The 216,901-nt window shown below is 44.9% G+C and overlaps 11 protein-coding genes, 1 long non-coding RNA gene, 12 other non-coding genes and 1 pseudogene across 28 annotated transcripts; 20 read left to right on the top strand and 5 right to left on the bottom strand.

The window, feature by feature from the left end:
- Positions 1–26,770: 26,770 nt before the first annotated feature.
- LOC311354955 (calcium-binding protein 8-like) lies at positions 26,771–44,027 on the top strand (the record flags this gene model as incomplete). The annotated part of the gene is made up of 5 exons (XM_084474816.1): positions 26,771–26,888; positions 32,721–32,864; positions 36,285–36,397; positions 42,065–42,218; positions 43,900–44,027. The coding sequence occupies 5 exons, from the start codon at positions 26,771–26,773 to the stop codon at positions 44,025–44,027; spliced, it is 657 nt and encodes a 218-aa protein (XP_084330942.1).
- A 6,194-nt stretch (positions 44,028–50,221) lies between these two features.
- On the top strand, positions 50,222–70,626 carry supt6h (SPT6 homolog, histone chaperone and transcription elongation factor). Its single transcript, XM_084474689.1, has 38 exons — positions 50,222–50,377; positions 51,271–51,381; positions 51,465–51,620; positions 52,957–53,030; positions 53,132–53,309; positions 53,437–53,518; positions 54,305–54,539; positions 54,785–54,886; positions 54,985–55,098; positions 55,183–55,272; positions 55,530–55,672; positions 56,274–56,425; positions 56,952–57,062; positions 57,687–57,816; positions 58,093–58,243; positions 58,470–58,624; positions 58,936–59,131; positions 59,452–59,594; positions 60,074–60,191; positions 60,344–60,420; positions 60,620–60,755; positions 61,259–61,396; positions 61,601–61,768; positions 61,894–62,021; positions 62,359–62,566; positions 62,950–63,097; positions 63,488–63,630; positions 63,839–63,979; positions 64,169–64,364; positions 64,805–64,950; positions 65,218–65,310; positions 65,420–65,533; positions 66,937–67,061; positions 67,384–67,496; positions 67,589–67,666; positions 67,760–67,956; positions 68,279–68,517; positions 68,975–70,626. Exons 2-38 carry the CDS (start codon positions 51,282–51,284, stop codon positions 69,162–69,164), a joined length of 5,208 nt encoding a protein of 1,735 aa, XP_084330815.1. The 5' UTR covers positions 50,222–50,377; positions 51,271–51,281; the 3' UTR covers positions 69,165–70,626.
- Positions 70,627–75,848: 5,222 nt separating this feature from the next.
- On the bottom strand, positions 75,849–79,436 carry rab34b (RAB34, member RAS oncogene family b; the record flags this gene model as incomplete). The annotated part of the gene is made up of 10 exons (XM_084474202.1): positions 75,849–75,904; positions 76,325–76,432; positions 76,856–76,946; positions 77,042–77,123; positions 77,332–77,383; positions 77,474–77,538; positions 77,741–77,842; positions 78,309–78,374; positions 78,599–78,690; positions 79,389–79,436. 10 exons carry the CDS (start codon positions 79,434–79,436, stop codon positions 75,849–75,851), a joined length of 762 nt encoding a protein of 253 aa, XP_084330328.1.
- Positions 79,437–80,272: 836 nt separating this feature from the next.
- On the top strand, positions 80,273–83,696 carry LOC311354239. The gene is made up of 13 exons (XR_014637211.1): positions 80,273–80,513; positions 80,940–80,994; positions 81,204–81,259; positions 81,457–81,501; positions 81,679–81,735; positions 81,916–81,954; positions 82,136–82,202; positions 82,384–82,447; positions 82,630–82,682; positions 82,864–82,917; positions 83,096–83,134; positions 83,316–83,377; positions 83,561–83,696. It is a non-coding gene; the product is annotated as an uncharacterized lncRNA (long non-coding RNA).
- On the top strand, positions 80,772–80,843 carry LOC311354977 (small nucleolar RNA SNORD65). The gene has a single exon (XR_014637357.1). It is a non-coding gene; the product is annotated as a small nucleolar RNA SNORD65 (small nucleolar RNA).
- LOC311354979 (small nucleolar RNA SNORD65) lies at positions 81,036–81,107 on the top strand. The gene has a single exon (XR_014637359.1). It is a non-coding gene; the product is annotated as a small nucleolar RNA SNORD65 (small nucleolar RNA).
- On the top strand, positions 81,301–81,372 carry LOC311354980 (small nucleolar RNA SNORD65). The gene has a single exon (XR_014637360.1). It is a non-coding gene; the product is annotated as a small nucleolar RNA SNORD65 (small nucleolar RNA).
- On the top strand, positions 81,543–81,614 carry LOC311354976 (small nucleolar RNA SNORD65). Its single transcript, XR_014637356.1, has one exon. It is a non-coding gene; the product is annotated as a small nucleolar RNA SNORD65 (small nucleolar RNA).
- On the top strand, positions 81,776–81,847 carry LOC311354968 (small nucleolar RNA SNORD49). Its single transcript, XR_014637348.1, has one exon. It is a non-coding gene; the product is annotated as a small nucleolar RNA SNORD49 (small nucleolar RNA).
- On the top strand, positions 81,995–82,066 carry LOC311354975 (small nucleolar RNA SNORD65). The gene has a single exon (XR_014637355.1). It is a non-coding gene; the product is annotated as a small nucleolar RNA SNORD65 (small nucleolar RNA).
- LOC311354981 (small nucleolar RNA SNORD65) lies at positions 82,242–82,313 on the top strand. The gene has a single exon (XR_014637361.1). It is a non-coding gene; the product is annotated as a small nucleolar RNA SNORD65 (small nucleolar RNA).
- Positions 82,488–82,559, top strand: LOC311354965 (small nucleolar RNA SNORD49). Its single transcript, XR_014637345.1, has one exon. It is a non-coding gene; the product is annotated as a small nucleolar RNA SNORD49 (small nucleolar RNA).
- Positions 82,725–82,796, top strand: LOC311354972 (small nucleolar RNA SNORD65). The gene has a single exon (XR_014637352.1). It is a non-coding gene; the product is annotated as a small nucleolar RNA SNORD65 (small nucleolar RNA).
- On the top strand, positions 82,958–83,029 carry LOC311354966 (small nucleolar RNA SNORD49). The gene has a single exon (XR_014637346.1). It is a non-coding gene; the product is annotated as a small nucleolar RNA SNORD49 (small nucleolar RNA).
- On the top strand, positions 83,175–83,246 carry LOC311354973 (small nucleolar RNA SNORD65). Its single transcript, XR_014637353.1, has one exon. It is a non-coding gene; the product is annotated as a small nucleolar RNA SNORD65 (small nucleolar RNA).
- LOC311354982 (small nucleolar RNA SNORD65) lies at positions 83,424–83,495 on the top strand. Its single transcript, XR_014637362.1, has one exon. It is a non-coding gene; the product is annotated as a small nucleolar RNA SNORD65 (small nucleolar RNA).
- Positions 83,697–101,537: 17,841 nt separating the features above from the next.
- LOC311353917 (calpain-11-like) lies at positions 101,538–109,759 on the top strand (the record flags this gene model as incomplete). Its single annotated transcript, XM_084473712.1, has 21 exons — positions 101,538–101,771; positions 102,119–102,206; positions 102,316–102,431; positions 102,793–102,926; positions 103,170–103,362; positions 103,442–103,516; positions 103,607–103,692; positions 103,891–103,962; positions 104,070–104,227; positions 104,599–104,753; positions 104,881–104,892; positions 105,069–105,265; positions 106,238–106,307; positions 106,587–106,628; positions 106,850–106,907; positions 107,004–107,056; positions 107,183–107,254; positions 107,371–107,449; positions 107,549–107,668; positions 109,346–109,402; positions 109,551–109,759. 20 exons carry the CDS (start codon positions 101,538–101,540, stop codon positions 109,384–109,386), a joined length of 2,055 nt encoding a protein of 684 aa, XP_084329838.1. The 3' UTR covers positions 109,387–109,402; positions 109,551–109,759.
- Positions 109,760–111,333: 1,574 nt separating this feature from the next.
- nsrp1 (nuclear speckle splicing regulatory protein 1) lies at positions 111,334–117,189 on the bottom strand. Its single transcript, XM_084473923.1, has 7 exons — positions 117,147–117,189; positions 116,428–116,518; positions 115,879–115,935; positions 115,611–115,739; positions 115,277–115,484; positions 114,883–114,985; positions 111,334–112,321 (listed from the first exon to the last, which is right to left on the bottom strand). Exons 1-7 carry the CDS (start codon positions 117,164–117,166, stop codon positions 111,538–111,540), a joined length of 1,392 nt encoding a protein of 463 aa, XP_084330049.1. The 5' UTR covers positions 117,167–117,189; the 3' UTR covers positions 111,334–111,537.
- Positions 117,190–118,172: 983 nt separating this feature from the next.
- LOC311354209 (uncharacterized protein) lies at positions 118,173–133,034 on the top strand. Its single transcript, XM_084474006.1, has 16 exons — positions 118,173–118,333; positions 121,564–121,607; positions 124,440–124,552; positions 125,130–125,194; positions 125,481–125,602; positions 125,834–125,902; positions 126,361–126,426; positions 126,634–126,828; positions 127,232–127,325; positions 127,545–127,673; positions 127,761–127,807; positions 127,976–128,122; positions 128,579–128,779; positions 129,128–129,245; positions 129,660–130,400; positions 130,644–133,034. Exons 1-16 carry the CDS (start codon positions 118,271–118,273, stop codon positions 131,871–131,873), a joined length of 3,444 nt encoding a protein of 1,147 aa, XP_084330132.1. The 5' UTR covers positions 118,173–118,270; the 3' UTR covers positions 131,874–133,034.
- Positions 133,035–136,941: 3,907 nt separating this feature from the next.
- Positions 136,942–153,378, bottom strand: trappc14 (trafficking protein particle complex subunit 14; the record flags this gene model as incomplete). The annotated part of the gene is made up of 13 exons (XM_084473711.1): positions 136,942–137,098; positions 145,685–145,799; positions 146,628–146,706; positions 149,360–149,496; positions 149,715–149,866; positions 150,194–150,276; positions 150,467–150,614; positions 150,807–150,927; positions 151,116–151,202; positions 151,787–151,916; positions 152,222–152,317; positions 152,565–152,890; positions 153,183–153,378. 13 exons carry the CDS (start codon positions 153,376–153,378, stop codon positions 136,942–136,944), a joined length of 1,827 nt encoding a protein of 608 aa, XP_084329837.1.
- Positions 137,957–138,977, top strand: LOC311353773 (annotated as a pseudogene). The gene has a single exon. The product of its transcript is annotated as an uncharacterized misc_RNA (transcript).
- LOC311354129 (uncharacterized protein) lies at positions 142,952–144,635 on the top strand (the record flags this gene model as incomplete). The annotated part of the gene is made up of 1 exon (XM_084473928.1): positions 142,952–144,635. One exon carries the CDS (start codon positions 142,952–142,954, stop codon positions 143,978–143,980), a length of 1,029 nt encoding a protein of 342 aa, XP_084330054.1. The 3' UTR covers positions 143,981–144,635.
- Positions 153,379–155,458: 2,080 nt separating the features above from the next.
- Positions 155,459–164,920, bottom strand: st6gal1 (ST6 beta-galactosamide alpha-2,6-sialyltranferase 1; the record flags this gene model as incomplete). Its single annotated transcript, XM_084473921.1, has 8 exons — positions 164,787–164,920; positions 159,936–160,142; positions 159,109–159,474; positions 158,493–158,757; positions 157,988–158,085; positions 156,833–156,934; positions 156,066–156,240; positions 155,459–155,730 (listed from the first exon to the last, which is right to left on the bottom strand). The coding sequence occupies exons 1-8, from the start codon at positions 164,796–164,798 to the stop codon at positions 155,459–155,461; spliced, it is 1,497 nt and encodes a 498-aa protein (XP_084330047.1). The 5' UTR covers positions 164,799–164,920.
- Positions 164,921–174,417: 9,497 nt separating this feature from the next.
- Positions 174,418–200,189, top strand: LOC311353915 (sodium/potassium/calcium exchanger 3; the record flags this gene model as incomplete). Its single annotated transcript, XM_084473710.1, has 17 exons — positions 174,418–174,682; positions 178,279–178,383; positions 187,451–187,527; positions 190,464–190,538; positions 190,763–190,847; positions 191,356–191,459; positions 191,695–191,769; positions 191,910–191,935; positions 193,010–193,063; positions 193,497–193,639; positions 193,964–194,124; positions 194,800–195,079; positions 195,391–195,557; positions 196,103–196,217; positions 196,738–196,850; positions 199,594–199,659; positions 200,079–200,189. The coding sequence occupies exons 1-17, from the start codon at positions 174,580–174,582 to the stop codon at positions 200,187–200,189; spliced, it is 1,860 nt and encodes a 619-aa protein (XP_084329836.1). The 5' UTR covers positions 174,418–174,579.
- A 2,521-nt stretch (positions 200,190–202,710) lies between these two features.
- On the bottom strand, positions 202,711–216,333 carry dpf2 (double PHD fingers 2). 4 transcript variants are annotated; one of them, XM_084473924.1, is made up of 12 exons: positions 216,299–216,333; positions 214,640–214,800; positions 213,388–213,495; positions 212,110–212,291; positions 210,911–211,003; positions 210,689–210,767; positions 210,340–210,381; positions 207,857–207,994; positions 206,706–206,837; positions 206,413–206,525; positions 206,195–206,276; positions 202,711–205,845 (listed from the first exon to the last, which is right to left on the bottom strand). In XM_084473924.1, the coding sequence occupies exons 1-12, from the start codon at positions 216,328–216,330 to the stop codon at positions 205,763–205,765; spliced, it is 1,245 nt and encodes a 414-aa protein (XP_084330050.1). In that variant the 5' UTR covers positions 216,331–216,333; the 3' UTR covers positions 202,711–205,762. The 4 variants fall into 4 exon arrangements, with proteins under 4 accessions (XP_084330050.1, XP_084330051.1, XP_084330052.1 ...); XM_084473925.1 differs by having other exon boundaries at positions 202,712–205,845; positions 212,110–212,288; XM_084473926.1 differs by lacking the exon at positions 210,340–210,381 and having other exon boundaries at positions 202,713–205,845.
- Positions 216,334–216,901: the final 568 nt, after the last annotated feature.

Raw genomic sequence — 216,901 nt, 5'->3', positions numbered from 1 at the left:
CTGGTCCATCCCTCTCCAGGACCAGGCCCCACCACATCCCGGTCACCACCTCTTCCAAAGACTTCCATCTGGTCTATGAAGACCAGAACCTTGTGCCGCCTGATCAGTTTCCTCCCAATGGCAGAGGGGCTCACAAGCAAGCCCCCCCCCCCCCCCCTCTCAGTGACTCTGGGGATGCACACACGCACACGCACGCACACACGCAGGGCACACTCCTTGCTTTTCCTGTACAACCAACAACTTTTACAACCATGTAAACATTATAAAACATTCATACCCAAGTAAAGCTATATTAATGATGCTTATAGAGCACATGCTTCATATCCACTTCATGGCCGCCTGCCACCTCAATGCTCAGAGCCTCCTTTAGAATCATCCTTCAGGAGCTCAGGGTGTAAATAGTGTTCTGCCTTTGGTTCTATGCACCAACCTCACCATGACCATTTCCTTGTACGTGCAAATTGAACTTGGCAATATATTGATTCTGATTCTGTATTTGTGTGTTTAGTGTGTATTCATGATGCATTCTAAATCTGTGTGTGCGTGGGTCCGTGTGTGAATGTGTGCGTGCGTTTGTGTGCGCGGGTGCGCGTGCGTGCGTTTGTGTGCGTGCGTTTGTGTGCGTGTGCGTGTGCGTGCGTGCGTGCGTGTGTGTGTGTGTGTGTGTGTGTGTGTGTGTGTGTGTGTGTGTGTGTGTGTGTGTGTTTTGGCTGCTCCTAAATGTCTTGGCTCCTATCTTCCTGGGAGGTGTGTGTGTCTGTGCTCGGTGCTCGTCGCTGCGTGGGTGCATGTCTCTCTATTCTTGTGATGTGAGTCCAGCCATGCTAATACTGTTTTCTATTTCCATTCTCTCTCTATTTATATATATATGGATTTTTTTCACTCTTTCCATCTCACTTTCCCAGCCTTTAACATAAAGATGGCACATACTCACTAACACACACACACACACACACAGACACACACAGACACACACAGACACACATGTACAGGCACACATTCTCTGACACACACACACACACACACACACACACACACACATACACACATACACTTACACGTACACACACACACACACCACACACATATACACATAGAGACACACATTCACTAACACACACACACACACACACACACACACACTTACAGGCACACATTCTCTAACACACACACACACACACACACACATACAGGTACACATACACACACACGTACAGGCACACATTCTCTAACACACATACACACACACACACACTCTCTAACACCTACATACGCACACACACACATACACATACTGTGTACACACACACACACACACAAACACGTACAGGCACACATTCTCGAACACACGTATATACACACACACACACACACATGTACAGGCAGCACACATTCTCTAACACACACAAACGCACACATACACACGTACATGCACACATTCTCTAATACACACACACACACACACTCCCAAACACACACAGACACACACACACACACACACACACAGGGGCTCTCTGGAGGATTGTTCCATCGTGTGTCGTGGCCTACTTACTTTGTTGGTCATGTGATGGTGTCCACGGTGATTAAATGGAAGAGGTACAGGTTCCACCATGCATTTGAGAGGGTAGTACAGGTCCCAGAATGCCTTTGGGTACCTCTCGGTGTCTTCATGCGTCCAGAGAACATTTGTGACGGCAAATAGCAACCATGACCTCCAGCACGTCAGGCGTGTGTGTGTGTGCGTGTGTGTGTGTGTGTGTGTGTGTTTTCTCAGTGTTTTCATACCCAGCAAAACACAGCTGATCCTTCAAGACAGAATCACAAAGTTTGACCTTCTTCTGTCTGCAAGAGACAAGAAGGTAAGATAAGAAACGGAAGTCATCTTCATCCTTTCTACATACAAAAGGTGAACAAACTCGCTGAATCTCCTCAACGCTATCATTTGCTGGATTATTTTCCACATCCTATGAGTGACTTTTTAAGTTCTAATCTTACATCGTACACACATCAAAAGTTTGGTTCAGCTAATTGGGTTCAAATGGTCCTTATCACAGACGATGCAGAATAAACACATCTTCTTGTCTGTTCTGCCAGTTGCAGACGTTAAACCAGACACATTATATTATCGGTTAAACATGGAGCGTTATTTCAGTGTTTGATTCAGAAAGAGGAAGTACTGTTGATTAGATGTTGACGCAAAGGACAAATTGTGTTGGAGAGTGTTGGGGAGCGTACGGGGCTGATCATGGATGTTGCTTTGATTCTTGGATGCCCTGATTATGTTTCGCCCCTAATTCTGTACACCATATCTGCTCGGCTGTGGATGTATAACCTAGAAAGTGTGAAGAATAATGATGCAAATCATATTCTAAACCCCATACAAACACCCTGAATACATTTCCTTTGTCTTTGCTCCTCTCTTGGAGGAGATTTAAAAGTGTGTTGGAGGGGCTTTTATTTTGGTGGGCTGCAGAGAGCTGTCATGTTGAGCGGGAGCACTCCTCCATATTAAGTCTGCCCTTCATCCCCAGCTTCTCCTCCAACCACGCCGCGGAAATCACATTATGCCTTTGACACACACACCCAGATACACAAACTCACACACACACACACGCAAACACACTCAGACACACACATTCAGACACAAACACACAGACACAGACACTCAGACACACACACTCAGACACACACACTCAGACACATCCCCTCACATACACACACTCACAAAAACACAATAACATAAACACACTCAGACACACACACTCACAGCAGCCACTCTGTTAGAGGCACATACACTCACCAGACACACACTCTCACAGTCACAAGTCAACCTGCGATCACATTCTCAACCTTAAATATCTCACTTTTAGAGACTGTAGACGTGATTAAGGCCCCAGCCAAGGTGAGGGTAAGGGTAAGCCCTCCCTTAACCCTCACCCTACCCCTACCCCAGCTCTCTAACTGGGACTCCCTCTAGTTTGGGACTGTTATGATGAGAAAATTTATTAAAAAAAACTGTCATTATGCCCTCTTTTATTGCCATCTGTCTGTGTATTGGTAATTCTCTCTCTCTCTCTCTCTCTCTCTCTCTCTCTCGCTCTCTCTCTCTCTCTCTGTCTCTCTCTCTCTCACTCGCACTCTCTCTCTATCTCTCTCTCTCTTGTGCTTGCACTCGCTCTATCTCTCTCATTTGATCTCGCTCTCTCTCTCTCACTCGCACTCTCTCTCTGTCCCTCCCTCAATCTCTCTCTCCCTCTCTCTCTCTCTCTCTCTCTCTCTCTGTCTCTTTCTCTCTCTCCCACTCTCTAATCCCTCTCTCTCTCCCACTCTCACGCTCCCTAGCTCTTTCTCTCTGTCGCCCTTGATCTCTCTCTCTCTCTTTCTCTCTCTTTCTCTCTCTCTCTCTCTCTCTCTCTCTCTCTCTCTCTCTCTCTCTCTCTCCCTCTCTCCCACTCTCACGCTCCCTAGCTCTTTCTCTCTGTCGCCCTTGATCTCTCTCTCTCTCTCTCTCTCTCTCTCTCTCTCTCTCTCTCTCTCTCTCTCTCACTCTCGCTCTCTACTGCGTCCATCAGTGTGAGACCGTCTCTCGATCGGTTTGACTTCTCCTATTGTCTGCTGTGTTCTGCATCCTCCTTTTTATTATTTCATCACCTCTCTTTGTGTCCACCTTCTCCTTTTATTTCATGATTTTCCCCACTCCCTCTTTCCAACAGCCCTCCAAACCACTGCTTGTCTGCTTGTATCTTCAACAAACCAATATTAGTTTTGATGGAGCATTCGAATTGTAGAACCTGTGGTGTTGGTTCCAAGCAACACAGACACATTTCCCGCAATCTGTTGCATCTTACTGAAAGAGCATCATCTCGTACTGCAAAGAAAACGCCATACATGTCGATCAATATATATCAATATCTATTCATGGAACATTTGCTTATGGATGCCTTGTATGTAAAAACAATAGAACACGTCAACTCAAACACAACACATTGAACAGTAGATCCCTCCTAGGACCACCTTCTCAAGAAATGGAATATCTTTCATACATTGGATGTGTTTTGTGTCGTTGTATAGATTAGTTTGCATTTGGGATCCATGTTATTCTCTGTTTGTGTACAAACCTGACGCAAAGCTCTGATGAAACGCACACAGTTCTCCTCTCTCAAAGCCCCCCGTTCCCCTGTTATAAAATCAATGATGTTAGAAGCCAGACACACATACGCACATGCTCGCGTACACACACACCCCCACACACTCCTTCACCAAGCAGTATCGATGGGGCCATTCCATGGTCCTGGACCAGTGCCTCAATTTGGCAATTCTTATTTCTCTCCCGTTGTTATTATGGACCCCTGGGAAATATGTAAAGATGTGGGGTCTCTGCTATTCACAGGTGTGTCTGACAAATGTCGCTTTGGATAAAAGCGTCTGATAAATGCCCTAAATGTCAATGAAAATGTGTGTGTGTGCGTGTGTGTGTGCGTGTGTGTGTGTGTGTGTGTGTGTGTGACAGACACATATCACTGTTGTTTAAATTGGTCAGCTTTATTTGAAGTTGTCTTCATATTGCTGTCACACATCAATGGACATGTTGCGTTCTGATTGGTTGTCCCCACCTCAAGGTGAGCATGTCCCTGAAACCCTCTGCCCGCCTCCATTCCTGTGTCTATCACCAGCACAGATTATGCTAATTGCCTGTGTGTTTTTGTGTGTGAGTGCAGGTGCGTGTGTGTGTTTGTGCGTGGGCGTGTGTCTAACTAAATGTAGCCTGTTTTGCATGCGTGTGATAGGTTTGAAGGATGGGTTCATTATTCGCTATGACCTGGTTGGTCGTAACGTGTTGAACAGTGGAGAGACTGTTACTAACCTAATGTGATGCAATTCAAACAGAATGCTTTCAATAATGTAGGTGATGTCTATCTGTATCCATCCATCCATTATCTATCATCTCTCTCTCTCTCTCTCTCTCTCTCTCTCTCTCTCTCTCTATATATATATATATATATATATATATATACTGTATATATATGTCTGTCTGTCCCCCTGGTTCCTGATGGAGGTGTCATGGAGGTGTCGTGGCCTGGTGATTGAGGAGTGTCTTGTTTATTGACACAGAGAGCAATAAAAGCCTCATTGTGCTTCCTATCGTCTGGACTCTCTGTTTATTATAGTCCACTAACAGATGGAGACCTTTGGCCAGGCTTCTAGTTCAAACAAGGGCACACACATCATCTCCTTCAGCTTGCCCATGGTCCTACAGGGTGTGTGTGTGTGTGTGTGTGTGTGTGTGTGTGTGTGTGTGTGTGTGTGTGTGTGTGTGCGCTTGTGTGTAAAAGATAAGATGATGCTGTAAGATGATTTTATTTGCCTATCATGATGCTGAACTCCCCTCTCAATCACAACCGTAAGCATCCAACCTTTGTCTTCCATCCACTCCATGCACAACCCGCTCTTGTCTCTCTCTTCACTCCCTTCACTCTCTCTCTCTCTCTTTCTCTTTACTCCCTCTGTCCCCACTCTCTCCTCTCTCTCTCTCTCTCCTCTTTTTATCTCTCTCTCTCTCCTCACTCCCTCCCTTCACTCCCTCTCTCCTCACTCTCTCTCTCCTCGCTCTCTCTCTTCACTCTCTCTCCTCACATTCATTATCTCCTCACTCTCTCTCCTCACTCTCTCTCTCCTCACGCTCTTTCTCCTCACTCCCTCCCTTCAGTCCTCTCTCTCCTCACTCTTCACTCTCCTCACTCTCTCTTCTCACTCTCTCTTTCCTCACTCTCTCTCCTCACTCCCTCTCTCTTCCCTCCCTCTCTCCCCCTAAGCATCCTCTATTTTCTACTTGCCTCATTTACATCTTTTCTTCCCTTCGCTCCCTCTCTGTCTCTCTCTGCTCTCGGTGCAGCAGCGCGCTCTCTGGGCCAATAGGAATCCCATGAACCATCAATCCCACACACCCTGACAGCCCCATCGTTGTGGCAATGAAACCTAAACCTATGTTGGAACGGAGCTGGCCTCCTTTCTGTTTCCCTGGAGACCACGCTGACAGGAGGCAGAGGGCTGCGTGTGTGTGTGTGTGTGTGTGTGTGTGTGTGTGTGTGTGTGTGTGTGTGTGTGGGGGGGGGGGGGGGGGGGGGGTTGTATGCTGTTATGCAATATGTCTGTGAAAACACACTGAAACCCATAGAATACATAAAGGAACTATTACATACATATGGAGCACATGAGTGGACAATCGTGTGTGTGTGTGTGTGTGTGTGTGTGTGTGTGTGTGTGTGTGTGTGTGTGTGTGTGTGTGTGTGTGTGTGTGTGTGTGTGTGTGTGTGTGTGTTAATATATAATGATGAAATGCTAAATGACGATGATGAATGATTGTGAATGATAAAAGAGGATTGAAGATAAACTCTCCACTATCACCCGATGAAGACCCGTAAAAGACCCCCAGCTCAGTGCATCCTCCCTGGGGCTCCATGGCCAGGAAACACCCCTGGATTCCTGGGACTCTCCTGTAAGGGTATTGTAGGATGACCCCTCATCTTGCCAGGTGCAGTGATAAAAAAGTTGTTCACCTTGAAATAGACTCAATGGGAATTGGAGCTTACTCCCTATTAGACACATGTGGACTACATTCAGATCTCCAAACTCAGAGAGTCCAAAGATGTGCTCTACATGTGTTCACCCAGCTGGTTTCATGACTGGTTTCTTTTGGTGTTCCTGGTTATCACATCCACATGGTTGACCTATAAAACCAGATGGAAACTGGACATTTATCTGCCTTCTCTGATTTGAAATTAGGCTAGATGATTAGGCTAGATGATTGATAGCATTGATACATGGATAGTGATAGATACATAGATACAATGATACAGATACATATAGACAGGCACAACACTACAAACACAGATACATAGATAGTAATAGATGCAATGATACCAGTGGCGGCTGCTCATCTTTCAAAGAGGGTAAGCTCATTTTCGGCCTACATCATATAAATTGTCAATTTATGTAAATTATCCTCTCTGTTCCTTTTCAAGGAAATGCTCTATCATACCAACTAGCTTTTCCAGTGACTTGACCAGTGTCCTCTCAATGGCCAGCAGAGCTCGGCTGCTTAAACGGCCTTGGCCCATTGTGTTATGGGTGTAGGACTTTAAACAGGAGAAGCTCCTTTCTACACCTGCAGATGTAGCTCCAATTGTTGCCACTAATGAGAACAGTTTGTAAAGCTGAGGCATTGCACTGTCCAACTCCATGTCTTTAAGGAGCACCAAGAAATCACACAGATTTCCCCTGTCACCCTGCAAGTACTGATCTGAATACAGGACTTGAAGTTCAGACCTCAGGCTCCCTGAATCAAAGTTATAGCCAACTACCAAAACGATTAAACTTGAACAAAGAAATGTGGGGATTATGTTAAACTGAAGCAAGGAATTGTGTGTATAAGTGTATGAAATGTACAATGAAAATTGTCTAGCAATTTCAGTCTCAGTCTTTCGCAGACCCTCCAATCATCACACAGAAGCCCAGCATCCAGGCCAGCCTACTCCTCCATTCACCCCCAGAGACGCTGCGTGTCCGTGGGAGGGACATAATCACAGCATTATCCAATGACCGTCGACTTTCGACACACTAAAAAAAGCTGTTCTATGCAGCCCCATTGAAGTGGATGGACGCTGAGCTTCAACAGGTAAATGCACTGTGACGCTACGGGAATGTATGAGAAGGAAATCGAGTCAGTCGACCTGCGATAAGCAGCTCATTCTGAACAAACTCGTCTTCGAGATGGACGTGTTCTAACGCATTTTTAGTCAATGAAATGTTAACAAAACAGTATATATTTGACCATTTAATTTTTTTAATTTTAGGGGAAGTTGAGCTTCCCTTGCAGTCTTAGAGAAATCGCCACTGAATGATACATAGATACAGATAGACAGGCACAACACAACAATACATACACATACACGTCTGCGAGGGGCCTAACCCCCTCAGATAGACTAACCCTCCAGACAGACTAACCCCCTCAGATAGACTAACCCTCAAGACAAACTTACCCCCTCAGATAGACTACCCCTCCAGAGAGACTAACCCTCAAGACAGACTAACTCCCTCAGAGAGACTAAGCCCCCCAGAGAGACTAACCCTCCAGAGAGACTAAGCCCCCCAGAGAGACTAACCCTCCAGAGAGACTAAGCCCCCCAGAGAGACTAACCCCACCAAGCCCAGAGAGACTATCCCCCCGGGCTGCTCCACAGCGCTGGAAGACGGGTTCCCTTCACTCTGAGACGGCCCCCCCCCCCCCCCACGGCCCCTCACTGATCCCTGATTTACTTTCATCCCCGCTGGTGTTATTTAAGGCAGAGAGCCATGCCTTGCGACGGCCCAGGAGGGAGTCTAGAGGGGAGCTCTGAGCACATTTCAGCATTCACAGACACTCTCTTGCAGCAGATTGGGCCCTTCAGCGCTTCCCCCCCCCCCCCCCCCCCGACACACACACACACACACACACACACACACACACACACACACACACACACACACACACACACATACACACACACCCGCTCACACACACACACACACACACACACACACACACACACACACACACACACACACACACACACACACACACACACACCCACTCACCCCCAGCACCCCCAAAGGAAAACAGATTAAACAGACACACAACAAACCATCTCTGAGGACAGTCATCACTTATTTACACAGTGAGCAGGAATGTGTTGTATTATACCGACGTTAGAGGATTGCAGAGACGGCCATGAGGGGACGAGCGAGCACAAGAAGATGGAGAAGAAGAGACGAACACAAACACCTAGGAGAGAGGCTGGGACCAGCTGGGACGATGACCCAGGGTCAGCCCAGTGGAGGTATGAGTTGGGCGGTGGATATATGACTTCATGCATTATTGAATACGGTATGATTACATACCCAGAGTGACAAAACACTCCAGAATGCTTTGGATACACTAAAAACGCTGTGAAGAGAAGCTGTGTGTGTGGCGGTGCATTCCTGCCTGTCAGTGTGTTTGTGTGTGTGTGTGTGTGTCTGTGTGTGTGTTTGTGTAGAGTTGGTGCATTCCTACCTGTGTGTGTGTGTGCGTGTGTGTGGTGGTGGTGGTGGTGCATTCCTGCCGGTGTGTGTGCGTGTATGTGTGTGTGTGTGTGTGTGTGTGTGTGTGTGTGTGTGTGTGTGTGTGCGGTGCATTCCTGCCTGTGTAGGTGTGTGTGTGTGTGTCTCTGTGCGGTGCATTCCTGCCTGTGTAGGTGAATCCCAGGTGTGTGTGTTTGTGTGTGTGTGTGTTTGTGTTTATATTTCCCATTTAAATTCAAGCCTTGGACCCCCAGGCCTGCTGCTGTAGGTTCCGTCCACCGAGTGTAATCTTTGTTGTGCGTCGTCTCTTAGGAAAAGCGGCTTCATGGTTCTATGGACCTTTATTGCATTTATCTCACCTGCGGGAACAAACTCTCCTAAGGCCTCTCCTTTGAAGGGCTAGAGAAACACTCTGGACTCACCATCTGAGGACAATAAAGTTTATCGATCTTTTAGGTGGCTGTGTAGCCCTATACAATAGTCTTTTCGTTTTTCAGGGGCGCAATGTCGATTTGCATTGTCCCTATCAAATAAACGCACACATTGAATCAAATAAATCGTTTTTATATATTATATTATAATATAATATTCAATGCTATATTGAAATAATGACTCATAACCATCTCCAAATTGAATTAATATACATTTTATGAATTTAATTAATATTAAATTGGTGCATTCATTTTTTGGTTTTGTGACACTACCTCAAGCCAAAACAGCGATTCTCGTTCACCAATCGCCTGATCAGTGCTCTCTGCACTGAGACACATTTCACCAGCTCCCTGAAGCAACACTGAACACCTCCATGCAGGCTCACCCAGTGCTGAACAACAGCCAGCTGAAAACTAAACTGTCACTCATCTGATCAATGATGAGTGCTACTTTGGCTCTGCACCATTTCTTCCTGGAGAACCGTCTTCAGGACACCTGCTCAGACTGAGGCTCTGCTGAAGATCCTCATCATAACTCCTATGACGACGGATCTGAGAGGTGCTTCTTCACACTGAGGAGAATCAAGACCTCCCTCAGGAGCACAATATCTCAGGATCATCTCAATGCTTTGGCCATGCTCTCTGTGGGAAATAAAGAGAGCATTCCCACTCAAACCATAGAACAAAGTCATTGAGAAATTTGCATCACGCAAGGAGGGAAGTGTCTGCCATTGTGTCAGGGTTTTGTTTGATCAGTCTTTCTTCTTTAATTTGAATACAGCTGTGGTGATTTGGGCAATAATGATAGTCTCTCAAGTCTGTTGCTGTTTGGGTCTAATTTATGTTTAGAACTGAGGTTCTCATGTTAAAAATGTTTGTAATTCTTATATAATCATTACTTCTTACCGTTCACTGCTTTCACACCAAAATAGTAGGTGCAGCACGCAGCAAGTCACTGCAAAGACCGAATACAAAGTCAATGCAAAGACCGAATACAAAGTCACCACAAAGACCGAACACAAAGTCACCACAAAGACCGAACACAAAGTCACTGCATGGACTGAATACAAAGTCACTGCAAAGACCGAACACAAAGTCACTGCATAGACCGATTACAAAGTCACTTTTTGAGTCATGTTTTTCTCAACCTATGAATGAAGCTCCATGTGTCGCATTAAAAAACTAAAATTACCTGGAAATAATTTGATTTGTGTTTTACTTCAAACTCATTTGACCCCATTAACAGTATGAGGGGAAATCTGCAAGTATGTGTGTGTGTGTGTGTGTGTGTGTGTGTGTGTGTGTGTGTGTGTGTGTGTGTGAGTGTGTGTCTGTCTGTGTGTGTGTGTGTGTGTGTGTGTGTGTGTGTCTGTGTGTGTGTTTCCTGTCTCAGTCTGGTTGCCCACCTGCATTACTTTGAATGCGTCAAATATTTTCAACAAAACTTTCCAAATGCTTAGAATTCAACTCAGGCTACTGGAGCCCACAGCCTTTAAATTCATCTTCTGAAGATGTTTGTTGTGTTTGTTTTTCCTGTATTTATTTATCTCTCCCAGCTGCGGGCTCTTCATAAAGTTTTAAATTCATAAAGCTGGATATGTAGCACGCCCGCAGCTACAGCGTGGAAGTCTGCTTTCAATCTCACAAACGTACACACACACACACACACACACACACACACATGTACACGCACACACTCACATATGCACACACACAAATACACACATTTACGCACACACACACACACACACACACACACACACACACACACACACGCACGCACGACACACACACACACACACACACACACACACACACACACACACACACACACACACACACACACACACACACACACGCAGGCATGTACATGTTAGTCATAGGTGCTGTACCTTGCTGTGTATCCGAGCAGCTGTATCCTCTTGTGGGAAGCAGCTGCCAGTGCCCCATCCCCCCGAGAAGCCTCTGCATCTGTTCTTTACACCTGCCGCCCCGACCACCGAACCAGCAGCCGGTCTGTCTGGTGGCCCGCTGCTCTCACCAGTCTCTTCACACCGCAAACACAATCAGGGTGAGCAAAATGTGATGCAATCACTGTCTTCTGTGTGTGTGTGTGTGTGTTTGTGCGTTTGCGTACGTGCATGGGTGCGTGCGTTTGTGCGGTGACACACCTGTGTGAGTGTGTGTGTGTGTGTGTGTCTGCAGTGCCGCCCACTATGTGGATGCGTGTGTGTGCGTTTTGTTTCCTATCTGGATCACGTGGCTTTGCGCCGTCTTTTTCGACCTCATGAGCGATGACTCGACAAGCACAGCCATCATTCCACAGTAAAGTCAAGCGGCATTTCCTTCTACATCACATTAGGACAAGAAGCAGCACTGGTTCTTCAGAACAGACGTGGAAGAGAAAGACTTCAGCATTCACATCCTTCATATCCAAACCGCCAAATAGAGGGTGGTGGCACGTTTACATTGTTTTCTTCTTCGTACATCAGGTCAGCGCTTCTACAAGCAGAGCGGTGCTCCTCACTCCTCCAGTGAGCCGTTCTCTGGTTCTACGTCCATCCCTCTCTCTCTCTTTTTCTCTCTCTCTCTCTCTCTCTCCCTCTCTCTCTCTCCCTCTCTTTCTCTCGCTCCAGTGAGCCGTTCTCTGGCTCTCTGTATCTCTCTTTCTCTCTCTCTCTCTCTCTCTCTTTGTCTGTCCAGTGAGCCGTTCTCTGGCTCTTTGTCTATCTCTCTATCGCTCTCTCTCTCTCTCTCTCTCTCTCTCTCTCTCTCTCTCTCTCTCTATTTCTCTCGCTCTCGCTCTAGTGCTTGCCCATCCCTCCTCAGGTCTCGATGTTGAATTCACTCACTGCTCCATTATTCATGTGATGTTGCAGACATAACCTTCCAGCCAACTTCAAAGTTTTACCTCATGCCATCCTGGCCGTAGCATATTTTACAGGAGAGTCATTCATGCATGTGTGTGTGTGTGTGTGTGCGTGCGTGCGTGCGTGCGTGCGTGCGTGCGTGTGTTTGTTTGTGAGAGATTAAATATTGTGGGTGTGTGCACACTCTATCTATCTATCTATCTATCTATCATTGTTATGGCCACCCTTTATAACATGACCAGTGGTTCAGCAGCCAGTAACATGACAGGAAAAAAACACCGAACCAGAGGTAAAGTTTAAATAATAATACCATTTTATTAAACTTATCCCAAACTCCAACAACTGGAGGACTGTTTAACAAAACAAAAGGGTGGAGGAAGCCTGGACCAGCCGCGCATTGGGCCGTCGAAGCCAGGACTTCCTCCTCCTAACCTACAATCCCCAGACCCTCTAACTAATAACAGAAACACGAAAAAACCTATACTAACAGCCCTCCATTCATGGAACCAAACAGCTCAGGACAACAGACCACCGAATGACAGGCCAACGGCCAGGAGCTGCCATTGCTGCCACGCCTTAAGTAGTGGCAGTAGCTCCACCCCTGAATCAGGAACAGAGAGGAGAATGAAGCAGGAGGAATAAGCAAAAAGGGGAGGTGCATAACAATCATCTATCTATCTATCTAACTTACTAATTACAATGGAGTTAAATGTAATTGAGCTCCTGATTGGCCCAGGATAGGCCGCGCTCTGTTGCGGGCAAACTAGAGAGGCAATAGGAAAAGACAGTTTTAATATGCTAGTGTAAATGAGTTGGGATTGGTTTGAATGGTGGGGACAGTGAGACGGTGGGAGAACATTACGTTCAGGGTATTTAGCCTACGCTTTTATCCAAAGCGACTTACAATTATATTTGTCAGTAGAAAGAGAAACAACAATATATCACTGTCGGTACAGTAAGGATGTTCAACAAGTGCCAAGCACTTACAATTGCAAGGTTAACCCATTCCTCATATACAGTAAAGATAGCTTGGATAAGATGCTACACAATGCTAAGTACTATTTTTAAGTGCCAGGACGTACAACCTACAGTAAGGGCATACATTAAGGGCCAGGTTGGTCCACGACCATGGATCCACTTCAGGAGATGAGCGTTGAGCAAGGTGACACAGACCTGCCTGGGGCGCATTTGAACTTCCCAGGGTGCAGGTATCTGGATGGAGCTAGCTAGCGGTTGGGTGCAGCCGCACTTCTCTGGGATTCTACTTGACATAGAGTTTTACTGAAGTCTTAAATCTCTTTAACAATATTTTTGAGGAAAAAGTGTATTCTGTTTATATAAGGAATTTACCCTGAGAAAACCAAAATCCAAAGATGAGACATATGTGCACGATAACCCAAAACAAATTTGAACCAGAAAATAGCATTCTGCAAGTCACTTAAAGTTACAAGACAGTGGAACCGCGTTGACTTCCAAACAGAATTATGGAGTACTCAAGTACCGGTAATACAATCTCAGTGCTAGGATAATGACATTTTAGCAAATGGACACTTTTATTGGCACTGAACGCTGCTAAAGAGGACAGGCAGATCTATGGGGACCTCATTAAATACTGGCAGAAACAAATGCCAGTTTATGGGTGATTAACAAGGATGGATGGTGACTTCAAATGAAAACAATCAAGAGGCTACTGAAGTATTTACGATCACAGATGCCCAAGAAAGATGGATACCCAAGACATGAGCCAAGACAACAAAAGCAACAAAGGAGAGTGTATCAGTTGAACAGGAAAGTGTGCATTTTTGTTGATACAAACATGACTCAATATATGTCTACTGCAGTGTCAATAAATTATTAACACTTCCTAATACCTAATACCAATTTCCACATGCTGGTGATGATGTGATCTAACCTGTATATAGTGCAGTGGAGGGTGTTTGTTAAACTGGATGTCCATTCTTTGTGCTGGGTCATGTTTAAGACACAAAAGGTTTGAAGCTAATTTAGTCAGTTGTCACCCCCGACACCGTCACTACCCTTTGCTGTGTTATGCTCTGTACATGAGACGTGGGGGAAGACATGAGGTTCAGGTTTGTGTAAAACCCCTTGACTGGGAACCAGTGAATGGAGCCATTATTCTCATTAACAATAAGAAATAAACCTGAGTGTGTGTCCTCATTTGCAGTCCAGGCTCTGTGCAGGAGGTCGGTACGGTCTGCTCCGCCGGGAACATCTGACAACGGCTTCCATCAACCACAGGACAGAGAGATTTGAACAGTGAGCTTTCACAAGGCGTGGCCGGGCTCCAAGTTTTGGTTTCACTGCAGGATGTTCTGCTTGTTTCTGTTTCTGTTGAATAACACAAAAGGGGTGAAAAAAATATCTCATTTTAAAACGAGCTTACATTTTTTTATCTAAAATAAACAATTCTCCTTGTTTAGTTTTGAAAAAAAGACAGAATAACGCAGCAAGGGCGAATCTGGGGTTTTACTAGTAGCTCCTGAGCTATCAAGGGCATGGTGGTTCACCTTCTTTCTGTGTGGACAACACACACATGATGTTTTGTTTGAAGGCCATTCTCATGTCTATCTTATAAGCACTGACTGGCTGCTTTAACAAATAAATAAGAAACCATTACTTTTTTTTTCTTGCTTCTGTTTCTTACGGCTATCGCTACATTCATATCTGGCTGCTTCACTCCTTACATTCTGTAGCTGCTGGTTCAACATCGAACGCATGCCGTGATTATTGAATGCTTCCAAGTCGCTTTGGGAAGCCGTCAAATGAATAAATGTAAAACTTATTGACCGGCCTTAAGAAGCTGGAGCTCAGAGAATTCCAACCCCACCATCAATCGCTGACTCCCTTTGTCTGAGAGCTGAACATGTCTGTGTCCACTGGGGACGTACCCTGCATCACCGCTCACACCCTGACTGTGTCTGACAGCGGAACATGTCTATGTCCACTGCACTGCTAGTGCCTGCTAATATCCATGCACATAATCAGCCTGGGTGTGTGTGTGTGTGTGTGTGGGGGGGGGGGGGGTCACCGTTTTCACTGATTGAAAAAATGCCTAATTTGTACATCGTGTATCTGTACCACATTGTCCACATTGTTCACTGGGAAGCTAAGGTATTAGCTGTGTAAGCAACACACACACACACATACACACACATACAACACACACACATCCACTCAAACACACACACACACACACACACACACACACACACACACACACACACACTTACAAACACACTCTCTCACACACACACACACACACACACACACACACACACACACACACATACACACACACACACACACACACACACACACACACACACACAAACACCTGGAATGATTGATGATCTTATAACAAACACACACACACACACACACACACACACACACACACACACTTCACCTGAGCTCAATTCCTATGACAATGCACACACTCACACACACAAACACACTCATACACAGTCACAAACACACAAAAACTATGAACCAGCTTAAAAATCAATAAAAGTGATTTTGTTTGTGTTGTGTCCTAGGTTAATACACAATTGTGTATAAAGCCATACAAGGTTCTGTTCATTATTGGTGTGATGTGTTGCAGTGGCTGATAAGTGTTTGGATATTGGGATATTCTCTGCTTCTGTATAATGCAGCTGATCTATCCTGTATGCACTGGATTTGATTCTGATTGATATTCCCCATCTAAATTTCTAACAGGGCAGCCTTGCTGCACACGTTGATCTTAAGTCATGTTACACATTCGACCTTCCGTTGTCTAGCAGATGTATAATTTACAGTCTATGGAGAGATCCCTCCTCCTGTAATGGGAAATAAATGATTTAATGGTGGGAACAGGAGGGGGCGACCACTGCCAGGGCCTTGGTGTGAGCGCTCCTTTATTGATCCGGTGTGGGAGCTCAGACGGTCCCTCTGGTATCCTTTGATGGTCTCAACTCCCTTCGGTTTTCAATCACTCACTTCATTCCTTATTTGATCTTTCCTTTTCTAGATCCCTTGACCAGAGGGATCCAGATGGTTGAATCTTGCCTAACTGCTAGTTAGATTAGAAGATGGATGTCCAACCACTCCCTGCAGCCTAAAGGAGAACGGAGCTGATCATCATTGACCAGAGGCAACCACAGTCACAGTTTGAAGATGTCATGCTGGGCTCTGCTGAATCCTCAAGTTCCCGTGTCTAAAGTCTTAGTGTCTTGCTCGACGCTGCTTTCATTTGTTCAGCATGTAAAGTATCACCAGAACTGTTTTCTTTCATTTTAGAAATATTGCTAAAATCATATCACTTTAATCTGCAGCGGTTGCAGGAACATCCACATATTTATATAATCTAGACCTCATTCCTTTGATGCACTTTTCTCTGGTGTACCCGACTCCACTATACGAAAAGCCCCCAGCTTGTGCAAAACATCACCACTAGACTCTATACACAGCATATATTCTATCCTCCCTCCACTGGCTTGCATTAAATGCCAGGTCAAATTTGAACTGCTTACCTTTAAAACCCTGCACAGTTTCTACCATCCCACCTGACCCTATTGTCCTTCTCGCCCTCTGGTCTTCAGGAGCTGGCCCTTGTTCAACTCCAAAAGTAAAAGAAATCAGCAGGAAACAGAGCGGTCGCCTGTCACGCACCCTGTGGAATAGTCTACCACCTCCAATTAAGGAAGCTGACTCTGCTTAGACATTCAAATCCAAGCTTCCTCTTTACTCTCTCATTTGGCTTTTAGTTGAGTTCCACAGCTCTCATTACAGATAAACCGAGCTATCTTAGGCTAGCCTAGCCTGCTGCTGACAGGCACCATGAATCTGTTTGAGTATTGCAGTGAACAGACAGGATGTCTGGACCCCCTGACGGCTATGATCAGGCTGGATGTCTGGACCCCTGACGGCTACAGTGATCAGGCTGGATGTCTGGACCCCTGACGGCTACAGTGATCAGGCTGGATGTCTGGACCCCCTGACGGCTACAGTGATCAGGCTGGATGTCTGGACCCCTGACGGCTACAGTGATCAGGCTGGATGTCTGGACCCCCTGATGGCTATGATCAGGCTGGATGTCTGGACCCCTGACGGCTACAGTGACCGGGCTGGATGTCTGGACCCCCTGATGGCTATGATCAGGCTGGATGTCTGGACCCCCTGATGGCTACAGTGATCAGGCTGGATGTCTGGACCCCCTGACGGCTATGGTTTGCTCACTAGCCAGCAACCCATCACCATTGACACTTGGTGTCAATGGTGATGTATTGTATTTCAAATTTTGGCTTGCCATGTTACTTTTGATGTCAATTTTTTTTTTCTTGCCCTATGGGGGCTAAGGTTTGTCCTAAATACACATCCTGTAAAGTCCTTTTAGATTGTAAAAAAATGGCATTAGCATGCACATTGGGCAATCAGATTCTAATCAGATATCGATTAAATACATACAAACCCAGACATAAATGTAGCCAAGACGCATCATAGATCGTATCTGTCCACCCACATCAGAAGGTGGTCTGGGCACATTCTCCCCACATCGAACAGGATGGGTAAATGCATCTGACTTCCCAGGTGTAAAGTGGTAATAGTCCCTCTCAAGTCATCTGTCTGTACCACTAGATGTCTATTTCTTTTTTATCCATATCTATTCTCCCTTTTCCGTGTGTGTTTCTGTTGTCATCACCTTAAGGTTGAGCAGGGACCAGAGCTGAAAGGTTCTTGGTTCCTGCCTAATGTCTGCAGGCTAGCTGTAGTCATCCCTTATGCCTACAGACTGCATCTTTATAATGACACACAAATAACTTCACTGTCATTTGCTCAGTTTAAAGAGTATGCTAAATCAGGGCTTCTCAAAGTATTAATCTTTGGACCCAAGAGGCTGTGTGTGTCTGTGGGATTCGACTGCACACTCAAGTTCTATTGTGCCAACGTGACAGGCCGTGGCCAACCTCCAACTGGATCACAACCCACTTTGGTTCCCGTCCCATCGCTTATGAAATGTGCTAAATGGTTTCATAGAAATATGCTTCAACAGCAATGCACCTTGTCTGGTTCCACACGTCACCAGATCCACCACAGCCCCTCCAGACCTTGTACCTGTGTGAGGAGACCAGAAGAGAACCTCATGTATTTAGGACGCTATGGTCAGTATCAGCTCAGCAAGTTCCCTCCCTGCTGCCCGTCCATCTCGTCTGTCCAGACATCCATCTATTCCTTCTTCAGCATCCTTATTTGTTCTCATCTCACATTTCCTTCCTCCTCTCCCTATCTATTTTGAGACACCTGTAACAGTGTGAGCTTAGGGGGCTGCCATCCAACCAGACCTTCAGTAGGCCCGGGAAGGAGCTCTGAGACCTGCAACTGGAAATAATAACTGCTGCACAAATCTTTTCAAATCCCCCACAAAGCCAGAATCAATCAGACGTGCAGGGCTGCAGGAGCCATCTTTTATTCTTCCTCATCGTGACTCTCATCCCCATGCCCGTGCCAGTCGGGGACGGGCTCAGGGGCCCGGTCGGGGACGGGCTCAGGGGCCAGCTCTGCAGCCCTCCTCGTGGGCGGGGCCCACAGCAGCAGCAGTGCTATTGGCTGCAGTGGTCTGCCGGGCGTCTCCATCCAATGGGATTTCAGCTCAGCTGAGTGACATCACCCTATCCCTGCCAGGCCATTGAGCAGAATGGGAAGGCTGTAGTGGTATGGTGCCAGGCAGCAACACAGTGGAGTGAACGTTTCAGATGCTCTGAGTCTGTTGGACCCAGCTGCATAAACTGTGACTGCTGTTATTTATGGACTTAGAGGTGACTTTTAATTGTCTCTGTAGCAATGGATATCAAAACAGCAGATGGCTCTCATAAGGGTCTGTGACATTCTGTGATCCTCTGTCTAGGCGGACGAGTATAGTTCATCGTTAATTATAGTTCAGATAATGAAATAATGAAAACAGCGTACGTACCCAGGGGTAGGCTCCGGCCTCCGTACCGGCACAGCAACACCGGCACTGCATCCTCATTCCCACTGGGGAAAGAACGAGCGGCAAAGATTACTTTCAAAACCCCGTTTTAATTATGAGAAATGCAGCAATTGTGAAAACGTAGCTCTGAACCCCGTGGCTGCGACCGGATGAGGGCGGCGTCTCGCGGGACAGAGAGCAGACCGGGATATTACATCATTAGCGTTAAGAGTGTGCGATGGAACCAGGGGGGGGAAGGGAGCGGCTATTGTACTCACAGGGCCGCCAACTGAGAAGGAACATGCTCATCCCAGGATGATAATAAGTCATGAAGATCAAAGGACGTTCACGGGTTAGCCTACAGGCTATAGGAGGAACACGCCAGAGTGCTGCTGGGGCCTTCAGCTGGGGCCGCTGCTTACGTAAAGCGACCCGTCACTCCAGTTAAGTAGTTCAACGTTTAGTCAAAGAAAACATTCCTGGGGTTTTATTGGGTGGAGGGAAAGAGTGACCACGTGTAGGCTGCCCCGCCTCAGTGTGTGTGAGACGTAATGTGGTGTACCTGTCATTTATTAATCGAACGGTGGATGCAAAAAGACCTGTCACATTTCAAGTTACAGGGAAAATTGTGATTGAATTATCTTAATAAAAGGCAAATCCTTCGTAAATATATCAAATAAATTGTTGGTCTGGTTTTGATCTCAGTGGCTGGTTCATCTCCATATTGTTGAGGTCGGGTTTGGCGGTTTCATTAGTTAAAGAGTGATTAGAGGCGCAGTGTGCAGGGTTGATGGAGTCTGGCGGAGAGGGGGGGGGGGGTGGTGCAGGGGGGGGACTAGGGCAGGTTGAAGCATTCTGGAAGAGCTGCAGAGGTCAAACTGGAAGGGAGGCACAGACATGAGGGGACAAGAGTCCCCTCATTGCACCAAAACCTGCATGGCCTTCTGGGAAAACCATCCTCCTGATGTTGTGAACCATGAATTCATTCTTAAGTCGCAGAAAGAATTTTTATTTAGAATTTATTTTCTATGGATTGACATTGATTACTTAGTATAATTACGCAATGAACCAGAGTACATCACTTCCTTTTTCTTCCAGTTTTACCTACAGACAAGTCATATGAAACATTGGATTCCGTTGACCTAATATAGGGGTTCGGTGCTCATGAATTAGGATTATCTGCGTTCAGACTGAGTGGGAATAGTAGCCAGTCTATCCCTCCGCCTATCCCTCCGTTTCTCTCACCCCCCTCTCTCTAAAAACACATCCCCCTGCTCACCACCCACCCACCTGTTTCATTCTCTACACCACGCGGAGAAAGCTCGCGCTCACCTCCAGCCTCCTTCCTCGTGCTGGAGCGCGTTCTGGTCCCGCCGTCACTGGAGAGGAGGCGCAGGTAGAGCAGCGGGAGATCATTCCCCTCCTGTCTCACTAAAGCTTCTTCATCGAGTGACGCTCGGGCGCCAAACCAACAACCTTCTCCCGTTCCGCTCACGCGGAGCTTGTTGATCTCACCCCGCCTCGGTCAATCTGATCTGGGATTGATCCGGTGATTGATCGACTCTTCCTAAGCGACGGGGGCGGCGGGAGAGAGACTGCGCGAAGGGGGGGGGGGGGTCGTCTGAATCACCAGGAGGGGATCAGGAGGATCTGTTACCGCTTATTAGATATGGCGACGTGAAATGAAGACACCGATTGGAGACATGAACGCAGAGCCGGGGAGATGAGCCGAGTCCACAGCGGGGAACACACTCACACAACCAGTTGAATCTGGTCTTTTTTGACTGACTAAAGTTGGACCCGGCGCTGTTGGACCGGTGGGCATGTCGCTCTATTCTGGGAGAAGGTTCCTGGAGCAACTCCTCGAGACCATATGACGAATGTAGGAAACTGAGAAGATTGTGGCCGTCCAGCATCTCCAGCACCTCCAGTTCCTCCAGCACCTCCAGCGTCTCCAACATCTCAAGCATCTTCCGCCCCTCATCACATCCCTCCTCGGTTCAGCCGTTGGATCGTTGGTTTCTTCTATTCCGGGGATCACTGTTCATCTGGAGGTAGGTGATCATGACGCTTCTTTGGTTTGGACTCTTTCAGATCTCGTCGTCTCGTTTCAAATCTCACAGGTGATTTTTACCGCACGAGCGGCATCTCGTGCTGTCGCGTCGCCCCGCCGCGCGACGGCTGCCGCTCCGCTCCGCACGCGACGGACGCACCTGTTGTCACGCCGGAGGTAGGAGGCGCTGTAGCCGTCCTGGAGGATCCTAACGTTGGTTCATCACTGGATGACCGCCAATCAGAGCCTTGTGAGATTGAATACCAGTAGTTAGTTAAAGGATCCTCTTATACGGCTGGTGTTGTGTGTCCGTGTGAGGGGTGCAGCTCGGGCTCATAGGCCTGCAGCTGGACGGTCCCACTCTGGTCCTCACTGAGCGATCAGATGATGATCAAATCGAATGACCGTTCTCCCGTGATCCATGGTGTTTGAACTCCCCGGAATCCGACGCTCCTTTAACCCCTACGAGCCCGGATCCGGCAGCTGTCAGGTCATCCGGGGGCCACCGACCGTCGGGCCTTTCCCAGCGTTAATGGACAGCGCGAGGTGTCGCTTATTCCCCGGACAGCCCATCTCCAGGGACTCGGGTCCGAACCAAACCGCGTCAGCTGTCTTTACCGCTGTGGCGTCAAGCAGCGCTCATTTCTTCCCCCTTTCGACCGAGTTTTAAAACAGGCCTTTATGATGGACCAGCGGATGATTGTAATTCAGTCAGACCAAGGGCAAACACGTGCCCTTCTCTGAAACCCAGCGTCAAGCATGCGAGGACGCTCCCAGTCCCGGTCCCAGTCCGAAACGGAACAATTCGAATTAGCCAAGAAGAGGACGGGAGCAGAGAGATGTTCTCGGCAGGAGAGACCGTTAAACCCGGGACTTGACCCTGGTTCCCCCCTGCTGGGAGTGGCGGGAGACGATCTGCCGGTTTTCGTGGTTGTTGAGAAAAGCTCGGTAATGGGAACGCTGGTGGAGTCCAGTCTCCCCGGGTAAGATGACTTGTCACAGTCGGCGGAGCGTATGGTTGAAAGCCTCCGACTGTATGGCTCTTTATGTAACTGTAGCCCTGTATTCACTCATTGAAACGGAATGGGAATTATTTTCGTGATTTTTCAAGTATGATTTTTCAAAATTTAAATAATAATTCATAAACAAGAAATAGGCCTACAGCATCAAAATGCAAATATGATAAAAAAATATATATTGATCTGCAAGTTCAAAGACATATTTGAATTGTGTGCATCTGTTTGTGATTGTGTTGCTCTGTATGTAGGTGTGTGTTTGGTGTGTATCTTTGTTTGTATGTGAATCATTCTGTCTCCCATGTGCGAGAGGAGAGAGTGTGTATCCCCACCCTGTGATGGGGTTTGTGTGTAGCTGTGTTTTGTGAATCCTCTCTCTCTCCTGTGGAAGCGTGCGTACATGTGCGAGCGTGTGTGTATGTCAGCGTGTGTTGGTGTGTGTGCGTGCATACTTACATGTGTGTACACAAGCGTGTGTGCGTGCATGTGTGTGTGTGTGTGTGTGTCCTCAGTGAAGTTGTTCCGTGTTCAACTCATTTTTCTACATCTTTGTTAAACTGCATCTTCTGGAATGTTGATTTTACAACAATCTCACCATTGATCATAATGTTCTTTTTAAAACCTTTGTCCACATTATTATGTTCCATGTTCCTCTCCAGACAAACCAACATTTCTAAATCAACAACAAGGGTTCATTTTTTTGGTATTTACCATCAGCCTCCACCGTTTTCACTGCCTTTGAAGAGAAAAGCATTTTTCAAAATGAATCCCAAAGTTGAGCAGCTGGATAGAGGCGGAATAAAATAAATAAAAGATGCACCTCACTGAGGGACTTGCACCCTAGGGGGCAGCTGACCCATGGATCAAACACCCAGCCTCGTTAGATCTCCCTTCTGTCTCTCTGCATGTGTGACTCCTGTCTGTCTACCTGTCTGTCTCTCTGCCTGTGTTACCTTTACCCCTGTCTGTCTACCTGTCTGTCTGCTTATGTCTGGATCCTGATGTGCCAAGCTAGCCTCTTATCTCTACTGTCTACTGTATCTCTACTACCTGTCTATCCACCTGTCTACTGTATCTCTATACCTGTCTATTCACCTGGCTACAGTATCTCTACTACCTGTCTATCCACCTGTCTACTGTATCTCTATACCTGTCTATTCACCTGGCTACGGTATCTCTACTACCTGTCTATCCACCTGTCTACTGTATCTCTAAACCTGTTTATCCACATGTCTACTGTATCTCTAAACCTGTCTACGGTATCTCTAAACCTGTTTATCCACATGTCTACTGTATCTCTAAACCTGTCTATCCACCTGGCTACAGTATCTCAACTACTGGTCTACCCACCTGGCTACAGTATCTCTACTACCTGTCTATGTTGGGAGGCTGGGAGAGAGAGAGACAGACTGAGAGAGAGAGGTACAGACCGAGAGAGAGAGATGTGCAGACAAAGAGAGACAGAGAGGTACAGACAGAGAAAGAGAGAGGTACAGACAGAGAGAGAGAGGTGCAGACATAGAGAGAGAGGTTCAGACAGAGAGAGAGAGAGGTGCAGACAGAGAGGGAGAGAGGAACCGAAAGAGAGAGAGAGGTACAGACAGAGAGAGAGGTGTAGACAGAGAGAGAAAGGTACAGAGAGAGAGAGAGAATGCGTGTGCAGGCGACTGGATGAGTGGGTGGTGTTTCTGCAGGACAATCGGAGAAGCAGATGGCTGATGAAATGCATTCTCATGCTAATATAATGCAGCATTAGCCCGATAAGACACATTCCATGTGTCTTAAGAAATTTTAGTGGTTTGATTGCGACATTGGTATTTTTTCGGGAGACTTCATTAACATGTGGAATTAACATTGGTATGATTGAACAGGATAGTTAGGAAAAAGGATCAATTGAAACATTAACGTAAAATAGCATGAGTTAGTACAGTGGATTCTTACACACATGTCTGTCTGTATTAATTCATATTTAGTCCACATTATTTGCGTGCATCTCAATGAAGGCAGCTGGTTGAATCCCTGGTTGAAATGGATACCCTGTAAATGGACAAGGGCCCCTAAATGGAGTGACCTCTACACACTGAGCTCACAGACAGGGGGCCCTAAATGTAATGACCTCTACACACACAGCTCACAGACAGGGGGCCCTAAATGGAGTGACCTCTACAAACACAGCTCACAGACAGGGGCCCCTAAACGGAGTGACCTCTACACACACAGCTCACAGACAGGGGGCCCTAAATGGAGTGACCTCTACACACACAGCTCACAGACAGGGGCCCCTAAATGGAGTGACCTCTACACACACAGCTCACAGACAGGGGCCCTAATGGCCTCAGCTGGAATACTGGCTCACACTTGTACTACTTGTACTCATATGTGAAGTAACAACAATGTTTTAGGGATTTTCAAATTTCCCCACTGTGGGACTAATAAATGATTATCTTATCTTATCTTATTTAACCAGTTGAAAACCTTTGAGACCAATGATCATAGCAATGAGTCTCTCTCTCTCTCTCTCTCTCTCTCTCTCTCTCTCTCTCTCTCTCTCTCTCTCTCTCTCTCTCTCTCTCTCTCTCTCTCTCTCTCTCTCTCTCTCTCTCTCTCATACACACTCATATACTGCACGGCAATGAAATGAAATATAGTGACTTTGTTCACAGTGCTTATCAAATGTTCTTTCATTGTCCTAAATAGTCCCATGTTTTGAAGTTTATTTGTGGCTCTTATCGCTACACTGTTGGAGTTTTCTGGCATCTCACAGCAACACAAATGGTGGCTGGCATGAGCTTATACTTCTATGTGATTCCGTTTGTGTCTCAATTCCTCAAAACTCTAAACACAAAACTGAAAAGAGTAATTTATGCCAAAACTCCACTAATCTCTTGCTAAATGAAACACTGCACTCAAAACCCTGTTCTCTCTTCTCAAACAGATTCTTTCCTGCAAAACGATACACACAGCAATCATATGAATATCTTTCACAGAGCATCATTTGAACACTGGTGTGATCCTTTGAAAACACTGCCAACAAAATACTGTTTATATATGTTTAAGTTTCATGAGGCATTTATATTATTTATAGAGTCAAACCATGAACTTAGAGTTGATACTGCAACATTGTTAGAGGTCTGAGAATACACAAATGTTATGGAGTCAAACTCTGAACTTACAGTTGATGCTGCAACACTGGTAGAGGTCTGAGAATACACAAATGTTACCTATTTAGGCAAAACCCACAGTAAAATGTAAAACACTGCAGTAAGAAAATGTTCAGCCAGTCTTTCGGGGGACGCGATGAGGAGATCAGTGCACAAATACAGAAAGGTAATAAAGCAAATATTTATTTGTTACTGTAATACAGTAAAATGCTCACTGAACTAACGGCAAAAAAAAAAGTTTTTGTAGGCCCACAAAAATTAAAAGGAAGCATATAACCAGCGGTGAAACAGATAACCGTGTGAATCCGACCTCCTCCCAGTTCCTGATGGACCGGAGGGCCTTCTCTCACCTTTCTCTGTTCTCTCTGCTCTGCATGCTGCTCCAGCACACTAGAGGTCACCTGAGGCCTCTCTTAGGCTCTGAAACATGATTAAGGCTGCATTACAACTCATTAATTGGGACATACTACAGGTGATTTCACTGATTAGCAGTTGATGCAGCGTATCTTCTGCTGCGCAGAGGAATGTGGGCCAGAATTTTAAAAAGCATGCTGGCTTGTTAATATGTTAAATGTGTGTGCGTCTGAGAAAATATTTCTGGGCAGCTTTCACAACCTTTTTCCCAAGCCTTTTTTCAGGTGTATATGCCACAGTCCTCCATAAGCTATGGGGGGTACCCAGAAATCCATTCCTTCACAATCCTTCACAGATGTATTTGTACTGAGGTGGATGAAAGTGAACACGTTTTACAGGACTGGTGCTTATTTATGTGAGTGACTATGCGTTGATGTGTGTGTGTGTGTGTGTGTGTGTGTGTGTGTGTGTGTGTATAGCTATATTTATGTGAGTGACTATGCGTTGATGTGTGTGTGTGTGTGTGTGTGTGTGTGTGGTGTGTGTATGTGTATAGCTATATTTATGTGAGTGACTATGTGTTGGTGTGTGTGTGTGTGTGTGTGTGTGTGTGTGTAGCTATATTTATGTGAGTGACTATGTACCTGCGTTGACATTTGGGTCTCTGTGTACGTTTATAGCTATTCAAATGGGTGTGTGGGTGTGCAAATGTTTGCGTGTGTGTGTGTGTGGGGGGGGGGGGGACTACTTATATATGTGTGTGTATGTGTGTGTATTTATTCATACTCCTGTTCATCTCTCCGTGTGTGCAGGCTGAAGATGCCGTTCCACCATGTGCGAGCAGGCCTACTCTACCCTGACAACTACCTCAGCAGCTCACTCTCTGAGGGCAGCGAAGCCTTCCAGCTCACCAGCATCTCCCCAGAGGAGCTCGCAGGTAACGTTGTGCCGGGACAGAGCTGTCTAGCCCTAGTACAGCCCAGCACGCTGAACATGTCCATCTACTGGGAAATATGTTGTATTTTTTTACTAGCATTTCTATATTTATCTTATTATATTGAAGGATATTTACTGCTATTAGCTTCCTTGAGCCGAGCCATTGAGACAGTTCTTGTGAGGAAGGAGAAACATTACAAGTATATCAGGTTTCTTTATTAGGTTTAGTCCCGTTTTCCAAGAGACATTATGTTGAATTAGTTAGAGAATATATGAATCTATGCTCAGCAGGACTTTGAGAAATATGACCTAATGTAACAACTAGTAGCATCTATGCTGTTCTATACACAGTTAGGATGCATTGTAGTCTTTAATAGAGTATTAAAGCCTTTCAACTTGCCCAACTATAGATTGTGAACATTGTGTTGGGAGCTGAATCTAGGACACAACTCCAAGGGATCTATGTCAGCACGCACTCACACTCATGACTTCATACATGTGCACTATTGAACACTGCTTCAGTGAGCTTTGGTTCCAAGTCCTTTTGTCCTCCAAATCTCTTAATCCAATGTCTCTGAAGGGGAATTGGCAGATCAATTCACCACCAGCTTTCCCTGGGTCCAATACAACGACTGCTGTGCATGCGTGTGCACGCTTCTGTTGGTGGTTTGTTCCATATAACCTCTCACCTTCAACCAGAAAAAGCTGTATGGAACTGGAGGTTTTATGTAGCGTGAAGTCCTTGTGTCATCAAGGTTAGAGTGTTACCCATCGTGGATGAAGTGAACTGGTTGTGGCTTTATAACCAACAGCTATTCCTCGGTGTATAGATACAGATCGACCCATTTAGAAAAAGGTCTGGTTGGTAAAAAGCCATTCAAGTTCAGGCCTGTAAGCCTCTCCTTTAGAATCCTATTTCACTGCAGGTAGAGGCTAGTGTACCACCTGTTGATGGTGGGACTTTTTTTTAACCTGTTTTCCATCAATTGATGAAAACCATCAAGAGGGCGGCTCAGACCTTAGGTTAGGATTTGTGCAACACAGTGAGTCGTGTAGTGGTATCTCAGACACACACGCATACATGCATTAGTAATACAGATGTAGAAATGTCCTTGCTAAACGCCACCAAGGGGACTTTTACTCAAGGGCGTGATTTTGCATAGGGTCACTTCACAAGTGACTTCATGTTCGCTTCACAAGTTCCTAACTTGAGGGGGGGGGGGAGGGGGGGGGCAGGGGTCTGTGAAGTGTCCCTACCAAAGCTGAGACCAAACCTACGCCCTTGCTTTTTACTGGGCTCCTCCAGACAAGGACACAGGGTGGTGGTGTTGAAAGCTGATTTAATGTAAGGTTTGCAGACAATGATACATGATACAGATACGTTGGGCTCCATGTTGCCATGCAGGAGATCTCCCTGAGTTTTTGTGCGCTGATGGTTTAACCTGCGCACATGATCACTCAATGTGCAAAAGGTGTGCAGCCTCACCCATCCCAGAGTCCAATCAGACTCAATCAGGCTGCTTGAACCAGCCATTATCCACACACACTCCACACCAGTATTAGATTCAAGAAGAAATGAACATACAGGTTGTTTTGGATGACAATCACTTTTCTTGTTTAAGTCTAATTTGATGCAAAGAAATGACCATGTACACACACAGACAGACAGACACACCTTTTTGAGTAAATAGTAGAGAGGGAGGGAGAGAGTGTGAGAGAGAGAGAGAAGAGAGGAGAGAGAGAGAGCGAGGTGACACCCTGGTCTAGTGATCAGCAGAAGGTGCTATTCACAGGCTAAGAGGGGCCTGATAGGGCATCACAAGCTGTTGCTGAAGTGACAGATAGTAAAAGGTGGGCGGAGGATGACGATCTCAGGCAGGGTTGTTTCCAAGACTGACACGAGTGGGCACTGTGTCCGGGCAGATAGACTAATGATAAGCACGCTCACGCAGAGAGAGAGTGGGAGAGAGAGAGAGAGCAACAGAAAACAGTACACACATTGACTGTATCAGTGGCGAAGAGGATAACCTCAATACCTGTTCAGGAAACATCCTTGTTCAGTGGCTACTTTGTGAAAATGCATGAAGTGAGGCAGCATAACCAGGGAGCATCACGTGACTACTGCAAGCTATATATACCACGGGGATCTAGCTGGTCTGAGGTTTGAAAACAATTTAATACAACAATTGAGTAACCAAACAAAAACTAATTTATGTAATTATGCCTTCACATGTGAATATCTAAAGCTGGGGTAGGCGTTGGCAGAAACAAGCCAGAGGAAGCTAGATTTGGAAAATATCCAACCAAATAAATCCCACATCTCCCTTCTGGCTCAACTCTTATGCCACTCCCCCAAAACAAAACAAATATGACAAAGCGTTCTGAATAGATAAACGTCCTACACCAGTTTTAAAAGTCCTTGCGCCACATCGTCTCATGGGATATCCTATACTGACCACGGAGCCATCCCGTGCTTCCTTGTTCCCCACAAATTAACCTCTGTAGCTAGTGAGGAGGTTTCCCGCCTGTCGCACCCTTTTCACAGAGGCGTCATCGCAGCCCAAACAGAGGCGTCATAGAACTCATCAGTACTCGGGCACGGGCAGCAGACTGAGGAATAGAGGTCTTCTGCCGTGGACTGAAAAGGCTCTATTGGCAATTGGTGATGGTGTGTGTGTGTGTGTGTGAATTTAGGGATCTATCCATCTATATCATAATGAATTAATTTAAATGGATGTCAACATAGGTTAATGCAGACCGGTGAAGAACTGCCACTCTCACTTCCTCGAGGAGTCCAGTGCAAAGCAGGCGGTTTTGGCTGTGTACAAACGGTGAAAAACACGGGATGAGGACTCGCCCGCTCATCTCTATCACGTTCACAGATCCGTCCACCCAGGCGTTTCTCGCCAGGTGTGCGTCCTCCTCTCCGTCTCCGCTCTGCATCTGATACTCGTCTGATTGACAGGCCATTAGTGGGAGATTGACAGGGCGCTTTGGGCGATGTCCCCTTGGAGCTCTGGCTCCCCTGCTGCCTGAGGAGACGCCTGTGTGTGTGCGCGTGTCTGTGTGTGTGTGCACGTGTCTTTGTGTGTGCACGTGTCTGTGTCTCATGTGTGCGTGTGTGTGTAGCTGTGTGCGTGTGTCTGTGTGTGTGTGTGCGTGTGTTTGTGTCTGCGCGTGTGTTTGTGCGTGTGCACGTGTGTGTGTACACGTGTCTGTGTCCGTGTGTCTGTGTGCACGTGTCTGTGTGTGTGCGGGTGTCTGTGTCTGCGCATGTCTGTCTGTGCGTGTGTCTGTGTGTCTGTGTGTCTATGTGTCTGTGTGTGCGCGTGTCTGTGTGTGTGCGTCTGTGTGCGTGTGTCTGTGTGCACGTGTCTGTGTGTGCGCGTGTCTGTGTGTGCACGTGTCTGTGTGTGCACGTGCGTGTGTCTGTGTGCGCGTGTCTGTGTGTGCGCGCATGTCTGTGCGTTTGTGTGCCTGTGTCTGTGTGTGTGACTGTGTGTGCGAGTGCTCTCTCTTGAACGTAGCGACTGGGGGGGGGGGTGCGGGGGCGGAGGAAGTTGAGTCAGGAACTGCTGCAGGAGGAGACGGTCTGTTGATGCCTGGCAGCCCTCTGGCTCCTCAATGACAGACACTCTTGAAGATGGAGCAGAGGGAAGGATGGGGAGAGAACAGTGAAAGAGATGAGAGAGAGACCAAAAGAGGGTGAGACAAAGAGATGAGAGGGAGACCAGAGGAGAGAACAGACAAAGAGATGAGAGAGAGACCAGAGGAGGTAGAGACAAGGAGATGAGTGAGAGACCAGAGGAGAGAACAGACAGAGATAAGAGAGAGACCAGAGGAGAGAACAGACAAAGGGATGAGAGAGAGACCAGAGGAGGGAGAGACAAAGAGATGAGAGAGAGACCAGGGGAGGGAGAGGACAGACAAAGAGATGAGAGAGAGCAGAGGGGAGGATGGGGTGAAAACAGAGAGAAGAATCAAGCAGCTTATCTTGATTGTTCTGCGGGGAGAGAGCGTGGGACTGCGGGGGAGGAGAGAGGCTCCACCTCTTCCCGATGAGGGGAAGCCTTTTATCATCAAGTTCCTCTTAAACTCCAATCATTTCAACAGTAATTCACTGTTCTGTCTGTTATGTTGGAGTTGCCTTATGATGGAGTTCTGCTTGACTGCTCAGGGTTGCTAGGCAGTAGGACCATTGATAGTAATAATAGTATTTTTAAAGGTCCCTGTTACGCGGCTCAATGTAACAAAGAAACGGGGCAGGAGACAGCGCGACAATCCACGTTTCTCGTTTTAATTGCGTGAAAAGCATGCATCAAGAAAGCAAGCCCCCTTCTGAGGCTGAAGGCATGGCTTTTAAACACACCTTGGCAGGTGTACACAATTAACTTGATTGAGCACACCACCCAAAGACCATTGCAGTGGCAGTGGCAGTGGGGGCGTAACAGTCCCATGGCATGAAATTTTCACTTTATGAGGTTTTCTAACATTAATATGAGTTATCCTAGCCTGCCTATGGTCCCCCAGTAGCTAAAAATTGTGTTAGGTGTAAAACGAGCAGTAGGTATCTTGCTCCGCCTTTGAAAGAATGAAAGCTCAAACATCTTTTTGAGTCAGTCTTCTGTGTGCAATTTACTCTGTTCTGTTTTCAATAAATGTCCTTATTGTCTGACTGGAGCCCTCCATCTCCACAGACAATGCTTGATTTTATAGATTAATATATATAAATATATATAAATTACCGGATGTCATTCAGGCCTATCTTATAGTAGCCTATATTTCCTGTCAAATTGAAGATAATAAATAATTAATAGATAATAGATTATTGAAGTTAAGTTGTTTAAAACATGAACTTTTCACCTATGAGGGTCCCTATAAATTGATTGCAGGCACACACAGTGTTTGAAACCATAACACAATGTCTTATCAAAGAAACCAGAACATTCTCACAGTCATTAACTCATACGCCCACCAAGCAAGCAAAAGGCCATACAATGACGTAGCTAACTGGCCCTCAGGCCTCGTGCTGACGTAGCTAACTGGCCCTGCAGTCAGGTCTCATTGTCCCCCAACATTGTCCCTGTTGGCTTCAACAGCAGAAGGGTACACTGGAGATTCTGAAGGCCTAGAATCTGTTTGGATTACTGCTCTCATTCGTATTGAGCTGCACTGGAAGCAGCAATGAAAGACTGAGCCAGTCTTGAGACCAATGGGAATGTTTAGTGGTTTATTTCTGACAATCGTGGCGTATGCCCTCATCACTTGGTATTATTTGAAATTCACGATTAGAATTCGCCAAGCCAAAGTGACGGTCACAGTAGTCGGTAAGGGCCTGATATATATGTATATTGTTACGACCTTGCTCTTGGCCACAACAAATATGGAGGCACACCAAGGTCTAAGTGTAAAAGTAACCATAATTCATAACAGAAGTTAACCAAAATAATTGTGTAACCAAAAGTCAAAAGCCAAACGAAGAGTAAATGGTGTCTGGAGAGGGTGAGAGCCATGGGCAGACTGGGGAGCAGTATTATATCTGCAGCCAGCTGGCCCGATTGTGCAGCTCCACCCACCAGGAACCACCCGAGAGGAGAGAGACAGACAGGGAGGAGCAAAGGGTCCTGCCCCAAACTACACAACAACACTCAAAGACAGCCAGAGGCCCGTCACAATATCCCTCTCCCTCAACAAACCTGCTCTTAAACAGAAGTGGATATTCATTTGGATTTGCTTGATCACTAAATATCACAGAAAGAAAAATGAAACACGCCAACTTTGTTTATGTATCTATGATGTCTTCTTCATTATTATTGCTTTGTTTTCTTCCCAGAAATCCGAGAGGCATTCCGTATTCTGGACCGCGACGGGAATGGCTTCATCTCCAAGCAGGAGCTGGGCATGGCCATGCGCTCACTGGGCTACATGCCCAGCGAGGTGGAGCTGGCCATCATCATGCAGAGGCTGGACATGGATGGTGAGGGGCACGCACACACACACACACACACACACACACACACACACACACACACACACACACACACACACACACACACACACACACTCAGACAAGACAGACACTACACACTAATACACTAACACACTAACACACTAACCACACACAAACCATAATAAAACACATACACACAGACACACACACACACACACACACACACACACACACACATACTACAAACTAACAAACTAACAAACACACACACACGACACAAAAACACAAACACAGGAGCAACAGGGTAGGGGGGCTCTGTGGTATAAAAGAATATGTGATGTAGCTCTTCCCAAGGGGGTGGAGCTATCCAGGGTGCTGATCTGGGACCTGCTGTCCAGAAGTATGGGGGTGCTGAATGTCTGTGGGCATCAAATATAAAAATACACACACACAGTCAGTTACAGACACATGCATGTGCTGCAGTTAAGTTGTAAAGAGAGCGGAAATGAGAGGAAGAGAGGTTCCAGTTTGTTACTGAATGTCGCCTCCCCCTCACCAAACACCTGTGATTGAATGGCAAGATGGACTCTTGATAATTACGGATGCCCTGAATGGTCTGAAGTGAGCACTGAGCAGTCTACAATGGAAACAGTCTCACACAGCGGCAGGCGCAGTCAACTCAAATCAGATCTTCTCACAGCGCTTTGACTCACTAATGGATGGATGGCTGTGGCATTTCTAACAAATTAGCCTCAAATATGATCTCTTCAAGCTTACCTACAGCACACAAGAGAGTGAGAAGACTCTGAGACTCTCAGAAGTCTCTGACATCTTCCAAACCTTCAAACAGGAGGACAGGGAGGTGCAGCGGGCAGGGTGTGTATGATTGGCCTTTAAGCCTTTAAGCCTCACACAAATGACACTGCGTGTCCAATCCCTTCAGTTTGTAGAGGTGGCCATTGATTTCCAGTGTGGCCGGTCCAAACCCCAGCTGCCCTGAGCGCTGGCCTCGCCCCCCAGGAGTCAGAGCAGAGCAGCGTTACTGGGGTGGGGGGCTGGAGCGGGGGGCTGGAGAGGGGGGTACTGGAGCCTGTAGAAGTGGGCTGGAGCGGGGGGGCTGGAGAGGGGGGCTTCCAACGTGCGTTCATTGGCGAGGGGAGGCGGGACTTCCGAGCGTGCGTCAGAGAGAGCAGGAAGTCCTGCTTAGCGGCAAGAGGTGAGAGAAAGGGCGGGATGTTCGCTATAGGGACGCTCAGTAGAGGAGTTGCTTCACAGAAAGAGACAAGTGGTGCCGGCTGTAAAATTCAAATTGCCTTCATTATAATAACCAAATAAAAGTGGATGGAGAGGTTTCTGTAGGCCAGCATCGGGCATCATAGACAGCCCAGTAATGCTCCACAAAACTGTGGTTAAGCTAAGCTGTGACAGGTAAGATGGATTTCATGAGCCAGTCGGAGAAGAGATGCCGGATTAATACCTGACCAATGACTATGCCATCTTTGACAAATGACACTCAGATGTTAGATTTTGAATGGACAGGATATAGATCCTGCCTACAGTAAGGTTAAATAGGCCTCTATTTGCATAGGCTTGGGTCCGTTTGGTGGTTTGTGTGAGTTTTGTTTCCATGGTAACATTCCATCGCTCATTGGGCATATGAGTTGGGATATGAGAAGGCCCCTGCTGGTTATTTGATTATTCAGGTCATGTAAATGAAGCCTCTGACCTGGGATCAGTCTGACCACTGCTTCTCCCTACCGAGGTATAGCACTTTAATTCAGAGAGCTTCTGGCGGACTCGCTTTACATGAACCACGACAGGCAGGGACAGTGCAGACCTCCTCGCTGGCGGAGGTGATTCTCTCTGTGGATAGGCCTGCTCCGGGTTGCTTCTCTGCTACCTGCCAAACTGAATAATGGGACGTTTGTTCTACAGGCCAGGGCCGTGTACATGGTTCCAAACGGGCAGGGGCTCAGTCGCTGAGAAGGGCACCTGAGAAAATGGGCCCTTAAAAGTGCCTGGAATGAGTAGACCTTCTTTTAGAAGCTGCTATAGGGACCGACTGACAGCTTCTCACATTGTTAACTTCCTGTTTCCACAGTGTCTCACGTTGTTTACGAAGTAAGCAAGAAAACAGGGCGTAAACAACGTGAGACGCTCTGGAAACAGGAAGTAAACAACGTGAGACGCTGTGGAAACAGGAAGTAAACACATGAGACACTCTGGAAGCAGGAAGTAAACAACAAGGGTTAATTACATCTAAATCGGTAGAAACAACGTTTAGACATAAATGACAATTCATTGAGTACGCAGGCACACACACACACACACTGTGTTTGGAAGGAAAATGACTGCTGACACCACCAGTGTTTTCTATGCTTGAATAACACCCGCTGATCTGTCTTGCGGCTAATTGCTCTATTTTCACAATTAAATCAACTCTGGTGCCCCCCCCGGGAACATTCACCCAGCTCCAATCTGGCAATTTATGGCGTTCTCTTTTTTCTAAGTGTGTGTGTGACTTTAGAGACCCCTTTGTTGGATTGTTTTTGTGTATCATTGTTACACTGGCACGGTGTTTTGCGTGCGTAGCTTGATGTGTTATCCAACTCTCAGCCGTCAACAGCTGAAATAGTTAAAGGTGCTGTACGTAAGCAATGTTATTTGAGTGTAACTCGTTAGAAATGGCACAGGCATCGGTCTACTGTTATTGAGGGAAATGCGAGTTGACTGTGCCTTTTTTCTATATGAGACAAATGCCTCATTGCCTCAATGCCTCATTGCCTCATTGCCAGTAGCGATGAGACAAATGCCTCATCGCTACTGCCTCATTTCTGGCCAATCAGGGCCATTCATGGAATCCATCTTGCCAAGCACATTTGTGCACACAAGTCATCATCTCAATGGCGTAGAATCTGAGCAGAGAGGAGTGTTTATTTTGGGACTGTTTATTTTCCAAATCTTCCATGCTCTGTCTCTTTGTGTCAAAGCGTACCTACAGCCCCTAACCATGGAGCACGCTAAGCACATGTTGTCAAGGAGCCTAGCTCTGCATGGAGCAGAACAAAGAGGAACTAGCAGTCAGCCTCCATTGTGAGCTGTACTGGGAAGCACGGGGGACACACTAGTGGGGATGCGTCTGACTTTGTATACAATGGTGTAAAGGAGTTGAGAGAGTTGAGTCATCAGCAGGGATGTGTCATGAGCTGCTTTAAGATGCTTTCCCTCCGGAAATAGGAACCAACTCATTTTCTGCCCCATTACATGTGGGTCTCAAGGGATGTTTTCACAACATCATCCTCCACCTGTCTGTCTTTCTACCTCTCCACCTGTCTTCTCTTTCTACCTCTCCACCTGTCTTCTCTTTATAACTCTCCACCTGTCTTTCTTTATACCTTTACCTACCATGTGTGTGCGTGTGTGTGCGTGTGTGCTTGCTCCTTGCAGGGGACGGCCAGGTGGATTTCGAGGAGTTCATGACCATCCTGGGCCCCAAGCTGCTGTCCTCTGACAACAGAGAAGGCTTCCTGGGCACAACCATCGACAATATCTTCTGGCAGGTGAGGGAAACTATCACGTATCTTACTGCCGTCAGCTACTGGAGCCTTCAACTAGTATTAGTAGTACTAGTAGTATTTAACTTCCAAATACTCCCACATTCACTCTCTCACACACACTACACATATGTGTCGAGATGTGTAGTCAATAAATCTAACTCATTATACACTCCTGAGTGGAGTTTCATGCTCTCCGTGCTCATAAAGTGAAACGATTGCTAAGGTTTGAGATGAGCCTCTTATTGGTTTGCTTTTGTAGATTGTGTTAACTTGTGAATAAATTAAGTTCAATGATTGTTAATTAATCAGAAATTAGAGAGAGAGAAAGAGAGAGAGGGAGCGGGAGAGGGATTGAGAAAGAGAGAGAAAGAGAGAAAAATATAGTCAGTGAGAGAGGGAGTCACTATTTTGTGCTAAAAATAATGCTGCATCTGAGAGAGAATGTTGAGATTAAGAAATGAAAAATGGAGGAGACTGAGCGCAGAGGCAAGCAGCCTCAAGGAGGTGGAAATGAATGAATGATAAAGAGACAGCTCAACAGAGACAGAGAGAGAGAGAGAGAGAGAGAGAGAGAGAGAGAGAGAGAGAGAGAGAGAGAGAGAGAGAGAGAGAGAGAGAGAGAGAGAGAGAGAGAGAGAGAGAGAGAGAGAGAGAGACGTGGAGGAGAAGATGGTGCAGATACCGGCAGAAAGCCATTCTATGTTGAGTAAATGGAATATACTGAAATGCATACATGAGAGAGAGAGAGAGAGAGAGAAAGAGAGTGGAGAGAGAGAGTAGAGAGAGAGAGAGAGAGAGAGAGAGAGAGAGAGAAAGGAAAGAGAAAGAGAGCAAGAAAGGGAGAATAAATGCACCGAAAGGTCTCTCCTGAAGGTCGTAGACATTGTGTGTCCCAGGGGTGATTTATAAGTTTAATCTCAGACAGAGAGAGAGAGAAAAGAGAAATGTGAAGAGAGAGAGTAAGAAAGGCTCTGAAAGGCAGAGAGCGGAAGAGTAAGAGGGAGAGGATGAAACTGTCAAGGTGAGAGAGACAGCGAGAGAAAATCAGAGACGGATAGAGCTAAAACAATAGCAGGACCAAAACACAAAGAGAGAGAGTGACACAGAAGACAATACCTGGGGGGGCAACATCACCAAGATGATGTGTTGAGTCTGTGTATGTGCATGTGTGCGTGCTTGAGTGTGTGTGTGTGTGTGTGTGTGTGTGTGTGTGTGTGTGTGTGTGTGTGTGTGTGTGTGTGTGTGTGTGTGTGTGTGTGTGTGTGTGTGTGTGTGTGTGTGTGAAGGAGGAGCCTGAGGCAAGTGTGGAGTTGCATGATGTGCAGATTTAAATCAAGCTGTTGAATCATGATCATTATCCTCATTATTATGTCAGTGTCCTTATTAATGTCACTCAGTGCTTAGTGATTGTCTTCAGTGATTGGCATGGAAACGGCTTCTACTGTGTTTTGTTGGTGTATTTCAGAGATAGATCAGATTCAGAGCATGAATATTTGTCAGTCTTCCTCAAGTTCCATGGTTTCTAGAAATTGCAGGACCATTGAGATTTAGGATTTAGTTTTGTGGTGAACCAAAGTTACTGTCTGTTCTAATGTTTTAAATGTCCTTTGTCCGTGTCCCTCTGGGGGAGGATTACAGCGTGTCTGCTACTGCTCTCAGCCTGCGCACAGATATTGCATTATTCTGTCTCTGAGTGACTTCCTTCCCTCCTTGTTGGTCGGTCTGTTGGCAGTCTGACGTGTGTCCGGCTGCAGCTCCGCCCTGATAATCAGCAATTCTTTCTCCCTCACTCATCATTCAGTCTGAGGTGGATCCAGTCCGAGCTGTCACAAAGATCGGCTGTGATTCCTTCCAACTTAACCAATCACTAAGCAGACAACGATCAAGTGACTTCTGCTATCTGTTGTTCATTCAAGAACCGTCATTTCTCAAAATAAATTCAAAACAGCTTTGATAGCAGAATCCAAAGACTTTAACGAGACCTTAATGTGTTACTGAAATCCCTGTTCCAGCTCCAATTTGAACTCTATGAGTTTATTAAAATGTGTTTTTGGCTGAGAATTCTTCGAAGAATGCATGTCATTTCATTTCATTTCATTCATTTCATTTTTGATTTATTTCATTCATGGTTCTCACATAGTTGCACATTTACATAGTGTACACATTTTCACCACACATAACACACATAACCCTCATCATAAATGTCATAAAATATTTTTTTTTGGATTGTCGTTGTGTAGGAGCGTTATAATGAGCAATGTTGCATATGAAATTAGCCACGCTGGGGCGTTATTGTATCAGTGTATGAGAAGTTGAACCATCCCTCTCTCTATCAACCGCTCGCCAGACAGAGCTCCACACCCTAAAGGACAACATGTCACACAGATGGTAGGAAACATCTGGCGTCATTTCAAAGACACAAACACATCTCAGTGACTCTATTGCACCCAGCTGAAATCAACGTATTCAACAGCCCTGTGATAGGTCTTAGATTAAGGGCTTGTTCCTCTGGTTTTAAACTAAGGGCTTGTTCCTCTGGGCTTAGACTAAGGGCTTGTTCCTCTGGGCTTAGACTAAGGGCTTGTTCCTCTGGTCTTAGACTAAGGGCTTGTTCCTCTGGGCTTAGACTAAGGGCTGGTTCCCCTGGTCTTAGGCGGAGGGTTTGCAGGTATTTCAGCGAATAAGGGGGAAAAGGGGGTTAACCTTCCTACAGGTCAAAGCCAAACTCCACCACTCTGCCGTTTCCTGAGCCAGGGGGTCAAAGGGCAACTCATTTATCATTTAGCCTGTCTGTCTGTCTTCAGCCTGACAGAAATAATAATTAAAAAAAAGATAATTAGACTAAGACACTTTTCAAAACATGTTACCAAGAACTTTACATGAGCAAATGAAAAACAAAAAAATTCAAAATTCAAAACCTGTATAACAATAATAAAATGAGCCATCCATCCTAGCAAGGGGAAATGAAGGATAATTGCCACCACAGTTCATCAGTTTGATGTGTCTGGTCACAGAGTACTAGAGAAACATAAGTGTGCATATTTTTAGATTTGGATGTTTGTCCAGAATGGATACTGTGCCCCCCGTATTTCTATACCCAATTAACCTCACGCACCAGAAGCTGAAATAAAGGTCAAGAGATTGAGCCCCCCAGATGAGCAGCAAGGCTTGTCTATCTCCTTGAAGTTCACACAACTAGCACAGAGGAGGACACAACCTCTGTATTCACAATACTACTTATAATGCTGCAGAATCAGAATGTTCCCAAAGATTCAATGAAACCAGGGTTGGGGTATGTTGCCCCCATATGACCAGGTGTATCTATTTCTGTCTCGAGTGGGACGGCTCCATTCCTCTGGATTGAACATTACCTATGCACGGCGACATGCTCCTCAGGGGAGGGGTTTAGGGATGAGGGCAGACAGAGAGCAGCAGGAGGGGAAGGTCAGGGAAGCGCATGCTCCTGTGACTGATGGGTCCTGCCTCAGCATGTCACCCCGTCACCACGCATCACCCCTGTTGTCTTTGAGAAGCAAACAAAGCCCCCAAAACACACACACATGCACGTACACACACACACACACACACACACACACACACACACACACACTGCATACAGGGATGTATTCTCAAATACGCACATGCAAACACAAATGCACACATACATGCACACACACACAAACACAAACACATGCACACGCACATGCAGACAGGCACACACACACTCTTGACCTTGGCATCATGCCCGTTGCGATACACAGGGTGGGTGGCTGTGTGGTTGATCACGCCTTGGATCACACTGAGAGAGGAGGTTTAAAGGAACTAGTTGGTTTTGTTGAGAACAAAAGGAGCGTTGCTGGTTTAATATAACAAAGGAGTGTTGCTGGTTTAAAATAACAAGGAGCGTTGCTGGTTTAATATAACAAAGGAGCGTTGCTGGTTTAAAATAACAAGGAGTGTTGCTGGTTTAAAATAACAAGGAGCGTTGCTGGTTTAAAATAACAAAAGGAGCGTTGCTGGTTTAAAAGAACAAAGGGAGTGTTGCTGGTTTAAAAGGAACAAAGAAGAAGTAAACAAGTGTCGAAGAAAGAGGTTATTAATGTGTTGACGTCATTAGCTGTTTTGATCAGTGCTGATCAATGTGTGTGTGTGCGTGTGTGCGTGTGTGCGTGCGTGCGTGTGTGCGTGTGTGCGTGCGTGCGTGCGTGTGTGTTTAATCAAATTATAATGAGTTACAGTTATTATGTACTTGTGTTCCCAGAGGAGATTAGTCTTTTTTCTTGAAGATTGCATGAAGATGGCAGGAAATAATTCCCAGAAAAAGGCAAGCCCTATAAAGCTTTGGATCCTCAATAATACTTTTAGGTTTTCAATAATACAACAAATAAAACCATTAATAAAACAATCAAATAATACTTTAATTCATAAAAATGTAATTACATTGTTTGTATGTGTGTGTGTGTGTGTGTGTGTGTGTGTGTGTGTGTGTGTGTGTGTGTGTGTGTGTGTGTGTGTGTGTGTGTGTGTGTGTGTGTGTGCTCCGTTTATGAACATGGCACATTAATAGAGCCTGGTCTGCAAGAACGCAAAGGAAGCTAGTCCATCTAGTCCAGGTCTAAAGGACGCTAGTCCATCTAGTCCAGGTCCAAAGGGGGCGGTCTATGTAGTCCAGGTCTAAAGGAGGCGGGTCTATCTAGTCCAAGTCTAAAGGAAGCTGGTCTATGTAGTCCAGGTCTAAAGGAAGCTGGTCTATGTAGTCCAGGTATAAAGGGGGCGGGTCCATCTAGTCCAGGTCTAATGGAAGCTGGTCTATGTAGTCCATGTCCAAAGGGGGCGGTCTATGTAGTCCAGGTCTAAAGGAGGCGGGTCTATCTAGTCCAATCTAAAGGAAGCTGGTCTAGCTAGTCCAGGTCCAAAGGGGGCGGGTCCATCTAATCCAGGTCTACAGGAAGCTGGTCTATGTAGTGCAGGTCCTGGAGGGAGCAGGTCCTGGAGGTTTTACATGTGTTGAGACACCAGGCTTCTCTCTTCAAACTCGTGGCTGTTCCTGTGTGAGTCTCTAACATGCCAAACCTCTGAAACCCATCCCACCGCGCCACAAATCCTGGGGTCCGTCTGGGTCCGTCTGCTGGGCCAGCTGCTCCTGGTGTTGGGGGGACCTGTTGCTAGGGGGGCTTGGGTTACCCGTTGCTAGGGGGGCTTGGTGGGGTGTGACTTCTTATGCATGAAAAGAGTGTGATGGGTGCTTTAAGATGGCTGGTGGGTGGTGTTGGTGGTGTTGGTGGTGTATAGGGGGATGGGGGTCTTGTTTATTGCTTTAGAAAATCCATTTTCAATATCTATATTTATATACATATAAACATGCGTTTGTGTGTGTGTGTGTGTGTGTGTGTGTGTGTTGCCTAAATGAGGCAATTTAAAAACGAATAACTAAAAAAAGCCTGCAAAGGTACACACATTTTCCGACCTACACAATATAATAATACACAATTACACACCCACGCACACAGAAACACACATGGCACACCTGCTACAAAATGATATCTGACTGTGTGTGTGTGTGTGTGTGTGTGTGTGTGTGTGTGTGTGTGTGTGGTTATGTATGTGTGTGTGTGTGTGTGTGTGTGTGTGTGTGTGTGTGTGTGTGTGTGTGTGTGTGTGTGTTTGCAGTTCGACATGCAGCAGCTGTCTCTGGACGAGTTGAAGCAGGTTCTGTTCCACGCCTTCCGAGACCACCTGACGATGAAGGACATCGAGAACATCATCATTACTGAGGAGGAGAGCCTCAAGGAATCCTCTGGGAACTGCCCCGAGTACGAGGGAGGTGAGCCTGGGAGCTTTCCCGTGTGTGTGTGTGTGTGTGTGTGCGTGCCTGCCTGCCTGCCTGCCTGCGTGGGGGTGGGTGCTTGCAAGTGTGTGTGTGTGTGCGTGTGTGTGTGTGTCTGTGTGTGTGTGTGTGTGTGTGTGTGTGTGTGTGTGCTTGCACGTGTTTGTGTGTGTGTGTGTGTGTGTGTGTGTGTGTGTGTATGTATGTGTGTGTACACTTGCACGTGTGGGTGTCTGTGAGTGTGTGTGTGTGTGTGTGTGTGTGTGTGTGTGTGTGTGTGTGTGTGTGTGTTTTTTTCAGCGTGTTGACTGACTGCAGTTTATTGTTTATCACTAGACCAGGGGTCAGCAACCTTTTCAACATGCAGTGCCAGTTGGACATTTTCTCATTAATGAGTGTGCCTTAAGGAACAATATATTAAATATTAAGCTGAATTATGACACAGCGACCAAAAACATTTCCAGAAGACCTGGAATTGTATTATTTCCATATAGTCCACAATCATGCAACAACATTTAAAAGTTTTTTTTTGTTGTTATATTTGCAACATGGGCTTACAAATTATAATTACATATATCCCATCTTAAAATACTGCTTTCAGAAACTCAAAAACATATTTGCACTGTGAGAAATGTAAAAACAGACTGTTATATTATATGAGAATGATGGAAACATCCACATCAATATCTTTAAGACATGTACAGCTTTGCAAAAACATGTGAAGGCCATGCATACAGGCCACTTGCAACAATCTTTTAAATATTTTCTTCTCTATTACTCACAACATAGGTTTAAAAACGATTAATTTATCCCAATTCAGAACACTGCTTTCAGTAACTCATTTAAACATATTTGCACTGGGAGGAAATGCCCAAAACTGAATAAAGTGCAAAACAAATCGGTAGTAATGATTACGCTGCCGCATTGTAGTAGTGAAAAAATATATATATATTTATATATATATATATTTTTTTTTTTTTTGCAAGTGTGCCAATGATTATGCATCCACGTGCCAGTGGTGGTACGCGTGCCTAGGGTTGCCGACCCCTGCTATAGACTTATCAGTGAGCAAATCTGTTCATGTACTCAGAATCAAGGTCATGAAAACAACACCCCACATTTAACAGGTATAGATTACATACAGCAGTCCAAGTGGTAAGCTATAGATCTATAGATATAGATGTCACATTGGTGTTCAGCTAATGCTGCTCGTATTTACAGAAAGAATCTCTCATCTGCATCCCTTGTTGCCCTACAATCCCAGCACGCACCTAGAGAAAATGGGTTTCTTAAGGTCCTAAATGATTCAACACATAAATAATGTTGCATGGATAATAAGGTTGTGAAGTAGCTGCAACCAACTGATGAGCCAGGACACTGTCTTTAGGTTCCACCGTGTGGGGGCCCACACTGTCTTTAGGTTCCACCGTGTGGGGGCCCACACTGTCTTTAGGTTCCCAGCGGTGCCCTACTTTAGAAACACAAGAAGTAGAAAAATAATGATGATCATGATAATATTAATAATAATGATATTAGAAAGATGAGCCGATATGTTGTCCACACATAGCTCGTCTTCCATGATACTGTTTGGTTACCCTGGCAACAGGGTCATATCTATAGCATTAGAAGGTGTAATGTCATGGAAGTAAATAGCACACTATATTTCCCTCTTTCTCAGTCCACCCTAAGAAGAAGAATCGACAGACGTGCGTCCGGAAGAGCTTGATTTGCGCCTTCGCCATGGCATTCATCATCAGTGTCATGCTCATCGCGGCCAATCAGATGCTGCGAAACGGCATGGAGTGACGAACACTGCGCTGCGGAGCGCAGTAAGGGACCACAGAGCCATGACCTCACATCCTGTCTTTTTTCAGCCAGAGCTGGGCACAGCCACAACACAAGACCTTCTCTAAATGACCTCTTGTGTTTCTTTAATGAAGAGCGTTGGACACTCTGAGGGACTGCTTCACACGGGGGGGGAGGGAAACGCAGCCTGGATGTGTGGAGGTCAAAGAGGAAACACAAAGTGATACAACTTGTTTTGTTTTGATATTTTATAAATCATATGAAAATACGGGGTATTACATTTAACTGTTTTCAAGACTGTCTCTCACCCTTTAACCTTGATTTTCTAATTAATGCTAATCTGTCTGACATGTTATCAGGTGCTTTGGGCCAATCCCAGTTTCAAACCCTGTCATCCCATGTCAGATGGCCTCGTTAGGGAACCGAATGGACCGGCCCATTCGGTCTTGGAAAACCAGGGTTATAAAGCCCAACCACAGGCTCCTCTATACTCTAGTGTGTGGCCCCAGGGAGCCAGGGTGCAGCATCATGTATAACGAGGTGCAGCATCATGTATAACAAGGTGCAGCATCATGTTAACGAAGTGCAGCATCATGTTAACGAAGTGCAGCATCATGTATAATGAGGTGCAGCATCATGTTAACGAGGTGCAGCATCATGTTAACGAGGTGCAGCATCATGTTAACGAGGTGCAGCATCATGTTAACGAGGTGCTGCATCATGTATAACGAGGTGCAGCATCATGTTAACGAGGTGCAGCATTATGTTAACGAGGTGCTGCATCATGTTAATGAGGTGCAGCATCATGTATAACGAGGTGCTGCATCATGTTAATGAGGTGCAGCATCATGTTAACGAGGTGCAGCATCATGCTAACGAGGTGCAGCATCATTTTAACGAGGTGCAGCATCATGTTAACGAGGTGCAGCATCATGTTAACGAGGTGCAGCATCATGTTAACGAGGTACAGCATCATGTTAACGTGGTGCTGCATCATGTTAACGTGGTGCTGCATCATGTATAACGAGGTGCAGCATCATGTATAACGAGGTGCTGCACCATGTCTAAATGTACTGCGTTCCACTCCAGTAGATCTTTGAAGGCTTTGATGTAGCCCAAAGTAGGTGTTGACTTACTCTTGTCTTAAACGTTGTGTATCTTAATGACAGTGTCGTCTACGTAATCTAAACTCAGGCTTTCAGAGTGGTTTCCATAATGTGCCGAGCCAAATGACCCTCCTGTTGTCACAGGTCCTATCCAATACACACACCAATAGGTATATTTGATATGTGATAACACAAGATGTTCATGTCGTTCAATTTCATTATTCTTTATCAAACAATAATTCACTGTATATAAATGAAAAATATAAACATACAGTTTGATTTCTTTTTCATCTCGAGGAAAATGTATGGTGAGAAGTGGCTGTGATATGTACTGTATTATGGACGATGCGGAACTGTTTCAAGTTGTGGGCATCACCATGTACCATTGTGAATGGTTCCCATCTAGTGGTTATAATGAGATCTGCAGGTGAAACACTGGGATTTTTTATTTTCAGATGCTTTTAAGGGAAAGAGAATAATAGGTCTGACTCCCTGCTTTGGGATGTTAGTCCGATGCCATTTGGGACCTTAGGTCTGCATTATTTATTAGTAGAATACTCTAGGGCTACGGCTAGTGGGTGGTGACCAGAAACAACTTAGTAGACAAAAGTAGACAAAAACAAAACAACTAAACAATACTAAAGCATTGTTTAGTATTGTTACTAAACAAATTGTTACTAAACAATGCTTGTATTTTAAAGAGATAACTGAGGGTGACTGTTAAAGGGTTTATTTCGTGTTGTGTTGTTGCGTAGATGTGGAGGCAAACACTGCCAGTGTGTAGTCTCTGGCAGTCTGCCTCCCATTGGATATCCCAGAATGCAATGTGAGCGAGTGTTAGACACTGCTGCTTGTAACTTTGGTGTGAGACGGGATGACAGTCCCAGATTCATACCCCCCCCCCCCCCACACACACACACACACACACACACTTTCTCTCTATATATATATCACTGATACACTGGCCAAGTTCAAAATATATATAATGTATGTATATTTATATAGATATATATAAATTAATATCTGCAACAGATGTAAAAAAAAACATGCCTGTGGGAAATTCAGCCTACTATATACTGTATTGTTTAACCCAAGAAATACTTGATTTAAACTTGATTTAACTCAGGGTTTAACTCACTGAACACACCTCACATGCTGCTTTATAGCAGCTTCCTAACATGCACCCTAACATGCTCCCTATCATGTACCCCAACATGCACCCTACATGTACCCTAACATGCTCCCTGACATGAGCCCTAACATGCTCCCTATCATGCTCCCTAAAATGTACCCTAACATGCACCCTAAAATGCTCCCGAACATGCTCCCTGACATGAGCCCTAACATGCATGTGTTTGGAGAAGACATGAGAGTGAGAGCCCTTATGAGTGTTCACGTAAACATGAATAACACTGGAACACCCCATCATGCTCTTCCTGAGGTTATGAATTATTCTAAAACACAAGGAAGTGTCTTTGTAGTTTGTTTATTCTCTGACAGCACAATTTGAAAGGAAAGGCTCAATTTGAATCCATGTTTTCTGACTTATTGTGGAATTTGACGAGCCATTCTCCGGTTCTACCAGCTTTGATTCAAATGAGAACGTGGTAGGAGATATTTCATAAATATATGCAAATATAAGGTCACGCCATCAGCAGCGTTTCATCTTATGTTTCATCATGTAGTGATCGTGTCTCTTGGTTCAACTCGACATAATATTTAGTTTTAGTCCCACTGTTTTGTATGGAATGTACTCCCTGTTCTTTACTGCTGTGAAATGTATGCTATTATATGTCTTTGATATTCTCTGTACACTGGAAGTGAAGTAATGGAGCATGTATTTCCACCTTTGGCCTGCTAGCCTCCACAAGGTCCCATGAAACCAGCATTCAACTTTAATTGAAAAATATTCACTTTACAAAATGGTGCCATTGAAAAACAGCCTTGCATGACGATGTGAGGAGGGATTTTGAACACATTGGACTCAGTTATGACGTGACCATGAATATATCATACATCCATAAAAACAGAATGAATTTATTATTAGCATCATGGTCTTTTTATCTTGTACATTGTATAAAGATTCATCTAAACAAAGATATGTAAAAACAAAATATAAAAACTAAATGAAATACAATGTTGGCATGCGGCTTAGATGAGACAAATATTTAAAACAGCAATATTTATCAAACTAATGGAAAATTTCAAATGCAAGTAAGAAAAAAACAATCTGTATTGAGGTATACCCACATGTGTTTATGCAATAAAAAAAAACTTTTGATACAAACTAAGTCAAGTGTAATTTAATTGAACCCACATTATAGCCATAGTGGTTCAGACAAATCTGGTAAGGTAAACAAAAAAAGTTAGGATATAAGTACAGAATATATGACTATATAGACCCAAGCACATACACTTGGACCATTCATTCCAATATAAACCCTGTGGTCGGAAAATACGATGCAAACGTAATCGTAATAAAGGATATGCCGCAGGAAGCAACCCAGTGTGGTTTACTGGACTACATGTCCCACCGTGCCCCACACGTAGAGGCCGTGTCTAGGGCTCTGGGGATCTGCCTTGAATATTTCATATATGGCGCCATTTTGGACCACAAAATCTCTCCTTTCCCCCCCCAGTCCATATTTGTTGGAAAACTGGAAATTCAGAACATTATAGTAATTTAAAAGACTTGATGGCATTATTATACTTAATGTCACATAACTGAATGGAGGGTGGGGGGAGAGGGTGGGTGTGGTGAATGAAGGGGGTGAGGAGGTCGATATTTGCCAAAGTTGTTTTTTTTGGCAAATTTCCCATTGAATGCGAGTATTTTGAAAGAACCCAACAAGACACTCCATTTGTACCCCTTTTCACTGCTGTTCCTTCACATTTCTTTTGAGCACACAATCTCCAGCTTCCATTTAAGGATTTTCTCCTGCTTCTTTTAGACATTCTCCAAGACTATCTTGTACGTTTACGTGCATTTATGTCTGCTTTGAGAGTCCTTTAAAATCCGCCAGATACCAAGTGGTGGTTAAATCTCACCTATTTAGTCAAGTAATAATGACCCCAGTCCCTTGAGGCCTATAGAAATAGAGCCACTTACCTAATACCTCAGAGGTGTGGCACCTCAGATGGGTAATTTGCCTTCCTGCCAAACACCAAAAAATATGGGCTATACTGCGTCGTTAATGGCTTCTTGGTCCTGATGATGAACACTTCAGTTCCTTATTCCTAAGAAATATTCTCTTGCTACCTGGTTCTTGAATTCAGTTCCCGGTTCTGTAAGCAGTCTCTGACCTGCACCAAAAAAGAAAATAATATATATATAAGAGAGAGAGAGAGAGAGAGAGAGAGAGAGAGAGAGAGAGAGAGAGAGAGAGAGAGAGAGAGAGAGAGAGAGAGAGAGAGAGAGAGAGAGAGAGAGAGAGAGAGAGAGAGAGAGAGAGAGAATACAATTGGTCACCTCCTCTGCAGACTTAAGTCTTCAGAGGGTAGGCCTCTACCCACTTGGTGAAATAGTTAACCATCACACAAATGTATCGATTACCAGTGTTACACTGAGCTTCATGAGATCCCTCCCCACCAGCGCAAATGGTTCAGTTACCTGAAAAGGTTGATGATAATTACACATTTGTATAGAAAGTAAATGGTATGCAAGCACATTTTGCTGCATGGGACATTCAGTTGAACAAATAACCCCACCTATATTGGGCTGTACTGGGTCTTTTCTTTGAGACTGGCCTGTTTTCTTTGGCACTCTGGATACTGGGCAATCTGAAGTCAATTAATAATCAAATTAATGTATCTCAGGGCTTTGGGCAAGCAGAAACACGAAGTGAAGGAGATTATGAGAAGTTTAATTTAATTAAACTTTTTAATTAAATTAAACTAAATCATTAAATTATTGATTCCATTTGAGCGATTGTCAGTTAATTAGGCCTTTGTGTAAAAAGAAAAAGTAAATTGAGGTGACTTTTCCAACTTACCTATTTGCAGATGTCCGACTCCATGCCAGGCTAGAAGTTTCGGCTGATCACCGCATTGTGCGTTTTATCCACACCGTATTGACCTCTGACACTACTGCAGTGCATTTCTTCTAACAGTATGTTGGCCTTGGCAGCTGAGGAAACTACCTTAGCCAAATGCTTCCTCTCCTTCAGTCTTCTACAAACGTAGTGAAGCGCTCCATCTGGTCAAAAAAGCTCAATTTTGTTAATATTAACGTTTTTTTATTTTATTCTTTATTGGGTCATTTATAACATTAATACTTACCCTTGAGCACAAAGTGGGATCCTCTTCTTTATATCGTTCATCTCATGTTTTGTTAGGCCATCAGGTAACCTATTATTGACTTTGAACTGGATAATCTCCAGAATCAAGGCTTCTTCCATTGTCTCTTTCTCCTTTCTCTCAACTTTTGCCACACCCTTAAATAGGTTAAACCACCTGCTCGTTGTAAAAGCAATTGATTTACCCACCCCCTTCCACCTGCCATAATTGTGGTCATTTTGCACTGGAATTGTTAATAGCACCCGGCTGGACACTTTTTTTTGTCCAGCCTACCAATCACAACATGAATTGGATGTCCTTTTGACAGAGGAGGTACAGCTAACCTGCTGTTCAGTGTCCCTGAACAAGAAAACTTTTTACCTACTACCGATGGCTGTCGCCCGAGCAGCAGGAGAAGACTGGAGGCTTGAGCGGACAAATGCTGTTCCGCCGCCGACCAATTCTACAACGCCCTCTCCTGGCCTGAGAGAACCACTGCAGGAAGCTAATGGTCGCGCCCCCTCGTGGCCTGGAAGAACCATTGCAGGAAGCTAATGGTCGCGCCCCCTCCTGGCCCTAGACAACCACTGCAGGAGGCTAGTGCACTCAGTTTGTTTTCACATGTTTACCATAATTAGGTTATTTGAAATATAGCTGTTGCGACAAATAATTCACGTGATTTTCATTTTCTTTAAACGTGATTTTTTTCGTTAAATTGATCAAGTTATTTAGAAGACAATTTTCGGAATAAAAGTGATCTATGTATTGGACTAGAAGGTGTCACCGCCCGGCCGTCCAGCAGGGGGGCTTTGTTGTCCTCTGAGAGCTGCATGTCTTCATCTGCATCCTGGTTGTCTTCACGCCATTTTACAAGTTAAAGCATTGAGCGAAAGCTCCTTGCTATCCAAAGTACAACAACACATACAATTGCATCATAAAGATTGTCGGAATATACAAACAAAACGAAAAGTAAGTTAATTTCCAGCCCCAGATTGCGTTGGAGACTAGCAGCCGATCGATGGAGATGTTATGCTAGGCTAACATGTTGTTCCTCCAGGCTAGGCTAACATGTTCTTCCAGGCTAGGCCTGCATGTTGTTCCTCCAGGCTAGGCTAACATTTGTTCCTCCAGGCCTGCATGTTGTTCTTCCAGGCTATGCTAACATGTTGTTCTTCCAGGCTGTGCTAACATGTTGTTCCTCCAGGCTAGGCTAAAATGCTAACATCCCCGCTGCTGTGGTCTCAAACTCGTTTCAAGGCCTTGTTGACTTTTGATCCAATAGATAGTTCACTAGTATGTCGGGTTTTAGTCGATAAGTTAAATTTACTGAATAGGATTCTAACTTTATAGTTATATACACCGTGGCTTTAATCTAGCGACAAAGCAAGGTAAGTGTTGGATGGCTAACACGGGTATTTTGCTTTAGCAATGAAGGCAACTGTTGACACGGTAATGCTAATAAGCTTAGCTAATGGTAGTTGGGTAACTCGTTGTATCATAACACTAATGGGTTGTTTATGCCATTTGGTTGTCAGTAATTCTGCTAATTATGACAAAAAGCTCTAAAAGGGTGTTCATTAGTTATGTTTTTCCATTCACCTACAAGTTCCCTACAGAATCGAAGTTAACATAAAATAAGTTACACCGACTTATACAAAGGGTTAGACCTGACCATTGACATAGAACTTTTAGCCATATCTGTTTGAGTCTCATCACGCCGTCACTCTGGGAAAGATGCATGCAGGTGGTATATCAGGTGTACGCTCTGCTTCTGATGCAAAGAGCACGCTTGCCATTGCACTGATTGTAGTGCTGTTAATAACTGACACTGACAGAGCACGCTTTACTTATTCCGTCCACAGGGCTCTGAACTATGTCAGACTTCATCGAGAGTGAAGCTGAAGAGTCAGAGGAGGAGTTTGAAGAAAAAGATCTCAAACCCAAAAAGACACAGAGGTTTCTGGAAGATGATGGTAAGGTTTTCTGTTATTTCTTAGTAGGCATTTGTGTTGGTGTGTGATGAGATGTGATCTAATTCATGCCTTTTACCCATCAGATGAGGAGGAAGAGGAGAACACTGAAGATCAGGATGAAAGGGGGAATTTAAGAGGACTCATCGACGATGGAGATGATGAGGAGGAAGAAGCAGGGAGCAAGAGTGGGGCAGGCAGTGATTCGGACGAGGAAGTCAAACATCGACGCAAGAAGCGCAGTAAGTCTGATCTTTGGTGCAAAGGGATAAGGCAGGCTCTATGGGTCAGGAACTGACCCAGAAAAAGTGCTCTGTTGCCCTCCTGTGATTGATTGTTCTCTGGGTTCAAAGTAAACAACTGCCACCAGCTATTGATTTGATCGTTTTTAACATTTGGCAGATCCAAATATCCAGGGTAACATATTTTAACAAATCCTATGCATGTAGATGTTTTTCCATCCATGTAGATATAATGACCAAATTTCAAGTGTTTATTTTGGACCCTGATCATGCTCATCTGTGTGTTAAATTTAGTTATTTTTTACATTTGTAACTACCAAGTATAGCTGTGCAAGGACATGTTATCTATCTAAATGCTTGCACAAATATCAAATCTAATACCTTCTTTAACTAATTCCCCAACAGTTCTTGTAAATTTCTTAACTGTCCAAAATAAGGAAAGATTTTTTGTAAGAAATGGAATGACAACCTGGTTGTTAAGAAGACTACCACCAGAAGCGAGTGAATCACTCAGAACTCTGTACTGACAATTAGGCTGTCACTTTGAACCCAGCCATTTCACTTTTTATCTACTATTCATCATATCAAGATGGCGTGTTTATTATGTCTGCAATATACCTTAAACACTTTACTTTGCATATTCTTTTATTTTATAAACAAGCTTTATTTAATACAATTCTGCTGTTGGTTAAAGGCGTAATTTATTTATCAGTAGATTGCTAGTTATGTTTATGCTATTCTATGAACTTTGATGTTTCTCGCTTTAGCTGAGCAGCTGAAACCAAAAATATCCTGTGGCATCCACAAAGTCATCGGTATCTGTTAACCTGTTTTGATAAAACATAGTGAAAAGCCATTAATATGCTAAATATAAGAGGTGTTTGACAGGCACTGGTTAAAATAAGGTCCTAGAATAGCAGCAGCTGGCCATCTGTTTGGTGATCGATTCATCCATTGCTGATTCATGACAGAACTGTGAAGCACTTCTCCTCTCCCATGCCTTTCTGCAGTTGATGCTCATTTGTTTGCAAGAAATAACAGTTGCATAGCTTTATGGTTCCACTGGTATTTTGAATCCTGCATCTTAAAAGCTGGCAGGCAGTTCCTCAGTTTGCTTTTTAGTTTTTTGAAGAGCCACTCAACCATGCTTTATGAAAGGACCTGTTAATGGTGTTAAGCAAGCATATGCCATCACTGCAGATAGCCATGTAGTGCACCCTTTTCTACATAACTGAACAGCATATAGATGTAATTATGAAGACATGCCTATTCAGTCTCCCCTCGGACTGTAATACTGATGGATCCTGAATCGACTGGCTCATCTTTCTCCACACAGACTTTGATGACTATCTGGATGACGACGATCTTGACCTCATTGAGGAGAATTTAGGAGTCAAAGTGAAAAGAAGGGTAAGGAGCTGGATTGCTTTGGTCTTTCCGCGTTACACCTCTATCGCTGTCTTCTCTGGGTGCCCCGGTGTCAGCGTTTCACCAGACACTGTTCTCCACAGAAAAAGAAGTATGAGCGCGTCAAGACGATGGAGGACGACGATGAGGACGACGACGGGAAGGACCTCATCGCGGACGAGATCTTCACGGGGGACGCCGACGGCGACCTTGAGGAAGGGGAGACGGTGGACGTGCCGATTCAGCATCATGAAGATGATGAGGGAGAGGACGAGGAGTCAGGTGAAGACACAGTGTCCCTAGAGATGGTTTAGAAGAATGCCCTGAACGAGCACAAGCAAACACTAGAGAATGATTTAATTTGTTGATCCTAATTAACTAAAACCTCTTTTACCGTCCCATGCCACAGACATTGACGATTTCATTGTGGATGACGACGGCCAGCCCATCACTTCTAAGCGGGGCAAAAAATATTCTGGCTTTACGGATGCGTAAGTACTGCAGTTATTAGTACGTAACTGGCGTTCTTGTGCTTTGAAGCTGCCAATACAAGTAAAATACAGTGTACTTAACCCCCTCATCAGAACAGTAAATAAATCAGATCAGTTGAGAGTATTCCATTCTGGGCCTGGACAACATAATATCAATATCCAATATGAGGACATGAAATAGCTTACAGGTTAGCATTACAGTAAATTAATTAGGCATGGCACCAATCATTTCAAGCTTTGAAGCTTCATTAGTAGGGATGGGTATTCAATGGGCCTGGGGCTGAATAATTACTCACCGTAGTATTGATAAGCTCTGACCCACCGAGTCGGTAAGTTGAGATTTAGATATAGATATAGCTAAAGATAAAGATATCTCGAAACACTACCCAGCGAAGTTCCACTTAAGACACACCCCTTTGAGTTTCGTATCACACTTGTATAGGCTACTGACGTGAGCATGCAAAGCAAAAACACTATTCTGTGTAACAAAGTATGTGTTTCATTAATTGATTTAATAGTGGAGTAGAATTTACATTCAGCCAGAAAAGGATAATTCACGCTCTGCACTTAATGTGAGCAAAGTGAGGATCTGTTCATATTAGGCCCTTCAGCTGCAACAATGGGTGTTGGTCAGCCTCGTACAAGAACTGCTAATGATGGTCATTCTCCTCAAGTGCAAATGATTAAACGGTTGTTACTGAAATACTGAGAGTTAATGTAAAAACCACTGCCACGGTGTGAATGAATCAAAGCATTAGATTGAACATCTTTCCTGTGACCCCACAGCGCCCTCCAGGAAGCCCAGGAGATCTTCGGCGGTGACTTTGACTTTGCCGACTTTGATGCGGACGCGTACGAGCAGGGCGATGAGGAAGAGGAGGACCAGGACAAGAGGCAGCCCAAGCGGATGCACGGGAGGAAGAGCATCTTCGAGCTGTACGAGCCCAGTGAGCTGGAGAGCAGCCACATGACGGACCAGGACAACGAGATCCGCTCCACCGACATGCCCGAGAGGTTCCAGGTGGGTAGGGGTGGGGGTGGGTGCTGTTCAAGTGAACATGAACCTGTACTGTGTTTGTGTAACATACCCAAATTAGGAATTATTTTAGTCAGACGGATTACACATTAGATACTTCTTTGATGTCAGAACATGTTGGATAGCCTGCATGTAAAAGTATAGGAAGAGCCTAAGAACATCAGTATTTTTCACAACATTACTAGTGCTGAAGGTTGGCCCTCCTTTGACCTCTGACCCTCTACTCTCAGCTGAGATCCATCCCCATCAAACCAGCCGAGGATGAGGAGCTTGAAGAGGAAGCAGAGTGGATCTTCAGACACGGATTTTCCACCCTGACCATCTCCATGCAGGTAGGATCTGCCCACTGCTTTACCCCCCACTGTCTCCCCCTTACTGCCCCCTAATGGCTTCCCAACTAAAAATGTGTCTCAATGCTCTGTTTTTGTAGGAGAGCACAGACTACCTCGACAGGGGGACAACCACAAACTTCAGCAGGAAAGGTCCCAGCACCATCGCTAAGATCAAGGAAGCCCTGAACTTCATGAGGAACCAGCACTTTGAGGTACAGACTCTCCGTCCGGCCCGGAGGCCTGTGTGCCAGATTTGTTTTCTGGACGCGTCATGAGGCTGGTTTCTCTGCTTCTAGGTTCCCTTCATCGCGTTCTACAGGAAGGAGTATGTGGAGCCGGAGCTGAACATCAACGACCTATGGAAGGTGTGGCAGTGGGACGAGAAGGTACGTGATCCCACCATGACCAGATGGCAATAAGCAGAAAAGCAGATCCTTTTATTCATTTTATGGATGGGCAAAGTAAAAAAGATCTGGCTCAGTGGTTCCAATGGCCCCTGGCATCACACATCTATTGGGAATATTCTCTGATACAATTTCCCATTAATAACCAGAATCTCATTCAATAGATCATACGACTAGCCATGTGTTTGTTTGCCACTTATTGAACCTTGCAGCTCAATGACCTGACCTTTGACCCCTAGTGGACGCAGCTGAGGATGCGAAAGCAGAACCTGACCCGTCTGTTCCGGAGGATGCAGTCATACCAGTACGAGCAGATCTCCGCCGACCCAGATAAACCCCTGGCTGATGGCATCCGCCCCCTGGACACAGCAGATATAGAGAGGTAGGAGTCCATCCGGTATAGAGAGGTAGGGGTCCTGCCGTCCGATATAGAGAGGTAGGCGTCCTGCCATCCGGTATAGAGAGGTAGGCGTCCTGCCATCATATACAGAGGTAGGCGTCCTGTCATCCCTCATCTGGGTTGGTTGGTGTTAATTTACATTTTCAATTCACAATGGCTGGGGAAATGCTATGGGTCAACATTGGAACAGATTTTTACAAAGGAAACAATTGTTCCAAGCTAGGGATGCACCAATACCAGTACTCAGACTCGGGCCTGCTACTGTGCTCATGTACTCAAACTCAAACCTCTCCGATACAACCACCCGATTTCACTATACGCAACGTGACATAGTGTTAAAGAGTACAACCAAAACACTTGTGTGTGTGGATGTGCGGAGCCCTGTGTGGGCAGCGGTTTACTGCAGCGACCGAGAAAATGTTTAGCTTTTCGGACACTTTTTTAACCTAAATGTAAAAAGTGGAATCGGTGCATCCCTTTCAAGTGTCTATTTCAGGCCCCCAGTGGTTGAGTTCAGCTGTGTATTCCATGTTGCTGCTGTGGAGGGTGAGGGTCAGGTCTTTACATCCCCGTCTGTCTGCAGGCTGAAAGACGTCCAGTCGTTGGACGAGCTGAACGACGTGTACAACCACTTCCTGCTCTACTATGGCCGAGACATCCCCAAGATGCAGAATGCCGCCAAAGTGAGCAAGAGGAAGAAGAAGATGAAGAAGATCATTGAAGTGAACGAGGACGGTGAGGCGCTGGGCCGCGTGCCAATCCCACGCCGCTGCTGCCGCCGCCGCCATGGCAACAGGAGTGGCTGCATACCAACACACTGTAGCTTACAATGCGTCAAGTCCTAGCGTTATGCATGGCAGCAAACGGATCACACCAGAACAGTCACTTAAAGAGTGCGTGGGGAGAACCGCTCTGAGCGCTTTTGAAGCAGGGCTGAATTAAAGAGAACAGTAACGATGAACATGACACACGCTCTGCCTCTCACCATTGCTTTAATTTCTGAATTATCTCTTCTCATTGTCTTCGGAGGACATTTTGTTTCGTCCTCTCTCTGCTTCGCGCCCAGCATCCAAAGTTGAATATATTAGACTTTTATGTGCAGGCCTCTAAATTGAGGACCAGGAGCTGATGGATATTGCTTGTTTAGTTAAATGGTTCTGTGGTCTGCAGTCCTCCTCGTACAGATGTGCATGTATGAAGAAGTGAAAACTATGTTTCTGGAAGTGTCTGTTACTAACTCTTCTTCCTCCTCTTCCCCCAGGCGAGGAAGAGGAGGTGGAGGTGGAGGAAGATGACGAGACCCAGAAAGGACCGGATCTGAAGCTGGCGTCCCGTAGAGACATGTACAGCATATGTCAGGGTGTGGGCCTCGGTGAGTCTCCTTTGGAATCCTGGTACACTAGAAGACAGATCCAGCCCAGGCCTTGAAGTCTACCATTTGGACGCCCTATGAACCAAGCAGCACCCTATGAACCACTGTTAGAAATGGACATGAAAATGTCATTATATTCTCTAAATACAAAGCAAATACATTTTTCTCCTTTCAGGATCTTGGTGGCTAGTTCAGCCTCATATCATGTATTTCCAAAGGTCCTGTTTGTTCTTTCAGTTAAGGAGATTAAGTGTGAATGCGGCCATATGCTCCTGTGAGGCAGCTATTCAATTCCCTGCCTCAATGTGGCGGTTCTCCCAAGATGTCCAGTTAAACCTACTGATCATTATGGTCGTGTGTCAACAAACAGAGGTTGTTTGTTGACACAGGGATTCTACGTCCATGTTCTTTACACTTCATTCAACCCGTAAGAGTGTACATAAGCAGTTAGTTTGACTGGTGCATGGCTGGGACAGAAAAGCAAGTCCCCCACTATACCTATAGCCATAATTACTACACGGTAGACTACAGTAGTACTACTATTCTGTGGCAGGACATGATGGTCGCCTTACTCTCCAAGACGGTGCCTACCATGCTGACTTACACTTAACCTCTTTTCTGCAGACGGGTTGGCCAAAAAGTTTGGCCTGACTCCAGAGCAGTTTGGGGAGAATCTGAGGGACAGCTACCAGCGCCACGAGACTGAGCAGTTCCCTGCAGAGCCCATGGAGCTGGCCAAAGACTACGTCTGCAGGCAAGACCCCCAAAGATCTCATCCAGAGGAACTACCATTCATACATTATTTTCTCTTCATTATCAATCATCCATGATCAATTATCGATGAAAACTGAAATGTATCAAATGAGAGGAAATCAAGGTACCGCAAGTCTATCCTATTTTGAGGAGTATCTTAACGTTAACGAGCTATGTAATCACCCGCTCACGACCAACGTCAACACAACCACACGTATACGTCCTGTCTTTGGTCAACACGGCCCCCAGTCTAAAAGAAGCCCCTCTTCACCTCCAGCCAGTTCAGCTCCCCGGAGGCGGTCCTGGAGGGCACCCGCTACATGGTGGCCATGCAGCTGGCCCGGGAACCCCTGGTGAGACACGTGCTCAGGCAGACCTTCCAGGAGCGGGCCAAGGTCAACATCAAGCCCACCAAGAAGGGAAAAAAGGTACGCTAGCACGAGGACACATTCCTACCGGGTGCTAACTAAAGCAGCAAGCTGTGCTAGGTTACGTAGCACTGCTATCTTACACATTTCTTCATTATTTTCTTCTGTTTTTAATTGTGTTATAATTTAGGTTGTTTATAATAAGCATTCAAATATGCATAGGTATGCACGTGTTGATGATGCCATGCCACACCTCCCCACTCACATCCCTCACCTCTCCGGACAGGAAGTGGACGAGGCCCACTTTGGCTACTCCTTCAAGTACCTGAAGAACAAGCCGGTGAAGGAGCTCAACGGGGAACAGTTCCTCAAGATGTGTCTGGCAGAGGAGGAGGGGCTGCTCACCATAGACATCTGTATCGACCTGATGGGGATCAAGGGGTACGGTCACGTGTAGAGCGCCCTGCAGACCTCATGGTCCCAGTAAGCCAGATTCCTGGCCTGGTGTCAGGTTTATTAACGTAGGACCCTTGTCCTACAGTGGGTTCACTGGCTCTTTATCTTTGAGGTGATGGGTTTAGAGCCCTGACTGGTTCTCTCTGGTCTACTGGGATGTAGATGGTGTTTCTTTGAGGGGATGGTCTGAGTCCTGACTGGTTCTCTCTGGTCTACTGAGATGTAGATGGTGTGTTTCTTTGAGGGGATGGTCTCAGAGCCCTGACTGGTTCTCCCGTTGGTTCCCTCCTCCCCAGGTTTGCGGGGGACCAGACGTACTTTGAGGAGATCAAGCAGTTCTACTACAGGGACGAGTTCAGCCACCAGGTGCAGGAGTGGAACAGGCAGCGGACACTGGCCATCGAGAGGGCCCTCACCCAGTTCCTGTACCCCCAGATGGCCAAGGAGCTGAAGAGCAAGCTGATCGCAGAGGCCAAGGAGAACATCGTCAGGGTAATGGGATGTGATGTCATCGCCTACCTCCGAGTAATCTAGAAAACAATCAGGAATTGTTAAGTTGTGTTTTATTTGCCATATTTATGTTGGTTATGTATATTTTAAAACCTTGAATGAGCTCCTTCTGCCCCCTTTAAGTAACATGTCTTTCATAAGGACCACTTCATTCTGGACTCCACCTCATTGTTGAGCTGAATTGTTTAGAGCGTCTTATAGAGCACAGAACATACTACTAGTTTATTACTGTTACTTTAACACTGATTAACACATCGCCCTGCAGTATACCCACTGTGCCACCTGTCTGTCTGTCCTCCCAGTCGTGCTGCAGGCGTCTCTACAACTGGCTGAAGGTGTCCCCCTACAGGCCGGACCAGCAGGTAGAGGAGGACGATGACGACCTGATGGACGAGAGCCAGGGGAAAGGCATCCGTGTGCTGGGTGTGGCCTACGCTCCAAGCAGGTAGGTACCATGCTCTGCCCCACGCTGACGTCCCCTGAAGCTCAGAGTTCATGATGACAGTGTTGTCCACCATTCATATCAAGCAAGGAAACAAGGTCTGAAAAAAGTGTGAATTGTATTAGTGTCTCATTTTCAATGAGAATTTCTTTTCGGCAATCCAATGAAAACCCTGAACATAAGGTTATTCTAATAACATGGTAGTACTGTGCGTTCACATCAAAAGCAAAGCGAATATTCTTCCAACGTGCACAAGTTTCATGATGCATGAATAATGGAGGAGGAGGGGCTTACCTCTTGTGAACCCCAACAGTTCCCTCCGTTCATCCATTCACGCAGCAGGTTTTTCCAGCGTAAAATCTGCGTCTTTGCATTGACTTTGTTTTCGTGCCGCGCCTTCATTCTTGGTGTGAATGCACCTTTAGATGGCGGTTGTTGACTGCGTCATGGTGTCTAAGCCGACTGGGTCTTGTGTATTTCAGAGACACGCCAGTGTTCTGCGCGCTGATCAACGGAGAAGGAGAGGTGGTGGACTTCCTGCGTCTGCCCTACTTCATGTCCAGAAGAAACGCTTTCCGGGAAGATGAACGAGAGAAGAAGGTACAAGCCCCTTGGTTCATACCTGAAACCGCATCTTATCTGTGGAGCTACTTCCGCCTGAGCTGAGCTGAACAAACTGGAGTCTTTTGGTCTTTTTTGGTCTTTTGTTGGCTCTCTTTGGCTTATAACTCGTGTATGTGATCGGTCCTCAGGCGAAGGACGTCGAGAACCTCAAGAAGTTTCTGAAGTCGAAGAAGCCTCACGTTGTGGCGGTTGGAGGGGAGAACCGGTGAATATGGATTCGTGTGTGTGTGTGTGTGTGTGTGTGTGTGTGTGTGTGTGTGTGTGTGTGTGTGTGTGTGTGTGTGTGTGTGTGTGTGTGTGTGTGTGTGTGTGTGTGTGTGTGTGTGTGTGTGTGTGTGTGTGTTCCCTGTAAGCAGCCGTGTTCGTCCGAGGTGCTGAGCGCTCTTGTTCTTCCCCCACCCCAGGGACGCTCAGATGATCATGGAGGACATCAAAAAGGCGGTCAGCGAGCTGGAGCAGGAGTCGTCTATCCCCCCGGTGGGGGTGGAGCTGGTGGACAACGAGCTGGCCACCCTCTACATGAACAGCAAGAAGTCAGAGGTGCACTCCGGCTTTATATACGTGTGACTCAAGCTCTCAACACCCAGACACACTCGGGGTGCAGTGGGTCTGGGTTCCCTCCGAGGGCTGCCCGTTCACTGTGTGCACTGGGTCTGTGTTCCCTCCGAGGGCTGCACATTCAATGCATATAAATCAAAAACACGATTTTTTGGCTTCGTGAAAGGCAAAATTGTGGCAATCGTGAAATGTCTGAATGACTGCATTACAAAAAGTAAATAAATACATTGCATGGGGTTTAGTAGGCCTGTTAAAGTGTTGCAATGCAGCACTTGGTGCCCTTACTGATCATAGGCTGCGTTCAGAGCGTGCGTTCAGATCTGTCTGAGGGATCACTAGGGATGACTAATGAAGCCACCTGGCATAGTGCCCAGTGGGCAATCGGTTAATCTGTTAATCGCAATTAACTCTCACTGTTGTGCTAATGGGCAGCCCTAGGTCCTGTCTGTTGTGGCTCATTGTAACCCACTCCCTCTCCTCCTCAGGCGGAGTTCAGGGACTACCCTCCCCTATTGCGACAGGCCGTGTCCATCGCCCGCAAGATCCAGGACCCCCTGGTGGAGTACACGCAGGTGTGCAGCTGTGATGAGGACATACTCTGCCTCAAACTGCACCCCCTGCAGGTAAACAGAGAGACCTCTTTTAAACAGTTTTTCGAAAAGGAAATTTTGGTGACTAAATCGTATTTGTTTTGGGTCATGCTGTGCTGATGAGGTTAATTCTTAGATGTTGACTAAAGCCATGTTAATCTACTAAAGTATGCACTGCCAATGCTCTTTTTTTGTTTTAAATCAGAAATTGTGTCTCTGTCTCTCTCTCTCTCTCAGGAGCAAGTGGTCAAGGAGGAGCTGCTCACCGCCCTGTATTGTGAGTTCATCAACAGGGTGAACGAGGTGGGCGTGGACGTGAACCGGGGCATCTCCCACCCCTACACCCAGAGCCTGGTCCAGTATGTCTGCGGCCTGGGGCCCAGGAAGGGGTCCCACCTCCTCAAGGTACCCCGCCACCATGGGCCTACCCACGCAGCCAACCGGGCCCATGATCCACATGTGTGAGAGGTGTGTGTTGCGTGGTGATGCTAAATGCCTTGTGTTGTTTGTGTGTGTGTGTGTGTACACAGATCCTGAAACAGAACAACACACGGCTGGAGAACCGCACCCAGCTGGTGACCATGTGTCACATGGGGCCCAAGGTCTTCATCAACTGCGCCGGTTTCATCAAGATCGACACGGCCTCTCTGGGAGACAGGTGTGCTGCTTTAGAGCAACCCTATCATTCACGACTCTTTGCTTTAAACCTGCACCGTGTCACCTTCCTACTGCAGCTTTTTACTCCTTTAAAAAAATATAGAAAATATCTGCTAGAAAGTGTTTCAAGAACAAACCAATTTGATCCGTCCAGGGAATCATTATCTAGGCTAAGAGGAAGATTAATTGCGGCGCTCTTTTGGCCCCACCACCTGGGAGGATGATGCAGCTCTACCCGGGGGGGCCAGCAGGCACAGGGCCGGCTTAACCAGATACCTGGGAGCAGTATGTTAATGTTGACATGGGTTAGCCGCTAACCCGCCCCCTCCCCCCCGCAGCACCGACTCGTACATCGAGGTGCTGGACGGCTCGCGGGTCCACCCCGAGACCTACGAGTGGGCGCGCAAGATGGCGGTGGACGCCCTGGAGTACGACGAGTCTGCGGAGGACGCCAACCCGGCCGGAGCCCTGGAGGAGATCCTGGAGAACCCGGAGCGCCTCAAGGACCTGGACCTGGACGCCTTCGCCGAGGAGCTGGAGAGACAGGTGGGTGGAGCACACGCCCACTGAGGAGGAGTAACGCTGCATGGGACCGGTGTGATGAAGAGTTACACTACATTGGACTGGTGTGCGGTCCAGGCTGGGTCATGTGTTGGAGCTACTATGAATCCCACTACCGCCCGACTATGCACTTGACTACAGGGCTTAACCTCTAACATTTACATGGGCTTCTGATGGTCGACTGCGAGCTGTGCAGTTCATGTCAGAAACTTGCTCTGGCTGGATCTGCCAAGCGGCTACCTGTTAATGTGTGACTGATCCCGTTAAAGGAGTTGTGGATTGGAGGACTTCACAGCACACACAACTTAGCCGTCCCCAATGCCCGTGTGGCTAATGAAATGCACCCCGTTCTCTCGTTCTGTCCGCAGGGCTACGGTAACAAGGGCATCACGCTGTACGACATCCGCGCCGAGCTCAGCTGTCGCTACAAGGACCTACGGGTTCAATACCGGGCGCCCAACACGGAGGAGGTGTTCAACCTGCTCACCAAGGAAACGCCAGAGACCTTCTACATAGGTACAATGGGGGAGACGGCACAGAGGGGCCCGGTTAGGCCAGGTCTTTCTGTACATGGATATTGTAACCGAAACGGAAGTTCCCTAAGGATGAGGCTTTTGACACAAGTGTATTACGACTGTGTCCAGTCAACACCGTGTTCATATGAAACCTTTACAGAAGCTTTTCCCACGGTTTGGGCCTTCTGCTTTGTTTGCTTTTATTGGTAAATTACTGGATAACAGATCCCCACTTCCAGCCACGTGGTTGGTCAAAACAAATACGAAGCAAAGTTGAACAGAGTTGAGGTTGTCTAATTTATGAGACTACCAACAACCTTACGTAATACCTATTGTGTTTTCCCATAACAAAGTCTTGATTCAGGGCATGCTAACCTCTCCCTGCTTCCAGGTAAACTGATCACGAGTTGTGTGACGGGCATCGCTCACCGGCGCCCCCAGGGGGAGAGTTACGACCAGGCCATTAGGAACGACGCCACGGGCCTGTGGCAGTGTCCCTTCTGCCAGCAGGACAACTTCCCAGAGCTCAGCGAGGTGAGCCATTCCTCCACTGTTCATTTGCTATATCGGCTTTTCATCTTAGTTGAGTCTTGAAAGTGGTAGGTGCAGGGTAGGTGTTAATTGAATGTAGGTGTTAATAGAGCTTGTTCTGACTGTAGGTGTTGATAAAGCTGGTTCTGAATGTAGGTGTTGATAAAGCTTGTTCTGAATGTAGGTGTTAATAAAGCTTGTTTGAATGCAGGTGTGGAACCACTTTGACAGTGGTTCGTGTCCAGGCCAGGCCATCGGTGTGCGCAGCCGTCTGGACAACGGGGTGCAGGGCTTCATCCCCACCAAGTTCCTCAGTGACAAGGTGGTCAAACACCCAGAAGAGAGAGTCACGGTGAGTTACACACACGCACAGGTGTTCATAGACACACTCATAATACGCCTCATTTCTTCATTTCCTTGGTTGCTTTGTGTATCTAAAGTGCATATTGGGTGACTTGTGTTCCTCTTAAAACATTGCTCAGATAGCTCAGCAGTCGGGTCGTTTTGTAGTTTAATCACCATCGCCCCCTTATGGCCACAGGTGGGAATGACGGTCCACGTCCGCATCATGAAGATCGACATCGAGAAGTTCAGCGTGGACCTGACCTGCCGCACCTCCGACCTGGCGGACAAGGGCAACGAGTGGAAGCTCCCGAAGGACAGCTACTACGACTTCGACACGGAGACCGAGGACCACAAGCACGACGAGGAACTCAAGAAGAAGCAGCAGAGGACGCGTACGTACAGAGACGCATGGAAACACACTGGGCTCCAGGACATAGACACATACCTGGAAACACACTGGGCTCCAGGACATAGACACATACCTGGAAACACACTGGGCTCCAGGACCTAGACACATACCTGGAAACACACTGGGCTCCAGGACATACACATACCTGGAAACACACTGGGCTCCAGGACATAGACACGTACCTGGAAACACACTGGGCTCCAGGACCTAGACAAATATAATAATAATACTATAAATATAGATAGATATAAACACATACACACACTCTTAATTAAAATATATACATACATTAAGTAACATATACATAAACTCATTTGAATTTTTATGCACTTCAAAAAGTACAAAGAAAATGGCAGAAATTAAAGTGGGGAGGAGGAGGGGAGAGGATGACAAGAGGAGAGACGCCTATTTCTCTCTCTGCAGCCTACATCAAGCGTGTCATCGCCCACCCAAACTTCCACAACATCAGCTTCAAGCAGGCGGAGAAGATGATGGAATCCCTGGACCAGGGAGACCTGGTCATCCGGCCCAGCAGCAAGGGGGAGAACCACCTCACGGTCACCTGGAAGGTACTTCAACACACCTGGATGAAGACACTTCACATACACTACTCAATCTGAATGAAGAACAAATATTACAACATGTGTATTGAAGAATGTTTTTTTTTTTTAAGACCTAAAATATGTTCTCCATTCAGAGGTTGGGGCAGTTGTACAATTTTTACAGCCCATAGTCTGTTATGATAAAGCTCATAGTCTGTTATGATAGAGGCCATAGTCTGTTATGACGGAGCCCATAGTCTGTCAGTGATCTTAACAGACAGATTTGTTTTTCAGGTGGCCGAGGGCATCTACCAGCACGTTGACGTGAGGGAAGAGGGCAAGGAGAACGCGTTCAGTCTGGGACACACCCTGTGGATCGGCAGCGAGGTCCGTTTCGCCCCATTTTGTCTTCTGTTGTCATTTTTAAATGGACAATGGTTTTTAAAACCTTCCCGTGATTGTCTTGTCCTGACTGAGGGTCTGGTCGATCCCACAGGAGTTTGAGGACCTGGATGAGATCACGGCTCGGTTCATCCAGCCCATGGCGGCGTTCGCCAGGGACCTGCTGGGACACAAGTACTTCCATGAGTGCCACGGTGGAGACAGGAAGGTAGGCTGGCTCTTTTATGGACTAGGGAACACAAGGGAAAGGCCTGGCTTTGATAAAGGAATAAAGAGATCAGAACGTCTCTTGAGGTAGTCTCTCCTGTCACTACAGGAGTCCAAAGCATTCTAAGTGTCTCTCCTGGCTTCACTAAAACATCTGTAACAATAAGTTAGTTGTAAATAGGGGTGTGAACGGGTACACATGTACACGTGTAACCGGTTAGTAAATCATAACCGTTTAGGAAAAATCAGTAAACGAAAACTGAAAAAAATATATATATATAAATCTTCAATCAAAATGAACACAGACTATTTATTTAGAGATTAATAAAGCTACAAATGTTCCACTTTGACAACGTTAATGCGCTAAGAAATGCACGTGATAAATGTTGGGTAACTGACCACCGGGCATTACGTCATGTAACACGTAAGTTTCACTTTGGACTTGCGATGGCAGCTGACACGAAACAGCGAAGTGCGGCGTGGAAGTTTTTTTTTTAAAACGCGAAAGGAGACCAAGTGAAATGTACACTGTGTGGTGTACATTTGGCTTTTAAAAACGATGATGGGGGGGGGGGGCGTCTGTAGGAGTGCATCTGCCAAGCAATTAACATAATATTAGCTTGAACCCTTCACATGGTCAAGAGTCTGCCTAATCATGAGGTGACACAGCATGCGAATGCTTGAGGAACCATGCAACCGTCTGAGGTGAATCCATGGATCCGTTGGATCGCGGACGAGCGCTATTGCGGGCGCGATTGTTGACGGGGGGGGGGTTGGATCGCGGAAGAGCGCTATTGTTAACGGGGGGTTGGATTGCGGACGAGCGCTATTGCGGGCGCGATTGTTGACGGGGGGGGGGGCGTTCGATCGCGGACGAGCATTTTTGCAGGCGCGATTGTTGAAGAACACTCAGAGGGCACTTTTTAATACGAGGCGAAAAGGGCAGGGGTTCAAGCACCCCTATGGCCCTATGTGTGCACGTGCCTGTGGTGGTCCATTGGTCGTATAGTGCGACTGCGGTCCACTTTAAAAAAAAAACGGTTAACCGTGTACACGAATAAAAAGGGGTCGTGTAACCGTTTACAATTTTTTTGTAACCGTTCACACCCCTAGTTGTAAAGATTCTGCCCGTGATTCTCCAGCCTGATTGCGCTCTCGCCACGAATTAAACAATCGGGCAAAACGTACAACAAAGTAATTTTGACCAATTGTTGTTTTCCTTTTCTGCTGTAATTTGAGTGTGCCAAGTGAAACATGAAGCCATGTTTTGGACACGGCCGCATACCACGCCGCGTAAAGGAAGGATGTAAAGACTCCTGTGGCCAGCGGGGGTCAGCTGAGTACCTTCATTCTGCTGCAGTCTTATATTAGCCTGTTTCCTTCCTCTGTCCCGGGCCATCCCAGAAAATGGAGGAGATGCTGGTGCGGACCAAGAGGGAGAAGCCCACCTTCATCCCCTACTTCATCTCGGCCTGCAGGGACCTGCCCGGGAAGTTCATCCTGGGGTACCAGCCCAGAGGCAAGCCTCGGTGGGTGACCTCACACACACCAGTACTGTGCTCCTGAAGGGGTCGTTGGCCACCTTTTGTTGAGCTGTATGTGCACACAGCCTCTCATCCCGGAGAAGGTGACCGTTTGACCCGCACAGGGCTGGGATTTTGCGTTCTCCAAATGGGAACGATGATGATGTCAATGACGCACCCTTGCTAGACTTTGAGTGGATCCAGTGGGCACGATGTTTCCCCACCTGGTCTGAAGACGTCCCTCCTGTGTTAGCCGAGAGCCCGCGGTGGGGGCAGCCCTTAAGTGGGGGCCGTTCCTGACGGTGTTCCTGATGTTGCTGGTCCACAGGGTGGAGTATGTGAGCATCAGTCCAGACGGCTTCCGCTACCGTTCGCAGATGTTCACCTCGGTCAACGGCCTGTTCCGCTGGTTCAAGGACCACTACCAGGAGCCCATCCCCGGTAGGTCTCCACTGTTGCCATGGCGCCCCCCCCACCAGACCACCAGGGTCTCCGCTCTCTTGACTCTTTGTTGTTCTCTTGTGTCCCTCAAGGCATCACCCCTAGCAACAGCAGCAGGACCAGGACGCCCGCATCGCTCAACGCTACACCGGCTAACATCAATATCGCAGGTTGATAAGACACACACGCATGCACACACACACACACACACACACTTGCACACGCAGTGTGTGAGTGTCTGAACTCTCCCTCTCCTCGTCCAGACCTGACGCGAGCGGTCAACTCCCTGCCACGCAACATGACCTCCCAGATGTTCAACGCCATCGCCGCGGTGACGGGCCAGGGCCAGAACGCCAACAGCACGCCGGCCCAGTGGGGGTCCAGCCAGTACAACTACAGCGGGGGCGGCGGAGGAGGGGGCAGCACCGGCGGAGGAGGGGGCAGCTCCTCGGCCTATCACGTGAGTGCTGCTCCGGGTTCACCGTGGAGGAAGCGTTGTGTTTGGAGGGGTCCCTCGTAACACGGACCACGGGTAGACTGGAGGTTCCCCCCACTAACCGGACTATGTGCCTGGTCCTGGAGGGGAGGGGGTCCTGAACACCTGTAGTGGACTAGTCTGCTGCTAACAGGGGTTGGGTTGAGCTAGTCCAAATCGGTTTGAGTCAGTCTTCAGGCCGGCGCAGATGGACAATATCATTGCTGCTTTGTATAATATCTAATTGGACCATTATCTCTATCTCTCTGTCTCTCTCCGTCTCTGTCTTTCTTGCTCCCCCCCCCAGGTGTTTGCCACGCCCCAGCAGCCTATGGCGACGCCCATGATGACGCCCAGCTACTCGTACACTACGCCCAGCCAGCAGGCGCTGGGCACGCCCCAGTACCCGGGCTCCACGCCCCAGTCGTCCCACGGCCACTCCTCGCACCACGCCCACCACAGCGGGGCCCCGGGGCCCGCGTCCGGCACGCCCACGTCCTCCAGCTCGTCCCGTGGCCGCACGCCGCAGCAGCAGCCGCAGCCTAAGTACGTCGCCACGGAAACCTCAAGTTTCACTGGGTCTGGGGGGGACAGGAAGCACGAGCGCGTCTGGGGCTCCTGATAGAGCCCGGGGGCTCCCCCCCTTAACCCCTGGGGCTCCCCCCCTTAACCCCTGAGGCTCCCCCTTAACCCCTGGTGCTCACTGGAGGGAATGGAACCCCATGACCTCTGCGAGGGATTGGTGCAGAACACGGTGTCTAGAAGCGCTTTGATATTATCTGTGTTAAGTCTGGAGATCATCTGACCAAGAGGTTACTGTGGTGCCGTGTTGACCACTAAACGGTTTACTAACTTGGAAAGGGATTTCAAATCCCTACAGATAGTGCTCCCCGTGTCGGTTCTAGTTAGACTTTAAACCTCAGAAGTATGGTCAGCAGGGGGCGCCGCCTCCAGGCCTGTCTGTCGGTGACTGCAGGCTAACCTCCTCCATGTGATCCTGCAGGTCCGGGGGCAGCAGCTCGGCCGTGGACTGGGGCAAGATGGCGGAGCAGTGGCTGAAGGAGAAGGAGGCGGAGGGGAGGAAGAAAACGCCGCGCATGACCCCCCGACCCTCGCCCAGCCCCATGATCGAGAGCACGCCCATGTCCATCGCCGGCGACGCCACGCCCCTCCTGGACGAGATGGACCGATAGGGCAGGGAGGGGGGGGCCTCACATACCCTCTCCCCCATTTTTTCATTTTTTTTCTATGCTCAATCGTCTCTCCTCATACGGACACTCCTCCCTGGCCCTTACTCCTCGTCGACCTCCTGCTCCTCTACCTCGTCGAAGCGTTCATCCAGCGGCCAGACTCTGTGTGTGTGTGTGTGTGTGTGTGTGTGTGTGTGTGTGTGTGTGTGTGTGTGTGTGTGTGTGTGTGTGTGTGTGTGTGTGTGTGTGTGTGGGGGGGGGGGGGGGATGTGTCTGGCTGTATTCAAACTTAAGCAGTTTTCCGGTCTCCCGGCTGCTTGTTTTATTTCGTCAGGACTTTATTTTACTCGTACAGCGATCGCACACCCCAGAAAGACGAGCTGAAGTGACTGATGGCTGCGACGATGGGGCACTGATTGGCCGCCCAGCAGCGGTGGTGTTTTCCTTTCTTAGCTTCAGGATTTCCTTGTTGCTGTCGTCTTTGGTTGAATGGCGGTCCGGTGTCAGGCCACGCCCCTCAAAGATCCTAAACCCATTGTGATTGGTGGATTATTTTTGGAGGACGGTTTTTGTACAGCTTGCCTCTGAATTTAATAAAGAGCATTTCCTTCCAGTATCCACTAGCCCTGGACTCCACACAGAACATCAAGAGTGGCTGGTTGAAAGCCTTCTGTGTGATTAAAACAAATGGATGGTCTCTTTGCAGGCCAGATAAGCAGAGCATTTCATGAGAGCAGTAGCCCCTGCTAAATGCTGCCCACCCAGAAGGTGTTCTGGCCTTCAGTCTTGGAACGTGTTTTTGATCCCTGAACTCCATGTGCTGTGAAGCCATGAGCTGCACAACCCCATGTTGACCTTCAACATGACCTTTTGAAATATGTGCTATAGATGCTGGTGGTGGATCTATATTCAGCATCATCCCTGTGAGACATCCCATAATATGTAATGTTGCTTTTCAGTCGTGGTCTCTCCACAAACTAGCACGTGTTTTACCCTCTGACACACAAAAGAAACGTTTTTTTCCTCAGTCATCGCTAAAGATACCTTGCTCGGTTGTAATTATGTTATTTTCTCCATTGTAGAGTACAGGGTCTTAATGGGAGCGAGCAGTGGGGGGGAAGACGTCATGAAGCCAGTGTTGATAAGGTCCAGGGCAATGCTCTGAGCCTGATGGGAAACCAATGGACAAAGAAAACTAAATGTTGTGGTTGTATCATGATAGGCTTTATTGGACCGTGTGTTTAGTATCAGGGTTACATTATACTCCAATGTTTAGTTGACTTGTTACTTTTTAATTGCTTTGAACAAAAGCTGAATCCACTTTGACATAAAGGACCTGCGTATTTCTTCTCAAGGCTCTAATCCGTTCTGGGTTGAAAAGAAATAAAAGGTGAAGGAGGAATGATATCTTGGCTGAAAGACTGCTGAAGATCTTTCTACACAATCCCTTTAATAAAAGTGTTACTACCAACCCCTCTGAGGCTTTCTGTGCTTATTCTCAGTCTTTGGTTTCGGCATCTTGATTCTCAACAGACTGACGGCTCTGTCCTCAGACCTCCACCTGGACCCTAGTGCCTCAGAGGAGCAGCGCTGTGATTGGTGCCTCAGAGTAGCAGACCCGTGATTGGTGCACCTAATTGCACTTTGAAATGAATCCATACAAACAAAACATTTTTGACATTCTTTATGACAAAGGGCTATAGGCCTACGGTTCTTCTGCACTTAAAACCTTTGACTTATTCCAAGGCATCACATTTTAAGTGAAAGTTCGAGTATCCTTGACAGACCTTGGTGAGAGATGTCCAGCTAGTACCTATAGTGTGTGTGTGTATATATATATATAGCTATAGAGCCTAACGACGTCGTTAACACCGTCGTACGATCATCGCAGAATTTTCGGACCTCTTCCCGAAAGCATCGTTACGTAACGACGTCGTTAAAACCCTCGTAGCTAACGACGCCTACAGGGGTACTCACTAGGATGCATCGTTACTATAGCCTCAGTGGAGTCACCAGCTGGACATTCCGTGTATTGGATGTGTTTTATTAAAACACGTCATCCAATACCACTGAATGTCCAGCTGGCGCTATTTCGCAATACCCCAAAAACAGTGGTTCCCGCATATATATTACTCGTAGACTACTGTTAGATTTAAACTGCAAAGACAGAGACATGTTAGAAGTCAACACAAATATGATTTATTGCAGCAATTTAAAATTCCAAAAATAAATGTACCGATGAAACGCCACGTCACAAGGCAACCCTATCACAAGGCATATAATAAAATCAAATGATTCCGTTGCTCGTGTGGGAGGTCGCTTGCGAGCGGCACTTGCTGTCTCCCTCTGATTTTAATTCAACCATCGTGGTTAAAATGTCCTCATATTGATCAATGACAGAAGACATACTGTACATGAATCATGCTGAAACCAGCGGGTGTCGGATAATTTCTGCAGGCGTTTTTTGTTGCGATTGTTTGCAATAAAGCACTGTAGTCGCGTCGGTGAGGCTGTGATGAAGTTCACTATTTATTGGACCGTGTCTAGACAGTTACGAACTCCGTGACCTTAGTGGAGTGCACAATCGCCAAGTTGAGAGCGTGGTTTTCTGTACGTAGACTGCTGCGGGAAACTGCTGCGATGCGTGCCATTCCCGCTTACATTGTCCGCACCATCATACCCCCTGCCCAACAATATGGACAGGAATTGATCTAGACCAGCAACAGCAATAGCCGTGTCAATGCCTCTGCGTTTGAATGATAATGAATGAATGGAACGTTGCATTTTTTATGTTGACACCAAAGTTTCTAGAGAGTGCGCGGCGCGTCAATCACTTAATGAATGAATGAAACGGAATGCAGGAATCAGAGAAAGTCTGCCCTCTTTGCGTCGCAAAGCATGTTTCAGAAATCAGTACATTTAAATAAATGCTATAGTTGTCACACAGACATTTTATTTTTGTAATATGGAATTATTTCAGGGGAGAAAATGCTGTGAAACAATGTACGCACGGTGCGTTCAGGATTAGGACTGATACAGTCGGCCTAGACCTACCTAATCAATTGTGTTTTAATATTTGTAGCATTCATCTTAGTCTATTCTTTTCGTAGGCTACTCTGCTGTTGGCCTTGATGGGGAGATATTTTTTTGCTACCACAAAATATAGTTTAATCCAACAACATTCCTGCGTCTCCCCCTCATACGGAGCCCATTTCAGCACCGTGTCAGTAGACAGCTACAATCCTACGACGTCGTAAGAGCAGAGCACACGCGTTCATGTTAAGATGAGTTTCGGGAAACGCTCCTCTAAAATTAACGATGCATCGTGAGATCCATCGTACGATGGATCGTACGAGCATTGATCCATCGTTATCGGGAAACGGGGCCCAGCATGCATCTGGGCCCCGTTTCCCGAAAGCCGTTTCTCAATTCGCGTTCTCGTGTGTTCTCGTGTACTTGCGTTCTCGATAAACGTCATCAGTGGTAGCCCAAGCACTGTGCCAATTCCAAGTACGCGAGAACGCGAGTACTGTCGTAAAACCCGGAAGTGTTCTCGATGCGTTCTCGATGAGGCCGTTCTACCGAGGATGCGGCCGTTTCTGAAATGGCATACTACATACTGCTCGTATACTGATCGTGACGTAAAAGTAGTAAGTAGTATGCAGTACGCGAAAAATGTTTTTTTGCAGTATGCGACAGTTACCCGGATGATGTACTAATCGGTCAAAAAATTCTAGTATACATCCAGAGCTCACTACGTCGGATACTGTATCCCATAATGCAACGCGGCACCGCTGAACATTTAAAATAATGGCGGACAATGCGAGCGGCGAATACAAATACAAATACATACATGTATAAATGTATAATTAGTTGTAATTAGTTGTTTATTTTGATGTGATAAGCTTTCGTATGTTTTTGTAATCGTGTGTTTTTCATTGTTAACAGAACAAATGGCTCAACCGTTTATATTTATAACCGAATTTCTTGGTCATGTGACTGTGTAGTACACTGCATGATACTTGTCATACTTGCATACTATACTGCATACTAGGGCGGGGAGTAGTATGTAGTGCACAGTATATACTGTGTCAGTATGCAGTATGTAGTATGTAGTATAGCATTTCAGAAACAGCCTGCGACTCGTGTGGACTTGGGACCGTTAAATATCCCAGAATGCATCATCAAGTCCGCTGCTGTTCCAATTGCAGGTGCGTACTCGCGTTCTCGGAAGTACTTGAAAGTCCGGACTTGCCAAGTACGTACTTCCAAGTCCACGAGAACGTAGTCCGCGTACTTGGTATTGAGAAACGGCTTTGTTAGCCTAACGACGTCATTAAAACCCTCGTACGATCATCGCAGAGTTTTCAGACCGTTTCCCGAAAGCATCGTTACGTAACGACGTTGTTTAAACCCTCGTAACTAACGACGGCTACAGGGGTACTCGTAGAGCACTAGGATGCATCGTTACTATAGCCTCAGTGGAGTCACCAGCTGGACATTCCGTGTATTGGATGTGTTTTATTAAAACACATCATCCAATACCACTGAATGTCCAGCTGGCGCTATTTCGCAATACCCCAAAAACAGTGGTTCCCACATATATATTACGCCTACTCGTAGACTAGCAGATTTTAATTCAACCATCGTGGTTAAAATGTCCTCAATGACAGAAGACATACTGTAGGCTACATGAATCATGCTGAGACCAGCGGGTGTCGGAGAATTTCTGCAGGCGTTTTTTGTTGTGATTGTTTGCCATAAAGCACTGTAGGTGCGTCGGTGAGGCTGTGATGAAGTTCACTATTTATTGGACCGTGTCTAGACAGTTACGAACATCCCTGACCTTAGTGGAGTGCACAATCGCCAAGTTGAGAGTGTGGTTTCTCCAGTGAACGTAGACTGCTGCGGGAAACTGCTGCGATGCATGCCTTTCCCGCTTACATTGCCCGCACCATCATACCCCTGCCCAACAATATGGGCAGGAATCGATCTAGACCAGCAACAGCAATAGCCGTGTCAATGCCTCTGCGTTTGAATGATAATGAATGAATGGAACGTCGCATTTTTAATGTTGACACCAAAGTTTCTAGACGAGTGTGCGGTGCGCCAATCACTGAATGAATGAATGAAACCTTCTGTGGAATCAGTCTGCCCTCTTTGCGGCGCAAAGCATGTTTCAGAAATCAGCACATTTAAATAAATGCTATAGTTGTCACACAGACACATGCTATTTTTTATTTTTGTAATATGGAATTATTTCAGGGGAGAAAATGCCGTGAAACAATGTAGGCCTATGCACGGTGCGTTCGGGATTAGGACTGATATAGCATATGTCGGCCTAGACCTAATCAATTGTGTTTTAATATTTGTAGCATTAGTCTATTCTTTCCGTAGGCTACTCTGCTGTTGGCCTTGATGGGGAGATATTTTTTGCTGCCACAAAATATAATCTAATCCAACAACATTCCTGCGTCTCCCCCTCCTACCAAGCCCATTTCAGCACCGTGTCAGTGGACAGCTACGCTCGGAAAAACGTAACGATGCATCGTAAGATCCATCATACGATGGATCGTACGAGCGTGGATCCATCGTTATCGGGAAACGGGGCCCTGGCCTCGTTGACTGAAGGCTAACCAGACGAAGCTGGGAGAGACTCCGTTGCAGGTCAACTTTCTGTCCATTTTCAATTGCATCAATAGTAAGACGGCAAATTCTCGTACAATTATTGTACAATAAAAGCAAAGAGGCTAGATCAGTTAGTAAATAATAATGTGGTTAATTTAGTTTTTAATTAAAGATTCATGAACAGCAGAAAAAACATGTTTATGAGGTTGAATAAGTAACCATCTTTTATTTTTCGACAGAGAGAACAGAACCGGGTGCAAACATTAGTAAAAAAAACATTAGTAAAAAGAAAATTAGTAATGAAATGTATGAGGCTGGCGTTTCAAACAATCAAGCTCATGGACGAGCTGAGGTGCAGACAGCAGAAGGTCAATAAGACCACCCTACCCCGGACAGTCCCTACATCTGTGATGTTTGGGACTGCTGGGAGCTGGAATGTGTGACAGAGGTCATGGGAGTCTGCATATGCGTCCGATTAGCAGCACTCACATGACAGGACACAGAGGAGAAGGAGCAGCTGAGGACAACAGAAAGGCCATTGGGTGGACTCGTCCCATTCCCGAATGATGGTCGATGGATGGGAATGTGCCACCAACACACTGAATGCTATTGTCCTTGTTTTTAATCCGTCCACATGTCTATCGGTTTTCCCCTGTGAAGCTGGGCACGGTATATGACCTGGTACTGGTGGGACATACACAACTATCTGATGTGTTACTGGTTGGACGTACACAACTAACTGATGTGTTACTGGTTGGACATACACAACTATCTGATGTGTTACTGGTCAGAAATACACAACTATCTGATGTGTTACTGGTTGGACAAACACAACTATCTGATGTGTAACTGGTTGGACATATACGATATTTCTGAACCTGTTACTGGCTGGAAATACACAACTATCTGATGTGTTACTGGTTGGACGTACACAACGTCCTCACACACAAACTAGCATCCCAATGAAGTGCTGGTCGGGTCTCTAAAGCTTCCTGATGCTCATCAGTCAGGCATGTAGTTCCTCACGATGCCGTCCAATCCGTGGTCCCGCTGGCGCCGTCAGCAGCATCTGCTCTTGGGCCGTTTGTGTCTCTCCTCTGTGCTCTCAGTCAGTTCTGTAAACACGTAACGCGCTCCATTAAGCAAGTCGTGATCTCTCACGAGGAGCCACTCAGAGGGGACCTTCGATAGCTCTCTCTCTTCCTCTCACTCTCACTCTCTCACACTCACTCTCTCTCTCAGAGCGCCAGAGAGAGAGAGAGTATATATTGTATTTATTGTATTCATAAAATATGTTGTATATGTAGGACATTTTCTACTTACATCCGTTTATGATTTTTTTGTATTTGTTATTTCCATATTGTGTTATTCAATGTAGTGATGTGTTCTCTATCTGGTTTGCATAAACATAACATCCGTTTTTCAATCCCAAAACAAGATATTCAAACCCCCTCCACAAATGTAAATTTACCGGTAGTCATTAGTGTGTAAATAACTGACTTCTCAATGATGACATGTGTTGGTGCTGAACTCACTGATGATGTCACTGCTCTGTCGGGCGCCACTTCTCTCAAGCTCTGCCAGAACGTTCGCCTCGAAGGTCAGCGAGGCCATGCGGAAGAAGAAGTTCTTGACGCCATCTCCTGCCGAGAGATGAGAGGTCCTCACACAACACTTTGCCGAGATATGGACGTTTGGTTTGGAAGGTCTTACGTGTCCCCAAAATACCGGGAGCTCATTTCACTCATTCAGTTGGTGAAATATCTAAACGTCTGTCCTTGTCATGTATGCAATATATGTTAGCAGGTTAGTCGAGATGACCTAGTCACAGATTAGGATCTAGGTCTGGGATTCTTTCTATCACCTGTCTTTATGCACATTATTGAACACATGGAACCAATAAACAATATTTCAACCCAATTTCCCTATTGCTCATCAGCATGCTACTCAATCAAATGCTTTATAAAGGCCATTCTTTTTTCCTTTTGTACGCACAAAGCACAGGGGGGGGGGGGAGTGAGCTGTGAGTGAGTGTTTTGTGGGAGGCCTGGGGGCCCAGTGTGTACCTGTCTTGGCGGACACGGCCCAGTACTCTGCTTTGAGCTCCTCAGACAGCCTCACGGCCTCCTGCTCCATGTCCTCCTGCTGGCCTGCGGACTGTGGAGGGACGACATGGTGGTCACTGCCGTTTGAACCACATGATTGCGCGATGATTCTGTTGTGTGACGACGCGGGCTACCGGGGGAACTCACGCTCCTGTCCTTCTTGGTGCCCACGAGGAACAGCAACACGCTGGACGGATCGTTCTCCTTCATGGCGTCTTCCAGCCACTGTCTGAACACACACACACACACACACACACACACACACACACACACACACATACAGGTACATACACAGCCACATGAGTGCGCACACACGCATAGAGATACATACACACACACACGTACACACATACTATAAACAGATACACATTGGATATGTTGACCTGAGTAAAGAGTCTAAGGTTGTGTTTCTTTGAGTCACGTGACATAGGGCCTACCTGGCATGGGCTAAAGATTCAACGCTGCTCAAGTCAAACACCACGATGATGGCTGGAGAGGGAATGGAGATGTGTCACGTGACAGAATCATGACAGGGGCACTACAACGTCAAGAGACCAACCATTTCATCCGTCCACGTACCCTGTGCACCTCTGTAATAGGTGGAGGCGATGCATTTGAACCTCTCCTGTCCGGCTGTGTCCCATCTGAAACAGAGGTGAACCATTACAGTGGATACAGGAGAAGATGGGATGTCCGCAGGGACTCTGGCTCATACAAATACGTGAGGTTACATTACCTTGCTCGTCCTACCATGAACATTTTGGTTAAATCAATTTGTTTGCAGTATGAAGTTGCGTATCAGAGTGTGTGAGGGCAGTTCGGATCATTTGAGATCCTCCTACTCACATCTGCAGACTAAAGGGAATGCCGAGCACCTCAAAGCGCTCCATCTCAAAGTCCACTCCGATCGTGGCTTTGTAGTTCTTCTCAAACGCCTCCTTGCAGAACCTTGAGCAAACATCAAGGATCAGGGGGAAAACAATCTCAGCACACACACAACGCAGCCGATATTAGCAATGGTTCTTGGTTTAGGACACGGACGGAAGAGAGAAGAATATTCAGTTATGAAACTGTACAATGTTTTTTACCACAATGTACAGAGAGGACGACAGCGAAGACGACAGAAAGAGCCTAAAGGTTACACAGATACATTAGGGTCAGGGCTAGGCACAGATGCATTAGGATCAGGGCTAGGCACAGATACATTATGATCAGGGCTAGGCACAGATACAGTAGGGTTAGGGTTAGGCACAGATACATTAGGGTCAGGGCTAGGCACAGATACATTAGGGTCAGGGTTAGGCACAGGGTTCAGGTTAGATAATACAGAACAGGTTAGGGTTGCATACAGAAAGCTAATTTAAGAAAAGTAATTGGATAAAATTACAACTTTATAAGAAGATGGTTAATTTACCTGCTGATGAAACACGTCTTTCCAACAGCTACATCTCCCACTACAATCACCTTGGCGATGTTGAAGCTAAAATAACCCAAAGAAGATATTCTTCCAACACATGCTTGATGGAAACAGTGTGTTCAGTGTGTGTGTGTGTGTGTGTGTGTGTGTGTGTGTGTGTGTGTGTGTGTGTGTGTGTGTGTGTGTGTGTGTGTGTGTGTGTGTGTGTGTGTGTGTGTGTGTGTGTGTGTGTGTGTGTGTGTGTGTGTGTGTGTGTGTCAGGTTTAGAGTATGCAGCTTCATCTCACCGCACTGCGCTGCTTTTGTTTGTTTGGCAGAAGGTCTTGACTGCTGGATGGAAGTCTTCCTTGGTGTGAAGAGCCGCCGCATGGCTAAAACACTGAGAGAGAGAGAGAGAGAGAGAGAGAGAGAGAGAGAGAGAGAGAGAGAGAGAGAGAGAGAGAGAGAGAGAGAGAGAGAGAGAAACAGAGAGACAGAGAGAGAGAACACAGATTACCTTCTGTCACACTGCTCATGAACCAGCCACTGAATGGTTGCTGGTTTCGTCGTCCCTACTCTCTTTTGGACTTGAGGATGTTGATGAAGCATGTGGTGTCCCTCTAACCTCAATTGGTCTGAGACCAGCTGGTAGGGAAAGTGTGTACATGTGTTTGAGGTGTCCCTCTAGCCTCAACTGGTCTGAGACTAAAGCTCAGTGGTCAGGGAAGTAGAACATGGAAAGGCTGTCTGTTGGTGGTCTATGGAAGATACATGACCTTCATAAGTGGAGAGGTCAAACAGCTAAACTCAATGCAGATACATTTAAATATTTGTATTATCAGAAACTTGCGGGATATGATTAAATGTTTTTTTAGGCTACATGGTGGCCATCCCTAGTCACCTGATGGGTCTCTTACAGTTGGCTTGGCTTTGGATGTTGTTGTTGCTGTACATTGCTGTACAAATATCAATGTACATACGACCAGAGAAAAGAGAATTTGTGTGTGTGTGTGTGTGTGTGTGTGTGTGTGTGTGTGTGTGTGTGTGTGTGTGTGTGTGTGTGTGTGTGTGTGTGTGTGTGTGTGGCATGTACTTTACCTTAGGGAGACGGTGAATGACCCGATCCTTCTTCACTGGTGGCAACATGTTCCTGTTAGGGTTAGGTTAGGGTTAATGTCATAAAGGGTCAGGGTTAGGTTAGGGTTAATTTCATAAAGGGTTAGGGTTAGGTTATGGTTAATGTCATAAAGCGTTAGGGTTAATGTCATAAAGTGTTCGGGTTAAGTGCTCGTTTAAAATCACGACCACATTGTGCCATTCTTTCTTTTAAGTTATTACAAAACAGTAGAAGATGTCAATCTGCTGCCATACTTTTTAGAATATTTCGGAATTTAGCCAACAAGCAAATCATTGTGGAAGGGAAGGTAACATGTCTATTTAAAAAATGTAACAAATTAAACATTGTTTACCTGAACAGTTGATGTGCAAATTGTGGAACACAAAGAAATGCTCTAACAACTATCAAACATGTCTCCAGCTATTCCATAATATCTTGAAGACATCCGACAACAAAATAGATCTCCTCACATCCTCATGACAAGACAGAGCAGTCAAGTCCCGACTTCGTCCCCTGGATAATTTCATCCCCTGGATAAAGTCACGTTGGCCAACAAACTGCAAATAAAAGGTCAAACAGCGCCCCGCTGCGGGGGACTTGACTAACAACTTCAGTCCTATATGAACGTTTTCTGTAAATTAATTTGGAATTGTAATATTTTATATAATTTACTTTTTTACAAACAAATATAGACACATTAAATATATACTAATTTCATAATATAATGTTATATTATATCATATTATATCAGTTCAGTTCGGTTCACGAAATGCATCGCGTGTCGCGTTACGTGACGCGTTCCTCATGTGCTGCGTTCCTCCTGCGACGGACCAGTACTTAAAGGAGCTGGCCACGCTGCCTCCTTCTCTCTCTCTCTCATATGAAGTCCTCTGGTGAGGTTTGATGGGTATGGAGATGGTGTCTGGGAGACCAAATAATTTCCCTCCTCTACTTGATTTATTCACAATGCGGGCAATCATGAATTTAAATCCAAGTGTGTTGGTTTTTGTGGAGAATTTAGCTGAAAATAGCATGGTAACAACTATAATCAGCGTGTAGGCCAACCGAAGGCCTATGAAGCACGCGGTGATCTACGAGTCTTAAAGGTAGGTACTAAGGATTTGAATAGGTTTATGTATACATGGATGATTACTTTTGGGCTAGTAATTCCCTGTTTTATGTTGAGTAAACTAATACTTTAGTCAATTTCATCTCGGCGGTATAGAAGAGTAGTTCAACATCCTGCCAGTTATTCTGAATAAACTAACATAACGCTAGGCTCCTTGTGGGGAATGACTACAGTTTGATACTTTCTTTATTGTGGTGAGCCTTTAAGTTTTGTAAGGGATTTGAACGCAATGTTGCAGTGATGAAACCTAAACTTACAGCTGGAATTACCGTCAGATTGTTAAGTGTTGATAATGGGTTTTCTGAGCAACGTGTCATGGGAAATGGCCTATGTAATTGATTGGTTAACTTGATCATAGGGTTGATGTTGTATCTATCTAACTTTATTCCATTTTTATTTTAAGATGGGAAAAGGCTGCCCTACTAGAGAAATGGATCTGCAGACTGGCACAGTGATGGGTGAGTGCAATCATGAATGGTCTTTTACAAGGTGGACGTTGCCATGATGAAACCTAAACTTACAGCTGGAATTACCGTCAGATTGTTAAGTGTTGATAATGGGTTTTCTGAGCAACGTGTCATGGGAAATGGCCTATGTAATTGATTGGTTAACTTGAGCATAGGGTTGATGTTGTATCTATCTAACTTTATTCAATTTTTATTTTAAGATGGGGAAAAGGCTGCCCTACTAGAGAAATGGATCTGCAGACTGGCACAGTGATGGGTGAGTGCAATCATGAATGGTCTTTTACAAGGTGGACGTTGCCATGATGAAACTTAAACTTACAGCTGGAATTACCGTCAGATTGTTAAGTGTTGATAATGGGTTTTCTGAGCAACTCGTCCTGGGAAATGGCCTGTCTAATTGTTTATTTGATCATAGGGTTTTTGGTATTTCTGTAACTTCATTTTTATTTTAAGGTGGGAAAAGCGGACGTGCTACAGAAATGGTTCTGCAGACTTTGGGTGAGTGGAATCATGGTTCATGTTCTCCAAGGTGTACAGGATGGTGATGAAATCTTAAACTAATGCTGGAATTACCGGCAGATTGTTTAGTGGTGATAACTAGTTTTCTGAACCTCTGTAGGTGCATGTGTATTTGGCCATTTGTGTCGGTAGGGTACTAATTGTAGATGTTTCTAGATGGCTGTGTTGAAGCACCCTGACCAGGTGTCTAGTGATCCTCCAGGTCTTCTCATGGTGAGCAGATCTTCTTTCTCATCTTGGGTGTGGCCGTGTTGTCAAGGATGAAACGTTAGGAAGTGCCGTCCTATGCGATCACTGACGATAGTTCTTTTCAATATTTCTGAGACTACAGAATTGGTCTTGCTCAGTGTGTTTGGTCTTTTCCTTCTGTAACTGGGTTCTTTTTTTTTTAAGGTGGAAAAGGTTCTGCCATATGGATGATGCGCAGCACAGGTGTGTAGACTCGAACAGTTTGATGTGTTGTCTTTCGATGTTGTGATGAAATCTTAAACTAATGCTGGAATTACCGGCAGATTGTTTAGTGGTGATAAATAGTTTTCTGAACCTCTGCCTGGTCACGTGTATTTGGCCATTGGTTTCTGTAGGGCACTAATTTGAGACGTTATTTTTCTAGATCGACATGTTGAAGGACACTGACCTGGAGATCTGGAAGTGACTTGCTTGTCCTGGCTGCCATGTAGGTGTGTACACTCGATTTAAAAATGCACAGTACACCACTGTTGTGATGAAATCTTAAACTAATGCTGGAATTACCGGCAGATTGTTAAGTGGTGTTAAATAGTTTGCTGAACCTTTATCATGGTCACGTGTATATGGGGTCAGGGGTTTCTGTGGAGTACTTATTGTAGATGTTCCTTCTAGATGGATGTGTGGGACTCTGACTCTGACCTGGTGACCTGCTAGTGATCCTCCAGGTGTTCTCATGGTGAGCAGATCTCCTTTCTCCTCTTGGCTGTGGCCGTGTTGTCAAGGATGAAACATTAGGAAGTGCCGTCCTATGCGATCACTGACGATAGTTCTTTTCAGTATTTCTGAGACTACAGAAATGATCTTGACGTGTGGCATTTGCCCTTTCCTTCCATAATTGGGTTTATTTTTTCTTTTAAGGTGGAAGTCAGGCCTGCTATTAATGTTTCTGCAGTTGGACTAGTGGCACTGAGGTGAGTGGAATCATGGGTTCTCTAACATGGTACATGTCAATGTTGTGATGAAATCTTAAACTAATGCTGGAATTACCGGCAGATTGTTTAGTGGTGATAAATAGTTTTCTGAACCTCTGCTTGGTCACGTGTATTTGGCCATAGAGTTCGGTAGGGTACTAATTGTAGATGTTCCTTCTAGATGGCCGTGTTGAAGCACCCTGACCAGGTGACTAGTGATCCTCCAGGTGTTATGGTGAGCAGATCTTCTTTCTCCTCTTGGGTGTGGCAGTGTTGTCAAGGATGAAACGTTAGGAAGTGCCGTCCTATGCGATCACTGACGATAGTTCTTTTCAATATTTCTGAGACTACAGAATTGGTCTTGCTCAGTGTGTTTGTCTTTTCCTTCTGTAACTGGGTTCTTTCTCTTTAAGGTGGAAAAGGTTCTGCCATATGGATGATGCGCAGCACAGGTGTGTAGACTCGAACAGTTTGATGTGTTGTCTTTCGATGTTGTGATGAAATCTTAAACTAATGCTGGAATTACCGGCAGATTGTTTAGTGGTGATAAATAGTTTTCTGAACCTCTGCATGGTCACGTGTATTTGGCCATTGGTATCTGTAGGGCACTAATTTGAGACGTTGCCCTTCTAGATGGACGTGTTGCAGGACACTGACCTGTGGATCTGGAATTGATGCTTGACAAGACTTTCATGGTAGGTGTGTGTAATCAAGATTTTAAAAATACACAGTAAACCATTGTTGTGAGGAAATGTTAAACTAACGCTGGAATTACCGGTAGATTGTTGAGTGGCGATAAATAGTTTTCTGAACGCTGTGTGCAGCTTATCAAATGTAACCGTTTGACTGTTTTAACAACCAATGTTTCACATCACTAGGTGACGAATGGTGCTCAAGATTAACTACAGAATGACCAATACACAGATCTCAAGATGAAGATGGAACTGGATAGTATCTCCTGTCACTGTGTACCTTTTGTGACTTGTAACATTTTACAATAAAGTAGCATTCAAGCTTTGAGCAAAGAGGTGTACTCGATTCCTAATGAGCCTGTTCAGTTTGTTAGTGCTACAGTGAAGGTCAAACATATTATGGTGAATAGTTTCCCAGCCTCATTCTGGGGCAGGCTGTGGATAATTTTCCAGACTGTCCTTCATTCAGGTTCAATAAGCAGAGGGCAGGCAGCCGCATGGACCAGATAAGCTCTTACTGACTACATTGTACAGGCTTGTACTTGACTGTTTATAGCCCAAGACTAGCCTGTTGGAATAAAAACGACTTAAAACGTCGACCTCTGTAATGGCAGACCTTGTTGATGCGGTCAACGCAGTGCCTATGTACCCATGGTCTGACCTAGCGGAAGTTGCTAACAATGTTAACTGTCTAAATGATTCAAATATTGTGGAAAAGTTGATAAATCCAATTTGAAAATGAAACCCATTTTCTAGATACATTCCATCCAACTGAAATATTTCAACTGTTTTAATATTTGTATTAAACTTTGACTAACTTGCAGTGTAAAATTGCATATCCTGGACCTTGTAAAAGTACAATATTTTAGACAAAATTTTATTTTAGGTGTCAGCTAATTGCCTCAAAAGGCCTGGAAAGGTTTCCTGAGCCTTTCAATGGTTATTTGTCTGGGTCAGAAGGTGTCACATTCATGAGGAAGAATGCCCATTGACAGTTGTGCAGAAGTCATTCATTGACTCCAAGGAGGCTAAACCTCAATAGGTTATCACTAAAGATGGCTGTCCAGATTGCTGTATACAATCGCTTGAGTGGAAGGGGAAAGTGTGGTAGTAAAAGGTGAACAATCAATGGGGCTAACCAGAGGCGCAGCTTGTGAACAGGCAAGGCAGGCAACTGCTTCGGAAAAAAACTTTTTTTCTTGTCACTTATTTGACGAATGATCTGCCAGACTTTGACAAAAGGTTCAAGACTTTGCTTTAGTCGAGGCAATCGCTACTTTATGTGCAAAAAAAAATTGCACCTTGTTTCACCTGAACATGTCTGCAGTGGCTGAGATTTTGACAGTATAAGCTGATATTGAGCTTAAGTCCAGCACTCATGGACAATTTGGGAACTTACGCCAATCAATCATGGCTAGTGGCCTCTGGACGCCGGAGGGAGAGGCTGCCACTGCGCTCCAGGAAGGAGGTAAACCAGTCCTTCCCCGCCATGCTCTTCCTTGACCAGGATACAGGGAATGGACAGCTGGATCGAACTGCCAGCTCGAACGCAAATTTTCTGACCTGAAGGGGTCATAAAAAGAAAAAACATTTAACTTAAATTATTTTGTGTGTGTTTGTTATTTATTCATATTTATTCATTTTTAAAAGTATATGCATAGCATACATGTGTGCCTGTGTAGCCCTGTTAGCCTTTTCCCAACACTGACCTCCTTAGGGGTCAGCCCAAAATAAATGGCTGCTGCCCGCTTCAGGTAGTCCCTGACCTTTCCCTCCTGCTCTGTGTCAAACACCCTATTATGCGGGTTGTAGCCCGGGGACCTAGCCGCTTCTTTGCCCTCCTCTGCCCTCCGCTTGAGGAAGCGTGACAGGGTGACATGACTGACGTTGTTGGCCAATGCTGCCTGCCTCACTGAGCTCCCCAAACTGACATTGCTGCAGGAACCAGCCCACGGGAGGTGGTCCTTTTTCTGATTCTGGGCATTCTCTTATGGTGATAATCTGTTGATGCATGTGATAAACACGTTTGTTCATTAAAAATATATGTTACTAATTCAAAGCAGTTATTCATTGCAAAACATTAATTCATTTGGTGATTTATACAGGTATTGATCACGCAATGTGCGCGCATTTACGCATGGTGACATGCGGGACGTTTGAAACAAGTGTTTCAATCGTCCCGACAGCGACTACTGACACTTAAACCTTTTTTGACTCTAAACTTCAAAACTCTGACATTGCACACTTTAGGACATGTTTAAGTACTAATTCACCTGTTGTATAGTCATATTATTATGGCATGAAACAAAACACACAACTGTTTATTACAAAAAAAAATACCGGACGAAAGATTTTACTTACCGCTCTCAAAAACAGGTTCGCGGGATAAAAATCGAACGGAATGGCGTCATTACGTGAGATTTCCGGGGGTTGGTCAGTCTTGCGTGCTGAACGTAGTGACGAAATTTGACGTGTCAGACTTGCGTGGTTTTCGAGAAAATCGCTGCTGTGTTTCATTCATTCGTCCCGTGTTTCAATAGACCCGGCTCTCCCCCACATGTTTTTGAGCACTTTATAATTGATAATTGTTAAGTTTTCATTGTGATGTTCATTTTCATTCAGACTTATGTTTATTAGGGTCCGGGCAGCTAAGCTGCCGGGAACCTATTGTATTCCTAGGAATTCTTTCTTCTTCTTCTTCTTCTTTCTTCTTCCAAGGAAGTCATACTTCCCATGGGTGAAAACTCACCAAACTTTGCACAAAGGTCCAGTCCCATGCCAGATTCACTCAACTCCAAGGACATGTGCCCCCCCCCCTCCTAGGGGGGGCACAATAAGCGTTTAAATTTAAAAACTTAAAAAATTCCTACCAAACCAACGGTAGATGCTACAGTGTTGAAACTTCACCACAATGTAGCCTCAATACTGCTGAAACTTGTGTCCACTTAAACTCATTACAAATTATGAAGTCCATCACTCTGTTTTTTTCAATAACTGTAAAAATTTTAAAATGTATCTCCTCCCACAATTTTTGCTCAATTGTCACCAAACTTGGTACAGAGCATCTCCAGACCGTCCTCAACAAAACTTGTTTCTCGGATTTTTGATTAAGCAAAAATTGATCCTACAGTGCATGAAAACGTATGACTGTAAACAGTACTGTAAACGTATACCATAAAATTCTTGATAAATACATTTTCAATCTTCCTGAAAAAAATTGAGAATATTCTGGAGTCATGGTTGATGAAGTTTGGCAAATATCAGAATTTTATCTCAAAAACTGAATTTTTTAGAACATTTTGAATTCTGCTCTCATGGGAACAACTGCAGCCAATGTGAGAGTGGAATTTTTAAACATCATATTTTCTCTTATGAAGCAAAACACTCATTAAAAACAAATCACCAACATTTCCATGCTGTCAAGATGCAATTTATGTATTATCAGATTTTTGTTTAGATGACTGAATTTCTGAAATTTTGACCATTGCCGTAATCACCAGGGTAACCAGACAGCAGCTGTGTCTCGTCAAGTCACATGACACTACTTTTAAAGGCTGTCTGGATTCATGCAACCTTTTCACAAATAGCCACCTAATAAGCAACGCTGTGAGGTAGGTGTTAAGGTCATAATAGAGCCTTCCAGCAATTGGCACAGGCCAGTTATCCAGTTTGCAACATTGAATGTTTATATATCAAGTTCCCTGATAATGAATTGAATGTTCTTCTTTTATACAGACCAAGCACATACCCAATAAGAATGTTCAAGAGGAACTTAACATGTCTTATCAATGATTTGGAGAAGGAAGAAGGTGGTAAAATCATAATGGGAGACTTCAATGATAATATTCTAACTTCATCATCAATTCTGAATATGATGAGCAAATATGGTTACAGACAACATGTTAAGAATGTTACCACTGAGGATGGCACTCATTGATCATATTTATATAAAAGCTGTGCAAAATGTTCATTTGGCCGTACTGCCAACATATTACAGTTTTCACAATGCAATTTCAATTACATTTTTCTAAGTGTATAGATCTGAACTTTTCTTACACATAGACCTTAATTGAACTGTTTTTCATGCTATCGCCAACAGGTACCTCATTGACTGGATGCAGTTTTCAGTACTTCTTCTGAAGTTACCCTTCTACCAGGCTAACCCCTGACTTTCTCTTAAAATCCTATCAGACTAACCCCTGACTTTCCAAACCATGCTAAATGGTGTCAAAACCTGCTGACTTTTTCTCACTATCCTACTAGGCTAACACTTGACTTTCCAAACCATGCTACATGGTGCCAAATCCATGCTACATCATGTTGAAACCTGTTGAAAACAAGCCAATCCATGCTGAACAAAACCAAACCAAACCATTACAAATGGTGCCAAACTGCCAAATCATGCTAAAACCAAACTGAAAAGAAAACTAAACTGGTGTGGATTGGATTATCCCACACTCACTCCCACTCTACTATCTAGCCAGATTTAGCTAGATTTGTGGTGGACCCTGAATCTTGAATCCCATATGCAGTGATGAAAGATTCAGTTCAGCTGACAAATTAGCTGATCTGATCGTCTGAGTGCATTTGAAGTACACTTCGTTTGTTTTTTTGTTTGTTTGATTCATTACTTTGGAAATAAAGACTATAATGCAAAATTCAAAATGACAAGTTGTAATTGTAATTATTGTGTAGTGGTGTCCATTTGCTACAAGAACCAGATTCCTCTTTTTAAGAATACATTACTCTGTTAGCTAATTGCCAAGTGGCAACTCAACAGTAACTTCACAAATTGAGTAAGCCATTCACTGTCATGCAGGCAGATTTGAAACCACTGTTTAAAAAAAAAAAAGCAGTTATCAAGACAAATCTGAAAATACACATATTGCATCTAGACAGCATGGAGATGTTGGGGATTTGTTATTAATGATTAATAATTAATAAATTAATTAAATTAATTAAAATGATTGATTTGCTCCATAACTGAATAACTCATGTCCCATTCTTGTATGGGGAGCGATCCCCATTCCGAAGGGCTGCCATTCCGACAGTCCGCCAATCCGAAGATTTCTGAAGGTCCGTCATTCCGAATTTCCGCTTTGCTTGGGTTTAGGCAATGTAGAAAGGAGTTGGTTAAGTTTAGTAAAAAGAGGCAGGTAGAGGCTAAAAAACTAAATGAAAGAAGTCGTCCCCTCCGGGGATCAAACCCTGCTCCCCTGCGCCAGAGGCAGACACGCTAACCACTATACTACCACAACAAATGTATTTTATGTTAATTCACAGAGGTCCCACTACCGTAATCCCTTCAAAGGCTGACTTTTTTTCAGGTTCGGAATGGCACCCCTTTTTCAAAAAATCATTATGGGCTGGCACTCCGAAACAAAACAACAAAATGTTCTGAATTGTGAGTTCGAGACCCAGCAAGGGTGGTGATGATGATGATGATGATGACAGATCAAAATGTCAGATGTCCTCAACATGAAACACATGACAGTTGTACTGATGGTGGCATCACAGCAAGCCTCTAAATTTAAAAATCCAAATAGCTTGGACTGGACCATGTGCGAAGGCTCCTAACATCTTAGACTCATAGTAGATGTTTGACAAATACATATCAGAATTTTACCTCAAAAACTGATTTTTCTTTTTACTGTGGTTTCAAATCTGCCTGCACGACAGTGAATGGCTTACTCAATTTGTGAAGCCACTGTTGAAATGCCACTTGCCAATTAGCTCAGTGCGATAGACAATGGTCTTTGGTTCCAGAGGTTGTGGGTTCAATCCTCAACTGGTGCAAATTGAACATTATAAGGTCAACTGTCCTGTCTTCCTATTCTCCTGTTTGTTGCTCAGAATTTGCCAAAATTAGCCCGGACCCGACCCATTGCTGCGCAGCAGCTATAATCTTCTTCTTCTTTCTTCTTCCAAGGAAGTCATACTTCCCATGGGTGAAAACTCACCAAACTTTGCACAAAGGTCCAGTCCCATGCCAGATTCACTCAACTCCAAGGACATGTGCCCCCCCCTCCTAGGGGGGGCACAATAAGCGTTTAAATTTAAAAACTTAAAAAATTCCTACCAAACCAACGGTAGATGCTACAGTGTTGAAACTTCACCACAATGTAGCCTCAATACTGCTGAAACTTTAGTCCACTTAAACTCATTACAAATTATGAAGTCCATCACTCTGTTTTTTTCAATAACTGTAAAACTTTTAAAATGTATCTCCTCCCACAATTTTTGCTCAATTGTCACCAAACTTGGTACAAAGCATCTCCAGACCGTCCTCAACAAAACTTGTTTCTCAGATTTTTGATTAAGCAAAAATTGATCCTACAGTGCATGAAAACGTATGACTGTAAACAGTACTGTAAACGTATACCATCAAATTCTTGATAAATACATTTTCAATCTTCCTGGAAAAAATTGAGAATATTCTGGAGTCATGGTTGATGAAGTTTGGCAAATATCAGAATTTTATCTCAAAAACTGAATTTTTGAGAACATTTTGAATTCTGCTCTCATGGGAACAACTGCAGCCAATGTGAGAGTGGAATTTTTAAACATCATATTTTCTCTTATGAAGCAAAACACTTATCATTAAAAACAAATCACCAACATTTCCATGCTGTCAAGATGCAATTTATGTATTATCAGATTTTTGTTTAGATGACTGAATTTCTGAAATTTTGACTGCACGACAGTGAATGGCTTACTCAATTTGTGAAGCCACTGTTGAAATGCCACTTGCCAATTAGCCAATTAGCTCAGTGCGATAGACAATGGTCTTTGGTTCCAGAGGTTGTGGGTGCAATCCTCAACTGGTGCAAATTGAACATTATAAGGTCAACTGTCCTGTCTTCCTATTCTCCTGTTTGTTGCTCAGAATTTGCCAAAATTAGCCCGGACCCGACCCATTGCTGCGCAGCAGCTATAATTAGGTTTAGTTTTCCAACTCCTGCTACCCAAACTTTTAATGCTGACAGATAAAACCCAATTAGTAATGTTACTTTCACAAAAAGTAATCAGTAATAAATGGTGCCTTTCACAAGATTGTAAATAAATACAATCACGACACAACTGGCAAATATGGGTTAATCTTCTGTTTCTGTGCTATGAACATAATGCTTTAATGAATTACTAAAATGAACTAGAGTGAATTAGTGTTGCTAGCGATAGCCTCGCTAGCCTCCACAACGGCGATCCTAACGTTGAAATTGACAGAAGCCGCAGTAACGTCAACTGTTCCGTGATCCAAATTGTCTCCATCCTTCCTGCTCTGGTTGATGTGTGACGTTGATTCTGCAGTGTTCTTATTTAGCCATTTTCGGATATCCATTATTCTTTTTTCGGTAACACTTTACAATAAGGTACACAGAAACGTAGGTAGTTACTGAGGAACGAATGAGTAACGAATGAGTAACGAATGAGTAACGAATGAGTAACGAATGAGGAACGAATGAGTAACGAATGATGAACGACGAAGTGACAATTACTCAGTAACTACTGAGGAGTTACTGGTAAACAGACCAGGGGACTACTGAGGAACGAATGAGTAACGAATGAGGAACGAATGAGTAACGAATGATGAACGACGAAGTGACAGTTACTCAGTAACTACTGAGGAGTTATTGGTAAACAGACCAGGGGACTACTGTATTCGTTACTGAGTAACGAATGATGAACAACCAGGGGCCCTAAAGTGACAGTTACTCAGTAACTACTGAGGAGTTACTGGTAAACAGACCAGGGGACTACTGTATTCGTTACTGAGTAACGAATGATGAACAACCAGGGCCCTAAAGTGACAGTTACTCAGTAACTACTGAGGAGTTACTGGTAAACAGACTAGGGGATACTGTATTAATGAATCATTCTGTGAAATAGCAAACTGACCAATTGATTATGAAAGCAACTGAATTTTCCTGGGATTTCACAATTAGTTAATAAATTAACAAGGCACAGACGGGATGATTGTCATATTTTAATAAAGATATTCACAATACATACATTCATATTCACATTTAAGGTTTATTATGTGGCATTAGTAATGTTGAAGGCTTAAAAGCAATTGTCCACCACTGCAGGGCACGCTTTAAACCTGCCGCCCTTGGTTTCAAGCGCTGTCGAGGGCTGGCTTGGGTCCCACACTGGATCGACTGGTAGAGCTGGATCTGACTGATGAGTTGTTACTCTTTCACGATCCATTCGTTCACCAGTAGTTAAGCTTTATGAATCATTCGTTTACCATTAGTGAAGCTTTTTGTGTACCTTCATGTAAAGTAATGCATCATACTGAGTTGTTACTCTTTCGCGAACCATTCGTTCACCAGTAGTTAAGCTTTATGAATCATTCGTTTACCAGTAGTGACGCTTTTTGTGTACCTTCATGTAAAGTAATGCATCATACTGAGTTGTTACTCTTTCGCGAACCATTCGTTCACCAGTAGTTAAGCTTTATGAATCATTCGTTTACCAGTAGTGAAGCTTTTTGTGTACCTTCATGTAAAGTAATGCATCATACTGAGTTGTTACTCTTTCGCGAACCATTCGTTCACCAGTAGTTAAGCTTTATGAATCATTCGTTTACCAGTAGTGAAGCTTTTTGTGTACCTTCATGTAAAGTAATGCATCATACTGAGTTGTTACTCTTTCGCGAACCATTCGTTCACCAGTAGTTAAGCTTTTTGAACCATTCGTTTACCAGTAGTGAAGCACTTTCGGGTTAGTTATAAAACCCCAAACCACTGATGACAATGAGGGATCTACAGCCACTTTAGTTAAAAATGTATACAACATAGGGAAATATATATACATATACTGCGCTCATGACACATAACATATAACATAATAACAGGATAATATAGAAAATATTAACAATTGAAAACACAAACAGAAACAAAAAAAGGCATTTTAAAATGTAACAAAAAAAGGCACTCTAAAAACAAAACAAAAACCAGCTCTCTTCATCTGACACGGCTGTAGCGATCCATCGCCTCTTCTGGGGTGAGGACTGAAACAAAGAAAATGATAAACATGTATTAACAGTAGTATTTTGTCAGGATGATGGTAGTGATGATGATACCCCTTCAGAAACATTTATATAGAAATTAGAAGATAAAATGAACATACCGTGATATAATACGGCATTACCGTATATGCCTCAAATCATACCGTGATATAAATTGTAGTCCATACCGTACAGCCCTACTGCATACCTTACCTATAAATGTATTTCATCCAGCTGAATAGGGACAATTTGCTCCTCTCAAAAAGTGACCCGCACCTCACTGACTTCCTCGTCGTTTTCCCTCTATGTTTATTACGTCGGCACTGCCTACAGAAGACAACACATTTCTTCATGATAAATATTAATGTTACTGAACTTGAATTTATAACATGACATATCAGTAAACAAAGGAAGTCATCGATAAAAACCGTACCAAAAAAGAATACTTACCACTGCAGTCCGTCAACGTTTGCGTTTTCCTTCATTTTCATGCTCTTTTTGCAGAGTTTGCATTTTATTTTGGCTTTAAGTAACTTCTTCTTTTGGAGCCATTTTTATCAATTTTAATTTCTTTTTAAAAGTCTGTCTTCCCTCAATAAGACTGAGTACTTCAGCGTGCAGGGTCATGATAACTTCGCATCAAACCGTCTTCCTGTCTTGCACATGCGGACCCACAATGCAATTCGGGAGCGTCCCTTGTCGTCGACGGACGTGTACAGTGGGTAGGGGCACGTTATACGCAGATCGTTTTACCCCATGCGTCGGACACGCCCACTCTCTTCCGTCGACGGGCAAGGAGGTCGTGCAGAAGGACTTGACAATGGAGACTCAGCGAAAGAGTAAGAGAAAAAGGCAGCCCACGCAGGCCCGGTTCCAGAACAGAATGCCTTGGGGTGCATCTGAGATTATAGGGGGTGCACCAGTACTATAGTAAAACCAGCTACCCAGCTTCAGTTCAGACTTCGCTTTTTACACTAGGCCTTTCTACCAGTAGATAGACAAGCACTACATGTTGGGACAAAAACATTTACTGTGCTTAAAAGATGGTATCACATCATGTCTTGTGATGTGGAGAACATTTCAGCTGCAACGTTAGCTTATTGATATCCAAGCTTTGGATATGAGAATGAATTAATAATGGTTAAATTAAATCAAATTTGAAAAGGCTCAAGAGGTTCACATACTTTCAAGCAGCACTGTAGCCTTGTGAGACCAAATAATTTAACAACATAAACATAAAACATGCTCACATGTATTTATATAAGTGAACCACTAAATGTCACAAAATAATTTTACATTATCATTCACAAGATAATGCTTGAAATATATCACTTCATGTCTAATACATCTAGATTATATGGAACCTTTTGAATTAAATTACAAAAAAATAGCTTTTCCCTGATATTCTAATATTATGAGATGCACCTTTATGTGAACCACTTAATGTCAATAAGTGCTTATTCTGCTGCCCAAAACTTTTAATGCTGACAGATAAAACCCAATTAGGAATGTTATTTTCACAAAAAGTAATCAGTAATACATAGTGCCTTTCTTAAAGTTCACAAGATTGTAAATAAATACAATCAAAACACAATTGGCAAATATGGGTTCTTATGAACAACACAGTGGCGCCGGCAAAGGCTGCTTGTCCGGGAGTGAGAGCTGCGCCGGCAAAGGCAGCGAGTCGGGCAGGATTGAGCTAGCGTTGCTAGTGCTAGTGTTCACAACGGTTATACTGTCTGATGTATTGGATTCTTTTGCGGTGTTCTTTTTTATTTTCGGATATCCATTGTAAATGCCTAATTGTTGCTGCCGAAGAAGTTTAATGTCACTGACGTGCGCGCCGCCGGACGGGGCGCAGTTCACGCGCACCTGTCATAATAATAATAACGTTCTTATCGGTTTAGTGAGCAAAATAAATGCAGCAAACAACGGTATTTAATGGAACAATTCGTTTTGTGAGCAAGTGTTTTATTTTTTTTTATCATATTTATAAAAAAATTATAATAATTCACTCCCTCCTTTTTTCAATTGAGGGTGCAAACAATTTTTTTGGGGGTGCAATGCATGCTTATGCACCCCCGTAGAACCGGGCCTGAGCCCACGGAAGAGCTTCCACATGTAGAGACAGCCATGTTAGAATGTAAGTACATGCTTTAAAGTTATTTCATTATTAATTGAGAGTGTAATGATTCGGTCACATTGCTTAGCTTCCTAAAATGAGCTAATTTGACATCGTACATCTGTTCTATCACGTATTTTTTGGCCTTGCTAGCTAACCTTGTCACTAACCAATGGATTGCTAGCTGGCTAGATAGCCGACGTTGCAAGCAAATTTTAATTATCTGTCAAACACAAAAGTTTAACTCTTAACTAGGTCAAAAGACCGACGGTTCAACCACTTATCTAATGTTAAATTAGGCGATATGCGATGAAAATGTGGTCCAAGCTTTGAAATTGGACTTGTAAAGTTATTATGTTAGCGCCAGTTACCACGTCTTTGAATAGTTTTTGGAGTTGTTTTTAACTACTAAAAAACCCGAAGACTGCTACATTACACTGTTATAGTGCTATTACGGTAATACCTTTCTCCCTGTTTTTTTTCTTTTCATTTTAGTCCATAGTTACAGTATGTAATGTTAACAACTGAATCTCTCAAACATGTCTTCTACACAATGGACTGCATGTGGAACCATGACAAATGAGTTGATGATGATTTGTCTTAAATCAAAATGACATATGATCATACATATTATTATTACATATTATAACATTAAAGACAATGGATAATGTCATTGCCCAAAGTGAATAAAACCCTTATTTCTTAACTAACTGTATATATATGTTTTTAAGGTATCCATACAATTTTCAAATGAACAAAAACGTCACTCTGTATGCATTCATCAATATCCTTCATAAGGTTTTGAGCCCCTTACACCAACCATTCTTTCTGTGCTCCAAAATGTTACAGCGCCATCGAGTCAGCGGGAACAATCCGAACAGCGCAGTAGCCAAACTGCAGCAGAGGAAGCAGGTAATTAATTTTTTATTTTAAATGTTAAGCATACTTAACAGATATACTCAGATTCATGTGACTGTGAAATGTAGTTGTACACAGTATAATGATTAATAACTGATGAACGTCACTATGAAAACACTATAATAGTGTTATTTTTAAACCTCTTTTCTACTTCCTGGTTTTATGATGTTAAAATAAGGGTGCTCACCTTAACTGGTTGAAGGCTAGTGTCTAGAGGGGATCCAAGACAAGAGGATGCTAGTAATATTTACTCCATTTGTACTTGAACATTGCAGTAACCAAGTATCTACCTTTACATGATATCGTAACCGGAAAGTGCTTTGGGAATGGGAAGGAACTTAGAACAGCAATGACATGAATTAGATTGAGGTCAGTTAAGCCACTTTAAGTTAGTCTACTAAGTAGAAAATAAAAAAGTTTTTGGTTATGGTTATGGTTATGGTCATGGTGCTGGATTAATTGATCAATTCTTACCCATTTCTTTAACGAGCTAGGTGGTCAGCTGGTCCCAAGTCTGCTTATAATATCAAAGCCACGTCTGAACATGACTGTTCAAAGCAGCATAATGGATGAAGCTACAGCAGGAACATGGCTTTCAAATAACACTAAACAATATAATCCACTTATTCTACCACTTGTCTAAACTATACAGTGCTCCCACTTTACTCTCTAGTTGTGCTCATTTGATTTATAATAACCTACTGTTAAAGAGTACAGATAATACTACTTGAATAGACAGTACACTCACAGTACTCTTGATACTACTGGAAATTACAATTTAATAATTATTATTATTATACCTCTGTACATTCATTACTCTAGAATGTAATTTAGAACTAACTTGCCACTATATAACCCTAATACAAGAATAGTATTAATACTAGTAAACCCCTAACCAACTGCACTACCATCATCCTGACAAAATACTACTGTTAATACATGTTTATCATTTTCTTTGTTTCAGTCCTCACCCCAGAAGAGGCGATGGATCGCTACAGCCGTGTCAGATGAAGAGAGCTGGTTTTTGTTTTGTTTTTAGAGTGCCTTTTTTTGTTACATTTTAAAATGCCTTTTTTTGTTTCTGTTTGTGTTTTCAATTGTTAATATTTTCTATATTATCCTGTTATTATGTTATATGTTATGTGTCATGAGCGCAGTATATGTATATATATTTCCCTATGTTGTATACATTTTTAACTAAAGTGGCTGTAGATCCCTCATTGTCATCAACAGTGGTTTGGGGTTTTATAACTAACCCGAAAGTGCTTCACTACTGGTAAACGAATGGTTCAAAAAGCTTAACTACTGGTGAACGAATGGTTCGCGAAAGAGTAACAACTCAGTATGATGCATTACTTTACATGAAGGTACACAAAAAGCTTCACTACTGGTAAACGAATGATTCATAAAGCTTAACTACTGGTGAACGAATGGTTCGCGAAAGAGTAACAACTCAGTATGATGCATTACTTTACATGAAGGTACACAAAAAGCTTCACTACTGGTAAACGAATGATTCATAAAGCTTAACTACTGGTGAACGAATGGTTCGCGAAAGAGTAACAACTCAGTATGATGCATTACTTAACATGAAGGTACACAAAAAGCTTCACTACTGGTAAACGAATGATTCATAAAGCTTAACTACTGGTGAACGAATGGATCGTGAAAGAGTAACAACTCATCAGTCAGATCCAGCTCTACCAGTCGATCCAGTGTGGGACCCAAGCCAGCCCTCGACAGCGCTTGAAACCAAGGGCGGCAGGTTTAAAGCGTGCCCTGCAGTGGTGGACAATTGCTTTTAAGCCTTCAACATTACTAATGCCACATAATAAACCTTAAATGTGAATATGAATGTATGTATTGTGAATATCTTTATTAAAATATGACAATCATCCCGTCTGTGCCTTGTTAATTTATTAACTAATTGTGAAATCCCAGGAAAATTCAGTTGCTTTCATAATCAATTGGTCAGTTTGCTATTTCACAGAATGATTCATTAATACAGTATCCCCTAGTCTGTTTACCAGTAACTCCTCAGTAGTTACTGAGTAACTGTCACTTTAGGGCCCCTGGTTGTTCATCATTCGTTACTCAGTAACGAATACAGTAGTCCCCTGGTCTGTTTACCAGTAACTCCTCAGTAGTTACTGAGTAACTGTCACTTTAGGGCCCCTGGTTGTTCATCATTCGTTACTCAGTAACGAATACAGTAGTCCCCTGGTCTGTTTACCAGTAACTCCTCAGTAGTTACTGAGTAACTGTCACTTCGTCGTTCATCATTCATTACTCATTCGTTCCTCATTCGTTACTCATTCGTTCCTCAGTAGTCCCCTGGTCTGTTTACCAGTAACTCCTCAGTAGTTACTGAGTAACTGTCACTTCGTCGTTCATCATTCGTTACTCATTCGTTCCTCATTCGTTACTCATTCGTTACTCATTCGTTCCTCAGTAACTACCTACGTTTCTGTGTACCTTATTGTAAAGTGTTACCCTTTTTTCAATAGAGGGTGCACACAATTCAATTGGGGTGCAATGCATGCTTATGCACCCCCGTAGAACCGGGCCTGAGGCAACCCAAACTCTCACAGGCGCACCTTAATTACAATCTCTGGCTACGCCCAAACTTTAAGTGCTGGACATATGCTCATTGGATAATAGTTTGCAGGGTGCTTTTAATTACTTCCTTGATATAATGCAATTTACGTATTTTTATTGTTTGCTTTGGCTCTCTTTTTAACGTGCATACAACGTCATTATCGTGGTCTGCACAAACTTGTCATCGTGCGTGTATTCTGCTAACTGCACTGTCCATAACTGTTTGTTAGGACTTCATTTGTAGCCTAGGCTATTTCCTAATTTTTCGTTGATTTAGTGGGCTCGTTTGTGGGAAGTTGCGAATGAGTTTCACGGAGACCGCCGGCACTCAACAGCCAATCACCGTACTGACCGCTTCAAAACTCGTGCATGAGAATCGACGTAAGGGGGCGTTAGGGGGCGGTACTCTTAGTTCACTCTTAGTGATTTATCCTTAGTATGAGTAGGTCTCAGCGGCTTTGTGAATAACTTTTAAGAAAAAACTCCTACGTAAAATGTTTTAGCGTGAGTTAGGAGCACTCCTAGCGGTAAGATAAAAAGCTTTGTGAATACGGCCCCAGGTCATTTTGAAAGTAGCTAGAAGGCCGAAAGTGTGGGCACCCTTGAGCTAGGGCAAGCATTTGCCCTAGCAAAGGCCAGAAAACAGCATTTGTAGTTTGTTTGCTGTTATATTAATGTTCAGAATATCATATGTAGCACCTTTAAGGGTTTTGATGAGTACTGGAATTGTGAAGTGGGTTGAATTAACTGAAAACTATTCAAAAGTACACAATTGCCGTAACTAATTTGAGATAATTAATACCAAGTCACTTCACACCTCAGTTATGTGTGTATTTTAGATGTTTGATGTTTATATCTTTGTAGGAGCCATGAAGGTATTTATTAATGGAAATAGATAATTTCGTGGTTTATATTTGGGTTATTCTGGTTGTTATATTTCATAACTTTTGTTGTTTATTTTGATATCACAGTAATTGGGTAACGATCATGGGCGGTAACATCTAGTTAATATAATCACAGGTGCGCTGGTGCGGGCGGAAGTAATTAAGAAAGAGAGGGTGAGTTACTGGGAGGCCGTATTTTTTGTTGACCGCTGTTTTTGCTTAGATCGCTGTGATCGATTTTCTTCATACTTTGAGCACGTTATGATAAGTTGTCAAACTTCTACAATAAAAACCGGTAAACGGATTCTCTGATCTCAGTGGATATTTTGTTTAGTACAGTGCGTCGGACAATCAGCTTACACCCTACACTCAGCCTCTCAGCGACTGCTTCATTTTGGATACTAGTCGCTACAATCTTTTTTTGTTGTATTCTATTTTTGTATTAATATAGTTCTAACAAATTAATGTGAACAATGTCTCTTTTTCAATAAAAGAAAAAAGAATACTCCAGTAAAGTAGGCTACAGATACAGCATTTTAGTAGGCTACTTAAGTATAGTAGTGAAGTAGTTCTACTTTGTTACTATACATCTGTTATTACACTATTATTATACTGTTATTTAATTTACAGAAGCAACATAATTTACTATTAAACGTCACAAGGCTGCACATGCATTGCAAAGCCATGACAAAAAAAAAAAAAAAATATATATATATATATATATATATATATATATATATTATTATACTATTTAATTTACCTGTTACTTGTTGATAATGCTGCCTAATCAGTCCCTTGTGCGTAAAAATGAAATATGAGGTCTTAATTAAAGGCATATTCTGAGAAATACCTGGGGGCATGATGCTTCTTGTCACGGATGCTTACTGTGTGTCCATAACAAAAACAAAGACCTGTATAGGCATGCAAATGTATGAGGTCTAATTCCCGTCCAAAAAAAGAATAAATGTCGTCAAACAGGAAAAGTGGACATAAACTTCCTTTGACAGACAGAACTTTGACACAACGTTGTTTCTTTGAACAGTCAATATGGGGCGATAGGGGGCTAAACGTTAATATGGGTCGCTTAGGATGACCTGTACAAACAACATATTCTGTCCTTTAGCTTGGAGATCTGACACTGATTCTTTCGCATTTGTATTGCTGATGTTTTTTACTTTAAACCAAAGATTGCATTTCCCAGATTGTGTGGTGTATTTTTCACTTAAACTAGGAGGAAAAAAAAAAGCTTTTTCCCAAATAACGTTGGAGGGTAAGGATAAAACATGTTCAGGTTTTTTTTTCCTTGTTCCAACAGATCCATTTTTGTGCTTAACATGTAATCCAAGTTGTGTCTACTTTCTACTGCTGTTCTTGTTCATGCATGTGCCTGCACAGAAAGTCCTGGTCGAAGGACTGTGGAGACGAGGCCGCTATGAGCTCACCCAGACAGTAATACCTCTCAGGGTTCAAGGCAAAGTCCTACATGAAGTTTAAATTGTGCCTCTCAATTCAAAACCTTTTGCATCTCATTGCTTTTGAAAATAAAACATAAAATATTGAGTATAATTTTTTTTATAAATGAATTCTCTGGTTAAGACATGAACTATGTCACATTATGTGCCTGGATCTTTAAAGGTGAGTTATTCTTACAAAACAGTGATCATATAAAATAAGAATACTATTCCAGAAATCAAACTAGATACCAAACCAGGCAGATTGACCCAAGTCTAGTGAACATGTGTGTCTAGTGTGCAGTTCATGGCTTGGTACGGTATAGTACAGCACAGTAAATATGTAGAAAGGTGCAGAACAAAGAGACAATCTCAATTTGATATCCAAAGAAATATCCATATGATGAATGTACATTTTACATTCCAGAAAACTGTCTCTAATTAGCTAGTGGTGGAAGTTCTACTCTGATGCATACTGAGGAAGCAGTTCAGATGCATTCTGTTGCTGATGCTTATTTAAATTATAAGGTTCCCACCAATGGTGTTTCTGCTGAAACTGACCAAGTCAGTTTTACTTTCACATAAAGTGAGTTTATAACAGCCAGAAGGAAAGCTGTGATGATAACATGGCTATAATTATGGGCTTTCCCTCGAGTTTTACAGTTGCATGTGTCAAATGTTCAGTTGTTGATATGCATTTAGGGTCTTGTTTGGAAGATGGAATGAAATGTATGTATGCATATATCCTATATCCCCCTAGGGAGGTTCAGCCTACAAAGGTCAGCCTAATAGGCTGACATGTTCAGACAGCTCGACTGAAAGGAATGAGCGTAAACACTGCCATTAGTGATTTGCATATAGTTCAAGCAATAAAATGATGGACAGGAACCTGTCAGCCCTCATACCATGGGGCTTTGGGGGCTGAGCCAGCCCATAGATATGGTATGACAGGCACACCTATCTCACATGACCAAAGTATAAATGACGGTTGTTCGGTGCACAAAGACCACTTCCAACTCTCTGGTCTTCAAGAGCTTGCATAGGTAAGTTACAGGTAACTCATTTGAAGGCCTCCTCTGAAGAAGTAGTAGAAGTAGTCCATTTAAGAGAACGGTCTCGCCTATCTCATTACTAATAATAATTAATGTGTGTGTGGCCTCTCTCTACTGTAGCCGTCAACATGCCTGAGGAATGCACCGGAATCATCAACCTGCGCTACACCGAGGGTAGCGTGGGGACTTCCTCCAACCCGGACCTGTACAACCGACAGAACTATGAGAAGCTGAAGCAGACGAGCCTGAGGAGAGGATCTCTGTTTGTGGACTCCACCTTCCCTCCCGATAGCAACTCTCTGGGAGAGGTCCCCGGCATGCAGCAGTGGCAGCGGCAGCAAGTCAAATGGATGCGGCCAATGGTAACTAACAATAAGACGGCTATTATATTCTAGTCTGAAAACCTCATGACTCAATTGTTTTTTTAAATTAAATCCTTCTTATATGCTTACATTTTAATTTGAAGTTATATAGATGTACCAGTGCTGTGCATGGTGGTTTTTAGTCACATTGTTATGCAGCACATTTAGCAGTTGCTCCAATAATGATGCATGCTGTGGTTGTTCTCAGCTTCTCCTTGAAGTCAAGTTCAATGACTGATTGTAGATCATGTATCGGTTTGAGTTTCCAGCTGCAAATCGTCTTTCTACTTTTCTTTATTATGGTTAAGAATTGACTCTTCATAACTTCTCTCTGTGTCCTTCTACAGGACATTGCAAAAGTCATGGGCTTCAAAGGGGAGGTGATGTTTTTAATGGATGGGGCTTCAAGAAAAGACTTTGGTCAAGGCTGGATTGGTAAGCAAATACTCATTGTGATTCAAACAGGCTTGTATGTTAATTACTTTCAACATGAACCACTGCTATTTTGGGTAGGGGATCAAATCTGCCATTTTTTGTTTTCCAGGTAATTGCTGGTTTCTGGCAGCTATTGGCTCACTGACGTTGCATAAAGGGCTGCTAGTGCAAGTTGTACCTTGTAGCCAGTCATTTAAGGAGTATGCTGGGATCTTTCATTTCAGGGTAAGAATGTCCAAATGTCAACATCTTTGAAGGCCTCAGTCAGGACCATCGAGCCACAATAAAAATGTAAAAGCAAAAAAATAAATCTCTGAAGGTAAAATGTAAATCTCAAATGAAAAGTGAACATGAAGAATTCAATTGAGCTCTATTTGCTCGTTCCTTTTCCCATTTGGCAAAAGAAATGCCGTCGCACATAGTATATAAATAAAGAGGCTTGGCCAGCCCACCGCAGGCCGGTCTTAGGGTAAAGGGTGCAATGGCCCTTTAATTCAATGGTTATGATGAATGAAATGGTTTATGCTATAATAGACATCAATAGATGTAAATGATATGATTATTGTTTTGATTCTTCTCTGGCCAGTTCTGGAGGTTTGGCCGGTGGGTGGACATCGTCATTGATGACTTTCTCCCAACATACCAAAATCGGCTACTTTCTGTGAACAGCAAAACTGGACATGAATACTGGGTCCCTCTCCTGGAAAAGGCCTATGCTAAGTATGAAAACAAATCATTAAGATGTCAAGCATTTGTCAAAGTTGGTTACCGTATTGCTTTTTGCTGTGTGTCTGTAATAACCTACAATTTGAAGTGTTTCACTTTATATTCGTTGAGTAAACTATTGGCTCTCTGGACAATACTACACCTTAATACTTACAATACTACACCTTACTGTGTGTGTGTGTGTGTGTGTGTGTGTGTGTGTGTGTGTGTGTGTGTGCGCGCGCGCGCGTGCGTCAGACTTTGTGGTTCATATGCAGACATGCACGCAGGAAACCCAGCTGAGGCTTTCAAGGATTTCTGCGGGGGCGTGTACAAGAACTACGAGCTGAAGAATGAACACAGCCAAGGCCACGACGAGGAGCTGTGGGGCTGTCTGACCAGAGCCACGGACTGCAAGTCCATGATCGGCTGTGGGACCCCTGCAGCCGGGGTACGACCTCACCCTCTGATAGAAGTTACACTTGTCTGCCTCCTGTATATCATTTCTAATCAGGTTCTTTGGGTCACAGGGACAGGCATCGAACACGGTGTCCCGGACCGGCTTGGTGGACTGGCATGCCTACTCAGTCACGGGAGTCACTGAGGTAGCTCCCTGAGATTTGCTTTTTGTGGACTAGCTGCGTGGGTCAAAAGCCTTTTAAAGCAGGTCAATTGTGCTCTTGGTTTCTGTTTAGGTCATCCACAGGGCTGTCACGGTCAGGCTGGTTAGACTGCTGAATCCCTGGGGCCGCCAGGAGTGGAAGGGACAATGGGGCGACAAGTATGAAGCTCCTATATATTAATATTTAGTCAATAGACTGTAGTCATTAGAAAGGGAGGGGTGGGGGCTACTTAGTTGGATGTCTTCTGCCACCTCAGCGCTATTTGTCTACTTAATTCTACACTCTTTTAATTCTACACTCGACATTTAAGCTTTGCAGACACCTATTTTATGGATACACTTCCTTCCATTGTGCAGCTCAGATTTGTGGAATCAAGTGAGCTCTGAAGACAAGGCAAAATGTGTGAAAAGGGAAGATGGAGAGTTCTGGTATGGAATAATGATCATCGTTAAAATCTTGAATAACAACTGCCATTTGCTTCTACTTTTGCTTCCATATGTAATCAGTCCTCTATTTTATTGACTTATTTTTCCAGGATGGAGTTGGAGGACTTCTGTCACAATTTTAGCTACATGTCCATCAGCTGTGAGAACCCCAACTTCATCGATGGGGATCTCAGCTGCCAGTGGAAGTACATGAGCTACAATGGCAGCTGGATCGCTGGGAGCACATCTGGAGGCAGCATCGGGGAATGTAAGCTTGGATTTTCAACTCACAACGCTCTCGCTTTATGAAGTTAAAATATTTGTAAAAAGTGTTGAAACAAAAAGGAAAAGGAAATGTAAAGACGTACTACATTGTTATTATTATGATCATCATCCTACAAGACAGGGGTGCATCAACTTTATTGTAAACAGTACAGACACAATCATGAATTCATATGAAGGTGGGAAACCAATGGGGATGACAGTACTAGTGAGGTCCTGGGAGGGTTGAACCCAGCGCTGATGTTTACGCCCCTTTGCTTCCACACAACTGAGCTGTTATAAGGACACCAACTTTCTAGTTAAAGTTAAGAACACGTTTACAGTGTTGCTAACGGCTTCACTGGCCTCCGACCGCAGCCACCTTCGGCAACAACCCCCAGTTCCGCATCAAGGTGAAAGCACCGGAGGGGGGCAACAAGGGGAAGAACAACCTGCTGCTGTCTCTGATGAGGAAGCCCTGGGGAAACCGCAAACAGGCCAGCCAGGAGTACATCGCCTACAGCATCTTCAAAGTGAGCTGCTGTCTACACCACCATGATGATCACTCATGTTACAGCGCTTTATGACTCTCATTAGGAATGTAACCTCCCATTACTTTATTAACGGGGAACCTATATCCTTTCTGTTCCAATCCTACAGGTCACAGACCAGGTAAGCATGTTCATTTTGAATGTTCAATATTTATAAATACACAAACACACATATATATATATATATATATATATATACAGTATATATATATATATATATATATATATACAGTATATATATGTGTGTGTGAATGAAAACAAATCCAACATTTGTATTCCTTGTGCGGTGTCTTCCAGGCCAATGCAGGGCAACTAGACACTAACTACCTAAGGCGGAACTTGGTGAAGCAAAGCCCATTCAGCCCGAACAGGGAAGTGATGGAGCTCATCAATGTCGAGCCAGGAGAATATGTGGTCGTCCCCTACACTATGTATGTTAACATCAGCGACGAGTTCCTCCTCACAGTCTACACCAAGGCAGGCGTGAAAGCTCAGTAAGTCCACTTAAGACTCTCCTACAGTAGTATATTGTAACATTGACTCCTCCAGACAAGGACGCAGGGTGGTGGGGTTTCTTGTACGGTTTGCATCTAATGATACATGGCTTGCATGTTGCCATGCAGGAGATACAGAGTGTGTGTGGTGATGGCTGGTTTAACCTGTTGCTCACTGATCAATATGCAACAGGTGTGCAGCCTCTCCCAGCCCCAAAGTCCAATCAGACTGGGCTAGGTGAGGCTGCTTAAACCAGCCATCATCCACACACACTCCACATACCCCCAAACACCAAACGAAAACAAGTGTATCACTGTCCATGGCTACACGGCACCTAGGTGGCTGCCACACTCCTCCTAGGTGACTCTACTGGGCTCCCCCACAAGGAGGCCGGGTGGTGGCGCTAATATGAATACCCAGAGAGAGAGAGGGCCAGAGTGATTCTTGGTGTGATCTGATCTTTGTGTGTTAAAGAACGGGTTTAGGGTTGGAGTTCAACTTCTACTGGTTCCACTGTTGTTATTTGAAGGACCTTGGCCGAACAGAAAAGAACATATTTGAAGCAGATTTACAACAGGCCAATCCTCTATAGCTCCCTCTGTAGTGCAGTACTATTCATGTGCTTCCACTCAGATAACAGGGAGCTTTTTGGCTCATGTTTTCCTTTCTCAACCTGACGATACAAAGAATCGCTAGACCAGAAGAAGAATGAATTCTCTTCTCAATCCCTAGTTTCTTCTGATATCGTGTAAGTTCAGTCTGTACTATTGAGTTCACTCAAGTCAGGAGGGCATCTGGTGACCAGATGCCAGATGCCATACCAAGGTGAATTACATTTGTGATAACAACATTATCACATTATCACAAATAATTCACCTTTATGGATTTGGTTCAGCCCCAACCCAATATTGAAACCACTAGTGAAACATGTGGTTCTTTATAAAAAAAAAACTCTCCTCTGTTCGTTCCAGTGAAGATGAACATGAACATGATGACCATGAACACAGTGATGAGGAACCAGAAGAGGGAGTGACCCCCACGGTAAGAACAAGAAATGGGGGGGAAATCTAAACCCTAGAAAATAAGTGGAGCACATAATTTATAATGCCAATTATCTACCTGCCAGGTAAACAGATTAGTTGCCCACAGAGGAAGCCCTCAGTAGTTTTAATTTTGTTTCAGCGTAACATGAAATTAAATTTGAAATTCTTAGGTTACTTTTTCGTCACCCTGTTTTTAATGGGTGGGTTCAGTTTTTCAATTTCTTTGTCAGCTGAGATTATATAGTCTTTAATTGGTTTAATTTATTTCATTCCCAAGGCAACTGATGACAAGGGTCTGTTCAGACGCTACTCTGAAGGGGTGAGTTCTATCTGTCTAATTTCTCTAGAACTATAAGGAAAACTTGATAAAACTTTAAGTTTGAGATTAATCGTTATCTTAAAATCGTAAAGTCTATAAATGATACCCATGCAACTATTTAGATCTGTCCATATACAGAAACCTTCATCCATGTCCGTTCTCTGTCGATAACTCCATCAGTCTGAATTGTTTCTAAATACATTATCTTTCTCTCTCTTTAGAACAGGGAACTCAACGCCGAACAGCTTAAGCGTCTCCTCAACGACTCCCTCCTCAACGGTGAGCCGATCAGCACTTCTGTCACTTATGTCAACATGTCCACATACTTCCCATTATTCTTATTGAACGTGTTGTTTATGTTTGTTGCTTCTAAAGGAAAGAACGGTTTTGACCTGACCGCTTGCAGATCCATTCTGGGCCTTTCTAACGTAAAGTAGACCAAATGAAACCATTCTGCTCCTCACATTCCTCCTTTCTCCTTTGCTGTCATTTTAATGGTAGAATAAATGAGGGTGTGATTGAGGCCAACTTGGGGCATTTGTTTTTGTGTTCAGCCACGGGGCTTCCAAAACAAGATCGACTATCCCGCCTTCAAGAAACTATGGAAGAAGTTAGTCGAGTACAAGGTAGCGACTCTGATATCAATCATGTACACTCCATCTCCCAATGAGTCTCTTTGGATTTTGATCCACTCTGCATTCAAGCTCCTAATGAATCCCCCGTGATGATTCTCCTGTAACAGGAACTCTTCCAGAGCTTGGACACGGATGGCTCTGGGGCGATGTCCATCACCGAGGCCATGAATGCAGTGTCCACTAGAGGTTCACTACTATGTACACAAACTAATTAAGTTGATTAAAAAAAAATGAACAGAAACTTTAGGCCAACATTTGTTCTCTCTTTCCCTCGTGTTCCACCAGGATTGTCTGTGGACACCCAAACCCTCATGGCTGTCGTGTTCACGTATTCCGGCATGCTCGATGACGTTCCGCTGGAGGGCTTTGTGCCTCTGATGTTACAGCTGGAGAGCAGCACGGACAGTGAGTAGTGCTCATACTAATACTAATACTAATACGATACTAAAACTAATACTAATACTACGAGGATACTGTATCATAGCCTCTGATGTTACAGCTGGGGAGCAGCAATAGTGAGTAGTGTGATACTAAGGGGTTAGTATGAATACTAATACTAAGGGGTTGGTGTATCATAGCCTAAGGGGTTAGTACTAATACTATACTAATAACTAATACTATACTAATACTAATACCAAGGGGTTAGTGTATCATAACTTAAGGGTTTAGTTCTTATCCTAATACTTGCTAATAATACTATACTAATGCTAAGGGGTTAGTTTATTGTTTTAATTGTTTTAATTTAACCTTTATTTAACCAGGGAGAAATCACATTGATATAGATATCTCTTTTACAAGTGAGCCCTGGCCAAGGTAGCAGCACACAATTAACATAGGACCGACAAAGGTAATCAATAGAGACATTAAACAAATTCAGAAATGAAAAACAATTAAAAACAGGAGCAGACAATTTGAAATGTTTGGTTGAGATATGACTTAAACTCAGTAAGTGAAATGAAAGCAGTAAGTTTGAGTGATTTCTGAATCTCATTCCAAGCAACTGGTGCACTATAAGTAAAAGCAGTCTTTCCAAACTCTGCCTTTATCAATGGAACATGTAATTGAATATACCTACTTGAATGCAGATTATACTCCTGTCTATTGAATGTTAAAAGACTAATTATGTACAAAGGAAGCTGGCCAACTACAGCCTTGAACACAGGTATTAGCCAATGCTTGTGTCTTATGAAGTGAGGGCCAATCAACCATTTCATTTAGTGTGCAGTGATGAGTGGAGTGATTTGCATGAGTTATAAATCTTAGAGCAGTGTGATATGCAGAGTTTAAGGACTGCAGAAGAGCCTTGGTGGTATGTCTGTAAAAAACATCTCCATAGTCTAAAACAGGTTTAAAAAAAAAGCCACCAGTTTTCAAGTATATCATAACCGAAGGGGTTAGTTCTTATCCTAATATGAATACTTGCTAATAACTAATACTAATACTAAGGGGTTAGTGTATCATAACCTAATGGGTTAGTTCTTATCCTAATACGAATACTTGATAATAACTAATACTATACTCATACTAATACTAAGGGGTTAGTGTGTCATAGCCTATCATACACTAACTTGAATTATTACTTAATGCCTTTAAACTGTAACTGTGATTAAGGTCTTTATAAATCAGATGTACTTAGCATGAACACTAAGGACTAGATGTTAAAGGGGCAGAGCACGTTGGTTGGGTCCCCACTAAGAACTACATGTTAAAGGGACAGAGCACATTGGCTGGGTCCCCATGAAATGGTTAAAGGTGCAGTGTGTAGAATTTAGTGGCATCTAGGGGAATATAATAAGTATGTTTTAATAAGTGCTTAATCCCATGAAAGTAAGGATGGTTGTGTTTTTGTTACCTTATATCTAAAGGGAGCTCCTCCTTCACAGAGCCACCATGTTGCTACAGTAGCCCAGAACTGACAAACGGTTCTTCAGAGAAGGGGTTTAAGAAAGATAGTGTTTTAGCCTGAGAGTTGTAGGAACGAGGGGGTGTGTTATCCCCATGGCTATGACCCATTTGGGATCACTTTTTACTACCGTTGTTGTATAGGACTGTTATAATGTGTGTGGTGTGTTTAAATTACAGATCAAAACAACACCATTACTACTTATTACTACTACTATTAACTTTGGAAGTGACGAGGTAAGTATTTAAGACCATGTCATCCTTTATAAACTTTGGTCAATGAATTATATATAATATTATAATATAATAAAATGTAAAAAAAATTATAATGATTGCTGCATAATTGAGTTTACTCTAACTTCTCAATATTCTTCCTTTATTTCAGGGTACCAACCCAATAAGTATGCCTGATGAAGTGGTTTAGTAGAAAAGTGTGCTGCTATATTCTTTATAACATCAGAAGCACGTTATTATCAAGGTAATTAGTGGGTCCATATAGAAGGGATTTCAGGTCACTGATGAAGTGGTTTAGTAGAAAAGTGTGCTGCTATATTCTTTATAACATCAGAAGCACGTTATTATTACAAGGTAATTAGTGGGTCCATATAGAAGGGATTTCAGGTCAAAGAGCATCAGTTGTCACCCCCTGGTTTTCTGCCACTCGATCCTCCAGATTGCCCCCTGGTGGCCAATAAATGCTGTATGTTTCTAACCTGAAGGTATGTCTCCGGCTCTCTTATTCCCCCGGCCACCAGTAGATTCCATTTGGTTGAACATTGCCCGACTCTTTAGGTCTACATTCACTCTGACTTTGTTCATTGGCTCTTTCTTTTTTTTGACCATATATTCATACATTAAGGTTAACAGACCTGAAAGGACAGTCTCTTTTTGTCGTATCATCTCGATGCTGCGTGAGCAGGGGACAAATGTGAGCTGAACATTTTTTAACAATAAAGAAGCTAAAAATAATACAGTAGACTGTAGCCAATAGTCATACTAGCCAAGAGTGACAGTTACCAAGAGTGACAGTAATGACTGTAGCCAATAGTGACAGTAATGACAGTTGTCAATAGTCATAGTAGCCAAGAGTGAGTTACCAAGAGTGACAGTAATGACAGTTGTCGATAGTGATAGTAGCCAAGAGTGACAGTAATGACAGTTGTCAATGGTGATAGTAGTGAAGAGGAGTATGAAGAGGAGTTACAGGAATGACAGTTGTCAATAGTGATAGTAGCCAAGAGTGAGTTACCAAGAGTGACAGTAATGACAGTTGTCAATAGTGAATTGTTCCTTAAGTAAAACAACCAACTAACTAGTGTGTAGAAGTGTTCAATAAATTGTATTTATTATATTCAGAATGATATAATGTTGGCATTTATCTAATAATAAAAGTGATGTAATGTACAGGTATGTGTTTAAATCACAGGTAAAGATGAATCAATTTGATGCTGAAAGCTACAGCTATATACATTTATTATTAAATGATTTATGATAAAGCCATACTGGTATTGATAGTGGTTACATAATTCAAAATTACATAAATGTTACTATATCAGTCATTTAATTAAGGAAAACTTCAATCAAGGGAGAAATGCCATGCAAGTCAAATGGTGTAAAAGTGGAGTCTGAAATGCTGTACTTTTAATGATTTAGAATTATAACACCAGATAGGTTGTTTTCTCTGGCTAGAACTGACTGGAGTGTGGGTGGATGAGGGCTGATTTAAGCAGCCTCACCTGGCCCGAGTCAGACAGGTACTCTGGGCTAAGTGAGGTGCACACCACAGGTTACACAAGCGGCAAGCCATCACCACACATTGAGATATCTCCTGCATGGCAGCATGGATCATGATCCGTTTGTATCATTATACTCAGCCAACAATAAACGGGTTCCAAAACCAGCACGCTGCATCCTCGTTATGGAGGAGCCCATTAAGGACCCTAGGTGGTGTGTAGCATAGACATGGCTCACTGTCCACCACTGTGATGTAGTGAATACTACTAGTGAATACTTCAAAATCATTTAATTTATCTTTCACTTGAATAAAGCCATGTGTTGGTATTTACAATGAATGGGTTGAGTACTGGATTTAGTAGTGGGCGATATTATCCATATCTGTTAAACACACACAACTAAAATGAACAGATTGCAGGAGAACACTTTGGGGACAAGTATTGATTTATTAATTAAATTGATTAATTCCACTACTGCACACACATGTAATCTTCCCTAGATCCCTAGAGCAACAGTCACTGTTTATTCCACCTAATCCCTTTCCCTTGTAGATTTCAATGGAACCGTAGCCCATTACAGTGCACTGAGGACTTGACCAGGATCCCTCTGGTTCAACACGATAGTAGAACAACACGCCCTCAGTCCTCCTCCTTCTCGATGTAGGCCTTGGAGCCTGAGCGGGCCATCTGCCTAGCCAGGTAGCGCTCTCGGGCAGAGCTCACCGTGTGGTCACTGCTGCGCTTGGCAAACTTACTGCCTCTTTCCTCCCCTTGAAAGCCACCATCCTCCGCCCGTTTCTCCGTGCCCCCACTCTTGGTCTCCCCCTCGCCGCCCTCCTTATCTGTTGCTTCAGGTTTAATTGCTCTGTCTGTCTCAGAGTCTTTCATCCTCTCCTTCTCCTCCTTCTGCTGCTGCTGCTCTGGCGGGCTTCCCCTTTTCCCCCTCCTTTTCTCCTCCTCCTCCTCCTCTCTGCGTTTCTCCTTAGGACTCTTCTCTCTCCTTTCCTGTCGGTCCTCCTTCCCTCTGTCCTCTCGGCCCCTGTGTTGTCCGCTGTCTCTTTCTGGCTCTCCGGCTCGATCCTTCCGCCTGTCTTTATCCTCTCTCCTCCCCCTGGGCCTGTCCTCCCTCTCTCCGTCTCTCTCCTTCCTCCTGTCCCTGTCCCGCTCTCCGTCCCGCTGACTCTTCTTATGCCTGTCCCTGTCCTTCCCTTTGTCCCGGCCCCGGTCCTCCCCGGGCGACGCTGACCTCTGCCGGTAGTGGCGTTTGGAGTGGCCAGAGCTGTGGCCGGGTTTGCTGAAGCCGGGCTTGCTCTCATGACCGTCCTCGCTGTCGCTGTGCAGGCGGGTGCTGTTGTCCCGGGACGGGGACAGCGGGGCGGCTGAGGGGGTGTCCGGCTCTGTGGGGGGCACTGAGCTCTGAGGCCTGGCAAAAGCAGAGGACACCCATTTAGGGACAATTGCAAGGCAGTGCACTGGGAGGGTTAGATACATATCTTCTGATACTTAAAGGCCACTGGCTCAGAGTTTTGCTGAAAGCAAATGAGTGTATAGAGTAAATCTCCATATACATGGGCTATAATGTTAAATTGGTAAGAAAAGAAAGGTACATCTGGGAGAATGTTGAATGCAAATGTAATAATAAATGTGGAGCTAATGTGTGATGAAGGCTAGAGCACAGCGTCAATGGAAGGTTTAAACTCTGCCTGTAATAAACATCATGTTTAAAGGTCCCATGGCATGAAAATTTCACTTTATGAGGTTTTCGAACATTAAGTTGAGTTCCCCTAGCCTCCCTATGGTCCCCCAGTAGCTAAAAATTGCATTAGGTGTAAACCGAAGGTGTAGCTATCTTACACCGTCTTCAAAAAGGATCACTGAAACACTTCCGATTTGGCTTCCGGTCAAGTATGACGTCATACGGGACCAGGTTACCTCCCCTTTCTCTGCTTGGCCCGCCCAGAGAATTTTAGACCCGCCAATGAGACAATGAGCTAGGACCGTGCGAGCACCACATCACACTGTAACGCAAGTGTTCTTTGTTATTTGGATAACCGTTCTGCTGTTGGTGTTATGGCGCATAACACGCAACACAATAACGCAAGCTTGCATAAAGCTCCCATTTGGTGAAAAGACTAAACTGCGTCGGGTTGGTTGAGAAGGAATTGGGAACCGCGAAATGGAGGAGAAGGGGATTGTTGCCCGGGGTTGTCTGCGTCGGGTTGGTTGAGAAGGAATTTGGAACTGCGACATGGAGGAGAAAATGATTGTTACCCAGGATTGTCCGTCGGAGCCGGGCAGCCCCGGGGGCAGCCAGCGGCCGGTGGGGCTCCAATGGACCGCTGCCGTGGCAGCGGGGCTGGGCAGGTAGCCCCGGGGGCGGCCAGCGGGACTCCGACGGACCGCTGCCGTGGCAGTGGGGCTGGGCAGGTAGCCCCGGGGGCGGCCAGCAGGCAGCCCCGGGGAGGCCAGCAGGCAGCCCCGGGGGCGGCCTGGGCAACAATCCTTTTCTCCTCCATGTCTCAGTTCCCAATTCCTTCTCAACCATCCGGACGCAGACAACCGCGGGCAACAATCCCCTTCTCCTCCATTTTGCGGTTCAGTCTGTACTTAATATTGACGTGGAAGTGGAAGAACCAGAGGCGTCTGAGAACCCAACGCAGTCGTTTGAGATTCAGAATATCATCCAGAGGCGCAAACAGCTTTTGACCATGATAATATATATTACAGTATATTATATTATATAGATATCTAAATATAATATGATATTATTTAGATATAGAGCTCCAGGACTCCCGCCGGAGCACCCGGAGTGTTTAGTGTTCCACTGTAAACACTAGAGCATGGTACCGTGGCTGCAAGCTGCTCAGGGCCACACCCCCACCCTCCACCTTGACCCGCCTCTAAAAACGGCGTGTTTGTGGAGCGCTCATTGTGGGACTGGCTCGTAGTGGCTGTAACTCTGCACCAAGGCTGAATTTCTTGAACGTCTTCAAGTACTGTATTAGGGATCCACTAATACCTATATTAAAGCATCCATAAAATAGCATGCCATGGGACCTTTAAGAGTGAAGACCACCTAGACTAGAGTATTATCAGCTAGCAGCCCTATAGGACAACATCTGATGAGTTCCTGGGTCAACATTTGCTCACAATCAAGTGAAGTATAGCAAAGATAGAGAGGCTTTGGTAGATGTAGCTTCCAAAAATATATAAATATGATATAAACCAATACAAACGTCTCTAGAGGAAGTATATGAGGTTCAAACAGGTGAATATCTCCAGAACTCATTGTTCAGTTTTGAGATTTGACTCCTCTATTGAAAAGTCCAGGCAAATAGGGTTGCATGCCTCCTAGCCAAACACTTTCATTGCACCATTTGACCAAATGATGGTGATAAAGACTGATGGTAATTGACATATATTCTGTGCAAAACCCTCATTTAACTACTATACATGATTGTTAACACTCTGTGAGGATTGAAAATGGTGCCTGGACATTGGCTTATCTGTTTATATTGTATTTATGCAAACACAACTTTAGTGGCAAAAACAACAAAAGGTTAAACATCATTTGGCCTCTGGTTTGGCGAGTTTTGGGCACGGAGAAATATGATTTGGACTGTGAAATCGGTAAAGTCTCAGCTTCATAGGATTCAGAAGATAGATAGTTTGTGTAGATAGCATGTAAAAATATCACTATTGCTATGCATACGTACACGAAATACCTGCTTATTAGTTTGTTTTTTTGGAATTGTGTATAATTTAGCATAACAAAACTAAGGGTAGGCTAAAAGTTGAGAACCGAATCACTCAAGGGGTGTGTCACATGACTGCTTTCCCACATGTTTAAATACCGTTCACTCCGTAATGCCTTACGACGTGATCGTATCATAATAAAACCCATACTTCTACAATATAAAACAGTGATTTGTTGAATGAAGCTATGTTGGTGATCATGGCTTGTTGATGCTGCCAGTGACTGACCTGTCTGCTGTGGAGTCCGGTATGGCCTCTTCTCCCACCGTCTGGTTCAACAGATGTCTGTAAAAGCCACTCAGGTCTTTCTGCTTTTTTACATCCAAAGCAGCTGAAAACACACACACACACACACACACACACACACACACACACACACACACACACACACACACACACACACACACACACACACACACACACACACACACACACACACACACACACACACACAGTATTGTAGAGGGAAAGGAGGACATAAGCACACAAGATATGCAGTGACTTTCTGAAATCATCTAATTGCACACGTGTTTTTCATTAATATTCAATTCCGTCTTTTGTTTTTAAACAAAAGACGCATTCAAAAAAGAAGAAAAATGGTTATTTAACCAATCATTTGTACCTTCCATGGCAGCGTCCCTCTTCTCCTTCTCCTGCTCCTCCTGCCTCTCCTTGAGCTTCTGCCTGTAGGCCGCAGTGACGTACGCCTCCTTGTCGGCAAACTCCTCTCCCTCGGCCTCCCTCTCCTTCTGGATCTTCCTCTCGTCCCGCCGGTCCTGCTCCTTCTTCCGTTCCTCCACCGCCCTCATCAGCTGGTTGATGTACTTGGGCTGAACGGACGACGAGACGTATTGTAGGAGCATTGTTGCTGAGGCAGTATTTCATGGTGTACGTGTGTGCGGGATGTAGTGGATGTATTGGATACATAGACCATTGCTTGGGTTTCTCAATGCTACCTTTCTATCCGTTCCTCCCAGGATCTTCTTGCTGCTCTCCAGCCTCTGGTTCTGGATGTCGTCGTACACACCGTCGTAGTCGTACACGGTGCTGTCCTGCTCCAAGGCCTTCTGCATCTCTAGACGTGTCTTTGAATGCATGCAATTGAGAAAAACAGAGAGAAAGTGTTCAACTGAACAAGCCCATCAGATAATGATGTAAAAGGCTAAGAACAGTGTAGTAGTAAGTTAAGTAAAAATGGGAAATCATGATTAGAACTTGATTCACCTGCTTCATCATCCTCTTCTTAACAGCTTCCTTCTGCAGACTCTCCCCCACAGATGTCTAGAGAAAAGAGAAGAAGTTAGCTGAAATCAACACTAGCTGGTTGGCCGTCCGACTGCCCATTCTGCAGCCGAGAACCCTTATCTTAAAGACACGCTTGAATGGATTCAGAAGTTTATTTCCATGATAGAGCATTTTAGCTAGTAATGTAGGAGGTATATCACCCGATCCTTTAGTATTTAATTGGATTCTGCAAAAGTGAAAGAACATGCAAGACAGCTGTGTATTAGCCTGTTGCAGGTTCTATACGAGGGGAAGTGGAAACATGTTCCCATAATATTGGTTAAAGGGTAAGGGCTTCTACCAGTGTGGACATGTCATCAAAAAAATAGTTTCAGGTGTGGAGGTAACTATGCAAATTCAATCTTGATGCCAGCATGATCAGGCATGGCATAGAAAAACAATAACTAAAGTGACTTCATTTGGCTAATTAAAATTTTACGTAAATAGGTTTTTCCAAGTAAAATAGAAGCATCCAAAATACGTGCCTACCTCATCATCAGAGTCATCCCCAAACACTGAGGGTCTCTGCAGGGTGGCAGTCTTTGTCAAAGCCTTTTTCTGGGACAGGATCAGCCCATACCTTATGGGAAAGAACATAACATCATTATGCAACCCCCCCGAACAGCGTTATTAGAATATATATATATATATATATATATATATATATACACATACATACACACACACACATATTATTTGTTATATGTATACAATTATTATTTATAATCCATATGGTAGCAGAGGGAAGACATCAGGTGTGGTACTTGAGACCCAGACAACTGTGTGGCTGCATTGGTTCTGGGTCTAGTTCACCTGGCCACGCCTACACTGAGCCTTGTAACGTATTACTACGAATAACCACGAATCCTTGATCACCAATCTAGTAGAAACCTATACTCCTTATTTGAAGGAAAGATATGGGAATACACAATTAAGAATGTAGAAAGCTTTATTCATGGAAAATGTACCTAACCCATCTTTGGTAATTGCTTACATTTAGCAAAGCAAAACGCACGCTAATATAACGTTAGCATTGCTAAGATGAAATAACCAGTAAGCATACTATGCTTTAATTCATCGTACACACTTGTTTCTGAGACAGTATAGCAGCCATGACTAAACTATGGCGGTCGAAGCCGCATGTTCGACACTCGGTCACAATGAGGATAACCGTTTAGAAGTTTCTAAGTTAGCATATTTCGACTCACTGTTTGCCAGGGGCCGCCATCTTGCCGCTTTCTGACGGAGGAAAACACGACTGATTCGATACATTTAAAATGTGGTGGACATTGAAATTAAATAACTTCTCAAGTTTAGACCTGATATAAATATTTTTAAATGTTTCTAATCTATTGTACGTGTTTTTATTGGATAATATATACGTCATTTAAATTGTAGCGAAAGTAGGTGCATAAATGGACAGAATGAAGCAAGTGTGTGACGTAAAAAAAAAAAAAAAGCAATGATATGGGGTGCGAACTAATAACAATATTGATAATTATAATCATCAAAAACAAAAGATGAATATAAATACATATAATACCGTAGTATATTTGCTATTAAAAACGATGTGCAACTTTTACAGTAACGTGTATGATTGTATTTCTACCACAGATATCAATGAACCACCAGATGGCGGAAATGGACGCGAAAGGGCCAGCCTCATCTTTCTTGTTATCTTTATTTGCATGTCCTACAGGCTGCAGCCAGACATTATTGTGTTTTCCTGCACCTACAGTATCTTGCTTGTTTGTTGGATATTATGCACCATAGTTATTCAATGTTTTAAACACGGATATGTGCATGTGTTTGACAATGACCGCATATTACACATTTAGTCAATCAGAAATAAAGAAAGGATATGTCTGGTGACCAACTGGACAGCTAAAGAGAGAGAGAGAGAGAGAGAGAGAGAGAGAGAGAGAGAGAGAGAGAGAGAGAGAGAGAGAGAGAGAGAGAGAGAGAGAGAGAGACACACACATACACACACAGGCAGGCTGATAGGGGTTTACTGGATTTCCAAACTAATTAGGCCATTTCATTGAACTTGAAGTTGGTGGGTTGTTCTTGCCTGTTCAGGGACTGAGACGTTCATTCAGTAGTATATAGTCAAAGTATATAGGCCTACTTCAAATTCAACCTTTCTTCGTTGGCCTCCGGCAAATAAAGGGTTAGTCGGAATTGACAGCTATTGGTTGGTGCGCATGCGTACAACGGGCCTAGAGAGGAAACAGCCTGCGACGAGAGAAGGACCGCTCGCGCTCAGCTGGTTCTCATAAGCATTATGCGCGTGTCGCCGCCGTCTCTCAGGTGTGTGTTTCCCGCTCGTTGAATGGCGCTGGTCACCGTGCAGCGGTCCCCGACCCCCAGCACCAGCTCCAGCCCCTGCGTGTCGGTACGTTCTGTCTTCTAACCCCCAGCCGGACCCCTCGACGCGGTTTGGGTTCATTTCCGCTGTTTTGCTACAGTCAGAAGTGCCTTGCCTTTGTAGTTGTACGCATGCGTATAATATATCGTTTAATTTTGAGTAGCATAATCAATCTCCTGAAAGATGAATGTCATTATAACTCGTTATATTAATAGGCTTGGATAAAGTTATGTTGCGATCTAATCCGCACGTTCACACATGCATTTGAATACACAATTACGTTATGACGGCTGCTTAATAACACATACACCAGTTCCGTCATAGCTAATGTATTAATCCTAAAATAATACGTCCATTTATATGAATGGGGATTTGAAAATATGTAAAACAATTAAAATTAAAGTGGCATAGCTGTAAAGAAGAATGACTTCTCCGTATGAATTATAGTTCCCTGAGTCCTAATGTTGCTCTATGTCCTACTGTTGGACATACGTCAATCTTCCGCCTGTACGGTGTCTCGTGATGACACGTATGCGTGTTTTATGGTTGAGGGTCTTTATCTGACCCCACAGTATTTGAGGGTGTTGTTATGTTAAAATACAGGAAGGTGAGACCTCCAGACATCCGGAAGAGAAAACCGGCATATTCATGACAATTGAAATTCAAGGCCCAATGCCAGTTATTTCCCTCAATCCTGTTGGGACTGTAGGGTTTACTGTACAGGCTGCTCATACTCAATCTGTCTCGCAGATTCCAGTGTTTCCTGTCAGGTAAGACAGGAAGGTAGGCTGTTGTTGTGCAGGCTACAATGTATAGCATATTTTGTAATTAACGTGTTTCCTGTCAAAATGTGTAGTGCAAGTCAGTATTGCCATGCATGAACGTACAATGGCTTTTTATTTGAATATTAGCTAAAGCATATTATTTACGAAAGATGTTTGGTACGGGGCCTAAGAGAATATTATGCAGTCCTCATTATACCTCACTATACTTACTTTTGTGCATGTGTGTACACATGAATTTGTGTGGGTCAGCCACTCTTACAAGGTCTGTCCCAAACAACAAAAAAGGGTAATGTCACTAGCCTTTTGTTTGGTCATGTGGTCTTGCATGAGACCCTGACATTCATGTTTCTGCATTCTGCAGACAAACCTGTTCGGTGGGTTTACTTTATTCCAACTGTCTCTCCTTACACAAGAGACCAACGGCAGAATTAACTTCACCTAGAAATGTACACAAAATGAAATCATATCCACTGTTAAACGTTAATGTATGTTTCCAATGAAAAGTTCTTGGACAAGATTTATCACACACAGACAGACAGACACCACCCCCCCCCCCCCAGGGCTACTGTTCAGTGGAGATGCAGAGACAAAAGGCTGGGTGATATGAAAGGATCAGTATCATGATTGTCATAGGAAGTTTCACTCAATAGCATAATAATGACTATTATGTAGATCATGTTTGCCTAGTTAAGCCTTGACTTTGCTGACTAGAATGTTATTGTTGATTTCAAAGTAGCCCTTGCTGATTGTTATGGGAAACTTTTAAGTAAAATGAACAAGTTGGACTAGGTTCCTGATGTCCTGATGTCACAACCAGCAGTAATACGGCCTTGTCGTGGGGCCAGGCAGATGTGGAATTTAATATACTAAATGCAATTATTCATTTGTTATTATTCTCGTAATGCATGTCCATATACAATCAAAAATGACAAGCTTCTCATTGTCCAGAGCAGCCATGTTTTCTCCTTGTGAAGGAGTTAAGGTATTTTAACCTTGGACAGCAATGGCGTCTGCCTTAACTGCTGCCGGTACTTTCTGATGGCCTAGCATCATTTTACTATCTTAATCTCTTCCCCTGAAATGGTTCTGGTGGGACTAACCTGGCCCTGGTTTCATGTGAACGTAGCAGAAGACACTTCTGATCCTACTGCAGCCTGAAAGGCAGCACCTTAATTGTGCCATGAGGTTCAAATAAATATTTGAATACCCAAATATTTGGGGCAAGTCTTATATGGGACGTAATCATTCGGGGTAATTGAGAAGACAATGAATATGTTCCTACTGTGCTTTATCTAAAGTTCAGGTTGAATACTTTCATGGTTCATGGTAGAACTGGACAATTGAGGATATAAATCACAACAGAGCTTCAGTTAACCTTCCTAATCTTGATTGCTTCATCACAGTCAAATGTCAGATTTGTCAGTTGCCTGTCATGGCCAGCTGTAGTTTAGTGAAATGAGTGGTGCATGTTTATGCTCGTTACAACCCTCTGAAGCAGTCTGGAGATGACCTCTGACCCCAGGAGGGGGCCAGAGCATACCCATGACCACCTAGCCATAAAGGATAAGGCCAACATAATATGTAACATGTAGGCATCATGGCCATATGGGCTCTGCTTAGTTAACCACTAAGTCTACTATAAATTCATAAATATAAGTGATGTAAATAAGGCTCCGGGCAGGATATGAATTTGGCTGAGCTACCGAGCCACAGGTATAGACATAAAGCTTAATCATTTCCATATGCTTTGGAGAAACCCGATACCATTTGCTTAAATGCAAAAACCGTCATCGTTTTTACAATCAATCTTCTCCAGAGGCTGCTCTCTAATGTTGACTGGTTGATGGTTTTCTGAGGCCTACAAGCAGAACTCATTCACTGTGGATTTCACTCTATTCGATGTGAATGATAACTGACTTTATAGATAGATAGATAAGATAGCAGGGAAGACCTCCAAGGCTTAAAAACACTAGGGTTAGGGTAAGTGATGATGGATGAAATAATAAAATTATGATATATTCTGAACAGAAATTAAAATTTGTCCTTCACTGCCATCTGCACTCATCAACACTGTACAGATTGAGACCTACTATATTGTCATGTCTTGTGAGCTAAAATCTGTATAAACCATCTCTTCCTGTTATTAACCCATAAGTACCAGTTTTGTGATCATGTCAAGGCTTGTCCTCTTAACTATTCTGTAGGAATATATGGTGTGTGTGTGTGTGTGTGTGTGTGTGTGTGTGTGTGTGTGTGTGTGTGTGTGTGTGTGTGTGTGTGTGTGTGTGTGTGTGTGTGTGTGTGTGTGTGTGTGTGTGTGTGTGTGTGTGTGTGCCCTTAAAAGCAGGCTTACACAGCAAGAGGGCACAAATACTTTTTTCCACTTTGTCTTACTAGATCCGACATTAATACAATAACAGGCTTATGAGGGTTCAAAAGTCATTAAGGTTTAATTTTGTTTTTTCTCCTAAGGAATCTGGTAGTGGGGAGGAAGACCGTCGTTCTCAGCCAAGGAGGTAAGACAAAGGCTGTCATTTACCACCACACAACCAGCTAACTCACCACCACACAACCAGCTAACTCACCACCACACAACCAGCTAACTCACCACCACACAACCAGCTAACTCACCACCACACAACCAGCTAAAGGACTAGAGCATTGATCCAGTCCCTGGTGGGAAGCACAGAGGTTATAATGGCCCCACCCTGTCATCATTCATCCTGTTGTGAGAACCTTGACTGAGTATATGTAAAACTAATCCGGGGGAAACCGGTGTGAGCAAATGCAAGCAAATTCACTAGAATCCCATGTTCTGATTGGTTGGTTCAATGTAAAGAGTGAAAGAGTAAAGAGTGATATTCTAATTGTGACTACACTACTGGTGTAAATTATTAAATCCAATATTATTATTATTAATTATATTTATTAATATTATTAATATATTAATTATATTATTATTAATATATTATATTGCATAAACTGCATTATTAGCTGGCCACCAGAGGGCTGCATTCTCCTGTAAGCATGTGAGTGAAGGGACCTCCTATGTCTGTTAGTGGAGCTCTGTTCTACTGAACTCTGCAAGGCCAGTGGTGGTTATTTGTGCAGTGTCATAGCATATCAAAGGGGTTGAAATGTATAGTATATGTTAATGTAGAGTATACTGATCCGCTGGCTAGGGGCAGGTGGTGAGCGCTGGCTAGGGGTGGGCAGTGAGTGCTGGCTAGGGGTGGGCAGTGAGTGCTGGCTAGGGGGCTGGTCGTGAGCACTGACTAGGGTGCAGGCCTTGAGCCCTGGCTAGGGGTGGGGTGTGAGCTGGGGGAGTGCCGTGAGCTGGGGGCTGGCCGTGAGCACACATTTTACACACTTATTACCTTCCATATTTGCCTCACAGGTGTGTCCTCACACCTCTTTACCGGCCGATAAAGAGCAGAGCATGAACCCTAGGTCGAGGTGGTCAATAACTTAGTAGTAGTATCTACTTGGTTTTCTGAAGTTGTCCAGCTGTCATCCTGTCAGACATTAATATTGACTCACTGATCAGGCGAGGCATGTTATTTACCTAGCAAACCCAACACAAGGCCATTCACAGGGCTCGACAAAGGAAGAAATCACATGCAAGAACATTTAAGCCAAAATCCATAAAAGACGAAGGAGATGGAAACGGAAGGATGAGGGCTCTGAGTGCAGCGGCCTACTGCTAGGGTTCCCCTGCTGTTTAACTCAACATAAGGGGCGGGTTGTGTCCGCCTCTATGCAGGCCAATCAGTGAATGGGGATATGCAACCCAAGATGGGTTTCGACTAGCAAATACGCAAATCTAGATTAGCTTGAAATTTGACTGGGTGCCCTGTGAGGTCACACATGAACTAACGCACAACAACCTGACGGCCCACTGCAGAACAAGCCCCAGGGGTTGCTTGTCATGGCTACCACTTCATAGGTCAACACTCAACAGACCAGTCCTGTTCCTCCATGGCACCTTCCTGGGAGCTCACAGGTTTACGAGCGGTCGGGTTGACTTCTCCATACAGTTCCTATGTTTGTATTGTTGGACCACTGAGCGGATAGATACTCACTAGTCTTAAGACCAGGACACCGGTGTCGGATAGGAATGGGCAGGAATGAACTGCTATTGACGGGATCAGTTGCTCATCGTCAGACCAGGTTCTCCTGCGAGAAGATCACAAAACACATGGCACGAGAGAGCTGGTTGTTCTCTCCCGTAGCTCTGCCCTGGGCCGCGCCACAATGCAGACCATCGACTATATACTGCTTTAGTATATTGAGCACGGATTTCACCTAAACCGATGTACTGTATCCCAACACACCTTGGTAGTTTCCAGTCCAGTCGTACTCTAATGTCCAAGCGAGTTGGATATGCTCCAAAATATGTTGAAATCAATGGACTGGATATATGCCCATCTTGTAGGACCCACACTATTAGAAACGTGGGGGATACGGCATCAAGTACAATGGCAATCAGCGCAGTCCCTGCTCATGTTGTCTTGTGAGGTAACCAGCAGGACTCGTTAATCAGCTGGACTCAACTTGTGAACATGTCAACAGTTCTCTGTGAAGCGCACTCCAGAATGTGTGGGGAACATGTCAACAGAGTGACTGTCTTGATTACACACCAAGCCATCCAATAAATTACACAGGTGTTGCTTGAACTTCTTGCTCTGACACGTTGGTATGTTGGAATCTGAGGTCTTGACAGTTGGAAATGTAGCCTGATGTTACCCAGTCAAGGGGTTACATGACCTGCTAGTAGGCTACGCACTCGCGTTGAAGCAATCAATAGCAGTTTCCTGGAGTGTCTTTAAGTCATCTATATGCCTTATTCTCTATATTATGCTAATCTTTCATTGGTGCCAGGGCTAGCTCTAGTTACTTTGGAAACCCCAATTTCAAAGTGTATATACTCTTATTATAGCCATGGAAGTTCTTTGATTTACTAATCTTTATAATGCTAATAATGCACTCTCAGACATTTAGAGCACAGCTGTTTAATGATAGCTGGTAATGTTTAATGAAGGATACTCAAAGATATCCTTCACTTTGCACATTTAAGAGGCCATGGAAACAGGCTGTGGGCTCCCTATGTTGAGATGAAGGAAGCCATTTTGTGGGGAGAGCTGCACCTAGTAATGTCTTGGTGGATGTTTGCTGAGGCTAGACTTTTAACTGGTGGGCAGAGGTTGAGCAGGCAAACAGGACAACACCATGACATAGAAGTCTCGATGGGCTCATATGGAACTGGTAAATCAACATTTTGTCACAGATCCTCTCTTTTGTCTCTCTCTCTCTCTCTCTCTCTCTCTGTCTCTCTGTCTCTCTCTCAGCATCAGTGAGAGTTTCCTGACGGTAAAAGGCGCCGCTGTGTTCCTGCCCAGAGGGAACGGCTCTTCTCCCTCCTCCGCCTCACGCTTCTCCCAGCTGCGCAGCAAACATGCAGGTGAGGGACCCTACGGTGGTCTGGAGGGACCCTGAGGTGGTCTGGAGGGACCTTGAGGCGGTCTGGAGGGACCCTGAGGCGGTCTGGAGGGACCCTGAGGTGGTCTGGAGGGACCTTGAGGCGGTCTGGAGGGACCCTGAGGCGGTCTGGAGGGACCCTGAGGTGGTCTGGAGGGACCCTGAGGCGGTCTGGAGGGACCCTGAGGCGGTCTGGAGGGACCCTGAGGTGGTCTGGAGGGACCCTGAGGTGGTATGCCGGGCCACGAGTCTTCCGCCACGCTACCGAGTTCAGCTCAAACAATCTGCCCTGAGTCTTGGAGCTTGGAGCAGAGTGTCGTACTGGAGCCTGCTGGTCCGGACCGGCCTTGGCTGATGTCATACTATAATATGGGATGGTCTTATTACAAATTAGGGACTCATCTCCAGAACAACCAGAGGAAGACCCACATTATGATGAACGTGTGAGAATAGGAATGTAGACTTCTGCCTGACTCGACTCGGCTGACTCGTTTCTCAAAACATGGGGGAGTGATTTTTGACTTTTTTTGACTGAATTGTTTTCTCTCTACTTCCTCCAGGGGACCTGCAGCAGCATTTGCAGACGATGTTCACAGTCCTCAGACCGGAGGACAACATCAAACTGGTGAGCAACACACACACGCATGCACGCAGACATGTGTAGAGTATATGTATAGAGACACACACACACAGACACCCAGACACGCAGTCACACACACAGACATGCAGTGTCACACACACACGGACATGCAGTGTCACAGACAGACATGCAGTTACACACAGACATGCAGTCACACATACACAGTCACACACACACACAGACATACAGTCACACACAAATACAGAGACATGCACACACACACACAAGTCCTACTGTCTGCCCTCCTCACCCCCACCCTGATGGTGTCCAGGCGGTGCGCCTGGAGAGCAGCCACCCCCAGGTGACCCGCTACATGGTGGTGGTGTCCACCAACGGGCGGCAGGACACGGAGGAGAGCCTGGTCCTGGGGATGGACTTCTGCCCTCCAGAGAGGTGAGGCTTGGGGCCTCAGGCCCATGGATCATCGCCCCCGCTAGCAACATCTAGAGCTGAACTTTGTGGTGGGAGGGCGTGTCGTTTATAATCCTGAATGATGATGAACCCAACGAGGAGAACAAATTATTATGAATGAAATAACAAATGAATGATTGTAAGTGTAAGTGTTTTGTAGGGATGGTTATATTTCATAATGTGACGTTTTGAACGTTTGACTTTCTCTTTTAGCTTAACTTGTTCTGTGGGACTGGTTTTACCTCTATGGAGCGACACCCTAATACATCTGGATGGAGACGGGTGAGAAAGACACGGCACGACATGCACACGACATGCACACCTAAACCTCACTTTCTCAACAGACTGCAAGGAGTCATGCAACATCTAGCGTTGGATAGTTTCACAAATCCCATTTTAGATGAATATCTAAAGTCCGGTAGCAGACTACCTCGGCCAGCACTACTAATACTTTTCCCGGTGGGAAACATCCAAACACCAACTTTATTAGCAAAGTGTGTGGAAAGGTTTTAAATCAACCCTTGATAAAAGGGTTAGGGTTAGGAGGCGTAACTCCACCCTTTCCCGTTGTTTGTTTCCTGTCCCAGGCCCTGCCTGCTCCTAGATATTCTCCTTTAATGTTGTGGGACTATGAAAATATGATGGGATAAAAAGAGAGGAGGAGTCCTGGCCTATTGTCACATATGCTTTCTTTGACCCATCTCATCCGGGCCCATCCTCGTCACTCTTTTGTCTCCCAGGGGCTTCAGTGTGTCCACCGATACCAGAGTGCATGTCTTCAAGCCCGTGTCCGTGCAGGCCATGTGGTGAGTCCAGGAGACTCTCCGACACATTGTCTATGGCTGCTTTTCTTTCCTTTCCCGTCTGATTGGACCTTCAGGGGATTTTTAATTTGTAAAATGTCTCTGTCTCTCACTCTCTTTGTCTCTCGGTCTCTCTTTGTCTCTGTCTCTCTCTCCATCTCTCGGTCTCTCTTTGTCTCTCTTTGTCTCTGTCTCTTTCTCTCTCTCTAGGTCGGCGCTGCAGTCGCTCCACAAGGCATGCGAGGTGGCCCGTTGCCATAACTACTTCCCCGGCAGTCTGTTCCTGACGTGGGTCAGCTACTACCAGAGCCAGGTGTCCTCGGACCAGTTTCGGATCAATGAGTGGAACGCCATGCAGGACGTCCAGTCGCACCGCGCCGACTCGCCAAACATCTTCTCCGATGTGTGCGTTCCCCTCCCCCGTCGTGTCGTAGTCTCAGGCGAGAGAGGACTGGAGGTCTTAAGCCATGGCGTGAAGACGGAAAGAGAGGCTGAATGAATGGCCCTCTAAGCTTTTGGATGTATTCATCTGACCCTTAACGTCCTAATCCACAGTTCAATCATTCATACTACTCCTCTCTGGAACAAGTGTGCTTGTAGGTGATGTGTGGTCTCTTCTATGAGGCACACGCACACGTATACAGACGTATGAGCAGGCACGGTTGTAGTCACCATCAAATAGTCAAACGGACATTACTTCAGGTGTCTGGTAATACAGTCATGCATGCCAAGATTTATGGATGATGTCTTTATAGTGTATGTGTTTATAGTTTACGTCAACACACTCTAAAGGCCTCTTATTTTCCAGACCTACAGAAAAAGAGCGGACAGAGAGCCTCATTAAAAACAGTTTGAAGGAGATCATGATGCAGAAGGACCTGGAGAATGTCACCAGCAAAGAGGTGATGCTTCCAATGAACCGTGTGTGTGTGTGTGTGTGTGTGTGTGTGTGTGTGTGTGTGTGTGTGTGTGTGTGTGTGTGTGTGTGTGTGTGTGTGTGTGTGTGTGTGTGTGTGTGTGTGTGTGTGTGTGTGTGTGTGTGTGTTGACGTATGCAGATCTGAACAAAGCTGGAGAGATGTTTGTGAATATGTGTATTTATATAACTTGATGTTGATGCAGATCCGAACAGAGCTGGAGATGTCCATGACGTGTAACCTGCGGGAGTTCAAGGAGTACATAGACAACGAGATGATTGTGATCCTGGGTCAGATGGACAGCCCCACAGAGATTTTCGAACACGTCTACCTGGTAGGTCCTCATAAGTGGCCATAGTCTGTTAAAGAATGGTCCTGTGGCCGAGTCACCAACTCACCTGTTTGCCTCCTCCTCTCCCAGGGATCTGAGTGGAATGCATCCAATCTGGAAGAGCTGCAGAACAGCGGGTAAGACGAAGACACTGCATCACTTTTCTCAATATTCACACCAAAACATTAGACATGCACCTGTTTTGCTTTTGGAATAATGTTGTAATAGTGGTGTTTGTATGTCGGTGTAGCAGGCCCGGGAAAAGCACGTTCTTTAGCTCCGTCTTCTCTGCTCCCGGCCCTCAGGGTTCAGTACATCCTGAACGTGACCAGGGAGATCGACAACTTCTTCCCCGGCCTCTTTGAGTACCACAACATCCGCGTGTATGATGAGGAAGCCACGGACCTGCTGGCCTACTGGAACGAGACCTACAAGTTCATCTCCAGAGCCAAGTGAGTCCTCAGGCCCCCCCCAGACTATTGAACGGGATGGCAGCGTATCACTGCCCAAATTCAACGTATCCACACACAAATTATTATTGAAAGCACTTTTTCTCTCCAAGCCATAGCCAGACAGATGCTGACAGGAGAAAATGATGCATTGTGCGCTTATGAAGTGAATCGGGGGCGAAGTGGGTCGTCATCTGATGACCCATGCTGCTTCACTTCATAAGCGCACAATGCATCATTTTCTCCTCGCAGGCTATGTTATTGCTCTCACAGGCAGAGGAATACTGAGCTTACCAGCAGTAAATGTGCTCACATTAATGATTTCAGTGCAGGCATGTGTTTTCCTCTCTACTTTTGGCTGTGATATTCTGCCATGCACTGGTCTCCTTTTCTTCCTCTGCGGTCTTCTCTCTTCCCCAAACTCCCTGTTGATGCAAAGGCTCCTCCTGTCCTCTGCAGGAAGGCCGGGGCCAAGTGCCTGGTGCACTGCAAGATGGGGGTGAGTCGCTCGGCGTCCACGGTGATCGCCTACGCCATGAAGGAGTACGGCTGGGACCTGGAGCGGGCCTTCCGCTACGTCAAGGAGCTCCGCGCCGTCACCAAGCCCAACCCTTCCTTCATGAAGCAGCTGGAGGAGTACCAGGGCATCCTGCTGGCCAGGTACACACACGCACATGCACATGCAGACACGAGCATGCACGCACATGCAGACACATACACGCACATGCAGACACACACACGCATGCACATGCAGACACACACGCACGCCCACGTAGACACACATGCACACGCACGCACACGCACGCACACAGGCACGCGCACGCAGGCAGGCAGACGAATATACACAGATATATACACACACACACACTTGTGTGCTTACCTGGCTGGAATACATTCTACACGGCATGCATCCCTTAAGTTCCCTGAAAGCGCTTGTTGAATGCATTGACTTTGAGAGGAATGTCGGCCTGCTCCTCACCCTGACCTGGCACCTCTGCTTCTCCGCAGTAAGCAGAGGCACAACAAGCTGTGGCGCTCACACTCTGACAGCGACCTCTCAGAGCACCACGAGCCCCTGTCCAAGCCCTCCGCCCACAGCCTGGGCCCCTCTGACCCCCACAACCAGGTCAGGAAGAATCACTACTTTCCTCTGCCAGGTTTTGTGGATCTGAATCTTCTACCTTGAAAGCCTTTGTATAAGCGTCCATCCTGTTCCTGTCTGAAGTCCATCTCTGTCCGCTCTGTGCTTCGATAGGCCTCCCAAAGCTAAACGACTCTCAAAGCTCCTGATAATGATCATTGCTGGAGCTGCCATCCGTTTTGAATCTAATTCGGTAGAGTAAATGTGGCATTTGTGTAGGTAAGTCAAAACGTAGCGGAGGCATTTTGTTTTAGGTTCTCTAGTGTTCCTTGATGCAGAGAGAGATTGACCTCTGACTTCCTGTGTGTTTGTCCTCCGTCTCCATCCATGCATCAATGATTCCTCAGTAATATCTGGTTCCCCTTGTGAGTGTGACGATCAAAGTGTTTCCTCACACAGGCCAGTAGCACGGCCCCCACCCTGGAGGAGCTGCTGCAGCCACCGGGGCCCTCCGTCCTCAGCCCCACAGGACCGTCCCAGTCCACCAGCCTGCCTGACACCGGGACCCTGGACGCCTGCCGCACCGCCAGGCCGCCGGCCCCGCGGCCCCGGGGGGGCCCGAGCTCCGGCGCGCTGGCCGCCACAAACGGAGCCGCGGCCCCGCTCCCGCCAAGCGGCACCCCTCCCGCCCCCTCGGACGGGCCCCTTCCCCTCGCCGACGGCCCCCGCGCCCCGGAGGTGGACCCGGCCGGGCCCCCAGAGGAGGACCCCGCCGGGCCCCCAGCCCTCCCGCCCCCCGAGCTCTCCGTGGCCGCTGTCCCCGAGAGCGCCATGGCGGGCGGGCCTCCTCCACCCCCCTCCGTCCACCCCCTCCCCCCCGCTGCGGCCTTCAGCGCGGAAGTGCCCGAGCGGCCCCTGGAGTTGCCGCCTCAGGCCCCCGGCCGGCGCGGGGCGGAGGTTCCTGACGAGGCCGCACCAGGTCGCGCCCGGCGGCTCTCCGGGTTGTCGTCGGAGAACGGGACGCCCCCCCTCGCCGACGGGACCACGGACCACATCAACTTCTTCAGTGCCAGGGAGAAGTTCCAGGGTCTGTCCCAGGACGGGAAGCCTCTGGGCCAGTCTAAGGGCCCCCTCAAAGAAGGCCAGGGGCCCCCCCTGGAGGAGGGGCTGGGAGACGGCCGGAGGGAGGAGGGGAGAAAGGTGAAGCCCGAGCTTTTCTTGCAGAGCCTGCATCTTGTTTTCTAGGGATGTGCCAAAGTGTATTAGTGTGACCAAAGAGAACCCAGGTGACGTATGTGGTGGAGGATGAGACTCCGGGGGCCCCCTGGTGGCCCCCGGAGTCTCATCCACATTTAGAATGATGACATTACAGGGTCGCTGGGCGTGTGTTGGCAACACGGTTTTCGTCTAAACTAAACGTGTTCTCTCTCACTTCCTTCTCAGGACGACCCGGTCCAGGTGCAGATCATAGAACTGAAACCTGTCAGCCAATCAGAGTGTCCCGGCCAGCAGGACGAGGGCAGCGAGCGGGAGGCGGAGGAGAAAGTGGCGGCGTCGGCATCGTCGGCGGAGAAGGAGAGCGCCAATGACGCTCCCGCCTCCTCCAAAGAGGAGGGGGAGGAGCCGGACGGCGCTCCTCTGTGCAGGGATTGGACAAGAGGCTCTGTGAAGCGCGTCACTCGGCAGCTGGAGCAGCGCATGAAGCAGGAGCAGGACCTCCCCTCCGCCGCCCCTCCCCTCCCGCCCGGCTCCTCCTGCACTCGCCGGCGATCGCAGCTCCCTCCCCCGTCCCCGACTGCAGACCCCCGAAACGGAGGTCCGGACCCCACCTCTATCCCTCAGGACCCGGTCGCGGGCGGCTTCCGGGAGCCGGGTGTCGACGTCCAACTGGAGGCGGGCCGACCCCCCGAGACGGAGAGAGCCCCCGTCTCTACCTCTTCCCCCCCGTCACCCCGTCATCATCACCACCACCACCACCACCACCCCTCTCTGCTCTACTCCTCCGCCCCCCCCCTCTCCTCCGTGGACTTCCTGTGCTTGGAGGGCGTGACGGAGCAGGACTCCTCGGACTCCTCGGACCGGGGACGGCCCGCCGACGGCGGCGTGGTCATGAGGGAGACGTGGGCGACGCTGCGGGAGCTGGGGGCCTTCCTCCAGCAGGTGAGCGCCAACAGGTGGGGGCGCGGCGTCGAGCAGCGGGTCCGCGAGGTGGAGGCCAAGATCCGGCAGGCGGGGCTCACCCCCCCCTCGCTGATGAAGCGCTCGGCCTCGCTGGCCAAGCTGGGCTGCCTGGAGCTGGGCTGCCTGGAGCTGCTGGCCAATGAGCTGAGCGAGTGGGACCCGAGGCCCGCCTCCATGGCTGCCGCCACCGCGGCCGCGCCCAGCGTCGCCGAACCCCCCCCCCGCGCTGCACGTGGCCAGCGACGAGTCCAAGAAGAAGCAGCGGGTCCAAGGCTACACCTCCTCCTCCTCCTCCTCCTCCTCCTCGGAACCGCTGCCCCCCGGCCCCGCCCCGCTGCGGCCTCTCGGGCTGATCGCCATGGCGACCAGGCAGCAGTATGGAAGAACCCAGCCTTTGAGGAGGCTGAAGAGACGGAGCGTGAGCAACCTGTACCACACCATGTGACACCCCCCTCCACCACACCATGTGACCCCCTGTACCACACCATGTGACCCCCTGTACCACACCATGTGACCCCCTCCACCACACCATGTGACACACCATGTGACCCCTTGTACCACACCATGTGACACACCATGTGACCCCCCTGGACCACACCATGTGACCCCCTAGTGGGGGTTCAGAGGTGTGGTAGGTGATGGGAACAAGCGTTGTCGTCGGCCTGCTCTAGCAAAACAAACCTTGCCTCTTGCCTTAAAGTAAAACATTCTTGCTGACATTTATGGTTTGATCCGCAACACTGTCTAGATCCTGTGACCTTTGCCCTTTTGAGAGTAAGCAGTGGTCCCACGTAAAAAGGGGACTTTTTAAATGTCAACGAGAAAAAAAATCAATGAGAGGGAAATACACAATTTACATTTGTCATTGGAACTACACAAAACCTGACATACCTTCTTTGTTTCTAAGAAAACGAGTCCAAACCCAGTCTCCTCCGCTTGTTGGTAGACATCCAGTCTTACCCAGTCACCAGCCAGACCAAGCACGACAGTAGGAGTATTGTGAGCTTGTCCGAGCCTTAGTCAGCCTCAAGGGACAACAAAGCAAGCACAATGTTGGTCATTTGTGTGCCATGACAACTTTCTTTTTATCAGCATCTCTGAACTTGTGATGTTAAGAACTGAAGGAACGTGATGCCCTCAGCCCGGCGACGCTGAGAATGAGGGCTGAATGGATTCAGCCACACCCAGAGTGAATGAATGAACAAGGAGGGAATGAATACAGCCACACCTAGCCAGCCATTTTGACCTGAGCCCTACTTTGAAAGGAGAGAATGGTAAAAAAAAAAAAAAAAAGACTAAAGGAAAGAAAGAGGCAGGTTGGTATCAGCTTGTTTGTGACAACGACACAATACCTTGGTTGGTCTGAGGCCAATCTGCTGAGCAGCTTCATGGGCCGTTGGGACACCTGGAGGTCGGGAGCCATTCCAAATCATCCTTCCTCGTGACGGGCCACCTGGAGGCCAGGAGCCATTCCAAATCATCCTTACTCATGATGCTCATTGACCGAGCCTGCTCGAGGCAGGGATGGTCTTTGATTGAATTCAAACCGTAGCTGTATCTCATCTTTTAAAAGAGACCTGGCATCATCAGGGCTGATGCCGAGAGTTTAGTACAGTCCTGGTCACTTCTTGTCTTTTTCCCTGGGGGGGGGGGGGGGGGTCGGTTGTTATGTCTTTCATTGCTGTTGAGAGGTCTTTTATTCCCAGTGAGGATCTTTTGGTTTAGGTGGGAGGTCTTCTTTTAGCACAGCCCTGCGTGGGCGGGACTAGCAGGGCTGCATCTCAAACAGTCGCGTCTGTGGGCCTCAGAGCAGTGCGGCGTCTCCCTGTACTGTAGACATGAACCCAACATGTCTTTAGCGGTCTGTTGAACATGCACTTTACTACGTTTGTACGGTTTTAGATGGTTTTTCATTTTTTTAAATGTATGTTGCTACTATTGTGGAGGAAGCTCTGTGTGTGTGTGTGTGTGTGTGTGTGTGTGTGTGTGTGTGTGTGTGTGTGTGTGTGTGTGTGTGTGTGTGTGTGTGTGTGTGTGTGTGTGTGTGTGTGTGTGTGTGTGTGTGTGTGTGTGTGGAGACAAAGTTAATGAGTGTGTGCGCATTCATGTAAAAAGGTTGTGTGTTGCCCCTTTAAATTATCAATGTAAATAACCTTTTATATAATGTGCTTCAACTGTGACCATTAAAGAATGGATGACATCAAACTAATTATTGAATCTGTGTGGATTTATTAAATAAGTTTATCCAAATTAGGCTAACAAAGACACCAGAAATCCCTAACACTAAACATCCAAGCCACCAGAAAATGATCCTCCTTCCTGTTGCTGCACATTCACAGAGAAACCCCTACACCTCGTCTCCTCTTCAATGAGCCTGCTCAGGTGAAGAGAAACCCCCACTCCTCAGTCTCTTCCCCGAGCCTGCTCAGAAGAAGAGAAACCCCCACTCCTCGTCCCTGAACCTGCTGAGTTGAAGAGAAACCCCCACTCCTCAGTCTTCTCTTCCCTGAGCCTGCTCAGGAGAAGAGATACCGGAACCCTAAAGCCCAGTTCAGACCAAAGATTCGCGACGCAACGACTTGCAACGAGACGGTTTTAGAACGTCGCAGGGGAAAAGTTGCAGCAGTGTGAACTGGTCGTCGCAAGGCGTCGCAAGGCGTTGCAAGGAGTCGCCAAAGATTGAACATGTCAAATCGCCAGGTCCAGTTTTAGAACGCAACGATGTGGCTATTTCTCTTCAGCCAATCAGCACAGAACAATTTAGGCTTATTAAATAGGCCTACAAGTTGTAGATCCTTATCTTTGGTTCCAGAACAACGATAGTAGATAACGTTAGGCTTGAGCTGATTCATTTACATTATTTTAACGGGACCACCGTTACCGTTACACGTTAGCCTGTTATGGTTACATGCTGCCAGTCCGACACGTTCCCATTCCGACAGTCCTGTGCGCGTATGCAAATTAGCCATGTGCGCCAAACAGAAGAAGGGCCCTATCTTGCGCCCGGCGCAATTGACTTTCTACACCGACGCATGTGTCATTGCTAGTTTGCACCCGGCGCAAAGCTGATTTTCCCCCGCAGCAACCAGGCACCACTACACTTGCATGTTAAATATTATGATGTCAAAGATTATTCATACGTGTGAAACTGCGTAGAAATAGCGTGTGGATTGTGGAAACATTTTTTTTTCCATAGGGCTGCATGAATGAACATGAATGAAGTAGGCTATGCCATGCGTTAAAATAATAATAATAACAATAATACATTCGAGCAAAGTATATTCCAGGCTTCCAAAACAAAATCTAGTTTTAGGGTAAATGATTGGTTAAATGATTTGGGAAAGAACAGCTGATACAGCGGTAAGTTGTAGGCCTACTTTTAAATCAATGCATCTGCAAACACCGTACAGCAAACACATATGTTCTTGACAAAGACATCGTGTACAAGCCCATTACTTTTAGGATTGATGAGTATTTGATCGTGAGAAAACATAGTTTTACCGCGAGTGAGTGTTTAAAAGAATGAATGAATGCGGGTGATGCTTGGTGCGCGTGTGCACCAAATTAAACACGTAAGTGTATGAGAAGGAAATCGAGTCAGTCAACCTGCGATAAGCAGCTAATTCTGAACGAACTCGTCTTCGAGATGGACGTGTTCTAACGCATTTTTAATCAATGAAATGTTAACACAACAGTATATATCTGACCATTTAATTTTAGGGGAAGCCGAGCTTCCCTTGCAGTCGAGAAGTCGCCACTACGAAAGAATGCAATGTATCCAACTAGCGGGATCTAAACAAACTAAGCTCCAGCGAATTACTGCAATGCAGAAGTAGTGGAGAATGGCGAAACACAGCAACTCTAGCCTACTCTCAACCAAAATAAAACTAATCGCAAACCTAAGTTAGGTTACTTTTTAGCAGGATGGAAGTGATGCTGATGCGGCTCTCAGCTAGCCTGGTCGCGCCCACACTAGTGACGTCACGCCTCGCAAAAGCGCTGCTGACTTCTGATGCTGAGTATCAACATTGGAAAGTCGTGCCAACCAGGCTAGCTCTCAGCTGTGCCAGAGCGTTCACAGTTGCTAGGGAGACCACCTGCCGTCGCCGCCCGGTGCAGCAGTGTGAACTGCCCCGTTTTTATAACGTCTCAGCCCGTCTCGTCGCAAGGAGTTGCGAGTTGCAAGCAGTTGCGTCGCGAATCTTTGGTCTGAACTGGGCTTTACAGTCGAGACCAAAATGTGACGGTCAGGATCCAACCAGGTTATACTGGAAGGTAGAAGACGGGTTAACTTAAAGTTTGCATAAAGGCTACAACAACGCATTATGAGTCCTTCATAAGGAGGATATTCAGAGTAAACTTAAAGTACACACATTTGTACGATTTATTTTCAAAACGCAATCGCCATGTTGTATAAATGATCTTACAGGGGTGAGCTTCATGTAGTATATAGTATCTTACAGGGGTGAGTTTTATGTAGAATATAGTTTCTTACAGGAGTGGGCTGCTACCCATTTGGTAGGGATGAGCTTTATGACCAAGATCTAGACGCATTGAAACACTAAAGATAAAGAAGGAAAATGATGGTCAGTCCAGTTGAATGGTAGCTGTTCATGATGGTGTGGGTGGTACGACAACTGTAATAAAAACACCAGCTTTTGAATGAGATGTATATATTTACAACTGAATCGTCAACAACATGACAAGATGAACAGACAGTTCTCCATTCAGCATTCATTCATTCATTCACTCATTTTTATATGATCAGACATTCGTCTAAAAATGGTATCACTGATGAAAAACAATGTGATTACAACAACACTATCGAATGCTGCACAAAGTACAATACTTTAACCTCGTATTGGCGTACCATGTTAACATGCTGCCAGTAAGGGGGTGTCAGCTCTCAAGGGCAGCACACGAGAGCTTCAGAGATGTCAACTCCAGCTAAATAATACATCTGTAACACAAGCATGTCGTTCACCATGTATGGAATGCATTGTTCCCCTCAATACTTTCTGAAAGACAACGGTTGTAAAAGGCGCCCATTCCAGCCCTCAGCTCACCCTTAGAAATCCTAAAAAATCTCACAAAACAAAGTTAAGCAGTATTCTATAATGATTGTTTATTAATAAATAAAGTATAATATAAATAAATATATAAATAATACAAGTAAATACATGATTCAATGAATACATAAACAACCTGTTATCTCATGCCTGTTGTTGCTCAATATTCAACATTGATTTTGACTGTTTCAATCTAGCCATAGTGTTTCATAATTAGTGGAACACAGTGTTCTAATTAGTGGAACACAGTGTTCCACTAATTAGTGGATCACAGTGTTTGACTAACAGCTTTGCTGAATCCCCAGATGTCGTCTCCTGTTCTCTTATGTTAAACCAACTCAATAAGAACTATGTCCCAACCTAGCAGTTACTTGTGTACACTTTGTACTTGATGAAATGTATTCTGCTATTTTGCCTTCGGCCACTCACTCTATATCTTGTTTAACTCTCTCTCTCTTGCTCTAGCTCCTCCTCCTCCCTGCGTCCGTCTCTCAGCAGATGGGCTCCAGCACCAGAACCTTGCACTCTCTCTTGGCGATCTTGTCCAGGGAGAGCAGCGCCTTGTCTGGGGGGGGCAGGTACAGCGGTCTCCCCACGGGGGAGCCCACAGGAGGGGTTATAGCGCGTCGCTCCATGGCACTGCCCGTCCTGCACTCGCACACACAAGTACACACACACGCGCACACACACACACACACAGGCACGCACACACACACACACACACACACACACACACAGACAAATGCACGCAGACACACAGACACAGACACCCACACACACACACACACACACACAGAAACATGCACGCACACACACACAGATACGCACACAGGCACCCAGATAGACACACACACACAGGAATATAAACACAGAATGGCAGCATTTTAATATATTGACTGATAACTGTTGTACCAGGAAACCTTATGATAACACTCTGATTGTATATGTGATATAATTCTATGTTGAGTGAAAGAGGAACTTGCTAACACGTGAGATAGGGGAGGAGCCGACATGAAATCACATCTTTTTCTTTCTTTCTTGGTATCTCTGTACACACATTTCATTCGTCCCCTTTACTTTCTGCTAGTGCTGACTGCGGCTCAAAGGAATTTCTCATTTGTTAACCTGTATAATATATATATATATATATATATTTATAAAATGGGGGGATCCTGGGGGGATCCTGTCAAATAAGCAAAGTTGGACATATTACCGGCTGATCTGAAATGCTCCAAATAGTCAAATAGTATCGTTGTTAAGACAACAGCGGTCTAGAAATGTGAAAAGTCAAAGACAGCTCAATTCAAAGCATGCAGAGTGGGTCTGGGTTCGGCTCCTGAATATCCAGGACAGATGCCGGGTTTACACCAATGTCAACAACATACACACACCATCGTTATAGGAAATGCAATTACGTCATCAACACACGGTTGATGTTACGTGTTAAAAGGAGCTTAAAAAAAAAGAAAAACCACAGAGTGACAGAGACAGTGAAAGGACGTAGACATGGCTGATATCACCTGGTATGTACTGTCCTTTAGTAGTTTATGTTGTGTTGTTGTGTTGGTACAAGCTCCAGATCCTGTCTACATTTATAAAAGAGTTGGTGACTCAGTGACCCTGGAGTGTAACAACGTGATCAACGGCTACCAAGAATGTTCCTCGACCACATGGATCTACAGCAGAAACAGCTCGAAGTCAATCGAGTTAGTGGGTAAAGGAAGTTGGAGACAAGATAATCTCAGTGGATCCAAAGCCTCTAGACTGAGTTTGCAGCCTGACTGTTTTCTGAATATCAGCGATATTAACGTTGGAGATGCTGGAGGCTACGTTTGTCGGCAGTACTATTCAAGTGGATTCCAATATAAGAATGATGAAACCATTTATCTCTCTGTTCTCTCTGGGATCACTCAGAAGGACGACTTCTGGTGTTCTGTGCATTGTTATCAGGAAGTATGTGAGGGTTTCAGTCTGAGATGGTCAGACCAGGGGACAAGCGACACGATGAGAAGTCACCAGGAGATGCCGGGACAATGTGTCGCCCATCGGCCGAACGCACAACCCCTCGACAGCGCAGGGCTCCGCTGCCTTCTGATGGAAAACGGCGTTGAAAAGACATCAGTTGACTTTGCTTCAAAGGATCAGAGCTTTCACCATCACACTAACATCACCTCCAGGGGCCCTGGGGGTATGGGGCCCTCTAAGGAGCTCCACATCTACCGGGCTGTAGCAGTGAGTACAGTGCTACTGGTTCTGATTGTTGCTGTTCTAGTACTCAGACGCAAGAAGAGCACAGGAAACAAGCAGAGCGCCCCAAAGTGTGCAGAAGACCCCGAAGCGATGGGGTCCTTGGGGCAGGGGGAGCCCACCCAATGCCTGTCCGACGACCAGGGAGAGCCGTCTGGTCTACACCTCCATTGAACACAGGACTGACAGCAGGAAGGCAGGGCGTCACAGTGTGGACGAGGGGGGCTCTGATGGTGATGAAACAGTCACCTATTCCACCGTGTTAATGATGGCCTGTTGATTGTTTTATGGCTCATAGGATATGAGAGAAAGAATAATTACTTCCTGTGTTTTAAGAATGATTTTCAGTTGCACGTTGCTGAATATGAATAAAATCTCCTAACATTTAACCAATGGTTAATGGTTTACAGATCTTTACTTGAATTAAAAAGTAACAAATTCAAATTAAAGGAGAAGTGGAAGTTTAATTGTAAATATTTTTTTTATTCCAAAAGCTGTGAATAGATAATTCTGTTTGATGTAAAGAGTATCATAGTTATATTTCTAGCCATGCAAATCATGAACAGAAGCCTGACATTACGTTATAGTTCTTGTTTTTGTTGTTAAGTCATCTTCAAGTCTTGCTCTTCCAACTTTTAGTTGTGATGTCTGTATGAACTGAACTTTAAATGACTTACAAAAAATACATAAAAAATACATAATCAGAATCTCTTGACTAATTCTTGTAACTTACTGTCATGGAAAAATGTATCCCAATGATAATATAAAATGATATATCGTACAAATGAAATAACCTTGTTACTGTTACTTTTTTTAAAGACCTTTATATAAATTGCACCTAGAGATAGCTCCCTTTCTCTATCCAATTGAAAAGTGTAAAGTTAGTTCGCATTTGAATAGCCACTGTAGCCGGCCATTCTCCTGCCTTCTTTGTTGTGTTGATTTCTTATTCCTCAAACCTTATAATTATATACAACCATTGTCACATTAAAGATGCTATGTAAATCGCTGCGTGTCTTTCCCATGATCATGCTTTATCAAACCACACTTTAAGATTAATGACATGTTTCCAACGTGATGAAATGAGGCAGAAGAAAGGAAAAGCAGAGAGTTACTTCTTTGTCTTCTTGTATCTAACTATCGCTCTTTCTCTGCCAAACATGGGTAAGAATTAGAAGATTTGACATATTTACAGTTTCACCACACTGGTACACTACCAGGAAAAGTATTTACAAATCTTCACCAAACATTCAAAGAACTTCTGATAAAAGCTGACGTTTTACTCTATTGGCCTGTGGTGGAACCCGACTGCAGTGGGTCTCTAACATCAGACATCAGTGGACCGCTTTAGCCAGAGGTCCAGAACCCCAAAACAGGTCCAGAACCAGACAGAGGTCTAGAACCCGACAGAGGTTCAGAACCAGAGGTCCAGAACCAGAGGTCTAGAACCAGAGGTCTAGAACCAAAGGCCCAGAAACCGACAGAGGTCCAGAACCCCGACAGGACACACACACACACACACGTACACAGACACACGCACACAGGCACACGCACACAGACACACACACACACGTACGTACATATGTATGCATGCACACGCAAACAGACACGCACGCACACACCCACACACACAGGAATAGAAACACAGAATGGCAGCATTTTAATATATTTTAGAGCAATGACCGATAACTGCATGTTGCACCAGGAAATCTTATGATGACACCCTGATTGTATATGTGACATGATGCCGGGACATCATGTCGGGACAATGTGTCGCCCATCGGCCGAACGCACAACCCCTCGACAGCGCAGGGCTCCGCTGCCTTCTGATGGAAAACGGCGTTGAAAAGACATCAGTTGACTTTGCTTCAAAGGATCAGAGCTTTCACCATCACACTAACATCACCTCCAGGGGCCCTGGGGGTATGGGGCCCTCTAAGGAGCTCCACATCTACCGGGCTGTAGCAGTGAGTACAGTGCTACTGGTTCTGATTGTTGCTGTTCTAGTACTCAGACGCAAGAAGAGCACAGGAAACAAGCAGAGCGCCCCAAAGTGTGCAGAAGACCCCGAAGCGATGGGGTCCTTGGGGCAGGGGGAGCCCACCCAATGCCTGTCCGACGACCAGGGAGAGCCGTCTGGTCTACACCTCCATTGAACACAGGACTGACAGCAGGAAGGCAGGGCGTCACAGTGTGGACGAGGGGGGCTCTGATGGTGATGAAACAGTCACCTATTCCACCGTGTTAATGATGGCCTGTTGATTGTTTTATGGCTCATAGGATATGAGAGAAAGAATAATTACTTCCTGTGTTTTAAGAATGATTTTCAGTTGCACGTTGCTGAATATGAATAAAATCTCCTAACATTTAACCAATGGTTAATGGTTTACAGATCTTTACTTGAATTAAAAAGTAACAAATTCAAATTAAAGGAGAAGTGGAAGTTTAATTGTAAATATTTTTTTTATTCCAAAAGCTGTGAATAGATAATTCTGTTTGATGTAAAGAGTATCATAGTTATATTTCTAGCCATGCAAATCATGAACAGAAGCCTGACATTACGTTATAGTTCTTGTTTTTGTTGTTAAGTCATCTTCAAGTCTTGCTCTTCCAACTTTTAGTTGTGATGTCTGTATGAACTGAACTTTAAATGACTTACAAAAAATACATAAAAAATACATAATCAGAATCTCTTGACTAATTCTTGTAACTTACTGTCATGGAAAAATGTATCCCAATGATAATATAAAATGATATATCGTACAAATGAAATAACCTTGTTACTGTTACTTTTTTTAAAGACCTTTATATAAATTGCACCTAGAGATAGCTCCCTTTCTCTATCCAATTGAAAAGTGTAAAGTTAGTTCGCATTTGAATAGCCACTGTAGCCGGCCATTCTCCTGCCTTCTTTGTTGTGTTGATTTCTTATTCCTCAAACCTTATAATTATATACAACCATTGTCACATTAAAGATGCTATGTAAATCGCTGCGTGTCTTTCCCATGATCATGCTTTATCAAACCACACTTTAAGATTAATGACATGTTTCCAACGTGATGAAATGAGGCAGAAGAAAGGAAAAGCAGAGAGTTACTTCTTTGTCTTCTTGTATCTAACTATCGCTCTTTCTCTGCCAAACATGGGTAAGAATTAGAAGATTTGACATATTTACAGTTTCACCACACTGGTACACTACCAGGAAAAGTATTTACAAATCTTCACCAAACATTCAAAGAACTTCTGATAAAAGCTGACGTTTTACTCTATTGGCCTGTGGTGGAACCCGACTGCAGTGGGTCTCTAACATCAGACATCAGTGGACCGCTTTAGCCAGAGGTCCAGAACCCCAAAACAGGTCCAGAACCAGACAGAGGTCTAGAACCCGACAGAGGTTCAGAACCAGAGGTCCAGAACCAGAGGTCTAGAACCAGAGGTCTAGAACCAAAGGCCCAGAAACCGACAGAGGTCCAGAACCCCGACAGGACACACACACACACACACGTACACAGACACACGCACACAGGCACACGCACACAGACACACACACACACGTACGTACATATGTATGCATGCACACGCAAACAGACACGCACGCACACACCCACACACACAGGAATAGAAACACAGAATGGCAGCATTTTAATATATTTTAGAGCAATGACCGATAACTGCATGTTGCACCAGGAAATCTTATGATGACACCCTGATTGTATATGTGACATGATTCTATATTGAGTAAAAGAGGAACTTGCTAACACGCAAGATACGGGAGGAGCTGACATGATATCACATCTTTTTCTTTCTTTCTTGGTATCTCTGTACACACATTTCATTCGTTCCCTATTAAAAATATGAAAAAAGATAATTGACTTCCACCTCCGAATTGTTTCACTTAATTTATTAGCTTTAGCTTTGGAAATAGCAGCTTGTTTCATACATACAAACGGCAACTCACTCATACAAATGCTCCTCAATTTCATGGAGGTCAAATAGTATTGTTATTAAGACAACAGAGGTCTAGAAATGTGAAAAGTCAAAGACAGCTCAATCCAAAGCATGCAGAGTGGGTCTGGGTTCGGCTCCCTGAATATCCAGGACAGATGCCGGGTTTACACCATTGTCAACAACATTTACTCACCATCGTTAGGAAATGCAATTACGTCATCAACACACGGTTCCCCTTTCTATGCGTTAAAAGGAGCTTAAAAAAAAGAAAAACCACAGTGACAGAGACAGTGAAAGGACGTAGGCATGGCTGATATCACCTGGTATGTACTGTCCTTTAGTAGTTTATGTTGTGTTGTTGTGTTAGCACTAGCTCCAGATCCTGTCTACATTTATAAAAGAGTTGGTGACTCAGTGACCCTGGAGTGTAACAACGTGATCAACGGCTACCAAGAATGTTCCTCGACCACATGGGTCTACGGCAGAAACAGCTCGAAGTCAATCGAGTTAGTGGGTAAAGGAAGTTGGAGACAAGATAATCTCAGTGGATCCAAAGCCTCAAGACTGAGTTTGCAGCCTGACTGTTTTCTGAAGATCAGTGATATTAACGTTGGAGATGCTGGAGTCTACTATTGTCAGCAGTACCAATCAACTGGAGGGAAATATGGAGAGGATGAAACCATTTATCTCTCTGTTCTCTCTGGGATCACTCAGAAGGACGACTTTTGGTGTTCTGTGCATAGTTATCAAGGAAATTGTAAGGGTTTCGGTCTGAGATGGTCAGACCAGGGGACAAGCGACACGACGAGAAGTCACCAGGAGACGCCGGGACAATGTGTCGCCCGTCGGCTGAATGCACAACCCCTCGACAGCGCAGGGCTCCGCTGCCTTCTGATGAAAAACGGCGTTGAAAAGACATCAGTTGACTTTGCTTCAAAGGATCAGAGCTTTCACCATCACACTAACATCACCTCCAGGGGCCCTGGGGGTACGGGGCCCTCTATGGAGCTCACCATCTACCTGGCTGTAGCTGTGGGTACTGGGCTACTGGTTCTGATTGTTGCTGGTCTAGTACTCAGACGCAAGAAGAACACAGGAAACAAGCAGAGCGCCCCAAAGTGTGCAGATGACCCCGAAGCGATGGGGTCCTCGGGGCAGGGGGAGCCCACCCAATGCCTGTCCGACGACCAGGGAGAACCGGACGGGGGTCTGGTCTACTCCTCCATTGAACACAGGACTGGCAGCAGGAAGGCAGGGCGTCACAGTGTGGACGAGGGGGGCTCTGATGGTGATGAAACAGTCACCTATTCCACCATTTCAAAGCCGTCCCGCTAACGTCCCTGAGCATTCATGCAGGTAAACAAAATCCAAAGCAGCTAGCGATGCGTGAGCGTTGTGTTAATGGTGGCCTGTTGATTGTTTTATGGCTCATAGGATATCAGAGAAAGAATAATTACTTCCTGTAGAAGTGTTTTAAGAATGATTTTCAAGTGAGTTGCACGTTGCTGAATATGAATAAAATCTCCTAACATTTAACCAATGGTTAATGGTTTACAGATCTTTACTAGAATTAAAAATTAATAAATTCAAATTAAAGCAGAAGTGGAAGTTTAATTGTAAATATTTTTTTATTCCAAAAGCTGTGAATAGATAATTCTGTTTGATGTAAAGAGTATCATAGTTATATTTCCAGCCATGCAAATCATGAACAGAAGCCTGACATTACGTTATAGTTCTTGTTTTTGTTGTTGTAAATGAACAGTCATCTTCAAGTCTTGCTCTTCCAACTTTTAGTTGTGATGTCTGTAGGAACTGAACTTTAAATGACTTACAAAAAATATATAATCAGAAACTCTTAACTAATTCTTGTAACTTTAACTATATTGTACAAATGATATAACCTTGTTAACATTTTTACTTTTTTCTTTATATAAATTGCACCCAGAAATAGCTCCCTTTCTCTATCCAATTGAAATGTGTAAAGTTAGTTTGAATATTTGAATAGCCATTGTAGCCGGCCATTCTCATGACTTCTTTGTTGTGTTGATTTCTTATTCCTCAAACCATATAATAATATACAACCATTGTCTCATTAAAGATGCTATGTAAATCGCTGTGTGTCTTTCCCATGATCATGCTTTATCAAACCACACTCACCAAAATGAATTAATTTTCATCACTTCCCTTCCTCCTCACCAGTAAGAAGTGCTTTGACTGCAACTCTGTTAACTAACACCTAATTTTAGATTAATGACATGTGTGTCCAATGTGATGAAATGAGGCAGAAGAAAGGAGAAGCAGAGAGTTCCTGTATCTAACTATATCTCTTTCTCTGCCAAAAATGTGTATGAATTAGAAGACTTTACATATTTACAGTTTCACCACACTGGTACACTACCAGGAAAAGTATTTACAAATCATCACCAAACATTCGAAGAACTTCTGATGGAACCCGACTGCAGTGGATCTCTAACCTCAGACATCAGTGGACTGCTTTAGCCAGAGGTCCAGACCCCCAAAAGAGGTCCAGAACCTGACAGAGGTCTAGAACCAGACAGAGGTCTAGAACCAGACAGAGGTCCAGAACCTGACAGAGGTCTAGAACCAGACAGAGGTCCAAACCCCCAAAAGAGGTCCAGAACCCCAACAGAGGTCTAGAACCAGACAGAGGTCCAGAACCAGACAGAGGTCTAGAACCAGACAGAGGTCCAGAACCAGACAGAGGTCTAGAACCAGACAGAGGTCCAGAACCAGACAGAGGTCTAGAACCTGACAGAGGTCCAGAACCCGACAGAGGTCTAGAACCAGACAGAGGTCCAGAACCAGACAGAGGTCTAGAACCAGACAGAGGTCCAGAACCAGACAGAGGTCCAGAACCAGACGTCCAGAACTCTCACAGACTATCTGCTGTAAAGGAGAGATGGTGTTTTTCATTCCCAATGAAACGATTCAAATGTCGCAATGCGCAGAAGCCCCTTCTAGTAAAACAGCAGCCAAGCCCACTGGGGCAGTGATGCACCTCCAGCCAGGACGCCGTACCTCATGATGTGTGAGCGGGACGGCTGCTGGTGGGAGAAGGACTGCGAGCGGCCCAGGCTGGCCTGGTGGCGGTCCAGCAGGTCCCTCACAGCCGGGCTGGATGGGCTGTTCTTGCCTAGAGCCGGAATGAAGGACACACCGTCAGATATACAGTTGTCTGCGCTTCCACCGCGGTCTAAAGACCCACAAAGACTGAGCAGATGAGTCCACTGACGTATGTAAAAGAGAAGGCTTCTTTGACGCGTCCCCTTTGCAACAGCGAGCAGGGAGGAGATGCTGGGTTGCCGTTTCCATTTCCCACTGTTTTTTGTCCTCAGCATAAACAAGTCGGTTTGCAGCTGCAGATGTGATGTAAATCTGCCTTAATGCCTTAGATATGCCTTATTATACGGGTGAAATATATTTATAGATAAACATGTGATACACTGAAAGTGCATCAGCATATACATAACATCCACACTCCATAATATGACATATTAAGAGTTAAAAACATCATCAGTACGAGACCTAACCAATATTTTGTGTCTGATGGCAAATTGTCTTAAACACCCGACTTAAAGGTGTATGTAAGATTTAACAGCTGTTGTTTGAGTGACATTTGCTAAAAATATCATAGCCATCCTTCAGATGTAATTGAGTGAAATGCTTTTGTTTTCAAATGGGTGCATCTGCCTCTGTATGAGCCAATAAAGAAAGACGGCTCCAAGCTTATTCCTGACTAATCATCTCTTCTGTGATTGGTCGAGGGAATCCATCTTACCTGTCAATAACCTCCCCCCCCCCCCACAGTTTAACGTAAGGTTTGCACACTCCAGGAAGCTACCCCTGCCATGTTTTCTCTCTAGCCAGCCACTGGGAGTGACTTCATCTGCACATCTGATCAGTATATTCCACAGGCTAGCTCAAATACTCAAGAGCAGAAGCTCAGATGATTGGTTCTCACGTGAGAGTGGGCGGGCATCAGGGGGCGGGTTGGTCACTGAGGCGGTGAACTGCAGCTTCAGCTTCATGTGCTGACTCAACTGAGGAGGAAGGGGTGACAGAGAACCACATGAGGTCACATTTAAGAGTGGATGGGAAAGTCAAGAAAAGTCTAAATTAAATAGAAGAAACTGTCTATTCCATAGAGCCCCAAATATGTGAGCACATTAATTATTCTCACAACTCAAAATCCAAAGGTATTTTTCTATACACTCCAGATGTATGTGATTTGTATTTGTGTGTGATTATGGGATACATTCACCATAAGTTTAAAGAAAGCATTATCTTACCTATGTAAATTAATAAGTGTAGACAAATCCCAGAGTCAACGGAGGACTACATTCTGTGACATCTGCCAACACTGATGAACCTTGATTGCTTGGCTGACTCCAGGTTGACCCCTAAAGCTGTAAACCTCTCTATACCTGGCTCCCCCATCCTACTTATACTTACTTATTATACTTTATACTTATATAGAGGCAAACACTGCCTGATTTATGAATGGATTCCACAATCACACACACAGTGGTACTGTTAGGTTACGGAATGGGTTAAATTAATGCCTTCTGTCTGAGTAGAAGTCATTGTTATTGTGCTCAAGCATGTCTCATCTTTATGCTAACTCATATGTGGTAGAGGCATTTGTATTCTTTGATTAGACTTGTTTAGACTTAGATTGTGTTTGTCACACATGTAAACTACTGCAAGTGATCGTTGGCAGACAATCTCTCATAAGTAAATGTGGGTTATTACGTCCCTTTTATATCCGTTCAATTTATAAGGTGACAAGTGGATTTCAATCAAAGATGTGATAAAACTGTATTGTTTAAGAGGTCAATTCTACTGAGGGGTAATCTACTGAGAATGCGGATAAGGAGGGTAAGTGTATGTTCAGTAAATGGGACACAGGGCTATATATATGTATATATATATATATATACACATATACATAGGCTGTTGTGATTGGTCAGTGCATGTAGGTGGGATCCACACATTTTGGGTACACAACATGAAGCCTGATTCCCGATCAGAGGGGTGTTCCAAGAACGGAGGTTTAACAAACACAGAGTTAACGCTGAACTCTAGGTTGTCCGATCCTGTGCCGACTAACCCAGAGCTGTCGGTTCCACAGCACCGGTTATGAATTAGTTCAATCAACACGGGGTTGGTTAACACAGGGTTGTGCGCGTTCACGGCAAACCTATAAAGACGTGATGTATGGATCATGGAAATCCTGATCAAAATGGCGAAACGGGCCGCATATTTTACCGATCAAGGTACTAATTATTCTTTTTCCTCCCTCAGCAACTAAAGAATAAAAATGATGGAAGAAAAGTGTTGTTTTATTTTTATTTTTTTTAATGATTTCTGCAAATGTGGTCTCGCATCCTTTGTCAGCCCTTACAAACATTTGCGAATGTGTTCCTCCTCAAGGAACGGGTAAAGTGGGGAGGCATCTCTTTGCGCAGAGTGGCTATATTGTGGAGGACGGCGCATGCAACAATTACATCGCATGCCCGTTCCGGACAAACTCTTAGTCCACGTAGGCATTGGAATCTGGACTTCAATATCCAGAATGTATTTTCAATCTTAACGCGGGTTCTGCTGTGTGCCAGGTTAAATGTTGTCTGTGGTCCAGGAGCGGGATTAGGGTACAGGGTGATGAGCGTCGGGAGGCATTGATACCCTCGATCTCCTAGGAGATCCCCATCGAATTGCCCTGCGATCAAATACAAACTTTGAGCTATCTTGCACAAGCACAACAATTATATGAGGTCTATGATATGTTCATAATGCAACGCACCCTGTTGAAATGTATTGCTCACATTGGATGTGTGCCATCAATGCACCCAATTACATTAGGAAATCCTGAAATATAACACCCAGATGAAAAGTCAACAAGGATAATTTCGGAGCCATTTGGGAACACTTAAAGTAGATAATGCTGACCTGCAAGTTGGTGAAACTCCATGAAGTTACGCAACAACCGCTTCAGCGCAAGACAGACGCACGGAGCGGCAGACGGTAGCTTTGCCTATGTGCTCAGCATCTCCTACACTGTACAAAAAGCTACCCGTCGCAAAAAAACGGAAAGCTATGCAAATTGTTTGTAGTGGGGCAGATCCACGATTGGTAACATTTGCAATGTAGGGTTCGAGAAGGCTATTTAAATATATCAAAGAATCACGTGAAAAACTATATCTCTCCAGCAAAAAGTCATCCGGAAAGGACAATATGTCGAGCCGTGGTCTAATTAATCTCTCTGTGAATTGTACAAATTATTTGCGCTCCGATATCAATAGGCGAACACGTAAAAGCTGCGATAAACGTGGGTTTAAATAGCCTACTCTGAGCAAAACCGGGTTATCTTCCAAACTTAACCTGCGCAAAACCTGCTCCGACCAGGTTTGATTGAGAGCATATGTTTCCATAGCAACTTACATGCCGTGGTCATTTTGGAACGGAAAACCTAGGGTTGCCGCTAACCCTGGGTTAACTTAGCTGGGTAAGTGATAAAACCGGCTTTGTGGAACACCCCTCAGGAGTTCTTTGCAAACCAACTCAGGTTTTGCTGGTACTTGTTTACAAGTGATAATAAATTCTTTGTCTTTCAAACTTGAGCTTTCTCGACCTGTCTTATTTAGTTAAGGTGTTTATCCAGGACATGGCCTCTGACAACGGGAGGTTTGGTACCTCGTACAGGCCGGGCTTGAGGATCTGGAAGGCCACGGTGAAGGACAGGGTGCTGCCCCGGCGGCAGTGGCCCAGGTTACTCAGGGGGGTGTGGCACACCACAGCCCCCAGGTCCGCATCATCGCAGTGTCCCCGGCCTGAGCGGAGGGGAGCATGAGGATCACAGGTCACTCATCTCACCTGGCCTGGCATCTGTCATCTTATGTAGCATGTTGTGTTCAATAATGTCAACACATTTGATCCAGTACAAGCTAATCCAATCCAATCTCACCCAATATAATCTAATCAGTGGGCAGACTAGTCAAGTATCAATCATCTAGAAATCAATCAGAATGTTGCTCTTTGTCCCCCGTACCGTCGGGCGTCCAGACCAGTCGCACAGCGAGGAAGTCCTGTAGGTTGTTGAGCAGGACGTACTTGACCCTGAAGTGCTCCTTCACCCTGACGGAGCTCGGGCAGCTGGCCGTCATCACGAAGCGAGGGCGGTCCAGACGGAGGCTGGGTAACCTGGCAACCAGAAGCTTGTTTCAAAAACAGCAGGAATATATTGACATTGAGAGTTTAAGCCATCAACGTGGCTGGAATAGTGGAGCGACATAAATAAAATCTGTGACGTAAACATATAACAATAAAGCTCACTGAACAGCTTTCATTTTTCCAACTTGACGATATGTCCCCTTATGTATGTATTTAGAACTATTTCGAAAAACAATCACTGATACGTTACAACAGATAAATATCAAATATAGTCGGATTACAACGTTATGGTCATTACAGTCGATCAAGTGTAAAAGAGAGCTCCATTCCTAGTGTAGGGGACTGGGGGCCACATGCCTGTAGTGTGTGTAGATACAGTTGGTGAAAGGCATCTTGGCCGTGGACCACTGCAGCACTGCAACCAGGGGAACCTCAAGCCCCTGTGAATCCATCCAGGCCAACAGAGATAGTGAACGTCAACACACGGTCAGACTCTCTCTCTCTCTCTCTCTCTCTCTCTCTCTCTCTCTCTCTCTCTCTCTCTCTCTCTCTCTCTCTCTCTCTCTCTCTCTCTCTCTCTCTGTCTCTCTCTCTCTCTCTCCACATGTGCAGACACAGACCCACTCCCACCTCTTTGGAGTCATCCTGTGGACAGTCGTTGAGGTGCAGCTGGAACAGGAAGTCGTGCTCCTCCAGAGTGCTGAGCATGCTGGGTAAACTGGAGGTGACGCTCTCCATCTTGCAGAAGGAGGCCATGCCCACCTCTTCTGACTGGTGGCTGGGGACAGACAGACCCTTCATTACAACGCTCTGCCGTTATGAGAAGCAGAAAAGAGCAAGAAAGCAATTAAAAACAGATACTCTCACAGAGCATTTCCCTCACTAGCTAAACCATTCCTCACAAACGACACTCAAATAATACCTATTAAAGCGTAGCTACAGCAACTTTAACTAGAAGCATTGTGCTCACCACACATTGTCCACCAGCATGACAGAGCCGTCGGGCATCATGGGCAGGTAGGAGGAGTTGAGGTTGGGCATTATTCGGACGTCCCTCACGCTCACCTCCTCCTGAGAGGACTCGTTGAGCACTGAGACACACATGACAACACACACCAGGGTTACAGAGGGGACGGGGAAATCACGCGGGTCCTACTGAACCCCACAACCACACTTTACATGAGTAAAGACGTGTGTGGAATGAACGGAAAGGTCATGACCCCAGAGGGGACGCCGGAGAGGCTGACGGCAGCACAGAGTGTATCGGACGGCTGCGTACCCTTCAGGACGGTCAGGTGCTTCCCCGAGACGGTCATCTGCTTACAGCGCACGGTCGGAGGAGGCAGCACCGTCAGAGTGGTGCTCACTGTGAGGGGGGGGGGGAGGGGGGATGGAATTCACAGGTCTAGTTGAAAAACGTTAAGAGTTAACTGGGCTTTAATTATTTTGAGGTTGAATGTAACCTTGTGTTGAATCTTGCGTGTACACACGTTGTGGCAACCCGGCCTCGTCACAATCAACGTGATGCAGAGCACCTGAGGAGCCGGGAGGAAGCCAGCTTAAAAGGCAGGCTTCCACACCCATTCAGGGCTCTCTCGTGGCTGGGGTGAATGGAGAGTCCAGCCGTTGTGGCTGAGTCACCCGATCGTCTTTTAGTTCTTTTTCAGGAAGATATTTTATGTTTGATTAAATGTGCCTTTGTGGCTTGACAACGAAGCGATTTGCGTGCTGTTTGAAGTAAGGTGGGTTCACTCCCTGAGGCGGGTTGCCACAACGTGTATGTGTGTGTGTGTGTGTGTGTGTGGGAGGGGGGGTGTGTGTGTGTGTGTGTCTGTGTGTGTGTGTGTGCATGTGTGTGTGTGTTTGGGGGGATGACTGTGTATGTGGGTGCATGTGTGTGATGGGGGGTGGATGTGTGAGTGTGTGTGTGTGTGTGTGTGTGTGTGTTACCCTGTGCTTTAAAGGTGTTGAGGTCGTGTCTGAAGGTGTGTGTGGGGACCCGTTGCTGGAGGATGCTCAGGTAGCCCTGCTCCTCGACCTCTGCATTCTCTGCTTCCTTCTTCCACACTGTAACCATCACCTGCTCTCACACACACACACACACACACACACACACACACACACACACACACACACACACACACACATCCACACACACACATCCACCCCCCCCACACACACACACACATCCACCCCCCCCCCACACACACACATACACCCACACACACATATCCACCCACACATAAATCCACCCCCACACACACACACACACACACACACACCAGCACATGATATGATGTTTAAAAGGGGTAGAAGAATACAATACAATAGATACAATATTTCTGCTCATTTTCATTCATAAACAGACAGAAAAACAAACCTGACCTTGACCTTCAGAGTATTCACAGGCAGTCTGTCCAGCGACACCGTAAGAGGGAAGATGACCTCATCGCTCAACACTACAGGCTCGTCCAGTGGAGACTAGACAGGGGAGACCAGGAAACATGAAGCCCTAGCTTTCTAGAGGTCACTATCTCTGAAGGCTGGCAATATGGTGCAGAATACAGTAAGTTTTAATAGAGACAAACAAGCATTTCTCTGGCTGCATGAATATGTATTTTCTTTCATTCTAAAGTTCAGGTTGTTAGAGACACTAGTGCAGTTGTTGCTGTCAGTTTCAGCTGTGTTCCCAGGAAGTGGTTAAGGATTTGTTTTAACGGCCCTCTACCTGCACAGGCGCCCTGCGGAACTCCCGCTCCCCGCTGCCCATCGAGTTATGGATGAGCAGCGGTTTGCAGTCGCGGAAGCCACGGCAGCGGGGGTCCACTCTGCTGCCCAGCGCCGCGATGGCCGCCTCCGCCACCGCCATGTAGTCCTCCTCCGGGTCCTCGGCGCCTCTGCCGTCGTAGTCGTGGTGATGCGAGACCTGGTGAGAGCGGTGGCGGCTGCCCTCGCCGGGGCTGACGCTGGCGACGGCGCACAGAGAGCCGGCCAGCTCCCTCCAGGCCCGGCCGCTGGCGGTCTCGCTGCCGAAGCCCAGTCCAGCGGCGCCCCCTGGTGGCAGACACCGGTTACATCGTGAGGAGGAGAATAAGAGAAACGGTGTCAACACAAATCATTCAACACAGAGGAAGGGGATAGACAACCCTTTTGAACGTGGCAATATGATCTGTCTCTAGTTGTACTGTTTCAGCATGTCTGTTTGTATGTATCCTCTTTAGTTTGATAAAGGGGGCCTGAAAGGATATCGGTTGTGACGGGTAGCTGTCCCAGGCAATGCGAATCTTAACGGGAAACATGTCTATACTCTAAACTCTCTCATTCTCAATCCACATGAATGTTTTACCCAGAAGGTCAGTCGGCGTCCCTCCAGTAGGAACATCTTTGCACCGCAGCACCAGGAGGAAGCGCACGGTCTCGCCCAGGTACAGATGACTCCTCCGGGGGAGCGTTCTGTAGCGGGCCGGGTCCGATAGGTCTGAGATGGGAACTGCAGGAAAATACATAAAGTACTCGCATTGCGACTCCATCATTTGCACCATTTCGACGCTCAAGTAAACGTCCCTTTCCTGTCAAAACGACCTGGAGACGGAGAATCTATTGGATACCTCTTTGATAAGGATGGCGATGTTCAGAGTCGCTGCCTGCTTCAGCATCTCCTTTCTCTGATTGGCTGCGGCCTCAGACCACGTGATACACAGGAGACGATGAGACGAGAGGATAAGGGTCCATAGCTTAGGCCTCATGGACGCTATCTGGATAAACATGCTCCTTAATATCTGATCCATTGGCTTGCTCACTAATATTGTGTATGTGGGGGGACCTGGAACAGGCCTACACAGCCCTGCAGTGTAAGCCCTCTTATAGCCTGATGACAGGGTGGAGGAATGAGGACATATCGTAGGCCTACACACGGTCCCACGGTTGTTTGAACCCTGGGCCCAAAACAAACAGGATATACTTAGGCTACAATTGTTTTTTTGTAAAGGGTTAGTAAATGCCTTCAGTGTATAGGCAACGACGAACAAAAAAGACCAAAACAACGTTCACGGGTTACATTTTTCTTTTAAATGTAGACTATACAAGATCGACATATCTCGCCTTTTCATGTCATTAAATTAAGTAATTCAGGTATCTACATAAATAGCAGATATTGTCCTAGGGATCTCTAAACCTAAGAATTGTAATGTTCCTTCATGAATATTATTTAAAAATAACCTGCATACTACATGAAGGGGATTGTTCAAAGGAAAATGCAACAAAAAGCAGAGATGAACAAACTAAAGGGTTATTAGGCCTACAGCCTAAAATATATTTTCTTTTGTTAGCCAATTGGCAGTGAACAGTGCTTTTTTTTATCTGTACATTAAGATCCTTGCCATCGAGGTCACACGAGGAATGCATATGGAAACATAAAAGAGCCTCATATATATATATAGTATGATACAATAAGGCCCTCTCCAGTCCAACACATCAGAACCTCAGACCCCTCGTCTCCATCAGTGCAATACGTTGGGATAAATACCATGCAGCATAATAATTACATTGTACTAAAAATTATTTAAGAAAATGGCCCAAGAAAAAGTGACATTTCAGATAGTAGGAAACCCTTTTTCATCCTCCCGTTGTTCTTGTGGACGACGTCCTTTCCGATCCCAAGCAGTTCTGAGGAGAACATCAGGTCTCTTCTGTTCCGTGCTCTTCATATTACATGTAGGTTACGTTTCTAAAACTAGTCACATCGGGATGGCTGTGGGGTTCATTTCAGTAGATTTCTTTGACCTAAAATCAGTAACTACGGGCTGACATGCAGACATTCATTGCAGAAAATCAGGGTTGCAGCGACAGAGAGCAGCTTTTCAGCACCCCAAAGTGGACGTAATAACACATGACAGTTTATTTACATGTTGCAATGTGAATGTGAATCGTTTCCTCAGCTATTATATGTGAAAGAGCAGGCACATTTAATCATTCGATTGTAAAGTGGTGGTGTGTCTGTCCTCGTCTGCTATGTAGGTCTCTTCCCATGTTGGAAATGTGGTCACACAGAACACAGTGAACATTAAAACAGTGATGGTACATCTTTCCCTTTGCTGTTGCAGAGGCTTGAAGGTGTGTCGCTCCTCACCATTTAGTTTCAATTGTTTGTCCATTGCTGCAAAAACGATGATGAAATTATTCATGCATTTGCGGCTGCAATTGGTTCACACGCACATACACCAACACATACACACACGTGTACATTTTGAAAGCGTGTGGCATTACAGACAAACTGCATACATGTTGTGATTTGTATGTATGTTGTTTTTGTTGTTGTCGTGTGTGTGTTTGTGTGTGTGTGCATGTGTGTGTGTGTGTGTGTGTGTGTGTGCTTGTGTGCATTTGTGTGTGTGTGTGTGTGTGTGTGTGTGTGTGTGTGTGTGTGTGTGTGTGTGTGTGTGTTTGTCTGTGCGCGCATATGTGTGTGTGTGTGTGTGTGTGTGTGTATGTATGTGTGTGCTTATGTGTGTGCATATGTGTGTGTGTGTGTGTGTGTGTGTGTGTGTGTGTGTGTGTGTGTGTGTGTGTGTGTGTGTGTGTATGTGAGCGCGTATGTGTGTGTGTGTGGGTGGCCTGGGGCCTTCAGGGGCCTGGGGCCTTCCCCGGAGCTAGGGTGCAGTTCAGGGTGCTGAAGCCCGGCAGCGTGACCCGTCCGTAGGTGAAGATGTCCCGGTCGGTGCCCTGGTTGATGCGCTTCACCAGGTTCTTCTCGTAGAGCAGCGGGTGGTAGGCGCCCAGCGTGCACGCCGCGTCGTAGAACCGCTGGTAGTAGTGGCACAGCTCCGTCTTACGGCGGGACGGCAGGAACTCATACACATGCACCACCTCACACAGGGACATCATGAGCACCGTGCCTGGACACACACACACAGACATCATGAACACCAGTCCTGGTTTGTACACTACACACGTGTGTAGTGTAGTGTAGCAGAGTGTCGAGATAAACAGTTAAAACAGTAAAGCTAGACCAGCTGATGATTTCTTTAAATTAATTGAAAAGGTTAAAGTGTTTATTAACATGACGTAGGGCAGGCAGTAGGCCTTTGCTAGTAACCATGATATGAACCCATGGTCAAGCTCAAACACCAAGCTCAATCCGAGCCCAATCTGTATGTTTATAAGCACTAGTCTGACGATGAGCTGAAAGGAAACACTACAACAGATATGACAAAAAGAGAGGGTTATGTACCAAGCAGGCCAGAAGAGGGCGGGTTCTTCTGGATGGGCTCTGCCATGTTGTCTTGGATTTGCTGCCAGAGCTGCCACTCAAAGCGTGGATGGAGAATGTAGAAGGGCTGGAGTGGGTGGAGCCTCCGGTACCTCTGGTACTGAGCGAAGATGGGGTAGTCGGTCCTGTTGTACCACTAAAGAGAAAGAGCACTTTGAAACGTTTCCACTTACTAGGATCACTTTCATACCAGGGGCAGGAGAATTGTATTCAAATGAATTATTTTTACTTTTGCAGCATTTGCAAATGTATTTGTGGGAAGTCACACGCCAAATTAGAGGACACACAATCAACAATGATATAGGAGTTCAAAAGCTCTAAATGTTTATAAAAGAAGATCAGCATCATCGCTGATAGACAATATGCAAGTTCATCAATATAAACAGCTAGGAGTTGCGAAACGTTGAGTTTAGCACAAAAACAAACACCTCGACACGGGTTGTAGTCGCGGCTTTGTTAGGGCAACGGTGTTCTTTGGGAGGCACTGGGAACACCTCTGATTAAAGGATCACAAAACCAGCCCTTAGATGACATATAGTAGACATGTAGTTCACCAGAAGTCCATTTGTTTCTAATGCAATGCAGTGTACGGCTTGGGAAAAAGGTTTTGTGTTGCGTCTAGAGCCAAGGACACATTGTCAAAAATCCAACACGTGCACCATCACACATGCATGTAGACGTGACTACTACTTACAACATCCCCTCCTTTCCCTGGCAACAGGCCTTACCTGGGAGAGGTTAGCAGAGAAGGGGGCTGGATCCCAGCCCACCAGAGCACCCGTGCTGTACAGGGAACTGGACAGGAAGCGATGGTCATCAGACGCCATCACCTAATCACCAACAATCGGTCACTGGCTCATTAGAAACGCTTTAATTAAATCAGTCCACAATTCACATGGCATCCACTGACTGGGTCGAAGAGAGCCTTTTCACGAGGTGGCATCGTAGGACAAACTCATAGCACTAGCTGTGGGTCTGCTCCTTTTACGTACCAGAGCACGGGAAGTAGACCGAACTAGTGAAGTTAAGTCTGCTACCCATGCCCTCGTTCATAACAGGAAAAGACCCACAATAAGTGACAGTTATGAGTGAAACCTCTGTGAAAAGGGTCTATTGTCCAGCATCAAGGACAATGTTGATGAAACGTAGAGTAAAGTATGAGCCAACATGGAAGAAAAACTAATGCAGTCCTGTAGGCCCAACACCCACACACAATGCATACAGGTGTGGATGGGTAGGCCTTACTGATGAGCTTTGACTCAATTAATTATTTGAGATGTCAATTTTCCTGAGTGTCCTGTAATATTATGCTAATTGACATTCATATTCTGTCAAATATCTATCTTTTGATCAAAAAAAAATCTCCAATCAACCATGTAATAATAAAAGACCCAATGGACAAGGAATTGTGAGAAAGAAAAGCTGTTCAAAGCTGATCAAATAAGGCCAAATAAGTTTTTTTCATTCATCACATTCTGTTACACTCACCGATTTAAGTCTAGCAGCTTAATTTCCTATTTAACAGTGAAGAGAAGAGTAATCTCTTCTTGATAAAAAACTGTACTGTAAAGTGCAGCATTAGTGGGGCAGTGGATTAAATATATGATCCTCTTTCCACTTATAGTGTGCAGCTATTAATAATACGTCAGAGTTGAACTCAATACTTCCAAGGTAGTAAGCATCATGAAAGGCTAGAATTGAGTCTATTCATGGCATAGTGCCCCCAGTTATACTCCTGTGGACTTGAATGGGAAAATGGTTACCTGGTTGTATGTACTGTACAAAAAACACACACTAGAATCTGATATGTTTTTTCATATGTTCCTGCACTGTTGAATCATCAAATACACCAACTATCCAAATGCCATTTGAAGAGCGGTTACTTGTGAGTTGATGAGGCGGATTGTCGTTTTGGAGCCCACGTCCTTCTCATAGCCAGATGTTGGGGCGGCGTTGAACCGTAGCACCGCGTCGTGAGAGTCTGAGAGCAGAGAGTAGAACGCTGTCACTTTAAACAAAGCAAGACTAACAGTGCTTCTAAAGAAAGGATGGGAAAGTCACACAGTAGGTCTGGAAAACCAATGCTAGCTCTACATAAGGAAGGAAGTGTACCGTCCCATACAATGTTGTCTGAAGAAGAATTTTGTTACACCAAAAATATTCACATTTCATTAAATTGTGCATACATTCACTCATACATTCACTTAATTTGTACGGACGCGATTTGCTAGGAACATACAATTATTATATTGTTCATATTCAAATTGGTTGCGTTAATGTAGTAGTTCCTGAATAACTATTAAGAGATGGCAGTGTGAGTATGTGCCGTTATTAATGCGTCATAAAAAGATGTGATACGTTAACCATGAATACAAAAACATATCTTGCCTATCTCTTTGCCAAGCCCGGAGTTGCGGAGGGAGCCAGCCGACGACACGACAGCGCACCTCTTGTATGGGCCGAGTTCAGAGGTCACCACTTTGTCAGGCAGTTGGGAGGCCCAGCTCAGTGAGGCGAAGGGCTGGAGGTCGGGGGTCAAGGTCAAGACCTGTACCTGACTCTTCAGATGGCACAGAAGCTCCGGGCCGCTGAGCTTGGGCCTGCTGGCGACGCCGCCCGGCCCGGTGTTCTCCACTCCGTACTTGTTCATGGCCTGGAGGAGAGGATGAGCTTCTGTTAGAGACGTTCGTCTAACCCTAACCCCATGATCTGCTGTTAGAGATGATCATCTAACCCTGGAGGAGAGGATGAGCTGCTGTTAGAGACCATCATCTAATCCTAACCCTGGAGGAGAGGATGAGCTTCCGTTAGAGATGTTCCACTCTCCTCTCAAGCACCATTTTGTACACATTCCTCATTTCCGCCATATAACGTATAGTGTCTGAGTTTCTGATCCACTTCTTCCCTAAATAGTGTCCTATGTAAGGTCCACTGTATAGGGAACATCAGCCAATTGGGACATAGCCACGTCGTTAACATGACATGATCACATGATAAACATCACCTGATAGTTCTGGACCACCTTCCTCAGCCGGCTGCCCAGCATGCTGCTGGACATCTCCTCGTCCCACACCTCGCCCATGCTGCCGTGGGCTTTGAAGAACTCTGTGTCTCCCACCGTCCCGCTCATCTCCCCACGACGCCGACCTCCGAACAGGGTCTCCAGCGCTCGCCTGAAGGGGCGCGGCAGCAGCCACGCAAAAAAGCCAGACTCCCGCGCTCTGGTTTTCTTCTTCGAGCCTGCCTCCTTCACTTCCTGGGTGTGGTTGGTAGAGGAGAGCACAGGGATTGGTCGGTTCGGGTTGCCGGGGACGACGCCTGGGAGCTTCTGTGGATCGGCGTACAGGGGCTTCGTCCCTCCTCGCAGGACCTGACAGAGACAATGAGGTCAGAGGTCAACAAACAGACTGAGAAACAGGCGGTCAAAGCAAACTGTAAAGACCAACTATAAACTGTTAAGACTGTAAAGACAAACTGTAAAGACCTACTGTAAAGACTATTAAGACTGTTAAGACTGTAAAGACCAACTGTAAAGACTGTTAAGACTGTAAAGACCAACTGTAAAGACTGTAAAGACTGTAAAAACCAACTGTAAAGACTGTAAAGACTATAAAGACCAACTGTAAATATTGTTAAGACTGTAAAGACCAACTGTAAATATTGTTAAGACTGTAAAGACCAACTGTAAAGAACAACTGTAAATACTGTTAAGACTGTAATGACCACCTGTAAAGACTGATAAGACTGTAAAGACTCACCGTTCAGACTGGAATGACTTTAAAGTCCAACTGTAAAGTCCAAATGTAAAGACAATCTGTAAAGGCTGTGTACCTTGACGACAGAGTGCGTGCGTGGCTGGGCCCGGGTACGTGCGCGCACTCCAAAGATGGCGTCGGTCACGGGCACGCTGTTCTCTGCACACAGGGCGTAGAGCAGTGCCATGGAGATGCAGAAGAAGCCCATGCAGAAGGCCCCGCGACGGGCCCGCCGCCTCATCCGCCACAGCAGGCTGACCCGGTCTATCGCTGCCCCGGTCATCTGGGAGAGAGTGAGGAGAGAGAGTAGGGGCATGTTAGACCGTAGTCCCAGATCAACAATCAAACAGCACGAATACAAACATTGTGTTTCCTATGCTTGGTGTGTAAAATGCTTTACGTAAGAGTGCTCTCTCTTTGGCAGATCAAATTGATGGGTTGGTTGCGTGCGATGACCATGGGAGACCTGATCTTGACCCACAGGCCGTTTGCGGTGTTGTGCTTGTACCAATGATCAGCTAGACTAGACATAAATAAAGTCACCCAGAGTAACATAATATAAATAGTGAAAATGAGGGCATGAGACAGCTGTAAACCTGTAAGCATTAACTGCCCAAAGAGAGCAAAAGAGAGTGAATGAATAACAGGAAACAGGAAGGAAATCAACATAAGAAAGTCTTTCCGGAATAGAGTGACAGAAAGGTGCTGCCACATGATTCAGTGAATTCACAGAATCCATTCCAGCACCAAATAAAAAGTGTGTGTGTGTGTGTGTGTGTGTGGGCTGCATACTCAGGTGTGTGTGTGTGTGTGTGTGTGTGTGTGTGTGTGTGTGTGTGTCGTGGTGCTACCAACCTACTGACCTACTACCTACCTACTACTACTACTAGATACTACTAGACACTACGCAAGTCGCAAGTGAGTCGCAAGTGAAGAGATTTTTGATTGCAGGTGTTATTGTTGGTAAATTGTTAATTGTTGGTTGGTTGTTCAGACGGACCGAGAGACATGATAGTCATCACCAACCAGCTTTAAGTCAGCGGTGTGGCAGCATTTTAACTTCCCTGTGTTTACAAATGAAAACTGTGAGAAAACCACAGACAAGACCAAAATAGCGTGCAGATTTTGTTAGAGGCTGATTACTAACATGTTACAGCATGTACCATGTTACATCATGCAACATGTTACAGAATGCAATATGTTACAGCATTTAACATGTTTCATGCTGTAACATGATACAGCTTGTAAAATGTTACAGCATGTACCATGTTACAGCATGCAACATGTTACACCATGCAACATGTTAACATGTTGCACCATAGTGAGCTAACCCTAACCCTAACACAAATTCACCATCGCCTGCGTGCACATTGCCAAGAGGTCAAATCAGGCTGACAAGCAGATTTGCATCCACTCACCCTGACCAGTGACAGGGCCAAGGAGATTACGAGAAGCATTAGTGTTTTCATGGCAAAAGATATGGGGGCATTTTCCGTTGTTGAAAAGGAAGGCTTTCGTCGTTTTCGTCGTTTTCGTTTGTCAAAATACTGGAGGCAGAATACTGCATCCCATCACGCACACAGCCACACGGCGAGGCCAGAGATTTACAAGGAAACCAAAGGTGGTTCAGGGTCTTAAGGAGGCAGATAGCACGTCTATCCCAACCGACGGCTGGACCTCCAGGGCCACGCAGTTACATCACATCACAACTCACGTGATCGCAACAGACTGGGAAATGGTTCGCTTGGTTCTTCAAACTAAACGCACAGTGGGGCCAGCATGCTGACGTTGGGGAAGAGGCTGACGGAGTGAGAGCTAATCATGTCATCACAGACCATGCGAGGAACATGTACGTTGGACTGGGTAAGACTGGGTTTAAGGAAAATGGTCTGTGGACTATCCATAATGCACGGCATTTACCTGTTGTTGCATTTGTTGTTTTGACGCATACATTTACTAACTACTATACTATACTATACTATACTATACTATATTAACTAGAGGGTGTACTGTACTATCTGCGAAGCCCCCCCTCCCTTCTGAAGTCGAAGAAAATCTCCCAATTGAAATACATTGGTTTAAATGTCCATCTATGTAGCAAGAAAAAAATCAGAGAAACACTCCCATCCAAAATGCATGGGTTTACAATTCGTTCTGTGTAGCACGAAAAATGTCAGACAGTCGTGCTCTGGGACACGATTATTTCGATTCATTTTCGTGACTATGAGCACAAAATCGCGTGATACCGGGTTGGATTTACTTGGTTATTTCTTTCTCTGCAGTAAACAAATCAAATTCCCTGTGCAGGAAGAAGCAGATGAGAGAGATGCAGGTATCAGTGCCCCCACTGCAGTAGTGCAGCCTGCTGACCAGGCAGACACATCAGAAGCAGAACTGCTGAACAACCTCCTCCCAGGAAGACGACGCTGGAAGATCTCCTAGAAGGGACTTTCAATGATCCTGCAAGGGGCTATAGTTGAGGATTGTATTATTTGTTAGATATGGTTTTGCCTCATGCTATTCCCCCCTCCCTGCCAGAGCCCCTTCTCTGAACCCCACTGTTAGTTGAAGACACCTTTTCCCTGCCCTCACTCCTCTCCCTGCCAGATCCTTTTTCTGACCCGCAGTTTTAGTTTATAAATATGTTTCACCTTCATCCTGTTCTCAACCTCCTCCTTTAGGTAACAAGGTTATGTGACATCAACACTCAACAGACTAAATCAACCACCGTGCTCTGCAGCAGAAAGACGCTCTGATGCCGTTCAATCTGCTGTTAATATCGACTGTACCTACTGACAAACTACAGCCGGATAACAGCAAGCGTGAGGGACATGGCAGTGGTCAGGGACGGTAATGTTGTATGTAAAGGAATTGTCATTGTTTACCAGGATATATTTTACAAACAAGTCTTTAAGAAACCGCTTGACTACAAGTCTTTACACACCGCTTGACTTCCCTATATATATTGACTTCCCTATATATATAACGACAGAGTCCATATTTGTATATATAAGCACAGAAACCAGCAATCCCCATTCAAATGCAGCCAAAGGCAGGCCTATACCCTGTTGCTTCGAATGAATGCTGTTTGCGTGTTTCGAGGGATTGAGTGGCATTGAGCATTTCTCCAGCGGGGTGAACACCTAGGGTCAGAAGTCAGAACCTCCCTCCTGCATGCAGGTTATCTCTAGATTAGCTAAATATGCCACAGTGCACTGAGCTAACTGTCTGGTAGACTACACATCATCCCCCCACCCGCAAAAAAGCTTTTCTCCTTTTGTTACTTACACCAGCGTTTGTCCGACCAATGAGAATTTGGTCTGACACCCTAACCCTAACATAACCATCAGGGTTTTTCAAGCACCGATAACCATCTGCAACCTCAGGCACTCATGGAAGGGTATTCTATAAGGCAGTGAACAAAAACAAGTGTATGACTGCAAAGCACTGCGATTATGCACAGGTTAATACACATGTTAACCTGTGATTAATAGGATTATTAATGAGTATCCCATGTGTCATTATGCACCCGTAGAGTGTGCATCAAGGACTTTCTGTTCCCATTCTCAACTAACAAGTGCCAAGTAGGGGTTAACATGTATGGGTATTAGTATAATAACAAAGGGAAAGGGATTTTATCCAAAGTATTGGCTGATGTGGCAGTAATACCTGCCTCAGGACTCAACCATTCAAGCACAATGCATCAGACGAATCGAAACTCTCCATCTCAGGGAGACAAAAGTCACCTTTTTACCGATTGCCAAGCAATTATTCTAATATTTAACTGAATCAAATCTATATTGCATCAATGCAGATGGCAAGTGTTAATTTTGGACCTTATATTGCAAAATTGAACACAAATTTTGTGACACATAACAAAATGTGTGTGATGTAAGATATTGTGATGTAAGATAACTGTCGCTTGATTCACCCCAACATGGATCAAGTTTGATCCATAAAGACCTGAACGCACCTAACTCTAACTCCTACCCCCACTGATGGGGTTCCTATTGGGAGATGCCCATATGGAAATGCATGTCAGAGCAAGCAAACACAGAGCTACAACATGAACTGTGAACAGTCAGATGGTCACGTACTGTCTGCTTTAGTCTCATATTTAATCCTTCACTCTCTCTCTCTCATTACTATTACATGAGTGTGTGTGTGTGTGTGTGTGTGTGTGTGTGTGTGTGTCTTTGTGCATGCGCATGTGTAGGTGAAAGGGATAGTAAGAGAGATGTCGAGAACACGTAATATGATGGCACAATGGAAGAGGAGAAGGAAAGTTGAAGGAAAGTTGTACTTCTGATATTCTGGGATCGAGAGGCATTGTGTTCTCTGACCTTTATCCTCCTTATCCATCCTTATTTTTTCAGTGTGGCATTTTTGTTGGGCTTGCAAATAAGAGGTTGTTTCATGATACAACCAGACTTATCTGCACTTCTCACACCATGCAGAGCGTTTCTGTGACCAGTTAAGAGTGTAGGGTGTAATGCAGTGGTTCCCACCAAGGATATGTAGACCCTCAGGGTTGTGTGAGCTGGGGGGCCCTTTTAATTTGACCTTGTTAATACTTACAGGTTTTGTTCAACAACAGCTTCTTCTAATGATGCTAAATTACAACGGTACAATATTAGCTCAACACATCACATGAGAGGCTGGGAGATGCTGGTGAATCAATCCCTCTTGTGGATAGCTCATGAACTCTAAAGTTTGGTTTAAAGTCAAAGCTTAAGCTTAGGGTATCCCAAATAAAAACACATTCGTCCAAACTACACATATAGGCATTACATTCGGAATAATTGCAATAACAGTGCTACTTTGCATATTTACATAATAATAAAATATAAAATAATATTAACAAAATCCCTTGAATTAGTTTTAAAAAGAGGGAGTTCTAACCACTGTCCCCAGCACTGATTCTTACCTTGTAGACCATGGTGAACCCTCCAGATAGCGCTGGCTTTGTTGGTGACGTTGCTTAGTGACTCTCCTACCTGCTCTCCTCCACTCGCCTCCTCATCTCACCGACTCCAAGCTTTCAGGACAGGACTAGATAATTCGATATTTTAACGTGGACAGATTGACTCGAAGCTAGACTAGAATACAAGCATATACAATGCAATCTATCCCGATGAACAGACCACCGGTCTGTGTGATGCCCCTCTGACAGGCAGACATTCGTCGATGGCAGGACGCCGCCGTGGTACCCGACCCGCGACACTCGACGCTATCATCATCTTTTTTAGGCTGTCGTCGCCGGCGACATTCAAAAGGAAATTGTCGGCGTGTTGTTGAGCCTAAGGACTCTTTGGTCTGCGACAAGCCTCCTCCTCCTCCTCCTGGAATACTCTTCAGTGAGCTCTGTCCGCAGAAGGAGCTGCGCAGGAGCTCTGTCCGCAGAAATAGCTGCGCAGCTCCTCCAGCGCCAAGGCACGTAACGTGATGGAAGATACACGACGACGACGACGACGAGCTGTGACTGTGGAGAGCAGTTGTCCCCAATATCTTACATATCTTGGTTGATATCAGAGCATAGAGTGTTCTGATTGTTGGCTTATATCAAGAACCAAAGCAGCATTTCTGGGTGTATTTTTTCCCATGTAACTGCAGCCTTTATCGAGGCTCGTGGAGTGACCTTATTGTATACACATGTTTGTGAAAACATCCCGCGCGCGCGCGCACACACACGCACGCCCACACAACACAACAAGAACAGAGAAGCTAGTTATAAAATGTAGTCCATTTGTCATGTATCCCTATGTCTTGACCTAATCAAAAGCATAACACACACATGTCACCCAAACACAACTGTTTACACTATGGTTACAGTGAATGTGTTTGACCCACTGAAACAAGTGCATCTTTATTTATTCTAAATATGAAATAATTTATACATTATTTTACCTAGGGGGCGCCAAGTCAATTAAATAAATAGTTTTCACTTTTCAGTCCATTAGTCAGACCCAGCGGGTTTTCTAACTGTAACCAAGATCATCCCCGTTTATATCATATATTATATTAAATTATATTTTATCATATTAGTTATATAATTTACATGGAATTATATATATTATATCTACGAGACTAGAGCCTTCATATCATCTCATCAGAGCATTTGAACATTTCCACCCCACTACCACAGCACCGCTGTCTGGCAACAATAGTTTACTGCAAGTATTTAGTTGCAAAATAACTGATATTCAGTGTTGGGCAAGTTGCTTTGAAAGTATAGCGAGCTAAGCGACCAGTTACTCTACACTTACAGGGACACTGTGTAGCATTTTAAGTAATGTAGGGGCCTATTAGCTAAAATCAATGTCTTCATTCATAAATATGTCCTCTTTGGTGTAAAATCATCTCTGCCAATAATCTGTCTTATCCTCCTGAACGAAGAATTTCTTATATTTATATTATATTATTTACAATGAATGGGTAAGTCATAAGGAGGCCTGAATGAAGAAGCACAAACAAGAATAGAATGATGAAGTGTCAAGTCGTTTTGGAAATCTGCCCCTTAAGATATCACAGGTGTGCGTGTCCACCTAGATGTGTGACTGATAGATGAGCAACGTTTGCTACAGTCCACTGGGTAGGCTGATAGACTGATCTATCCAGCACACATCTAGGTGGACACGCCCACTTTTTGCCCCTTATGATGACATAAGGGGCAGATTTCCAAAACTGCTTGTAAGGGCTAATCACACCACACCTTTAAAACTAGCATGTCCATGGAGCATCCGACATAGAGCAAGAAAACATCCTCTTCTTTCCTAACTTTACCTCTTCCCATAGGAAAGAACTTGTGGGCGTATTGCCCATTTATGGCTAAGTCTGCTTTTTCATCGTTAAAACCTAGAAAGTTACTGACATTGGGGCCCTGATTGCCACAAGATGAACAAGGCCCTACAGCAGGTGCATCTACAACGATCTAAGGCACTCATAAGTAAAAGTATTGTAGCTAAAATGTACTCAAGTACAAAGCACTCTTTTCAAAACCTACTCAGAGTACTAGTTACTAGTTACCTTTTTCATGGTCATATTTAATGCCTCACCAATAAGTTTTCAACTGCAAGGGGAGTTCCAAAATCTCTAATCAGGGTTAACTTAGAACAATGATTTTGAGAAATTTTACATCCTGTCATAGCAATTTTACATCCTGTCATAAGATAAGATTTTGAAACCCAACAAAACATACATTAAGTCCTTCTATTTTAGTCTATAGCCTACTTTGACTTGAAGGAGTGATATGCTTGACATCTGTGATATTAACACTCCTCTTATCTCTAAATAATTTGTTCAATAGCCTATACAAAATTACTAAAACTATTTCAAGTCCATAACTGAAGTTTAATTTTGAAGCTTGACATAACAAGACAGTCAGCCATTATCCATTCAGCCTACCGACTACACCCTCTGACTGCACTGACGGCTGAAAGGTAGGCTTGTTGCTAGGTGAACTCAGAAATCTCAGGCCAATGCACCAATGCACCAATGCCCAGAGATGTATAAAGTACTAGAGACCCAGACTTAAGTAAAAGTACACGTACTGTATCAAAAAAGTGACTTGAGTAGAAGTAGAAGTGTTCTTTAAACACCCCACTTAAGTGGAAGTACTAAAGTATTCAAAATGTTTTGTACTTAAGTATTGCAAGTAGTTTATTTTAAAATGTACTACTCAAGTACTGAAAGTAAAAGTACAAGTATTGTGTTATGTTTATATTAAAGAAAGCAGTCAAAAGTTGGAATATCATATTGTTTATATTACCTTGAATATTTAAACTGAAGAACACACAATTCCTTTGGCTGTAGCAGCAGTACAAGGACAGGAATACAATACAGAGCTGTCTTAAATCTGTCAAAGGCCACATACAAGTGTGTATGTAAAAACAAACAACTAAAACATCTCAAAGGCCAGAGGGGTATTCCAAGAAAACGGCTAAGTGACAAACATGGGTAAGTTAAAGGACAATTCCGGTATTTTGAACATTGAGCCCCCTTTCTGGTTTGTCTAGGATGAAATAGAGAACATTTTGATTATTGGTCCTGTTTTGGGTATTTGGCTCATTTAGAATCGCCCCTGCCTGCTTCAGAATAGCTGGCGACGTGTCCTTAAAACAACCCTAAACGTTTGTTTTCAGAAATGTGCAACTCACCGAGTGGTTAGTGGTGTTTGTTTATTTTAATTTTTTCATTTTGTAAATCCCATTGATTTCTGTTGGAAGACTCATTGCTCGTTGACCGGAAATGGAAAGGGGGGCTGTTTATGTTTGGTTGTAGTCTTTTTGTTTGGTTCTAGCCCTACTGCTGAGATGGAGAACCGAACGAAAAGACTACAACCAAACATAAACAGCCCCCCTTTCCGTTTCCGGCCAACGAGCAATGACTCTTCCAACAGAAATCAATGGGATAACATTTTTATAATTGTAACGAGTAACGATTCAGCACATGAAAAATGTATTGGAGTCAAAGTATTAAACTCATCAAAAATATGTAAGTAAAAGTGGAAGTAGGAGAAAAAAATAATACTCCAGTAAAGTACAGATACCGCATTTTAGTACTTAAGTACAGTAGTGAAGTAGTTCTACTTCGTTACTATACATCTCTGTATGTAACTAAGTACAATACTTCAACCAAAACTTACTTAAGTAAAAGTAAAAGTACAGTTTTTAAAAAAGACTGAAAAAATACAAAATACCAAAAAAATTTACTCAATTCTTTACTTGAGTAAATGTTATTAGTTAATTTCCACCTCTAGATATAGATATAGATATTTAACAATTATTCGCCGAAGGCAAAGTGAATAGTGGGGAATAGCCCCCGAGGCCGAAGGTTGAGGGGGCTATTCCCCATTATTCACAGAGCCTGAGGTGAATAATTGTTTTAGTATATACTACACGTAAACGCTCCAAAGATAAACAAGATAACACTTTTTGCCGGGATTTATTTGTTTTTATTAGCTTTACATTTTGCGATGAAAACAATATCCCAATTTTGAGATCTCAATCATGGGATATTGCCCAATATCCCAAGATAGCGAACCAATCAAATTGCGCCATCTTAGGAGGTTCACGTGTAGCATATACTAAAGATATATATCTTTTATTGGTTCTCCACTACCTGTTTTGGTATTTATTTTAGAAAGAAATCACTGCATAAAGATAACCCTAACCCTAAAGATAACCCTACTCTTCTGTACGCTCCTGTTTTCTGTGTTCAGTCCCGTTCAGGATTTCACATCACATTAAAAGACATTGTGGAGTGTCTGCGGTTGATGGTTGAAGCAGCCTCACCTGGTCTGAGTCAGACTGATTAGACTCTTGGCCTGGGTGAGGCTGCATACCAGTGGTGCATTGACCAATCAAGGCTCAGAGGTTAAACCAGCCGTCACCACACACAATCAGAGAGCTCTGACATGCCGTTACAGAACACCTGCGCTGACTGTTATAGCTCTCCCAACTCTACCAACAAACTGGTTACCTCAATAAGTCCTGGTCGTGGGAGGAGCCCAGTAAATACTCCACGGTGGTGTGTAGCATGCAAATTGCTACAACTTTCCTTTAGTGGATGCTTTTGTCCAAAGCGACTTGGTGCGAATTCAACCATGACGATGCAATTCCTCCCTTCCCTCCCTTCCCATTCTTTACATATCTTTTACGTTTAAATATAAATGAATCAAAGCACCTGCTGACCCACTTTACTGTTTTTGTTAAATGTCTTATATTGAACCTTGTGAGTAAAACTGACCTGAGAGTTTCCAGTGTACAGAGTGGACTCCCCACTCCAGCAGAGAGCAGCTTCACTCCTGAATCCTGCAGATCATTGGTACTCAGGTCCAGCTCTCTCAGGCTAGAGGAGTTGGAGCAGAGAACTGAGGCCAGAACTTCACAGCATCTCTATGGCTGTAATTCAGCTTCCACACACAATAAACAGAACATTAGGAACTGTGATTAAAGGTTTTACGACAATTAAAACAAAGCATTTTTACATGCACGAAAAATATAACAAATGTTAAATATTGAGTATCAGGAGTTTGATGTCACATGGATGTTTAATTATTAAACACAACGTATCATCATACTTACTACTACTGAAAACTACTACTGAAAAATAGTTTTAAAAAGAGGCTGTGATTCAACTTTAATAAACCTCTAAAGTCCACCTCAATGTCCAACTACATGATATAGAGGGGGATAAGAATGTAATATAGCATTCCCCTTGTAGCACCTATCTTGGTTACTTTGGATTAAAAAGTGACTTTAATTCCTGACCAGTTGCCCCCACAGTGTGGTGAAAATTGTTCCACTCATCAATCACAACACATGTTAGCGTCTGGTTCATGTGAACACTCATGCGTGTGCACATTCATGTGTGTGCACGTTGTATGCATGTCCAGATAAATCACTAGAATAAATTTGATGGATGAAGAAGACTGCCACTGTGGAAAAAGCTCTGTGATGGAACATTCCAACATCCCCCCGCTGGTTAGCACAGTGGTTATGCCTTCTAGAAACAATCCAGTTTCTACTGCTACGCCCTTATGTACACACACACACACACACACACACACACACACACACACACACACACACACACAGCAAGTGAAAAGAAGAAGATAGACCCAACCCCACTAAGTAAAAGAAGACATGACGAAAGGTTCATTCAAGGTAGGTTTGTTAGTATTCACCGTATTCTTCCTTCACCACAGTGACGTTGAGCTTTGGGTGGAGGTGTGTGAAGTGTGGAGGACAGGTGCAGCCGATGCACAGCCATAATCATCTTTAGTTAAGTATTGATTATGTTAATGACCTCAGCAGACAGCCCTTATCCAGGTGTTTGTGTGTGTGTGTGTGTGTGTGTGTGTGTGTGTGTGTGTATGTGTGTGTGTGTGTGTGTGTGTGTGTGTGTGTGCTCTAACACAGCACAGAAACCGCCCTTAGACATACATCTCTCTGCTGACTCTGGCTTCCTCACCATCCTCATCCTCAGCGCCTCTTTCGATACCACAAACCATACCATGCTCCTCTCTCGCTACGTAGGAGGAGGTGAGAGAGGTATGCCAGATGGGGGCGCCAGAAACCTGGCAACCGGACACATACATCTGGTGAGAGAAATAGGGGTTTTGGGTCGTGCCGTGAGCAGTGGCGGATTAAGGTGGTCAATGGCCCCTAGGCTGCTATTTGTGTGAGGCCCCCTTACTGATTGGTCGACCGGGAGGGATAACAAGTGGAACTGTTAGGGGGCCTAGGGATTTTCGGAAGTAGGTAAAACAATCTAGCGTGCGGTAGATCAGGGATGTACGGGTAGTGTGATTGTTTAGCCGTGTTGAGACGCATGGCCTTCATGAGATGAATAACTTCCCTCATCATCATCTGCGTCTGGAGGTACAAGGGCTGTGCGAGGGGGTGGTAATATGCTGTATTCTCGAGTTGGCGTGTGGCTTCCAGGATATCATTTGTTTGGTCCTGTATTACAATTTGGCCCTCCTTTTCAGCCGGTTTGATGATGATCTCATAACGGGAGGTTAATGATTTTAGGGCCTGTTGTTGTACGGTTGTGATATTGCCCTTTTCCGGTCGTCGAGGTCGGAGGTGACGGAGGGAGCGAGCGTTGCTGTCAACGAGGAGAGACCTAGCCCAGCATGGACTATGCTCCCTGATGCTTAAGCCCAAGGGGGCGGAGTGCTTTTGCTTTCTATCAGTCTATGCCCCGCTGCCCCCCTCAAAATCTGTGGCTGGCGATTTGTAGGGAGAAGCAGGCCCACACCAGGAAGTTTGGAGGGTGTGTGTGTGTGTGTGTGTGTGTGTGTGTGTGTGTGTGTGTGTGTGTGTATTTCCCCTGATGGTCTCCACTCCCGATGTCAGGGGTCCCCTCAGGAAGCCTGTTGGGGAAGATGGCCTGACTCAGGGAGCCAGACACTCCTAGCGGAAGCCCCACCTCAGCCGGCCTTAAGGGGGGTCGGTTAAGGTGAGGCATAGAGGAGGGGAGCTGGTTATGGTAAGGGCTGGGGAGATCGTGGGTGTCCACAGCAGAGGCCACAGATCGGTTGGGGTGAGACGGGGTGGGTGACTGAAGGTTATAGTGCGACGTGGGGGATAGAAGATTATAGTGAGATACGGTGGGAGATGAAAAGGTTATGGTAGGGCGTGGGGGACAGAACCTTATGGTTAGGGTAAGGATTAGGGTTATTGTGAGACATGGTGGGGGATGAAAAGGTTATGGTGAGGCGTGGTAGGTGACACAACAGACTATTGTGTGTGAGGTAAGGACCAGTGATTTAAGATGTGGGTTGTGGTATGTGGTGTCCAGTGTATGTTACTGGGAATGGTGTGAAAATGGTCATGGTGGATTTCCAAGAGTGGATTATAGAGATATATGCATTGAGATGTTTGAGTGTGTCCTGGTGTTGTGCAGCTAACCTGAGGGAGAAGTTGATGATCGGGACATAGATAGTGGCCTGGGGGTGAGTAGCATAACCTCGCACATGGGTGGGTCGTTGCGGAGGCGGAGGCGCTGTTCTGGCGCCCCTTAGAATATCTGTCTGTTTCCTAGCCAGCGGAACCAAGTTTACTACAAAAACAACACAATTTACGGCAGCTCAACTGCCATACTTAACATTGTGCCACACTTGGGGCAGCAACGAGTGGGCTGTGGTTTGGAGCAGAGCTAATGTTTCGAGTAAAAACTGTCTCAATCATTCATATCATATCTTAAATGAGTAAATTACTGAATTGGACTATTAACGTGATGCATCTTCATCTAGGTTTGTGTAAATGGGAGTCAGAGAAACGCTCCCATTCAAAATGCATGGGTGTACATTGCGTTCTGTGTAGCATGGAAAAAGTCGGACAATCGTGCTCTGGGAAATTATTCAATTGATTCATTTTCGTGAGTATGAGCACGAAATCGCGTGATACAGGGTTGGGCTATGATAATGATGCTGCTGTGATGAGAGTGAGCTGATACCGGGTTGAGCTATGATAATGATGCTGCTGTGATGAGAGTGAGTTGATACCGGGTTGGGCTGTGATAATGATGCTGCTGTGATGAGAGTGAGCTGATACCGGGTTGGGCTGTGATAATGCCGTGCTGATAGTACAAACTACCTTTTTAGTTGAATGATCAGTTGAAGTACCCCCATACATTTAAAGCAGTGCGTCTTCATTGGAACATAACTTAGTCGTGTTTCCAATGAGAGCTTGAACACCGGCACCGCCACACAGCCTCGCTAAAACTTCCAGCACAAAACCTTGGCACTATTTTAAAATTGTACATAGTGGCGCAGTGGCGCCACCAAAAACATTTACCATTAACCAACATTAACGAACCGTTAATCCCCAAAACCATTCACTATTATATATATATATATGTATATATATATGTGTATATATATTTTTTGATTTATTATATATTACTTCCCTTTCTCAGTACAACTTTTTATCAGATGATGCTCGGACACCCACTGAAATCAGTATGAAAGAATTTGTATGCATATCTTTAAGACCAGGCTCTTCCTCTGTTAATAGTCTGTGTTGTTCCCGATCTCAATGAGGTTTTCATGGGGGGGACTGCACAAGCCTTGCCTCCAGATGACTCCAGGAGGCAGGGTGGTGGTGGTCTCCTCCTCCTGTCCTGGTCCTCCTGGTAGAGGTGGCTCCAGGGGGCAGGGTTGTGGTGGTCTCCTCCTCCTGTCCTGGTCCTCCTGGTAGAGGTGGCTCCAGGGGACAGGGTGGTGGTGGTCTCCTCCTCCTCCTGCCCTGGTCCTCCTGGTAGAGGTGGCTCCAGGGGGCAGGTGGTGGTCTCCTCCTCCTCCTGTCCTGGTCCTCCTGGTAGAGGTGGCTCCAGGGGGCAGGTGGTGGTCTCCTCCTCCTCCTGTCCTGGTCCTCCTGGTAGAGGTGGCTCAAGTCAAAGTTAGTTAGGCAATGGAAAAATAATCATGGATTTAATTACATGACATTAAAACAAATTCAGACTCCTTTAAAGTGTTACCATTCCTTCCTTATAAAAACAGGGGGCACATGTAAGATTCGAACCGGCGTCCAGCGTAAAAGGCTTTACTTGTACACGCGACATGGCATTCGCTTGTAAAGCAAACGTAATAACCACTACGCTCAAAACGTCCCAGTTCAGCTTCACCTCAACAATGTGGTGGATCAATAAATTGAACAGCTGTCGTGAAAATGTGGTGAGAAGGGTAAAATAGCAATGACGTCTTGTCGACTAGCGGCAGATCTAACTCAAATTAATCTTAGGATAAATCACGGTATAAATGTCTTGATCTGCGCATTATGTCGCCGACTAGTGGTCACGCCGGAGAACACAGAACGTCAGGATCAGCACGACTTCAGATCAGCCAGTTGCTCGGGAGTGTGGTCCGAGCTCACAGACACACTGTTGCCTGCCTCAGTCTCCTGTCCCTGTAGTTGGGAGCCTTCCTCGATTTTAACCGGCAGACATGAAGACATCTTAACTACATTTTCGGTCGAGCGGAAACTCAAGAGAATGGACGCCACTCCGCGCTTCAGCCGGTTAAAAAATAAAATCCCAGCGCACTAGGCATTGAGTTGGATAGTGTGCACGGATTACTGCACACTGTTTAGCAACTTGGCAATCAAGTCGCGCGGGGGGGAAATCCGGCTGAGTCCCGCGGAGAGAAAGTGTAAACAAGTGTTATAAAGCGAGCAACAGATGTTCTTCATGGGTATACAACCGGGCTTGGAATGAAAGTGCAGACGAGGCGACGGCGGCCCTTCCAGCGGTTCTGCTGCTGCGGAGTGGGGCTGCTCGCGGTCTTCTGGATCACGCAAGTCATCCACGCACCAGGTGAGACACCTCCACGACCACGGACCTGCTCGCCCGAATGAATGATTGAACTTTTATAGTCAAATAATGTCGTGCGTTTTGCAATCTTAAATTAATAATAAAAATAGTTTTCAATATTGAATTAATTATTCACCCTCTCTCCATCGTTCTGTGTGTGTGTGTGTGTGTGTGTGTGTGTGTGTGTGTGTGTGTGTGTGTGTGTGTGTGTGTGTGTGTGTGTGTGTGTGTGTGTGTGTGTGTGTGTGTGTGTGCGCGCGAGAGAGAGTGTTTGCGGGGGTGGCTAAGTAAGGGTCCAGGAAATACTTGATTGCAGTCCTAAAGATTGCGTGGATCTCCTGATTTCCCCTTCCTCCCCCTCCTCTCCTCATAGGACGACTACATATTTTCCCAAGCCCAGGGTTTATGAGGATGTATGTAATTCATGATCCTCTCAATGGCGTCAAATAAAGATACGCCTAAACGCTTAATGTATGGTTCTTTATTAGTCCAATGGTTAAATCCACTTGCTGTTGTTCATATGCCTGACCTAAGGTTTGCCGGTATACATTCAATACTACAACTATTTAAATATGCATTACTTTGAATACCCTTTTGTATTCAAATGATAATCATGTATTGAGATTTCATGTCCCATTTTCCATCACTGTCACATCACATAACGGTCAGGTTCCAATAGAAGACACCTTAGAATGAAGTAGTCAGTTACAAAATAAAAAAATTAATAACCTGTTTGATTTTCTATTTCTGGCAGTCTCTCTCATCTATAGATTTTCAGGAAAGAGTGATTGCGATAAAGAATTCTGATTATCTGTATTCTGCAGATTAACACTGGAATCATTTTAATCTCTGTTTTTATAGTCTGGTTTAATGAGGGTCATTTTGCTCTCCTGATAGGGAAATGTTGTGAAAGAGAATCGTATTAAATTATATTTATGCTAATGACCACCGTCACCCCTCATCTGTTTCATTATGCTCTCACAACCTTTTGTTACAAGATTAATAAATCATTATCAACGCCAGTCTGCAGATTAAACCAAGTATATTCAAATCCTCATTGTAAGAGCCAATGTCAAACATGTGCGAGATCTCATCTTGCGGGACTCTTTCTTGAAACGTGTGTGTGTGTGTGTGTGTGTGTGTGTGTGTGTGTGTGTGTGTGTGTGTGTGTGTGTGTGTGTGTGTGTGTGTGTGTGTGTGTGTGTGTGTGAATATGTGTGTGAATATATCCTTTTAATATTCTCCCTTAATATAAAATTAATTGAGTACAACCATCAGACCTTTTAGGAATTAATAAACTCCATCTGCGGCAGTCGACCAATCAGAAGGAAGAGGGAACGAAGCGGCGACAGACGGGGTTTCCTTTGTGTGTCGGAGATGTGAGGCACGATTCTCCGGAATCACGACGCCTCGCTCCTCTATAGGCCACTCCTAAAATGGCAAAGTGCATCTCTGGCGTGACGAGACCGTATACGGCTGCTCCTTGGTGCACCTGTGTAGTCTCTCGTGGGCTGCGCAGTACTTCTGTGCCGTGTGACTGTGGAGGTGTTGGCCTGTTGGCGAGCCTCAAGACGCCCCGGAGCACGTTGGGACACGAGTGACCTCTGGTAACGCTCTGGTTGAGGACGGCGGGAAACGCATTCAGCACATAGTTCTCCTCCGCAATGTGGCGTCGGTCCAAGCAGTTCCCAGTCGGCCTGTGCAGAGTGTGTCGTTAACACTGCCCTGGTAAGGTTATAGGTTAGATTCCCTGTCTAGCTGGTAGAGCGTGGCATTAACACTGCCACAATGAGGGTTCGATTCCCTGTCTAGCTGGTAGAGCATGGCGTTAAATCTGCCGGGTTAAGGGTTTTGATTCCCTGTCCAGCTGGTAGAGCATGGCGTTAACGCTGACAGGGTTAGGGGTTTGATTCTCACAAGAACTTAATGGATTGTAAGATGTTTTGGATACATATGTATGAAATTGCATCTATGAGTAGGATTCTAATAACAGGTTATTAGGGAAGGATCAAATGTAGAAAGGCTGCAATTTGATTGGTGGAAGATCAAAATATCTCCTGTTTAGTATTAAAGTCCTCTTATGCCCCTAAAAGAGATGTTATTTCAGCGATAAGGTAATTTACCAAACTAAGCAATCTTTTCCCTGAAGGTGTCATTTCGTCTACAATCAACTCGTTACCTCAAGGTGCTCGTGTTCTGATTGGACGGTTCTCTCTCTAGCGCTCTCTCTCTCTCTCTCACTCCCTCTTGGTAACCTGTTCCATCCCTTTGCCATTCCCTTTCCTCCCGACTATCAAAGCGACAGTGGGGGCGGGGCAGCCTTCCCCTATTTGAATTTCAGACCATCGGAGCTCCATCTGAAGGCTAGGACATGAAAGGTGTCGTGCTGGTGCTGTGCCTCTCCAGCAGGGATGAAATGGTTCCATTGAAGCGCGACGGACAAAAGGAGACGCAGGCCTCTTCGGTGATCATGAAACGGGAGTCGGCCACTGAATGCCAGCTGGCTTTGAAATGTTAGAAATAAAACCGTTTGAGGCCGCAGAGTGTTACTGCTGCTACCACGCTGGGTTCGGGTGCGGGCAGATATTTACGAGCGTAGTTACTCATCTTTGAGTGCTACTGTGTGGTCATGCATTAAAGGCCAGTCATACACACTCTTCTAATCCGAATGAATAACGATGATATAATAGCGTATTTATAAGGACCACAATATTGGCTTTGAAACGTCAGCGGGAGAGAAAGGGAAAAGTAGTAGAAAAGTAGTATCATGTATAATGTGTGGGTCTTTATTTGTATTCCTGTGTGTGTGTGTGTGTGTGTGTGTGTCCATTTAAAGTAGTAAAGAGCAGGGCAAGTAAGACATGGCAAAGCTGCGTGGAAACACAAGCGGAGCAGGGAATTTACAGCTAAGATCCCCTTCTGGTCCCTAAGCAGAGGACAGCGTGTTCAGTGCTCCCTAACCTGCTTTAACGTCTCATAAACACAACTAAACACATTAGTTCTGTCCTATTAGATATCACAGCACATGGAAAATTTCGTGTTGACTTTTCTCTTCATCTCACGGAGTGGAAATATCTTTACCACCTCAGAGAGAGGGCAATTTGTTTGCTGTTCTTTTCGATCCCCAATGTCCACAGTTTACCTGTAGGTATACTTGAACAAGATGTCCTCACACCTACCTGCTCCTTAAAGACGCTCTGGATAAAAATCTTCAAAATTGATTAGCAAATTGGTAGTAAATGGTACATTTCAAACTGTCGTAAAACCGGGTCTGGTTTCCAACCAGAGGAACAGGATGACATGACTCCTAACACATAACTCATAACAGTGCATAGAGAACCACATTCGATGATCAATATCTTCCCACCTAACGGTGCTAAACGTGGGGGTAGGATGGTGTAGTCGATGAGGGTCTTTGACTCACAGTCGAAAGGTACAATCGAGGCATCGTTGAGCAAGATGCCCTTACCCCTACCAGCTCCTTAATGATCCAAATCTGAATTCCCTGCTCAAAATGGCATCAAATGCGGACAAATAACCAAATGAATGCTACCACTTATGCTACTGCTGCCGCTACTGCTCTCTTTTTCCCGCCACAGAACCCTCTGATGGCGATGCGGCCGCCAGCGTCACACCTCAGCACTCGACACGCCACCTGCTGCAGGAGAGAGCAGCCAATCAGACGCCAGATCACCCTAGAGCAGGTGAGTCACAGCACTCCTCTCTATTTGTGTCTCTTGCCCGTGCTCGCTTGTTCACTCACTCACTCACTCACTCACTCACTCACTCACTCACTCGCTCGCTCACTCACTCACTCACTCACTCACTCACTCCAGAACAGTTTAGTCAGACCTCTCACTCTCTCTCGCACACACAGACACACACCTGCATCCCACGCTCTCGTCGATGGAGGCCTCCTGAAACCGACCTGACGCGTGCCACACAAACACAACGTGTGTGTGTGTGTGTGTGTGTGTGTGTGTGTGTGTGTGTGTGTGTGTGTGTGTGAGCAGGGTCTTGTGGCGTCTGGCTGTGTAAACACAGAAGCTGGTGAAGCCTGGCCCCTCGAGAGCTCTGTGCGACTTTACACAGACGCCGCCGCCCCCCCCCCCCCCCCCCACCCCAGAAGGCAGTTATGACTTCCAGGCCTCGGAGAAGCTCCGCTTCAGATGCCAGAGCTAAGACAGGGGTGGGGCTGGAGGGGTGGGGGCAGAATGTTTAGAAGATTCCACGGAGGCGATGGTCCTGGTTTGTGTTCGCGTGGTCGCGAGGTGTCGCGTGTGTTACTCTAAACTCAGCGTTTACGTCACACTAAAACGTCTTTTATTTAGAGGCGCGTAAATATACTCGACGGGAAGACGGATAGCCAAGCAGCCTCTGGAAATATCCAAATGTTATTGGTATTTCCAACGTAAATCAAGGCATTGTTTAAGGAGATGTCAAGGAAGCGTTTTATTATTATGATTGGGGTTAGGGTTAGTGCTGTAGGTTGTGTTAATGGTGTTTGTCTCTAACCCGGTTCTGGGTTAAATCCCTGATGTCCACGGACATAGCGTCGGTCCCTACCTAGAGTCATCCTCGAAGATGCCCCCCTACCCCTACCTGCTCCTTAATAACATTTATTCATTTTAAGTGTTAAATGACAAAATAGTAACTGGCATTGTTATACAGTGACATGAGGGGGATGAGGAACACACATTCTACAGAATGTTCATTTCTATCATGTATTCATTCTTTACCGTCAACCATTCTTTCCATACTGTAAACTAGAGGACAGCACATAATTAGCCACATTCTGACGTTGATGACATAATCTGCAGTGGCCAGTGAGCGATCACAGCACGTGGTGTGTGTGTGTGTGTGTGTGTGTGTGTGTGTGTGTGTGTGTGTGTGTGTGTGTGTGTGTGTGTGTGTGTGTGTGTGTGTGTGTGTGTGTGTGTGTGTGCGCACGCATGTGTGCGTTCGTGCATGCGTGTGTGAGTGCGGGGGGGGGGGAGGGTGTGAGGGCCCATGGGGGCCGCTGTCCTCCTCATCTCTCTCCCTCTCCATTCTGTTTAACAAGATGGAGACACCATGATCCGCTCCCAGCATCCAGCCGCCCGGGCCTTCAGACCGCCGTTGCTAGGCAACTGAATGCTAAATTCTGAAACCCAGACAATTCTGTCTTTAGAACATCACAAGTGGAGGGGAGAGGGAGCTAAAAATAGAACACAGATGGGGGGGGGTGGGGATGGCGATGGCGTTGGGGAGGGAGAAGGGCGGGGTGGGGGGGGGGGAGAGACTCGTTTTGGTGCGGTTGTGGAGCTCGCTTGTCTGATGCTGGTGTCTCCAAATCTGTTTTGGTAGGCGCCCACTGAGAATGCGCTGTGCGGCGCTTTAAAACAGGCGAGCAGTGTCGAATCCCATTTCACAATACTTCAGTAACACAGTGGAAAATAACACGAACGACAAATATCCCCGTACTCAGGGGAGGGCGGCGGTGATGTGATGGAAACTTGTGTGGGGAGAAACGTTTTTTTGGCTGGGGTCCATGTTCTGGTATGGGGTTTTTTATTCTCCAGAGATTGTGTACAGGGGGTCTTGAATGGTTCTGGGATGGAGCGCCGGAGATCCTGGAGCAGGGTTTTTTAGTAATGTGTGTCGTCTGTGACAAGCTGCCTTTTTAGGTTTTAACTGTTGACACCCACCAGAGTAAACAATCAAGAATAAACCATTATCTGTTTCTGTATGTAAGTAATGTACTAATCACTGCCTCCCTGCAGAGTGGTGGTGGTGTATTTTCCGTGCTTTTCATTGAATTAACAACCCCAAAAAATATTATGGCAAATAATTATGTTTGTGTACCGCTGAAAGTGTACAGTCACGTTAATTACACGTCTAAGACGTAATCATATAAATACAGTGACAAAAGAGCGCGTTCGTGTCTTGCTTTTGTGGTCACTACGACAACCCCTGCGTGCTTTATAATTAATGCCTATTTGCACATTCAGCGCTCATTCACACAAGCGAGCAGCTGTCAATCAATTTGTTGACCGGCCAAGTAATTCAGTTCTACCCTGAGATCGCTGGTGCAACATCTATTTCTGTCTTCGGGCTATGCTGCTGCTTAGTTGTTGCCGTTGTTGTTATGACTATTGTTGTGCTTTCTGTTCTGTTCAATAATACTACTCTACTTCGTGTTCTGATCGATTGGCTAGCTTGATTCCCAGACATTCCATGGAGCCGATCAATAAGAATAGCCCCAGCCCACCCTGCAGCATTAGCTTTCCGCCTACGACATTCAAACAGTGACACTATCTTTAGCCTCCCGAACAAGCTAGGGAGTAGGAGAACAATATACAGTCTCTCTTGTCCCCTAAAGAAGCCTCAATTATATATAATATTGCATTAAGCCATATAACGTATAACAATATAAGCAATGTAAAAGATAAAACTTGACTTTCATTTCTGTGTCTCCCTCAAAGACAATAAATATTATATACATATAATATAATTGAATGGAATAGAATATATAGAATAGAATGCCTTTATTGTCATTGCATCTTACAATACAACGAAATTGGAGAGCTACTCCACTAAGATGCCTCATTAATCATAAAAAAAACTCATTGCAAACATTAATATAATACACAGACATTAATATAATACACAGACAAATACACAGATAATAATATAATATAATATAATTTATTTGTATTTCAAATGAGGGCCAAATAACTACTTTGGACATTTACACTTATGGTGTCACATTGATTTAGCTTGTTTGCTAATCATTTCTAAGATGTGTTTGCAGACGTACTGTCTGGCTTGCTCTGTCACCTGTAGACAGAGGAAACACTATATAAGCTGCATGCTACACAGTTTTCAGCTGTCACAATAAACGGACATAACACTGATTTTATCTCAACATGTCCACGTCTCGGACAAACTACTGCTCGTCTCGGACGAACAACCGCTACATTGTGATGCTATTTATATGAAGCTTTAAGTTTAGCAAGGCACCGGCCCTATTTTTAGACATCATGGCAAAGAGCTGTTGACCTTTTAACATGGCTTCCCAGGGTGCATATCCCATAATAACAACGCCAAAGCAAGGTTCCTACTGTTCCTTGAATGGTGGTTTATTCCTTTTGTCTGTTGCTCGCTGTTGCTCTGTTGCTTCTGTCTGTTGCCCCCCCCCCCACATATCATGTGATGTGATAGTCAACCATGGTAACCAAGAGAGCAATCAGATTCCTATTGGAGAGGAGGGGGGGGGAGAAAGCAGTCACTAATTTTCTCAAAGTGGACGGAGCGATGGGAACCACAGGGAAGGACCGTGTGAAGCTAGCCGCTAGGCTATCTGGGCTAAAGGTTATATCATTGTGGGTTCCGGGGAGCTGTGTTTGGTCCCATGAACCTAATGTGAGGACAGACTTACGGTGTTGAAAAGCTTGGCAAAGAGCAGCGTGTGAGAATACCACAGAAGAAGAGGAACGATGACACTTTGTTCGAAAAACTCAAATACCGTTCACACTCTCACACCCTGCGCGCTCACACACTGCGGTCACACATTTTAATTCCTCAGTGGACCAGGGCCTAACCACGGGGCTTCTCGTTTTGATTAAAGAACTGGCCAGTTCAGAACAGGCGACGACACCTCAGGCAGGGGGGGGGGGCGGGGGAGATTGACAGGAGGCCAGCGGCAGGTAGACCCCTCGGGGGGAGGCCATCTTTAAAGAAGACATCTTTACTCTGTGGTCTTCTGTGTCACAGAGTCATGGTACAACTGATAATGTCCTCGACCTTGTACATTCCTGACCAGAATAGTGATTAAAAAGTCTCTCAAGCCGTCTCTCTCTATGTCTGTCTGTTTGTCTGTTTGTCTGTTTGTCTCTGTCTCCCTCTCCCTGTCTCCGTCCCTTTGTTTTCATCTCTCTGTCTTAGCCTCTGTTTCTCTGTCTCTGTCTCTCTCTCTGTCCCTATCTCATTGCATCTCTTGTTCCCCTCTCTCTTTAAACCTCAACATATTCTTGCTCTCTATCTCTTTCTTTTTTTCTCACTCTCTCACTGTTGCTCTCGCTCTCTCTCTCCCTCTTTATCACTTTCTCTCTCAGTTCCAGTACTCCCCAGAGAGTTCCTAAGGGAAAAATACGTATTTTTAGACTCGTACACACTCTCTGTCGCTCTCTCTCTGTCTCTGTCTCTCTCTCTCTCTCTCTCTCTCTCTCTCTCTCTCTCTCTCTCTCTCTCTCTCTCTCTCTCGTGTTTTTTTTCTTCCTCCTTCAGATAATCCCAAACCATGGGAAACCCACCTCCATCTCCCCTTCCTCCTCCTCCTCCACCTCCTCCTCCACGTTCTCACTGTTCCTGTGATTGCCTCTGGCGTCCAACTGTCAACCTTAACAAAAAAAAAACCCAGCTGCCCTAGGGAGAGGATCTCCATGGCAACTGCCTTCACCAGGGCAACTCCTCCAAGCCTTCGACCGAGGCAGCATTCTCCAGCGCTCTGCGTTTCCACCGGCTTAACCTGGGATTCCAGCTTCCTGGGCGGCACGCGTTGTTCATTAGAGGGGGAGGCAGACGCCGTTAGGGGGGGCAAGCTGTATCGAGCCAGGGGTGGGGAGCCAGGGTGGGTCTCTGTCAGAACATATCTCCAGATTAGATTACGTTAGAGTTTACCTCCGTCCAGAAGAAGAAGAAAATATGGGAAGAAGAACGTAAAAAAAGTAATGGTTGATTTCACTTTGAAATTCCCTCCTTTTCCTCTTCATTCTCCTTCTCCTTGTTCTGCATATGTAAGGAGGAGGAGACGCCGGACAGAATCGTGGCATAATCTCATCTCAACAAAAATGAACAACACATTAGTTGTCCTTCTCTTCTATTAATATTCCTCCATCTAGAAAGCGAACAAAGAGGGGGGGGGGGGGGGGTTCTTGTGTAATGGTTGATCTGAGACAGGACATGGGAGGGGGGGGGGGGTGGAGTCGTGCATAGCTCCAGAATAACTCTGCATCCAGTCAGTTGTAAGGCTGCATTTCCCCCCCCCCCCCCCCCCCCCCCCCCCCCCCCCCCCACAGACACAGCTGAAAGGTAAAAAAAGATCCCTGTGTCCTTCTGACGGGGCAGGGCAGATGGAGGGACAGGACAGACGGGACGGGACAGATGGAGGAACCGGGCATCAAGGGGGTTCCTCACTGGGGGAACCTGGGGGGCTTTTTCAGGCCGCCTGGAATTTGTGTGTCTGCCCTTTCAACACAAGAGGGGTAGGGTCGGGTGGGAGAGGGACGGACGGACCGGGTGGGAGAGGGACGGAGAGAGATGGAGAGGGAGGGAGAGAGAGAGAGAGAGGGGGTGAGAGAGAGATGGTGGAGGGGTTAGGGTGACAGAGCAGGTGAGTAAGGTAAGAGAATGGGAGAGAGGGTGGAGTTGGGGTGAGGAAAGGGGAGAGGGGGCTACCGAGAGAGAGAGAGGTGAGAGAGGTGAAACGATGAGGTAGAGAGGGTGAGAAAGCAGATTGATTATGTCAGGTCAAATTTGAATCGCTGTAAGCTTAATTAGATCATTTGGTCAAACTCCTACACTGTCCTTTCTTTCCCCTGGGCCCTGCCATTCGACCAATTCAATTGATTTCTTCTCAACAATGGTGACAGAAAGACCGGATCAGAACAGAAAGCAGCCTTTTAAAACGGCATGCTCAACAACCATGGACGTGTTTTATTAGAATGTGACAGAGTTGTCAGAGGGGACGACCAAATAAGTGATTTCAAGATTCAACCTGTTTAAGGCACACAGGCTAACACACACAAGCGCACACAGACATAGATACACAACACACAAAACACATACACACTCTGCAGGAATGGGAGTGTTTCCTGCCAGACGATGCTAACTCGCTACGCTGTGACTCAAATGCTAATGTCTTGCGCTCAAACACTACCTGATCTACGTGTGTGTGTGTGTTTGTGTATGTGTGTGTGCTGTTTGTCTCCATGCCTGTGTGCTGTGTGTGTCTGCTTATAAGTGTGGCATGAATGGTGTGTGTGTGTGTGTGTGGGGTGTGGGGTGTGGTGACGGTTTGTGTGTGCCTGTTTGTGAGATTGTATGTGTGTCAATCAACTGTGTGTGTGTGTGTGTGTGTGTGTGTGTGTGTGTGTGTGTGTGTGTGTGTGTGTGTGTGTGTGTGTGTGTGTGTGTGTGTGTGTGTGTGTGTGTGTGTGTTATATGGTGGCGTATGTGTGTGTGGGGTGACTGGGCGCTTTTATCTAGCAGCTATGACGAGGTGCAAGAGGTATTAATAGACTATTGGCTCCTTGTTTCTTTATATTCATTATGATCTCAGGAGCTTGGAGGAGGAGAAACGCTACAGACATGCTGTAGGCATGCTATTGACATGCTTCTCCCATCCTGCCAACATGCGATAGACATGATACTGACAGGCTCATGCTACTGACATGCTATAGACATGCGAAAGATAAGCTACAGACATGCTACAGAGATTCTACATACAGACTACTGATGCTAACAACATAATATAGAAATCCTACACACATGCTCTCACACACTAAAGAAACCATAAAGACATGCTCTCACACGTTAAAGACCCTATAGACATGCTGATACTGGTCATGGGGGTCGGCTAGCTCAGGAGGTAGTGCAAGTTTCGCGTCTGCGAAATGCCCTGTACCGTACTCAAGTATGATTGCCCCGTCCCCCACTGTGCCGCTGGCCTGTGCTCACACTAGGCAATCTCAACTGGGCCCGAGTACGGTTGCCTCTTGTACATATAGGTTGCGTATCCGTGTGTGTGCGCGTGTCGGCTCATTAGCATCTGTACCGTGGCCTGAGCGCACCTCTCCGAAGTGTACTGTGGCCACGGAATTTAACTGTACTTGAGTATGGATGGCGTGCTCACACTAGCCAAACAATCTAGACTTTAGGGGGCAAACGTACTCGGGCACGGTACAGTTGGCCTAGTGTGAGTGTGCCTGCTCTCACACGCTACAGACCCTATAGACATTCTCCTACACGCTACAGACCCTATAGACATTCTCCTACACGCTACAGACCCTATAGACATGCTCTCTCACGCACAGACCCTATAGACATTCTCCTACACGCTACAGATCCTATAGACATGCTCTCTCACACTACAGACCCTATAGACATGCCCTCTCACGCACAGACCCTATAGACATGCTCTGACACGCTGCAGACCCTATAGACATTCTCCTACACGCTACAGACCCTATAGACATGCTCTCACACGCTACAGACCCTATAGACATTCTCCTACACGCTACAGATCCTATAGACATTCTCCTACACGCTACAGACGCTATAGACATGCCCTCTCACACTACAGACCCTATAGACATGCTCTCTCACACTACAGACCCTATAGACATGCTCTGACACGCTGCAGACCCTATAGACATGCTCTCACACGCTACTGGGTTTAAGAGGGAGTGGAAGGAACAGGCTCATCATCAACACCTCACGCTCACCTGAGGATTGGCTACCAGCAGCTGCCTCCTCCGCTGTGCTCCTCACTTCCTTCCTGCTCCCCCCTACCCTCCCCTCCCCTCTACCAACTGCTCTCCTCTGTTCTCTCCCCTTCCCCACTCCTCCCTCCTCTCTTACGCCTTGTGACATCCCTGCATTCTGTCCCCCTCTCTCCCCACCCCTGTCCTCCTCCGCTCCTCTCCCTTCCTCATTCTTCCTCCTCCCAGACATTCAGTCAGATGCTCTATAGGAGTGGAGTACAGAGATACAGAGGGAGCCATAGTGGAGAGAGGGAGCCATAGTCGAGGGTTTTGGATGCTGCTCAGTAACCAGATTGACAGGTGGACTGTGGGAACGGGTTACCATGGTAACTGACTGGCTGAGTGCAGTAACCATTGTGAATTCTGTACTACTTTGGTGGGAACGCGGGAATTTGTGTGGTTCTGTTAGTGTAGATAACCAGCCTGGTGTATATATGAGAGTGATGGACCATGCTGGATTTGACACTTTTTGAGATCTTTAGGTAACATAATGGTTGACCCATAATTCTCCCCTACTCTACATCTTAATGCGTCTATGTGCTGTCCTCTGTGGAGGTGTACGATGGAGACCCCAGCATGGTGTGGGAAGCCATCGCAGCATGCTGTGTGTCACTTCTTCTACTGCTCTGCCTTTTAACAAGCACTTACTACATCCACGAGGGACCTCTCTGTCTTTCTCTCGCTCTCACGCTCTCTCAATCTCTCTCTCTCTCGCTCTCGCTCTCTCTCTCTCTCGCTCTGTCTCTGTTCGTCATACATGCACAAATCTAAGCAAAGCCACCTATGCGACAATTTTTTACAGACCTCAATTTTATAATGTAGTCTGTATTTTTTGTATATATGCAGCTATAAGCATTTTGTACAATTATTTTAGTCCCTCTGATTATTATCCATTTGTTTTAATATTTGTATTTAGTTTCCCTGTATGCATGGTTATGTATGTAAATAAAGGTTCTGTATCAATACATTTGTAATATATTTATTTTAACTTGTAAATAAAGGGTGTGGTCTCAAATGTTTTATTATTATTACTTTAAAATTGAAAAAAAAGGTTCCTTATCAATACAATTATCATTCTAATAAAGCTATGATTATAATAATGTTGTCAATAAAGTGTCTGTATCAATAAGGTAATGATTATAATATAGGAAGAACAGGTCAATATCGAAGGTCATTATAGCAATCATAATGTTGTAAATGAACAAAGTTGTGGTTCTAATGACTACTGAACGCTGTGTTCCCGCAGCCATCCACGAGTTCCCAGAGGACGTTTTCACCAAGGAGCAGAGGAAGAGAGGAGCTGTGCTGCTACACGTGCTCTGTGTACGTACCGAGTATTCACCCAGTACTCACCTGTTACTGTGTTTGTGCAAGTACTCATGTGCCACTAGTGATGTCTGAAACCGCTGCAGTGAAAAATAGCAAGTCTTCATGTCCCCTGGTGGTAAAACAGGGGCCCTTGTGGGAGTGTCCACAAAGACGCATGACTGGATGGTGCCAATTGGCAGACTGGGGTGGGATCTATCGCTCATATGTCTGGTTCCACACTCCCACGTGTGATGTCACAAGCAGATATATTTTTAAATGTCTCGTGATGAATCAACCTCACACCTGGTGGTAAAACACAGGCCTCATTTATCATCCTCCGCATAAAGCTCTTAACACTCACAAACACATTACTGCCTTCTTACCATCTGTGTGTGAACTGTATGGGAGGAATCAACCACGACAGCTGGGAGTGCTGTCGTGTCATCGACGTCACCAACAATGATTAGAGATGAGTTGCCTTCATCTAGAATATTATTGACGGAGGTAACAGTGTGGAATGAACCAGGACGGGTTGTGGTATCCCCACCGCTCCTGTTGTACATTATTTCCAGTAACCGGGCCACCCTGGAGTGGTTTACTCCGGTTGTACCACAGTTACCAACGATTAGATATGAGTTCCATGAAAACTAGGTTCCACTGGCTAGGAAATAGACAGATATTCCAAGGTGCCTTTTGAAGGCCACCGGCAGTTTAGTTGTAATAAATAACAAGACTTTTTTTTAAATCACTGCCTGGGGACAAGTTACGTCACCTCGAGAGATGCGCACAGACAGATTTGATGTTGACACAGCCAATAACCTATTTGTGAAAGCGAAACACCAAGCTCATTGATTTAACGAGGCAGGGTTATTTGAAACAATTCATTTTATCATGTGTGAGGTCCTTCCTCATCCTGAGTGTGTATTGACTATTTCTGTTGATTCACTCTACTGTTGGTGGTCCCGCCACTTTTCCTGCCCTTTCGAGATGGCTAGAGATGCCAAAATGTATATGCACGTTCCTCGGGGTCGAGGGAAAGACATATCCGAGATTCTGAGTTCTAGCTCTTACAGAAAAAAAGGTTTTCCAAATGGACAGTTTCTTTGGACAAAGCCTTATCAGAAGTGTTGCCTGCAAGACCTAGTGGCTCAGAATGTGTGTGGTGTAAAAGGCAGTTTTGGATATAGGAAGGTCCTACCGTGCTGAGATTTGACAACCTTATTCTAGTGCCGAACTGGGACCCCCACAACAAACCTTGGCCCTCTTGGGCTCCTAGGGCAAGGAGAGAGGGTCCGTGGTTTCAGGTTAGGGTTAGGTCTTCCACCTTTAGAAATAACAACTATTAATCAGATTCTCTATTCCTTATTCCTATAAATATGTAGCTTGCCATGATCATTGCACTCAACAACAGAAAGAGTCGATACACACTGAGCATGAATAATAACCTCTCACATATGAGGCAGGCACTTGAGGAGGCACTGTTCTATCCGTCGCACCTTACAATGTCTGTCTGTTTCCTAGCCAGTGGAACCTAGTTTACGAAAAAACAAAACAAAAGCTCAGCTGCCACACTTAATGTCGTTATGGCAACGAGTGAGCTGTGGTTTGGAGCAGAGTTATTGTTTCGGGTAAATGCGGGCTAAATCATTTATGTTTAAATTAGTAAATGACTGAAGTGCACTATTAAGGTGATACATCTTCATCTAGGTTTGTGTAAATTACACTTTACACAGAACTCATAAACTAGTTGCAACGTCAACTGTGCTTACATTGTGTTCATTAATGTTCTTCATCACAGCGTCCCGCTCCTATCACAGGAACCTGGAATCAATATCTTTGGGGGTTGTTCAGAATATTGTGTTCATATAACATGTTCATGTATTAAATACAGGATATATGCGTGCATGTTACAGAAAATGAAAAAATGGCCATAGGTTGTAAACAAGTGCATATGGATATAAAGGATGACTGGGGGGCGGGGGGATTCCGAACAAAAATGTAGCTCATTGCTCCAAATGTTTGAAAGAAATGTTGTGGAATCAAATTTTTCATTACTGTTATTTCTTGAACAGAATATAGCCTACCCCGATTACAGTCCCTCAAAACCCTCAAATATCCATGAAAAACGCCACGAGCAGTGCCGTTTAGCACTAACTAACTAAACGGCATATAATCCCTGAAATAATATTAGGAAATTAAAATACATATTTCTCACTAGAAATGTTATCAAAACCCATTTTAATGCACAATCGATATTAACATATTACATTTTCCACTGAGAATGTCCGACATCTTCTTTCTTTTTGCAGACACAAACTTGACAGTTACGTGACGTGGACGTAGGCCCATTGAAAAGAATAGGCCCAAAAGCTGTTGAGCCGTTATTGTAAAACTACGCTGTGGACCAACGTAGTTATACTACATTTTAGTGTGAGACTGGGTTGAAGGGAAGTGGTTAGTGCCCTTTTTTGAGGAGGTCTGCTGCAAAAATATGTAAAATCAGATTGTTGTTTTGACGTATCCATAACTAGAGGGTGCACTGCGCACCCCCCTCCCCCTTCTGAAGTGGAAGAAAATCTCCCAATTGAAATGCATTGGTGTAAATGCATTGGTGTAAATGTCGTTCTCTGTAGCACGAAAAGAGTCAATCGTGCTCTGGGACACGATTCAATAGATCGATTTTCATGAGCATGAGCACGAAATCGCCAGATACTGGGTTGCATTAATGGGCAGGTAAGGGTGAGAAGCCAAAGGATGCCTATCTGTAGCCTTTCTGTGGCAAAGAAAAAAAAAATCAAAGGCCCTAAGCAAAAGACTCTTTTGTTACCCCATCGAATCGTAAAGGATTAGATTGCAGATAACAATCCAACTTTCTCCATCTAGCATCTATTGTGTGAAAATAAAGCCTTGTAAGCTAATGCACGGGGGTTTGATCTCTCTCTGTGTCTCAGGCCATCTACATGTTCTACGCTCTGGCCATTGTCTGTGACGACTACTTTGTCCCTTCCCTAGAGAAGATATCTGAGGTGAGTTAAACACACAAAACAGTCAGTGGCTTTGACCCTTGTGACCTTTTGACTCCGACCTGGCTGTGGTTCTGCTCGGGTGATTGGCTCCCTGAGGGTTGAGTAGATTACAGCTACAGGAATACGTGTGTCCACTTTGAATGGCCGCTTATTGGTTTCTCTGTTGAAAGCTATCGATCCTCCAGAGCTCTGAATCACATTAACCTTTCTCCTCCGTCTCACAGAACCTCCAGCTCAGCGAAGATGTGGCCGGGGCAACCTTCATGGCCGCCGGGAGCTCCGCCCCCGAGCTGTTCACCTCTCTCATTGGTCAGTAGCTTTGTTTGTCTAGATGGTTCACTCTTATTTGTCAGTTATTTACTTATTTACTTATTTTTAAACAAGCAATGATGATATTGTCCTTAAGATGGCAGTATAGACTACTGAAAGCCCTAAATCAATGGATTAATATTATTTCTAAGCTCTTTTTCCAGACTATTTTTATTTTTTATTTTGTACTTGTTTAAGTAAAAAGCAATATATGTAAACGCATCCCATGTTTAAACGAATGAGAGAACACAGCCGTCACCTTCAACAATCAACCGTCATGGCAAGAGTAAACTCAGAGCTTTAACGTCATTTAATGTCATTGTCGCCGATGTTACTTATTGTATTTGACCTAATTTTCTCCTTTTCTCCTTATTGCACGGTGGGTCAGAGACAAAAGCAATTTAGATTCCTCTGTTTGTCTGGGACATATTTTGGAATTGACTGAATTGACTGAATTGAATAAAGCTGACTTTTTGCATTGATGTTCTCCCTGTTCCCTCTGCTCCAGCTGTGTTCATCACCAAGGGGGACGTGGGGGTGGGCACCATCGTGGGTTCGGCTGTCTTCAACATCCTGGTCATCATCGGTCTCTGTGGCATCTTCGCAGGACAGGTAGAGTGGAGAACCCATCTTGACACACTTCTCATAGATTTTGAACATTATTACAGTAGATGTAAACAATCAATATATATTATATGCTATATTGTCCCATTCACACAACTTTGTTCAGCCCAGGCTGGAAATTCAGACATTGACATTTGACATTGTGTCTAAAATAATCTCTGTTCCCTCGCCGACACCTGTTGTCTCTCTGTGTCTCCCTCGCTCTCTCTCCCCCTCTCCCCAGACCGTGGTCCTGACTTGGTGGTCTCTCTTCAGAGACTCCTCCTATTACATTCTCTCAGTTCTGGCTCTCATCCTGGTGATTCACACACACACACACACACACACACACACACATACACACACACACACACACACACACACACACACACAGTCTGTGTGTGACGCAGCTGTACTGAACTCAATGTACTAATAACGTTTTTGTTTTTTTTACTTCAGGTGATCTATGATGCACAGGTTGTGTGGTGAGTCTTGATGCAGTTATTATTAGTGATGAAAAATAATGTTGTGTAAGACGCGTCACGGTAATTTGATTGATCTGAAAATGGTTTGTGTGGAGAAGAAAAGGTATTGCGGCTGGGGTCTTGTCTCTGAGACCAAAGGTTACTGGGTGCCTGCATCCTGCCTGTAGGCCTCCTAGAGAGAGACGCCCCAACCCCGACCTGCTACTCAGTGACATGTATCTGATGTATACTTTGGTTAAAAGACATAAAAGCTTGGTTGTGTAAAACAACTTTGACATTTGGTAGTCACTACAATAAAACACTGATACAGAAAAACACTTCCGTCGAATGAGGTTGTTGATGTTTGCTTTCTATAGCAAAATAATTTTGTACATCTAGCGCTCATCTTTTCATCAAGTTGGTGTTTATCATTATAGTCATTAGGGATCTGGTCGCTTTTACAGCGCAAATAGAAATCATTCTCTTCAAAATCCTTTCCAGAACCTTCTTTACCATTCATCGTTCGCCCCTTCAAAATATGAAAAAAGTGTCTTTTGTCCACAAGCAGACGGTAGTCCTTCCCCTCTTTGCTGAACCTTTTCAATGGGGCTTCCATGCGGCTCTTTACTTAATTGTAGCCCTCTATTAGTGCGTTGTTTGCAGCTCTTATCCAATAGCAGATTTATCCTCACCAGCTAATGGAGAAGGTGATATGTGGTGCATTCACAGCAACATGTTGATTGGTTTCCACTCAGGACCCCGCTAGCAGCTAGCATCACCTATTCAGTCTATGAATGAATCTCGAATGAATGAATGAATCATCAGATTCACTATAGTATTCCTTTAGTTTTCCATGCTGGAAGAATATGACAGGTGTCTTGGTGATGTCACCAATTCCAGGCAGGCTGTAATGTTGATGAGGTATAACTAAAATCTATAATCTTTGACTCACGCAGGTATCCTGTTTAACTTTTGATTAAAGAACAGATTAAAGTACAGGTTCATTTCCAGTTTTAGAAGCATTCCAGTGGTTTCTATTGATGCATTCTGGTGGTAGTCATGCCAATTTAAAAGGTGTTCTCCTTGCGTCTCCAGGTGGGAGTCCCTGCTGCTCATGTCCATGTATGGAGTCTACATTATCATCATGAAGTAGGTGGACCACCACAAACCCAGCCGGCTGCCACTGTGACCAAACTCTTTCATGGTGACATCATTCCATATCAAAATCGTAGGTTTCCGGTCACTATGATGTCCTACTGGGAGGGAGTTTGGTCAGTGGTTGTCAGTCAACATTGAATGGTTCGCCATGATGTGACAGCATGGTTACCAGTGACCAAAATATACTGCTGTGACATCATAGTTACCAGTAACCAGGGTCTCTTGTAACTGGGCTGTCAGAATGAAAGAGGTTGGTTTCTGGTAACTAGGTCACACTCTTTCATATCATCAATCTGCATTACAAAACAACAAATCTTGCTTCCATTTTGACAGATAATAATAACACAAATAACAACACACATAGCTAACTGTGTGTGTGTGTGTGTGTGTGTGTGTGTGTGTGTCTGCCTGTGTGTGGTTTCAGGTTCAACTCCCAGATCCTGGGCTTCGTGACGAGGAGGTTCCGGGGCCCGGGGCAGTGCTGTGGGACGGAGGAGCCCGGCGAGGAGAAGATGACGGAGGAGCCGCCAGCCTCCTGCAACACCACCATGGTGCTGCTCAGCAAAGGTCAGCTACTCACTACTCACTACTACTGCAGTACTAGTGCTCTCCATCAGACTGCTACTCACTACTCACTACTATTGCAGTACTAGTGCTCTCCATCAGACACTCACTACTCACTCCTATTCACTACTACTGCAGTACTACTGCTCTCTATCCAATACTCACTACTACTGCAGTAGTGGTGCTCTCTCTGATACTCAATCCATCTTGTAACCTAGCCTATGGCGTGCTGTTAGTCCATCCATCTTGTATCTGACTCTTAAGGCGTGCTGTTAGTCCATCCATCTTGTATCTGACTCTTAAGGCGTGCTGTGTGGGGTGCTGTAGGTCAGGGGGAGGAGCCGGCTCCGGTCATGATGGTGGACGAGCTGCTCATCCTGAACCCCCACCAGCTGTCGTTCTCCGAGGCCGGTCTCCGAGTCATGATCACCCCCCACTTCTCCCCCCGCACCCGCCTCTCCATGGCGGGACGCATGCTCATCAGCGAGGTACCCGCCACCCCGGACATACTGCTTGCTGTTATCGATCAATGCTGCACTGTCTATTTGTCTATTTCTTCCATTAAAAAATATCTGACCTAGAGAGTGTTTCAAGGATACAACTTTTTTTTTAATGTATTATATGAAGCAGTATTCTCCTATGTCTGAAAATACACCAGAGATTTGTGGGGTAGTATGCTGCTATTTGTTGCCAGACAAGTTTGGCAAGTCTGAATTTCAGCGATATGTTGCCATGTATATTGGTTTACCATACTAGGGTATTTCTAAGCGTGTTTGTCTTTTGGTCTTTTGGTGTAAATAAATTCCAAGTTAAGATACTTTATTAAATGACACAGGAAATCACTATTCAGTATTTCAAATTGAAGCATCCTCCATCCACACACTTGAGGCTGTCTGAAATCCAAGCGTTCCACGGCCACTGACGACTTCTACTCATGATCAAGTCTAATGCACACGGGCCAAATCTACCTGAACCGTGACCTATTCAATCACCACCAACTAGGCCCTACTAGGGACAGTGTCGTGAATTAGCTTTGGCTATAAACACTATGATGCATACATCAGATGACTGTTTCAAGCTTATCTATGTTTTTGTATCCGTCCCTATTCAAATAAACCTTAAATAATAATAATAACCATGACCTCTCTCACACACTCCACCAGCGCCAGCGGCTGATCAGCAGTCCCAAGACCCAGCTGGATGGGGACGGGGTCCCCAGGTCCAGGCTGGGGTCCGCCGGCCAGACCCTGAAGGCCTGCGGGGGTCCGTGTGGTATGGAGAACGGCGGAGGAGGTGGAGGAGGAGCTGGAAATGGAGGGGTGGAGAAAGCAGGGAGTGACGGAGCCAACCTGGACGGAGGAGAGAAGACGGGAGCAGAGGCCTGTCCTCCTGAGGACGAGGAGGACGCCGACGACGGGACCTTCCGTCCTCTCAGGATACCAAGTGAGGAGGCGTAAGGGGGAGGGGCGGAGGGGGAGAGCAAGGGGAGGAGAGGAGGAGAGGGGGTGTAGAAGGAGTGGGGGGTGTAGGGAGGGAGAAGGGGTAAGAGATGAGGGAAATGGAGGTGTGAGAAGGAAAGAGGGAGGGGGAGGTTGAGGGGAAGGGGAGGAGTAGGCGGAGGAGATGAGGTGATGGAGGAGGTGGTGATGGAGGAGATGGTGATGGAGGAGGAGGAGGTGGTGATGGAGGTGGTGGAGGAGGAGGTGGTGATGGAGGAGGTGGTGTTGCCGTAACAACGGTGTCCTCCTCTGCAGGGGGTTGCGGTGCGCGTGTCAAGTGGCTCCTCTCGTGGCCCCTGGGGCTCCTGCTCTACTGCACCGTCCCCAACTGCGTGAGGCCCCGCTGGCACCGCTGGTTCATGGTGACCTTCGTGGCCTCCACCCTGTGGATCGCCATCTTCTCCTACCTCATGGTCTGGATGGTAAGGTCGGAGGTCACAACCTGGGACCAAGAAAGGCCCCTCTCAGTTTCTGGTCATTATTACACTGCATAATACACTGTGCATTATGTGTTTACCGTACAGGTAGCACACCGTTGGTTGAAATTGGATCGATTGGATATAATCATATTTCCAATGAATTCCGAAATAGTGTGCCACTGTATGTTGGAATGCTTGTATTGTTGTGGTTGTACAGTCTTTGCTGTTAACCATCCAAAAATGTTCATCATCAGGGCACAATTTTCACACATGGGAGTGCCCGACCAGATATATGATGGACTGATAATCCTACCCATTGGTATAGTCTACTCAGTAGGTTTCTTGATCAATCTAGTCATCATATATCTAGGTGGACACTTCCACTTATGATATCTCTGTCGGGTAGCTTTTGCAGTGGCTAATTCATTATTACACCTGGTTAAATAGAAGCCCTTATTTTGAAGGCTTCTATCTGTTCATTTAGTATGGGTTACGTTATTGTTAAGGTCAGCCGACGCGCTACATACGTGTGTGAATGTGTTCCTCAGGTCACCATCATCAGCTACACGCTGGGCATACCCGACTACATCATGGGGATAACCTTCCTGGCCGCGGGAACCAGCGTGCCCGACTGTATGGCGAGTCTCATCGTAGCTCGACAAGGTACAGAATAAACTATAACCTACTGGGTCTTTACTTACGATGTCTATCTTCTATCTATCGCAGTTTGTCCCAACCTCGGGCTGGGAGAACACTCAGGGACGCCTGAGATGGATATGGGGGTCGGGGGGGAGATTGCTGGCTTATAAACGATAGATATTATGTATTTATCTCTGTGAAGGTCTTTGAGTGAGAGAAAAGCGCTATATAAATCAAATGTATTATTATTATTATTATTATTATTATATTGGACGGTTTAATTTGAAAAGTTTGAAGGGGTAAAGGTTCCTTACATAGCAGCAGACATGCTCATTCCTATCCATGAGAAAACTACTACTCACTTCTTCACCGACATTGATATTACAGGCAGATGTTACCATGGTTACAACAATGTTTGAGGATGCGGCTGCATGCCAGAATTCTCACTTACAATGGGGTCTCGGTTTTTAAAAGGGTGGGCCCCACTGTTGTATCCATTGTAGTGGGGTGAGCATGGCTGTGTGTCTCTGTCACCTCCTCTCAGGCATGGGGGACATGGCGGTGTCCAACTCCATCGGCAGTAACATCTTTGACATCCTGCTGGGCCTGGGGTTCCCCTGGGCTCTGAGGACTCTCATCGTGGATAGCGGATCAGCGGTAGGTGTTTTCGCCAAAGGGCCACGATACTCACTCAGGATACTCACTGGCCCCAGGGCCCCGCTGAAAGAGCTGAGCCCCGCCAGCATCAGCGTTGACTTTGTGGTTCCACGTCACACTGTATATGTATATGTACTGTATACTGACTATGTGCGCCACAGAACGTGTTACCCACCGTTTCTTTGTACATGGAAATCAGTTAATATACAATGATTTATGTCATTGTTTATGATTTGAGCTCTGAGATTTTTCAGACTTAGGGTTAGGGTTAGGGTGTACATCGGACACACAGCACATCACATTAAACATTATGGCAGCATTTCGTGGCCAAATTCAAAATTTGACAGCATGTGTATTCATCAGAAGCAGCACTCAACGTCTCTCTCCACACTCTAAGGCCTAACGCACTTACTTAGAACTCGGGAACTACCTGAAGTATCCACACTTAGTATTAAGTACCTTAAGAAGTAGTTACTTAGTAGCTCTTAGTTGTAAGCAGTGTGCGAAATACCCTTCAATATTCGGGGGGGTCCCCATCTCCCGATTGTTGCGCAATATCGATCTAAATTTTTCTCATGCAGTAGGCCTATAGCATACTTAGCAGACGTCAAGGCGCAAAGTCAAAGTACTTTGTGGGCGGTTCTATGGCGCTGTTGCTATTATGACGGCGAGATAAATGAGCTTTGCGCCCGGCACAAATCTAAAATGGGTTGGGCTGAAACACGTAGGTGTGTTTTGGGCGTCCCATCCCCTTTAAGAGCCAGCGCATTTTGACTTGACGAGTTGATTTTTGACAGCGCGTTTGCAGTCTCCGCTGAGACAGATGCATGACCACATGAATTTCAAACAGCGAAAACTGCGTAACTTACGCAATTTACGTAAATTTAACTTACGGAAATTGCATAACTTACGCAATTTACGTAAATTTAACTTACGTAATTTACGTAACTTACGCAATTTACATAAATTTAACTTACGTAATTTACATAACTTACGCAATTTACGTAAATTTAACTTACGGAATTTACGTAACTTAAGCAATTTACGTAAATTTAACGCAATTTACGTGAGTTAAATTTACGTAAATTGCGTAAGTGAAGCTTGTGTTGGAGCCATTTGATTTAGACAACTACAAGCGTCGCACTTTTGTTTTTGTTTTTATCAATGACGCAATCACTGCGTGTCCCGGGCCTTAAATAAGTAATTGAACGCAGGTAAGATAGGTGAGAGGAGACGCCGACAGATTGTTTTTCAACCTCTCTGTACCACGCCGCATATTAACCTACGCAAGTGTTTGATTTATTTAGAAAAGAAAGTTGAAGCGAATAAGCGACACCGTTTTTGATTTGTTTATAATTGGTTTGAAGCGAATAGGCGACGCCGTTTTTGATTTGTTGTGTTACAATTTAACGAATAGAAGTATATAAGATGCATGCATCGTCTTTAAGTTTGTTTGTTACTTTGAATGGCGCACGCCCGCACCACACACACACACACGTCCATTCATTTACTCATTCACGCACGCACCCACCACAACCGGCCGACCTTCAAGCAAACAACAATAACGTAAGTTGATGCCGCAACACGTTGAAGTCCGTCCCGAGGCGTCCATACGGCTTTATAGTTTTCATGTTTGCCGTGACAGCTTGTAACTTACGCAATTTACGTAATTTACATAATTTACGTAACTTACGTAAGTTACAAGTTGTAAGTTACGTAAGTTACCTACAAGTTGTAAGTTACGTAAGCTACAAGTAGTAAGTTACGTAAGTTACGCAATTTACATATGTTACGTAAGTTGCAAGTTACAAGTTGTAAGTTACGTAAGTTACATGTTGCAAGTTAAGTAAATTACAAGTTGTAAGTTATGTACGTTTTACAAGTTGTAAGTTACAAGTTGTAAGTTACGTAAGTTTTACAAGTTGTAAGTTACAAGTTGTAAGTTACGTAAGTTACATAAGTTACATGTTGTAAGTTACGTAAGTTACATGTTGTAAGTTACGTAAGTTACAAGTTGTAAGTTACGTACGTTTTACAAGTTGTAAGTTACGTAAGTTATGTAAGTTACAAGTTGTAAGTTATGTAAGTTACAAGTTGTAAGTTACGTAAGTTTTACAAGCGCCTCCAGACGATATTAGGGGGTTGGGTACGTACGCAATTGTCGACGGGGGGGACAGGACGAACGCGATTGTCGACAGGGGGGGGGACGAATGCGATTGTCGACGGGGGGGGGGGGGGGGGTGAACGCGATTGTCGACGGGGGGGAGGCGATCGCGCTTTCATCGGAACATACAGTGCACAGCGCACAGGACTGGCTGGCTCCGCTTGGCAAAAAATAGAACATGTTTGTGAATAAATGTTAAAAATTCTGAATACTGGACATGGTGAGCTCAAATATATTCTCATATATATATATATATATATATATATGAGAAATTTGAGACCCCCTTCAAATTTTCCTTTTGAGGCTTTCAGGGGGTCTCATGGGTTAATCGGGGGGGCCCAGCCCGTGTACCGGGGGGGGCCCGGCCCAGTACCGTGGTATGTACCCAAATACCTTCCTATTATAACTTACCAAGTCATGGAGGCAAGTACAAACTTAGAGTAAAGGTAGACACTCGGGTACTAAGGTTAAGTATTATTGTAGAATAGAATGGCTTTTAAACGGCGGCGCATGATGTGGTTGAGTGTGAGGCGTCCCTCCTAGTGCTTTGAGATCCTGATGGTTGGCTCTTCTCAACAGATCTCCATCAACAACAAAGGACTGGTGTATTCAGTCATTCTGCTGCTGGCTTCTGTATTCCTCACGGTAGGAAAGAAAACACCAACATATTTATACAACTATGTATGTATATATGTGTATATATATATATATATATATATATATATATATATATAAGTCATACTTGTGCATCAAAACATGAATGGAATGGATCATTTTGTATTGTATGTTGTTTTTTTTAGGTTGATATTGACTAGCCTTTGCAAGCCATTTAAAAGCCGACCAGTTTTTGACGTAACATGTAGGATTGTCCTCCCAGATGTATAGACATCTTACCCAGTGGACTGCACAAACTGCTTAGTGGGTGGTGGGTAGGATGATGTATCCATCACAAATGATAGTAGCATCTGGGCCTGTGATACAAATGGTGTGGTACTGTAAAGACAAAATTCCTTAACTTGCTCTTTTCGTGTTCCCTTGCTTGTCCTGCCTGCGGCGGCCACCAGGTGGCGAGTGTCCATCTGAACCACTGGAGGCTGGACCGGCGGCTCGGCCTGGGCCTGCTGTTTCTCTATTCCATCTTCCTGCTCTGCTCCATCCTGTTTGGCCAGATGTGAGGCCTTCAGGTCATAGATCACCCCCCCAGCTCCCGCCCCTCCCCCGTTGAAGCACTCCCGTCTACCAAAAGAAAAAAAAAGGAAGATCTAGAAAGTTCTATTTTAAAAGCTGTTAGATTAGGTCAGAGATATTGTACGGTTGCGACCACCCAAAACATACCTGGTGCGCATGTGTTTTTAAAGTGTACAGTGCAGTGGTTAGAAAATATATACGCATTTAACTAAATGAGTAACAGTAAATACATAGGGTGGCTAATCCCGAACAGAAGTCCTCTCTTCACACTGCTCTATTTATCGGTTCTTTCCCACGGCAGCTAGCAAAGGTCTTAGCATAGCGTAGCTCAAAGTCTTTTAAGAGAAATATTCTCTGGTTGTGTTTACGGTTTTCGTGTCTGCCTCAACCCGCTTGTTTTATGTACAAGTTTGTGATGCTTTTTTATCTTTCATCAAGGAGTTGTCTGTATAACTACGATTAAAACCCAAATCCATGGAGACACATGATCTCCTAGAAACTGCCAAGCCACCATGGTGCAACGATCTCACCCTTATTACACCACCAGGTGTGTCGGCGATATGTCATTTCAAACCATTTTGAAATATATTCAATTTGGGGAGTTTAAACCCAGATTTAAGATTCAAAGCTCCCCAGTCGCCTACCTAGTCCTGCTGCCTTACAAAGGCCCAATATTGGGCCACCATTATCTCTTTGATCGATACCTCGTGATCAATACACCTTTGCCTGTGGGGGGGGGGGGTTCAGAATACGCCGCCATCAGAAGTAGCAGTGAAATCTCTCTGCATTAGGTTTCACTACACTTGTATATGTGGAATGTAAACCCTAAAAAACATGATCCCCTTGTGTTTGTGGATATATTAAAATGCATATACATTTAGCAGACAAGATTGCGGTCCGGTCTGATAGTCCTTGCAATAGTCCTCTTGCTCTCAGCCTACAAACGTAACTTAATGCACATCACTGTTCCAATATTTTCATATGTGATTCAATGAACTAGAAGCAAGTATTGTTAAAATGTGATCTATATATGAAAGGTCAATCGTAGTTTTGACACTGCTTCAAAGTGTGTGTGTGTGTACTAGCGTCACATACTCTCCGGTAGTCCGTAGTATTAGGCCCTTCACTGCGTTTTAGGTACAACCAAAATTGTAATATTTGTATGGATTCTTCTTGTATATTTATATTTGACCTTGTTGGATATTTTCACGTTTTACGAACATGTGCACCCAATCAAGCACAGGACATTTCCTGAATATGTTGAGTTGATTCACGCGACGCATCGCTGTGACGTTGGTTTAGCGACTTCAACCGTAGCGTAAGTGTGACTGAGTGAGTTCATGAGTTCCTACAAAGCTATGTGCACCAAAAACAGACGTAGCTCTGTCAGAGAGTCCTAGAACGGTAGGGGTTTAGCAAGTTCCTGTATAACTACTGTTGTCTGCAAGGCAATACTTTTTACAGTTTTGTAAATGTTCAATATTTTCCATAGTTTTACAAGAGTGAAAGTCCAGACACTAGTTTTGTGCCGTTGTGATATTTATACTGTTATGTTATAAGATTATGATGAAAAAGAAAAGCTTACGTTGATTTTAATGTGACAGAAAGATTACATATTTTTGTTCACTTTGTTTGTTAGATACCACTTAACGAGTCAGGAGTGTCTCTGCATTTCTACTTTTTTAATTTAAATACCACTCATTTTATGATTAAATGTATTCTCTCCACCTGCAAAATAAGTTCCTCTATGCAGGAAGATAATGTGGTATAAAAGGATAAGCACACTGAAAATCAAGTTTCAGCAGATGGCATTTTCTAGGCAATATCAATATTTCATCAAGGTTGATGGACATACCCTTATATGTTGCTCATAATAACCCCCATCCCATGGTTTGCTTTAATATTTTTTGTTTTATTTTGTTTCACAATTATGATAGTGAACAGAAACGTAATATGCTTGTAAAATGATTGGTCCGACATTTAATAAGAAGTTTTTCGTAGAATAAAAGCGTCGGCCCCTATCTGTTTTAGTATGCATTTTTATGTACTTCTTCTTTTGCCACTTCAATCCCAAGAGAGTTGATACTTTCAATACAGGTGCAGGCTGCTGGAGACTGTTAATGTTTTGTCTTGATTATACCTTGTAGTAGCCTCTGGATTTAAATGTTCTTATGGTAGCAGTTCGGCCGTCCGATGTTGTTAATCACAGGCGGGAGACGGGCCGAGGTGGAAATCAAGCACACCCAAAAGTATTTACTTCCTTCTAAATGTTTTGTTCTGTTGTGACGTTTGAGTTGATCTGTTACTTGCGTCATAGACATCTTTCAAATCAGAGAAATTTAATGTATTTTGAGTGCAATAAAAACCTGTGCAATAACGATTCATCCTGCTTATTTTATTGAACCGAGTTTTCTCATGTATTTAAAAAGGAGAATGTATTGAATTGTCAACATTAGATTGAAGCATCAGTAGCCGCAGCCTTTCAACTGATCAGCCTGAGGACGGCCCCCCCAGCCTGGGACTGCTCCCCCCTTCCCTTCCCCCTGGGGTTGTTTCTAGGGAACCCGGGAGCCAGTCCTGGGACTGTGAGCCCTAGGAGTCATCCGTGACCCCTGTTACCCTGTCCAAGGTTGCTTTTTCAGGAAGCCGGCCTCTGGGGACCTTCCAGACCAAACCCTTACCCTATAACCTAACCCTAAAACCAACCCTTACCATAAAACCAAACCTCTTACTTTAGTGTATAACCATCCACCCCTTGTAAAAGGACGAGGGCCTAAGTCACGCCCCTTCTGGTGTCACCCATGGGACCTTATTTAGAGACACACTACTGCCAAGATGCATAAACAAGTTGGAATGGATTCTTCTGTATTAATAGTCTACACATCTGATGTTACAAGAGGGTTTCACAATGTCTGTCCCTGGTTTTATTTGTAAAAGCAGAATTTGTGCCATACAATTCACCATGTTAGTGCCTGATATTTCATTATTTTATATTTACTCTTTATACAACTTTGAAATCCCAATTAAAATGAAAAAAAAAAAACATGTAGACAAATGACCACAATCATGATCATGCAAACATCATGATCACTAAACTGAACGACAATCATGGTGACAATCAACATTTGTTCCCAGGAAAAAACTCTCTCCAAAAGCTAAACACTCGACTACCAGTATTAAGTAACTTCTTCATTCCCACATCCGGGAACAGATGTGGCCCGGTATCGATAACATCATGTACGTCTAATCTAACAGCAATAAATATATACTCCTGGCTCTGGTTTATAGGTTTTGAAGAGACTTTTTCCCCCAAATTCATAAATCCCGGCTTAACATTCCACACTCATCGCCAGAGCTATGAAGCGGTGTCCTCGTCAATCTCCAACAAACGTTTGGACTAAACTACTCTGTGAATACAAAGACCAAACAATTTTAAAAACAACCCGTTAGGTGCTGAGTTTATGTAACTGTGAGTAAAAAAGCAACAAAAATGTGATGAAATAGACCCATTGTAATGCATATGTAAATGCAATAGTACTTAGTATTAGTTAGTTGGCTAAAGGTATGTATGATAGCATGGCTCACTTATATTATACAACTCCCCCCACACACACCTTTGCGAAGCTAACTATTAGCATTTGAGAGTGCAGATATCTTTCAGGCATGGGTATTAAAAGCAGATACACCCATTTTATGCTTAGTAACTTGTTACTAAGTTTCCTCCACGTTGACCCTTTTGCTTTTGAAATACTGTTATGTGAGACAGGCCAGAGATCATTGCATAATAACATCAATATAAAAAAAAGTAATTTATGAAAGCAGGGACAATAAAGGTGCAGATTTGTATCATCATAACATGTTGAAATATAAACCCTCTCGAAAAATCTAAATTCATAATCCATCCATCCAAAAGACACATAGTACAGCATTTACCAGGCAAGTCCATCTTCCAGGATTACAGAACCTGACCTCTGAACTCTGACCTCTTCCCTTCTAGGGTGAGTACCCTGTCAAACCATGGCTCAGGTAAAAAGGTATCCTAGGCAAACACATGAAAACTAGCCTGGGTTCACGATAGGCATTAGCTCGAACATAGTGCTGCTACAACACAGCCATTGGAACCAAAAGACTGCTTCAATGTTTTTTTTCTATTGGTTGTTGATGTCACTTTTCCCGTCTCTGATTGGCTAAGCAATGATATCTTCCTTTTGACTTTCATCGCTATCAATCAACACAAGCCAATTAAGGTCACAAACACAGGACTCATACAATCAATTAAGCTTTTCAGTCTTTAGAGATACTTCCAAGAAGCCAGACCCACCATGAAATACATTTTGGGAGGGACTTACAAACAAGTCCTCAATGTCATGACCCAGAACCTTTAGATCATTTCACTTTGCAGATCTAAATGAATTCAAAGCGACTATTTAAACAAACAAGCTGGACACCGGTAGCAGAACAAAGCTGTGAGGGTCATGAAATGTAGTCCCTTTGTGCTTGTATTTCATGGTGGGCACATGGGTACTAAGCCAAATATGCAAAATGGGAGTAATATTGCTTTAAGTAACTGAACATAACTCACTCATTAAACGTTCAAGAACTCCTGTGGAGTTTCCTTCTCTCTCATTCTCAGTATCTTCTGATGGGCATCGACCAATCAGATGGAAACACACGACCGTCCAACCTCTATGCAAGTTGCACCATTATATGCAATACAAATACATATAAATATAGTTTCCAAAATTACTTTACTGTATGATTAGTAAGACCTGGCATGCTACTGTACTACTTATGTCACCCGAGCTATGTTTTCTGATTTTGTTGCAAAAACCAACAGATAGAGTAAAGGAGGCAATATTACTGCACTTAGCTATTAGCTAAGTGCAGTAAGCTATGAACAGCTATTAAAAACACAAAAGGTAAATGAACAAGTTAATTTGGCTATTTATGCATGTGTAACGTGGAACTTGACTCGGGTACAGTTGGCTGTATGGCAAACAAGCTGAAGGCAAAGATCTAGAGTTGAGAGTGACTGTGTAACAGTCATATACACAGCTAATGGAGGCTAGTTTGGTATCGTATATATACTTCCCTTTTCACCATGTCTAAGGTTCAACTACAGCACTCGCTTCGTCCCACACCTCCACCCACCCGGTCACCCAGGGGCTCCACCCCCCGGCCCATCAGCGTCGCGCCTGAGAGAGGAGTGCTCTGTCAGCTCATCCATCCACCTTGGAGACACCGCGTGACGACGGACGGGTGGTGCGTGGCAGCCACCGCGACGGCTCCTTCCGACCCAAAGGGACAACGGAGCTTCCGATTCCTGACGGCTTACGGCAGCGCATCGACTCACCACTTCCACTCACACAGATTTCAACTTACAAAGAGGCGCTGTGGAGCACATGCCATGGTGTCATGGCGTTCGCTGTATTTTCGGTGGAGTCCTGGAGGGAGTAGGGGTGGGGGGGTGGGTGGGTGGGGGGGATGAGGGGGGATGAGGGGGGTTCAGGTGGTGGAATTGGGGAGGAGTGGGGGTGTGCGGTGGGGGGCCAGGGAGCCATCAGGACGTGGGGAGCGTCTGGGTCTGGTATATGGACGCCTTGTCTTTCAACAGGTCCAGACACAGGTGGCAGCTCCAGCTTCCTGTTGGGACACCAACCAGAGAGAGAGAGAGAGAGAGGGGGCGTTACAGCCGCGGGAGTCACGCTGGACAGAGGGGTTTAGAGTGCTGCGCATCTTTAGTGCTTTGGCTTCTGTACATGTCACAACACTGAGTCATGGGGCTTGTTGTGGTGTAAACTATTTAAATCAGCTGTGGCCACCGAGTTCCAAGTACATTCATACATAATAATGAAAAACAAAACCTTCCACTGAACATGTGACCTTCTTTCTAGCACACACACACCTACAAGACTCATTTATAAGAGTGTACACCCGTGTCTCAGAACAGAGACTAAACAGGAAGTGACATTGCATTGTGTGGCTAGCTTACCCTCGGGCGGCTCGGACATGGGGGGGTTGAGGCAGTACATGTGGTAGCCCCGGTCACAGTCGTCACAGAACAGCAGCTGGTCCTGCAGGGATGCACAGCAACGGCCAATCAGTACACAGCACCAGGGACCCAGCAGGGACCCAGCAGCCAACCGGAACACGGCACCGGGGCGACGTCGGCCGGTCACCGAGAGGACACTTCCATCAAACGTCACTCACGTCATTCTCCGAGGTGCCGCATATGTTGCAGCACTTGCACTCGATGCACTGCCAGCGGTACGTCTTCACCGCCGCCATCATCACCGGGGTGAACTGCAGACACGAGGGGTGGCCTGCACGGGACGGAGGTCACAGGGACAGCCCTTAAGAGTGGCACGTTAACGCCAGCCTGGTTCAAACGGGTGCCAGGTGACATCACCAGCAGCAGTCGCAGTGACTGTATGTCCAAAGGGTGGCGTTCATCCTGCAGTGGGGTTTTGAATGGGGAGTTCATGAAGCATTAATGGCCCTACCGGAGCGCCCGCAGTCGGAGCAGGACTGCAGCTCCTCCGATTGGCCGGTCTTGTGATTGGTCTTGGAGTCTCCCAGGCAGAAGTCACAGTAGTTGTTGGGCAGCGCGCGGCCATCCGGACCTTTCTTAGGAGCTGAAGGGAACCAAAAGGAGGAGAAAACAAAGTCAGTTCAATTCCCATCTGTAAATGATCCCAAATTTGCCATCTAGGATTGATAAGTTCAATGTTACAGTACAACTTATTTTATATGTGACAGCAATACAACAACACTGTAGGTAATTGGCTACCTTTGACATTTTGTTTTTGTGTTTTTTGTAGACACAAGCCCTTTTCACAAATAGTTCCCGGTCAATTACTGGAATGTCATGGCAGGCACCGCTAGTGAGTTACACTAAACGGGACGAGGCCGGAGGGATGCGTACTTTACGCCACAGAAGCCGTCTGTCAATGTCTTTGTAAGACATTTATTCAACTTGTTTTGCGAGACATTGTTCTTTCAGGGTCAGGGTACTTGGATCAGAAATACACATTTGACACCTTAAAAGGGACACAAAAAGAGCATTGGATATATTGGTGTGCTAAGATAAACAGTCGCTGATTCAAATACATTCTCAGCGGAGTCTTGTGAGTGGTTTGCACCTCTAAGGTGAAATGCGACGCATCCCTTACATGGCTCTCCCAGCAATGTCACTGCTTTCATTCACAACACAGCCATACTGGCAGTATTACGCAATGTTACCAGGTCTTGAGCAAGGAAATCGCCGTTAAAGATTTCCCAAGACATCGATCTCGGCTCCCATTCTCAGATGATCCGATTAGAGAAATGTTCAGGAACATTGCAGGGTGAGACTGTGTGTGTGAAAGAGGCTTTATCAAGCATTTTAAGAACCCAATGATTGATAACCCTGCCCTTGCTGGTTCTTTGGGCAAGGGCAATAATGTACCGTAGCCCTCCCAATAGAATAGCAATATACGAAACTGTCACCAGGGCCCAGGCTCCAAGACAATACAGCATTTTACAGTAGCCCCCACAATGCTGACTCCCAACAACCCTGTACAGACAACAACATCACAGCCCACACATCACAGCCCATGTCCACAACACAACACAGGAGAGTGAGGAAAGATCACATGGTGTGGCCTGGGCTTACTCTTTGGTTCTTCGGGTTGGGGGGCGGGGGGCTCGTGGACTTCGGCGGCGGCGGCGTCCTCGCCCTCCTCTTGGGCCAGGTGGGAGTGGGCGTAGTGGTAGCTCAGCCCGGGGCGGTTCTTGTAGCGCTTGCCACAGACTGTGGGCACACGTAATGGGGGTTAAGACACGGGCCATGGCGGGCCGTCACAGGCTACTTCAGGAGGAGCATCGGTCCATTTTCAGACCCCCACAATTTGGATTGTCATGCATTTGTTGTATTTGTTGTAGGGACGCTGTTTGACACTGCACCAATGTGGAGGTTTCTATTGCCTTTTCACAATAATCCAGCCACAATGTGTCCCAGGCTATGAACCCATAACTTCCTCCTTGTATGTGGTCACCAATTGCAATAATTGGGGGTCAAGCAGCGAAGCTGCGAGACAACCATTGTTATTCTACGTTTTCCTATTATTATTATTTACCTGTCATTGGAGTCTATGGCAGCCCATAGAACCCCATGGTAAAAAGTTGTGAAATTTGGCACACTGATTCAGGACAGTCCCATAAGCCCTCACAGCAAATTTGAGGTCGCTAGCCCATAAGCTCTAGCGCCACCAACAGTTCAAACATTATTTTCATTCAATGGGAGTCTATGGCAGCCCATAGAACCCAATGGCAAAAGGTTGTGAAATTTGGCACACTGATTCAGGACAGTCCCATAAGCCCTCACAGCAAATTTGAGGTCGCTAGCCCATGAGCTCTAGCGCCACCAACAGGTCAAAGTTGGACATGCATTCATGTTTATAACTTTTGACCCATTCATCCAATATTCACAACCAAGGTATCATTGGAATCCTTGGGCCAAGCCGAGTATAACGCACCCTATGACGTCATATTGCGTCATGATAAATTGTCCGCCATCTTGGTTTATGTCAAAAACCTTCAAAATGTTTCACACATCACATATTTTGTCCAATCATCTCGAAACTTGGCACATATGTTGATCAGACTATGCCTCACAAAAGTTATCGAACAGATTTTCCAAATTCAAAACCATTTGGCCGCAACAGCCAATCAAATTTGACCACGAAGCCGCCAAACAGGAAGTAAGCCTGTTTCTCAGCAGCCCTTTGACATATCATAACCAAACTTGGAAGTTTATGTTTTAATTTTGTTTAATTAGTTTATCAGCTTGACCCCCTAAACACTGCTCGCAGTTTTAATTGCAATAATAATTGCAATCATTTCTAATAGACGTGTACGTTTTCCTGTTACTGTGACAAAAGACTGCTCTGAATGTGTACTTTTTATAAGTAGAAAAACTAACAAAAACACCACTGCATGAGGGGGTAAGTTTATGTATTCTGCACACAAATGCTTGATTTCAAGTGGAAGGGGGAGCATGCAATACGAATTTATGAGCCGTGCTCCTCTGCACTACAGTAAAACATTCAAGCCATGATAGATTATCTGATTCAAAACATTCAACACCCAAACACCCAATGACAAAACCATCTGGAAGCTCAGCTGAAGTCTCTCAACTTGATCACGTCACGGTGGTTTTCCCTCGTCACAACTAACTTCTCTCAGCCCTAGGGATCGCCCCGTCTCCAACCCATCACAGAGGATAGAGGGAGGACAGAGAGCAGCCCAGTGTTCCACCTCTGTAGGACACTGTTCTACACCCAGGCCTCAGGGTGTGTGGGAGCTCCGTCATGAGACCCGACTCACCACCACCACCCTCGCCCCTGTCTTCCTCGCTCTCACTCAAACCTTGAAAGGCTGCTTCAAAACACTCGCTTCTGGAAGCCATGAGGTTGGAAAAGATGCAGTGGGCCTAGGATGGGGTGAGCATTAAGGCGAGGCTGACACAGCACAGGGAGACGGGAGACTCGGAGACGCATGCTGGACCGGGATGCACAGTGGTGGTGGTGGTTAAGAGTTCTGGAGGAGCTAGTCGTACTAGTGAGTGCCAGCGTCCCAGCACAATATGGAGCGGAAACACATTGGAAGGAAATAATGGGGTGCAGTCCATTTCTTTCTTGTGGGAACAGGCTAAGCATTCAAACTCAAAACCAAGGCAGAGGCCAGAGGGAATTTATATCTCCACGGCAAGACAGAGAGAAAGGCAGTGGTGACAACATGCAAGCAGCCGGTCTTAAAGGGATATGAGGCAGGGAAACACCAATGCAATCTACATGAACTAACTTATAACATGAGAGGACAAGGGGCCTAGTAGGTCAATGAGTTAAAGGCCCAGTCGTTTACACATAATTCAATACAACCGCATCGCCTAGGACATTACCGATGGATTGCAGTCGCCATCGAATATATGCGCGATAAACTTGAATTGTGTATGTGTGCCTGTGTGTATGTTTCCTTAACACAAACACATGTCGAACAGAGCGAGACAAACCAAGGGAACAGACAAACCAAGCAGTAAAGAACACGCAGAGCAAGACAAAGACTGGAGTTCGAGAAGGGAATGAAAAAGATATATACCTCTTTCAGAAGGTTTTGAAATATGCTTTTGTTTGACAGAGTCTGAAACAGAGATGAGAGAAAGTATGTGAGAGAAAAAAAGATCGAGAGGAAGATGAGCATGGGGGAGAGAGAGAGTTGCACTGAAAGTCAAACAGATTCACAGAGAAACAGAGAAACATTAAGCAGAAGTAGAAAAGTGTCTCTACCCCGCCCCCATGCTTGTGATCCATGTCAAGCACCTAGTGTCTCCTTTGGGATCAACAACGCAACGTTTATCACATCTGGTGGTCCGGGGGGGGGGGGGGCTATATAGGCTGTAAGCGGTGGGGCGTGTGCCCCTGTACAAGCGGCCCGTCCGTCCACTCACTGTCGCAGGCGTAGGGCTTGTCCCGGTCCTCCAGCGCTGCCGTGTCCAGCTTCTTCCTGCTGGAGCTGGCCCCTCGACCCTGAGGACACACACCGACCGACACAACACCACACACAGGTCAACAGACAGGACCGCGCACACACAGCAGGGGGAGTCCAGCGGTTTGACTCCCCAGTCGAAAAGGGTAAGGGGTTTGAACCCTAATGTCTGCGGTCCCCTTACCTTTCCCTTGCCTTTGCCTCTTCTCTTGGGGGTATCTTCCTCATAGTCTTCGTCGTCAAGGTCATCCAGGTAGTCATCAGGTTCCAGGATTCTCTGTGTGCGACCAGAGAGAGGGGACAGGATGTTAGGACATTAAAAGTAAGGTCAACTCAAAATGTTTTCCCCGTATCTCCTGTCCTGGGTAGTTTGCAGAAGACATTCATGCAAATAATTGGATGATAATAAATAATCACAGATTAATGTCTGATATCTGAAAGAAACCTCAAACCAAACATGACCCTCAAACCAAACCTAACCCTAGCACCAAACCCTAAGGCCTAACCCTAACCAGTGTTGGGAACGTTACTTTAAAAAAGTAATTAGTTATAGTTACTCACTACTTGTTCCAAAAAGTGAGTTAGTAACTGAATTACTTTATAATAATAGTAACTAGCTACCAGGGAAAGTAACTATTTGCGTTACTGTAAAAATAAAAAGTTGCTATATGTCAATGACTTTGAAGTAGTGCTTATATCTCCACCTTGAAAATGCCAACTTTTCATCGGATTGCTCCGGACTCGCCATCTCTGCTGTTTCTTCAAATCTGTTTGGTGTGTGTGTGGTGCGCATGGCCTGGCTTGTGTGTTAAAACACTGGCTCCGATTGGCTACCATGAAACATGACTCTGCCTTAGCCAATCATAATCACTTATCTCGTTGTTAACCCACCCGGTCTCCTCACTAGCAGTTTGTGTATGGAGCCAGGGGTGTGTTCGGATTACGCAGTTTATTCAATCAATTCATAGTAACGCACCACATTTAACGTTCAGTAACGATAACAGCGTTGTAACAACGGAAACAGTAATTAGTTAGATTACCCTGTTACTGAAAAAATAACGGTGTTACCTAACACCGTTCTTTTAAACAGCGTTATTCCAAACACTGACCCTAACCCACCTCTAACACCAAGCTGAACCCTGATAGCCTAACCCTCACACCAAACCCTTAAACCAGACCCTAATAGAATCCCACAACTACAGTCAAATCCTGAAACAAAACGAAAAAAAATTCTGATGCAGCAGCATTCACACTGTAGTTATTGCATTCAGAGAAAGATTATTTTTAAGTCAGAAATCTTCGAGGATCTGCATGTGAGGCAGAGAGCTCTTGACTCCTAGTCCCCCCCCCCTCCCAGCGGGGAGAAGTGATGCCGTCACAGACCTTTCTGGAGCGGGACGTGGGCGTCGGAGCGGGAGTGTAGTCACTCAGGCTGGGCTCCTCCTCGCTGGGCCGGGCCTCAGCAGCCCCTCTCTTGTCGGGGGCCTCGCCCTTCAGCAGTGCCTCCAGGCTGCTCCCGTCCGAGCTGAGCACACCCTCCTTCTTCAGGCCCAGGTCCAGCTCTACTGCGCCCACACACACACACACACACACACACACACACACACACACACACACACACACACACACACACACACACACACACACACACACACACACACACACACAGTTAGCAACACAGGAAGCATCGGAGACTACATAGTGATCGACCACTACATTTCCTCTACTTGTTATTTATAGTCATTCTTTGCATGGACTTATTTTAAATGTGGTTTTCTATCTTTTTTTAATCATTTTACTGTCCAGTAATCCTGACACCCAAAATTGTTGTCAGGGATTGATAAAGTTTCTCTTATCTTCATCCAGAGGACAAACGTCTGACTCCAATAAAGCATGTTGGGCCGTCAGCCCACCCATCAATATCTAAATGTTAACGCGACCACAAGTGGTAGAACTACATTTCAGTTGAAATGACTTCAAACATTATAATACCGGGTTGTATAAATTGTACAAATACGTTATATCACATAACTATGCTATCAGTTTTGTATGTAACTATGCACTGCCACAATCACTTTAGCAAGTTCATTGCGAGTGTCTAACCAAGGGACATTTTCTATTTCTGCCTTTGGTGGATCAAAGAGCAGGAAAATCACAATCGAACAAAAAGAGACTAATTTCTGAGCGCAGTATTAACATCTGGGGGGATTTATCAGTGTGATCTACCCAAAATTCCCATCGTGTATTAATTTTGTTGATCTCATGCCACATTGTGTGCGGTTGGGAACAACAGCCAATAAGCAGATTTTAATGCTAAGACACTAACATGTGAGAACCCTGATCTCAAGCCTTGATACATGCAAGTATGGCGATTCTTGGCTTCTGCAATACTTACATCAATTTATCCTCAGTGGAAGTGAATATAGGTTCACTTCCAACAGAGGGTGCTATAGTGTATTCGCCATTTGACATAAACAACAACTCTGTTCTGTTCAACCGCGTTCATTTAAAAAACAATGGCAGACATGGACGGAGCTGTAGAACACAAGTCCGAACATATACAATCATTTCAATTTCTCAAAAATTGTATCGCAATATTTACAAAACAACACGACAATGTAAAATGGTAACATAGGGCCCTGACGTAGAGCCGTGGGGCACCTGACTTCAGAGGAGGGAAGATGAGCCGTGGGTCCTCAGGGGGGTGGGCTCTCCTCTTCTTCCTCCAGCGTCTGGAGGGGTAGGTGTACAGCTGCCCCGGGGCCACGCCTGAAGGACCCCAGACACACACATACACACAGGGAGTTAGTGTAGAATGAGATTGGATAGGGGTAGGCACGTAAATCGTCTACCCTAGTCGACTCTCAACAGTAAGGCTATAGTTTCCCAAACACCAGTACCTGAAACTATTTGGTCCGTCCCTCTGTGTCTGCATCTGGTCAGCATATATTTTGTTAAAAGCTATGCTACAATATAGGCAGCTGCTGCCGTTGACTGGAATGCACTACAAAAACACCTCAAACTGGTCAAATTAATTTCCATCCTGGCCTTTAAAGACACCATTTCACACCTTCTCACAGATTCCTGCAACTGCTTCCCCTCCATCTAACCATCTAACCTTCCTCTCAGTCTCTTGTCTCATCTGTACCCACATACCCGCTGATATTGGCTCAGGCCTATGATTTTCATGATATTGTAATCAATCCTTGTTATTAACACTGTTTTTATGTTTTCTATGTTTATGGGTTTTTTTTGTTAGTTTTTTTAATTTTATTTATATTTTTATGTTTTTATGTTTTCACAATTGTTATTTTGCTATAAGTTTATTCTTGCTATTCTGCCTTGTTTATGTAATCCTGTTCTTCGCTCGTGCTTTGTATGTCTGACTAGCTGTATGTTAACCCTGCAGGTCCCTGTTGCTGCCTTGTTGTGTGTCTGTACAGCTGTGTTTGTGTGCTGTTGCCTCTCTAACCTATCCTTTCTTACTGCCCCTTTCCCTTTCCCCCCCAAGAAGCGTGTGATTTTTGTCAGGCCATCCGTGTAAATAAGAACTTGTTCTTAATGATCTGCCTGGTTAAATAAAGGTTTAATTTAAAAAAAGAAAGTTGCACTTGAGTATTGCTTCTTGACGTCCGCGGTGTTGCGGTTCCCTTGGTAAACTCAACAGTGAAACGATGGTACAGTAGCTGTGGTTATGACATCTTACTGTCAGTGTTAGCGTGGACAGGGGGGATTGATGCGTCTTTTACTGTGCGTTTTGCAATATAGGAGCATTCACTACGATACGGGGGGGGGGCTGGTGTGTGTGTGTGTGTGTGTGTGTGTGTGTGTGTGTGTGTGTGTGTGTGTGTGTGTGTGTGTGTGTGTGTGTGTGTGTGTGTGTGTGTGCATCTGTGTCCGCGCGTGCACTAACCTGGTCCACGGTGTCTCTTCTCCATCCAGATGTAGCAGTTGCTCTGGGCGACGCCGGTCTGGGAGTCTAGGAAGGGCATGCGCACACTCCGCTCTGCACACAGCCTGGCGTTGTAGTTGTGACACTGCTCCATGGCATCTCTGTAGTACTGCTCTCCCAAACTATGCCAAAACAAAAACACACAGAGGGCGATCTGAGACTACATCAAATACATACAAACACATCAACACAAATATATCTAGTATCCATTTACTTTTTGTCAATGGAGTGTAACCGACCATTCATTTGTTATAATTAACTCCGGATACTCAAACGCCGGTTTAGGTGACATTTCCGAATGCGTAAAATAGCGACTCCTAGCGTCACAGAATTCGTTGGTCACACTTTCCTATGTCAAATCTTTTTGCACCGTCAGAAATGTAATGCGATACGTTTTAAGGAACCAGAGATAGAAGATGTTGCGAACGTACATGTAAAGAAAGTTGATACTGGTCAAAGAGAGTGGTTAACAAGTACGTTGACATACGGATGTATTCAGTATGGAAAATGTATTAATGTCCTCACATCCTCTTCAGACGTAATGAGTTTGTTAAATTGGTTTCCAAGTTGCTTCGACATTATATTATCATGTTATTCTTATTTGAAACCATGGTACTAGGAAGAGGGTATGGCAAAGTCTATCAGATCACAACCAAAAAATACACACAAGGGGATGATACCCAAGAGTGGCGTACAGAATACAGTTGTTTCCCTATATAGACAAAATGCACACAAACGTATAAAAACAACAACTCTGTTATCCACTGTGGAGACACTGACACCTAGTATTGACAAAAACACCCACGTATGTATTGATTCTGAGCAAGTTGGGCGACGGCCAACAATCTTTATTGCGCTAATATGGACCAGAATAGACTGCCTCACCTCGTTCCCAGGCGTTCTCCTCTCACGAAGGAACGCCTGGAACAGGATGCTCCAAATGAGCGTTATTGGCGGGAGTGGGGTCGGGACGTTCCGTTACATGGGTTTAGGAGCGAGAGGCCAGAGAAAGAGGGGGACTTCCGATAGAGGGATATCCGTTTCCGTTACCTGTTTCGGATATTGCTTTGACAAATGCTTCGTCAAAACTCCATTTAAATTCTCAGTGTCGCTCGTGTTCTTATTCTTGCCATGTATTTGTCTGTAAACTGGCGTACACAGCGCATATGAAGTAAGAGGCCGGAAATTGCGTTCCAGCCGACCGGGATAACACTACTATGCAGGACCCTCAGCCCAGACTGTCCATATTACCCTTTCAGCGCAAGCAAAACTACTCAACACGGCAGCCAATGGTCTATAGCCAACGAACACGTACCAATTATGTGTACTTGATTTGATGTACAGGTGATACAAGTACAGTCGAATAAATAAGATAGCGGTTTAAAAGAAAATAAAAGAGGAAGGTAATCTGCCTGTGCGTTAACATGAGTTCTCACTTCCATGGCTGGACACGGAAAGACATGACGGCTCCACTAGCGTGTGCTATCGTAGTTCCTGGGTGACATGGTTGGCTAAGACAACCTTAGACAGCATGCTCTTTCCGTAAATATAACAAATTGTAACTTCACCGTGACAATGTTGAGGTGTGTAAGGTGTGTAGGGAAAAAGTGAAACACTTACAGTTTGACAACATTCTCAACAACAGCAGCCATCTTGGGTTTAATACACGGTAGAAAGTCGTTGACAGTCGGGCTGTGGGTTTCGCCCCTGAGAAGGAGAGCAACAGTGCCCTCCTCTGGTCACCTATGGTAACTGCAATCACTGGAGAATTTTAAGAGCTCTTTCAAGGATTGACCGTTTAATTAAATGGCCTAATATTGACTCTTTATATTTCCAATTTGTACACCATATAACTGAAATAACTTCCACATTCTGACTGTTTGGCAGGAGGCTTAGGCAGAGTATGTCCCAAGCTCAAAATAAATACATTGGAACTATCAACCTTCAACATTGAAATAGTTTGTTTATTGTATGATTACATAGCCCAATAAAATTACATAACCCAATAATAAACCCAATCAATTAGGGGGTGCATGCCGTTGTTGTTTTTTTAACAGCATCATTAAGAACACCTACCAAGGGATGTAATGCCAAGTTCCCCATGAATAATGCAAATCAAAGGCCTTTGAGGTCCTGACTGGGGTGTGGCAGGGATGCTTGCTCTCGCCCTTCTTCCTCCTCCTCCTCCTCCTCCTCTGCATAGACTGGACTATGAAAAGGTAA

The sequence above is a fragment of the Micromesistius poutassou genome (assembly GCF_964030765.1).
Source record: "Micromesistius poutassou genome assembly, chromosome: 10".
Lineage (NCBI taxonomy): Eukaryota > Metazoa > Chordata > Actinopteri > Gadiformes > Gadidae > Micromesistius > Micromesistius poutassou.
This window is presented reverse-complemented; position numbering and strand designations above follow the sequence as displayed.

Bases quoted from the DNA above. Each gene is read 5' to 3' on its own strand.
- LOC311354209 (XM_084474006.1), top strand. From the start codon at position 118,271: ATGGCGCTGGTCACCGTGCAGCGGTCCCCGACCCCCAGCACCAGCTCC. The intron at 121,608-124,439 runs GTAAGACAAAGG...TCTCTCTCTCAG, and splicing joins CGTCGTTCTCAGCCAAGGAG to CATCAGTGAGAGTTTCCTGA. The intron at 126,829-127,231 runs GTGCGTTCCCCT...CTTATTTTCCAG, and splicing joins CCAAACATCTTCTCCGATGT to ACCTACAGAAAAAGAGCGGA.
- nsrp1 (XM_084473923.1), bottom strand. From the start codon at position 117,166: ATGGCGGCCCCTGGCAAACA. The intron at 115,740-115,878 runs GTGAATCAAGTT...ATGCATTCAAAG, and splicing joins AGAAGAGGATGATGAAGCAG to ACACGTCTAGAGATGCAGAA. The intron at 112,322-114,882 runs GTCAGTCACTGG...TGCTTTTGCCAG, and splicing joins CCGGACTCCACAGCAGACAG to GCCTCAGAGCTCAGTGCCCC.
- dpf2 (XM_084473924.1), bottom strand. From the start codon at position 216,330: ATGGCTGCTGTTGTTGAGAATGTTGTCAAACT. The intron at 213,496-214,639 runs GTTAGTGCACGC...GGGGTCCTTCAG, and splicing joins GAAGAGACACCGTGGACCAG to GCGTGGCCCCGGGGCAGCTG. The intron at 212,292-213,387 runs GTGCCCCACGGC...GTGTGGGCGCAG, and splicing joins CTTCCCTCCTCTGAAGTCAG to TAGAGCTGGACCTGGGCCTG.
- supt6h (XM_084474689.1), top strand. From the start codon at position 51,282: ATGTCAGACTTCATCGAGAGTGAAGCTGAAGAGTCAGAGGAGGAGTTT. The intron at 63,631-63,838 runs GTGAGCCATTCC...GTTTGAATGCAG, and splicing joins ACTTCCCAGAGCTCAGCGAG to GTGTGGAACCACTTTGACAG. The intron at 67,497-67,588 runs GTAGGTCTCCAC...GTGTCCCTCAAG, and splicing joins CTACCAGGAGCCCATCCCCG to GCATCACCCCTAGCAACAGC.